Source organism: Aptenodytes patagonicus, chromosome 6, assembly GCF_965638725.1.
Source record: "Aptenodytes patagonicus chromosome 6, bAptPat1.pri.cur, whole genome shotgun sequence".
NCBI lineage: Eukaryota > Metazoa > Chordata > Aves > Sphenisciformes > Spheniscidae > Aptenodytes > Aptenodytes patagonicus.
Genome location: NC_134954.1, coordinates 46,114,003 through 46,330,383, shown reverse-complemented (window position 1 = coordinate 46,330,383; position 216,381 = coordinate 46,114,003). Strand labels below are relative to the sequence as shown.

Here is a 216,381-nt window from a genome sequence, read left to right as displayed (position 1 = left end):
AAGCATGATTTTTTTTTTAATTAGTGATGCTCCTTGTCCATATCCATTCAGCTATTGTTATTTTCCCCATAAAGATTGTAGGTGGTATAATGTTGTGAAAGACTTGTATTACTTTAACAGTCACCAAATCAATGGATGGTTGTGGCTGTTCAGAAACAGTTTTTTCTTCTACAAGAAAAGTCAATTTATCTATAGGCAGAATGAGGAAAAAGAGACATTTTGTGCTCAGCAGCATTTCTTTGGTAAATGGAAGTTTCATTGATTACACAACTCTGTTGGAGAGCAACATAAATTTTGGGATGGGGCTAAAATAATATAAAAAAATAAAGGCAGGAAAACACTGTCCAGTGGAAAGGGCCTTGAACTGCCTTTGGCCTGCAGAGGTCAGATTGTCCTTTGGACTGTGCAGTTAATCTGTTTTGTACCCTTGGGCATGTTCCCCTGCTGTTTAATGCTTCAATCCACCAAGCCCTACCAGCTGAAGCTTGTTTATTTATTTAAGAAATTCTTTTGCACTGCAAGCTCCATATGCAGTATCAGCACATGAGAACAGCAATAAAAATTAAGAATAATTCAAGTTTCTGTGACTAAATTCTTTATTTTGCAGCCCTATTATACAAGTTTTGTGTATGCATTTGTTATGGGAAGAGGATTTGGTCTGAAACCCAATTTAATCAGAGGTGAGATTTCTTTTGATTTTGGTTCTTGCTCGGGCACATTATCCTTGCAATGCTTTGATTATCAGCAAACTGGTCCCTTTCAGCTACAAGTAGGAGCAGGTAATTTTCTGGAGTTGCTTACAATAAGCAAATATTTTCTGCTGCAAGTTAATGCATTCCTACGGCTTTCTTAATATTTATGTGAAATTCTTTAACTGTGATAGTGTAGTTGGTGCAACTCAGCCTTAACTGGAGGTGTGAACTGCTTTTGGTGATGTCTCACTTCAAGCAGTGGCTGGCACATGAATGCATGCAGACAACTTTGCCATGCCACTTCAGCTCGTCTGCAGCAAAAAATTGTTCTGGCATCATTATGCATTGAAGCCTTTGGTTTCTCAAGGCACCAGTCTTGAGAAAGGAAGTGACCTCCTCCTTTATTTACGGGGCTTCTGGTACCCACATGTAAAAAGCAGGATGAAGAGGATGGGAAACTGAAAGATGGTTAAAGTTGGAGCATTTCTTAGCCATACGATATGGAATTTAAGAGATAAAAGCAAATTAATTAATTCCCGGTAAGAAGCAGTTTCATACGTAATAATAGAAAAAGTTATTTTTGAAGTATGGGTTTTGAATAATAAACATGTTCGGGGGGGGTAGTATAGGAAAACTAGTGCTTTTTCAATCATATATGCTACAAAGATACTCCATGCAGGATAAAATAATGCTGCTTTAATTTCCAAGGAAGTCTTAAAAAAAATGCTGCATTTCCATAGTAACAACAAATAATAATGTGTGTTTAAACTTATAGTTAACTAGTGGGATAAGCAACTCCAGAAAATCATGGGGAACATATGCATATAGAGAAATAATACCACCTTTGAGGGGTGACTAAGTGCAAGTTCATGTGGGCGAGAGGAAGAATGGAAGCAGCGGGGTAAAGGGCATAATTTCACATCCCCCAGGTGTGGGTTCTCGACATGACAGTCCACATGGTCAGGCTGCGTGTGGCTCCTGTGGGTGTGAGAGGAGTATCCACTTCCATGGTTGTGAGGACTTGGGGATTTTCTGTGCTCGAAGGATTCGTGGCTGAGATTTTTGCCCAGAAAATTAGCAAGAAGACTGAGGGGTGCATACTACAGCGGGAAAGACTGTTTGGGTCTTATTTGCCTTTCTACCAAGCTGTCAAAGCAGAAGAAGTAATCCCCTGAAGTATCTGCTGCATTATGGCACTGGCAGTTTGAGTCTAGCAAACTAATAAAATATTATTGGGCTGTGATTCTTTCTGTGCTTTGGGAGATGGAAATTTTACTGCAGCTTCCTTAGGAAGCAAGAATCTGCTCAAGGAATTAACAGCAGAAATTATGCAAAGCATTCACTGGGATCTGTGCATAATTTTGATGCAATGTTAAAAGATAACTATGTTGACATTAGCAGATGCTGTCTTTGGCAGATGGGTCATGAGAATCACCAAATCTGTGACTGACCTCTTTAAAATCTGGGAATCCATAGGTCCAGACTGATTGGTGGGGAGAAGCTGAAAGAGGACTTTCTTTGGTTGTCTATCAAACTTGTAAGGAAATGAGTTTAGAAAGTCTTGGGGGGGGGGAATGATAACACACCAATCTGTGATCCACATCCAACACTGAAAGTAATTTATGTGACAAAAAATGTATTTTAGTAACTCAAATGTGTCAGGGACACCCTAGGACTCTAGTGCAACACTTTGATAATACTCTGCACTGATTTTACTTAAAAATTCAGACCATGTCTCTAGAGAAATGATGGTTAAATGTTTTAGGCTCTCTAGAGGAATCAGTGCCAAATGCTAGATACATCCTCAAATAGGAATCTTTCAGGATAGTGTGTTTCATGTCTGATTCATCCCTGTGCCTAATTAGGGAAGGAGCAGGGAAACTGGTCCAAGTTTGTCTACAGAGAAAAGGCAGGATGCCTAATTGGATATAGCAGTTTCTTTTTTTTTTTTTTTTTTCCTGTTTCATAGAGCTGCATTTTACGGAAACACCAGGACTTTCCCCATCTGACTAACGTTGCTGCTTCTCAGCATTTTTACCTACCTTTTATAGCATATGATGACAGCAGTGATGGCAGCAGCATCAGCACAGGTCTCTCTGCTGAATGCAAGACTGTGTAGAAGTCTCTTACCTGAGCAGCAGCCTCAGCACCTGCAAATTATTGGAGGAAGAATATTTTTATTTTTATTTTTGGGTGAATGTAAGAAAAGCAACTATAACACCTTTAAATGCTGCATGTCCATGCCCAGCGAACCAGCTTCCAAGTAGTAGTAGCTGTAGCTAGGTAAGTTCCTTTTCTCGGTGAGGTTTAGTAGCTCAAGCATGCGTTGTACTGGCATGGCCATATTCCTTCTGCTTCTCAAGCTAATGCAGTCCTTGCTATTCTGGGCATCTCTGTGCTGAAGATAACATCCTTAATGTTTTCAACTACAGTCTCATGAAATTTTCACCCATCACTTGGGCTTAGATGCTGTAAGCATCAAGAGTCTGGTCGTTTCTACCAGCAAGGGGAATGAGCTATTAATGCTAGCGTTGGCACAGGAACAAATGGGTTTCTGTTAGGCATGAATAAATTTAGGCTGGGAAGTAGGAGGATTTACTTAGTGATTCTAACAATGAATACAATGAATTCCAGGCTTCTGGAACAGCCTTCCAGTGGTAGTAGAAGGGCAAAAACCGCAATTACTTTTAAATGAAATGTATGAAAAGAACTGTGCTATGGAATAGCCAGTGGTAGCTGGAGGCTGGACTTGACGACTCAAGAGATCCCTTGTTGCCCTTTTCTCCCCTGTGCATGTGCAAGTGGGTCAGGGAAATAGTGATGATATCTTCCCTCCCCTTTGCAAAGTCACACTGGGATAGCTGCAATCTGGCTTTTTTAGAACCTACCACTTGGAAGTATTTGATCAGCGGTGGCAAGTCCTTGGGATGTGAACATGTATTTAGTTTGAAGGAAATATAAATCAAAGTACATATTTAAGTAAGATTTCCCCTGCCACCCTGTCTTGCTTTCTTGACACTGTTTTTACATTTTAACTCACAGGAGTTAAACGAGCTAGCAAGGAGCAGGCTGATGTCACAGCCACAGTTAGAAGTGCTTGCTTATTAGAAAAGCAGCATTTTTTTTTTCTGCTGGTGGCATATGTTTTCCTTGCTAAGTATATCCATATCAGAACAGCTGACAAATATGTTCTAGATAGCATCACTGACCAGTATGTTTCTGCTGCTTCTCTGTCTCTTATTAATAAATTGGACAATATGGTGAATAATTGGAGCCTTTAGTATCATAATATTTCAATTGACGGCAAAAATACTGTATCACTGCAGTATCTTGTATACAATGACTTACATGCATTTGTTTAAATGTTGCTGAGGAATCCTACTAAACAACTTGTGAAATCCTTTGGCTATGAACGCTTAGTTAATTGCACAAGAGTACACAGTGAGTTAATTCTGAAATTACAGTCTGGTGTGGTTTATTCAAAATAGTTTTTTCCTGCAATCAAAAGTAGATTACTGATGCTAAGTTTCACCTGGATACAAACTGGACTGCAATTAATAAAACCTCTAGCTCTTTTGCTATTAGCAGCACAGCTGTGTTCCCTTCCCTTCCTTGCTGAACATTGGTAAGATATATTCTTTTTATCATCCTACTTTCTTCGCTTGACCTTACCACTACCATTTCACAATGTTGAGGGGAGGGGGCTGGCAAGTCTATCCTAATTACCATGTACATTCTAACTTGTAGTGCTGGAACATATGGTACTCACAAAAGAGTTCATTTGTGTAGTACCACTGGTGAGAGGGGTAGCTAATGATGATGTGCATGCAGAGCTTGGTAAACGAGTGACAGTTCTGATGGAAAAGGGGCATTTTTACTCTATTCTATTTTATAATATTACTATGTTTAAAATAGTGTTGTGCCCAACATTGTATATTGTTCCACTATTGTACATGGAAGGGAAAGCTGGGTTTAGGGCTCTGTTGAACTACGGACTAAGTAGCAAGAGAAAACTCTTCCTCTGAAGAGTATGAGGTTGAAATAAAGAAGATGGAAAAGTGAAGAGCAATGGAAACCCTGTTCTGTTAGATCTTCAGTTTGTAAAGTGATGCTTGCTTCAGAAGAATCGAGAACCACAGCTCTGTTTCCTGAATCAGTCTTGTGTGTTTGTCGCATTTACACTTTTTTTTCCCCAGTCGCTAAAAGATATTTAAAGACGCTAAAAGAAACAGAATGAATGAAAAGTACTTATTTTTCTGACCAAATGCTGGGTTGCTGCTGGGCTGTTAGGTGGTGGAATGCGTAGCAAGAGATCATCACATTATAAAAAAGTTTTTAACGTATTCTCTTTCACACTAATGACTGAGGAGCTCTTTGAGAATAGCTGAACATGGAGAATCAGTGAGTATTCAAACACGTGTGATTAAAAAACAGTTATACCAATGCAGTGCATTGTTCATTGCAATTCCCAGGTTTCTTCTAAGTACAAATTATCCATACTTACACTGCGTATGATATAAAGTAAGGAAACATGAGTAGCATGAAGTTTCAGTACAGCTTTGTCTTAGCTGTTAACCCCCTGTTGAGAAACAGAGAATGGCTACCACCTTCTTTTGCATGCAAATTACAGGTTGTGTGGATTAGTTATGTGCCAGCTAATGAGGTTCTATTGTTGTTCAATGTCCCCCGTGTAATTACCGCTTTTTAGACCTGCAGTGTGCTTGGTACCCCTCCTAGAGCTGTTACATTTCTTCTGTTATTTACAGCACTGGCTGACTTATTTGCTATTGCAAATCAAAAGGAAATTTCTCTAACAGACCTGTCATTTTGTCCTGTGTCTGTACAGCATGGAGCACAGCGGGACCTTGGCCTGTGGCTGAGCCTGCTAGTAATATGAATAAATCATAATCATACTTGACTACTGCACTCACCTGATAGCAGAGTTCAGCAATGGCTGCTTCTACTCTGCTGTTCGTGCTGCCTGTTCCCTATGGCGTTATACCCTTCATCACCAAGTCTTGAGCTGCCCAACTGGTATCACCTGTTATCACCAAAGTAACTGTGCTAGTCTTCCTATGCTTAACCTCCTGTTAAACTGAGTATTTGATATTGTGGTTTCCTCTTCCGTAATGATCATCACTATTGTAAGCTTGGTAGCCAGTGTTCCTACGGCATCCTTGCAAAGACTTTTTTATAAATTAGTTATCCATGTTTGTATTTCCTGAACTTGTCTCCTTCATATTCCATCTACAACAGTAATAGTCCTCTTTCTATTAAACTGGTGAAGAGTTTGTCTGTGTGAGGAATATCCAGGAATGCCCAACCTGCTCATTTGTTACAGGACCCAGCTGGATTCTTGAAATAAGTGTTAGATAAGAGACTACTGTTGAAATCCAGAAATTTTCTTTATTTCCTAGTATGACACAGTCTTATTGTGCTCACTCAGCAAGGTCAATATTACTTATGTCTTGGCAAGGAGCAAGTTGTTTAAAAACGTATTCCACATAGAGACTTGGCCAAGTGATATGCTGACTTTTTTCTTTTTTCAGGTGATACCAGAAAAGGCATTTGATTGTGTTGGAAGGTTGTATCTTTATCACTGGGTTAACAGAGCCTGGACTAACATTTCCTGACTGGCCATCAATAGGAACAACCAAGACTACTATCAGCAGTTTTGCATCTGAAGCCTTTTTGATTTGAATTGTAGCATTACAAAATTTCATCCCATGTGCTCACTGGCCCTCATCCTGATAAAGTAGCAGTGAATTTAAAAGCTCTGGGCAATCATCTGGAGATGTGATGTAAAGTTTACTTATCACCCAGATTGAAAGTATGTATATACCTTGCATAGTATGCCTTTGCTGATAGCCGGTGCTTCAAGACTGGCTACGGAGCAGTTTCCTGCGTGCCTCTGACTCAGATGTTTCAATTTCTTTCGTTGGACACAGATGTTGCTATGATAATCCATGCTTCTGGTATTTTGTTTTCAGATATCTGCAGTGCAATCTATCTGGGATTATTTCATAGGGTCTTTCAAAGATGAAAGCAGGTTTAAAAAAAAAAAAAGCATCTGTCATTCCTAGTGGGGTATTTAATCTTGAGCTGATTATGCTCTGTGAACTGCACATGACCATCTGAAGGTTTGCAGCAGGTGTATGAAACACAGCTTGAGTTACACGTCCACCAGGGACTGGGAGACTGGGCACATCTGCTTCAGACGGTTATTCAGGTGATTATTTCTGCTGCAGACTTGTACATGAGTTAAAAGAACTTCAGAAAATCTTTGCCTAGACAACTGTTGTAGAAAGTTGCAACCATTATTTTCTCCCCTCAAAATCTGGACAGCAAAAATAAGAACTGATATTTTCAGAGAGCAGGTGTTTCTAGCATTCATTGTTGCTAGACTTGTTTTTTTTGTTGTGTGGTGAAAGTTTCTGGATTTTATTTTTCTAATTGTATGGTCATTCTACTCCTTTGTTCTTCTACAATTTTTTTTTAATTGTATTTATTTTAGATCTAGATGCACTGACATAACTTCATAACATTTGATCTGTTTGTATGTTTATGGGGAGAAACAGGAGCTGCTGTTGGTTGAAATGTTCTAGTGATATCTAATGATGAGGAACAGCTGGGCTAGGTGGGCTGCATGGAAAGTGTCTGGAATCGTGAGCATCAAGGAAGACCATTTTGTACAGAAAACTGGTACAGCTTTCTTCCTAGACCCAGACAACAGATAAATCGTAAGGCACGTTTTCTGTTGTTTTTCACACCTGGTTATCCTGGGGGTCTGTGTCTTCTATGTGTTTGTCTGCTGTTACACACTTAGATTTTGAGCTTCCACGAGTAGCACCTATTTGACGAGCATGAGAATTCAGAATTTATTTTTTTTAAAAGTAATAACACTACTGCTAAGAAATAGTCTGCATGGTAATGATTTGTAAAACTGCTTATACTTTCTAAATTAACAATGATAATGAATTCAGGCTGGAATCTAAAGAAAATTATGTGCAGCAGAGAAAATTCCTATCTTTCTGGAAATCCATGTGGTATGCAGACTCAGATTAGAAGGAATAAGCTGACAAATAAAAAGCAATATCCAGACAAAAAGGAGAGAGCGCTTTATTTCCTCAGCAGTGAGACCTGCACCAAAATAAAACATCTATTCTCGGGCATTAGGAGTCTGCTGGGCAAAATGTGCACTAAGAACTCAATATCTAAACTTGTCTCTGAACTCCCTTCCAGGTTTTCTGACTCCTGAAGCCATGGAATGAATGCAAAGCAGCAGGTTAATCTTCTCGTATCTCTTTGAAGTTATTTTTATCTTGCAAATATTCTTCATGTCGGTGGTTCACCCCAGGCATGCTGGACTGAAGTATGAGAGATACTACTCACTGTATAGAAATGCACTAATACTTCTTTCTGTTCGTGGTCCAGACTGTCTGCTGCTGAAGGCAGCACTCCAGAGAGGACTTACACCAGGTCACAGTCTGATCGTGCACCTTCCTGCAGTGCTTCCCTTTGTTTATTGTACACACTTCCATTTTCTTTGTCAATATACGTACACCCTTTTGGTAACATTGGTTCTCACCTCCACAACCACTTCATTGCAGGTTGGCTGCAGTCGGCGAGGATGAACGGGTCACAGGGACTAAAGAAGAGAACAAGGGGGGAGACGCAAGATTTGCAAGGAGCAGATCTGTTGGCTGGCGGCGTTGGGAGGGAGCAGAGGGGAGCCTGAAGCTCCACACAACACTTGGAGCAGGAGGAGAGGAGGGCTCATGGGAAGGGCCCCTTGCAGCCCTCCGCAGCGTATGAGGACTGCAAGTTGTGAAATGGCTCATTTGCCTTATCTGTGCACGTGCAGAGCTTCCCTGGGAGCAAACTGACTCGTGGCTTCCTCTTCTTGTCCCCCAAAGTCTCTTCCAAGGTTTGCTTTGGGCGGCCAGTTTTCAAAGTAATGTCACTCTGCATGAAGTTCTTAAAAAATAATTTTAATATTTCCAAACTCAGCTTCTTGCAATTGTGCACGCTGCAAGAGTGGGTTTCTGTGTGTTACCCGGATCAGGAAATTTTATTCTCGCTCTCTGCCTGCCCTAGGTGCAAGTCAAAACTCGTTGGTGCTTGTTACGGCAGTCGAGGCGTCGCCTGTCCTTGTCGCCCACCCCCGCGGGCAGCGCGGAGGCCGTGCCCCTGCTGCAGCTGCTGCCTGTACGCTGTGGCCTTCCCCCCGCGCTCCGGGGCCGGGAGGCAGCTGTGCGCGCAGCTGGCGGCGGTCACCCCGCCGGAGGGCAGCAACACCGCGGGCTGCTCAGCGCGCGTCGTGACCCGTGACACGAGGGGGACGCGGCGTGCCCTGCCCCGGTGCGCACCTGAGGGGTGCGGGGGGGGGTCGGGGGCGGCGCGTCCGTGTCGTCCCGCCACCCCCGCAGCCGCGCGCGTCCGGCGGCAGCACAACGGACAGCGGCCGCGCGGCCCCGCCCCATCCCACGCACCCGCCGTGGGACGGGGTCGGCGCGCGTGCGCCTGCCGTGGGGTTGGCGGTTGGTAGGCGGGGGGGGGGGGAGGTGAAGGGGAAGGTGTGCGCGCGCGCCGCTACCCACCCGCCCTCGCGCTGAGGTAACGGCCTCCCGTAACGGTGGAGAGAGGAGCCAGACGGGCGGCTGCCGCCGTGGGGAGCCGCCTGCCTCACTCTGCCTCCGCCGAGCTGCTCCCCGGCCGGCCGCCCCCCGCGCCGCCCCGGGGCGCTATGAGCCATGAAGCCGCCCGGCAGCATCTCCCTGCGGCAGTCTTGCTGCGGCCGCCGCCTCCCCGCCGCCGCCTGCCGCCCCACGCTCCTGCCGCTCCTCGGCCGCCTCGTCTCGCTGCTCCTGCTCCTCCATGGCTCCTCCTGTCCCCGGGCCCGCACCGCTGCAGCGGCCGCCGGTGGGTATGACGGGGTGTGTGAGTGTTCGTGTGCGTCAGGCGTCTGCTGCTGCTCGGTACCCGTCCTCCCCCTCCTCTGGCTCCCCTGCCTCCGCCCTGGGTGATAAACCCCGATAACATCCATTGCCCCTGCACGATTTCTTCCTCCGCCCCTTCCAGCTTTGTGTACGTGTCTGTTTCGGCGTATAGAAAACGGGGCTCAGTGTTTCCTTGGCTTGCTTGCTTACTAAAAAGAGAGAAATGTGAGGTTTCGCCCTCAGATCTTCTGAAGCCAGTGCTGCAGTGTTTTAGATAGAGGATGGTGTGCGTAGAAATACGCTGGTGAGGTATGCGACAAAAAAAAGGCTTAGGTGCTTTTTGTGTGTGTTAGGATGCATGTGTACGGGGATCTGACTGGGAAGCTAATTTGTGTGTTTGGGGTTGGATTTTCGTGTGTGCTTTTTGTTTATTTGCTTTTGATTGCATGTAGATGGTATGTGGAATGCTGAATATAGTCGGTTTGTGCATCATGTTATTACTGTTACTGTTATATTGCTTGTTGATTGACTGTAACTTGAAATTTTAATGAGGAAGGATACAGGATTTCATCTGAAAAGCTGCCACTGAAGAAAAGGGTTCTTGTCAAAGTTGAAAGAGAGAGGTAGAAAACTTCCTATTATGTAAAGGGAATTGATTAGCATTCAGTGCGCATGGACTCTGTATTCAGTTTGTCTTAGGAACGTGGGGAGTATTCTTAGCCTTTTATAGATGTATGTTTGGTTTTTTGTGTGTATCTTTGAGAGAGAAGAGAACTTAGCTATCAAAGAGAGTGTAGGGGGTAATTACATATTGGTTAAGTTGTGGGTTTTTTTTTTTTTCCTCTTGGTGGTTGAGGGGCATTAAGATATTTATAATCCATGACTGCATATGAGAATGTATATGCATTTAAATAAATAATGTTATTTCTGAAATCAATTTATGTGTGAAAAATGAATCGGATCTAGCTCAATGAGTAAGCTATCTTTTTGTTTGCCTGAGTGATTAATAAAATATTAGAATACTGCAAGCTAAATATGTAGCTTTTTATGGAAATAAACACATTCTGCCACCTAATTTATGGCTGGCATATCTTTCTTCCTCAGACCTGCATTGGAATGAAGCGGCAGGCAGTATAGAGGGAGTACTGGCAGATGAAGAGAATACATTTCAACAGAATAAAAGCAGTAACAGTAAAAATAACAGCTACAGCAATGCAATCCAGAAAGAAATCACACTGCCTTCAAGACTAATCTATTACATCAACAGAGACTCTGAAACCCCTTACCATATCCTGGATACTAGGGCAAGGCACCAGCAGAAACATGACAAGGTAGGGTAAAACGAGGCTCATCTGCAGAATTTTCAAAATGGTAATATGTGATGTGGAACTGTGTTTGAATGTTTTATTCTGTAGATCTTCGAGACTTAATGGTGGTCCTTACCACCATTTTTAGGAATCAAAGGAGGACATGTAATTAAACACGAATGTAATTTCCCTTGTGTTAATTTAAAAATAATTATTTTGAATTTCAGGATGGTTCAGAAGCTGAACTGTAGATAAAACAAATGGGAATTATGCAAAGTGGACTTGTCTGATCAGCGTAGATTCCGGTGTCTTGACTTGATGGTATACCATCATCAACAAAATGCTTCTTCCAAAATAGCTCTAGACTGCAGAAATGTCTGCATAGGGAGTTTCTTTAGAATCCTGAACTTACAGCATGAGTTAACTTGGCTTTGAGTGTATCATGCACTACCTAATAAATGCAGTATTGGTTCCTGCCAGCATATGACCAGTGAAGACCACTGTAAAGTGTTACCAGTTTTTGTCAAATAATACCTGCATTTTTCATTTTTAATGACAAGATCTAATATTTCATTTTCTATAGATGCAGATAGTAATTTTTTTTTCTGAAATTGCATGGGATTGAACAAAATTGGGTTTTGTGAAATAACTTGGTAAAAAAGTAAACCTATTCTAAACTATATCACTTAGGAGGCACCCTTTAAAATGATTCCATCTTATTTTTATAAATCTTTAGTTTAAAAAAATCAATTTCTTCTTCCCACAGGTTAAAAAGGTAAAGTGAAGGTAAAGATGGCTTGTATAGGAAGAGATTGCCATGGTAGAGAAGAGAGACAGCAAAGCAGATCAGTGTGCGTGATATTACTGAAGGACTTGGCTATAATGGAATTCCTACCTATTGAATTTCATTTCTTTTGAAATTTTAGAATGTAAATTTGTTATGCATTACATGTGCTTTTGTTGATATTGATAATGTGCTATTTCAGATGTGGAATTAATATGGAGACACTGTATAATCTTTGAAAAAAAGACAAGATAGTTGTATAGTTTTGATGTTTTAATGGGAAGAAAGGTTGCTTCCTAGCTTATTGAACTTGAATACCAGTACGTGCCTTTGGATGCATCTAAATACACCGATGTGTTATGGATGGCACAGAAAAACTGTTCGATTGTTGGAAACTGGAGCTACTTAAGAGAATATTACATTCAGAACTAATACCCCTTTAAAGTGAGACCAATCTTTTAAATAAACTTATACACTAGGGACTTTCTGTTCCCCTCTTTGGAGAGGGGTGTGGGAAGAAAGGGATTTGCAAGTGCTTGCAGAGCTGCCTTTGGGAATTGTGCTTCCTCCATGTTTCTACATGAGTTTTTTTCTTGGGAATCCACAGAGGAGAATGTCTGCCAATTTCTTTACTTACCCAGCATTGTCCACGAGAACATTGCTGCCATGGCCTATCCTTCCTGTGCCCTACCTTGTATCTACCTGTTGGGGTAAAGCTCTGCAGAAATCAGTGCTGAGAGAATTGGTATTGATTTCCTTGGGTATGCTTGCTGCTGAGTATTGTGTAAAGTGGATCTCCTTTCTACTCAATGTGTCCCTTTTAAATGTAGGGAATGCTAACACTGCAGTTTTTCCCACAGAAGGGTTCTTTAAGCTTGGGGCTTCATGGAGAGTGACATTATGTTGACTTCATTCTTCTGGCATGAAACTTCTATTGCTTTGATACATTTAATTGAAGGAAAGGGTTGATTATGTTCCTTGTCTGGATTGATCTTTGCATGTCTTGCTTCCAGAGCACCATAGAGGGCTTCCCCCCGCCCCCAACTTGCATCTTGTGTCTTTCCTTGCATGAAGTCATTTCTTTGCCCTTCCATGTACTTTACCAATAATATAATAACAGATATTTTGGTTATTTTGTTCTGTTTAACATTCACTATAATCATCTCTGTAGAGCAATAACTGGGGGGGGGGAGTCTGCCTAGGATGTAAAAGGAAACCCATAAAGGAAACAGAATGCAATTGGATTGTGAAAGATACAAAGACACAGGAGGGTTTTCTCTCTTCCCCCTCCCCCGGGGGTGGGGAGGGCGGTGGATTTTTTAGTACTTGCTGTTATCCTTTCCCAGAATTAAAATAACTGCTATATTGTAATAAATCCTACTTGAGAGATATTGCTGTCTCCCTTCTAGGTATTTTTGTTATTTCTTTTTATTACCATTATAGTTAGGTAAAGAAGGAAATCTATATTTAGGACTGATTTTTAGTATGTGAAAAAAGTAAAGACAAATATGATGACCTTATATACATACACAGTGGACAGTTGAGGAAGATAAATACCATTTTTTTTTCTTTTTTATACTGTTCTTGGAACCATATATCCTTTAACCTGTATTTTCTTGTCAGCCTTAATATACCGTTCATAGGCATATGTTGTGGATATGCTCCCTAACTATGGATATTATTCAGTAGATCCCTTTCTGTGGAACTTCGTTATAGTGGCCAGAAGAGTATAAGCCATATGGATAGTTTGTGGGATTAGGCCTGAATACCTCAGAAATGCTGAGTCACTATAAGGAGAGGGGAAGAGTAGAGGAAATGATGTGCACGTGGGAAGAAAGAGGTAAAGCTAGAGAAATACGTAAAATGATTTAAAACATTTTGGTTTTTTAAAGTCTTTTCCTAAAAGTAAGGGTCTACAACCTTCATGAAATGTATGTAGAAATGAAGGGCTGGAGGAGAAAAGAGTGTACTAGGGAATCAAAAATTTAAATAAATTGCTTTCTTATCACTGATCCTCTTTATCCCCTTTTGAATTTGGTGAAACGCGATCATAATGAGAGGGTGTATGTGATCTAAACTGTTGGTAGAACCTCTCTCATGCCTTCTTATTCTTCTAAGAAGCTTTTTCTCACTGTTGAAAAAAAGAAATGTTCACCACAGTTTTGACTAAGTGAAGTGGTCTATCTCCAAGGTGCACAGAGTTCTAGTGTATAATCTGTTTTCTCTTTGTGTTCTAAAAAAAGGATATTTTAAATACTTGGTGCTTGAAGACTTTAAAATCTGTATACCTGTTTCCTCATAGTCAAATTAAGGCTAGCTGGTTTTTAGTTCTTCTGAAGTTATTTTTAGTGTGAAATGTTCATAAATGAGCATCTGTTTATAAAAACACACTGAAGAAGCTCACAAGAATCCTTAAACTTGCTGAAGAGGTCTGAGTCATCTGTGTTCTGCAGCTCTGTCTTTCTAAACTTCTGCAGATGGAGGTAGCGTTTTGAATGAACTTGTAATCTCTTTAATGAACCAGATGACTGCTTTGATTGATTTTCACAGACTGCATATGCAAGATTGTTCGGACCTAGCGGGAAGACTGTATGGGACACAAATTGTCACAAAAGGCTAGGAGCAAGTCCTTATGGTGGTCAGCAGAGGGAAAAATCTCACAACACAAGATGTAATCTCAAGACAATAGGATTGCCAGAGAAACGCGGCTCAGGGCAACCTTACCAAATTTTGAGTCGAAAGTAGCTTGAACTAGGTGCATATGAAGGAAGACTATCTGCTGGACAGTTTCTAACTGTTTTTAGATCACTGAATCATAAGTTTCCAGAAGTTGTAAAGAAGCAATGTCTTCATGAATAATTCTAAGCTGTTAGTGTAATTTTGGGGAGGAGGGAGGTGTTAAGAAAACTGTTTTGCAGACCCTAATGACTGGGAAAAAAAAAAGTGTGATAGTAGTTTTGACTGTGAAGACAGTTCCACTCCCCCCCAAAAAATTATATTCATTTTGGGCTATTTTTCTTGGGATGAAAATTCCAGGTGCCTTTATTCAGCTCAGCTGTCTGTCATTTAAATAAAGAAAATATTCCTGCCAGGCTGAGAGTTACGTTTTCTGCTATGTTGCCCTGCTTTAAAGGTTGAGATACAGTGCTGTCTCAGTCCTTTATGCAACTTTGGTATGTAGCATACGAAAGTTGAGAGGGAAAGCACGCTTAAGATGAAAGGAAAACAACTGTATCACAGCCGTTGCAAAGGAGGTGGTATTGAAGAAAAAGCAGGCCTGTTTTGTAAAAGATGAAAGATCATGGTTAATAATCTCTCAAGAGGTGGCATCATGTGAATTCTTACTAAAATCCAGATAAAAATCTTATGCATTAATTATTGTCTTCCTTTCCCTTGCCTGTCTTAGGCCAGGTCTTCACTTTTAATCCCCGTGTAATGAAAACTGATCAAAATAACGAGTGAACTTCATGTGGCTTACGTGTATGAGTTTAAGACTGTTGGAGAATCTTTGTAGTGTTTCACTGGCTTTGCATTTTTTTGCAGAGTTTTCTGTGGTGCAGCTTCAATTTACACTACTTGCAAATGGAAGATTTTGTCTTTTTTTCTATTCTATATTGAATTTATATTAATGCAAAAGGCTTATCTGGACTCTGCGTCTTCAGTAGTTACTGACTAACAGGAGGGTTGAAATTGGTCTTCCTATCTTCCTTGGTTTCTGGGAGTAGAAGGCCATCTTCCTTATGCCAACTTCTCCTCAAGTAGATCTACATCTTGGTTTCCTAGCTGAAATGTGAGTCATGATATTTCTAAAACTTTTTAAATCCTTTTTTTCTTTTTTTAATATATTTCTGGATCCTCTCATGAGCTTCAAGCGATAACCTATAAAAGGTTTCAGTTCCTAAGTGTTAGGTAGTGCAACACTTAAACTTGTTAGGCCTTGTTCTGAAATAAAAAAAAATGATGTTTATAGGGTTTTTTTTTTTTAGCATTTGTGGAAAGCTGGGTACTGCAGGAAAGTGGTCCAAGATGTGGATGCACTACTTTGTAGAATCTTATGAACAAAACCCTGAGAGGGATATGATTTGAGAGGCCAGTATCACTACAGATGGGTATCTAAGTATTGTCATGTTGGGAGAGAATGGTGGGTTCTGGCCCCTGGGGTTAAAAGAGCACCAGTAGGACTGCTTTCAGAGGTAGGCCTGAGCCTTTGTTCACGTGCCGACAACCATTCTTTCAAAGAACAGTCTTCAAGGCTTGAGGTTCAAGTGTGTCAAAGTAACCTCTCTATTATTAATCATTAAAGACCAGAAACAAATCATCAACAGGAACTTTTCTGAAATCCTGTATGTTTTAAGCGTGAGTTTTTACATGCTGCGGTGACACTTATGTATGCTGTTTCAGTATGAAATGCTTTATTTCCAATGAATAGTGGAAGGTTATCACGGCATATGTGCCGTATAGTACGTGTTTTCCAAACACTGAAGGATGGCTTCTGTATGAAGACTGAAGATAGGCAAACAAGCTAAAAGAAGAATAAGGAACTAGTATATAGTAAGTCACGCTGATTTGTGACAAAACTTGTACTATTATCAGAACGAAGGTCTAGATCAAAAAATGTTTTAATGGTGTAAAATCCATCTAAATCTGACTTAGGTTTCTAATTCCAAAATGGGAGTGATGAAACCCCTTGCTCAGCTGCTGAAATGAGAGAGGCAGCTTTTGGCCACTATTTTAGTCAGCTGAACTATATGCAAAAATAGATTTCTAAAAGCAATGAGCTTGTCATTTGAAGAACATATCTGTATGAATACAGCAAAAGACCATAGGTACTATCAGTCAGTTAAATAATGCTGTTACTTTTGTTTAAAGAGTCGTGACAGAACTTAGTGTTTTTGAAGGGATAACACATTATTGCATTTGGCATAGTTTTACTGTGAAGAAAGTAAAACCAATACAGTACTTTACTGTTGGTGATGATGGTGGTAAAATTCCTGAAAGCCTGGAAAAAATGAATTATGGACAAATGATGCCCAAATGCAATAACGAAAACAATGAAAGTGTTCAAGTTGTGACATGGATCAGTAGAACTAAGATTCCAGTTACAGCCTTCTAGTCCATTTTTATCTTGAAACTTACGGTAAGCTAATGACTGATTTGAAAGAAACTGGAATTCTTTATGTATGTGGATTTTTAGCTTGGAAAAAACCCTGAGAGCTACTGCTTTGCCCAAGCAGCTACAGCACTCTTACAATGTCCCTAGTATGAAGAATCTCTTATTACACTGTCTATGCTAGTAATCTGAGCTTCTAGAACAGTGAAAAAAGACCCTCTCCGGCAGGACACATTGTAAAGACTTGGACCCTCTTTCAACCTGCTCCTTTATGTATCATCAATAAGTTTTTGCTGCAGAAAAACTTTATGTAATTTTGCAGCTTTGCTGTTGGAGTAGCTTATAGCTGTCAAAGTGGGAACCTCTGCAGAGGTTTTTAAATGATAAACATGTACAAAAGAACTTGGTCTCCTGTTTATGTGAGTAAAGAATACTCATGCAGATGTGAACATATCACGTATGCAAGTGGTACAAGAATTTGTACCTGGTACACAGGTATTTTTCCTGTGAAAAGACATGGTAAGATATCTAGCCCATATATATTCTTCAAAATATATGCTAATCGACATTATATTCTTGTTTGAATTTATATTTCTAGACCAATCAGAAGAACACCATATTTCAGATTATATTTCAGGCATTGTATTACACAGCAGCTGATAAGAGAATATATAGCATATATGATATATATATCTCATATATATATATATATAGAATATGGCAGATCAGACTAGACATCTATCTAGCTGTCCCTGAGAGCAATCAGTAGCAGATGCCTAGGGAAGGATATAGGAGCATAACAGTCATGGGGTGCTACTTCCTAGACTGGTCTCCCAGACTCCAGCAATTTGTGGCTCAGGATCTTCTGGAACCAGAACTTGTCTTTTGGATTTAATAGCCCTTGATGGGAGTTCCTGATCTTGAGGTTATCCTTTCTTTTTTTTTTTTTTTTTTTTTTTTTTTTTAACACACATACATTTTTAGTATCTGTGATGTCTTGTGCTGAAGTTTCAGGATTTTGGCATATTTCAGTATACCATGATTGCTTTTGAAGTGTGTTTTATTATTCGAGGTAGTATGTCATCCTCCACACTTCAGCATTTTCTTAATCAGTTAAGTAGCTTGAATCTTCTTGAAAGAAAAGATATTCAAGAGTTTGGCTTATTTAGTTGGTTTGGTGACAGTCACAGTAGTGACAAAACCAAAAAAAATTTAAAGTGGGAAACAAAATACTTCGGTATCTCTCTCTTGCAGGTGATTTAGCCTTGATGCTGCTCTTGTTCTAAAAAGTGTTTCAAAGAGTACCCGTTTTAAGTAATGCGTACTCTGTTAGGAGAAGTGAAAGAAATGCTGTGCTTGTATCAAGCTGAAAAGAAAGAGTGCAGACTTTGGCCTCTTCAGGGATGTGCTTGGTAGCGTGCCATGGGACAAAGCCCTGGAGGGAAGAGGGGCCCAAGAAAGCTAGCTAATAGTCAAGGATCACCTCCTTCAAGCTCAGGAGCGATGCATCCCAACAAAGAGGAAGTCAGGCAAAAACGCCAGGAGGCCTGCGTGGATGAACAAGGAGCTCCTGGACAAACTCCGACACAAAAAGGAAGCCTACAGAGGGTGGAAGCAAGGACAGGTAGCCTGGGAGGAATACAGAGAAATTGTCCGAGCAGCCAGGGATCAGGTTAGGAAAGCTAAAGCCCTGATAGAATTAAATCTGGCCAGGGACGTCAAGGGCAACAAGAAAAGATTCTATAGGTACGTCGGGGATAAAAGGAAGATGAGGGAAAATGGGGGCCCTCTCTGGAACGAAACGGGAGACCTGGTTACCCGGGACACAGAGAAGACGGAGGTATTCGATGACTTTTTTTTGCCTCGGTCTTCACCGGCAAGTGCTCGAGCCTCACCGCCCAAGCAGTAGAAGGCAAAGGCGGGGACTGGGAGAATGAAGAGCCGCCCCCTGTGGGAGAACATCAGGTTCGAGACCACCTAAGGCACCTGGAGGTGCACAAGTCCATGAGACCCAATGAGATCCATCCGCGGGTCCTGAAGGAACTGGGGGATGAAGTTGCTAAGCCACTATCCATCGTATTTGAGCAGTCGTGGCAGTCCGGTGAAGTTCCCAGGGACTGGAAAAGGGGAAACATAACCCCCATTTTTAAAAAGGGAAAAAAGGAAGACCACCCGGGGAACTCCAGGCCAGTCAGTCTCACCTGTGTGCCTGGGAAGATCATGGAACAGATCCTCCTGGAAGCTATGCTAAGGCACATGGAGGACAGGGAGGTGATTCGAGACAGCCAGCGTGGCTTCACCAAGGGCAAGTCCTGCCTGACTAACCTAGTGGCCTTCTATGATGGAGTGACTCCATCAGTGGACACGGGAAGGGCTACAGATGTCGTCTACCTGGACCTCTGTAAGGCCTTTGACATGGTCCCCCATTGGTTAGATGATCTGGATGAGGGGATCGAGTGTACCCTCAGTAAGTTTGCAGATGACACCAACTTGGGCGGGAGCGTTGATCTGCTCGAGGGTAGGAAGGCTCTGCAGAGGGACCTGGACAGGCTGGACCGATGGGCCCAGACCAATTGTATGAGGTTCAACAAGGACAAGTGCCGGGTCCTGCACTTCGGCCACAACAACCCCATGCAGCGCTACAGGCTTGGGGAAGAGTGGCTGGAAAGCTGCCCAGCAGAAAAGGACCTGGGGGTGCTGGTCGACAGCCGGCTGAACATGAGCCGGCAGTGTGCCCAGGCGGCCAAGAAGGCCAATGGCATCCTGGCCTGTATCAGAAATAGTGTGGCCAGTAGGAGTAGGGAAGTGATCGTGCCCCTGTACTCGGCACTGGTGAGGCCGCACCTCCAATACTGTATTCAGTTTTGGGCCCCTCACTACAAGAAGGACGTTGAGGTGCTGGAGCGTGTCCAGAGAAGGGCAACGAGGCTGGTGAGGGGTCTGGAGAACAAGTCTTATGAGGAGCGGCTGAGGGAACTGGGACTGTTTAGCCTGGAGAAAAGGAGGCTGAGGGGAGACCTCATCGCTCTCTACAACTACCTGAAAGGAGGTTGTAGCGAGGTGGGTGTTGGTCTCTTTTCCCCAAGTAACTAGTGATAGGACGAGAGGAAATGGCCTCAAGTTGCGCCAGGGAAGGTTTAGATTGGATGCAAGGAAAAATGTCTTCACCGAAAGGATTGCCAAGCATTGGAACAGGCTGCCCAGGGAAGTGGTTGAGTCCCCATCCCTGGAGGTATTTAAAAGACGAGTAGATGAGGCGCTTAGGGACATGGTTTAGTGGACATGGTGGTGTTGGGTCGACGGTTGGACTTGATGATCTTAGAGGTCTTTTCCAACCTCAATGATTCTATGATTCTATGATCCAGAGGGTAGTGGTCAATGGCTCAATGTCCAGATGGAGATCGGTGATAAGTGGCGTCCTGCAGGGTTCCGTATTGGGACCGGTACTGTTTAATATCTTCATCAGTGACCCAGACAGTGGGATCGAGTGCACCCTCAGCAAGTTTGCAGATGACACCAAGCTGAGAGGTGCGGTCGACACGCCAGAGGGACGGGATGCCATCCAGAGGGACCTGGACAGGCTCGAGAAGTGGGCCCGTGTGAACCTCATGAGGTCTAACAAGGCCAAGTGCAAGGTCCTGCACCTGGGTCAGGGCAACCCCCAGTATCAATACAGGCTGGGGGATGAAAGGATTGAGAGCAGCCCTGCCAAGAAGGACTTGGGGGTACTGGTGGATGAAAACCTGGACATGAGCCAGCAATGTGCGCTCGCAGCCCAGAAGGCCAATCGTATCCTGGGCTGCATCCAAAGAAGTGTGGCCAGCAGGTCGAGGGAGGTGATTCTGCCCCTCTACTCTGCTCTGGGGAGACCCCACCTGGAGCACTGCGTCCAGCTCTGGAGCCCTCAGCATAAGAAAGACATGGACCTGTTGGAGCGGGTCCAGAAGAGGGCCACGAAAATGATCGGGGGATGGAACACCTCTGCTATGAAGAAAGGCTGAGAGAGTTGGGGTTGTTCAGCCTGGAGAAGAGAAGGCTTTGGGGAGACCTTATTGCAGCCTACCAGTACTTAAAGGGGGCTTATAAAAAGGATGGGGGCAAACTTTTGAGCAGGGCCTGTTGTGACAGGACAAGGGGGAATGGCTTTAAACTAAAGGGGGGTAGATTTAGACTAGAAATAAGGAAGACATTTTTTATGCTGAGGGTGGTGAGGCACTGGCACAGGTTGCCCAGAGAGGTGGTGGATGCCCCATCCCTGGAAACATTCAAGGTCAGGCTGGATGGGGCTCTGAGCAGGCTGATCTAGCTGAAGATGTCCCTGCCCACAGCAGGGGGGTTGGACTAGATGACCTTTAGAGGTCCCTTCCAACCCAGACTATTCTATGATTCTATGATTTTGTGTTTTTTATTTCTAAGCTAACCCTGGAAAAAGTAGTCACTTTTGATGTTACTTCTTTGCTTGACTTGGCTAAGTGTAGCATTTGGGATCACTGGCAGTATTGTTTCTAAAATGACTTATAAACATCATTAATGATATACTACACTGAGTAAATCCTGATTGGGCAGTCACTTTTTGCCATGTTATGTGTGTCAGAAATGTTATGTCATAGATCTGTAAATGATAACCTTATCTTAAAGGAAAGACTCAATCTTCATGGTTTGTATGTAAAAAATGCAATATACTCAAAAATACCAGGTTTATCACTGAGCAGGAGATATTTTGAAAAACTTCCAAACTGATATATACATATAAAACATAATAAAAACTAGGTACTTTAAGAAATTCTGTAGTTCTCATTTCTCATGTTTCAGAATGATCTTAGTGGAATAGTACATGTTCTTTTAAACCTTCCAGATAGTTAATATTGAAGGCTTGTTTGTGGCATATATATGAAGACATGTAATTTTAGGTAAATGTTACATGTGAAGGAGACTCAGTGCAGTAGCTCCTGTAACTAAGTGGAATCTTCATGGGTCAGAACTAACTGCAACCCTTTTCCTGCAACAAATTTTCATGCTTTTTTTTTTTTAAATTAAATAAATACATGTGCATGTTGAAAACATAATGAGGTTTTTGTCACAAACAGGTGCTTGAAAAGCTCCTTGTGACACTTGTTCCTTGGTTTCACTGTGCAAAAAAGTGGAGCAGGGGCTGAAAAGCTTCTCCGACTAGGCATGCATTTAAACTGAGATTCTATGCTTTTTTTTTTTAATATATATGCTAGGTTTCATCCTTACAGATTCTCTCTTGATGGAAATTCTCTCCATGAAGTCACCTGTTTGTCTTTATACTTAAACTGTTTCACTCTGGTCATTTAGAGCAGCTGTAAAGTCAGTTTGCCAGGCCAGTGTTGTCTCAGCGAATTGGTGAACTGGTGAGATAACTGTTAATATTCATTTACCAATAAATGTAACAGAGAGAAAGCTTGATACTGGTTTGCTTCCATATTATTTCAGATATCATCTAGCAATATTATTTTTAAAATTCTTGTTTAAAGCTATTGTATTTTTTAAATAAAAAACAGGCTTTAAGTAAGAGATTGTTTAATGATATTAAAGATCTTTAAAATATTTTGTAACTACATGCTTTTTTTTAAAGGAGCTTGACAACAAAGCTCTGTGACCCTGTTGAAAGGGAAATGATAATTCTGGGGGCAAAGAATGATAAACACAGGAAACACCACAGCTGATTTTAGTAACTATAGCAACTTTTAGAAATAGTTTTTTAAAATTATATTGAAGGGTTTTGTGAAAGATGATGGATACCTTTGCTGAGAAACAAGATGAAAATCAGTGCTGCTCTGTGTAGTACAAGAATGGAAGAGGAACATAAAGAATTTATCCTTTGTGGAAAAATTTCCAACGGAGAATAAAATTGTAGGCCTTGTGGGCTGTAAAAGCTAGCCTTCATATTATTTAAGTTATGCTGTAAACTAGCTAGAACTTTATATAGTTTTCGTGACATACCTGAAGATTCATTGTGGTGTTTAATAAAAAATAGTATTTTTTTGTCTTTTGATTAAAGGACTCAGTCATAATATTCCAACTTTATGTAATTATTAATGCTGTATCAAATTAGTGTATAAGTAAGCATGATTGGATTAGGATGTTATCAGGGAAGAGGTTCTATGACATTCAGATCTAATCTCTTCCACTCTGCTGGAACAGCATCTTCACAAAAAGAAATTCTTGGATCATCTCTTCTCCTTATTTTTCTAGAAAACAGATGAGCATGTTTTAAATGTCTTTGGCTTCAGTTACAACAGTATAGAAAAGAATAAAGAATACAATTTATATATCTGACAGTTAATTCCCTATGCAAGACAAGCTAATGTTTTTTGTTGTATGTTGAACAGCATCAGTCTTCTGTACACTGGTTTGGCTACAGTGCCAAGTACAAAGCGTTTAATTGTGAAGGGATTACTTTGAAGGAGTCTTTCATAACATGTAATACAAGCCTTGCCATGATTTTCTTATTTGAAGGCATGTATTACAAATGCTTTAATTATTTCAGGCCTTTTAAAGTGAATGAACACTGTAACATAATTAAAAGAACGGTATACTACATTACTTATGCTTTTGTAACATAGCCATCTGGTTATGGCAAAATATAGACATTTATGTGAATCTTTTTTCTTTTTTTTTTTTCTTCTTGTTTTTGTGAGGAATGAGTGTGTATTTGAAAGCATGCTTTTCAGGTACCATTTGCTTCTCTCTCTTCCTTTACCCTCTAAAAAGGCAAATCCTTTTGAATCAGAATTTGGTACAAGGGCAGAGCTTTTCATATGCCTGTGAGATTCATGAAAATAAGCGTGTTTTCCATAATTTTGTTTTTCGCAGGTGTTTGTCACATATTTGTTGCGTATAAAGCTCAGTGATTCTTTTGACAACTTTAAATGTTCTGCAATACTGTATAGTACTCCTGTGTGTTCATGTTTACAGGCTGTACATCTGGCCCAGGCAAGTTTCCAGATTGAGGCCTTTGGCTCCAAATTCATCCTTGACCTCACATTGAATAAGTAAGTGTACAATTTGAGGTTTCTTTCTTCCCTGTTCTTATTGTCTTTAACTTACGGTACAAGGTCAGGGCACGTGAAGAAATATGCCGTTATCCAAGTTTATTAATACAAAATAACATTTAGCCTTTTTTAAGCAAGGTAACTGTTACCCTTGCTGACGCCCATAACATGCATACCTTTAAAATTTTATCATTCATGATAAAATAAATGATGATAGAGTGATTCCAGTACCAGTAGTGCTTGAAAGGTGTGGATTTTCTTGTGCATTTTTTTTACTTATTGATGAACTGTCATGCAGATGTTATTTTGGCTGCTCAAGTCAGTGTGTAGGAATATTGTAAATACTTGTATGAATAGCTCATCTTTAATGATCTAGAAAACACGCTATTGTCACTATAATCGTGAAGTTCCTAATGAGGTGGGAATCCTAATGGTTTGGCTGTACTGAAAGGTGCAGCTAGAGGCTGTTTACCAGTAGAATAGACAATTTTACATAATCATTAGGTCTAGAAGATCTGACAACAACGGTTTAGTTGTTTGTATCATATCTATTTATATCCCCAGCTGAAGGTATGGAACTATGTGTTTTTCTAAAAATTGTAATGAAGCTTTTTTTGCCACTGAAAGTTTATACTGAGAAAGCTTAAGAATAAGGTAGAAGTATAAAACAGTACTAAATACTGGACAGGTAAAATTATCTATGATATTGCTTAAAAGTGCATTTGCCCCTTCTGCTGCCCTTGAGCCTTTCAGCACACTTAAAGGAGAAACAAATTTACAGGAAAAATTGCATACTGGTTTAAAAAAAAAAAAACCAACGTGTTCCTCTGGTCTTGAGGCCCGTATTTTGGTCTTAACTGTCATGTAATGAAAGTTTTGTTAGGGAGAAAAATGCAAGCTTATTAAATCTAATAGCTTTTCAAAGCAGCAAGCTGTGGTTTTATTAAATTTGCTGAACGGTTATATTGACGTATTTTGCTGCTTGGCTACTAGTTATCAGATGTTTTGCTGTAAAGGTGAACTGGAAACATTTTCCTTCATCCATGCATGATTTTGAAGTTCGGTTGCTCTTGCGGTTCCATCTTTTAAAGTGTGACACAAAGTCTTGAGTGGCTGGCAAAAGATGAGTTAGTATGAAGGCAGGGAATGGCACACAGAATGGAAGGAGAAAGAAGGCTTGAAGATAACTGGGTGTTCTCTAGCCTCTGGAAGAACTATAGTGTAGTGCAAGACTGGTGTTTTATGAGAGTCGGAGTTGGACCCATGCAGAGTAATTCCAGTGGGGTAATCGTGACATATTTGTGAAGGGAACCTATATCTAGTGGCCTCTAAGCTACAGGGAATTTCTCCTCTTAGTCTGCTTGCCACTGTTCCTGTTTGCACGTCCAGCCAGTAGCGAGACTGAGCACACGTTCCCAAGATGGCATATATAGCATATGGCTGGTTGCACAGATTGTCACAGAGAAAAAACATTGCCTTTACTGGCACCACATATAAATGCAAACAGCACTCAGGTGAACAAGAATACAAACAGCTGATCAAGTTCTTCTCCAGCTGATGGGAATTGGAAGCTTGCTAGTGAAGCATGTGCACCAGCCCTCTCCTGATTCACAAGGATGCCCACATTCACAGACTCAAATGTTAACACAGGTTTTAAGTTCATCAGATATTCAAGTCTAGGCCTGTGGTCTCTTACTTGGTCACTGGTTTAGACCTTAGGTCTTTCCAGATACAGGTCTCCTCATAGTTGTTGTCTGTCTCTGAAATTTGCTTGCACATCACACCTATGCAGAATAGAGAGCAAAGTCACACAGAAAATATTACAAGTAGGACTCAATAAAAACATAGGACAGACTGCAGTGATCAGGTGCAGGGCTGGGCCAAACAAACCTACTGACTTGCAGCTTACACTAATGACTCCTTTTTATGCCACTTTCTCTCCATTTTCCCACACTTGTTCCATCCTGATTCACCTTCCCTACCTTTGGCACTTCCCCTGAACATCCCATAAAAATGTTTGCACATTTCCACAAGCCGCTGCAGACATCCTGTAATAAGTTTGTTCTTTCCCAGGAGACCCATGATGACATTGTTTACCACTTCTTATCTGTTCTAAAGTTCTGGTTGAACCTCTTCAAGGCCATGCCTGAGTGGCTCCTTCCATGGCCCATCAGGCAGTGATCCAACAGAGATAATAACAAAGACCAGAACTCTTATTTCTTGTTCATTAGGGTTTGTGCGTCTGGGTGTTGGTTGCTTTTCCTGTCCTAGTCTCTTATGCTGGATGGCTGTTAACCAAATACCATCACAAACCCGATAGCCTTACATTCCCCATATCCTTGCAGTGTTACTCATTGTCCAGCCCTGCTGTTTGTCCTTGCTTATTTATAACAAATAATGGTCCATAAAGAAAGTAAATGTACATATTTTTTCCAACTGTGGTTGCTTTATCAGCAATCAAGAAATGCAATGTCTTTCACTTCAAAAAGAGAGAGGGAGATCACTTGCTGTGTACCTTATGCAAAGAAGTTCTGCTCTTGGGGTATCAAGAATTTTCTTACTGGCTATATGTAAGGTGCAGGGTGTTCAGGTGCCTTACTGATATCCCTACCATTTGCCTCTTTATACATTAGGTCTTCTCCTAGCTTCCTAAGTGGTTTTTGACTCATAAACGTTTAACTCTTTATCTGGTTCTGCTCCAGAAAATAATGACTTCAAAAACCTGTCCTACTTTTTGACCTGACATAAGACTCTAAAACCGTAAGTCATAAAACTTTTAACAGCATAAATTGTAAATGCCCATAGACAATGATTTGGAAAAGACCCATTCTCGTAGCTTGGTTACCTTTATGTGTTCACCAAAATGCTGCCTTTTGCTACTGTGTTGGATTACAATGAGTTTTAGTTGGCATACTGGTATTACTAATGTCTAGTCAGGAGGAAAGGCAGAAGAACAGCAGGGCCACAGACTTGAGCTGTTATGTGCTGTTGGCCAAAATAATTCAGTCGCGTGTGGAATACATATTCAAAATCTGGAATACCCTTGAATATGTTGAATATACATTTGTATCAGTTACTCTAAGGTGAGTTAATGTCACCTACTCTGTGTGTGTATTTTGTGTATTCTGGTTTTGTCTCTGCCTTTTTTAGGAAAGTTCTTTGAGTATATAAAGCTAAAATCAGAGGATGGTTGTTGCCTACAAACAGGTTCTAGTTCTAAGGTTTTTTTACCTTTGTTGGAATCTGTGCTGTTGCCTACCTTCTATGTTCCAGCTTCTCTTTTTTTTCCACAGCAAGTATTATAACCAGGAGGTGAAGAAAATTGGATATTCACTTGCATTAATAACTGTCAAGATTTTGTAAGAAGAACAGGTGGAAATCTGAAAGTTTCAGGAGCATATTAATATAAATTTTTACTTGATGTTTTCTATCTTGCTATAGTGCAATGGCACAAACAGCTTAAAGGAAATACAAGCCCATCAAACCTCTTGAATCCAGTGTGCAGAGACAATTCAAATGTAAGATTTATATGGAGTTTGGGTAACCAACGTTCAGTTGCACGAGGCCTACAGGTGTTAAAACAGATGAAATATAATTTGTTATCCTAAAGGTCATTGTTGGCAGCTTTTTCTGATGAGAAAACTCGGGGGAAAAAAGATTAGTTTTGAACTCTAACAACGTGGGCTACTTTGAAGTTTCAGACATCTTGCCCCTTGTTACACTTAAATGTTTGACCAATTTCAGGCTGTCAGTGTGATGTCATTTATGACAATGCATAATAATTGCAGATATATGGATTATGGAAATAATTTGCTGCAAAAAGTAATACTTTTTCTAATCTGTAATGGATTAAATAATGTTTTTAGTTAATGGTCTTAGTCCAAAAATGAAAGATTATAGGATACTAGTGGGGTAACGATTAATCCCATTTGAAAAGTTAGTTTTTATAATTCAGCTATGATTGTCTGCCCAAACTCAATAAGTTCCCTATGCAACAAGTAATATGTAGCGTTGTCTTAAAACCCAATTTATATAAAAAGCCTTTAAAAGTGTTCATTAATTTCAGTAAATTCATATTTTTGTCCTCAAACAATACTGTCTATTCATTTGTTGTAACAATGTATTTGAGTAATCAATGATCCTAGTATATCTGAACAATTTCTTATTTACATAAAGAAATGTCTGTGAGGTGCTAACACATTACTCCTAATGATCTCTTTTCCACCAACATGTAAAAGGTCTTTAAGTTGCTGCTCTTCTGTTGAAGGACAAGTGTTTCTGCAGGTAACTCTAATGTCCTGTTTAAAGCTAGCAGTCTATGTTACGGTGTAGTACTAAAACACATTAGAGAGCGATACTACCAAAAGCAGTGAATTAAAAATGTCTACTTGCTGTTTTTTTAGTGATGAGGGAAGTTGGCTATATTGTCTGGCAGTTTTCAGCCGATGGTCTAGCACCAGTCTCTAAATAAAGGAGTCTCCTCCAGCACTGGGGGCTGGGGCCATGCTAGAGCCTTCTTCCACTGAGACTGTGGTGACTGAGGCACATACAAGGAATGGGGAGTTAGGTACCTGAGCTGGACAGAAACAGAAGGTAAAAACCAAATACAAAAACCTCTCTCCCTTTCTACTGAAAACTTCCCTCAAAATTTAGGATTTTGGGGGAAAGGGACAAAAAATCAGCAAAAACCAGCCTGTATTTTTCAGCTTTTCTTTCTTTTTCCTTTAGAAGCCCACCTTTCCAGGGAAATGGATTTTCTTTTCAGTGAAGAGATCATATGAAAAAAATGCGGCATCTTTGGCTGTAATATGTTGGCTGTAATGCTGCACTTCATATAAGAGACTGATCGCTCACAAAAGTCATCGTATTTTAATGTCTCAAATATTTAAGTCATGTTACAGTCAAATGTGGTGGTGGGGCTTCAGTTCATGCCAGTTTTATCCATCAGTTTAAAGCTTATAATTGTTGTGTAGTCTTTGTGGTGTATGTTTCTGTAGGTCTGAATTTAACTTGAGAATAGTCCCAGAGGAAGTTACCAGGAGTCCCAGATTGTTAGCATCGTTTAAAAAAACAGTAGGGCAGTAACTGGATTATTTGAGCATCTATTTGACTCTTGTTTTTTCTCAAAATTCTTTTGTAATGGAAATGGGAAAACTAGTCACAGTTTTCAAGAAGGAAACTTCAAATATTTGTAACATTTTTTAAAATAAAAGCTTAAACATTTAGGGTACTAAATGGATCCTATAAGATACACAAGCTGTAAATTAAATGTGATAATATTACTGTGGCAAGTTTAACGCTAGTCTGCTTTTTAAAATTTGTCACAGATGAGATGCAAAGAACTCGGGATTTTACAACAATGCATGTGTACTCCTGTAAGCGTGGTGTTGGGTGTCTCAGCTGTAGATAGGAGCTCTACTGCCTCATTTGCCACTCCCAGAACTCCTCAGCAGGCATTTCGCATGCAAAAAGACTTAGAAGCAGATACTAAAACCTCTCCATATTTTTCAAGACATATTAATGTGTGAAAAAAGCTTTCTTTTGTCATTTTTAAAAATTATAAAAACCTGATGGTGTGAAGAAGCTTCCTTCTCAATTACTGTGTTCAGCCGTAAATTGGAAGCATTAATTATAAGCAGTATTTCAGTTATTCTGTCTTCTCTTAGTATTTTGTTTCTGTAATTTTAAGTGTTTAGTACTATTCTCTTCAGGTATTCTTTTCCATCCTGTCGCTAAGGTTATGATAAAAATGTGTATTTTATAATATTTTGTATGCATGCACATTTGTATGTTCACTAATGTGCACTGTCTAGTGTTTTACTCATTCACTCTTCCAGGAGTACAGTAGGAGGCAGCACCAATCCTGCCATTGACCAAGGGCTTGCACTCTTAGCTCAATGTCTCAAATATTTCTCAGCAGTATTTCCAGCTCCATGTCATCTACTTCTTTCATTCCTCCTAGAACTTTCCAGATCAGTCCTTTTAATATTTTTTCCTTCTTTTTTGAACTTATCTTTCTTCATCTCATCCTGTTCTCTTTAGGAAATATTTAGAAAATAGTAAGTGTGTATGTGTGTCTGTTTCTATATATGTTCTATAGGGGAGAACTTATAACTGTAGCCATAGAAATTAATGTTGCAGTCCCTGACTTTCAAGCACTCAAGTTTTGGATTCCCCTGTAGTAATTAAGTAATGTCCCTATGCCTGCTGTGCAATTTGCAAGTAGAGTTGTGCTCCATAGAATGGCTATCAATAAAATCATTGACAGCAGAGCTTAATTTAACAGGACTACAAGAAACTCAGCATAGGCTAATTTGTTTGAAATTTCACTTTTTTCTTCTTTTTTTTTTTTTTTGTGCTGATGTAAGAGCTCTTGGGACATATGTTCCTGCATGGGATCTGAGAGTCTCTGGGAAGAGGCATCTTAAAGAATTTGTAAAAAACAAACAAACAAAACCAAAACCCAACAAACCCACAAAAAACCCCCAAACCCCACAGAACAAAAAAACTCCCCAAACTCAAAAACCTGAGAGGTTTGTCAAAAATACCTGTTTGTCTTTTAAAATGCAGACATTGGTGTTGTGAATGTTAGCCCTCTTGTCAGACCACTTGCTTGTGGAATGAAAAGACTTTATTCTGTGCACTCCTGATCCTGGATTTAATTAAGTGTGGGTCTCACACCCTTCTGAACAGGGTTTTGAATGCCTGTCAGCTGAGATGTGACCACAGCCATTGGTTTGGTGGATTGTTAGGGTCAACAAGCTTAGGGCAAGGCAAATACACATCTGGGGCAACAAGACAATGCTATAAAATTCTGTGTGGCAGGATGAGGATGTTTATTGCCCCCTCCCATATAACAACTACAGGTATCAAATACAGAAGGAGGTGCTTCTCACAAAAAAAATTAAAATGCAAATCTTCTTGTCACAGGATATTCTGCATATTTAAACTATTTACAGGAGTTAAAGGATTGGAAGAACTTAAAGAAATTTATTAGGGGCCATTGAAAACAATTATACTAACTCTGGTTTATGAAATCCTAGTGTTGCAGACCACTGGGTGCTGAGAAAACTCCCTGAAAAATTGCTGCATGTGTGTATTTGCTGTCGAACAACATACCAAGCAGTTGTCTGACTTGATGTATCCTTTCTTAGGTTATGTTCTTACTCCTTGCTCACATGTAACCACTGTAATGTGGCAGTGGTGAAGAACTGTTATCTTTCTAATCTAGTAGATTTTTCAGTCTGTTTCTGAGGTGGTCCAGTCTTGTCAGTAGTGAGATCTTTACGCTGAAGTGAATTACTGGGATCTCAAATTCTGTTACAGTCAGGCTGAAATCTTTGCATTTGGAGCTAGTATAAAGCCTGTGTATGCTTGACATATGATTAATCATCAAACTAGATCCTAAGAGCCTCTGTTACTGAGTTTAACTTGATTGAATGACAGAGCTACAGTTGTGCAATATAGTTCAACATGGAAGCATGGATTAAGGGAACCAAAATCAACTTTTAGTTTGCTGGAGTACCAAAATGTTTCTCTGATTCTGCTATAGTCATTAATCTAATCTGATGGTGGTCAAGTCGGCTCTCTACAAGTATAAATACATTTATTTCACTAGTTTTAGGGTTAGAAATGAAATAATAAAAAAAACGCATCCACATCTGGTTGGATTTTTCCTTCATAGTAAGAGTTGGTTTAAATTGTACTGTTACCATTAGACACAAAGTATCAGAACATGTGGAGCATTCAGTGAATTCTTTAAGAGGAGAAGGAACCCAAGTTTCTTTTGTATATAAAAAAGCTTGCTTTAAATGGAGGAAGCTTTGGTAAATACGGTTACCATTGAATGAGACCATTCTGGCAAAGACAGATGGCAGCTCTCAACCTTACACTACAGGTTAATAAAATTCTTATTGATAATTCAAAACTACCTGTTTTCCAAGCTGGTGATGGAAGAAAGGGATCAATTAAAATGCAGTACTGAATGAACTTGAACAGTTGTTTAAATGAAATCTTTATTTTGTCAATTGCTCTTCTAGGAAAGTTCTGTCATAGCAAATTACATTGAGGTACTTTTCATGACACAGTACTCATATCTTCTGTAATATAGACTAGCCGTTCATTTCTTCATATCCTTTTACATAGCACTTTTTAAAGTGGTATCATCTTCAGTGCTATGATAAAGGAAAATATGTCGGAAACTGAGCAACATACTGTTCTTAATATCCTGAAGAACTCTTCAAGCTCCTACTTTCAAAATGCTTGCTGAAGCAGCCATTAAAATATAGCATGCTCCATTCCCAGATGGAGGGCTTCAGGACATAACTAGAGAAAGGATCATGAAGAATTTGTTGTCTGAACTCCCTTGAACTGACTCAGGGCTTCTTGCACTGAGGAAGGCAGACTGATCCAGAAAAGAATCTGGAACATTTTTTGCACCATTCTATACAACTTCAGAACATGTTTTCCTCTCAGTCTTTTTTGGAGATCTTTCCCCATTTGAGGACCTTTTAAAAAATACCTAAAATATCGCTTAGGTAATTTCAGTTTAATAAATTTGTTGTCAGGTCATCCTTTTTTCTACCTGAAAGACAAGCCAAACAAAAACAAACAATAAGAGCAAGACCGTGCAAGAAGTGATTTTTAAATAAGTGTACTGTTTACTGTTATAGAATCATTATGGTATTAATAGCAGAAGTGAGTGGGGACTTTCTTTGATTCCATAGTTATGAAAAAGTTAACCTATACACCTACATCATCAGTTGTTTCTTTTAATTGCTTGTAAACACAGATGCTTCATCCATAGTATTATGTTTTGATTTTTAAGCTCCTTCAAGGTAATATAAGAAGTAGTGAAACCTTGCTGTGTTTTAAAAAATAACAATGAATATTTGCAGTATATTTGTTCCTTGGAGACACTCTTGTCAGAGCAGCTTCAAAGACAACAGCCAAGTAAAGACTACTGTAAATACATACTAGAAACTTAATAATAAATTCCCATAAGAACAGTCGATTCAACAAAGCTTGTGGATATAATTGAAACTGGTAATAGAAACAAGGCTATAGATGGCCATTTCATTAGATGGTATTGTCTTGATGATCTAACAAAATGCCGTAGCAAGGTCTCAATTTGTTTTTCACATCTTTATGTGCTAGTAAACTATATCTGTCAAATGGACAAAAACATCTGATGATGGGTGTTCTGTTAAGTAATTCAGCTAAACTAGGTTGCTCAGACACTGGTACTGAGCTTGAATCATTTCAGAACACTTAAAAAAAAAAAATTATTCCTTGGTAGTAGGTTAGTATAAAGATAATTTAAGAAGTATGCAAGAAAGATAATTAAGCTGTAATCTGATTTTCTGCAGGTTCCTGGAAGCTAACTTTGTTACTTGTGTATGAGATATCTTTTAGTCATAGCCTTTACCTACCCAAATCAATTCTTTTCATCAGGATAGTTAGATACCAGCAGAGGTAAGCCACTCTTCATACTGCAGCTCTCCTGCTAATGAAAACAGCAGCAGTGAAATATGTGCCAGGGAAGTGGATGCGAGTTCTTCAGAAAGCATCTGCTGCTTGCTTTAACAGCTGGCCTGTGTCTTCAAAGGCAGCAACTACCGGGAATGGCGTATCCCTTTCCTGCTTATTTTGCATCTCTCAATGTAACTCGGATAGAAGAGCTGGTGATGCAGGACAGCTCAATAAAAACAATTACCTAAGACAAACAAGGCAGGATGGGAGGAACTATAGAAAAGGACACAGCAGACTAAAATTTTTTTTTCATGAGTTCATTCAGCATGTTGCAATTTGATGTGTTCATTGTAAGGCATCATACTAATGTGTCACTAACCTAAATATGCTGTTGTCTGATGTGATCATGACTTACACAATTGTTTCAATTAAAGCTTGCACTGTTTCTGGTGCTCATAATATTGAAAAACAAATTTGCTGTACTGGATGCATTTCTGCTCAATCAAAATGTGAATGGGTCACTGAAAGGTGATAAAACACAGTCCAGTGTAGATGAAACACAAATGTATTTTCTAAAATTCAGGGCTGCCTTCCAGAGGTAAAGTTAGGCATTCTGGAAATGATAATGAAGGAAGAAGAGTTATTTTGGGATGTGGAGACCCCTACTTTTATGCGTGAGTTCTGTATCTCGTTCCTCAGCCACTTGTACTTCTACATGAGCTCTTAATCAGTGTATTCCAGGCCTTTCTTTTTGATGCCACTTGCATAAAGGATCCCATCACACCTACTGGTGAAATTACAGCGCTCTTCTGTGTATCTGTCCTTCATGTTGGAAAAAGTGTTTGAAAGTTATTTTGGTTAAGTGTTCTTTTTTTTTTTCCTTAAATAATTTCTCCTGTCTTTTATCAGTTTTGTCAGCATTAATAACAGGTAAAAGTTTTGGTAGGGAAAATTTGCAGTAGCAGTTTTAAGCTTATTTTTACAGCTGTTGTTATTCCTGGAGCTTTAGCAAAATATAGAACAAACTCCCTTACCCGAATTCTGTCTTTTTCTTTGCAGCAGTAGTAGAACAATTTTGCTGAATTTTTCAGTCCTAGACTACTCTCTGCAATATCACATTTCAATACTAACCATTTATAAGCATAGTTATGGATGTGTTTGTCCTGATTTTGCTATGAATATGGAGAACAGGACTGAGATTAGATTTATTATAGAAGCAACTGGTTGTATGTACTAGCAGATCCATGTTGGAAAATGCCTGAAAACATACTGTCCCCTTCCTGTTCCCCCCTCTTCCCCTGAATAAGATCATGGTTGTCTCAGATTAGCAGTATACATTGAGGGATTTCTGGATGATTGGAGGTAGGGTGTTCTTTAGGATGTTTGCTAGTGTAGACAGATACTTGAAATAAGAATAAGTGATACAAGGTACCTGGTAAAAATCAGGTACCTACCAAGGTAGAGGCATACAGTTTAAGGAGAAGCTGACTGATTTTTTTTTTTTCAATGGAAAGTTCAAAATTCTTGCTGCCCTGTGGGAAATGTTAAGAGAAAAATGTTCTTGCAGTATGTTGGTGGTTATGTGTGACAAGCTTAAGAACATAATGATCAGAAACTAGCGTTAAATACCCTGTGCCAGTGTAGCATGAGAATGGGTTTGTGAAAGACAATAGCCTTATAATAGATTTTCTACTCCAACTTCTATGTGGTAGATACTGTGTTACATTTGGCAAAAGGGTGGTTCACAAATGAAAGGCACATTTTTGTTTACAACGTGGCATTTGGGAAGTATATCATGAATAGTAGGCCTCAATTTTCTTTGGGGGGAATTTGTTCAGTATGGAGAGTTTCATTGATGTGCTTTGTATCCAGCAGATCCCACAGGACAGTAGCGTTGGAAAGTCAGTGATGAGAAAAGTGTAGAGTCTGCTGGAAAAGCCGCTGTCTGCTGCATCCTTGCTTTATACTTGTAACATTTATACAGGAGTATTCCATCACGAGCATGTCATCTTAGATATCTTATCATGTGGGACACTGTATTTACTACCTGAATCAGAAATCCCTTTGCAGTTGGAAGTAATGAGAAGCTAAAGAATGGAAAAGGTTGGCAGATGAAGGAAACAACCAGGTTACAATAGAAGTTCAACCAAAATCCAAGAAAAGATCATTGAACTCTGGAAAGATTCTGTAAAGGGTGGACTAAAGAAATTTTGAGCAGCTCTTATGTCACCTGAAATGGGATAAATCTAAGAGACAAATGCTGTAATTAAACTACAGTTAGTTGTGAGTCAGCAGACACAGTGGAAAATCACTTACTGCAAGTCTTAGGAGATGCCAAAGCACTATATAGCACTGAAAGCAGTTCTGAGATCAGTTATGTTTGGTTACTAGAAGAGGCCAAAAAAGATGATGTGAGAGTGTGAGCTTGATTTGGAAACAGGTAGATAAATGCTGATCCTGGAATTGGTTTGAGGAAACCAAGCGGTCTCTGTGAATTCAAGCAGAAGTGTCTGTAAAAAGTGGAATCTGGTCAAGGCCATTTCAAGTTGAGCATAGTTCCAGTGATTAACCATCCTCAGTGATTTTTTTTTTAAACTTATATCCAATCAGAATTTTTCATTTTCCTACTTGTGTCAGTTACCTCTAGCCTTGTCTATACCATCCCATGAAGTACTGAGGATGGCAGTCCTTATGCTTCATAATAAGTATGAAAAATGCAAAGAAGGACAGGACATTATCAACACTCTACAGTTTAATTGCTTTGTATATGTAATCCTCTTTAGAAGTTTCAAACCTTGCCACATTGAAGAAGTGAATGTTTGCATTGTAGTCAAGCGGTTACACTATTTATAAAGCATTTGTGTTCTTTTGCAGAAAATTTATAGCTTACTATGATACAAATAGAGAAAGTTAAAATGATTTTATGCAACTGAATTTATTTTTAAATCTGTACTTTAAAAATATATCTATTAAATATTGCTATCAAAATGAAGGTTAAGACAAATGATGAGACTTCGGTAATTATTCATAGCTATTAGTGTTGGTTTTGCAGGTGTGGAGTGCCCATAATGTGGTCTCTCCGTTCCATGAAAAAGGACTTTTAAGAGGGCCACTGGTAACTGACTTCTGCAGGATCTTCTCTGATAAGTGTAGAGCCTGATAAATGTAGCATGAAGAATTGATTTTATGAGCCAGTAGTCTCAGAGTTAAAGTGTTATCAGGATTGCTAATAGCCTAATCTGAGTTAGAGATACCCATTATCCTAAGTTGTTCTTAGTTGGAATTCCCATCAGAGCTATTTTGTCAGACTAGGCTTCCATAATGATAGTATTTTTTATTCGTAGCAACAATGTTTTTGTTTTGATGTATGTACCACTATCAGACCCTTTAATGATTTCCCCCCCACGCTTTGGAAGGGTACAGGCTCTTAGGGGCTTGAAAAATGCTGAGAATTCTGGATCACGTTAAGCAAAATGCTTATTTTGCATTTATAATGGAGCCAGTTAACATATTTAACTGCTTTTCTCTCCCTGGGCTGCTGTGCTGCAACCCTGATTATAATGGGGTGAGAGGTGAATGGGGCATTGAAGTTATCCCAGGATATGTACAGGCTAGCTAATCTTATTTAAAAAAGAAATTTGAACTGTAAATTATACAGTATGGGGAATTTTTATGCTTCAGAAATTTGTCTTGCCAGAGTTAGGAAAAAAAAAAAGTGAGAAAAGAATCTGAGAAGAAAAAGTGAAAGGAAGAAAAGGGGTAGTATGGGGTTTTCTTTTTTGTGTTTTTTTCTTTTTTTTTTTTTTTTTAGAACATTACTGTTTTTGGAAAAAATTGAGTATTTGCAGTTGTGAAAGTAAAGTACAGGTAAAGTATACACTCTTGTCTTCATAACAATTGTGCATATATTTGTTCAGCCTTACATATACTCTGTTTAACTTTTAGATAAAATATAAAACTTACTTGAAAACAATAATGAACTAAACATATGTTTTGTCAGTACCAGTTACTGGCAGCAAACAAAGTTCTAAAGCCATGGGATATTTTTTTTGCATATTTATAAGGCCGATAATCTAATTGTAAAGCTAAAATACAGGGGATTAGATTGCAGAATGAAATTTCCCCTTCTGTAACACACTCTGACTTCCAGTGCACCAGCAAACCATTTACTGGACACAAGCTGCTGATTTTTTTTAAACTAATTTACAAGAAAAGAAAAAATGGTTTGAAAATTCCAACAAAAACCCCCAAACCCACCCATAGCAGTAGAAAGAATAATCAGATTTTCCTCATCTTGATTTATGCTTTCTTTTACAGTGACTTGTTATCTTCCAATTATGTGGAGATTCACTATGAAGATGGAAAACAGAAGTTTTCTAAGGTATTGTGCTCTTAAAATGTGTCAGAATGGTCTTTCTGAGGGAACAATGCCAATAAAATGTTAAAAAAAAGAAAAAAAGCTTTGCAAGACTTAAAAACACCAGAAGCCTTTTTCCACATACAAGGTAACTGTGATCTCATCTTGTAAGGATACCTCAGTAATACAAGAAGAATTGTACAAAAAAGGAAAGCTGTGTGTCGGGGTAGGCAGTGGTAGGTGGTAGTAGTGAAGATGATTCAGATACTGCCAGAACAATTACATCTTGTAGAATGTAGGGGGTAGAGGGGGTGAAGTCACCATCAGTATAGTCTTCATTAATTATTTACATGTCCTTAGCACAAAGTGCAAGGGGACGGGATAGTGGTAATGTAAGACATTCAAACAAACCAAAAAAAGTTGCAGTGACTTTTCTTTGCAAGAATTATGCAGTGGTGAAACAGAAAATGAAAGACTTAACTGAAACCTTAACCTCTGGAGTTATTACAAAACCAGCATGTTGCTTGACATCCAATTAATTACATTTGTCAAACTAGCTCCCAAATTGAATTCAGTGCCATAGTCTATTGATCCAAAGACAAAGAGATTAAAGTTATACAAGATAGTTCAGCCCTGACTAAGGGATCCAGATCAGTCTTTTTGTTTGTTGTAGTAACAAAATGAGGACTGGTAGGTTCCTAGGAAGGTTATAAACTACATTTTCAGGGAATGACTTTTTTCATATTTGGTACAAATACTGGAATGTTTGTTGTGAGCTTATTACCTGTGAAATATATCTCTAAATAGAGTGGAAGAAAGCAAGCATTCAAGTTGCATTTATGCCTTCAGCAAGTCAGGACTGTTGTTTGTCCAAGTATTAGATGTCTAGTTTATTACTTTGCCTTTGTTACAGAGGATCTCAGATAAAACAATATATCACAGATTAGGGAAAAATTAAACAATTACATTGCAATATAATTATTTGCAATATACTGTTGGTTTTTTCCACTGAAGAAGAAAAATAATTTCCTGTAACATACTAAGGAAGTTGTTTCATTAAGACTCAGTACTCTGCAGAATAGACAAAAATGCTAAATGATGCAAGAAAACAATTCCCTCTGGCTTTTAGACAAGCTCATGCAATTGTCAGCTGCAGCACTAGCATTGAGCACTGCGGTTGCTGAATCATGAATCTGACTGGAGAATTATATTAGAACTTTAGACTCAGCAAATGGACTACCTTTGCATGCCGCAGTAACTTGATCCAAACTTCCTAGGGGATGTTTTCTGAATTGATTTATTTAGAAACAATAATAGACCTCCTGAGGTCACATTAATCTGTAAAAGTCTTTATTATAAGTTCAGAAAATAATCACACAGTTTGTGTAGGAGATCTAATAAGGACTGTATCCTGGTCTTTTGCAGTATCTTATAATCCTTTTTAGACCTCAGTAAGTAAAAGATTGGTTTGTTTTCTGATGTGGATGTAAAGAAGTGAGAACTTGATGAAAAGTATTGTACTTTCTAGAGAGGGGTAGTTTATTACAAGAGTGAAAACACTGAAGAACAAACAGCAATTTCTTTACTCGGATGACTCTCTCAAAAAAAATTCTTGAAAAGCTACTTGTGTGAGAAAGATAATCACGCTTTATTTGTTAAAAAGCATGGCTTATGCATTCTCACTGATGGAAGGGTAAATATGTAGTGATTGCTTTCTGTGTAGTACTTTGATTTAATTATGCACAGTAGTCTGTCAGGAATTTCATTCAGAATCTGAATAACTCATTAAATAAGATGCAAAATGGAAATAATGCTGTGCATACTTAAACAAAGAGCATTTACATTTTTGGTACTTCCTTGAGTTATAATAATTGCAGAAGGAATGGGTCCAATATGCTTGCTGGAATTCAGATGACACATGACACCAGAATTAAGACTATTTTGGTGATGAATGGTACGTTTTTTAAGTAATGTGTTAGAGAGGCAACCACACTTTAGAGTTTTTAATAAAACTTTTTGAGAATACTTTTTATCTTTAGTTTAGCTGGGGTTATTGTTGATAGACATTAAAGACCAGCTACTTAAATGAGGTAAATTAGTATAATTCAGTTTTCCTCATTTTAGCTTCACTGACAAATAGCAGCAGAATTTCTGGTGTTTAACAGCTTGTAAATTTACTAGTTCTTTTTCTTTGGGAAAATTAATGCTTTAAAAAGTCAAAGTAATGTTTCTTGGTTTCTTTCTGAACATTCATAGCTTGAACAGTCTGTTAATGTTGCTCTTGATGCTTTGTTTCTGTTGATAGGAAATAAATATACTCTTCTTGTTTACTCAGTTGAAACATTCCTATGAAGCCAGTTTATTTTACCCTTAGTCATGATAAGTAGTTCTATAAGCCTCTAACAGTCTAATCAATTTATTCTTCAGCGATTTATGGAATTCTAGGGATTAGTAATTCTGCTGTCCAGCAATAAGGATAGAATTAATTTCTGTATCAGAATAGAGGTAAAAGGTTTAATAATTTGCCATGTGACTGCCTATAGTATGTAATCCTAAAAATATGCTAAAGATTTTAGGGTTTTATACATATTTAGCTATTTACAATCAAATAATACAAAACTCTTGATAGTGCACTAGAACTCTACTTCAATTATATGGAGAAATTAAATCACACAAATTTAGTACATAGAAGAAAACTAGAACATATAGAGAAAAATGACAAATTGTGAAACTACAGAAAGTAAAAAAAAAAATGGACATTTAAAAAGATCTTAATGAAATTATTTTAACACTAGTAATTCTTGCATGTGAGTAGATGATGCTTTGACAAAACAATTATTTCTGAATTTCTCATCTGAATCATTTATATATTGTAGTCTGCTATTAAGACCTCCTCCTAGAAGCTTCCTAGCCTCTGGCGTACAGAATCATGCTTCCTCTTTCTGACTTCATAAATCTTTGTTTTCTACAAAACGAGACTGCTTTAGCTTGATTCATGTAGGCTGCTCTGACACAAAGTAGCCAATAGCTTTGGAGATAGAGCACACTTTTAGGAGGTGGGGAGGTGTGAGTTGACTCTCCTCAAGGTGACCTGGGAAATTGTTCAGCAGTTGGGAAACCTGGGATGAGTGCTGTAGTTATTAGCCAGAGAGGGGCATTGGCATGTAATGGTCAATCTTATAAAAAGAAAGCCACTGCAACTCTATTTTGTGAGAATCTGTCTTGTCAGTCTGTCTTAGGTGTGTTCTGAGCATGCCTGAAGTTCTCTGCCCACTTTAAGGAGAGCTTGGACAGGAGCTAGTTGCTTCAGGAGAGGAGAGCTAAGCTGAGCTCATTCTGTGGTGAAAACCAGGCAGGTCCAGGGAATCTGCACTTTTAATTCAGAGGAAAGCACGTAGCATTCACTAGAGTTTAGTTGGCATCTGAGCAAGGCTTTTCTGGATCAGAACTTTAAGATTTTAAGTATGCACCAATTCTTCTCTGTGGTATTTTGGTCTCCTGCTTTGTCCTGTTCACCCCCATACATATACATATTGCAACTTTCCTTACGTTCTTGTGGAGAAGCGGAAGGCTATACACAAGAGCTTCATTGCACGCCCATCTGTAGCACGTTTTGCACTAATTCTATTCAGTCTAATCCCTGCATCAGTTGACTGTCCAAATCTTGCATTGCAGCATTCAGCAGGGTCTCCCTTACTTCATATCATTAGGGCCTTTGAGAACTGAGGTTTTGGATCACAGTTTTGAATGTAGTTTGCCTAATTTCTGGGGTTTTTTTGAAGTCTCTAACATTTAAACACACTTGTAAGTAATTTAAATGTTATTATTTTTTAAATAAAAGGCAGGACCTTGTCTAAAACGTGATTGCTGACTTCCTTAGAGAAACACAAAAATTTGAGTAATTTGGGGTTTGCATCTATTTGGAATTTTATGCGGTTAAAATCAAGAGTTGACTTTTAGTACCCTTTTGATATGTACAGTAAAAATGCAACTGTACACTGTAGTGTTGCTAAACTGGATTCACTTACTGGCTCATTCATCATTAGTGATATTGGTACCTACAGTCTAATGATGTAACATTTTAATTGATAAATTTTTAGTGAGACAGAATTGGTGGAATCCAGATCTAAGCCAAATACGTGCCAGGTGATTGATGAACACTGTATCAGTTGTAATTTTAACAGACCTGGAAGGCGTCAAGAAACAATTCAAGCTCATGTAACCTGCATTACATAACATTTTTACAGAATCAATTTACAGCAAAGAAATCAAGAATGCTGTGACTTCAACAAAAGAATAACCCATGTTAGGGCTAGTCATTGGTATTTACTTTAGCAATCACTGCTTTCTCTTAAATTTTACCTAATGCAAGGTGTTAGATCTTTTTTGCCTTGTTTTTAAGCAACAGACATTAAATCAGGGTAATTTTTTGTGTGTGTGATTGGTTTTGTTTGTTTGTTTTTAAACATTATTAGGGTGGAGAGCATTGTTACTACCATGGATATATCAGAGGTATCAAGGATTCCAAAGTTGCTCTTTCAACTTGTAATGGACTTCAGTAAGTGCATGTTCTCATTTTTCAAACAAGGCTATTAACTAATTATTACTCTTGAATATTATTTCTTAATATGTGAGGGGCTGAAGGCCCAAAGATTTTTGATGTTTTGAAATGCCAGTACCAGCTATGCCAAACTGCTAGCATTTTTTTTTAGTATCATTGGGTTTAAAGTCTTTTGATGCTGTCTCATGAAACCTTTGAATAAGGTAAGTGCAAATAAATATTTCACCAGATGACTTCTGGTAAAGGATAAACAAGAATTGTACTTTAGCAGTTTGCATGCTCAGTATTCATGTATGATTCTGTCAGCCAGTAGAAAAATTGATCTTTTTGTTAGACTGTACAAGGAAAAGTAAGAAATTAGTCCTTACTAGGATTAATTACTGTTAAGTGCAACTCAGCTGTTGATTATATTCTGCATGCTAATGTGTGTCTTAGGACTTCCTCTTTCCAAGGTCAAATCTTTACTCTTTTTGGTACTTTATCATTACATTGCCATTACATTCAGTGTTGGTTCATCAAAATGCGCCTGATCTCTTAAAAAAAATTCTTAGCTTTAGCCACATGCGGTAGTAATGAACATGTATGGAATTTATGTTAACATTGATCATTTTTTCAGCCCTAAGTTTGGTTTTGTCTCATCAAAAATCATATCCTGGAGTCAAATTAATTGCCATGTAATCCTAAGTATCGCTTCTTTTTCTCCACGTTCTAGTGGCATGTTTGAAGATAGTACTTATTTGTACTTGATAGAACCGATGGATCTGACCCACAGTGAAGTAAGTTTATTTTTGTCTAATTTATTTGGTTTGGGAAAGAGTGTGCTTGAGGAATAGCAAATAAAAGTATTAGAGTAAATCAATAAATGAGTGATCTCTCTCACGCATTCATATGAAAAACAAAAGTATTTTAAAACACTTGATTGGAATTTATTTAAGGCAAGAAATGTGTAAGTATGAATTACCTAAGGTTTTTCTCTGTTTTTCTTTTAATCTTTCTTTTCCTAGTTATTGTTGATCATGTAGATGTTGGCAGTAGACTAATAAGACTGTTTCCATAGCAAATGGTTATGGACTGTCAAAAAGTGTTTATCAATTTACTCTAGTACTTGAACTAAAGGATTTATAAATTCATAGAAGGGATCTCTGGAAGTCATTTATTCATCCCTCTCTAAATAGTTGCATCAGTTTTCTCTTGACTTACCATGTTTCCACAAAGAGTTTAATGAAGTAGATAATTATATCTGGGTATCTTACACTTTATATGTGTTAAGTCAGTGGTCGCTGTATAGCTTAAATGATTCTGATCCAGCACATTCAAATATATGGCTATTCTGCATCAGCATATAGGACTGCATTTACACAAATACCTTGCGAACTACTATATTTTTGTACTTCATGTTAAGTATTATAATACAGCTGTTCCTAAAACTTTAGCTGTTAATAGAACTGACTCAATTTCATAGACAGTAGTAAAATCAGGTAGATGTCTACCTCTTGAATGGTTCAAAGATTTGGGTGATTTTCAGTGAAATGATTCGGCAACATTGAGACAGAGAATTCTTAAGGTTTGTATCCCGCTTGGTCTGTAGGATGTATTCCAGATGATGTATCACAGCTTTCAAGCTTGTCTCACTCTAGTACTTGTCAGTATATGACAAATAATAAAATGCCGCAGAACTGATACGTTTTATTGACTGTAAAGCTGAACTTACAGTCCAAAGAAAGATCTGTGAAGTCTTGGACTCCTGACGCTTTCAAAGAAACTGGGTCAGCACTCAGAGTAATCAGTATCATTTGGATGGTCAATTATTGGGCTGTAAATGAAACTATAGAGACATGGGAAAATATTATATCCAGAACGATTTCTCAGTCTCCTCAGGAACAATATTACATGCCACGTGTTAAGCTATGTAACGCATTTTGATGTAGCACATATTCATAAAGGTTGTAAGGCTGAAAACTGACAGCACAGATACAGTCAATTCATGGAGATTATATTTATACAATGGTATCCGTATAGTAGGCAGAGGAGAATTTGACTAAACTGTTTTCTTGCTTGGGTAGACAAAGGAAACCAGGATCTCTGTGTGATAATTCAGTAAAACTTGGAAGTAGAGCAAAAGTTCTAGTTATAAAAGTGAGATACCATCTGCCAACTGTGTTAAGGATTCAAGTGGAATTCTAAATGATAAGAAGACGGATGAGATTAATATTTTTCTCAAAACTACTGAAGATCAAAATAAATCAGCTACAGAGAGCTTTCAGAGGCTCATTTTTTGATTGTACTACACGAGATAAGTATCTTGGACACAGCCTTCAGCATGTAGTTTATTCGGCTTGATTAATCTTAACTATAGTAGATACTATATAGAGCCCCCACCCCCCAAAAAAAACCACACCAGCAAAAATATGCAGTATTTTCCTTCAATGTGTTATGTATTTCTTACGGAAGCTACAGAACAGTAGCATCCTACCCTTTGAAAAGAAATGCTTGTTTTGGCAGGCTCTGCAGAGGAGGTGTTACGGAAGAAAAGATAGTTGTTTTGTAGAGCAGATACCAAAATGTGATAATTTGGAGCATGTCAGACTTCTAAAGAAAATATGTATTAAAAGTCGTCTCCTTTTTAAGTGTTGTATACACCAATAAAGCAGGGTGAAATAATCCTCTTAAAGAGAGCGTATTGATTAGTTTCTTGCATTTTGCTGCAATTAGAAAGATACATTGTTGTCATAAATAGTAATAGTTGCTTTTCATCTGTGGGAGGAAGATTTCGGCTAGATATATACTCTCTAATTTGATTTATTGGAATAAATGGTCTGTGTTCTCTAACACTAAAGCTTTTAAAGGACTTTTTTCAAGTAATCTCAAAGACATCTGTGATACTTCAGTTTTGTAGAACAGTAAATGTGCTGAAGCAGAGAGGCTCCATGATTTGCTCAGGATTGCAAATAGATTGCTTCAAATTAGTACTATGCCAAATTGGTACTATGGTTGCTTGCATTTTATGGAAAAATAACAAAAATGATAAATACTGAAAGAAATGCCTCACTTTTCACTTGACATTATTAATTAGAAGAAAATGTCGCATATTTTTCTTATCAGGAAAGTAAAAGTAGGCCACATATCATCCAAAGAACTTACGGAACACAAGCCTCCAAGCAGTTGCAAGACCTTGGTATGTTTTTGCTTATGTTATGAGTGTTTCAATATTGGAAATAATTGTATATATAACTTCAAAAATTTGAATATTAGGCTAACAGTCTATATAAAATTGCTGATTATTTAGAAAAAATTGAAAAACAGATACTAATATGACTTTTTTCACAATTACTGCAATGGAATTTAGAGTTGTCAAAAAGCAGCTGAAAGATTTCCATCCATGAAGACCTGTATTTAGCTTTCTTCTGCAAATCATTTAATTTAATCAGTGATACTAATGCTATTGAGGACACAAGATGGAAGAAAACGTATATTCTAAGCCCAGGTTACAATCTCTTTACCTCCCCTTGCATGCTTTAATTTAACTTTAGATTTCTAAATGACTTGAGTTTTGATATGAGATATTTTACATTTTGTGTATTTTAAAAAATGAACTTTTCAATAGCAAAGGTTCTTCTAATTTTGGTGATCTTAATCTATTTTTGGTTTGGACAGTGTACATAAGTAGTTTAAAATAATGCCATGAAATTCTTAAATTGTGATTTGTACAGAGACTGAATCTAGTTCTGAATGGCCCTTTCTGTCTGAACTACAGTGGCTGAGGAGAAAGAGAAGAAAGAGAGCAGTGAGTAAAGTGTGACCCTGAGTTAAGACCATTTATAAAACCGAAACCAAACCCACTAATTTCCAGATTTTTTTAATGTTGAGAGAACACAGGCTTTAGAAAACAAATATTTTTGGTAGCTTAATGTTGTCACATAATACAATTATTAAATGATAAAACAAGATTATTATTCTTTAAAAACAGAATATTTTGAGAAAAGTGGATAAACTTTCTGAAGTGACAGCAATACTACATATACATCAATTGAATGGAAGTTTGGTAGTGAGAATGACTTCAGAATTTCAAGTTTTGAGTCTGCTTGAGGATAAAGAATAATTTTGAATAAAGTTTTGCTACTTTGTAGATATCTGACTTTATTTTCATTTGGCTCATTAAGTAGCATGATTAAATTAAAAATCCAAATGAGGACACCCAGAACTGGGTTATTGAGAGAAAAGAAGTGGACAGTCCTCATAATCTGCACAGGGATAAGTGTCAGCTAGGGGAATAATTGAGTTAAAGAAGATTAATTTGTATTTCTTCACTGAGTTGCACAATCCACAGCATATTTTTTGAGGGCGCATCTACTTCTAGTAACTTCCTTCCTCATTAAATCTGTACAGTAGACCAACAGATTTTGGTGTTTGAGATTTTTCTCTTTTGTGAAAATGAGAGGAGGGAAGCAGTGGTGGCTTCTGCACTGAACCAAAAAGAATAGACTAAACATTCTTAATGATGTGACTCAGATTCTCAGCCAGTGTCTATCATAACTCACTAAGTTACTGGAGTTATGATTATTTACCCTGGTTGAATGTCTGACCCAATTTTTACAGGTTTACACACTATGTAATATTTATGGATAATCCTATTAAATCAGCTGCAGTTATTTTTGAAAATCACTACATCTTCATGATTTCTCAGAGAATTTCTTTAATCCATCAGGTATCTCGTGGTATCTTTGAAGAAATGAAGTATCTGGAGCTCATGATAGTCAATGACCATAAAATGGTAAGTATATCAATTCAGCGGTAATCCTCCTTTTGATTACAATTTGTAGGTTGATGTACAGCACTGTGCTGCATCAGCTACTTTTGGGTCAAATATTTCGTTTATCAGCAGCTGTTAACATTTGTACTGTAAGACACAGTATAGGCCATAATACCTAATAATGCTTAATGTTATCTAAGATTTTCTACAGCAATTATATATTCAAAACATGTCTGAAACACTTTGGTATCATATGGATAGTTTAATATGCCCATAACCAAGAAAGTAAAGCAACAAAACATTTATGTCCAGAACAAACACGCTAAACATTCTAAAATTACATCCTATCCTTAAAGTAATAAAGAAAGAGGTCAGAACTTGTTACTTTGAGTTTAGTTTTACTAACTTAAATTTTAATGCAGCAAAGCATATGGACAAAACTATCTGATTGCTCTTCCTGGCTATTCCACACTTATAAACAGGATTCATAATGAAGTCCAGGATAAGTTGTTTGTTTGATTTAGAAAGTGTTTGTCATTTGATTTTTTAAAAAAAAAAAGGGGGGGGGGAAGTCCACTTTTTTTTCCTTTTTGTCTTGAGGGATAACTGGAAAAAATCAGACCAGGTGACGTTTGTTGTTTAAATAGTGCTGCTTTCACCAATTATGCCAAGTAAGGCTATCAAAGTGTCTGTGTGTTACCCTTATGAAAAATCAGGAGAGGGGCCTGGAGGTAATAAGTTTGTAAACCTATTTTATAGACCCTTTTTGAAAAGCATCACAAATTTGAGTCCAATAGATACATTTTAACTAGAGCATATCTGTTATGGTAAAATACTCAGCGTAGGTTTAAAAGTTTTCTAGTAACAAAGAATATATTGCAACTGGCAGTGAGTTACTCCAAAAATAATTTGATTGTGCCTTGTTCTGAGCCCTTGTCTTGCTTAGCTTTCTCAGCTGTTCATTGACTAAGAGGCAAATAAGGATCATCAACTCTTAGTATGACTTTGCTTCTGTGTGAGCAAGACCTTTTTTTAAAATCAAATTCTGTTGATAAAACAGTTTCTGCTTATTTTATGTGCAAGTAAAATAAACTTTTAAGTTTCTGTAAGAGCTCCTTGCATCTCTCACTCTACTGCATGTTTTCCCAGTGCTTTATGTTGTGTGGGCTATTTTGTCAACACTGCAGGATGATTTTTAAAGAGCCAGAAATAGCAGATACCAGAACAGGATGCAGTATTTTGTACTTGTTCCAGTGCTGAATAGACAGATAATACAGCCTTCCCTCATCTGTTTAATAAATCGTAGAAATAGTCTGGGCAAAGATGATCTCTATTTAATCTGTGTCAATTCAGCAATGGGGGGAGAATTTGAATGGGTGGAAAGAGTAGGACAGAAATTTCTTCAACTGTTTTCACTTGTAAAGCCACCTGGTAGGAAACTGTTCGAAGAGTGCTCATGTGTTAGTTGTTTAGGGATAGGGCACAGTAAAGGAAGTTACAGACACTTTGTTGCCTTGTTTGAGGTCTGTGGTTAGTGTTCCTTTTGAAGAGATAATATTTCTGTGTCTGTCTGTTTCCTCTGGCCTCTCGTATTACCGACATGCTTAAAGGACAACCGTCATGTTCACCACACTTGTTACAGACACTAACTGTTGTCCCCTCTCAGGCTCTATTTGTTAGAACTTTAGACCACAAGCATTCAAGATTTGTTGCTTCAGAGCTGTCAGTGACTCGGAAGCAGATAATAATTCTTTTCAAGGAATAAAATGGATACACTTAAGGATGTGTTCACAATTACGAGTTAAAGCCTGCCAATCCAGGAACTCTCTAAGTGTACTGTTAAGGTTTTCTCCTTACCAGTAGAGGGCAGATTTCTCCTGCAGCAAGGTGTTCTGTGTTGGAACTTCTTTGGCCATTGTGTTGCTAAGTGGTTAATACTACGTATTTTCACAAAATTTCCTTTCCTGTAACACTAAACATGACACAGCTAAACGTATTTAATTAGGTTGTTGCACTTTTTACTGACTTAGCTTAATTTCTGTTTTAGGAGCTGTGTTTAAACACATTATGTTGTATATTGCTATGGATTTTGGCATTTAAATACTTTCATGAAAACCAAGAACATTTTCCAAAGCGCATTATTTTACCTGTCCACTTCTGAGAAAGTTTGGGATTGACTCAAAACAAAAAACCAAAGCCACCCTTCCCCTCTCTCCCATTATTTTTTTCTAGAATGGCTCCCTAGGGAGCAAACAGAGTCCCGTGATATGGATACTCTTCTCAGTGTATATCCTAAGCACCTGCTAGCATTGTAGCTGAAAGTGCTTTGTTTTGAGAATAGTTATAGGGGAGGGGGTCTCTGCAAACCTATGTTGTAGCATCTTTGGGTATTAAAACCTGCTGTGGATGTGCTGAAGCATTGTGGAACTTAACAGTGAATAACTGCATATGTAAAAGATTTATCTTCCTGCAGTCAGATGAATGAGTGTCATCAGTAAGTTTGATGAACTTTTTGTTATCTCTATGGCATTTCATCCATCATATAAAACTAGATTGCTTGTGCAAAAATAACTGGAATTTAAAGGGATGGAAAATTTGTTATCTAATAATATAGTGTGTGTGTCTGTGACTCTTCTGACTTTCAATTTGAGAAACAGATTATTTAACTTCAAAAGCATATATGTCTTCCAGTTTTACTTTCACCTTCGCACCAAGTAGCATTCTGGAAAATGGGATTTGTTGGTTTTGTAATTCTGATTTGGGAAGGTAGTTAATCATCTAACTTATTTGATGAAAGTAGCTACTCAGCTGCTCAGAGAAGAGTCAGACCCCCTAGTTTCAAGGCCTCTTTTTGGGTACTGTGTTTCAGAGTGGGAATAGCTGACGCTTTCATGGAACTTGATAATGTTTGCTCATGAGTTTGAGATTTGTTGCTTTTAACCAGTAGTTGAGATGAGTAAGAGTTTCTTAATGAAGAATTTTTACCCTCTTTGTTCTATGCAATTTGCTGTTCCTTTTCTGTGAAATTTTGAAGACTTATTTTTCCTGCCTGGAAATCATATTGTGTAATGCAATTTTGGTTTATAATTTTACAATTTTTTGAAAGTCATGGATTCATGTTCAGATACCATAGCAGCATCTTTGGAAAATTTGACTTGGAACAGAGGGGACTTGTGGGGCAGGATGAGGAAAGACGTGAAACAATTGTAATAACATGCACAGAAATTAGGAAGCAGAACTTGTAATACAGCTCATCTAAGTCTATAGAAATGGAAAAAATTTGAAGTTAAAACGTAAGGTATTCAGCTTAACTCTTTCCACATTCAAACACATATTTACTTTTACCATGCACTCCCTCTTCCTTTTTGCCTTTTGGTATAACTAATGCTACTTGTCATGAAAGTCTTGTGCTATAGTAAAGAAAGGATGCCTTTGGAAAGAGCTGTACACAGGACAAGTGGTAAATGCTTCATCTTCATGTCTCATAATGATAGTCATGGAATGTGGCTAGTGCAGTCTGATGTTTAACTCATCAGGTTAAGCACAGTTTTAATGGGTACAGCATCCTCTCAATTTTGAGCTCATGTTTATGTTCACGTGTAACTTTGTCTCGAACATTTGAACTCTGATTCTAAATAGGATATTTCTTGTGGCTAAATGCTCCTTTTATAGCTGTGAAAGGCTGTCTAGCATACATGGCTTCCTTTGTCTTCCAGGGATTCTTGAGTATGAGATATAGGCTGTGATCTGAAAAGCTCTTTGAGTTTTTTCCCTTACTCTTTCTTAAAATACTAATTTTCCTTTCTTGCTGTAAAAATAAAGAATTAGTAATAAATATTTAAGTTCTTACTGTGTTCTACTTTCTCTTCTCCTTTTAGTTCAAAAAGCACCGTTCTTCAAATGCATACACAAACAATTTCGCAAAGTCTGTGGTAAACCTTGTAGATGCTGTAAGTATCAATGTTTCTTCTGAAAATTTTATCACTGACTTTGTTAGTTTAGCACTGTGTTTTAAAAGTTAACATTACCAGATACCAGGATAAAAAAAATGAGCAGCTATAAAGATTACATTTAAAAACTCATTTCTGCAGAAGAATAGCCTGGGGTGAACGTGTAAGAAAGCACCAAATTATCCTTGGCATTTTTCTCAAAGCTTGCAACTGCCAGAGTTTGCCCTTGGCAGCGGAGATTTTAAACTTGAAGGAGCTTTCAGTATCTGTCACTGCTTAAGAATGAGATTTAATCGAGTTTAGATTTGTGAAACAAATCTAACCACAAGTGGCTGAAGCTGCGAGTATAGTTTACAAAGGATATACATATCTGTTGGGAGAAAAAGAGAGTGTGAATAAAAATTATCCTTTATAAATCTGTATTTATAGCTTAAAACCAAACAAAATCCCATTGTAGTACATTATAAATGGGTGGCACTGACACAGATACGATACTTGTATACGTTACTAACTTTAGAACAATTTCACATAAAGCGTATTCCAACCCAAACTATTCTATGATTCTGTAAGAGTAAGATTTGTGGTAAAATTTGATTTTTTTTTTTCTCTTTTTGATATACATGTAATGACCACACATTTCAGAGATGTGTTTGTCGTGAAAACAGGATAGATTCTCTAGTAGTGATGAATACAAAGGCTAGCAGAAGTCTAACTCTAGAACTGTGTGATATGATTCAGTGCAAAACATTGTCAGTAGTTTAGTTCAGAGGAAGCAATACAGTATTTGTTCTTAGTATCTTGCATATAAAGTATTATGTATACTGTATGTATATTGAAAATTTAGGTGAATATATTTATATTTATAATACATGAAATACTGGAAGTGTTTTGGAATATTTTCATGTAATGGTCTGAAAATGCCAGTAGTCTGAAAAAAGTTACTAGAGCAGATAAAAACATAAATAATTGAAATAATATTTCTGTAATTTATATTGGCCATTCCCAAAGAAAGAGTGGCATCTTCATTTTTTTTCTCATCTGATCATTATTTCTTTGTATTTCTTCTGCATTTTAACAGTGACTTTATCTTTCCTTTCTCTGACTATTCCTTCTGTTTTTCCATTTTTATTTGCTGTATCTGTATATACAGAAACATTCAGCTTCTCTCCAGTGTAGAATTCAGTCCCCTCATAGAGATCTTGCAAAATGACATCTTAATGGTCTTTTCTTTAAACAAAGCATAAAAAGGAGCAGGAATTTCTGCCTTGTTTATTCCCTTGTGTTCACAGGGAGTGAGCTGTATTTCTTACTGATATATTATTGGGAGAAGGATATTGGCTTTCAGAGGCTTCCAGGTTCTCTGCCCCCTATTCCATTCTTTCCTTCTCATTTGCTTCAGGAAATACGGTTTTCCTCTCAGCAAACACAAGTAAAGCCTTTATTGATCCACCCATATGTAATTTCTGGGGTTTAATTTTATTGATTTTTCTCATGTCATTAACCATTTTCTGTGTATGTCCTCAGCCTGTCTCCCTCAGATTGAAGTATATTAATATTCTTTTTTCCTTCAAAGTTCTTGGACAAAATTGAGCTTAGCTGGTTGCTCTCTCTCTCTCTCTTATATTTATTGCCTTTTTTTTCCTAAGCTGAATATTATACTTTGACTTTTTTATGAGGATAATGCTGCCTTGATAGAAAAGACTGTCATGCTAGTCAATGCTAGCTTATTCAGTATAAATACCTATCGTAACGGCAGGAGGATATTTGCAATTCATGTTGTGTATTGTAGGTATAATTTGGCAAAAAGATAATAAAAGCATATATTTAATATGGTGCCTCATGGAAATGACCAAATAACTTGCCTTTTGTGTATTTTATGCATTAGGCAGCCAATGTATTAGTTATCCAGCGCTTTTAGATCATAACTAAGTATGATCAGTAAGTGTTCGTCATGTCCCATGTAAGACTTTTGATGGGCAGACTGTCTATTGCAGATAAGGAATGCATCTTTTGTAGATCTGCAAGTTCTGAATAACCTTAGTTAGTAGAATTTGGCATTTTATGACCTGAACCTAAAGAGAGCAGCAGGTTTTATTTCAGAATCAAGTATCGTGCACAAAGTTAAAATGGATATTTTAAAGCTGTTTTGTAATTATTAGGGCCTGATTGTCGTTTCCTTGTCTATTGTTACAGTGACATTAAAATTAATAGAAAAAAGTAATATTCTTACTTAATTCTCACATTACTTGAGTAGCATTAAGTGATGATACTATAAATGAAAATCAAGCATTATGTGAATTAAATTTTGGATATATTGGAGAACTGAGAAATTATTTAATCTTGACTTAAGAATTGGCTTTGGCTATTCTTTGTCTTTGAGATCTTTCTTTTCTTCTTCTTTGAGATCACCCAGTATACCTTTACATTTCTTCTTTGCTGATTTTTGTGCAGTTTTTCTGCAAAACTCAGTGGTGAATTTTAGAAAAAAGGGAGTAGCTCAAAAAAAGAGCAACAAGGTTTTTTTGTCCTCGAAAACATAAAACTAATTTGATCAGAATATTAACTTTTAGGAAATCCAAGGCATTACCAGCTAACTGTTTCCCCATGTTTCCCTCCTGCTTTACCCCTCTTGTCCTTCTGCTTTACTCTTACTGGCTAACTGTGCATGTTTGACCCAGTGTTCTACTCCTGTGCCTGTCCTGTCTCTGCCCTCAGATATACAAGGAACAGCTGAACACCAGGGTCGTTCTTGTTGCTGTGGAAACTTGGACAGACAAAGATCGTATTAATATTCACCCTGACCCTCTGCAGATGCTTCATGATTTCTCCAAATATCGACAGCACTACATCAAACAGCATGCTGATGCTGTGCACCTTCTCTCGTATGTACTATTATACAATGGTTTAGACTATTACAGTTTTATATACTTTTCTGTCTACTGCTTTTGTCTACCTGTCTCTCTTTGCTTACTTTTTTGCTTGGTAGTCACTACATCAATCAACATCTGCCTTCCTTAGGAAGCTTAATCTATTTTGTAACACGTTAGTCTATTTTTAATAGGTGTAGTATATACCATGGTCATGTTGATATATATCTATAATGAAATTTTAATGTCTTTGCGACCTGGAGATAGTGTCACATATTTGAAGTGTCTTCTGATGAGCCCTTAAGGACACCTAGTTTTGCTAATCAGGTGTGTAATGTACTGTTTTCCCAGTAAAGAGCAGGAGAGGGCAGAGCTGACAGTATTATGTGTTGTCACAAGAGCATTCCAGTTACTATATTTATTCACACATGTAGCTTCAGTGATGATTTGTTAATGGAAGGTCTCCTCCTTTAGAGCTGTAATGAATTGTTTTCTGAGACACAGTGCATTTTGAGGGGAAATTCCACTTGCATCATTAGGCACAACACCAACCTTGAGCAACAGTATTTTTTTACTTCACGGCATTGTAAGCAAAGAGGAGGAAGAGTGTGTTCCCCTGTGCAGCATAAAGATCTTAAGCCTTCTCCCAGCAGCATGACATACTACAAGGATGGAGTGACAAATGTCTTCCATGTGATTCTCTTATCATTCATCTTCTGCAGAGGAAGATAAAAATAGGGGATGAAGAATTTCCTCCAGTCTGTCATAGCTGTACTGCCTTAATACAGGCATTGCAATACAACGCTAATTGCGTTTTTCTTTCATCTTGTGCATTAAGTGCACTGATGATGTGCACTTTTAATTACTTTTACGCATGTATTGTATCACTTGCTGAAGAGCTTGCCAGCGGGCAAACAGGCTCTTCTCAGTGGTGCACAGTGAAAGGTACAAAATGCAAACTGAAATACAGGAAATTCCATTTAAACATAAGGAAAAAAAACTTCAACTGTGAAGGTGGTCAGATGCTGGAACAGATTGCCCAGAGAGGCTGTGGGGTGTCCATGCTTGGAGATATTCAAAAGCCAATGGAACGTGGCCCTGAGCAGCCTGCTCCAGCTGAGCCTCCTTGGAGCCAGGGGGTTGAACTAGACCATTTCCAGAAGTGCCTGCCAACCTCGGCCCTTACTGTGGTTCTGTCTGTTGTAAAGCATCTAGCTTTAAGCATTTAGTGTAGTTAAGCTGCAGTTTGAAAGTTTTGATGGCTGTCAGAATGTTCTGAAAAAACAAATATATACCTGGCTGGAGTATTCTGTCATCTAAAAAAACAAAAGGGACATTGATTCTGCTCTTGTAAAAGGACTTAATTTTCAAAGATTAGGGTCATTTGTTACACATGCCCAAGGCTGTGTAGATTTATTATTATGCCTATGAGGTTAAAATAGGTATCATTGAGAATCGTTTATAGACATTTTATAGAATAATTTATCTCTTCCAGATTACATTAACTTAACTAAATTATTTGGGGCTTATTAACAATAAATGAAAGGAGGCAGGGTTAAAGAGCAGTATTAAATTACTTTCCCTTTAGGTATACTTCTCAGTCTTTTCATTTGGAGTTGAAACTAGACCTTGAATTGGTTTGGATTAAGAGCATAATCAAAAAAATTCTCAACACTGATACATTTCAGTACAGCATTCCTTCCTGACAGATTATAAATTGGAATATATTGTTATCTTTTTAAAGGAAATGTTATCATTGTATTTTTTTAGGAATCTCATACTCTAGCTTTCTCTGCTTGGATTGTTTGTGGGTTGGGACTGATTCTGACTCTACAAGATAAAAATAGTATTTTTGTTGAAAGTTGTATCTAATAGACTCTTTCGATGTTGGTGTTCTGTTTGTAAACTTGCAGTTGCTTTTGATGCTAGATGAGTATTAATGTGCATGCAATGTATCATAATATGTGTGAAAGTGTGATCTTTCAATAAGTTCTTGGTGCCCAATGTCAATGTGTTATATTTTCTTTATTTGTTTGCAAGGAATGTGACATTTCATTACAAAAGGAGCAGCTTAAGTTACTTTGGAGGGGTTTGCTCTGTGACCAGAGGAGTAGGAGTGAATGAGGTAATTTTTTTTCATGACTAAAGTGAAATAAAATAGAAACTGTACATTATAACCTCAGATATGTTTCAGTATCCAGGGCTTTAAAGATAACTTACATATTAAAAACTTAGGATTCTCACAGCCAACTTTCTTGTATCATCATTAAACTACTGCTTACTGTGCTTTTCTTTTTAAAAAGCATTCCTCCTGTCTGCATTATTCTCTTAATAAGATCTTAAATTGGCTTTTAGTATATTTGACAGAAATTTAGACCCAAAAATCTCAGAGAGGAGTATTTGAAATATAGCCCTGAACATCCTTTTGGGTCTTCTCATTATAAGAGGCTTGATCTTCTGAGGTGCTGATGACATGTAATTCTTACTGATTTTTTTTAATGTTAAAACTAGAAAATTTGGTCCCTGTGTATTGATTTTTAAATATTTTTTTTCCTCAGTGCAATGTTAAATCGATAATGAAAATCTCCTGTTTTAACATGCATTAATCATACTATGCAAAACTGTATTACATATATATATATATATATATATATATATCAAACAGACTCCTTTCTGTAGGTTAACCAGCAGACAGGGATTCCCTCAGGTTAAGAGAGGAAAATTTTTTCCGTTACGTACTTCATTGTGTTTATTTTCCTTATATGCACACAGAACTGTGATTGGCTGTACAGAGTTACTGAAGTAGTAGGTTTGTGGTAAGCCAGAATGAGCTGGTGTAGTGTTCATTACAATAACTTACGTTTTCTTTTCTCTTAAATTGTGCTCCTCTTGAAACGCAGTATGGCCTCCCTTTGGCCATGGCACAGGAACTAGCACAAAGTCTTGCTCAGAACCTTGGAATACAGTGGGAGCCAGCTGCCAGGAAACCGAGTATGTACATGGACATGGAGTCTTCTTTTGTCCTCCTTAGCTAAATATATAAACTCTTCCTTTGTAATATTTGAAACAAATCCCAAACTTGCTATAACTGTAGAACAAGAATTGCTGCTTTTAGAAATATATGCACCAAAATTTGAGTTTAACCAAAATAAGAGCCACCAGTTTAGCACTCACTTTGTAATGACCTCAGTGATGTCCTCTGTCAGGAGGTTAGATTCATAACCAACATTCAAAGGTGTAAGGGTAAAAACACCATTAATTTAACTCGGAACTCCTTATCTATCATAATGAAATCTGTAATTCCTATAAAACTATCACTGACTTCTTAAAATAAAAAAAATACCTGATTTATAATTCAAGAAACGGTAAGAAGCTGTAACCTAGTCCAGGGTGACATTTGCTCAACTTGTTAGCTTGCTGCTTCACAGCCAGAAGATTAGACTGACGTGGCCTTAACACAGGTAGTGTAGGTACAAAAGCTGCTGCAAAAGCCCTTTTGGGAGCTAAAGAAAACTGTTGGGTTTTTCCAGTCACATCTTGTAAGCAATTTGGCTACTCTCTCTCTCTTTGTTTCTTCTTTAAAAATGTGAATGATAATGCTGACTTTATTTTGGAATCACTTCAGAAATCTGTGAATTAGGAAACAATGTGGAAAAGTTTAGGGAATGTTGTTTTGTAAAGCATTGCTTTTGAATTGTGTAAACTTTCAAATGGCTAAATTATTTTCTATATCATTGGTTTTTTGATTACAGGTAAAACAGAGTTCATATAATTCGGAAATTAGAATCTTTTTTAACTGTAAGATAGAGGTTTTTAAAATGATAGCTTAGTTTCCTTATTTGGATACCCTTTATAGAGAAAGATTAATGAAAGACTTGAATAGAGCAGAAGTAACCATATAAATAATCTGTGACTGTTTTCTGTGGAGAAACAGTATGGATTTGCAGTAGTAACTAGAATACAGAACCTTTCTTCTTGAAAATCTTACTACTTTGGTAGATAATTTTTATGGGCAGTTTGTAACTTCTGTTTTACCAACCATAAGATGTTGATCTTTTTTATTTTATGAATTTGGTCACTGTTGACTTACATGCTGTAGCTGTAAGTAAACTGTAAATCCATTTTCGCTCAACTACTTTTTCTTATGAATGTTTGATTGGCTTATTCACATATTACTAGTAATAATTCTATGCCAAAGGGAAAAAACGTGGCCTGTCCAGTAACAATTCTCCTTCAGGGTGTTCTGTACATGTTTTAGGGAAGAGGATATGTGAACATTTTTAATCATCAGTATCGTGTGTACTGCACATACACTTATGCCGCCTGTTTTGAGAGCACGTAGGGAAGAACGTTGCCAACTATTTTTAGCTTTCTATACTGCCTGAAACTTTGAGTCTAAGAATGTGCACATATGGTAATTTGAAAGTAGTATATTTTATATATTTATATATATATTTATAGCGTTTATATTAAGTATATTAGTATCTCTTCAAGTGGGCTGGTTTCCTTTTTAGGGCTAGAATCTGTACAGTCAAGCAACCATCTAATCTTTGTATAATTAGTCAAGGTCCGTTTTTGTAGTGAGTACTTTATATTTATTGTAAGCGTATTTATAACTGCTTTCCTTTTCTGTTGTATTTTGGTCTTGTCTGAGAAGAGTGTGACTGCACTGAATCCTGGGGTGGTTGCATCATGGAGGAAACGGGGTATGTCATAACTATCAGTAATTGAGGGCTTTGGAATGAGTTCATAGTTTACATTATGGCATAAATATTTATGTATTGGGTTTTGTCCATGTGTTTTGGTACTTATAAATGAAAAACTAGAAGCAGTTGGAACAACCCAAACATGCAGATCAATTATTTCAATTTTCAGCTGTTCATTCCCTTCGCTGTTCACATTTTAGGAAGCTATTCATAAAACTTGTATTTTGAAGTGCAATGCAGTGTATTCAGTAATGCTTTGCTATACCTACAGTGATTGAAAAGTAAGGAATGTATATTTTTCATTAAATAAATCCAATTATACTTTTTACATGCAGCTGAAAAAGTGTTATAATACAGTTTTGATAAGTGATATTTCTATTTTCCTCCTAAATTTTAATTATTTTTCCCCCAATTCCTTCAAAATTCTAATTTTGAGTGAACAGATATCTCTGCTTCTGTTCCAGTGAATAAAAGTAGAAACCTGAAGCTTTCAGCAAGTGCTCTCAATCCTTCGCTAAACGGTCAGTGAAGTCTGAGGGGGAAGCACATCTATGTGGGAGGAAACCAGGTTTCATTGCCCTCTACCTTCACACACTGCCAGAGACTCTTTTCTCTACACTGTAAGCAATTGATTAGAAAAAGATAGCTTCTGAAACATAGGTTTTTTAGTCTTATAAATCACTCCTGTCAGAAGCTCACTGTGGAAGCTTGATTGCAAAAATCATGGAGAACATTATTTATAAATAAAGACAGAAGGAAAGGACCTTAGTTTCTTCATATGGTATTTGGAAGTTGGTTCTTCAGTAGAATTACTGTGTGGCTTTACTGTAGACTTGTAATTGTCAGCCACCGTGTGAACGCAACAGAAAATTATTCAGTAAGTTTGCTTCTGGAATCTGAAGTAAGGCATTGATCAGAATAGATACTAGCTTCCTTCCTATGGTGAACTTATCAAAGTATCAGTCTTGGATGGAAATATCAGTAGAAGAGGTTGTAGAACAGACCTCTTCTGTAGTTAAGGTAACAGTAAAAAAAAATGCCAGGAGCAGATAGTAAGTCACCTAGAAGCTGGAAAAGGACTGACTAATGAAATGAGTGAATAATTAGCTGTAGTGTAAAGTCTTTTCACTTAACTCTATCAGTGCCAGAAGACATTTTTATTATATAGAATAATTCAATGTAGAAATGTCAGCTCAGTAGCAGTAAGCTGCTAGGAAAGGAATGGAGAACCTCCTTATGGCATGGTTACCTCCATCTTTAATAGTGTGAATAGTTCTCATTCCCAGATCTCAAAACATGGCTAATAAAAATATCAGTTTCTGCGTGAGAAATGACTAATAAAGTATGTTTTCATCAGGCTGGGAAAAAGGTAGAGATGAGGAAATACGAGAGAAGTCTGTAACATCATGAACAACATAGCAAATGATTACTGTTTCTTCCAGTGTAAGAACTAGGGAGACATGAAATGAGACTAGCTAACAGGTGACAGAAAAAACAGGATGAAATTGTTCTTCTACCAGTCTGTAATTAAGCCGTGAAACTTCTTGCTGTAGCATCTTGTAGATGCTAAAAGATTTTGAGCAAATTCATGGGAGAAAATACAATGCAGATTATTAAATAAGACAAAATAAGGTTTCCCAAGAAAGTCATTGAGCTGAAAATTGTTGGAAGCTGGAAAAATATTCTGCAAGTAGTAGTACAGTGCTCTGTTCTCTACTTTTCCTTGGCCATATTCTCAGGGCCAAAATCAAAGACGGGTTTTGGGTAAAGTGGATTTTTAGGCTGACCCTATACAGCTGTTCTTATGGCTACAATTACTTTTACTTTAAAAATTAACCTTATTAACAGGATCAGATGAATTGAGTGGTTTTAAAACCCTGGCATGACATCAGGGATCTGGAATGTAATCCATCTTTTTAAACTGAACCTGCAGGGAAAACAAACCCAAGAGAACACTGAATTATGCATGCAATCGAGAGGGTGCATAGCAGCTATTGTGATAATGTGGTTTCACCTTATTAAGAAGATTAGAAGACTACAGTTTTATATACTGTAGATACATATAATAGAAATATAAAAATGCAAAATGTTTAAAAACTTTTTCTTTTGTTCTGATTTTATTGTTTGAGAATAAGACTGAGCTGACATACTGTTGCACACAGTGGTTGTAAGAAACTGGGATTTACAGTATTAAAAAAAAAAACGCTGTGATCCCTCCACCCCCTTCCAGTAACTGTTGGTGTTTCAAAGCATTTACTCAGCTAATTCTTTGCCATTTTAGGGTATACCATTCCAGGAAATTCTCCAAATGCAGCATTGCAGAATACAAAGAATTTCTACTTCGTGGGGGAGGTGCCTGTCTTTTCAACAGGCCAACAAAGGTAATAAATATGTTGGTAGTCAGCACCCCTGCTAAACTTTGTAATGAAACTGTAATAATTTCACTAACACCAATCTGTTCTCAAATTTATTCAAATGTCTATGTGGGTATTTTCTTGAGGTTGCTTGTAATTAGCTGACTGTTCATTCCCATAACATTTAAAAATAATCTTAAGAGGAATGCAACTTGTTTTCCATCAATTCTTCATGCTCAAATAATGACAAATTTTGCAGTTGATTTTTCACAGCTAGATACCTCCCCATTCAGCATAAATGCACTACTTATTAAGCTGGAAGTAGCACAAAATAAATACAGAAATGAGGTTGTAGTGCATGTTCCACATACGTAATTCTTGGACTTTTTGCCTGAGGTTGTTAAAAAGAATGCCAATTACCACACTAGGAATTAGAAATCAATAGCTTACTTCACATAGACAGTAGCAGCTTGTGGTTGTTCTCAAAGTTAACTTCATTTCATTTCAGATGTACATCTGGCAAACTCTGAAATTTTTAACTCTTTCCTTGTACCATCCATTGCTTTTTTTCCCATAAAAACTTATCCAGGTCATAATTTTTTTTCTAAGGCAATATTAGCATCACATCCTTCTAAAGCTGAGTAGTATAAAAATATTCGATGTGGCTCTTTTTGCAAAGTAAGATCAATCCAAAGTATTAATATTCTATTTAATCACGCTGTCAAACTTGCTGTCCTTGTAGAATTCAATACCACATGAGACTATTAGGCTGTTCTGTTTATTGTGCTGTATCCTTTGGTAGACCACCACCTTGCACAATTAACTAAAAAAATTTTGCTTGTTAGAGTGTATTTTAATCTTTTCCCAGGGTAGCAATCTTTGCTTATAGAATAAGAATGTAAGAATTCTTACAGAAAAGAGTAAGTAGGGAAAAAGAAAAACACAGCTTCATTTTTTTGATGATGGTTGTCTTGCAAGGTAAAGTGAACAAATCATCAAGTTGACTGTATACAGAATAAAAATCTGGTTTACTTCCATGAAAATACTCCCAGGAGAGTGGTTGAATTATCTTTATGTGTTATCTGTGTCAGTGTTTCACAGCTTTGAAGTTAAAGTACTTTGGGGGGAAAAAAATCATAGTGTGTTTTGAATCCTATTATTTGGAGGTTGGGAGGTAAGGTAGAAAACAGCGTGTTTGATCTTTAGGTAAATAAAATGTAGTTGTGTTAAGCAGCCACCATGATATCATTTTTAATTATAACCTTTTAGTTATGCTCTGACATGTATATTAACATTAGATGGTTCCTGATTAACGCCGTAGGAAATTTTTGTGTGTTCTGTTATTTTCTTGCATTTCTCTGGTTGACCCCTTTTTGTTTTCTTATGGGCTACAGGTCAGATAAGCAGATCTGTTTAATGGAGAACTGAATTTCAGGTTCAGAATAAGACATCTTGCTGTTTCCACTGAAGTATAGTAGTAACAGTGGCTTATAGAGGAAAAAAAAAGAAATTTCAGTTTTCTGAATCATGTCAACATTGCTAGTGAAGAAGAGTACACATGGGTATTTCTTCAGTGTAGTTTTGCTTCTGGCACCCAAAATTGTAGGTGCTATTGATTACCTATGTGGTTTATGCAACAAAAGTAAAATGTTTTCTTTCTTTTTGGTTAGGCATTATGATTCCTTCCCCTGCCCCGCAAAGTACCAAAGAAGAATTCCATCCAAGTTTATAAATAATTTGTATTGTATTATATGTTATGTTTTATATCCTGATGATCCTCAACAGCTGTACTGCCACTAAGCCAATGCAGAAAGAACATGTTTACTTGCATCTTTCACCCTTATCTAGCTGTAGATTTATCTGTTCTCATTTTAACTTGTTAACATTTAACTTCTCATTTCAACCATGGTCTAGTGATGAATGTGTTTCTGTTGCTAATATCCCAGTTAAACTGGAGAATCCTGATACTCTTATAGGATTTCAAAGCAGAATTGTTATATTGAAAACGGACAAGGTTTTTGCAAAATTATTTCTGTGACAAGACTGAAGAATATCTTAAATCACCTTTAATCAAAATTATGATATGTGAAACCAGCATAGAATCTATATCATCCTGAACTGTAGAATTTCTGTATTGTATATATCTGGTCCTAGGATTAACTGTTTAGCACTATCTATATGTGGTTTTGTTATTCTAACTTACTAATAAGGCACATAGAACTTTGTTTTGCCCGTGTTTCTTAATGTTTCTTATTTTCATGCACAAACATGTTACACTGGAATAGACAGTAGCTAATTACATGAGCAAGTATGGGTACCTGAGTAGATCCCACAGATCATATTGCTGACTGGTTTCTTGAAGGAATTGTCAGAGAAATGGGAGTCCATAGAACAGGAATGAAGTTCAAATGTTATCCCCTTGAGTATTATTTTATTGTCTCTCTGTTTATCATAATTTTCTGAGATCAGTATTCTCCTAAAGAGGGCTAGCATCCAAGTGATTTAGCTGTACATCTTTCATGTCTGAACAATTCTGATTAGCAGCACTTGAAAAACATGCTGCCTTCCCCATCGCAGTAGCATGGCATATATATTTTCTGTGAGAGCGTGTTTCTGTAGCATTGCAGAAATGGGCTATGTGTGACAGAAAAGTCATTTGATACTAGTTTTATTCTTACTTGGGGGGGGGGGGGGGGCTTTTTTGCTTTCAGCTTTTTGAAACCACTGAGTGTGGAAATGGATATGTAGAAGCAGGAGAAGAATGTGATTGCGGTTTCCGAATGGCAAGTAGAGTTATATATTACTCCACAAGTCTTTCTTACAAAATATATTAAGATACATTATGGGATTGATAAGGGAGGGGGAGAGGTTATGGAAATGAATTTGTTTTGTCTATTGTTAGGGAACAACTTCATTAAAGGACTGTGTTAAAACATTTTTTCAAGTGAGAATGAGTGCAAAGACAGAGGGTGTCCTCAGAACAGTTCCTATTTCCCAGCAATTTTTGAATTGCACTGTAGAAGTGCTTACCCCTTTGCTTTTCCTGGATAGTGTGCCTGGAGTGGTAGACTCCTTATCTATGCTTTGGAGACAGGTGCCATGTTCGGACAGAATAAGTAAACTGTTGTTTTCTTCTCTATTGTAGAAATATTCCAATAATGTTTTTGCAAAAATCTGCCCTGTAGATTTGAGTCCTAGTTCTAGTATTTAAATATAATTGCACCCATACTTACTTTTCTTAATCTTTTTCCTGCATTGAATGCAATTTGACTTAAGCAGCATGCATTTGGCACAGGCTATTCCACACCCGTGAAGAGGCTTCGGAAGGTGTGAATCCCCTTGTTGCTATAGCATATACCTCACTGTTTTCCCTTTACTTTAGTATTTGAACTTTGCAAAGGATTCTTCCAGCTGATAATTTCAAGTCATCAGTGTTGAACTGAATCTTTTTGTCTGCTGGTACATAATAGTTTGTTGGAAAGATTGTGTAGAAAAAACTTATTTAAAATGGAAAACTAAAATTTTCGCTTAATATTTTCTTCAGGAATGCTATGCAGACTGTTGTAAGAAGTGTTCTCTTTCTAATGGAGCTCATTGTAGTGATGGACCCTGCTGTAATACATCATGTCTTGTGAGTGTTGCTGCAGTGTATCTATCGTTCTTTTCAGTTGTCCATGGAAGTCATGTGCAGCCTGTTATAGTTCAAAGTGTGTTTTATGTAGAATGAAAAGGAACAGCTTATGTAGACATAATCTTAGTCCTGAACTACATTCTTCATTTTCTAGTTTTTCCCACGAGGCTATGACTGTCGATATGCAGTGAATGAATGTGATATTGCAGAGTTCTGCACTGGAGATTCTGGCCAGGTATGTACGCAGAAGCTTTCTCTGCTTACACTATTGATGTTTGTTTGCACTCATTTAAGAGGAAAATCCAGATTAAGAAACTGCACACTCATATACCCAAAGTAACTGGGGGGGTTTATTTTTTTAATCCTAACAAAATTTTTTAAACATAAGAATAAACTATCATAAGCTCAAAAAAAAATTAATCTAAGTGGACTCAAAATATGACTTCTGTAGGTTTATTTGTTTTTTAAAATTAGTGGGGTTTTGTGTATCTGTATAGTATTTGTCAGTCGTCATCCTTTACTCTTTGCCTAGTCTATAGCATAAGTACTAAGAATATACTGCAAATGTGCATGGATTCAAAGGTAATAACAGTAAGATTTTATGAAATAAAATAGTTTAAAATATAAGTGTAGAAAACTACAACTAATTGAGTATAGAATCATAGAATCATTTAGGTTGGAAAAGACCCTTAAGATCATAGAGTCCAACCATTAATGTAACACTACCAAGTCCACCACTAAACCATGTCCCTAAGCACCATATCTACAGGCCTTGTAAATACCTCCAGGGATGGTGACTCAACCACTTCCCTGGGCAGCCTGTTCCAACACTTGACAAACCTTTCAGTGAAGAAATTTTTCCTTACGTCCAATCTAAACCTCCCCTGGCGCAACTTGAGGCCGTTTCCTCTTGTCCTATCGCTTGTTACTTGGGAGAAGAGACCGACACCCACCTCGCTACAACCTCCTTTCAGGTAGTTGTAGAGAGCGATGAGGTCTCCCCTCAGCCTTCTTTTCTCCAGGCTAAACAACCCGAGTTCCCTCAGCCACTCCTCATAAGGCTTGTATAAAGTGCTATGTTTTTTAAGAGTGTGCACATATACAATAATTTTTAAGTTGTGGATCTTACGCATTTCTCTTGAAAACATTTGGCTAATACTCAAAAGTATAGGAATAAATAGCAACCAAAAGGTGGTTTTAACTCGAGTTCTTTTAAATAGTCAACATTCTGTACATCTGCCATTTTCACAGCAACTTTGATGCTTTAGGTGATATATGCTCCTTTTCGATACTGAGTATTTAGCTTCAAGGTTATATAAGAATTTCATAACTCTGCTGCAGTCATCTACTGGATCAAGTGCTTAGCTTTGAAGAAATAAGATTCAGGATAGATCACATGTCTCTGGGCATTGGTGGTAATTATAGATGCCAATAAATTAACAGTAACCTCTTCTTATATTATCATCTGAGACATCCACACTTACAGACAAGTAGCTATTGCTGAGATTTTATTGTAAATCTTTTATTCTGTAGATGGAGCATTCTTAATGGGAGGGAGAAGGGCTTTCTTAAGCTAGAAAGGCTGCCCTCAAAGTATTGGCTAATATGGTACACTGCAGCAGCATACCCTTTCCAAATCTTCACAGGTCCCTTTTTGATGAGGAAAAGCTTTGAGAATGGTCTTGCTCCTAGCTTTAGTAATCTGAGGCTTCTGGACCTAATGACTTGTTCATACCAAAAAAGTTTCCAATGCCAAGACAACATGACAATTAACATCGTAAAAACCCCACAGTTCTGTAAGCATAGACTGGTAGGCTACAATTAGGTGCTTGCTTGCTTTCTTAGTGGAACTGAAATGAATGCAGTGGCAGTGTTGCAAACATGGCCCCAGTATTAGCTACCAAATCTCCTGTTACTGAACAGATTTGTTTTGCTTTCCATTTTGCCTCACCTCCTTAATTTCTATTTGGAATATGCAGAAAGTTAGAATCAAACCTTGTATTTCATGGCTTAAGATGTTCATTTTTTCATTTGTATTTGTAGCTATAAAGATTCCTGCACTAATTACGTTATCTACCCCCTTTATATGTTGTACAATTGTCTTTTAAAACCGTGAAAATTCCGTATGTGATCCTTTGATGTATTATTACAGTACACATGATAAAAAAAAATTCTTAATTTTTTTCAGTGTCCACCAAATCTTCATAAACAAGATGGGTATGCCTGTGATTCTAATCAGGTATGCAATATTTTAAAATCCCTGCACATCAGCTAATAGAAATCAACCAAATACAAGTTTTGGGGTTTGGTTTGGTTTGGTTTTTTTGGTCTTTCATATTTCTTCATAAATTTTGTCTTTGGGACATCAATGTTGCTTGTGCTTTATGCACTCTATGAACAGTAAAAATTTCTACTTTGAGTAAAATCTGCTTGGTATCTTTATATTTCACATGTAGATATTTTATTACAGTCCATGTTAATAAGTTCTTTACAACTATGTAAATGAGAAGTATAAAGCAGCTGCTGAAATGTCAGTATGTATTAGACACCAACTGACTTTGAGAATCTGGGCCAAAATGTGTACTCCATCTACCCAAATTCATGAAAACTATTATACATCCCAATATGTGTGTGAAGAATCAAAATAAGACATTTGTTGGGGGAGGGGAAGGAAATGAAATAGTGTTCAGTTCTCATTGCTAACATGTTGTGTTTTGTTTAGGGTCGTTGTTATAATGGTGAATGCAAGACAAGAGATAATCAGTGCAGATATATCTGGGGATCTAGTAGGTTGACTTTACCTTAATTATATTTTATTTCTGGTTCATTCCTGCCTTTGTTTTGTATTTCTAGTATTTTTATTTTTTGTTCTTGCCACTGTAAGTTAGTTTTCTGCTCAGTACAGTAGACTGCAGTGAGAAACTGGAGCTTGATTGCCAAGTGAAATTTCGAGTTTGGGAGTGATGATAGTGAGATTGTTCTGATGTGATGTGGTTGCAGGCATAGGTAGGGCAGCAAATGCTGGACTTTGGTGGAATTAGGTGAGAAAACATACAAAATACTGGCAACTTTGAGTTACTGTTACCGGGGGGGGAGGAAACGGGTTTGAGAATTTTTTTGGTGTAGTTCAAAACAGATGTTTTTGGGATTTTAATGATAGTTGTCAATTCCATTATCGCAGCAGTGGTTCATGCTAAAGCTGCTCGACCTTGGCTCTCTTTGCCATACCATCCCACAAGTCAGGAAAATTAGTACATTGGTGTGAATTTAAATATACATAGTATGAATTGAAGCCCAGAGGTGTTGAGTAAAATAGAATTGCAGTTGCAATGGACTTTGCTTGCAGCGAGGGGGGATAAATGCTCTGTGTAATGACTTTGAGACAGTTCAGCAAGGCAGAACTATCAGGATGTCATGTACTCTAGCAGTTAATGTTTTCTTGTGCGTTTTGTCTAATCATAACTGCCACTGCTGACACTGCCTATTTGAGGCAGAAGAATTATTCCATACTAGGGAAGATGGGAGGGGAGGGATATAGTTTTACCATTTATTGTTTGTCTTGTACAATACAAAAGATGCTATATAAGTGTAAAATTGGATGGAGACAACATTTTCTTTGTCTTCTGATGCCTTTTTGAGCTTTATGTTGCCACCTCACATTTATTGATAATATTAAAGGCAATAGATGTTTTTGTTGACTAATTTCTTTGCATCTTATGCACTTCTATGTTAAAATATTTGGTTTGTCTTCCGTACAAGTGATTTTATTGAAACTACTGTCTTATTTACCTTTAATATTTTATTTTCCTCTGTATAATTGTTGTTCTCTTTTTCTTTTTTAATTGACTTTTTTAGAAAAAGCAAATGGGCTTGTTAGTAAATAATTGTGATTTTAAACCTATTAGTTCAGATTTCTACTAAAAAGCAGTAGAAATAACACTCTGACTGTTAAACCTTCTTTTCTCTGTGAACTCCTAAAAAATAAAATAAAATAAACATTGAGTTGATGTCAGAACATATGCTCATGGTATATGCCATGTATAAAATCTTTGATCTCCTGAAATACAGATCAGGAATAACTGCAGTGCAAACAACCAGACTAAATCTATGTGCAACTGTATCGGTGGTCTAATTTTGTTCACTTCGTAAAACTCAAATGCAGAAGACAACACAGACACTGTGGAGATTGCTTTTTTTAAAAGTTCAGAGCAAATTTTGAACATTGAGCGTTATTTTAGAAAAGCCATCTAGGTATTGCAGTTCAGTCTGCTAGGTTCCCACTGTAGTCACTGGAAAATACCATCTGTGTACACACGCCTGTGGTTAGACTTACGGTTTGTATTAAAAAAATACAGATAACTGCTGCAATAAATTATGCAGGTTTTCAAAGCTTTCATGTTGCTGGTGGAAAGTACATTCCTTTTTTCTTTCTTCAACAGAGTCTTCAGGATCTGACAAATTTTGTTATGAAAAGCTTAATACAGAAGGCACAAAAAAAGGAAACTGTGGCAAGGATGGAGACCGATGGGTTCAGTGTAGCAAACAGTAAGTTCAGCTTGGTAGAGATTATTTGTATTTTAAATAGATTAATACTGGTTTAATATTGCCTACTTTTTCATGAATGTTTCAGCAGTTTGTTTTGCTTTATTTTGAATCTTCTTTCCTTCAGAAGGTTTGCATCTTGAAAAAGTTCCATAGCTCATTCTGACTCTGTGGGTCAGAATATGGGTGACTCAGCAATACACTTGTAAAGAATTCCCGATTTTCAGAAGAATGTACTGTGACTTTAATTCTTTAGGGGAGCTGGGGGACAAGGCAGCAAAAAGTCACAAGTTCATAATATATAAACACCTCAGACTTGGTAGGGATAAATTAGACTGCAAATACACACATTGTTTTCGCTTGCTCTGGGATTGATACCAGATTCTGCTATTTCAAGTTTGTTCCAACCTTTATTTTGACCAGAGAGGACCATTAGACATTTGGATGCTATAGAGAAAATGGCTGATTCATTTGCATGTGATCATTACTAGATGAATATCTTACTAAATTTACTTTTCAAGTTAATGGTCATTAGTGGATAGACTTAAATTTCTCCTAATTTACTTATTGTTTTGTAATTTTTAAGTATGCATGTAAAATTTCAGTCTTGGAATGGTGTTTTCCTTCTTTGACTATCTGATGTTTGTCAAGTGGCATTTGGGGGGGGTAGCATTACATCATTCACTCTTCAGATAGGATCATAAGCAAAGAAGTTGTTCAATGGATTTTTTTTATATTTAGATGAGAATAGTGTTGTTCTAATATGTATATTAAAAACCTTATTTGTACAAAAGCTTTTCTTGGTCAGTAGAGAGATGCAGAAAAATGGTCTAGCTGAAGGGCCATTTAAATTTTTTGCAATTTTAACAAATACAATTTCCAGCATTCATCCAGTTACTTCTATGACTTAGGACAATTAGAGTCAGAGATGGAAGTTTTAAGCTGATATCCTTCTATTGAAGATTGCACATATAAAATAACATCAAATAAAGCAGATTATTTACCAAAATTCAGGCACATACACTGCATGCTAACAATTGTTATTATGGTTCTGTTGTCCTGCAAGGGAAATAAAATACAATTAGAAATTCAAACTTCACATTAACGTACAGCATCCAAGCTGCTAGAGAGAGGAAAATGCAATTTAGCCTGATATAATGAAGCTTTGTATAATTTGGATCCTCTTAATTGTACTGTATTGTATTTAGAGCACAGATAAATTTTTTGTTGATGTCAATATTTGCTGGTGCATTAGAATGAATGATTACTTGTTTCTGCCTCTTGTCATTTATATCAAATAATATTTTATTTCCAGATTTGTACTCTGAAAGTCTGTCACGCGGCTTATGGTAATATATTACTTAATGTGATCAGCAGTCGCATTGCCAGTCTTTCTTTTTTGTAAGTTTACTTCATATTATTCTAGTAACTTTTTGATTTATGTTTTCATTTTACAGTGATGTTTTCTGTGGCTTTTTGCTCTGTACTAATCTTACTAGAGTTCCACGAGTTGGTCAAGTTCAAGGAGAAATTATCCCAAACTCTTTTTATCATCAAGGACGAATAGTGGACTGCAGGTAAAAGATAATGCAGTGTTCCAATGTGATTTTGCTTTGTCAAACCTAATTGAATTAAGATAAACATAAATGTAAAATTGTATGAATTTTAGGTAATTAATATCTTACAGCAAAATCATTATTCTGAGTGGTATTTCTTTTGATTAAAAAAAAATAAAAAGGCTGATATTCCACATGTAAAGAGGGCGAAATGTGGGTTATCCTCCTGATTACTCTATCTGATCTCTCCAGTAGCAGAACTTCACTGAGTTTAATGCTCAGCATTATATTTTTTTTTGGGGGGGGGGAGGGGGGGGTGTCTAATTGCCAAAGACCCATCTATTAAACATAATGTTTTTGAGTATTATATCCTCAGAGAAATAGCTGTAGGGGAGTGAAGGCTGAGAGGGAGGAAACTGAAGAGTTGTGGCAGGATAAGATGTTAAGCTACAGTTCAATTAAAGGGCAGGCAGTTTTAGTCTACTGTGCATAATACTGGATTTGTATTTTAAAGACATTGGCAACATTGCTGTCATGCTAAGAATACTCTTTTACATAGTTAGGTCCTTGAGTGAACAATGATTCTTAACTCTTCTTCTATTCCACTAGTATTTTTATTTAAATGTCATCACATGGGAAGTTAGTTTTTTAACATTTTTCTAGCAATAGTATTTCACAGCATTGGGGAGGGGGGGGAGAAGAAAAAAAAAAAAAAGAAAAAAGCACGGCCTATCAAAGACTGCTAAAAAAGAAAAACAACCCCAAAGCCTAAGGTGCCCTTTTTGAGTATTTAAGTCATTATCTAGTCTTCTTTTTAGTCTGACAACTGGAACACCTTGTCAATGCTGTGGGCAGACAGAAAAACTTCATAATTTTGTTAAATCTGTCTGTATGCTTGAATGAGAGAAAGGTATGAGGCTTTTAGTATCTACACTAACAAGATTAATATTTTCAAAAAGACTCCAGTCATAATAATAATAGTATCTTAAAATTTATTTCTCCTAGTGGTGCTCATGTTCTTTTAGATGATGACACAGATTTAGGTTATGTGGAGGATGGAGCTCCATGTGGACCGCACATGATGTGTCTGGACAAAAAGTGCCTGCCAATTCAGTCCTTGAACATAAGCAGCTGTCCCATTGGTTCTAATGGAAAAGTCTGTTCCGGACATGGGGTGAGTCTGTACTGGGAGTTAGCAGCTAAGCTTCTCCAGCTCTCTCTGCTGTATCTGATCTTAATGTACCCTGTGGAGTTCTCTACCTGCGAGTGTTCCTAAGACCTGTTGATGTGAAAACACAAATGTTAGATTCAGGGGAAGACTGCCATTCTGTGAAGCATAGATAAAATTTTAGAAAGCAAAGTTGTCAAATTAGTTCTGCAATTGCATCCAAACTGTTGTGTTCATTAAAAGCAAGAAAGAGCTTTGACATCAGTTATTGTAAAGACTTCTGTAATGTACTACCCATATTTCAGGCTACTTGCCATCTTCAGTTAAACTTTTTACTGTGTACTAACACCTTTATAAAGTTGGTCCTGTGTTCATGGAGTCATACCTCATGACTTAAATAATTAAAATTCTAAACTGTTGGACCTCAACAGAGATGATACATTCTTCTTGAACAGATGCAAAGTGTATCATTTTACATTCAGGCACATTATATTCTGTTTTTCTACCCATAAGTCCATTTGTCTAAGACATTAGATATGTTTTGATGAACAGATTAACTGTTCCATATCTTAACTGTAATATTGATAAAGCCTTTCTGTTGTGGGATTCAGTGGACAGATACTTGCCTAAGGGCTAGACTTTATACAAGAAGTTTTTTTTTTTTTTTCTTCTTGTTATGTGTAATTGAAGATGAATTTGAGTGCTTCAAAGAGGGTTAGGTTCAAAATCAAGAAGAAAAATTTTAAAATTGGGAAGTAAAGGGTCTAGGAGATCTAGAAATCATCTTGGTAATTTTGGAGAGTGGCATGAGTAGTGAGAGAACTATGTTACCTTTTTTGTTTTGCGTTGGATTATTCCAATTCATAATTTTAAAAGAATACTTCAGTTGATCAAACCTACCATAAGATGTATTTATCTTCAGCTTCCTAGATAAGATTCTTCAGTGAATACTTTAAGAAGCAGAGTGAGATAAAAGTTAAATTAAAAAAATCACATGTACTACTTACTTGTAATCATTAGTGTGTAGGTTATTTTCTGGGGTTTTTTGACACTACGTTCCAGTGTCCAAAAGGCATTATTAGCTGATGCCTAATGACTGACTTAACTTCTAGTCCCATAATCAAAACTTCATTCTTTGTTTTCTCTCTCTCTCTCTCATGTCATGCTTTTTCCGTAGTAACCTCTTCTAGCAACACATTCCATGTTCTTTTTCATATGGAAAGTTTATCGGTATTAACTTTCACCATTGATTTGATATTTTAGGTTTTGTCAGTTGGGTAGGTTTTCCTGTATCTGATAAATATACTGCCAATTTTAGTGAATCCTAAGTCCTTTTTTAGAGGTCATTCAGCTAAATGTAGATTTAGGAAGAGCTATTTCCTCTCTTTCTAGAAGATACGCAAGCACTCCTCATTGCTGTTTAGAAAAAAATGATCCAAACAAATGAAAATCTTGCTATTTTTTCTACATGGGAGCAAGCTGTAAATGAGAGGTTGTAAAGTATGACCATGTCTTGAACCGTTTAAACACAAATGCTTGTATTCCTTCTGGACATCCAGGCTCAAAGTCTAGATAGTTGCTTAGTGAAGATGTAACTAGTCTAGATAGGGGTTATTTTGGATGAGTGTTTCTGTTGTTTTTTACATCCTATGCAGGTGTGTAGCGCAAGTGATGATGGAACCACTGGGAACACTTTTGCTTTTCCTAGCATCTGAGCATATTTAGAGGGTTAAAGCAAACTTTCAGGTTATTGATGTATTGTACTCATTCTAAACACTCAGTGCTACTGTTACAATTTATAAATGGCTAAGTCTTATACTGTGAATTAAATACCTAATTACATGTTAAATAAACTTAATAAATGTAGTTAAAAAACAACTGCTGTCATTTATTTTCTTTTCTAGGTTTGTAGTAATGAAGCTACTTGCATTTGTAATTTCTCCTGGGCTGGGACGGACTGCAGTATTGATGATCCTATCAGGGATACTGGTAGCAAGAAGGATGAAGGACCCAAGGGTTTGTGTGATTTCAGTTTTGATGTTCTTTCAAGTATTTATGACATTTTTCATGAATACATGGTAGTAGAATTATCATTCAGAAAGAGAATAATATTGTGCAGTCCTGTTTAGACCCAGACAGTAAAATTCTGCGTCGTGTAGATGAAGTAGGTCTTTCTGCTTTGAGAATTGATGAAACTTTTATTTTTCTGATGTAAATTTGGGGAAGATTTCAATAGGTAATGGTACGTACTTTCTGGTTTTTCCTTTCTCCCTTATTCTCTATTTTTTATGATAATTTTCTTTGTGATTGGAATCTAAGTGTAGCTCTTATTATTTATATGATAATTGAGTATTTATGTTTTACTAGAGATTTCCAGTTCCCTTAGTTGTTCTCAGCTAATTCAAGAGAGCTGTGGCATAAAAAAGGGAAAGTGGAATGTCCCTGGTGAAAAAAGCTTTGGTTCCTTGAAATCAGATTTCAATGGGAGGAAAAAGAAATAAATTAAGATTTTAAGGACTTAAATTATTCTTACGATCATTATTGCTTACTCTTATGTATTTAGTAGGTATTTCAACGGCATATGAAGTATAAATACAAAGAGGAGCTATTGAGGAAATAATTAATCAAAAAAGTTTTTCAAAGAGGAAGAAAAGCACTTCCAAAGATTCTCTCCGACTTCTCTGCCAAAGAATGTTTTTGGATTGTGCTGTCCAATTTCTGTGTCTTTCCTGTCATCAAGACATTGTCCAACATCAGACTATATTTATCCAGTATTATGCATTTACAGATAAAGTTCCCAATAAACAGCTGAGAAACCCAAACAAAATTTTTCTGCTATGTTCCAGTTCCAGGTGGTTCTGTCCCTTACACAAGGCTGATGGAAAGAAGATAAGAGTTGTTTAAAAATGTAGTCCTTAGAGCTCAGACTCTGTTTACTCTTTAAAATATCCAAGGTTTCACGGGAGGACAGGATTTTGGTGTGTCCCTCCAGAATGGCTCTACTTCTGTCTTGTGTACCTTATTCTTTTGCCCCTTAGCAGAATGATTCCAGTAGATCTTTACCAAGAACTGTTGAAGAAATCGTCTTAGAACAAGTTACCACCGTGAAGGAGGCTCTCTAGAACAGCCTAGATGTGTATTAGGGAACCTGTGCAGGTGCTTTCTGGACTCCTAACCCCACCACTGTTCAGTGTAGAGCTGCTTGGTTTGTACCCTGTCTTACAAAGCTACTTGTCATTCCATTTCTCATAAAAACCTTCCTAACTGTGGAACGCTGCTTGCAGAGTATTAAAAAAATAGTGGAGAACAGCACTATAGAGCTGGTTACTTCTCTTTGTGTGTGGATGAGGAGAGCAGTATTTACAGTTGTGACACTGAGAGTACATGAATTTTATATTGCTCATTTCCAAATTCTGTAGGTAAGAAATAGTTTCCTCCTCTGTAAAAAGGTCTATAGGAAAGGCAACACAGAAGGTACGCTTACCTTGGTTAGATTTTTGTAATTCAGATTAACTCATCTAGTTCAGAATGGAAATACCTTTATGAAAATTGATAACATCAATGCTGAAATATTCTGGGAAAAAATCTTAAATGAGTAGTATGTGCATTGATTTCTGCCAGCTGGTACAGACTGCATTTTTCAATGGAGTCCTCTGCAAAAAGGCAGAGTATGTTTTTGTACAAGGTGGCTCAGTGATTTCAAAAGATGGATTATTTTTACTTATGTTGTTATAGTAATTTATTGATGTTGAGTGACCTAGAAAGGAATTTACGAGCCTGGACACTGACAGCTACTCTAGTGTCTTCTGGTGTGCTAATAGAGGAATTCCTTTGTGAGAAGATGTCAGAAGAATACAGAAGTAGTCTTCTGTATTGTAAAGATCCAACATACTAAAGTAGTTTCCATTAAGTTTTTTCCCCTTATTACCAGTACTTCCTATGTCATATGCCAGTTTACAAGTCTGAGACAGAAACCAAAATGCTTGTTTTTCCTTAGCCCTAAATTTGAGTTTGGTTACATTTCAGAAACAGAACACTCACAATGTGAAAATTCACCTAATAGATTTAAGATTTTTCACACATTAAATCAAAGCATTTTTCTAAGTACAATTAGAACATATGTAGCTAGGAAGTATTGCTATTTATGTATATATTGTTATGATAATTGACAATGGGCTGCTTCTCCTGCTGCACTTTCAGACCTTTCCATCATCTATCAATTGCTTCTGGCTCCATACTGTATTTCAGGATTTAAAAAATTAGTGGTCCTTAATTATGTTGGTATTAATCCATGAGTCTTGAATTACTCTAAACTCAGCAACCTGCTGTATCCTGTACTAGCAGACCTACACAGCATGCTAGCAGTTTTGGGAAGACAGAGTTCTTGCTGTTAGTTTTTGGCTACTGCAGAAACTTTGAATTACTTTAGAGTGTTGGCTAGTAGTTTTGAGATCAGTAGGACTCCATACGCACACAAGATTCTTCCTTTGCAATTTCATTTGCAGAATTAGGCCTTTGTTTGACTAGTGGAATAGTGTGTGTTTGTTTTTTTAATATCAAACTTATGTCTCAAGTGCGTGTGTGTGTGTTTGTGTATATTTATGAAAGAGGAAAAAATTATGAAACCATTTCAAAACAGACTTTATTCAGCATGAAGACTAAAGTTTTTGTCCCTTGGAAAAGTTCCCATTAGACAGGGAATTCAGCTGCTTGCTTGTGGTCTATTACGACTCAATGAATCTATCAAGCTTTTAATCTTTAACATAGGAAACGTATAGATGGTTTTTCTCAAAAGAGTTCCCTTAAAAAATGAAAGATAAGGCCTCAATGTCTTAAGAGGGACTATTTGAACATATTCACATTTCCAGGGTGTTACCTGAAGCACATTTCTAGGGTAGGTTTTTCCTTTCAAAAGGTGTTATCTGTCTTTAGGTCATATAGATAAATAGAGAGTCCTATTGATAAATGCAGTAACAAAGGAAAATATTACTAACTAGTAAAGGAATGGATTAAAAAGTTGGGGGTTTTTTTGTTGTCCTGCGATGGAACTGTTTCCAAACAAACAGTTTTCATTTGCTTAGTTATATTATGGATACAGTAAGTTTCTGGTGATCAAGAGGAAGTTTTCTTAGTGGTGATTTATTTACATTCTGGCTGTTTTAAATAAGCAGTAGGTTGATATTCGCTTTTTAAGTAAATAATAGAATCACAAGCTAAAAGGAATAGTCTTACATTTACAGGAAAACTTCATTGACATATTTGCAAGCATTCAAAGAAAACCAAATATAGCTCATTTCAGAATTTTTAAAGCTACAGTATTTGGTAAATAAAGGTTTGTTAGGAGGTTGCTTATCCGACGATGGATTATAGAGTAAAATATTCCTTTGAGGAATTATTTCATGTTTTCATTTCAGACATATATGTGATCATTTCCTTAAAAAATCTTCCCTTTTCCCTCCACACAGTGAGCATGGCCACTAACAGGCTAATAGGTGCAGTGGCAGGGACCATTCTGGCCTTGGGGGTGATTTTTGGAGGCACAGGGTGGGGAATAGAGTAAGCATTTTTCTTAGTTTGAGTTTTATGTTTGGTGCCTAGTGTGTGAGGTAACCGTATGCACCCGAGCCCTCTGTGTGTTACCCCATTAGCTTTGTTATGTGGTGACCGTATTTGTCGTGTGATTTGACTTGTGTCTGTGTCATGTGGTTTGCTCATGCAGTGTTGAACCTTCTCCTGTCTGGGATAATGTGGGGCATAAAACAATAAGTTTGTGAATTTTTACATTGTCATAGTAAAATTAAATGTCTAAATGTTTCCGTTACACCAAATTATAAAAATAATGGGGAAAAATGAAAGTTGGTGACTATTTTGCAAAATAGACTGAGTATTTCATAAAACGCAGAAATTGTTTATTACAATCTGTGGGGCTTTCAGTATAATAATGGGTCACACAATGTAGCTAGGAAGATGAAAGCTGATGATAATAGTATAGACAGCTAGTTTTACAGTAAAGTTTCTGAATGTTCCATTGCTAGGATTCTGTCACCTCAAGGCAGTAGAATGCTGAAGTATAGAATTCATATATAAGAATATGTATGAGCAATTTTTATTGTCTTTTCATAATTTTAGGAAACTGTACTCTTAAGTGTTAGCCCACTACCTCAGTTTTAACAGTGGCTATTTGATTAATATATGCGTGTGTGTGTATGTATATATACACATATTAAAATGCCCATATAAGAACTCTCTTCATTCTGCATTCACTATGCAGAATAAATTGCTGTTATTCTGCTCTTCTGAGATTTCCAACTTCACTGTGTTTCTAATACTGTATATCACCTCTGTCGTGTGACAGTGCCATCTCTGTGAAGGGGGAATCATAACAAGACAGTTTGATTTCTAATCAGTCTGCGTGAAAAAGCATTCAAATACAGTTCTAATTAAGGCTGCATAGGCAGTCTTCTGGTAGGCAGCATTTTGTGTGTCTGAGTTTGCAGCCCTAGATACAACCTTTTTAGCTTTTGCTGAACTGGACTGTTACATGAAACTCATCTTAGATTCTCAGAAGAATAGAGACCTTTGCACTCACAGAGGACAACTAATGAAACACAAATAGAAGGAAGAAGGTAATAGATCATCTGCTTGAGAAAGATCAGATTGGTGTTTTACTGGTGGCTTTTACAGCTGTTTGCTGAAAACTGCAGACTGTGAAGATTGTAGAGGCTTGGGACCCAGATTCTGGAGCAGAGGATTTACCTACAGGTTGAGGACCATTCGCCTTTTGCTTACATTCTGCCTTATACCCTTCTGTTTTATCTTCCCTTACCTGCTGTCTCAATCCACTCAGCTCTGACCAACGTCCCTGACCATTTGTTCTTGCTCCTGTATCCTTCTGCTCTAATTCCAGCTTTTCTCCATCTTTCCTCTCCTCTTATCACTCACTACCTGACTCATTCTTTTTGTTTCTATCCATGCTTCTTTCCTGGATCCCATCAGTCTTTTCTCTGTCCTCTGGTTCCTTCAGATACAAATGTACATTCAAGCAAGCCGCTGCTGCTTTTTGTTGCTTGGTTTAAAGAAAGTGCATGGAGAACACAAATACCCTCTCTGATCCTAATGCCCTTCAGGCCCTGGTGGCTGTTACCGTCAATGGCGGCAGGGGAGGTTGTGTTCGTCACAACCTGATGCCAGGTCCTGCCCTTCTTCCTCCTTCCCCACCACTTCACTTGCAAATTGTGAACTTTTCCTCAAAGTGCTGAAATAACTTTAGTTTCTTAATGCTTTATGAATTTATTTTAGTAATCATGGGGGACAAAATGGCAGAGTCATTTTTTTCCAGATTTCATCCTAAAACGGATACTTAGCTTTGATAACTTAAACCAGAGGATTTGGCTGGCAAAGTGACAGCCAAGAAAAGAAAACATGAAACCACCACAGTGTGTTGTTACCTGCAGGACAATCTGCAGTAAACTTGCCTCTTCTACAACTAGCGGAGTTTCAAAGCAATGTATATTAATTCTAGTAGAATCTATCTGATGATGATGATGAATATTTAAGGAATAGTCTGAAGTCCACTGAAATTAAAGGTGTGTTCTCTTTTAACACCTTCAGTAGAATTTGTATCAGGGTCCTAAAAGATGTCTAGAGATGATAGGATAGCCATGCCAAAGCAGATAGCGCCTTGCAGGAAGGGGTGGTGTGCCAGGCAGTTACGGTGCAGTTAGTTGCAGGAGCTTCCTCCTGATAAATCTGTGTCTGCAGGTTATAGCAGTACTATGGCGGAAAGAACAAGTATACCAGAAGTGTTGCATCTTGTGGTAGTCTGGATGGAAAATGACCCCACAGTATGGTGGTTGTTAAAACCTTCCTCTTACTTTCGGTTTGCATGTATTTATGTCAAACGTCTGAGTCCAGTGACTAGAGAAGCGTATTTAGCTGAAACATACTGATTTATACTTTTCTTCATAAATGTCACTAACTCAAATGAGCTGATGCAAAGTGGGCTTCATACTGGTAGCAAAATTCTGATTCATTAATAATACCATTTCCTTGATAATGCTTAATAAAACATAAGGCATACATCTTTAAGGTAAGGCATAACATGTAAAAGTAGTCCCATTGTAAGTAGTTTTATGTACACAGTCTGTTACGGTCTTAAAATGGCTTACCAATAATCCTCTTAAATCTCTGTATTTCGAAACTGGAATTCATTAATTGGAGGACTCCATTCTGGTAAACAAGTGGTTGCTGTTTAGTGATCATAAGTATTCCACCAGCTTTGTTTTTATATTGAAGTCAGAAATGAGATTATAGTCTTGTTGATTATCAGTGAAATTTTACCTTGAATGTAGCCTTTACAGTTTCTTTACTAGGAAAAATAGCTCTTTCTCTGCATTCATAGGAACTGCCACTTCCAGCACGCTGTGAAACAGTTTTAAAATTATTCCAGAGGAATGGACATGCCTTTATCCACAGCCATCTATCATTTACTCTGCTCTTAGGCTCTCTCTAGCAGATAGCCTAATTCTCAGAGGCATTTGATTTTCAGGGTTTTTTTTGTGTTAAAAATGAACATCACTTCTTTAGTCACTGATACTTTATAAAATTGGGTCAGATCCAAAAAGTGTTTTTATCAGGACCCATGTGTTATTTAACATAATTTTAGTAACTTTTCGATTAACTGAACCTACTGGTTTTGTGTGTTACTCTCTTCTGTTTAAATTTTGATTGAGTTCTTCCATATTTATAATAAATAAAACCAATATTGATTTCCCATATTGAACGAACAAACTGCTGTTTGTTGAACGGATGGGCACTCTAAAATAGATTCCACCCCGCCCCAACCAGGCAACATAGTAAGAAGAGGGATGTAGAAAAGTGGCCATTTGGTACTTCCTTATCTAAGTTGTCATAGAATCATAGAATCATTAAGGTTGGAAAAGACCTCTAAGATCATCGAGTCCAACCGTCGACCCAACACCACCATGCCCACTAAACCATGTCCCTAAGCGCCTCATCTACACGTCTTTTAAATACCTCCAGGGATGGGGACTCAACCACTTCCCTGGGCAGCCTGTTCCAATGTTTAACCGCTCTTTCAGTAAAGACATTTTTCCTCACGTCCAATCTAAACCTCCCCTGGTGCAACTTGAGGCCATTTCCTCTCGTCCTATCGCTAGTTACTTGGGAGAAGAGACCGACACCCACCTCGCTACAACCTCCTTTCAGGTAGTTGTAGAGAGCGATGAGGTCTCCCCTCAGCCTCCTTTTCTCCAGGCTAAACAGTCCCAGTTCCCTCAGCTGCTCCTCATAAGACTTGTTCTCCAGACCCTTCACCAGCCTCGTTGCCCTTCTCTGGACACGCTCCAGCACCTCGATGTCCTTCTTGTAGTGAGGGGCCCAAAACTGAACACAGTATTCGAGGTGCGGCCTCACCAGTGCCGAGTACAGGGGTACGATCACTTCCCTCCTCCTGCTGGCCACACTATTTCTGATACAGGCCAGGATGCCATTGGCCTTCTTGGCCGCCTGGGCACACTGCCGGCTCATGTTCAGCCGGCTGTCGACCAGCACCCCCAGGTCCTTTTCCGCCAGGCAGCTTTCCAGCCACTCTTCCCCAAGCCTGTAGCGCTGCATGGGGTTGTTGTGGCCGAAATGCAGGACCCGGCACTTGGCCTTGTTGAACCTCATACAATTGGTCTGGGCCCATTGATCCAGCCTGTCCAGGTCCCTCTGCAGAGCCTTCCTACCCTCGAGCAGATCAACGCTCCCACCCAACTTGGTGTCGTCTGCAAACTTACTGAGGGTGCACTCGATCCCCTCATCCAGATCATTGATAAAGACATTGAACAAGACCGGCCCCAAAACTGAGCCCTGGGGAACACCGCTCGTGACCAGCCGCCAACTGGATTGAACTCCATTCACCACAACTCTCTGGGCCCGGCCGTCCAGCCAGTTTTTTACCCAGTGAAGAGTACACCTGTCTAAGCTGTGAGCCGCCATCTTCTCTAGGAGAATGCTGTGGGAGACAGTGTCAAAGGCCTTGCTGAAGTCCAGGTAGACCACATCCACAGCCTTTCCCTCATCCACTAGGCGGGTCACCTGGTCATAGAAGGAGATCAGGTTGGTCAAGCAGGACCTGCCTTTCATGAACCCGTGCTGGCTGGGCCTGATGCCCTGGTTGTCCCGCACAGGCCTTGTGAGCGCCCTCAAGATGAACCGCTCCATAATCTTCCCCGGCACCGAGGTCAGGCTGACAGGCCTGTAGTTCCCCGGATCCTCCTTCTGGCCCTTCTTGTAGATGGGCGTCACATTGGCAAGCCTCCAGTCGCCCGGGACCTCCCCCGTTAACCAGGACTGCTGATGGATGATGGAGAGCGTCTTGGCGAGCACCTCCGCCAGCTCCCTCAGCACTCTCGGGTGGATCCCATCTGGCCCCATAGACTTGTGAGCATCCAGGTGGCGTAGCAGGTCGTTAACTGCTTCCTCTTGGATTACGGGGGGTTCATCCTGCTCGCCGTCCCTGTCTTCCAGCTCAGGGGGCCGAGTACCCTGAGGATAACTGGTCTGCCTGTTAAAGACTGAGGCAAAGAAGGCATTGAGTACCTCAGCCTTTTCCTCATCCTCGGTGACAATGTTCCCCCCCGCATCCAATAAAGGATGGAGATTCTCCTTGGCTCTCTTTCTGTCATTAATATATTTGTAAAAACTTTTTTTATTGTCTTTAACGACAGGGGCCAGATTGCGTTCTAGCTGGGCTCTTGCCGTTCTCATTTTCTCTCTGCATGACCTAACGAGATCCCTGTACTCTTCTTGAGTCGCCTGCCCCTTCTTCCACAAGTGGTAAACTCTCCTTTTTTTCCTGAGTCCCAGCAAAAGCTCCCCATTCAGCCAGGCTGAATATGACTATATTACTATCAGTTAATCATTGTACCTCTTCCATGGAAAGATAGTATTCTATGGCTAGAAAGAAATCAGCTTTAGAATTTTTCAAGGCTTCTAAAATTTATTACAGATAAATTACTTGTTGTGCTTTCAGTCTTTTGTGTGCAATCATTTGATAAAATCCAGAGTAAGCCGTAGATCTGAGTCAGATACAGTAGCTCATTAGGCTGCTGTTGAAAGCAAGCCTTAATTGGGAATACAATGCCTGTGGAATGGCATTCATTTACCGTCCACCATGCTCACTCCTGTTGATTTGAGCCAGGTGTGACTTTAAAGGTAAGTCCAAATAAGATATGTTCTTCTAAATTGTGAAAAATTACCTTTTAATTATTGTTGTCAAATCTGTGCACTGCTCATATCTGTAAAGCTCACTATATTTCTTTTCAGTCCAAGTCTTTTATTAATAGTCCTGAATACTCTTTGTGTAGTAGTTGCAGGAAGCAATTTTTAAAGCTTGGTTTTCTTTTAGCTAATCTGATCTCCAGAAGCACTCATATGGGAAACATGTAATGGATGCACTGAAGTTAGGTCACTGCAGTAACTTTTAAAACTTAGGGCACGTACTTATTGTAGTGTCTGGGACTGGGCAGAAGGTTTTGTGATACCAACCTAACAGCTTAAAACTTTCAGTTGTTGCAGCTGCCCTTGCACTTTCCTTTGCTGATCTCTGGCTGCTCCTTCTTCTTCCTTATGTTAGCTGTCTGACAGTTTTCCAAACTCGGTTTCAGAACATTTAAAATAGGAAAATTTCAATTGCTGTGTAGAAGCGTTGGTTTGGGGAGACTGGGATAGGAGGTAAGAACTGTTTTTGAAGGCTAGTCCTGGATGTGTAAATGTTTAAACAGAAAGTGTGCAATATGCTGCAAAGGAACTGTTGGGTTGGTTTCATATTGCCTTGAGCTCAGATGCAATTAGCTTTACATCAAAGACTGCTCAATAGGAAATTTTTGTACAGAGCAATTAAAATGTTACTCAAGCCCATTGTCAGTTTTCCTCCACCCTGTGTAAATAGAGCACTTAAGGGTCAATTATGAATATCTTATTTCGGTGTTCTTTTGCCCTCTTCAGAAAATCGCACAAACATAATTTGTGCTGCTGCTTTTTGTTGCTCTTTTTTCCTGCTCCACCCTTCCCCACTTTGTTGTTAAGTGGCTTCTTGAGGATGATGAAGAGATACTTTGATGTTTGGAAATCTTAATGGGAATACAGCTTTTATTTCACCTTTCATTCCTTATTATATAATCCTTTGCTTTTGTCAAACAGCTGTTTGTAAATTTAGCATTGACGTAACTGTAGGGAGTCTGGACTTTGATTAGCAAGTGCTGCTAGATGCTCTCAGCTGAAATTAAAATATCTACCACCTTTCAGGATGTCCATGAAAAAAGTTAGGCTTTTTGATTTTTATTTTTTTTCCCTTCTCATTTGCTGTAGCCATAAAACATACAGCATTCATACTTTTTCCTTTAAGTTAAGGAATTATTCACAAATATCTTAGTGTCCTCAGCTGACAGTTCATTTACGAGATAATGAAGTAAGTCACAATGGAATTTCCTGTCTAATACTAGATTTATATCTATGGTAGAAGTCAACACAGCACAATGCAGAGACCAACAGCTTTGTTCATTCTTACTGTTAAAGAAAAGTAAGTTGGGCTTGCTGAAATTGTCTGGAGACATCACCTTGTGTGCTGTCTATGTTCCTTGAATTGTTTGACTACCCTTCAGTTGCTTCACTTAATGTGAATAAAGTGGTTGGTTCTTATGTCTGTCTTACCATAATCCTTTATCACAGGTCCTAGTGCCACCAATCTTATAATAGGCTCCATCGCTGGTGCCATCCTGGTAGCAGCTATTGTCCTTGGGGGGACAGGATGGGGCTTTAAGTAAGCAATGCCGCATGTCTTCTCTTCAGTGGCTATGGCATTTCTATTTCTTGCTTACATCACTAAATTTTGAGTTCCTGCTACAAGATTTCTAAGTTAACTCCCCCAAACTATAACAAACTGCTTTAAAGAGGAAGAATTACGCATGCACGGAACAACAGGAGGAAATGAATTTGAAACTAGCAGATGTCATCAGGGTGCAAAGTTGAAGAACGGTAAATGAATGAATTTAACTTTCATGAGTTCACCCTAACGCTTAGGGAGTAAGGTCTTTTTTTCACCTTCAGTTAGTAGCGTTGTTCTCAGAAGTTGACTACAGTGGTTAAAAACCCCAAAAGATACGTCTTGAGTAGTAGTCCTTTCAAACTGATAAACTTTTTTATAATTAAAAGACTTCATGTGTAAATGGTAAGTGGTGGCAGTGGCTGAGTAACATTTCAGTGACAAATGTGTTGACATAGTTGACTTGGAAGTACCAGAGCTAACTTTTGTTTGTGGTTACTGATTTTTTTTTTTTAATTATCAATTCACAATTTTTTTAAAAAATTGAGGTTTAGAGAGAACATTTTGAACTCTTGAACTGTCTCCTGAAAGACGAAAACATTTCTCACCCAATTCTAGTTCAATGTGTTTTATAACTATGAAGGGTAACATACTAGTCATTCTGTTTGTGACCGTTAAAGTAAAGAGAGTCTCTTGTACAAAAGTATTTAATTCTTGCCTTTTTTTTGTAGTGTCAAGTCTACCTAAATGCATGGTCCATATTTGGTAAAAAGGATCTAAATTTAGAATCAATGTTTATAACCTTACAAACCATGGAAGTGTTAAGCACAAGAACAAGTAATTTCTCATGGTATTCAAGTTGCTATTTCTTTTCAATAACATGAATCAAGATTAAGCCATGATACAACAATAAGCCATAATTCCTCAATCAGGTTTTTATAATAATTCAAAGAATATTTTATATGGCCTATATTCATATTCTGTGTCTGAGTTGAGAAGAAAAAAAATTACTCCCTAATTGATTAAGGTGGCTATCAAAGTTGAATATAACGATCAGGTTATATTTATCTGTTAAGTCACTTTCAAAAGTCACCTGAAAATGTTTGTTTACTTCTGGTTTAGACCGTTACATTTTCATAGTGTCCGGTGGCCTTAATTACGCGTGCATATAGAAGCAAAGTATTTCTAAATCTCTTTCAGCCTTGCTGAAAACAGACTTTGCCCTTTCTTCTGGACAAGGCAATCACTACTTCCTGTTGCACTGCCTGCCACTATCGGTGTTTTCAGACAGACCCAGCACCTGCAGCATTTATTTTTCTCTAAATGCCTGTTCTGAGGGAAGTAACATTCCCTGCGCTTCCCCTTGACACTGGCGAGAGCTGCAGAGCTGCATGCATCAGCTGTGGGAGTCAGTGCTCCTCATCTGCTTTAGTAAGAAAAGATTAAATACAACACGTATCAAAACATCAGTCTTTAAGCATGGGTGTATGATCTTTGTAAGCCTTTTTAATTCCTGCTGATAGGCTTATCTTGAGCTACTGTATTTTTTTTCTTACAGCTTCTTCTCAGTTAAATAAATTAAATCCACTTATTTGTACAATGAATACCCCTAGGTCAGCCTCCAGTATTTAAAAGTTTCTACAGGGCAGCTCTAAACAACATAGTTGTTTAGTAGTTCAGTCCTATATCTTTTGCATTGTGTCTCATATGGCTGAGATTTGTAATTTACATATTTATAAACAGTAAAATAATTTACTATTTATGCATTTTTGATTTGTTGTTTCATCAAATCTATGTTCAAAGGCAGAAATTCAAATGAGGCGTGTATTTTAGAATATGCAGTGACAGACGTGGATTCGCATGTGGTGTTAACACAAGAAGAAACTGGGATTCTTTTCATTTGATGGATTGAAAGATTTCTGTGTAAAGGCCTAGTCTGGGAATAATGCTTTTTTACAGACTCTCTGAAATACTTGGACATATTCTGTAGCGTTAACTAATACAAGTACATTTACATTTTTTCTACCACGTCCTACGAGATGCAGAATTATAGGAGAGTTGTCTTTTAACCTAAATAAAGCATGTAAACAATACATAAAGATTTCAGTTAGTTGCAGAACTGAGGGGTTTTTTTCCCCCCGCACTCACTGCAATTAGCTTTTTAAATAAATACAGCCAAATTTTCTGCAAAGCTTGCGTTAACATTTCTAATAAAATTTTTGATTTATTGAGAACAACAATGCACGCACATTTAAAGGGATAATACTAGAAACATTGATATTGCAAGTTCCCATGGGAACTAACCAAGCTAAATTTTGTTGGAAAAAATAAATGTCAGATTATACTTTTGGACCAGTTTTCTGCTATCAGAGACATATGTCTGTTACTTAGCAATTCGTATTTCCAGACACAGAGTACTCATCCCTAAATAATACACTTGTATTGCAGAAGGTAATTTGTTGAAAACACAGTACAAGTCGTTAAAATATAAAAAACATTAGGCAGTTTCTTCCTCTGAATCTTTTTAAGCCGCCTTGTGCTGTAACAGCCTTTGCTCTTTTCCATCAGTGCTGCAGCACCTACTAGCAGCTGTCCCAGCAGTCTGGCTGCCGACTGGGGATGCCTACGCTCGAGAGCTTGCATGAACACAGATCTTTAGAAGAATCCCTCGCTGTCTGAAACAATACAGTCTTTAATTGATTGTTTATTTCTTCTTTGTGTTCCACATCTCTCAGACTACTCTCACAAGTGTTCAGCTTTGCATCCTGGTGTCATTTGTTTGCCCAAATGTAGAAGCTTGTTATCCCCGTAGAGGATCTGTATTGGAAATGTCTCTTGAAGCTCTTACTCTCGAAAGAGCAAGATACAAATGTTTATTCTGTAGCAGAACCTCAAATACACTGGCCTGGCCTAGCTCACAGCTTGAAGTGCATGTTTCTTCTGGGGGTCAGAGGGGAACTGAAAAGGCTTTTGCATACAAAAGAGGGCTAGCACATGTAGACCCTCTGATACTTTGCTTCAGATGTATCTGGAGGGACAGATGAGGATAATAAAGAGGATTTTAACTTTTCCTTCTTAAGCAAGTGATATGTTTAGTCTCTGCAAATATGAGAGAAGGTAGCTAATGCTTTACAAACTGGGAGATGTGATTTCTGTTTCACAGGTTATCAGATGTTCATATGAACATACGGTACTGTGGTGTCAAGTCCATATCAAACGTAAGCTGCAACTAAGCAAACTTTGTTCATGAACTGAGGTGGTGAGGGGTGGGGGTTGGAGGGGAAGTGTAAAAGAAGGCTTGATGCAAGTTTGGAGAAGCAAAGTAAAAACAAAACAACTTCCAGTTTCAAGAATGAGTCCGAGGATCATTTTTCTAATCAAGTTAATGTGTGGCTAGAATAAGAAAGAAAAAAGTTAACTGACAATTTTAGGGGGTATAGAGCCTCATGACACATTTCAGGTGGCTTAGAGTTAAAGGCTGTGGGTGGAAACCTTGTTAAGAAGTAGATTTTACTTCAGTTGAGCCTTGCATAGTACTTTTAAAGCTGTTGGTGTTTAGACTGCAGTAAGGGAGTCCTACATATTTCTACCTGAACTCTGCTGGGTAATATACAGAAGTACAGCATTCAGCAAATGTGAAGTTCATTTTAATGTAGGAAGTCTGTGCAAGATTTCAACATAGTGTTTAATATAGGACCGTTACAGGAGGGACATTTTTACCATTAGAGTAGTTCTTCTGTGCATTGGCTGCAATCGCAGTCTCGGGGGCCTACGCTCACTTTTTTTCCTAGCATGTATTCACTTACTTTTGCAAAGCTACTGCAGTAATATAAGCCAATTACATGCTGCTGTTGCTGACTTTAACAGTATTAAAGCAATTTTTGGTAAAAGCAACACTGCTAAGAGGCAGTGCTAGTAAAAGTGATGTGGAAATGCATATGAAAAGCTGCTTCTCGTTATATCAGAATGCAAGAGTGGCTGACAGAGAAGAGTTGACTGTAGGCACAATTCTATTTCCAGCAATTGTTTCTTAGCTGAAGAGCTGCAGGGTTTTCTGTCCCTTTAATGGAAGATTAATGGATGGACCAAAGACTTACCCACTCCTTACAGATGCCAAGTTTTAACTGGTCTGTGCAGATGCATTTAGACCCCGAAAGTTTCTGCCAGATAAGGCAGTGGAACGCTAATGGCAACTTTGTGAGGAAGGTGGTTTCGGTCCCTTACCAGCATTTCCATAAAGCATGGATCGTGCCCTAAATACAGTCATCACTACACAAACATCAGCGTTAGAATCAAACATGAGATATTTTCCCATTTTTTTCCAAACTACCAGAATAAATGGCAGGTCAACATCTTATTTTAAGCTGCTAATTTTAGTCCCTCATTTTGTTGATTTGAATCCGTTTCGTAGCAAAAGGTCATTTATTTAATCTCTTCTTCGGCATTTGAACCATGCTTGAGGAATGCCTGTGATAAACGTTAGCTATTTGAAGTGGTTAAAATACTGGTTTTGGATAAATCTTTAAATACTTAAGTAAAGCTTTGTATTTATGTGATCACAGACAAAGGCACAGATTTGCAAGTAATACACTGTGTAACCACACTCCTAATTACCTGCAAAAAAAAAATGCAGAGGATTGCAGCAAGGTATTTCTTATATACATCCAGCCTTTTTTGAAACCAGTTTTCTTTTCTGAAATAGTTCTCATTTATAAAGATAACCATGTCACAGAGGCAGTGATGTGCTGTAGCATGGTGTGCTTTTTTGATTCAGAATCACCTATAACTTTGTTTTTGTTAGAGACACTTTTTCTGGTTGTATTACAGACTGAAAGGCTGACCCTCATTATTTAAAGAGGCATTAAAACATTAAATTCAAAAAGTTGTTAATGTTCTAAGCTCTTCCACATAAAACAACAAAGAACTAGGAAACAGCATCATTATCCTATGTGTCCTTCCGTAGAGGACTCTTCTACCCCCTGCCTTATTGTTTTACTGAAGCATACTGAAAGGAACCTTGCACTACTATAATATGTAGCCGTAAAGAGGTGCAAATATCCAGGACCTGATACCTAGTTTCCTTTCTTTTTATCGTAATTTTCTTGGGGGGGAGAGAGACTTGTTCTATTTGCTGATTTAAGTGAGACTACTGTCTTCATTTTAGTATTAAAATGGTTGGTAGTTCGGGATGAAGTTGTTAAAGCAGGTCAGGGAATCAGAATAGAATTCCGATTCCTGCAGGCTAACATCTGACTGCCTGCCTCTGTGAAGTGCTATGATCGCAGCAGAGAGATGTGGCAGGCTCTTGTTAATGCTTAGCACATGTGTACTGTGTTCCCTTACTGACACAGTACCTGATGTTCTGTATTTCAGAGACCATTTCAGGCTCTTATGTTAAATGTTCTTTTAGTTCTTCACGTTTCTTTCTCATACAACGCTATTAGCAGAATATCCTAAGTGAAGAAAGGCAGTGGCTTGGTTAGTATCTTATTCCTTGAAGTGTGTATTTCTGCTGGATAAAACTAGGAAATGAGTAAATATATGGTTGGGACAGATGACAGAATGCGTGGCAAGGGCACAGCAGCCTTTGCCTGTTGCCCCATGGCATGGGTGCTGTCTGAGCTGTCGTACAACCGAATGGTCCTTACTGGAATACTACGCTGGTGGAGATCAGTTAGAAAAGATTTGATAGGATAAAAGTCAAAAGAGTTTTGTTACAAGAGTTGTACTGGGAGGCTAGCATAGCATCTGTCCTCTGTACCTTGTTCTAAGACTTACAAAGTCCATTTCTTTAATTAAAATAAGCTCAGGTAACAGAATGTAATTCAGCGTATGTTTTAATGACTTGTCCTCTTCAAGCGAACTGGACTATGGTACTTTCCCTAGAGTAGGAGGACTAGTTATGTCATCTGGATTTTTTACATGCATTGATGGTTTGTTTTAAGGGGACCGACTGGTTGTTCTTCGGTAGTGTTTGAATTCAAGTATGCTAGACAGTATTTAAAGGGGGTGGGGCAGAGGGGGAAGAGAAGCAGACGTGTCCTTTCCCCATTGAAAGTGGCAGGACATAGCAGATGCAAAGCAGGTTCTAACCCACATTTAACCAAGTTATATTATAGTCATACTTCCTATCGTGCAGTTCTGCAAGTTGGCCTGAAAAAAAAATTTGCTCATCTCAAATTTACCTGTGGTACAGAGGAGGATGGATTGAGACACTGAAGTAATGTCAGCCTAATTCGAAAGGACCATTACTGCAGTACTCCTAGAGGGGAAATGATTGAAAGATGAATATAGCAATCTTTCAGAAACCAGCAATTCTTAAGCATTCACCTTGCAAAAATGTAGGCACTGGTACCCAAGGGAAAAACAAAACAAAACAAAGGATGCCCAAGAATTTCCAGTCTCTGGAAGTCTTCTCAAAAAGAAGTTGCCTTTGCATACATCCATTAGTCTCTTAAACCACCAGGCAAACCTTGTGTATAGTGTATTTATAAATATTGTAGCAGTGGTAGTAGTCAGCAGGGCTGCAGAAAACAGAAAATCCTGGGGTTGGTATGTAGCTTTAGGGAATTTAGGAATTCCTGTTCTGTATTTTTTGCATGTCAGTTTGGTGGCGGTAGTGGTGCATATGCCCAATGTTAAAACTAAATGCATGAGCCCCTTGCTTGATGCCCCACATAAAGCCAGATACTGGGGAGGTTGCACCCAACTTTTGTTGTCGCTTCCTAATGTCTTGCTGTTTGACATAGGATATCGGTATCGCAGGAGACTGGATATCACCAACCAGCTTGCTATCCACTGTTAACATTAAATTCTAATCACACAATTTACAAAACTGTCCAGTCTCCTCCGAATGCAATGTCTTTGCTATATTTTGCACCTTACTAAGATTCACAGCGGTTGTGGTCAATAGCGTGGTAAGAGCTCACAGAGGCACTCGCTTTTCCATCACACTGGAATACGTAAACTAAATTCTGGTAGCCAGAGATGGGCACTTGCTACGAGAACTCAAGTCTCCGTGTGCTTATGTATTTCCAGTACTGGCACTTCTGACTCATTCCCTTTAGGTATACGCATGCTTTCTTGGCCTAGTGGGGACACATGTTACTGTGGGCTGAAAGTTTCTACAAATTTAGAGCACCACTTGAAGTACTACAGAAATAATTGAATTCTGTCTGCCAGCATGATCCTTAAGCTGCATAAGGAAACCAATACTCGATACTATGCTACAGAAAGCGCGCAACCAAATTCCATAAATTGTTACCCCTTGGAAAAGTTACTTGTTAAACTGTCTCAGTGTGAGCCTTTTACTTTACTATGACCTTGGCAATGGCTTTGTTCCTGTTACATCGAACTAATGTCTTCCATTTTTCTCTTTTCGTCTCCTTTTGATGCAACCTGGAAGAAATGTCAAAAAACGAAGGTTCGATCCAAGTCAACAAGGCCCTATCTGAAGAAATGCAATTCAAAAAGCTGTTGCTTGCACTACTGGATTTTGGGTATGATGTCTTTGCTGTAGCTGCACAGGAACTAAATCAGTAAGGAAGAACATGAGAAATACTAACTATAAACACAATGTTGGGATGTTAGGATTTGAGGTGGTAGAAGACTGTCCTTTTTGGAGATAAGTTCGAAATACTTCCTCCGTTCACCTTTCTCTTGTTAAAATTAACTGACAAGTGTTACAAGCAAACTGTTTCAAAATCAGGTGGGTTTTTTTCTTTCCTCAAACAAAGGAGACGACACACAGACCAAGTGCAATAAGAGAACTGTTCCAAAACAACGAAATAGCAGAAGATTTTTTTTTTTTCCCAGCCTGCCGGCACTCTAACTTCACTTGAGTTCGCATGACTTCCTTTTTCTTATCAAACTCCAGTGGCATGAGGAGCTAATTTTGAAAGGGTAACCTGCATGGCTCACATACAACCAACCAAGCTAGCAAGCTGACCCCAAGCAGAATCTGCAGCCCAATAAATACAAACCACTGGGAAGCTGATACCAGGCTCTGATAGCTTTTCCAGCCACGCAGTGCATTCTGCCGCTGGACTTCAGAGTTCCCTGCTCTGCGAGCTCGCTCTCCACCTTATTTTGGTCTCCTGGGCCAGGAGTCTCTTGTGTATGGGAGCTATCGAGTGATGGATGTAATTCTTCCAAGAAGGAAAAAGTGTAAATATGGAAATAAGATTTTGACGTATCATTTTCACAGATTATATATAAATATATATATATGAGAGAAAAGGATTTCCATATAAAAAGGTTCTATTCTTTATGTAAATCTATTTTTGATGTTGGGTTCGGTTCTGGGTTGTTTTTTTTTTTGCTCCCCTTTTTTTCTGTAGCATGTTGTACAGCGGATGTTCTGGGCTTGCTCAAAAATAGGCAGATAATAGCATGCAGATGCAGGGAGTTCTGACACCAAACAGATGTGATCTAAAGTTTGTATGCTTGAAACCAAAAACAATTAAAATGTGTAAATCGATATCTATGTATTGACTATAAGTCTGGATTACTTTTTTTGGCTGTTACACAGATTTTCCGTAATATAATGTAAGATAAGTGACACCCTCTCAAACTAATCACAAAAGTGCCAAGCTTATTTTTTTCTTTTTTTTTTTTTTTTTAAAACTATAGCTACTTTTTTTCCTGTCTAGATCCTGTGAAATAAAAACTTAAATAAGCCTTAAAATACTCACAAAATGTTAAAAGCTTGGAACGAGTTACTCTTCTCTTGCCTTCTGCCCACCCACCCAAACCGGCTTGCAAAGGTGACTGACGTTTCTAACTCGCTCCCTGTCGCTCTTTGATGCATCTCACTCTTCAAAGTTTAATGCAAAATTAATGCTTTGACCCTTGGCTACTGATAGCGCGTTACCATCATGAAGCGTGCAAAATCCCATGTAATTTCAGGGCGTTGTGTGTAGATACGCCTTGTGTACAGACAGATTTTTGCAGAGAAGTGCTGGGCAGCAGTACTGTGCCCCTAGCAACCGGGCTGGCCTGAGCCCCTCTGGCTTGAGAAAGGTGTGAAGATGCCTAGTGTAGGCCTCCCTTAAAGCAAAGGGCTGTATGGTCTGGCTCATCCTTTTCATCTTGACTTAAAACTTAGGTAATTCGGTTTATGTAAGTGAAGTGACCTGAAAATTTCATTGCTGCATCTGATAATCAGAATTTAAAACTTTTGTAATTTTGGATTTAATTGAAAGGTTGGATATTAGTAACAACGGAAGTCCAGTTACGCTACTTACTCCATTTCCTGAGTTAGCTTTAAGAGCCAAAACACTAAGAAAATGCTGCAGATTTCCTGTGACTTACAAAATCTCATTTCAATTATATTTCTTAATGTTCAATCCAACAGTCTCACAAGAGAACTGCACTATATTGTTTTGGTTGACAGTTGTTATTACATGTTTTTAAACAGCTTTAACATAATCACATTAACACTTTCTATGGTATGAGTTAAAGGTGCTGCACACAGGTAGTCAACGTTAACATATATTATAAATCTTCTGAAAAATTCCTGCCTGGCTTCAAGGAGAATGAAGTTAGTGACAGTACTTTTATGGTGAACCAAAAATACAAGCAACTGTATTATCGTCCTCTAAAAGTACTTTGCTTGGGAACATAATCCCCAGCTTTCTTAGGGTTCTGCTTCCAAAGCAAGCGTAACCCACCACAGAAACACTAGTGGTTACCAAAAATTAAAATAAGTAAAATCAACTGGCTGTACATAAACTGCCTGTGCAAAAAAAACCTTTGAGAAGCATTTCACAAACACCACTGTTAGTGTACGATGTGATGTTCTAAATCAGACCACAGTAGTCCCCAACTACTGTGTACATATGTTCAGTGCTGGAGTAACTTTTTTATTTACGCCAGCAGTTTCATAGGAGTTATGATTTCTTGACTGAATTTATGCTCCACTCATCAGCCATTGTGAGTATGTGGAAGAACACGTTCGCTTTCTGCCCTGTGTGTACACAGCGCAAGTGACAACACAGCTCAGAGCAGGTGCAGGCTGAAGTGCTTTCTGGGGTGGTAGAGAATTAAAAAACTGGTTTTGGTAGGTGTTGATTTTCTACATCCCGCCTTTGCTGTCCTTTGGGAAGTACGTATGCATTTGGTGTTAATTTGTTCATCACAAAGCGTCATCAAAGACGACCTGGTCAGCACTGCCTCCATTTCATCCACTCTACATTTGCTCCATTATTTATCTATTCATCTGGACAAGAAACTGTGGTAACTGTATAGCTCGTTCCAGTTTGCTGCATGATCTCACTGATTTGATCTGATCCTCCTAAAAGAGAAGTCTACTAGGCAAATTAACAGCTGTATAGGTGCATGTTAAAAGAAACAGATTACTTAAGACTGGAGTTTAACCAATTTTTCTTTACTATGCAAAGATGGGTGTTGCACAAACAAATTTAAGACAAATGTCTGAGGAAATGCCATAGAATACTTGAAGTTATGTTTTAAGCCTAAGCAGTCATGTTTTATAGTCATTATTGCTTCCACTGTTACTCTTCCTTTTAAAAATGATTTGTAATTATTTTTTTAAGTGCACAACTTGATGTTATAAATCAGTTTTTGTTTGAAGTTAATACTCATTCATATCTTGTTGGCTGCTAACGAATGGAAATTCAATAGTCCTTGTTCTGCATCTTAGCAAGATGAGTATTAAAAAACATCATGAACGTGGAATGGAGTAGTTTTTAATTTTCAATCATTTTTTCTTTATTTATTCTCTCCATTTTATTTAATTTCTGTGTTCAAGATATCACCACCTTTATAGCAGTGGAAATTGACTGGAGTTTTCTTTTATTGAAGACCTCTCAAACTGCGTCCCATCTCGCAGCGAGGTTCTGTCTGAGAGGACGCTGCACGCAGGCTTTCTGACGTGCGTGGGACCGACCAGCGCCTCGGCACCCAGGGCTGAGCAGACGTACAGGCGGAGGGCGGTTGGGCCTGCTTCAGCCCCATCTGCTGGCTTCGCTGAGTTGAATCCGTTAATTGAGGGAAGCTTTTTGCAGTTCAAAAATCTGAATTACATAATTACAAAAAGTCTAAAATGATGCAGTTATTCAAAAAATATTTTGAAGGCCTCATAATAACCAAATAATACGGTCATCATTTTAATGGATTACTGAATGAAACTCCGTTTCCCTTTTTGGTTTTTTTGCCAGACTTAACTCTAGTGAAACCGGCCTGGGAAGACTAAATGTGCGCGTGACACAGTTACCAGATAACTACTGATATTTTTTTGCTTTCTCCAGCTCGAGACGGAGGAACAAAATACACTTTTGTCTTAATATCTCCCAAGGTTATGTATGAAAGCATGTTTCTCATTTACAACTGTAGAGTGAGGGAACACTGTCATTAGCGGACCCACTGTCATCCGCTTTTATTTCCTGTCATTTGAATATAGGAGGATTTGTCTGTAAACTCGGTACGAACACGCAACATTTTGGCTATAATTATAGTCGACAGTCATTCCTAAAATAGGAGTTGAGCCTTTTGCAGCACATGAATACGAAAGCAGTATATAGATAGATGCATATCTGCTTTTGATTTTACAAGAAAAATTCTTAAAATTGGTTTTGAAAACTTTCACAATTACAGCATGAAATACTGAAAAGTGATCTCGCTGGGGCACTTACTGTTAAGAACAAAACCAACACAACGCAACAGCAAGTTGTGTTGTACAAGCCCGAAAAACCTTCTTTTGTTCCAAATGCACTTACTACAGATTCCTACCCTCAAGAGCTGAAAAATTAATTTAACGTGACTCATCCATCAGAAATACAATAGAGACTGTTTAAGTGCCCTCAGAAAGCTTGAAGAAAAAAATTAAATAACTGGGAATTTTAGTAGTAGTGCTGCTCAAACCAATACTTTTGAAAGCAAAAGGTCACAAAAACGGTACCTTGAAGCTGCACATACTATAATTCAGTTCAGAGGGCTATTGTTCAGAACTTAGCAAGCACAGCAGCACATCTTCACATTTTTGTAGGTTTGTTGAATAAGTTATTTATTGGAAGCGTGTAACCAAGAGGACATACGGCCTCTAGGTAAGTACAAGGACTCCACGTCAGACCAGCATAGACATCCGCTTAACATGTATTCTTTCTGAGCAACCACGAACTGCTGAAGGTAGCACAATTCAGAATGCTCTGATTTGTAGAAACCCAGCAATCGAGTGTCAGTCTATTTGTTCTTGTTAAAATTTTCTTTTAAAAGGGCTTGTTTTTGTCGTGAGTCACAGGATGCTCCTCATCTTTACCACTAATAGTATAACAGGCCACGCTCACTGTGGCACTTTCTGAGCCAGTACAAGAATTTCCCCGCCAAAGCTGGTAACTCAGAGCATGAAGGAACTAACAATGGTTTTTACCCGCTCTTGCACGCAGGACGCAGCTGTGCCCAGCATCCGCCGTACAACCCGGGGGGAAGCTGCTGCTCTCGGCATTGGCTTAACCAATGCCTCAGTCTCCCAGCAGTCCCCACCCCCCCCAAAGGCTGGGTTTGGTCTGAAGCGCTGACCCAGGAATTGGTCCTCTTTAGGATACGCACTGCTACGTGACAGTTAACTGTGGAGAGGCAGAAAGCGGAACAAATCTCCTGGTCCAAGTCCAGATCTCAGACTTCGTAAGCACAACACTGCACCACTTCAAAAATTTCTCTTAACTGTTCATGTATCGTACATTGACAAATTTCCTCAGCCATCAGACCAAATATTATAAGCTTTGAATTTGCTTTCAGGACTGTGAAGCAATAGGTTCTCCTCTGCACTACCTATGGCTTTGTCTATTGCTTGAAGTCCTGCAGATACATGGAGAAGTTCAGCGAGAAGTGCAGGTTATTAAAGCTATGCTTTTAGCTGAAGACCAAGGCGTGAGCATATGACACACTTGCTACTTTAGAGACTGGTAACATGCTGTGTTCCGTAACATCCGTTTCCCCTCTTCTGCAGCAAGGAAGTGTTCCCACAGAAACGTGCTGCTTCTCCGCAGTCTGACCTGGGCAGTGTCCAGCTAAATAATGATAGAAGCAAACAGTACTTTTGATGGGTTTCCTATCTCCAGCTAAGATGATGACCAGTTTTTTGGTGGTTTGTTTTTTGGTTTGGTTTTTTCCCCTCAAGAATGAGAAGTGTCTAGCTACGTCAAACCTAGTGCTATTTGCCTAAGCTTTAATTTAAGAGAAAGTAGGAGAAATTTAAAAAAAATAGTAGCTTCATGGCAGCTGTGCTAAACTTGCTTCTATATCAATTGCAAGAAGCACTGGGCTAACAACTGGCAGCTCCGAGGTTTCCCATTTGATTCCTTTGGAAGTATTTTGTGCATAGTCATGGTTATATGGAAACAAGAATCAATATCCTTACGCATGGTGCTCTCACACATTAGATCCAAGATATAAATTTGACAATTTGCCTTGGAACAGAATAAGCACTGACCTTACTAATTCAGGACAGTTTTCCATAGATCGGGCCTTTGGACTGTCACAGTTGAGGTTTTAAATATCTACTATGTATCTGCTCTTTAGAGGAGACTCTTCAATGCACGTATTACTTGGGATACTATGGATTCACACAACAGTGGAACACTCCTAATTAGTACATGAAAGCTTTACTGTTCCCAGAAAGGAGCATTTAGTATTCCAGAAAACTGAACAGATGTTCCCCTAGTGTCTAATCCAGACAACAGGGCACCTGGATGCCTTGTGGAGCTGCAGCACAACCAAATGACTCACAGTACTTGTAACAGCAGAGGCATTTTCTTACCTGAGAAACAACCCCCTCTTCCCCTCCCAGCTGCTTTGCATGAGCACACACCTGGGGCAAAGTCCCCTAAGGTGCTCCCAGTCACTACTAGCCAGCAACAAGTGCTGCAAGAAGGCTGCTGGGCGCAGCCTTGTGCCAGACCACCTTCGCTCACTGCGGACGAAGTGCCAGTGCCTCCCCTGAGGCTGGGGGGAGTGCAGGGCCCTGCTACTCTCTGCGAGAGCGCTCCCTGTCTCCAAGCCACCACAGAGGAGCTCAGACAGGAAACCTGTGGTGCTCCCTGGAGCGACTGACGCCCTCCTTCCTGGCCTGCCAGGTCAGCTTGTTCCCGGGGGCTACCGAGCTACAGTCCTGCTCAAGTGGAAATCCCCTCACCCAGGGGGTTACAGAAGAAAATGGCACTAGCAGCAGCAACTGATTTTCCTGTGACCCTGCAGCTTTGACTCACCATGGACAATGTCCTAATGACCTTTGCACAAAGGTGATGGGAGCTGTGCTGAGTGGCACCTTTTGCTGTCAAGCTGAAGGAAGAGCCCAGGTCATGCTGGCACAACACCCACCCTGCTTTCCGCTGGTCAGTGTGCTGAGCTGCGTGGCAGCAGCATTATGGACACTTAAAGCTCCAATTGTCTATAGCACGTTTGGCAAAGCCTGAATATCAGCCTTGGTGCAGTCACATAAAGTATGCTTCTGGTCATGTCTTCAGCTTATGCAAACAGAGATGTTTATCTTCCTAACAAGGACCTCTTCCCAAACCACTATTTATAGCAGTCTAGTTCGCTCCAACGCGCACCAAGAACTACACAATTAGAGAATGACTATACAGAGCTTGCGGTAGCAGTGCTCATGGTCGTGTTAAGCAGTCTCAGTCAGCGCTTTCAAAGAGAAAGCTCACATTACTTTTATAATACAAGGACCACAGTCTAAGCCTCCGTACTCCATTCATATATTTACGTAGGTTTTTGACATATTCTGACCATCCATTTCCTCCCCAGACCTATTCCCTTGTCAACATGCCCCAGCTAAGTAAGGGTGGCACAACAATGAAATCAGATGGATGCAAAGCGCACAAGCAAGCCTGTTTGCCTTGGAGTCAGTCATTCCTCCCCTATTTCCTTTCAGGCACATCTGAACTCTGTATTGCTATTGCAAGACTTGCTCCATTATGAAGTTACTCTTACAGATATTGTTAACAATAACATAGTTTACAGACAATGCACGCTTGACTAGGATTTCTGTGTAATGAGAAAGCAGTTCCGAGAAACTGGAACTATTATAGTGCCCTCCAGCATTCACTGAAAAGCTTCAGGAAATTAAAGATTTTAAGTTCTCCTTTGTTTAATGAGCGGGCCCCAAACTCAAGACTCAAAACTGCCTCGTTCGCAGGAAGAAAGAAACCATTCCCTCACGTAGCAGGATCCTGACTGCGTGCTGTTGGATCAGAGGGCTGGACAGGTAGGTAAAAGATTCAGGTCCCGCTATATTATGCTTCAGTTTTCCTTCCTCTGATTTGGCTGGGTATTTTTCACTTCAAACATAAGATCTCTAGGACAGGAACTGTCTTACTCAAAGGTGACCTTTAGCGCTTAACCCAGGGAGCTCTGATTTTAGGCAGAGCTGGTTGGCTGATAAATTTATAACAAACCCTCACACAGGCATTCAAAAAAATTATAATTCTTCATGAAATATGCTGCTCTTTAGGCATGCCTAATTAAGAATAGAACAGGAGAGAAAGAACCTTGTTAAATCAAACTACAGTCTCTCCAGAAGCTCTGATTTAAAGATAAACTTACTACGTAGAATTTCCACTCTAGTATTACCTTTGTAGCATCTCCTTTGAGAAAAGGTTTCAAAGGGTACAGCTGTGAAATAAAAATGGGGGTTTCAAAGGCTGAGTGGTCAGAGCTATTAAAAAAAATAAAGAATAAAAATAAAACAAATTTTAAAAATTTAAGAAAAAAAAAAATCAATGCTCTATCTGCCTCTGTTCCTTACTGAAAATGTATGGGTTTTGTCTGGTCTAAGTATACCAAATAAGGGAGCTTGTACTACCTCACTTGGAAAAATCATTCAAGGTGGCGAACTTCCCTGCCAATAAGTTATGCATGACAACATAGCAATTCTTCTAATCAGATTTTACATGGAAACAACCATTTTCCTCTGACAACAGCAGTAGCATTAGCGTATGTATAAGGCATCACATCTCTGGTTTAGCGAGATGGAAGTACTTTATGAGTGCCAAGGAGCCCTAGGCCAGAACTAGCAGCAAGAACATATAATAAAGCAGGTATTGTTTGCTGGACTCTCTGAGAATCAGCAGGTAACTAACGAAGGCTGAAGATCCCAGAAGTCCATCCCTTTCACAGGAGACAGAATATCCTCATTACTCTCCAGAACCTCCTGTGACCCATTTCTTGGCCCTAAATAATTTGCTGTTCCCCCCCGCCCCCCAGTTCCTTCTTGCAGACTAGTTTCCCCAAACAGCTTCAGATCTGAACGTGCAGGCTCCTGGCATCGGGTCCTGGCTGCCAGGGGAGCGCCCGTGCTGTGGGGTGAGCGTGACAGCGGCAGGGCTGGCACACTTCCCTGGCTGGCCCACTGGCATGGCGCAGAAGCTGCCCCGAGGCAAGCACGCTCAGACACCCTTTTCTCCCAAGACCTGCAGGAAAGAAACACCCTTAGAGCAAGAAAAGGTAGGAGAGGTAGGAGAGACCACATTACAATCCTACTCGCCTTCAAGAAAGAGCACACTGAAAGTGTTTTTCTTCCCCAGAAGATTTGGCTGTAACACACCAGGAGAAATTGATCCCATAACAGGCTTGCTTTCTTAGATGTTAATGGCAGTTTTATGAAGGCACGTTTCACTGAACTGCTCTTTTAACTGTGACATACGGTTAAAGAAAAAAAATAAAAGAAAAATGTCTTTACTGAAAGAGTGGTTAAACATTGGAACAGGCTGCCCAGGGAAGTGGTTGAGTCCCCATCCCTGGAAGTATTTAAAAGACGTGTAGATGCAGCGCTTAGGGACATGGTTTAGTGGGCATGGTGGTGTTGGGTTGATGGTTGGACTCGATGATCTTAGAGGTCTTTTCCAACCTTAATGATTCTATGATTCTATACCCAAGGTGACTCTCACTTCTGCCTGGAGTGCCTGAAGGTGAGAAGGGTTTCTTTATTGCCTCTGAGTACTTGAGGAAGGAGTTGGGGGGGTGGGGAATCAGGAAGAACCAATGACTTTATTCTTGAGCACGGAGGTGTCAGTGCAGCACCCAAATGGCAATGAATCCCTTCATTCAAAAACTAATAGTTGTCTGGATATAAATATCCTGGATGCCATTAAAATTAATCAAAAGCTCTCTAAAAACTGCACTGAATGGTTAAAGTGAGACAACCCGCCCACAGGACATGAACAGTTAACTTTTAATGTACTATATTAATCAGTTTGGGTTTTTAATTATTTTCTTGGAATGCTTCAGTCTGGGTAGAAATATGGGAGGTTATAGTCACATTCTTTACAGAGGTAATTTGCATTTATTGTGTCCCATGTCACCAACTTCCATTTTCAAAAATATATATTAATTTTCTAACCAACATTTCTTAGTTTGCACTTGTAGAATACCTGCTCCAAATGACTTTTCAAAGGTTGTGTTAAATACATTTGCCACAAGGAATGTTACCTCTTTCACGAATTAATTTAAATCAATGTCAATGATGAAGCCGCTTCAAAATTCTGACTAATGGCACCTAAATTTACTCTTGGGAAAACACTTCAAATATGCCCCTGGTGACAATATTGCTCGCATACAACAGCTAGTAGACAAGGAGAGATAGGAAAACTTCTTTAATAAAGAAAGACAGATCTCTTCTAATAGGGAACTGCAGTTCCTCACACCTTCTAGTAGAAGCAGAAACCTGTGGAGATAAAATGAATGCACACTCGACCCTTTCACACTAAGGCCAAAACATACCAATGATTCAAAAGGCCTCAATAAACAAGGTCCCTACACACCGCTGAAACAGGATGAGAAGATCTAGCAATAAGAGTTAAACCTCTAAGTGCTAAGATCTAGAGATCGGCCACACAGTAGGAAAATCGGAACAGGAATATGACCCATTTGATGACAAGTGGGGAAACAAACAAAACACACTGCATGGCTTGCATGCCACACAAATAATCACCTAACATCAGATTCATCAAGAAGAGATTAAGAACTAGAAATCCTGTAAAAGATTAGATGGGTTTTGGCCTGGTTTTCTTATATGAAATACTAACTGCAGCACCAGCTCACAGTGAAGATATGTACACACATTTCTCGGAGTACACAAGCAATTACCAGTTAGTAGCAACTGGCAAAACCCAGTGGTATTCCAGACAAATACCACAAACGCTTGCTCGTAACTCAAGCTGTGTTCTAAACTTAAGTATCACAAAAATCTATGCGTTCAAATCGTCTAGAAATTAATCAAGAAATTAGACTTTACATTCTAAGCAGGTTTAAAGGTAGGACTTAACAGCAATGAAAACATTGCCTTTTAAAGTTATAGGCAAGGAGAATAGCTAGATAGAGCATGCGTCAGGAAAGAAATACCAGAATATTGCAACTTATAACTGGCTAAGGTTTAGCCAAAGAAGGTGACAAGTCAAAGGCACTAACAAGCTCTGTTAGGTGAGATACTGAAGCCCTTTGACAATGGTGGTGTTACATGTTCTCACAGGGCCAAACAACAGACGGCAACCAAGGCGGGCTCCTGCTACCTCATAAAGACAGGTTGAGGTAACTTGGCTTGTTGGGCCTGGTAAAGAGGCAGCTAAGGGATGATCTAAAAAACATCTATAACTTCCCTTCAAGTAATTGCAAAGATAACGGAGCCAAATTCTTCTTGGTAGAGACATACAGGGAGCAATAGCCACAAATTAGGAAACTCAAGCTAGATAGTAGGAAAAAAATTTCCACCAGGAGTCCAACCACAGCTGACTTCATCTAGTGTTGCTTCAAGCACAAGTTTGAACTACAGACCTCCAGAGGACTGTTTTTACCAACACTTCTCGAACTCCATGAAATCCAACAGAGCGCAGAAGTATGTCCTGGCGGAGGAAAACAGCAGAAGCAGAGTGCCACAAAGCTTGTGTAAGTCATCAGGGGCTTGAGTCCACTGCTCAGGCACAGGCCAGAGACATCCTAGGGTGTCCCACAGCGCTCCAGCTCCTGGCCCAGAAATACACTGGTCTCCTGCCTGCCCATGTCCTGTCTGCTAGCTCCATGGAGATGTTTCAGGTCATCACCAATAGTGTACAGCAGTGAAGACTTCTATGTTTAAGTAACTACATCTCTCCACCAGTTAGAACTAGTTAAGTGTCACATGACATCCACTGACTTTCCTGCTGGCCGTTTCAACAGAGAATAGATCCAGAGGATTGCTTAGAGCAGTGTGGGGTCATCAAACACTTTGTGACTGCAGATTCAATCCGCCAGAAAAAAAAATTGACATCAAAAGTGTAGAAAAACATGTGTTGATACCAGAACTTTGATACAGACTACTTATCAAGAGTTACACAAGCCATCCTGGATGGGGGGTATGGGTGTGATCAATGGTGAAGAATTTGTTCAATTTTGCCCCTTTCCACTTATAAAACAGTCTCCTGCTAATAGGATACAGACTGCTCACTATCCTATATGATTTCCTAACTAAAATTATTTTTTCTGAAACAGATGATACTCGACTTTTCAAACAAGTTCTGCATTCAGAGGCTTTCGTTGTTCTTTACTAGGCAGTAGTGTAACTCTGAGTCCACTCAGAGTCCTGACTCAAAGCCCTCTAAATATCGTTTTAAAAATTAATAAAAAATATCCACAAACAGACTTTGGATCAAGCATGAGTATTTCATTTCCAAGAAGCTCTTAGGTATATTTGTCAGGGAGCCAATTTTAAGCACAGTTTAATCTCCTGCTTAAAAGAGAATTTGAGAAGGCATAAATGGGAGTTAGATTCCCCACTTCGCCTTTTGTGGATTTTGAAGAAAAGTCAAGTCTCTGCCATGTACTATGAATTTAAAAACTAACAGATCTTTGGGTTTTCCCCCCTCTGAGAATCACAACTTTTGCCTTTGCTGTCACTTAGCCAGGTTTCACACAAAGCTGGGATAATTTGGAACCCAGTTCAGCAAAACACAAACTTTCAGCTAAGAATATGTCTTTAAAGCATTTTTTTGGATTAAGGCTTAAACAGGTCTCTGGGTCCAGGTGTGGCTGCTTATGGAAGTAACAGGCAAGCTGTATGTACCATCACACACTGCTGTCTCTCAGTCTCAGTGCTGAATTTAATTTTTTTTTAATTTGTAAATGCTTACTTAGCTCAAGCAAACGTAAGCCATTGCCTATTAACTGCTAATGTTAAACCACATCGGAGGGTTTGCAGGGAGCAAATGCAGGAAGGAAGCAACTCTGCACATAATTGTTTATGCCTTTACTCTATTCAAAATACAAATACCAGTGAGATGGCCTCCTACTTTTCTCTCTTCCCACTCCCTACTCCTATAGCTTGATCATTTTATCATTTGCTTATATTTTATTTTGATATTTTTCTGGTAGAAATAATGTCATTTCTGTAGCGTTACATGATCTGAAATTTCTCTCTTATCTATGAGTTAAAGAATCAACTTTTCTTGATAAAAATATCCTTTTGCAAATGACACTGGATATGACCTACAGCCCATCTGAATTAAATTCAGTCATAAGATATGGAGACCCACTGAAGATGTGAACATGGGCTGTCAGGGGAATACATCATGCAGTGCAATGAAAGAGAGATTATTGATAGCCTAAAAAGGGCACAGAAAGCTTTACTGAGAGAGAGTACATGGAACTGAGTGAGATGGCCAATCCTTCTATGTTTCTTCTCCACTAGGAGACTGAGGTGATGAATCCAATTATCAAAAACCTCTTTCCCAGAAATAGATTATGAGTGCTCTGGTTCAGAGGGAACAGACCGTAGTAGGCCCAGGAAGTACTTGTGGAGCCGAGTATTTTATCTGTAGCAGTATTTCCCTTGAGCAGCAACTCTCATTTCTCTGAGAACCCCTGGTTCAGCACCCTTTGGTCTACCAGAAGGATTCTGAGTGGAATGAAACCAATGTCATTCTTGATCCAAAACAAGATGAAGTGCTCCCCAGAAGGGGACTCAATTAAATAAACTCACTTCTTTCTTAACAATGAATCCAGAAAAGTTCCAGATTGGCAGAAATGTCTCAACTCACAAGAAACATTTTTCCTTTTCCTTTCCAGTTGCAGCCTTTTGCTCTACCCTTAACAGCGTGGGGCAGAGTCCTTAGGGAGATGCACCACAGACCCAGCAATGTCAGCAAAAATCATTCCTATGGCATCTTAGTCCTGCTCTGGTCTGGCCTCCTACACCCAGGCCAGCCACAAACACAAGCAGTCTCAGAGCCTCTTCTACCCAGGAGCTGCCTTTAGGTTACACCACAACACCCATGCCTTAGAGGCGCACTTTCCTTCTCTCCCTCACCCAGTTCAACCCCCAAACAACAGAGGCTAGGAGAAGCACACTGGTTACCCACGTGCCAAGGGGGCTCCAGATAGCACACGGGCCCAGAATCAGCTCCTACAGAGCAGACTAAAAAAAAATGCTTAAGGATCATTTTAGCCCTAGAACCAGGGAGAAGGAAGTCTACTGGAATAGCCTGTATTTGACAGCACAGAGAAGAAATGTTGGAGATCCTACATGCAACAAGAGGCTTCCCCCTGCCATGTTGCAAGGGCTCCTTGCAAGGCATTGCATTCTTCAGTTCCTCCTGAAGTCTGTTTCAGCAGTTGGTGCTCACTATTGCCCTATTCCCAACCCCACACTTTTTCAGAAATAAATGGAACATTTGCAAATTTACCGAAGTCCTACAATATAGTTATCTACATTGGTTCTAGCCAGATGTTCTCTCACCCCCAAAAAGTTCCTTCCACTTTTGTTAAAAAGTAACATTACTTACACAAAATACACTTTTTCATGGATTGCTCATTGAGAAGAGGAAATAAAGTATCAGGAGAAAAAAACAACAGTGTTTATTGTCATAGATGCATATAAAAAAAAGTGTTTAGTATCATAGATGCATTGTAAGATCATGGGTTAGGAAAGGAACATGCTTCTCCATTTACATGGACTGGATGCACAGAAAGATGTCAATTATAAGGATATAGATGACTAACAGAAAAATCAGTGTTTCAAGCCAACTTTCCAGCTGGTATAGACCAGTGTGGCCCCACTGACTTCAACAAAGATAAGCCTGGTGATACTGACGCACAGTTGCTTCACGGAGAAAGGATTATGGTTCAAAGTGCAAAGACAGAAGGGAGCTGCCAGTGAAAGTCTTGAAAAAAATGGGCTACTGCTCAGTTGGTATGGACTGGTGCAGCTGCACCGACTTCACACAGTCAGCAGAGTGCTACATGATTTGGCCTATAGACTACACAGTTATGAAAAAAGAATGGTCTCACCCTCCTTATCGCTTCAAATAGTGTTAAAAAAGTTATGCCCGACACTGGTTAGTAGCCTGTTCGCGGAGCCCCAGCTCCTTGGGTTGTATGTTTTATGCATGCGAAGGGGTGGCTACAGCAGGCACTGTGAACACAGGCAGAGTTGTCACTTGCAGAGTTGAGCTCAGGCTTTCCTCTCCATGCTACATGTACCAGGAGATGGCCCTTTCACCGACGGCTTCCTTCCACTTCCCTGCTAGCTTGGCCTATTTCCCTAATGTGTACAGAGGTTTTGCAGCTGTTCCAAGGGGGTGCAGTGGGGAGGGGTTGTAGCTGAGAACGTCACAGGGAGGAAATGCAACAATAATAGACCACTTTTTTTTTTTTTTTCCTGAGATAAAACATAGCCAGGGTCCTCTCCTTTTGTAGGGTTCATAACCCTCCAGGGCAGCTCTCCTTTACCTGAAGTTGTGTGAATTGAGCTGCAGTGAGTAGCTCAGCCCCGCTGCTGCAGTTAATGCCCTTACTGGCTTTCTTCTGGGACTCTGCTCTTCTCTGGGTCTCTGCTTCAATTCCCAGGAGAGCTGGACCTGCTGCTGTATGCTGAGCCCTAGCCAGCAAATAGCTCTAGTTGTGCCACACAGACTCCTGCTCTGGGGTGGAGGGACCTCCAGCAGCCAAGCACAGCAAGCAAGAAGCCTGGAGGCTGAGCCAGGTCCGGACAACTTGAGCTCCAAGGTGAGAACTTGCCTTTTATCCTTGGCCCTCCCGATGCAGCACTGCTAGGAGAGGGGACAAGGGGAGGGGAGCAGCTTTGCCAGATGCCCGGGTCTGTTACTCTTCCACCGCCCCTGGGCCCAGCTTCCCCTCGGCCAGAGGGCACACCGCTGCCAGGCTGGCCCCCAGGAGGGCCGGGGTCCGTAGGGAGAGGAGGACAGGAGGAGAAGAGGAGCGGAGCACGTCTTGCAGCAGGGGCAGCTCCGCAAAGGGAAGGGGGGGAGCGCCGGGTGCCCGGGAGCAGCGGCCGGGGCCCCGGGGGTGGGGGCTTCTCCCCGAGCCCTGACGTAAAAACTAAGCGGGGCTGCCCGCTCCGGCTTCTTAAGGAGCGCGGCGGCGGCGGCGGGCGCGGAGAGCCCTGCCCGGCCCGCCCTGCACGCCGGAGCGCCGAGGTAAGGGCTGCGGGCGGCGGCGGGGCCGGGGGCGCCGGAGCGGAGCGGACGGGACGGGAGCGGGGTCGGGTGGGCGGGGAGCCCGCGGCAGCGTGGCGGCGCTGCCCGGCTCCGCGGGGTGGAGCCGCGCGGAACTCGCGGGGGCTCCCCACGGACGCTCCTCCGGGCAGAGGCTTGGCAAACACCGCTCGCCGCCGAGGCGGGCACCCGCCCCTGCTCCGTGGGACCGGCTTCGGCATCTTTAAGGTCTAGGATCGAGCGACTAGTCATAACTGATAGCTCCAACCAAGTAAAATGGTGATAACGAATGAGCTAATTAACTTTGTCATTGTTGTTATTGTAAGGCACTATTCATGACGGGGAGTGGAATGGGGGGTTAAACTGGGGGGGGGGGGGGGGGGGGGGAGAAAATTAAAAAAGAAAAAGAAAAGAAAAGAAAAAGTCAGAGCCAGAAGGTGTGAATAGCACACACACACACGAACTTCAATTTATGGACAGAAAGACCTGAAGGTTGGAGGGCAAGGGGGGGAATTACGTGGAAGCATTCACCACAGCCACAGGTAAGACATCAGTGAAAACTGACATTTCCTGAGCATCCCCTCAGCTCTCAGCCATCTAAAAAAAATCCTGAACCTTGTAGAAGACTGACAGCAAAATGCTGCCCGAGTTTGACCAGACCAAAAGGACTAATGGTCTTGGATACTGGCCCTGACCAATGTCATTCATACCACACCTGAAATGGCACCCACCCTCATATTAATGCCCTGCCAGCTGCCTGCCCAGGGCAGTCCCTTTGCTCACACCTCTGACAAATCCAGAACCCTTGTCCGTGTCTTACCCAGTTTTGTAACTCAGAAAGTTTCTAAAGGGGCTGGGGGGCAGAGAAAGCAAAGCAACTAGTTTAGTTGTTAACCAGTGCAAACCAGATGGCCCCTGTCCAAATGACAGAACCATCCTTAAAAGCCAATTTTAGTATTACTCCTTTGTTTGAACTATCTGTTGTTGGTGGGGTTTTTGTTTCCTCCCCATGGTCATATCTGAGATTGCTAAGTTGTTCTGAAAGCTAGAAGCTTGATAAACAAAGTTAATTATGTCCCTTGAAAAAGTCTCGGTAAACAGATAGATATTGTGCATATTGCACAGCATGTATGCACAGGTGCCTGCTGCCCAGTGGAAAGGCTCTGATGCACAAACAAGTTAAGAATGGAGTAGTGACTCACCGGATGTCTTTGGTTTTGCTTCTGAGAAAGCAATCAAAACCTGCCTTGTGCAGTAGGGTACAGAAGAATGATGCTTCTGGAGATCTTGGTAACAGCATGAGGACAACCCCATTACTACCACCACTGTCATAAGTGACAACCCACTTGGTAGAGCAGTGTGGGAAGAGTGTGCTGTCCCTCTTCTATTCATTAAATGCAAGATTCAAATCCAAGGCTGTCAAGCAGATTCTCCTCATGAGATCCCAACTGAGATTAAAAAATGACTGTCAGCAGTTGTAGGGTAAAGCCTGCATACCTCCAAAATGTTCCCAGAACCTGACCAGGTAGCCAGATAGGGGGCTGGGTAAGAATATCACTGCCAGCACTGAAATCTCTGAAGAGTCCTTTAGCTCTACAATGAAATAAGTTCCACAAAGCAGCCTACCCTTCCCTGGTCTTGCACACTGGCTGTGGCTAGGCTACCTTTCACACACAATCCACCTGCACACATCCTGCCTTTGACATTTTTCTTCACATAGCAGAGAAACATTGCTTGTGCTCTTGATGATCACTCATGGAAGAGGCTTTCTACACAAAAAGCCAGTTGATTATTAAGTTAAGCTCATTAAGAGAGGTAGCTTCTCCCCCTGCAACACCCTCCAACAATCAAACTGAAAACATAAAAGCATGAACGCTCAACAGATCAGCACACACATCAAACAGAATTGTTTGTCCTAAAAGCTGCTCTCAGATGTTGCCGATTTCCACAAATGGGAGGTTCTCCATACGCCATGAACTACACTAAAAACAACCCCCAAACCTGTTACACATTAGAAATGTGTTTCAGAAATGTAATACTAGAAATACTAGAAACACAAGAAACGTGTTAGAAAATGCACAATAGAAGCACGTACTAGAAATGAAATCTGATGGAGACAGCTGGGCCATTCTGTCCCCAAAAGGTTATCATTCTCAGGATTTCTCCTACTATAGCTGCTACTTACCAAATTTCACAATTGTAACGTAACAGACAATTGTTACAGTGATCTGCAATAAGCGTCTGTACTTTTATATATATCTCTCTTAGTACAGGAAAGACACGGACCTGTTGGAGCGGGTCCAGAAGAGGGCCACGAAAATGATCAGGGGGATGGAACACCTCTCCTATGAAGAAAGGCTGGGAGAGTTGGGGTTGTCCAGCCTAGAGAAGAGAAGGCTTTGGGGAGACCTTATTGCGGCCTTTCAATACTTAAAGGGGGCTTATAAAAAAGATGGGGGCAAACTTTTGAGCAGGGTCTGTTGAGACAGGACAAGGGGGAATGGCTTTAAACTAAAGGGGGGTAGACTGAGACTAGATATAAGGAAGAAATTTTTTACGCTGAGGGTGGTGAGGCACTGGCACAGGTTGCCCAGAGAGGTGGTGGATGCCCCATTGCTGGAAACATTCCAGGTCAGGTTGGACGGGGCTCTGAGCAACCTGATCTAGCTGAAGATGTCCCTGCTCATTGCAGGGGGGTTGGACTAGATGATCTTTGGAGGTCCCTTCCAACCCAACCATTCTATGATTCTATATGCATGTATACATGCTGTGCAATATAGCTGCTATGCTGTGGCTTTGCTATACCCTCTTTTCAGAACTGTTCTGCATTTTAGCAGGTAAAACACCCCTGTTCAATGGATGATTTTGCAACCTACCATTAATTCATTAGAACACACTTTCAACAAATAGTTTTCCACCTGCTGTCCACAGATCCATGCAAGTCTGCAGACTATTTTAAAGGGCTTATAAAATTTTGAGGAAAGCAAGACTGCCTAAAGGCTTAAATTCTCTGTAAAAAGGAATGGATTTTTATTGAAAAAGATTAGGGAACTGTAAATCAAGAAAGGCCAAAAACTTCCAATATGAAGAAGTTCCAGATAAGAGAGTTCATCAGGTGGATTTGAGGATGATTAACAAATTTTAGCACATGCTTCTGCTGCACAGAGTAATGCAACTTCACTAGTATTTATATTCATACATGCAAAAAAGCATACACAGATTTGTAAAGAGCAGAGAAACAATTAGCAACATCTGAAGTGCCTTCTATATCATGTAAGGTACCAAGGCTTTGTTCCTGCATCTAACAGTGAGAAGTTTTTCAGCTTCTTTTGGTTTTGTTACGTTCCAGTGACACAATGGACCTTGGGAGCAGAGGAAGAATCCACTGCAACATGAGACTCACCTGCTCTCTGCTAATCATGGGAGCGTTCTGCGTGACACCTTTCCTCTGCCATAGCCAAATTGATCCACTAGTTCTTGGGCGAGCAGACCCCCAGTGTTGGGAATCCTCCTCAGCTGTCTTACTGGAGATGAGGAAGCCTCGCATTTCTGACTCTGTCAGTGGCTTTTGGGACTTCATGATCTTTCTGAAATCATCAGAGAACTTGAAACATGGGGCTCTGTTCTGGGACCTGGCTCAGCTCTTCTGGGATATCTATGTGGACTGCGTGCTCTCCAGAACCCACGGCCTAGGGAGAAGGCAGCTAGCAGAAGCTGAACAGAAGATCGCTAATCTACGTTCTCAGTTCACAGGGAGAAACCAAGGTTACTACTCCTTTAATACATGTCTCATGGGCAATAACTAGAGTCTAGTAGGAAAGAAAAGAGATACAGGCTTATTGTGTTACGTGGTAATAGTACAGAAACAGAGGACAGTGCTACACAACCACCCCCAACTCCCCTCAGTCCAGTACAGAGCTATGTTTATGTTCAAAGTGATCTCAGTACAAATTTGACCTCCAAATAACCTGAACTCTAATGACAGCTTTTAAGTTTCAGTTTGGTGGGGGAGGAGGGGCAGCAGAAAGTGAAACATGGGAGGATTCAAACAAAGAAGGCAGCTCAGCAACTGAACATACAAAGATATTCTTCCACGCCAGCATTTTTACCACTACTGTGCCATGGACAGGCTAGTTCCGAATTCCTCATTCTGAGAGATGCATCACCCCAGGAGTGCGTCACACTGGTGCTGCTGGCGAGAGTGGCAGTCTTTCAGCAGTAGAGTAAGGATATGTTTACTTGCCATCTCGTAGTCAACCACTAGGTATTTGCTACTTCCATACTGGTAACTTTGCCCAATGCACAATGGAAACAGACCTAGGACTCAGATGCGTGCAGGCTTTCAGACACAGCTACAGCTTCAGGAGAAAGAACGCTACCTATGGCACTAAGTGCTGCAATTCCTAATCTCCAGGTTCCCAGCACCAGAGGGGAATCCCCAGGCTTAAAGTAAGTGTCTCCATATGCAGTAAGGTGAAAGCTGGCACCTCACAGCAGGATCTGCAAAAGGTAGCATGTCACTTAGCCTCCTTATTCCCAGCAGGAATATACAGCATAGCTTTTCCTAAATCTCAGTCCCTTCCAAGGCTTCAGTTCTGATCCTACTACCAACAGATGCATCCTTCCCTTGAGAATGTCCACTTTCAGAAAGGGGCAGGTGCTATAATTTGATGGAGGGGTAGAAGCGCTGCTGCCATCACCAACAGTGTAGTGCATAGGGCCCACAGGGAGAAGGCAGAACTGCCTTTCCACTTGAATGGATTCAGACCCTTATCTCCACTTCCTAGATCAGTGTCTTAGTTATTAAGATTTTGGGGGGAATGTCCATGGAATAATGAAGAACCTCTCTAGGCAGTTGCCCATTAGAGTGTCCCTAAAAAAGGGACTTGAACTCAGGATTCTGAGTGTCCCCCAGGGACACTGTACCACCAGACAGTCCAGCTCTTGCCCACAAACCTTAAAATGTTTTCTGAATTGAAAGGCAGTATTTGAGATGGGAAGGATTGAGAGGTCCTCACCCCCGTTACCTACAGGGAGTATCCTAGCCATTAAGCTAGGAGTTATGTTGGAACCAATCCCCTCAGATTGGAGAACTCCTCACATAACACAGGGCCAGTTTCTAAACTCTGAGCCAAACGACAACTATCTGCATTTTAAAAGCAAGGAGTGGATCCTATCCTGCTTTGCAAAGAATCTGAGCTATCTCATAGCTCTGAGATGATCTTTGCTGTGTTGAGATATGCTGATGGCAGGCAGCATAGAACGCCCTTCTGGTTCCCAAGTGGCCTTAGACATCACAAAGGCAACAAGTTGCTCAGTCCTGACCAGACTGATGCACTTTTGGGTGCAAATGGAATGCAGCTTTAGACACACAAGGCAGTAGTACTATCAAAAACTGAGGTGCCCATCAGGCTAAAGCACCAGATGAATTTTTGTTTTCAGGATTGCAGCTTTGAATGTCCCTGTCTAAATCCCCCCTTAGCCTTTTGTTTGCATCTAGTTCTTCATGTCTATATCACACTGTGATTTTCCTAGACAAAGAGCTTTTGTTCCAGTCAAGATTAAGAGTAACAGTCTGATGTATTTTGAAGAATCAAATTATGGGTTTTGTGATTAATACTGACTTTTGTTTACTCCTATACAGAGAGGTTTTAAGACATTACTAAGTATTCACATTTTAAAACAAACAAGGATTCCTCCCCTTCTCTATTCTTTTACCTCTTTTTTTGGTGAATTGTAATCAGTTAATCTGGTTTCTCTGTACAGTTGATTAACTTCAGTCTGTAGCAGGCAGCTTATAGCAGTGACAGCCTAAATTTTATTTTTTGGTGGAGCTATCTAACCTCTCATCCAAGTCCCCCAGTTTCTTAACAAAGCCAGCTGTTTTAATCTTTATAACCCTTGACCCTACTGCCTTGTTTTGTCAGTGAAAGCAGAAATCAATTGTTAATAATTGCAGATAGAAATCGCATCCTAGCAAATGATGAGGAATAGAATTACCGCTTCTTATGTGTAGAGATGTACAAGCCTGTTTTCTTAGCCCAAAGAGCAGCACTAACGGCATTTGAATGACCTTGTGTACTTCATGTCTACATGGGCAAGTATGAATAGCTTTCCGTAGGCTTGTTCTAGAAGTCAAACAATAAAGCAAGATTTTTTGCTTTATACTATTACTTTTGCAACTGTTGATAACATATTTATTGCTCCATACTGAAGTTTTTCATCTTATTCATCTTAAATATTCACAATTTAAATTTTTTTTTTAATTGCAAACAAGATCATAACTCAGGAGCAATCTGTAAGCTGCATTCACTGTAGTTCCTCAAACATATAATTGAATTGGAAAAGCGAGACAGAGATCTGAACTTGGCACAGAAATGCTAATGTTAAGGCGTTATTCTAGTGTCAGATTTCAGAACTGAAGGATAAATCCCATGAGGTCATTGTGAAAACTGAGCATCAGGAACTGAACTTTTCTAAGAAAAACGAGAAAAGTCCTCCAAGCCAAAAAACCTAGTGAAGTCCTTGGTAAAGCTTCTCAGTAGTACTGAACAGAACTATTCCATCACACCTAAGAAGCACTTCCACAGTTCCCCATACTTTGCCCTCCTGGGAAACAAGTCTGTTTGAGCGTACACCAAGACAGTTGTAGAAGTAGCTCAGGTCCAGACTTATGGGTTCAAACACTGTTTTCTGAACCGATCTAGTCCTGCCAGGCTCCTGGTTGTAGTTACTAACAGGTCTGAAGATACTCTTCAAACTACACAATCCATGAAAAACACAACAAAATCAGAACAGCTGTATGTGAGTTATCTGACGAACTGCCTCCATCCAGCTAACATCCTACTTAACCCAGCAGCATTACAACTTCCCTAGATATCCTGCAGAGAAGTGTTAGTCAGCTTTAAACTGAGACAAGCAGGGAGAGTCCTTTACAATTAACTGGCCAAGGTATCTTCAGTAACTCATCCCTTTCCCCTAACAAGAGCCAAACACTATGAAAAAGCAGGTTTCATAAAAACATTTCCAGTATACTACAACACTGGTGTTAGATACATTATAGTTGTATCTAGCCAGAATAAAACTTAAGAACTACAAGAAAAACATAGTTTCTGTACTCATAGCAGATCTTCCTGAAGAGCAGCTGTACAAGAAGACCCTCCTCAAAAAGCCACATAGCACATCCCCAGTATAAACATTTGAAGAATACAAACACAAAAACCTCTCTGCCTCTTTTCTCCTCACCCAGCAGTCCCCTGCTACTTCGCCACTCAGAGTGGCCACAGCTGTGCACACCTCCCTCCCAGGTGCAGGTAATTGGGCTCAGATCAGCCCTTGCACCTGGCCCAGCTGCCAGGGACACACAACTTGCTGTCCCAACTCTGCTGGGCTGCAGGGTGCCAGGGAAGGTAGTGGGGTAAAGGCTGCTCTATTGTGCATTTGAGGTGTGGTAAATAAACAGATACTGTGTTAACCAGTTACTTTTTCAGAAGACAAATGTGTCTGAAAGAAATAAAGCCAGTCTTGCTGGCTTTTGGAGATCATTGCAAAGAAAACGCCCCATAGTTCTTCAAAGAAATAACAAATGTGCTACTAAACTGTGTGAGAGATCTCATCCACTGTGCAAGGAGGTTGATGACAAGCCAGTGAGTCAGTAAGACTGTGAGCAGACTCGAGTGCTTTGACTCTGCTAATTACAAGTGGAAGAGTTTTATAGGAAGAGTGAAGGGAAAGGTCCATGCTGGGGGAAAAGATCAAAGTAACTCGTCACTGAAAGGCGACTTGCAAATGGAGGGAGGTGGCTATTGCCAAAACAAGAGGTTTAGGGGCAATGCTGATAAAATGGGGACCAGCAGTGGCTAAAGATGGAGGAAACATGGATGTGGGAAACTGAGTATTCAGCTGCTTTTTGCTGTTTGGAAATTGATTACTTATATGCATTTTCATGTCACTTTTCAGGAGTATTTTCTCATACTCAGAGGTCACCAGTTCTGAAGAAGAAAGACTCGTTTGAAGATTTAACAAGTATCCACATGCATAAAAGTAGATCTACGTTACTTGGAAGAATCATTGGAGAGCTAGGGAAAAAGAAGAAATGACTCATTTAGTCCAAGATCTCTATTTGTATTATTTTTTAACTACTTCTCTTTCATTTTTGCATTTTAATCCTCATTGATGTTAATTTACACAGTGGAAGAAGGCCTATAACTATGAGCACTGTGTCTCTGATTAACTTGGACTTGTGGATTTTTTTAATTACCTATGAATTCAGTCTCCTTAATAAACTGCATGATTTATAAGCAGTTGCCTACTCTAATCTGTGTGTACATCAGGCTCTTTATAGTGCATGTGACCTATTCAAACTATTGTCTTCTGGGTGCCAAAACAGGAAACAACTGATCCTTCAATAAGACATAGACAAGCAGAGCAGGAAGTTGCCAAAAACCTCCACTGGCTCCAAGACAGGATTAGAGTCGAGATGGTGATGTTTTATTGTATGCATAGCTGTACACTTGTACAAAGCAACCACTGCTGAAAGACATCATCCTACTAAAGAAAAGTAGTACCTATTTTTATATTAAAAATACCTTCAAAAATGTTTTCAGTTTTCCAGCAAAAGGGTTAACAGGTTTTACCAGCTCCTCTGTTTGCTTTCACATGATAATTTTATGGTATTTTCCCTAAATTTTTAGTTATAAAAAATGGCACTTAAAATGTTACACATTCTCATTTAAAGTGTTTAATCAAATGAATTCTCATACATAACTTGAATTTGCTTCTTTTTTAGTTTGCAAGTTCTTTGTAGACAAATTGGTTTCCTCTGACTGTTATTGATAACCCTAATAGGCAATTTGATATTAAACTAATGCAACATAACTTTGGGCAGGTAACATTTGATGCTTTGATGAAATGAAATATTTCCATTGCCTGGCTGGCTGAATGCAACTACAAAATTCAGCTTTCCAGGGCAACTACATTTAGTTGCTCATTCAAAGTTTCTTTCCTTGAGCATGTGGCAATATTTGGTTGCTTTTTTTTTTTTTCTTCAAATGCCCAAAGAAAAAGTCATTTGCTGGGTGTTCATCAACTTGCAGGAATAGGTTCAAGCAGCAAAATGTGTAAATGAAATCTCAAAATGGTTACTGGGCCTGAAGAAAATAAAGCGTAAATATAGTCCCATTGAGTGAGATCCTGATCTTATGGAAGCGGACAAAAAACTGTAAGAGGGCTATCAGCTTCAGTGGCACTGAATTTGTGCTTAAAGTTAAGCATGCAACAAACCATTTAAATGTTCAAGAGGGGAGGGAACACTAAAGCAGGATGAACGTAGGAACACACAATTTAGTGTACTCAGCAACAGCCCCCTAGCTGCCTCTGTCTGCAGCCACAGCCTATGAGAGTGCTCTGCTACCATGCAGGAGGGAGACAAGAGCATCTTTACAACAGATCTGCTCACTCCTGTACTACTGTTTTTAATTATCTAAATTATATTAATATATCTAAAAGCCCCATTGTGCACAGCTTTGTATTAAGGTAAGAGACACAGTCTTCACCCACGGTCCCTGCAGCTATTCAGACCAGCAACTGACAAAGACTGTGTTAAGGGCTGGATGCCTCAGCCAAGTAGGATTGGTACTGTAGTAGACCAGATGTTACCTGTTCCCAAATGTAGAAAATGTAAAATCAGACAGATTATCTGTCTGATAATATAATATTATAATAATAATAATTAATTTATTTAATTAATTAAAATTAAATGAATTAAATTAAATTAAATTAATTTAATTAATTAAAAATAAAAATCTAATAATAAAAAGGCTGAGGTACTCAATGCCTTCTTTGCCTCAGTCTTTAACAGGCAGACCAGTTATCCTCAGGGTACTCAGCCCCCTGAGCTGGAAGACAGGGACGGCGAGCAGGATGAACCCCCCGTAATCCAAGAGGAAGCAGTCAATGACCACCATTGACTTTCACCAGCGCCACCTGGACGCTCACAAGTCTATGGGGCCGGATGGGATCCACACGAGAGTGCTGAGGGAGCTGGCGGAGGAGCTCGCCAAGACGCTCTCCATCATCCATCAGCAGTCCTGGTTAACGGGGGAGGTCCCGGGCGACTGGAGGCTTGCCAATGTGACGCCCATCTACAAGAAGGGCTGGAAGGAGGGTCCGGGGAACTACAGGCCTGTCAGCCTGACCTTGGTGCCGGGGAAGATTATGGAGCGGTTCATCTTGAGGGTGCTCACAAGGCATGAGCGGGACAATCAGGGGATCCGGCCTAGCCAGCACGGATTCATGAAAGGCAGGTCCTGCTTGACCAACCTGATCTCCTTCTATGACCAGGTGACCCGCATAGTGGATGAGGGAAAGACTGTGGATGTGGTCTACCTGGACTTCAGCAAGGCCTTTGACACTGTCTCCCACAGCATTCTCCTAGAGAAGATGGCGGCTCACGGCTTAGACAGGTGGACTCTGCGCTGGGTCAAAAACTGGCTGGATGGCCGGGCCCAGAGAGTTGTGGTGAATGGAGTTCAATCCAGTTGGCGGCTGGTCACGAGCGGTGTTCCCCAGGGCTCAGTTTTGGGGCCGGTCTTGTTCAATGTCTTTATCAATGATCTGGATGAGGGGATCGAGTGCCCCCTCAGTAAGTTTGCAGACGACACCAACTTGGGCGGGAGCGTTGATCTGCTCGAGGGTAGGAAGGCTCTGCAGAGGGACCTGGACAGGCTGGATCGATGGGCCCAGACCAATTGTATGAGGTTCAACAAGGACAAGTGCCAGGTCCTGCACTTCGGCCACAACAACCCCATGCAGCGCTACAGGCTTGGGGAAGAGTGGCTGGAAAGCTGCCCAGCAGAGAAGGACCTGGGGGTGCTGGTCGACAGCCGGCTGAACATGAGCCGGCAGTGTGCCCAGGCGGCCAAGAAGGCCAATGGCATCCTGGCCTGTATCAGAAATAGTGTGGCCAGCAGGAGGAGGGAAGTGATCGTGCCCCTGTACTCGGCACTGGTGAGGCCGCACCTCCAATACTGTGTTCAGTTTTGGGCCCCTCACTACAAGAAGGACGTTGAGGTGCTGGAGCGTGTCCAGAGAAAGGCAACGAGGCTGGTGAGGGGTCTGGAGAACAAGTCTTATGAGGAGCGGCTGAGGGAACTGGGACTGTTTAGCCTGGAGAAAAGGAGGCTGAGGGGAGACCTCATCGCTCTCTACAACTACCTGAAAGGAGGTTGTAGCAAGGGGGGTGTCGGTCTCTTCTCCCAAGTAACAAGCGATAGGACAAGAGGAAATGGCCTCAAGTTGCACCAGGGGAGGTTTAGATTGGATGTAAGGAAAAATGTCTTTACTGAAAGAGTGGTGAAACATTGGAACAGGCTGCCCAGGGAAGTGGTGGAGTCCCCATCCCTGGAGGTATTTAAAAGACGAGTAGATGAGGCACTTAGGGACATGGTTTAGTGGACATGGTGGTGTTGGGTTGACGGTTGGACTCGATGATCTTAGAGGTCTTTTCCAACCTCAATGATTCTATGATTCTATGATTCTATCTGAGCAGGTACGTTTATCTTAGATGCTCTTCCACAGGGCCCTTTGGGAAGAGGCAAGCTAGTGTTTCGACTTTAGATATGTCCCGCCTATAACAACAGGATCCCCTAGGAAAGGGCTGCTGGCAGCTTTCTTCCTCCCTTCAGATAGCAACAGAAACGGTGAAATACCACTATGGGCCAAGCTGATGTCTAGCTTAAACACATTCGCAATACTTCTCTGCTTCAGCAAGCTTCTTAATTAACAGGCTGTAGCATCATTTGGCCTTTGAGGAAATGGGCAGGAAAGTACTAGTATGTGGAGGAAAGGCTGAGAAAACAGATGAATCCCCAGCATAGGTCACACTATGGAGAACATTTGGAAATTGCTGACATAAAGGAGACAATAATCTGTGTTATTAATTGTGCTGAAATAAAAAAGGGGATACAATTAATTACATGTAAACCTGCAAGTGATAAAGTTCCTAAAGGAACTCCTACCTCAGGCAATTTCTTCTCCCTGAAGATCTCGGAGCTCAATTCTATTTTATAACTTAGGTCTTGCTTGCTTTTATCCAGGTCTCAACGATTTGGCATGAAAACACAATCAAATGATGCTGACGTTTGCTATTGATTCACTCACTATAAATTGGGTCCTTCTAGGGTGGCTGCATTAAGAAAAAGCAAGTGCTGTGAGTATGAGATACAAGCATATTTGCTGTACAGGAATAATTCAAAATGTCCCTGTGGTTAAAGACAGGATATTGCCTCCTACCACTCTCCCCTGTAAACTTCATGGCAGATCTTGGGGTGAGCTAGGATTATTTTTGCAGATACTGTTCCTGGCTTACTGTTTCTCAGTCTGAGTGTGTCAGAAGACAGATGGAATGAACATGTCTGACTGAGGTGGCTTCATTGTTAGCTGAAGTGAGTAACAACAAAATAAAGGCCTTGGGATTTTGTCCCTTTCATCTTATAGGGACCTGGCAGCTAAACAACTGCTGCTTAGCATGGGAAAATGCTTCCTTGAGTTTTTACATGCTGCCATGAAGTAAGAGTTCATGGTGGTTCAGGAATATCTATTTATAAGAATTTGTGCTCTAGACCTGTTCTATGTTGCATCAGACCAAACCAGTATTTGTCGGCTGTCACTGTTTCCAACCAATTTTGATTCAGATGCACCCACTCTGAAGGAGATTTAAAGCCTCTTCAGAAGCTGATGGATATCTTCCCATACTCAACAGTTACGTTCCTTGGGTTGTTTCTTGTATCTCTTGGCACTCGTATATTGCAAAAGCTACTAAGCTTCTATCTCACACTATATTCTGTTTATGTGATAATAAAGGTGTATCCACTTTCTAGTGACCTCATCATATTTGTTTTCTGGGGTCCTCCTCCCTCAATTAGTTTCTTTACTTTTCACCCTCTTCACCCTTCCTTTCCTAGAGACAAACTGCTTCTTGGCTTCCAGCTGCATACCATTATTTGTTGCTTAATTCTTGAGTGTTTGCAGTATGTGTAATTAAGGCCTCCTGGGACCAAAACTAGCAGAAAGAACCGGGAAAGTTCATTACTATCACTACCACAGTGTAAGGTCTTTCAAGAAGGTGTCTGAGGTGCTACCAACAGAAAACAAGATTTCTAGCCATTTTAATGAGTCAGACAGTCCCTTTATCTTGGTGATTATAATTCATTCTGAAAAATACAAGACTAGAAAAATCTATGTGGAAAATTAAGCATTCTGCTGAGCAGCTTTTCTTAAGCACTACACTTTTCATTGGCCTTTTCAATCACATCAGCCTAAACCTTCTTTGATTATACATGAAACAAAGCTTCAGAATATGTAATTTACCTGACTTTTCTCCCAAGGCTTCCAAAAATACTTTGCTTTCACCCAAACCAAATTTATTTTCTTAGTAATCACAGAAAAATTCCTGTAAAAACTAGGAGTGTTTTCCCTCTTGGAAAGCTGGTATAGTTCCAGTGATTCAACTAAAATCCTTAAAAGTATGCAAATTTTCTTGAACCATAACTGGTTTTGAGCCCACATGCACATACTCATTCACTATTTTTTATGCACCTCCTGCAGAACAGTGATAGTAAGTGGCTGAATCTATAATTTTTCTTTCTGAAGTTGTACTGAATCATTTCCATTTCTCAGATCTTTAAAATACTTCTGTGCATTATCAGAAAAAAATGTTTTCCTTGTTGCTGTCATCAACAAGAGATACAGCACAATTCCAAGGAAGTAACTTGACCACGGAATCAACTAAACAGAGAGAAATGGACAATCATTTGCACTGCTGAGGAATCACACTTGGTAGATTTGCCATTAGTTCACGTTGTCACTTAACAAATAGTTAACAATCCAAAGAAGTACAAGATCTGATAATAACATGCAAATCATTAACATGCCATATCTTAACCCATTATCTCAACCTTCAGAACTGCTGTCACTAAAACAATATGCATTTGATGACACTGTCATCACAGGCTATACCAATGTATCTCACCAAGTTGCACTGCTGTAAGAAACACATAGCAAACAAGAAGCAACGAAAGGAAAGCAGTGAGCATCTACTATTTTTCTTCTAAGAATGATCTAAACTCTTTCTAAGGCCTTCACTCACCCATCATTATAAGAAATTAAGCTGGATTGCAGTATGAATGGATCAAAGCAGTATGCAATGTTTCTTTTGTGTGATATTGTCCTTTCTCTTCAAATCCCAGCCTGTTTCCCTGCTGATGCCTAATAGATGCTTTGTAATCAACTTCAGCAACTACAACCTGCTACCTACAGCCAATCATCTATCTGTTTACAAACTTCGGTGCAGCTTATGTGTTTACTTACATGCATATATATGTCTGTATGTGTGTGTACAGGCTTGATAAGTATTTTCAATACTCTGGAAGTTTTAGATAGGTTCCATCAAATACAAAGCACTAGTAACCAAGGAAAAAATTACTTTTCTCACATTTTAGATGCTGCAGGTAAAATTACATTCTTATTAACCATTCTATACTAAACATTACATTCTTTTTAACCATTCTATACTAATATATAAGTTAATCAATAATGGAAAGGCTCTTCTAAAGCAATCAAATTCCTTTAAATTTTCAGAGCACCTTTTCCTTTAAATATGAATTCAGTAGTTTGGAAAAATATGAATATGTAAATATCAAGTGTTGATAAGTCTGACAGTTAAGAAGTTATTCCTTCCTTTCGTCTAAGAAACAATGATGTGATACAAAATACATCACTGAAACCAGTTGACTCAAGCCAACTGTCATATAAAAAATAAATGTACCTGAAACACAAGCCATTACTGATTACCTAGCAGTAAGAAGAGAGGACAGGGCAGGACAGTTGTGAAAGCCAGTGTAACATTAAAGAAGACATGCTGACTTTTATCAGCTGGGCCAACACCTACTGCACAGGAGCTGGAAACTACCAATAGAAAAGGAACATCATTCTCTAACACTATTTATGGTTCCTGGTGAAGTCAGCAAATGCAGAAATCTGTTATGCTGGGTTCTTACAATGCAACATCTGAGACACTTTAAAGAGTCTGATGTGGCATCCGTTACCTTCAATAGTTCCGTGAAGCTGTAAGGTGAATGGTAGTTTCCATCATTTACAAGCTGGTGAAGTTACTTGGTTGATGAGCTCAGAAAAGCATCTGCAAACATGTTCAGCTGTAGAGAAGAACTCCTGCTGCAAAGCAGACTGTTGAGCTGAAAAGTAGAACAGATTTTAAGCCTTTCAGAGCATTTGGATGCTGCCAGAGCCCTGAAAAACTGTTTATAAATCTCTAATTTAAGAGAACTCTGTAGAAACAGCAGCTTTTCCCACCACTCTCCTCATTACATCCTCATTATCAAAAGTGAGGCATCCTGAGGGTTGAACAAAGCTCTGCTGTGTAAGACCACTGATTACAAAGGGATTTTGTACCGCTGGAAGTCTGCCTGGGACTAGAGTCATAGTTACAGTATCACAGAAGTGGCAACAGAAAAGACCTCCAGTGCCCTCACCAGTATAAGTTTGCTCCTTAATTGACTGCTGAGACTGATTTCCTCTTACGTGCTTTGACTCATCCTGTTTCAAATTAGTCCAACATTAGGGGCTATATTCCACCTTACAGGAATACGTTCTACCTTACAGCATAGAGCTGGAGTACTTCTACAATAGCAAAGGCAAGATTCTGAGTTTCCTCTGAGGGTTAAATGATTATGAACAATATTATAGAGTAAACTGGATGAAAGTGAGAAGACAGTGTCAAGATAACTGGGAGAACTTATACCTGTTTGGGCTTGGAGAGACAATGCATCCTTCAGTTTCATCACCAGCTGCTGCAGTTCCACTTCCTCACTGACTTCCTTCTCATCAGGTGGTATCTGCACTGCAGCGGGGGTCAGAACTGTATTCCTCATGGTGCCACTGAGGGAGTTTTCTGTCAATTCAGGCAGGTATGTTTGATTCTCTTTTGCTTTTTTATACTGTCCCATAAAAGGTCTGTCGCTCTGCAGGGACGCTGACTCCAGTGGGTCTTCTGAGAACATAAAGTCCACTGCAGCGGGAACCTCAGGTGTCTGTAAAAGCTGCATTCTATTTGCAGAGTTGGGGGGATTCAAAGATCTCCAGTCTGCACGTGTTCTGGAAGTAGGCCTTATCTGGGCAGGATTTAATCCACCCTGCCTTCTCTTTTCCAGCAGGACATGTGGATTTCTTGGCATCATATTCTGACACTGTGCAAAAGGATGCTCTGATAACATTGTCTACAATAGACAAAACACAGAAACTACATTGTGAAAAATATTGATATTTTGGTTTTCTGGTAGTACTAAAATAAGTAGAAAAATAATTTTGGGTCAGAATTTTTTTTTTTTTAAATTTCTGGTGAACTAAACCAATTCGTTTCACAAATAAAATAGTTTCCTGCAATAAAATAAAACTTTGTGTTTGAGTTTGGACAAATCTATGTGGCCATTTTTTCCACAATTCCAATCTGAAGAAATTATATGCTTTAATGCCATTGAAAAGTGGGAATAATAATGTTCCAAGAGTAAATCTGCAGAAAAATTGTTCTAAAAGAATTAAACTAAGGGAAAAATATATGTGTATATTTGTCGTGGTTTAATTTCAGTCGGCAACTAAGCACCACGCAGCCACTCGCTCACTCCCCCCCACCCGGTGGGATGGGGGAGAGAATTGGAAGAGCACAAGTTAGAAAAACTCGTGGGTTGAGATAAAAACAGTTTAATAATTGAAATAAAATGATAATAATAATATGATAATAATAATAATAATACACAAAGCAAGTGATGCACAGTACAATTGCTCACCACCCGCCGACCGATGCCCAGCCAGTCCCCGAGCAGCGGCCCCCCCGGCCAGCTTTCCCCAGTTTATGTACTGAGCATGACGTCACATGGTATGGAATGTCCCTTTGGCCAGTTTGGCTGTGCCCCCTCCCAGCTTCTTGTGCACCTCCAGCCTTCTCAGTCGGTAGAGCATGGGAAGCTGAAAAGTCCTTGGCTAGTGTAAGCATTACCTAGCAACAACTAAAACATCGGTGTGTTATCAACTTTGTTCTCATCCTAAATCCAAAACACTGTACCAGCTACTAGAAAAGAAATTAACTCTATCCCTGCCGAAACCAGGACAATATTAAACACATATCAAACACCTCACACCTGTTAACATTTGAAATTCCCAAACTAGGTCGGTTGTCAGTGCCAAAATTGTACTTGGAATTTTCTAGACAGAACTATGACGGCAAATACCATCCAGTGCATGAATGCCGAGTCTGATGTAACTGGGATGCACTGAGCTGACTGTGCATGCGCTGGGCACTTAACTGTGTGTGCAGCCAGTCCTGCATGTTGTAGACAGGCCAGTGTCACAGCACACACACAGGATGGTATGCCATGCCAGGTCATACTGGACTTCATGTGCAAGTGATATAAAGCTGACCAAGTGTGCACTGCAGATGTGTCTGGCTTTTCTTTATGTTTGACCACCCCTGAAAAACACTTTAAAAACAGCGTTGCAGAAAAATGCTACAAAAATGCTGTAGGTGGTAAATATGCATGCATTCCCTGTGAAATAAGGGCCTTTTTAGAACCTCAGAGATATTTTAAATGAACAAGAGTCAATACAATTGAAAAGAAAGAAAATATTTTCTGTAAGAGGTCTGTATTACATCCCAGTACAAGACAGCAATTAGGAATGACAAAAGAGTATTTTATTTATTCAATGCCAACACAGGATTCTTCTCTAAAGAAAAGACTGCAATGAGGTATCTGACACTTCTGTTGGAAACCATTTTCTTGCTCTTATTGGAATACACTCTCATTATTTTCATTGCAGTAGTATCTAAACATCCCAGACATCGATATCTGTGCTAGATGCTAGATATATACAGAATGACAAGAAAATCCCTGCTGCAAAGAGCCTATCTGCTTTCTCTGAAGACAAGAACGTAAGATGACTGAACAGACAAGCAGAAGGTGCACAAAATAGTGTAAAGAGTGCTGGTCTGCAGGAAAAGGAGTAGTTAGTGTTCAGTAATTGCCCATAGCTGTGAAGATTCTTGATATATTTATCACCATACCTTTACTTCTTGCTTCATTTGCTGCAGCTTCATTTGCAGGTTTTCATGGCTTGCTCTCAGGCTTTGGAGCTTTGCCTCTATTTTGCAGCTTTTGTCTTCCTGGCGGTTGTGAAGAAGTTGCATTTTGTCCTTCCATTTGTTGAACTGCTTCTTCGTGTACCTGCCAGGGACACAGGAGGGTGGGAATTTTGCTAGATCACACACACACAAATATATGCAGTCATGGAAAAGAGCAAGCACTGTAGCACAAACTTTCTCCTCTTTGTCAGCTCAGGGAATTTTTGTCAGCTTTGGGGTTAGAGGCCAGTGCTTCAGGGACTGGGTTGTATCCATGGAATTAGTAAGAACAGGAGTGTTCTAGATGAGGAAAGATGCGAGCTGAGTTGAACTGTGGCCAGGACTGAGCCTTGCACCTTGGGGTTTTACCTTTCCCACAAGGGTGGCTGCAATAGAAGAGACATTATAGCAGTCCCTCTCTCTAGAAGCAAGCTACTTATGGCAACTCCCTGACCTGCAAAAGATTCCCATCATTTCCCCCTGGGCAACAAAGGAGTAAAAGCAGCCTCTACCCCTTTGACTGAATTCCTTCTTGCTCCTGGTATTCTATGCAGCTTGTTTGACGATACCAATAGTTTCTGCACAGGCCGCTTGTACTTGAAAAGATACTGTGATTTTTGCAATGAGAAGTGCCACCCTCCCACGCACACAAGAGAAGATTTAGAAATTACCTACCCAGAGCACAGTATGACAAAAACACCACTCATACCTCTGTTCTAGAGCTGGGATTTCTCTAAGAAGTCAGGGTAGAAAAACAGTTTTGTCTTTCCCACCGCTGAGGTGGAGACAGACAGAAAAGCTTGTTAACACTACAGTAATAAACCAACTGCTTCATATCACACAGCTGAAATAGTTATCTCCCTTGCTTAGTTACATCCAGAAGTTCATCTGATTCACTTTCTTTTGGGTATGCATTGGCTCACAGAGAAAAACCCCATCAGTTTCACTGGAATTATGCAAGATTTGTCTGAATGGGACAGCGAGTCAGACCATTTAAAATTAAAATTACAGTGGTCCCTTATAACAGCATTTAATGGGTCTTTACTGTAAAATGCTGACTACCTTAACTAACTCAGAGCCCGGTTCTGTGAACAGGCACATAAATGCTGGAAGTTGGTCCACAAATAAGAACAAAGAGCTTCCCATGAGTAACGTGATTCATTCACCCAGTTATATGATAAGCTCTGGGTCAGATGGTCGTGCAGTATTTCAGGAGTAGGCTTCCCAGATATCCTCTCAACTATTGCTAATCTAAACGAACGCTGAAGATCTTTGCTGCATCTCTTTATTTTCCCATGTGAGGACACAGATTTACAATGAAACCGCAATTGCTTTGCTCTAGTCTTGGAGTGCCCTTGTTTGAATTTGGAGCAGCAATTGTACATTGACTTGTTAGAATGAAACAAAACAAGAACAGAGGGAACTGAACATGCTGAAGGAAATAAAGAGAGTAGATTCAGGAACAAATTCTACACTTCGCTGTAATTCCATTGGTTTCAATGGTCACAGACATGATTATATCTACAGCACATTCACATATAACTACAAAAATGAAGGAGGGGAAAGCAGAAATGAAAGAAAAAGGTAAGCACGGTTGCCCATACACCAACACCCCCCCCACCAACCAAACAAACCACCCAAGAAATTTGTAGCTTAGGAATTAATATTTTATTGTGTCAAACGCTTGAATATCAGATGGGACTTCTGTGATAATCTAAGTCATGGAATTTTACCAATAGTTACTATATTAAGGTGTAGTCTCTATTTGACTTACAGTGTATTTTTTAGAAAGATATCCTACCTTGATTTAAGAACTTCATGTGAATTATGAAATTTGTTTTGATTAAGCCTTATTCAGAGAAAAATTTGAAAAAGTATGCTATTCTGATATTTTAATGTGAATGAACATTTTTTCCTTTAAAAATGACTTTTAGAAATGTAAACTAACAATTGCAGAAATGCTGATGAAAGCGAAACAAAATGTTTTGTTTTGCCAGAAATTGTTTCTCCAGTGATCTCCATTTACAATTTTTGTTGCTGATTTTTTATCATTCATCCCCATTTGATAGGATTTTGTTTTTTAAATCTCAAAATCTTTAAAATATGGAAAGATCATTTGTCTTCCAGCTCTTCGCTGGAGCAGCATCACCCACCAGTCTTCAGTCGTTGTACTACTCCATTTACCCACCTGCTCTCATTGTGAATGCTTTTGATGGATTCATGCATTTTTAACACATCTGCTTCAAAAGAGGCTACTGCCTTTAATAAAAAAGAGAAAAGTATCTGTTCATAACTTCATCAGCAATAACATTTCATTTTCTATGCAAAATTTCTATAAGAGGGCATGGCAAATTTGGGATTTGGTCTGTTTTACAGATTTACTAGTTAACTTTTTTAATTTAACTGATTGCAATCAGCTGATGCATTAAAGTATTTCTAATGGCTATTAGAAAGGACTGGAAAATTTACTCTATAGAACAAATTCTTTGTCCTATGACAAATTCTAAGTGTATGAGAATTTGTTTTGTTTTAAATTAGAACAAAAACCTCATTCCCTGGAATTTCTGCAAAATGGAGTATTCTGATTTGGGAACAGTCTCTCCCAAGTCACACAACTGCTTTGGGACAAGGAGGTAGAGGGAGACATGCTGGATGTAGAAGAGAGAAGAAAAATTCCTGGTCTTCGAATGGAAGTAGCAGTCTCTGGGCCATGCAGGGGACAGTAGCCCAGAAGTCAGGGAGACAAACACTTTCCAGGTAAGCTGCTTTAGAGGCATGGTATCAGCTGGGCTGGAATCAGGGCTACCAGGAAATTACGAGACTAAGAGCTGGGTCCCCAGAACCTCCAAGCTCATGGATTCTATTAAAAGCTACCACTGGACTTACGGTCTGCACCTTTTTAAGCAACATTGAAATAATCTGCGCTATAAGATGTTGGAAATCAGTATAAAACTGCTCAGAAAGAATTCTCAGCCCAGAGAGAAAATTAACATGTGACAGAATCCCACTACAGGGACGCAAGTCCCATCTCGCTGTCTTCTAAAACGACAAATGCCAGCCATCAAAATTATATGCTTAAGCAATGTCTGCCCACAACTTCTCCTGCAGATATGTGCTGGCTGGCACCATACCTCGAGCTGGGCAGTAGAGTCCTAAAAGACAGGTCTTCCATAATGCAACACAGGAGTAGCAGCCAAAGGAGTGACCTGAGACGCACAGGCTAGTTCTCAGTTACTGCACCCTTGGCTTCTGGGAAGAGCAAGATGAGTGGATGACACAAACTGGTTTGAACACAACCCAGTGTTCCCTATATTCCGAGTATGTGCAGAGCTACCAACCTCTCAAATAAATATAGAAACAAAAAACTGCTATGTACTTATTTTTATTTACACTGTCCTACCCACTCCTCTAGCATTGTTTCTATGCAGGGAACCTGGAAATGGATTAGTGGAGAGCTTTTATGCATGAGCTATTTTAGTTGGAGTGGACACCACTCTGGGTTTATCCTTAAGACAGGCCCATTCTGTCCTCTTGCTATTGCCATGGTGACAAAAATGGCCTGAGCCTAATAAGAATTAAGGCATCCTTCCTTGACATTTGCTTGCAGTATGAGGACACGATGGCATTTTTTACTGTCAGAATAGAAAGAGGACTCCACTCCACTCTTAGCTGGTCTTTAATGTGCTACTCTAAGACAACTCAAAAAAAAAAAGTAGAGTAAATATTCTTACAAATCCTTCTGAAGGTCATGGAAGTCAAGGAGTTAGTCAGTAATCTTGGGAGGGTATCAAATTCAAGCTTCACTAAGTTTTCAGATTCCACATTTTTTTCCATAGGTGAGAAAATAACAGAAAGGTGAAGCTGCCCATTACATTTCTTTTTCATTGGTAATTGGAAGGCGATTAGATAGTTAACTTGGTAGGTCTTCTTCACAGCTTTAGCACTATTACAGCTCCATGTTTTGCTTACCTGAGCTTTTGTCTTGCCTTGCTCTGGTGTCTTGCTGTTATTCTCACTTTTCTGCATTACAGTTCTGTTTTCAGATATGAACTTGGGTGACTCCAGGACAGGTTTGTCCACTGGGAAAGACAGGCTTTCAGGGCCAGGTAGTGGTGAAGCACTGAATTCTGCAGGGGAACTGTGTACCAACAGACAAATAATGAGTAGAGAAAGGATCAAACCTTAAATGGTTTTGGTACCCAGAAAGATCAAAATAAAACTAATATACTGTAAGTAGACAGAGAGCTGTGCTATTGACTAAGCAAGAAGTATGGTTTAGCTGTGGCTGCTTGCATATTTTGGCTGAAAGAATGAAATTCCTGAAAACAAATTCCACTCTTTCAACAGAATCTCAACAACAGGTTCTTCTTTCCACCCATTTAGTATCAGTGCAATTTGCTGCTTCTCTGTTTTGCTTCCTTTAGCCAAGAGCTAAATATAGTGGGAAATTAAACTACAAAAAGATAGCAACTACAAAAAGATAGCAAAGGGCCAGATATCCTGTTGTTCAGTCCATTCTATGCTAGAAAAAGCCCAGATACCTATCAGCCTCACAGTGACACCTGTAACGGCAACCCCAAATTCTTCTTTCTCTCATTCCTACCCAAGCATTAGGTAAGCAAAATCCCACAGAATTACAGAGAAATCTTGATTGCTCACAAAAGGATTAAAAGACATTCAAAATGAAGAAATATTTTTTGTTGCTGAGTACAAGTGGGGAAATATTAGCAATGGAAAATGTTTTGCATTTCACCACATTCTAAAAAACAAACACTGAAATAATATTCTCTGTGAAAATCACTGTAACTATCATCCATTGGTCTTATTGTATATAAAAAATTGGTTTCTAACAGCAATATATTTACCTAGCAGTGTAGCACAATCAAGTTTTATAAAGTGATTTTCTCCTCCTTCGCGCAAGGATGAAATTAATTCTTTTAGAGAGGAGTGACCATTTTTTCACTATTTCAGTCTCACTGAAGCCTCATTTGGAGAACACAGATGAGATGCAAGAGAGTTGCTAGGTCTTTATACAACTAGAAAGAAATCTTACCCTTTGTACGTTTGTAGTGCTTATCTCGTATAATCATTCCCTTCAGTTTCTACAACTAAACATCAACCAAAATCTCAGAGCAAGGAAGAAGAAACTATAGGGAAAAATCACAACATGACCTCCAATGCTCATTATTAACCACTGTGATCAGTGGAAATACAGTAATGAGTTTACACGTTAACTAAAAGCACACAAAACAGAATGATCTGGAAGAACTGGAACGGTGAGATCAGCTACTCACTACTGTGAGTAATCCCACAGGACTGCAATTCAGTGAGACTTGAGTAGAATGACTGTCAGTGAACACACTGTGGGTCACGTGCAGAAAGTATTTGCAGTTAATTTCCAACGAATTTGTCACAGAGGAGGTGCTTAAAAACCCATGCAATTGTGACAGATACTAAATATTTGCAATGCTTGACCCTAGACTGAGCATAAGAAATGGCATGGAGAGAAAGAGATGACATAAGGAGGGAGGGAAGGAAGACACAAGCATGTTATATTTTATAAGACAAGTGGTCATTAGGTTGTCAGCATGGTAATCATGGTTAAGCTACAGAACAATGTGCAGCAACTTCCCATTTACGCTTTCCCTTTTTAATGGAAAAATTATGACATGGTGTCTGTCATACCAAAATCACTCAAAGGACATAATCAAGCAATATCCCACAGCCTGACATATTATTCAGAGATTATAAACTCATCGGAAACGGAAACTCACAAAGTCTTTTTGTGAGTAGGGAAGTGCCTCTCCTCCACTATCTCCAGAGCCCTCCTTCTCTGAGCCTCCTTTCTTCTGCAGCGCTCTTGAAAGAGGTTGTTCCTGATGGTGCGGAGAAAGTGCTTTGCATTCGCCTTTGCTGACATCTATTGGAATGAGGGATAATAAAGAAGGGAGTGAATTTTCAAACAGGTGCTGCCCAGAAGTAGACACAGTCCAAGGCAAAGGCAAGACATAACAAAGCAAAGGTCCACCTGTTCAACAATTGAAGAGGCTCATGGCTGCTGTCTGAGCCCTAGAAGGGGAGCTGAGGAGGATGATGATGCAGGACCATGGGCAAGAGTGGCTCCAATTCTGTCAGGTAAGCAAAACACTCTGCCTGGGCCAAACTCAGGCAGCCTGGAAATGCCTAACACAGGATTTTGGCACTTACAATGATTAAGCTTACAGTCACAACGCTAATTCTGCCTGACTAGTATCTAAGTTCCCTCTTGATCAATGGGAAGAAGTATTTTTTTACTTGCATGAAGTGTTAATAGATACAGCCTTCTGTGCCTCATGTCCTCCTCTCGTACAATACACTAAAACCCACACTTCCATTTGTCACAGCAGTGTCCAGCTCAGTCACAACAACTAAGCTCAGTCACAACAACTAAGCTCAGTAGCCGTATTATCATAGAATCATAGAATAGTCTGGGTTGGAAGGGACCTCTAAAGGTCATCTAGTCCAACCCCCCTGCAATGAGCAGGGACATCTTCAGCTAGATCAGCCTGCTCAGAGCCCCGTCCAACCTGACCTGGAATGTTTCCAGCAATGGGGCATCCACCACCTCTCTGGGCAACCTGTGCCAGTGTTTCACCACCCTCAGCGTAAAAAATTTCTTCCTTATATCTAGTCTAAATCTACCCCCCTTTAGTTTAAAGCCATTCCCCCTTGTCCTGTCACAACAGGCCCTGCTAAAAAGTTTGCCCCCATCTTTTTTATAAGCCTCCTTTAAGTACTTATAGGCTGAAATAAGGTCTCCCCAAAGCCTTCTCTTCTCTAGACTGAACAACCCCAACTCTCTCAGCCTTTCTTCACAGGAGAGGTATTCCATCCCCCTGATCATTTTCGTGGCCCTCTTCTGGACCCCCTCCAACAGGTCCATGTCTTTCTTATGCTGAGGGCTCCAGAGCTGGACGCAGTGCTCCAGGTGGGGTCTCACCAGAGCAGAGTAGAGGGGCAGAATCACCTCCCTCGACCTGCTGGCCACGCTTCTTTGGATGCAGCCCAGGATACGATTGGCCTTCTGGGCTGCTAGCGCACATTGCTGGCTCATGTCCAACTTTTCATCCACCAGTACCCCCAAGTCCTTCTCGGCAGGGCTGCTCTCAATCCCTTCATCCCCCAGCCTGTATTGATACCGGGGGTTGTCCCGACCCAGGTGCAGGACCTTGCACTTGGCCTTGTTAGACCTCATGAGGTTCACACGGGCCCACTTCTCGAGCCTGTCCAGGTCCCTCTGGATGGCATCCCGTCCCTCTGGCGTGTCGACCGCACCACTCAGCTTGGTGTCATCTGCAAACTTGCTGAGGGTGCACTCGATCCCACTGTCTGGGTCACTGATGAAGATATTAAACAGTACCAGTCCCAATATAGACCCCTGTGGGACGCCACTTGTCACCGATCTCCATCTGGACATTGAGCTGTTGACCACTACGCTCTGGATGTGACCATCTAACCGATTCCTCACCCACCGGACAGTCCACCCATCAAATCCATACCTCTCCAGTTCAGAGAGAAGGATGTTGTGGGGGACCGTGTCAAAGGCCTTACAGAGGTCCAGGTAGACGACATCTGTAGCCCTTCCCGTGTCCACTGATGGAGTCACTCCATCATAGAAGGCCACTAGGTTAGTCAGGCAGGACTTGCCCTTGGTGAAGCCGTGCTGGCTGTCTCGAATCACCTCCCTGTCCTCCATGTGCCTTAGCATAGCTTCCAGGAGGATCTGTTCCGTGATCTTCCCAGGCACAGAGGTGAGACTGACTGGCCTGGAGTTCCCTGGGTGGTCTTCCTTTTTTCCCTTTTTAAAAATGGGGGTTATGTTTCCCCTTTTCCAGTCCCTGGGAACTTCACCGGACTGCCACGACTGCTCAAATACGATGGATAGTGGCTTAGCAACTTCATCCCCCAGTTCCTTCAGGACCCGCGGATGGATCTCATTGGGTCCCATGGACTTGTGCACCTTCAGGTGCCTTAGGTGGTCTCGAACCTGATGTTCTCCCACAGGGGGCGGCTCTTCATTCTCCCAGTCCCCGCCTTTGCCTTCTGCGGCTTGGGCGGTGAGGCTCGAGCACTTGCCGGTGAAGACCGAGGCAAAAAAAAGTCATCGAATACCTCCGTCTTCTCTGTGTCCCGGGTAACCAGGTCTCCCGTTTCGTTCCAGAGAGGGCCCCCATTTTCCCTCATCTTCCTTTTATCCCCAACGTACCTATAGAATCTTTTCTTCTTGCCCTTGACGTCCCTGGCCAGATTTAATTCTATCAGGGCTTTAGCTTTCCTAACCTGATCCCTGGCTGCTCAGACAATTTCTCTGTATTCCTCCCAGGCTACCTGTCCTTGCTTCCACCCTCTGTAGGCTTCCTTTTTGTGTCGGAGTTTGTCCAGGAGCTCCTTGTTCATCCACGCAGGCCTCCTGGCGTTTTTGCCTGACTTCCTCTTTGTTGGGATGCATCGCTCCTGAGCTTGAAGGAGGTGATCCTTGACTATTAGCCAGCTTTCTTGGGCCCCTCTTCCCTCCAGGGCTTTGTCCCATGGCACGCTACCAAGCAGATCCCTGAAGAGGCCAAAGTCTGCTCTCCTGAAGTCCAGGGTAGTGAGCTTGCTGTGCGCCCTCCTCCTCGGTGCCCTAAGGATCTTGAACTCCACCATTTCGTGGTCACTGCAGCCCAGGCTGCCCTTGAGCTTCACATTCCCCACCAGCCCCTCCTTGTTGGTGAGAACAAGGTCCAGCACAGCACCTCTCCTCGTTGGCTCCTCTACCACTTGGAGAAGGAAGTTATAGAAGGACACAAACCAATTCTGCCCCAGGAAGTGACTGCTGCAGAACACGGGGTAAGCCCTGACAGACTGAACAGGAAAACAGAAAGAAGACATACAGCATGCCTCCTAGTCATTTCTCAACATGGTAATAACGTTACCACAAGGTGTCAGCATGGTAAGGAAAACAAGTGCTGATATTTCAAATCCCCACTCAACAGACCACTCCCTGATAAAGACAATGTGAAAACTTACCCAGCCAAGGAGAGCATCTGCTGAGAGTGGAAGGTATGGGAAAAGTGGCTTACTACTGATTCTTTTATGTCCCACACAAAGGGTATAAAAATGGTATCTGTCATAGTGAGTAGCTTATATTTTTAATTTTGGTATAGACTTTGGCCACGAAAGTAATATTTACAGGGTTAGTGTTAGAGTAGGGCTTCATAAAGGAAACCTAAGTTCAGTGATCCAGTTGCAATATTGCAGCAACAATGTGGGAAAGCTCAATGTCAGACAGTATAGGAGAGGAAGGGGACTTCATTTTAAGACAAAACTGATTTCACTCACTCACAAGCACTAACATACATGTGTCCAAGTAGCCTTTCCAGCATTCACACACCAAGGTGTATGTATACACATGGTATGGCCATGATGACTTACAGTGACATGGAGGAAAAGAGATGCCAGTTCTCCTTAAGCCTCCTGGGTTCCTCTTGGTGTGACCATATGCTGGTTTTTGGATGTGCCTTTAGCTCCTTTAGGAGCTGGCAGTGGTTGTGATCTTTTGTCCCCTTATTTGGGTGTCTTATAGGTACAGGTCTTGTTCTTTACCTTCACATCTTCATGCCTTGTGATGGCATCTTCAAATGGCAGTTTGTCCTTTGCTTCACGCTACCTTTTGTTTTCCTGATTTTGTTGTCCTGAGAAGCTGTGTGTGGAAGTGCTGTGATCTTGCTGACCAGCTAATCTAGGTTGCATCATCTCCTGCCTTGTTATATCCCTCCTGCCCTTCCTTCTGGTGCTTCCACATCCACACACTCCCATTCACTCTCCATTCACACTGATTTTAATGTCTCTATTAGAAATCTCTACATGAGGAGATCAGTTGCCATTTGATTCTCCTACTTTCTCACAGGTGGAGGATGGGGAAGAATATTTGGAGGAATGAACACCTATCTGTTATTTTTAATGCAGATATTGAGCATCCAGATATAGTTTCTCACAGTGTTAGAATAGGGTTTGGTTTTCAGAAAGAGAACAATGAAGTGGCTACAGTTTAATGTTCCCCCAGACAAAGGGTGAGTGCAAGAGCAGTCTAACTAACATTCTTTAGTTTTGGCACAGACACTGGCTACCCAGATATCTTTCATGTTAATGCAGGGTTTCAGGAAGGAGACCATGAAGTACAGCTTACTAGGGAAACTTTCATGGGTGCTTTTCAGCTCATTTACTGGAACAGAAGAAGATACTGTTATATAGATCCACAAAAAAACCTGTCCACTGCTGTGTGCAAGATCTGGAATCTCCTGCTCAAAGGAGAAGCTCATCTTCCAAACAGAAATTGCCAGTGTTGAACTTCACCACTATTGTGATGAAAGCACAAGTTGCCCCCGTAATGGAGCCCAAGCAGGTGAGCTTAGTTGGGCCCATGCTGCCTCTTTGCGCTGCATCCCTAACTGACAGAGACAAATGAGTCCAAAAGGTTTACAATAAAGTGGAAAAGCTCTGGAATAAAGGAAATTTCATGCAGGAGTTTGTGCAATTTTAGGATGAATTAATTTCTGAATGAGTCCGCATTGGGACTGGGAGGAAGGAGCACTGGGACATACTGAGGGCCCTTTCCGCAGGTTTAAGGACAATCTGCAAATGGCAAACTTGCCATAAAACTCCTTGGGAAGAGGACTTGCACTATGACATTTCATGGCTCTATTCAGTTATTTCAGAACACTCCTTCTAAAGTTAGAAGCCCCTTTTTTTCCTTTCCCTGACACTTTGTTCCCAGATTAATAATGCTAATATATCATGGCCATTACGGCTAATGCACACATAATTTCATACTCAATGTAGTTCAAGAGTCTACTGCCTATTTGCCTACACGAAGAACCTGAACAGGGAAATGAATCAGTACAATGGGACTCTACCTGCAGACAGTGTTCCACAACAGGATGTGAACTCTTATGTGGTTTGCTGAGACGGCCAGTGAAAAAGCAGACTTGGCAAAGGTCAAAATTGAGACACTTCAGACAGCGATACCTGTGAGGGAAAACAGAAGGATTAAGTTACTTCCCCACAAGTAAGGACTTGATATAAGTGAGCTTGATTACGGGAAATCCAGATCCCTCGGTTCTGAAATGCAGAGAAGCACCTTTGTTAGAATAATGACTTTCCTCAGCATTCTCTGAATGCAAGAGTTATTTTGTCCAAATGACAGTGGACTATTCTCCAGAGCCCACTTATGATTTTGGTATTATTTATTTGCTGCATCAAAATTCAGTCCAAGGAAGAAACAGTTGTTCTAGTCTCTTCATTTTTGAGAATGCAGTTACATCTTCATATGCTTGTTATGCACCAGCTTATCTCTATTTGCTGCTCTCATGGAACTGTAAGATCACTACATTATTGATGTAGGATTTGCAACTTTGCAAAAAACTAAAAATGCAAAAAACTAAACCTGCAAGCTTACTATTAGTGAGAAGAGAGTAATAGTAAAATGCTTTTCTGAGCATTCTGATCAGTAGGTAATGGATAGTGTTCTTGTTATACCATCAGGCCATTTTATATGATTACTTACATGAATAAGATGCTAAGATGGATAACTTAACTAGCCAGTTAATACACCTGATTATGGGACAAAGAACTAAGAAATGAGATACATGGATTTAATTGACTTTACCACTGAACTACCAGTTTACCTTCAGCAAGTCTCCATAATCATGTCTGTGCTAGTGAACTAAAGAGAAACAGGATGCAGGCTTGAGCAATAGCCTGTGATGGTTCTCTGTTTCCCTATCTTACTTGTTAAATTAGATTATGTCTGAAGTTTGTTGCTTAATACAGCAGTTAGAGCCTGTAGAGTATGCAAACAATGGTAAGAACTATTTATGTGGATGCTATAGACTACAGTAATTACTGACGCACCTGAGGCCTGTAATAGGGAAAATTTTGCAGACTCTACATCTAGCTTGGTGAGAAACCATTTCTGTGGCTGATAATCTGTAACATGTAGGGAGCCACAGGAGAACAGCAGGCTCCGATCTCAGCCAAGACAGGAATTTTTCTTCAACAATTGCTGAATTCGGAACCTGGAAAAAATACATGTCTCAAGTTCAGCCATTTACTTGAAAAGAACTGGTGTCTCATTTACAATTCCTAATAAAAGCTCTGATATTGGACTCTGCTAGCATAGATTTTCCATTCATGTAAGATGTTACTGGGTTCCAAAGGTTTTGGAATAAATGCAAGAGTCTTCAGTAGTATCTTACTGAGCATCTTTTCTATAGATATAAATCCTCCTGTACTGTGAGACTGACAAACAGGCCTGCCCCTTAAAAGTAGATACTGGTCGATGTTGTATGGTGATAGGCTTGCAATTTTAATCAACCAGCAACATTCAAAATAATTTCCCAGGACATCAGAATTTCACTCACCCCATGGAAACAGCTGTGAGTCGCAATTTCCACACAGGACAGAGTGCAGCTTTCTCCCACAATGGCTGGGATCTGCATCAAGAAGAAAGGCTCAGAAACACCTCAATAAAAACCAGTTGTTCCCATCATGCTCTGCTGAGATGGGGACAGCACACAGATGGTGAAGCATCTATAGAAATGCCATTTTACATACTGTTCTGAAGAAAACCTGTTCATATTCATACCATCAGTAAGCAATTTCATAGTTCAGTATGTGTCAATGATTTGCTTCCAGCTCACTTACTGAAATGGATCAACATACTACGTTGCCATACTAGAATACTGAAGGACACTGGGTTTGAACCTCAAGGGTCATTTTCAGATCCCATTTTCAGTGCCAGTTCAGCTGGAAATACCTGTATGCTAAGGCATTTTTCTGCAACTGCAAGCTATTCTAGTGAGTACAGACATCTGAGGTTTGGAGTCGCTTTAGCAACAGCTGTATGCAACTGTTCCCAGGACCTGTAAGCTCAGGCAAAATGAATGCACAGAGGCACTGATGTGAGTGGTTACTCTGACTGAGAAAAGCTACAGAATTTGATTATTTTACCTACTTTGCGTGGTAGCTTCCTATGTCCACAGAGTGCCCTACTGACCTCAGTCCCATAATGTAATCAAACATAAAATTTATCAACCATGGTTTTTTTTCTCCTAGATTAGGATACTCCTACAAGATCTGTTGTGTAACAGCACTGCAGTGGCATTACCTGATTTAAGTCTGTTAGTAGGCTTCTCAGGGCACCACGGGTAATCAAGGCTACCTTCCCATCAGGGACAGCGTAAAACTGGAAGAAAGCTGAAAACAACCAGAGGAAAGAAACTGGAATCCTGACAGAGCCTGAAGTGTCTTCTAGCTACTTATTCTCAAACTATCTATGCAATGATTGCAGCCTACCAAATAAACCCTTCAAGAAAGTTCCCCTTTATTGTCTAATAGGCACTCAGTGACTGCTGTGACAATACTTTCTTCCTACAGGCAGGGGAAAGAGAATGAAAGCAAGGAAATTATGGCAATTCCTTATTCCTGGCAGCTAAGACAGGTAAGGATGAAGGAAACAATGAGCTCATTTTCATGGCTGTAAGAAAAATATTTAAATATGTTTATACAAGATATGCCCTATTTAAATTGTGAATTGTTAATTCCAAATTGTCATTTGGAAGGACATACACAATATGCAATGGGAGAGTATGAGGCCAGTATGCCACTTGTGGTCCATTTGTTCTCCATTTTGAGCATTTAATTCAGGCAGAAATCTTTTGTGCTGCACATTGCACTGGGCTACCTTTATCTGTTATACTTAGTTCTTTAAGCATTTTTGTCTAATGTTAAAAGGGCTCTAAAAGCTTCCTGGATCAAATATGTAAAATTGTTTTCTAATCCAATAAAATTTAAAACTAGGGGGTTTATGTTCTTTTCTGCTAAGCAAATAGAACTTGGCTTCATTTTTAAGCTCTACTTATCTTAAACTTTACTATGACTTGTTCTGAGACTCTTTATGCAAAGATGGCTATGGATATTGATGGAAAAGTATTCTTCTGCATCAGCCTTTCTCTACAATTAAGCAGTCAACAAAATTTACTTTTTGCATAGCAGAACTGTATTCTCTTTTAAAGTAAAAAAAATTACAATGGAGATTTTCCCCTATGTTCAGTATTTTAGGCAAGTATACAAAATCATACATTTCCCACCTCTGTATTTAGCCAGTAGAGTGTCTCCTGAAAGGGCAATTAGGGCAGCTGCAGCAGACCTAGTTTTGATATAACCTGTTCCAGATCTAGGAAAATAAAACAAGTTACGCTACATTCACCAAGAATATAAAAACTGAAACCTCTACGGAAAAAAAATGTTGCTATGTTGGAAGACAACTTCAAAACTCATGTCCTTTTATAGGTACGTAACTGATGTCACAGTTTAGTGATATTTTATGTCTAGGACCCTTTGTCACTGAACATAACTACAGAGTTAACTGTTCAAGATACCATGCATTCATAAAACAAAAAGACAGCATCGCCTTCAAAGACCTCACAATCCAAGTAAAATATAATTTTACATTTACAGTACATGTCCTAAAAAAATTCTGCTCTTCATTTGTGGAAAGCCTTCCCAAATACGGAAGAGAAAGCAGGATCACAATCCATTTTTTGTAGTATATCATCAGGCAGCTTCACTGTGGCCCCAGATCTGTACTGAGCTCCCCTTGGGCTGATTCCCTTTAATTTTACTGCAACTCAATTTACTCAAAAGGATATATGCAGGAGCAGGGCTTTAGTTTTGACTGTTAGATCATAAAGAATGTAGCTTAATTTAGAACCCAAGTTTGCGACATAGGCACCTTATGAAAAACATTTCTTTATGTGAAGACAAAGCAGACATGAATTGGAAACCATAAATCAGGAAATCCTGGAATTCTATATTTAAGATATCACTTTTGCAAAGCACTGTTGCACTTCAGAATATCATAACATAAAATTGTCTTCAAGAGTCTTTAGATAAACTGCATTTTTACAGAGCATACTGCATAAAGCTGCAATGTAGTCTCTAAAGTATGAGCTGCATGGGAAATTGTAGGTCAAAAGTTTCTAGATTTTGATTTTGCATATTTAGTTTTTCCAGAACTTTCACAGAAAAATGTCCAAGATTAAAGCTAAAGCATACAATCCAAAACCCTTATGATGGTTTATGTAAGCTTATTAAGTAAGCTACTACATAAACATGGAAAAGTCCTTATGTGTTCTTGCCATGAAATACTTTCCAGTGTTGATAGTGGAGAACAGCACTCTACAGAGAAAACATGATTAGAAGAAAATTATAAGAAGCTTTTTCTATCCTATATACATGGCAAGAAACTTGTGAAAATTTTTTTTAAAAAGAAATTACAGCAAAAAGAAAATGACACACTGTCCTAAGAAAACAGAAAAAAAGACCAAGATAGTCCTGTTAAGAAGATTCTTCTAAATTATTTCCCTACAGTGCACACAAATTACAAAATACTCTTGATGTTTCTAGCTTTGTTTCTGTTGTGGTTTAACCAGTGTAATACACCAGTTTATTCTTAGCCTTAATTGATTTTTTTAAGTACAAAAAAATTCATAACATGGGACCTTAAGCAGTAGTGATCATATTATTAATTAATAGTGATTCAAGAATAAGTCCTGCAGACCACTCGCTTTCAGTAAAACACTTTGCTCTGATGTAGAGGGGAATAAATTTCACCTGTAGTGAATAAATTCTACAATGAACTTAGCATTTGTCTTTTAAATCTGATACAATCACAAACCAATCCTGCCTTTAGTGAATTAAGTTATTCACAAACAATACATGAGAAAACTACACTCTGCGAGTTGCTTCTTTATTATTCCCAGAAACTATTTGCTATTCACTGGAGCTAGCTGATCAGCTTAGTTATGAGACAGTAGTTTTGTTTCATAATTGGTTGATGAACTTTTTAAGCTGGAGAAAAATGAATAATGAAAAGTGACTGGCAAATTCTTGACCTGTGCATGGATACTGTCATTCAAAGGCAAATATGGATTCTTTTTCAGGAGTGTATCAAAATATCTTGGCAGTCAAAAGAAGAGCTACTCTCTGTAAAGCTGTTCACAGAAAAAGTTAGCATGGACTGGCAGACATCTAGACTTCCAGATAATTTTGGAAACATTTGACCACTGTTTCTCTGACAAAGCTTTGTGCCTCTTATTCCTATAGCTGAACTACTCCTATTGTGTATACCAAGCAAAATACCATCAAAATGGGAGTGTTTCATACAGAAATGGTATAAGAGTGGCAGAAACAGACTTGGTCTAGCAGAACTTCACGATGGATTTACATCTGTGCTTCCTCTCACCTGTCATACATGGCAGCTAGCAGGCTCAACGTGAATTCAGTGGCTCTTGGATCTACCTGGCCTGGTTTTTCTAATCTCGCCCTTTGGAACAGTTCCATTAGCATTCCAGAGATCTGCTGCACTTTCAGAGAAATCTGCTTTTCCCTCTGGCTCCGTTCACTTGATAGGATGTACTGAATCAGAGAAACATCAATCAAATCCACTGTGGGAAAATTAAGGGAGAAATGAATGAGGATCCCTGCCTTTTCAGGAATGGAAGCTCGACATTTTTTTATTAAAAGTGCCTACCTAAGACAAGTCTGTATGCAACACAAAAAGGAAATAATCTGGGAAAGGTCTTGCTGGGTTTATGGATGTAGCAAAACTTGTGAGGCTACAAAGATAGAATAGCTCAACTAAAATTCCCTGGATGTGATTTTGGGATAGATAGGAAGGGAAGGAAAATAGCATGGTTAACTGCATCCAAATTATAGACCTAACCTTCATTCTATGTATAGATAGTATAAAACTATGCACCATTCAGTACTTCAAACTAAAGCTCACCTGGGACTGCAGAAACAATTTGTGCTTTGATGTAGGCTTTCTCCTCATGCACAAATACAAAGAGAAGGGGGGCACTATGGCCAAGAAAGGGGCAAACAGGCTGTGTTATAAATGTGCCATGGCATAACTAGAATCTGGTGGGAAGAGAGCGCTATGGTTTATTAAAGGTCACATTCAGTACCGCAGAGGCATGATCAATTAAAATTAACATCAGAAGAGAAAGATTGTAGTAGATTGAAAGCTTGTAGGTTGCTGAAGAAGCAGAGAACCTAGACTATGTCATCTATGGCCTTTCCAGTGCCAATGGGAAAATATCAGTGTGAGACACTGGTGAATCTCAATCTGGAAACCCATGTGCAATTCTGGTCACCAGTGTTCAAGGAGGAGTAGAGTAACTGGGATAGATGCTATGAGTGCCTAGAGGAGACATGGAGGACTAGACAACAGAGCTGATGAAAACCAGTACCTGTGTGAGTTGGTACTTCCGTGCTGTGACACATAGCGCCAGGCAGATTTACCATATCAGGGCTGAGGTCAGACTAAATACATTCATAGAAGAGCATGCCCAAATGAAAAAATATGGCCAAGGCCAACAAACTAGTCATCTTTTCTGTGCTACTCTGAAGACCTCACTTGCAATGTTGTGCATTTTCAGCAACAGAGTGTTTCAGGTGGAAAATTCAAGATTTCCATGCATTTTAGCTCGATATGGAATTTACATCCAGTAATTTCAAAGCGAGCTAGGTGACCAGGGCTTTGTTCCATAATTCTTTGCTTGCACAGAATCCTCACTCACTTCAAAGACAGGGAGAATGAGTGCTAGCCAGGGGTTTTCTGGTCTATCATATTTTATTTTGTTCTCATTAATACTTATAGTATTAATAATAATGCCTGTCAATGCATTTTCAACGATCCACGATTATTTCAAATAAATCAACTCCTAAGAAACACATGAGAATTTGACATTTAACTAGAATAATAATATACAGATAAAGATTCATAATTGCCAGCGATGTCTACATAGCAGTGTTGCAGAATGTAATAATAATTTGATTCTCCCATACCTTTAGAATTTTACTAACGTATTTCCACTGACATTCAAAAGGGGAAAAAAACCCAATTTGTATATGAAGTACTATCTAGCTCTTAAGCATTCATAATGCATTCTGAGATTCTCAGGTGGAAAATGAGAGCAAAGTAGCATAATAACTCATGGTGACAGCAACACAAAATTTTTACAGATTATTCTCCCTGTCAAAGCACAGGATTCTCTTCATCTACTAACACTGGCACAGACGTTGTACTGAGCGTAGTTTTAGGGCTGTTCTGTAGACAGAGCTCTGAACATCATTGAAAGCCTCTGTGAAAGAAAACAAACACACATTACAATAGAGTGGTTCATTTAAAAAAAAAAAAAAGGACAGAAAGAAAAACAAATTGTTTAACTAAAAATCAAAATAACCAAATTTGGACTTGATCAAAACCCACAGTACTTTGAAGGAAAATTTTGAAAAAATGAAAAAAATTAAAACTTTTTCTTTTTTTCCAATAGCTTTGTGGGAAAAATGGTCTTCTTATGACCAGTGACATGACAAGTTGTAAAAATAGCATTTAACATAGAGAGCACACCTGCCTCTTTGGCAATAAGTCTATTCATGGACCAGAAAAAAGGATATGCACTGTGCATACTTTTAGCCAAGATCATAAAGAAATAGTATTTCTTCAGGCAAAACAGTTTCTTGATCAGAGATGCTCTTCTACAAGGAACAGTTTGTCAGTCTGCACAGCAGGATTATTGTTTTGGATGCATATTGTTTCAAGCATTAAACAAATTTTCTGTCAAGATCAACATCTGGGACTCTCTCAGAAGAAGATAAGCAATTTACCAAAGCAACTGGCTTTTGACATCTCTGCTTAGTAATCCCAGTCAAGCTGCTTGACTAAATCCCATACCCCTACATGATTTCAGCTCATTCCTTTCACATCACTAAAGGATGTGTTCCTGAGTGGGAAGTAAGGGCTTCCAAACATGACCTATACTTCGTACTTTACACACATACCTAGAACTTCAAGACAAAAACAAAGGCTTCTTCACAATAGCTTTAGAAACTAGAAAGGGATTTATCAGTTATCCTCCTGTCCTCAGAGACTCTTTCTCCCTGTACTTCAGAGAGGAAGAGTTACTCATAGTTGATTAAGGTCAAAGATAAGCAACAAATATGCATAACTGAGTAGAAATAACTCACGAAACTCTCTACCTGTTTAGTCTGGAAATAAGCCAATCTGTGTGCAATGGTTTCCCACAAATGTACCAGACTAATGTTAGTAGTCAACAAATTAAGGGCTCTGCTGGTTCCCAGATGCTGCCATATATACATTTTTATACAGAAATAAGCCGATACCTGCTATACCATCTGTTTAGTCCTACTCTTGTCATACTATGTTTTGTGATATTATTTGGAGATATATGTATAGCATGTCATACAATGTGAAAAATGAGATTTGACTTTCATGCATGATCGGTTCTCTTTCTTCAGTAAACTGATCCAAAGCTCTTTTGAAAGTAACAGAAAGACTCCCACAGTTTTCAGTAGGCTATGGATTAAATTCCAAATGCTTATTTTCAAATACAAATGCTAGAAACATACACGTGATCCAACTCAAACACCTTCCATCTGCAAGATGACTTTCTAAGTGGAGGGAATCTATTTTAGTAGCCATCTGCTACTCACTTCAAGTCCATCCTTACAAAATGTGGCCTCAAAGTAGGGCATTCTGTGCCTGTGAAGCAATAGTTCCAGAATTAATTTGCGAGAGCACACAAGTAAAACAGCAAACAAAGGAAAAAAAAGCCCAAATAAAATACAAAATATTTTAGGATTATTATTTATGAGAGGCTATTTAGGGGCACTAAACTCTTTAATTTCTCATAGGAATGGAGCTTCCCCTTTGGACAGAAAACCAGCACGTAACCATTCTGCAGTGGGTCAAATGTCACCTCAAGACTCATAAACGCCCTTTGTTGAGAAGCTGACAAAGGAATTCCTACACAAATAGAAAAGAGTGCATTGTTTCCTGACATCTCCAGCTAGTTACCTGCTAGTTCTGCATTTTGCGCTACTTGTTACATAGCAGATGAAGTATCCGCTAAGATTTTGCACTCAGAAAGAGAGTGTATGGCCATCCTTCATGCCTACTCTAGAATATGTGAAAAAACTTTATCCTATATTATAAATTAGGGAACATGGCCCCCTGTGTGCCTGGTCATTCCATGAGCCAAGGTGATAATGGCAGGGAAGGTGCCAGGACAGATTCAAAAATAAAGGTAGGACAGCACAGCTGTGTAATTTGTCATTTATGTGTTACAGCACAGAGATTCTGAAAGTGGCATTACTTCACCACAATTCATTAGTTTCTGTCCAAACAGACACAGAAATGTCTCTTGAGAAAAGCTTGAAAAAAAAGGAGAAAAATCCTTACCCTGCAAGTCTGGATCCATTTGAAATGAACAGATGGCATTAGGCGTTCTATAACGAAACAAACCAAAGCATAAAACCACATTTTCTAGACAGAGACATATCAAACCATTCAAATCAAACCTTTTAATCTGAACAATTTACTGGATGCATTTCCAAGATTAAATTAAACAGAATTACATAAAACAACATAATAGTTTTGGTGCCAAGTGCAGAGAAACTCCAGAAAATTGCATGTTCTGCATGCTCTCTGCTCAGGGTAAAGAAGGTATAACTCTAGTAACTGCAAAATTGTATCAGGGCGAAAACAGTCCCCAAAACAAGTTTTAAGTACAGGAAATTGGATCTTTCACTAATGAAGAGTCCAGTGTTTACATACAGGATTACTACACAGTCCATAGTGTATAATATAATTTCAGGTCAGAGAGGGCATACCTTTATACCAGACTCCTCCCAAGATTCACTGATTGCAATTGCTCACAAGTCTATTTTCTAAAATTTTCAAACTGAACTAAAGTTTTCAGCTGAGCTGACATTATTTCTTTTTGAGCTGAGAAGGAAGGGAAAAAGGAAGCATAACCATGAGTCTACTTCTTTACACAACCCTGAAAGCAAAAGTAATTATGTCCCTGATAATAATAGAAACTGAATGTCTCCCCTCAGGATTTATTTCATTAATGCTCTAAACATAAAAATATGAATATGAATTCAGTATAGTAACTATTTTTCAGTTAATATTACAGTTGAAAAACACTAGGTATAACAGGTCTAAGTTATATGAGACTCCAAAGGCCACATATATGGCTTTTAGTGGGGAAAAAAGGGAAATTTGCTAGAATAAATAAAAATTAAATAGTTGGAAACTATCTTAAGCTTAATAAATTTTGTATTAAATCTGAACTTACCCAAACTTTCACTTTATTACATTTTTCCAGTGAGAGTCATTGATCATTTGTCATAAACATGACAGAATACTGGCCAATTAGGAAGCATAAATATTCAATGATCTATAATCATTGAGTCTACCATAAATGTGCTGTTCACCATTTTGATTGGTGAAAGCTGCAAATTTGTGTTTCAGTCTCTAAATAACCTATAAACATTTAAAATGATGGGATACAGATTTGCTTTAATAACGTCTTCATTAAAGACTACAATGCCACAGTTTCTATTTAAGTCCTTTTTTGAAAGAAATACCACTATGTTTCTTTTTTGCTATTCTTCTATTTTCTTCCTTACTAAGGTTTAGAGCTTGGACTGAACCCTGGGTTCTGCAAGACTGCAGTTCTGCCCAACATTTACAGAGGCATGTAAATTTGCTTATACAATTACTCCTAAAATGGGTGCAGCAGTATATGCCTCTGCATAGCTTGACAGAAAAGTCCATGTAGGGAAATCAATGAAATCAGAATATTCTAAGCAATGAATTAAACATAAGTGTTTAGTGAAAGCTACATGTATCAACCTAAAAGACAGACTTACAAACACAGAGCTTGCCTCATGTTTTCCTCCTTTTTTTCTCTCCACCAAAGGTACATAAAATAAAGCAAGAGGATGAATGTAAAAATGCACAGGTTAAACTCACTTAAATTAGAACTCACTCATTAGAATTTGCTCACTCAAATAAGAACAGATCCACTGATGCCACTGAGTTATACAGCATGCATAATCTATTAGCACTTGATACTTACTGTAAGATGACAAGCTCTCTATCCAGTACAGTGCAATATCTAACCTTTAAATTATCCATATGGATAGGCACACTATACTTTTGTACTAGGGTATTCATGGTCCCAAAGTTAAGTATGTGTTCATGTGTTTTACCGAACTGGCTGTCATTGTACAACATCATAACACCATACCCATGAACCCTCCCTCCAAAAAGTTATGAAAGGAATTATGAACATATGTACAGTTTACATTTTTTATATGCAAAACTCTATGGAGAGTCCAGATCTTGACTGCAGTAGGAGTGCTTGGGTGAAATGAACAGGATCTACTTCAGTGTTAGCACATCTACTTTATAATGAACATCATATGAAAGTAGAACCAGCATCTGCCTGCCAAAACATCAAATCTGAACTAACTCTGCTCATTGATACACTATTTCAGTCAGTGTGTTGTATTTCAGCTACATGTGCCCTTTATTAATAATTAAAAACACTTCCACAAAAAAAAAAAAGGCATTTTAAAATTAATTACAAATGTACAGGAAATAAATTTTTACAATTATAAATTCCGATCCCATTAACACAAATACTGTTATGTGCAGAACAAGAGTAGCCTTATTCTTGAATCCTATTGGCATGTGCAAGATTAATGTTTGATTACTTATATGTATTTTGTTTGCCTATACAGGTTCCTAGAACATGTACTTTAGCAAATAAAATGCATTTTTAAACATGTTACATACTTGTTAAAGTACAGAGAAAGACTAATCAGATCAAGTAAGTGTCATGGTTTAACCCCAGCCAGCAACTAAGCACCACACAGCCGCTCGCTCACTCCCCCCCGGTGGGATGGGGGAGAGAATTGGAAGGAAGGAAAGTGAGAAAACTCGTGGGTTGAGATAAAGACAGTTTAATAGGTAAAGCAAAAGCCGCGCATGTAAGCAAAGCAAAACCAGGAATTCATTCACTCCTTCCCATCGGCAGGCAGGTGTTCAGCCATCTCCAGGAAAGCAGGGCTCCATCACGCGTAACGGTTCCTTGGGAAGACAAACGCCATCACTCCGAACCTACCCCCTTTCCTTCTTCTTCCCCCAGCTTTATATGCTGAGCATGATGTCGTATGGTATGGAATAACCCTGTGGTCAGTTGGGGTCAGCTGTCCCGGCTGTGTCCCCTCCCAGCTTCTTGTGCACCCCCAGCCTACTCGCTGGTGGGGTGGGGTGAGAAGCAGAAAAGGCCTTGACTCTGTGTCAGCACTGCTCAGCAGTAACGAAAACATCCCTGTATTATCAACACTGTTTCCAGCACAAATCCAAAACATAGCCCCATACCAGCTACTATGAAGAAAATTAACTCTACCCCAGCCAAAACCAGCACAGTAAAGCAGAACTCTCCCAATAGATCAATTGACTTGGTCACAGAAGCCTTCCTTCTTTTGAAATCAGACAACGTATGATCAACATTTTAAATATGCATAAAATAAACTACAATTACTTTTGTTTCCTGTGAAGGGTGAAAACATTCTATGTTGTGTTCAAAGGCCAAAATTATTGTCTCCTCTTAAATACAGTAACAGTGCTTACCTTTCTCTCAGCTACTTACTAAAGGCCCAGAAGTCAGATGACACCGCCAGAGAAGTCCAGTAGTTTTATAGCACTTCAAAGTTGACTTCAAGACACAGTTCTAAAGGTTTTGCTTTAAATGAATGCTGTTCAAAACAAATGCCTGGCAAAGGCCCAGATCAAAGTATCAGGTAATAGTCTAAGCAGTCAAAACAGAGAACACTTATTAATTAGTAATAAATATCCTGAATTATTAAAGATAAAACTTCTTTGATCTTTGTTTCAAAGCATTTTTTTCTTATGGTTGGAGTGCAATATTTCTAAATTGAGGGGCCTTTACTAAGCATCTCCCAGTTGCTGAGAAACAGTGTTGCTACAGAGACTGAAAATGAGGTGGAAGCTGGCACAATAATGCAGAAAGCACAGTGTGCTGTAACAAACAGTTGGTGCAACTACACAAAGAGGAAAAATAGTAAGTCCTAGTGGTAATGTCCTAGAATAAGAATTGTTCAGACCAACCAGAAAGCTTACACACTCTTCAGTACACCCAAATGCTAGGGTTTATGCAGAATACATATAACATTTGTAAGACATACAATTATCTTCAAGACCGTTTTCATAAATTTTTCCACAGTTACCCTAACACCCAGGTAGTAGGATTCATCAATGCTATGAATATCCTGCATATATAGCATTACTCAATAACTTGTGAGAAAATGTGTACCAGAAATCACATTACTTACAGAAAACCCAAACTTAGTGGTGACTAAGTCTATCACTGTGTTAAAACTGTAACCAACTTTGAATATGTTATCATATTTTAGCTTTCCTATAATTTTTATTCTTTCTTTCTCTCCTAAGCAAAAGCTAGGAAAAGAAACCTTAGTTTCCATTCTATTATGCTTCCATGAGGAAAGATCTGAATTTCCCTGCAGGCCACTAGGCAAATGTAATAGGAATTATTTAGGATACAAGAGACATTCAAGACATTTGTTTTGTTTTTCTCCTCCCAACCTCTGAGAAGAAATTCTTTGCCTGTGGTTTTCAGGTAGTGACTAAGTCCGATAAGTCTGTAGAAACAGTTAATTTCCTTCTCATTAACAGCTGTGCAGTGTTGGTGCTTGAATTGCAGTCTGTTGGAACGACTTTCTCCACAGGTAGAATAAAAAAATTCAAAGAGTAAAAGACTGCCAAATCATATTCCATATAGAAAAAAAAAAAAGTAAATACACATTAGAGAAGCTAACTTTTCCTCTCCTGTCTTGGAGGAGCTATGGAACAAACCAGGTAGTTTGTAAAGACTACCGGTAGCATCCTTCCCTGCTATGCTCTCCTGAGGCATCTGCCTCCAGATGCTTCTCAGAGACTCAGCCAATTTTCTGTGCATACACAACTAGAAACTAATTCCCTGGAGACCACTTCCTCATGAAACATATGATTCCTAACCACTTTCTTCAAGACTTTTTACAACACCTACCTCTACAACTCCCATATGAACTCTTCCATGAAGATACTTGTAACAGTAATATCTCAGTTCCTGTAAATGTTGCTTCTCCCATATACATTTCACATAAGAAACTACACTCTTCCAACTCCTTTGCGATACCCCAGCTTTCTGAGCTCCTCTTTCTAATACCAGTGAGACACCCCTCCTCATTCTGTCCATATCAGCTGATAAATAACAAATAAACTCCTCTTGGTTTCCTCATGTAAGAAGCAGTCTACCCCTGTTCAGAGTTTGAACCTCTACTTGAATAGAAATAATTAATTTATTCCAACTGTATGTATCTGATTAAAAGAACAGGAAACTTTTTATTTTGCTTTAAACACTCACATCTGACAAAAAATTAGCAAGTATAATAATATTTCATTTAACACAGTGTTGTGGTTTAACCGGCAGGCAGCTAAACACCACACAGCCATTCGCTCACTCCCCCCACCCCGCAGTGGGATGGGGGAGAGAATTGGGAAAAAAAAAAAAGTAAAATTTGTGGGTTGAGATAAAGACAGTTTAATAGGACAGAAAAGGAAGGGAAAACAATAATACTAATGAGGATAAAAGAATATACAAAATAAGTGATGCACAATGCAATTGCTCACCGCCTGCCGACCAATGCCCAGCCAGTTCCTGAGCAGCAATCGCTGCCCCCCCCGGCCAACTCCCCCCAGTTTATATACTGAGCATGACGTCACATGGTGTGGAATAGCCCTTTGGACAGTTTGGGTCAGGTGTCCTGGCTGTGCCCCCTCCCAGCTTCTCGCTGGCAGGGCGTGAGAAGCTGAAAAGTCCTTGACTAGTGTAAGCACTACTTAGCAACAACTAAAACATCGGTGTGTTATCAACATTATTCTCATACTAAATCCAAAACACAGCACTGTACCAGCTACTAGGAAGAAAATTAACTCTATCCCAGCTGAAACCAGGACACACAGTCTCCATCTTTTAAGACACCAAAGACATGCAAGTGAAAGTGGTTCCTCAACAACCCTGTTTAGACAAGGACTTAATTGCATGTTTGACTTAAAACATATGAGTAGTTCCCATGAAACTCATGAAATAAATAAAAAACATTGAGACAAAAATGATCTTGTCAGTAAGGAGATGCATGCAGTTAAATTTTTGTGTTAAAAATCAATTTTGCCTGAGAATATACATTCTTACACAAGTACTGTGTTTCATTACATCTGAAACAAGAACTTGGAGTTCTAAAACTGCTACTCTGTGTGTGACATTCTTGCTCAAAATTGTCTTAATATGAACGTTTTAAACATTAAAAGATGTTCTTGAAACAGTTTATTGGTTTGAAGAAATAAGTTGTTGGATGTAAATGAAATCCTAGACTCATTAAAGTCAGTAGGAATTTTGCTTTGGTCTTCAGATTAAGAATATTATATTCACACTGTTTTTGAAATATTTTTCTGCCTACAGATTTCCAGGTTTTTGATGAGGAAGATACTGTAAAAGCTATGATGATGTTTAGCCTTTCTTTGTAGTTTGCTCTTTTGAGCAATGGAAATGTTGGTTTAATATGGGAATTTTCTCCTCCAGACAACTCTGGCTAAAGTGAGCCAGTAGGCAAGGTTTCCATCTCTGTAAAAAAAGCAAAAACAGTACATATTTTTGCCAACCTCCTAAAATACTTACACACGCAAGGAGATAAGCAGGGCGCTTAGGCAATCCTTGAATAGTACAGCACTTGATATTAGTGTCACAAGAGCAGGCCATAACTGAGCAGTTAGCTGCTAGCAGTGGAAAGGCCCTCTGCTTAGTGTTTAAAGCAGCCACAAGAAGAATGGGACAGCTCTACAGAAAAGCAGTGCCATACAAGTAGAGAGCAGACAGGGAAGGACATTCCTGTCTGACTGGGAATCTCCCGTCTGGGTTAATCAAGGTCATGATTAGTGGAATAATTAAACTCTGCATTTATCAAGAAAATCTTATCGTGTCTGTAGTCTTTTCCTGAGAAACAAGCATGGGTAACCAAAAGGCTTATGCACTCACTAAAGGCCCTGGGCATCAAGCTTCAAATAGTTTCCCCATTCTTCAGCCTGCCCTTAATGCAGAAGAACAGCTCATCATATGGTAAGTGCTGATGTAAAAGTACTGGAAAGAATCTGAAGGAAGGGAGAAAGAAAACTAACTAGGGAAAAGGCCTGTAGGACCTAAAAGTAGAAAGAAATGGCTAGAATATTGGGAAACTGCAGGGATTTGGGAACCTGAGAAAAGGGAAAAAGTGAGAAAACAACAATAAAACACACTTTAAAGTTCATCTGTTCTTATTTTTATGAATGATTCTTCTTTCCTTTATATAATCTTAAGAGGATAGAGAACTTGAAAAGCAAAATAGGTAGGAAAAACAGCACAGACAGACTTGGGAGAAGATGTGGGTTTTTTATTCTGCACGGGAAAAGTAGATTGTGGATTAAGGGGAGTTTTGCCATGGTAGTACCGTGTAGCCTATAGCCTTCCCACATGCTCCTAAATATTAGGAAGGGATATTGGAGTTGTTCTATAGATTTTTAGTTGAAATTTCTCATATTGTTGTGCATTTTAAAAAATTAAGTCATGATAAACTTGGTGTGTCTTTAACAAACAAAGCGAAATTGCTTAATAATTTATAACGTGGGGATCTCCAAAAGATCTTTCATCTATTGCAATTGGAAGAAGTGGCAGATGTGGCTGCCAGTTATCGAGATTGCCTTCTCTATAGTAAGTAGGAATATCTCTTTTTTTAGCCTACTGTCTTTGGGTGTCTCAACCTTTTCTTCTTCTGACTGGCTTATAGACTAAAGATGTTGAATTAACTGTTTGGTACTGTAACAAACAGAAAAAATGAGAAGTTTTAGTTCCAATTTACAGTATTTTTTTCTCTGTTAGAAATTAAATTCATTATTTCCAGATAGTAAAGAATAGTAAAGTATAGCAAAGAATAGCTTCAAAAACATAGTAGGACATATGGTGAAAGTGCTTTTCTAATAATAGTTACTTGGGTTAGAAAGATTTTATATTTACTAATGACCTAAGATAAAATGTGTCATGCTAAACATATTGTTTATGCTCAGCTTTTATATTCATGATCTGTGAAGGACACAACTGAAAATTATCAAAACAAGGTTGCTACCATGCAGGCTTGCCCTTCCTATCATCATGCCCCAGGCGTGGTCAGGATACATTGGACAAGCACTTGTTATTTATGTTCCTTCCTGAAGGATTTTATATCCATTTGAAATGAAAGGGACATAAAGTAAGAATCCATTACTTGAATTCTCACTTAAAACTTGATCTCATCTTTTATGGGGAGAAAAACCCACCTTGACACAAATATTTTTTACTAGTGATTTTATCAGCTCCATACGGATGCATTTCTTTTATTTCCTTTAGTGCAATGAGCTTTTCCTGAATGGAAAAAAAAAGCAGTTTTAATATCACCCATTCTTTTCATCCACTGTAATTTCTAGCATAAACTTAAAATATGTTAAATTAAAATAATCCTTATGTGTTACTAGTATGACTGAAGATCACAAAATTTGATTGAAGCTAGAATGTAGAGTTTGGGACCAGTCTTTTTAGTATTTTAATATTTAGTCAAATTAAATTCTTTTTGTCTCACTAAGTCACAAGAAGTTCATGATGCAATTACTGCTGATTTTGTATTTTCTGAAAAATCCCTAATTCTAGTAAAATCTGGCCTTCATTCATGCAGAGTCACAGCCATAAGGATCCCAAAAGATATATCTCCTGGCATAGAACTACTCTGAATAACACACAAGCAAAATCAACATCAGCAGCATAGAATGTAGAAACATTAAATTAAAGATATTATTTCTGTTTTGCACAAAGCCTGCAGAACTTGGGGGTGCAAATTCTACACTTACATAGGTAAACTTATTTTATCATCTCCTTTTTGGGCAACAGAACAGTAGTCTGTTCATTTCAATGTATAGATACTACCTCACACTTATAAATACCTGGTATTTATCATGCGTAAGTGCATGTATGCAGTTTGTACGTCTAACATTTGGAGTAAAGGTCTCAGTATCCAAAGTTATATGGCAACGTACCCATAGGTGGTAGAATGGGCATACTATAGATACAAGAAATCATCACCTGAATCAGCTCATGGGCTAAGCGTCCCAGAACTTCTTGGGTCGCTTCATTAATTTCTAATTCTGTCATGACTTCCCAGTTACCATTCTGGAACCTCACTGGCATAGAGAAGACAATCCCTTCAGGAACGCAAAATTGACCTAAAGAAGAGGGAAGAAACAACCCAAACATATTATTTCTGATTAAAAAACCACATCCTCACCAGTGTCAAGATTAAGTCCTACAGACTTGCAAAAGTCTGCAACTGTAAGATCTTAGTATAAACGGAGACTGCCTTTTTCAGTGTACAGTTCAAAGACTAAAGAGTTCCCCTCTTACTGTAACTTAGTATTTTAGCTAAATGTACATGTAACAATTTTACATCCTAAAAAGGGGAAAAAATAATTTTTTTATTTGATACAAGGGTTAAATGGCTGTTGTGAAACATTCCATTTATTGGTTCACATAACTACACAAGAAGAACATGCTTTTATAGCTTAGGCTCTAAGAACTATAAAGAGTCCTTGCATAAAACACATACACCAGCAAAGCATTTAAACTAAAAGACTAAGAGACAATCTGCAACAAGACAATATTAACCTAAAAGATGCTTGTGAGAAGTGAGTATCAAATCACAAGCTCTGGAGAGCAAAATTGCTTAGATCTGGAGGATCTTATGCTGAAACAAATTCTCAGCCTCCCATTATATCATGATTTGTTTTACAAGTTTTTATTAAATTAAAAATCTTGATTAAAAAAATAACATTATACTTACTGGGGAAAGCTACAAGAGAATATGTGAAGCAAAAGTAGATTTACCTTTAGTAAGTATTCCCACAGAAACGATCTCTCCAGGAGGAGAGCCGTGATACCAGTATCTCAGTACAGTGGCTACCGCGTGAGCAGGTAACATTCCCACACAATGACAGACCCGGGAACTCAGTGAACTCTGTGCAGATAGAAATTCTGAATGGATCCATTCGCTACCAACAAAAAAGGGGGGGGGGGGGGAGAAGAAAAAACTAAGATGACTGGAGGAAGAGTAGTTTTCTAGAGGAAAAAAGAACTAAACCTGAGGGAAGAAAATAGTCAAAACTTATTCAAACTTCACTACTGAAGGCAAGGCACTTAAAGACAGAAAAAATAGGGTCTAACAAAAAGTGGCTCAAAAGGTAACAACAAGCACTACTTATCTATGAAAGTTAGGTCATTTACTCAAGTCATAACCTCTATTATTATTATTTATATGTATTACTGTCTTACGTAAGAACCCAGCCATGAACCATAATCCCCCTGGGCTAGGCACAGTACAAGTATAGAACAAAAGAAATGTCTGTTGTCCAGTAAATGCTAGGTTTAGATCAGAGTTCCATATAGCCAGGCCTGAGTGCATGTCACATCTGCTGCCCTCTCACTCCACCCATCCTTTCTCTGCTACTTCTCTTTCCACAAGAAGCCATCTAGCTGCCAGGTAACCTTTTTACATATGTTAACAAATAAATTGTCTGTTTTGGGAAACGGACAACATTAGTGTGATCAGGCCGTACGTTCAATGGAATTCAGGTACTTCAAGATGCGGATATATGTTTAGTATTATTTCAAAGTTTCTTCATGCATACTAGACATCTAAGTCACTACCTGGACTTTCATTACTTCTTAGAGGCTGCTCATGATATGATAGAAAAGAAACACACTTAATATGTAGGAAAATATAGTTATAAACAAAGTTGGCAGGAGAGTCAGAACTATGTATTGCACTAGGAACTACTCAACTTCTTTTGCAGACTGAGTACTTCAACTTGAGTTTTCCTTTATGTACAGTGCTAGTCAGTAAAGACAAATCTTGAAAACAAAAACCTTTCTTGATGTTTATTACACAGTTCAGATAAACATAGGTTAAAAGCCGTTATTTGGTTTTACTTTAAAAAAACAGATCTGTACTGTACCTATCATAAATCATATTCAACAAAGGACGTGGAAAATTAGCTGGGCCCCAGATAGCACAGTCATATCCATAAAGTTTTGCATGTGACAAATCAATGTAGTTACAGCCAGTAATATTGCCCCAAACAATCACGTCTTTAACTCCTGTAACAGAGGAAAATATGTAGATTAATGAAGAGACAGACAAATACTTTCACAACATAGGCTGGACTAGATGACCTTCAGAAGTCCTTTTCAAGACGAATTATTCTTCAATTCAGTGTCCTGCCTTGATAGCAGAAATGATTTGATCTGAAAAAATGCAACAAGGTTCTTCATAACTTATGAAACCTCATCACAAGCTAAAAAAGGAACTTTATTTTATGTTATTGTACATAATAGACAAAACCTAGTAAACACTTAGCTGTTAAAAACCAGAACAAATCATATTGCAAACATACAGCAATGTTCCTTTTAAAATCCTGTACACGCAAATACAGAATGCCTAACAGCAAAAAATAATTAAAAAAAAACTTTTTTAATTTTTAAAAACTGCTTCAGTGCAAAAGGAATTTCTCAGATAACCTGCTGGTATGTTATTCAGCCTATTAACTTACTTTTCTATTTTATTAGGCTCCAAAATATCTAGATTTGTCATTAATGACCAGTTCCTACCCCTGCAACATTGAAAGAATCCTGATGCTGAGCAGGCTGTTGGAGCACACCTTTGCTGTGCAGTGCAGAACCATGCAAATATAACCAAGCTATAACAATTGACCTGAGAAAGAAAGCTAATGAACCCAGAAATAATACTATCACACAGTTCTACTATACTCCCGTTATCTGCACAGCAGTATGCTGTCATGTTTGTTCACAGCTAGTTTGTGTGTCTCCAAAATAACAATGCACTGCAGAGTGCAAATGCAATCTTGAAGTCCTAGGTCCTGATCTGCAACACAACTCAATCCTTCTTAGCACATTTCCAGCATGAAATACACACCAGAATGGCAGGGCTGCATCCAAGAGTTAGCAAAAGAATTGACATTCATGGGATCAGGCACAGATCCAGATAGCGGTAAGCACAGGGAACGGTAGCACCTGCTAGTCACACCCTGGCATTCTGTACAGCCATGCAATTCAGTGGGTGCACTGCTATGCTTGCACTTCTGCATGCACACCAACAGTGTTCTGCAATGAAATATGTACTCTCGAAGGTGTCCATCCACTGAATTCCCCAAATGCTACCAGAGCACATAAATATTCACCTGTTGCATTCATACTCAGCTTCCTGGCCAGCATGGCTTTAGCTGCACTTTCCCAGGATGTTGCAACGGCAATGACATTTTCAGGCTTAATGGACTTGCCATATGTCATAATCATCATCGCCTTAAGGTTTACAAAGGTTTTTCCTGATGAAATTACTCTGACCCCACTCTTGGCATTCTTCTCAATCAGGGGAGCATACACTTGACAGATCTCACTCACTTCTCTGATGTAGTTCTCAAGGGATTGGACTTCATGGTTTAAGACGACATCATCAAGAACAATGATAATATCAGCTTGAATAAAAGCCTCATCTATTTCAGTGTGCGCTGAAATACTGTGGAGGAGTGGGAACGCCATGTCTTCAGCTTCCATTACAATACCGCAAAGAATGTCCTTAAACTGGTCAGTGTCAAGCAAATGGATACTGATTTCTGTCGTCATCCCAAACACTTCTCCATTGGCCAGCAGAGGGATCAGCTGATAACAGATTGAAGCTGATGCACTGATAAGAGAATGATATAGAAAAATTATAGTTAAACATGAACCACTGCTTGTTTGGAAGTATTACATAAATAAACATGAAGATTTTTCTTTTGTATTTGATTATGTTTAAATAGACCATTAGCTTGGATCCTTTATTGCTCTTTCTGTCATTTTAACAGGTTAAAAATCAAAACACTTGGGGTCCCCTTTCATTTGAAGGTTTTTCCATCCTCTACATTTCAGGAGATACTGTCACTTAAAAATTGGTGTCTTTAAAGAACCACAATTTTTTTAAGGTGCTCTGTTAGGACTACCAGAAATACAGAAATTTCTAAAGCTAGAAGTGCAAGACACTCTTTACTTATTTAAATATTTCCAAAAACATTTAATGCAAGATAGTTGCACTACAAAATTCCTAGCTTATTTTGTAAATACTTGCTTTTCCCTAAGGTGGGTCTAAATGTTGCCTGTTCACATCCCTCACTTAAACTGGTGCAAAATGTAACAAAAGTAGAAATAATTTCTAAATTATATACTGAATGCTCATAGTGAGGGGTGCAGAACCTAATTCAAATCAGCAAATTACAGGGATTCATGTATAACTTCAGATGGTTACACCTGTTATATGTGATAGGAAAAAATGCATTCTTCTGAAGCTGAGTGAAACTTCATAGATATTCTTTTTACTCTTACCTGGTGATCCAGATCTGCAAAGGCTTGATAAGACTTTTAATCTCTTCCTCTTCTTTTTCAATTTCAATATGCTCCTGCAGGTTCTCCTCAGCAATGTCTAACATTTCCTCACTCGACATCATTGAGGTGATGCCATAATAGTGCTAAGAACAAAAAGGGTGATCTCTAATCAAATGACAACCCAAACACAGCAAGGTAACATTAGAAAGGATAGCTTTATTTTACATTTGTAGGAGGAATAAAGAACAACAATGTTATAAGAAAATGTAAAATATAAGTGTACAGTATTAAAGGCAGACCATTACCTGAGCATATTCCAGAAAATCATTAACTCCTCCCAGAAGCAGACCCTTCCCTCCACGGTCCAACAGTTCTCTCCAAATGATAGGAGACCCTCTGTGTTCCCATCCATTCATTTCACAAATGTCATGAAGCCACTGCTAATGTAAACATCCACGCCAAAAAGTTTTAATACTTTTTCATATTTGATAACACTTAAATGTTACAGCTATAAACATTCATATTATTTCCTCTCAATACATAATTACAAGGTGCTTCACAACTTACTCACGTACCAGTGCGTGCAAAATGGGGGAATAACACAAAGCAAGGCATGGTGATACACTATGATACCTCAGCAAAAGAGCAACAGGTTTTACTTCTGCTTGATTTTACTGCTGTAATTTTGCTCAATTATCTTAGCAGTACTAAAGACAGCAATGTTGTGAAGCAACGAGTAATCTGAGGATCCCTGTTTAGTTGCAGAAGGTAAGTAAGCTGCAGCGGTTAATTGCGATTCACTTAACTGTTCTAGTTACTTGGCTGAGGTGTCAAGCAAAAGTAAGAGGTAATAAACATCATGGTACTGTCTATCTCATGAAGTAATACTGCAATTTTTTCAGTTCTTTATAGGAACTACAGTGTAGACATGGCAACATGTCTACAGTAAAAGTACTTGGATAAGCCCATCCACTTGATTTCATACTTCCATTGTAATTCAAAGCCCCTGAATGCCAGAAATGTTCTTGACAGGTAACAACTCTGAAGGCATATGCAATCACAGTTTGCAAAAGATTTACAGGCTGAGCAGCAATTTATACATAATAAAAAACCAGTAAACTTGAACTTCTTGCTGACAAAACACAGATTTAGGCTGGCCCTCATTTTGTGCCCGTCTTCTGTGGTAAGACTCATGAGAAGGCCAGTCTCACAACATTCAAACCTTTCCTCTGGCTGGCTCTCAAAGCCAAAGCTGCTTCTGTAGCACCTCTATCCACACATCAAAACTCTAATACAGGACAAGAAGAGACACACTACAGATAAGCACATTCCTTGCTTTGTAGAGCACTGGGGCATCTACCAACGGCTTGACTTACAATCCCTTACCTCCCATTTGTCAGGGTGCTGAGTGATCTTGTGAACCCTGAAGTCTGGCAGGTTAGCCTGGAGATAGTCAGCCAGGAGTTCAGCTCTGGCATAGTAAGGGCAGTTTGCCTTACCTGTGAACACAGGGACAACACTGCAAATGGAAGATTTTGTGACATTGACTGATAAGGGCTTAACAGGCCAAATGTTTTTCAATTGTTCCAATTCAAAGAGAGTATTCTGTAACCAGCGTCCCGTGAGTTCCCAGTAAGTAACAGGACAAGCATATGAGCCAGCAAAGAAAGGATAATTTTGGAGGTGAAACAGTCTCTTCAGCCACCGTTTAAGGGGCGGAGGAGGCCACCCCGCGGGGGACAGCAGCAGAGAGAGGCAGAAGCCTCACCGACGGAAAAAGAAGGGGAGACTTGGAAACAGCAGAGGCAGCGTGCCGTACGGACACCGCTCTCAAGAGAGGCTAGAAGAGCGAGAAGTTACGAAGCCCGCAGAGACGAGCGGCCGCTACAAGCACAGGCAGGCTGCCGCCGGCGGCCGCCCCCCGCTCGGCGCGCCGCGCCGCGGTGTCTCACCTGCCAGCACTAACTTGGCCATGCGCGCGGCACCCTCCAACGGTCGCTTCGGCGTTGCGCAGCAACGCGCCGCGCGCCACGGCGGTTTGTCCCTCGGCCCGCGCCGTCCCTCTCGCGAGGCTCGCCGAGAACGCGCGGAGAGAGGGGCCCGGGTGTGATGGCGCCGCCGCGTGCGAGGTAACAGCTACCGGGCGGCGGGGGTACGGTGCGCGACCCGCTCGTCCCTCCCCAGCGTGGCTGAGGCGGGCAGCGGGCAGCACGGCACGGCGGGACCGCCCGCCGTTGCGCCCGGGCGTTCCGAGCCGGTGCGGAGCCGCCGAAAGGCCTCTGTCCCCTTGGCGCCGGGTCGCGGGCCTACGCCACTGGTACCGTACCCCCCGGGCAGCGTTCCCAGCGCCTGCAGAAAGCGAGCCCGAAACCGAGAGGCTTTGCCCCGCCTGGTGCTCCCGGCCCGAGGAGTGTGGCGGCTCGCCCGTGGGATGGCGGCAGGGAGGCTGGGCCAGGCTGTTTGTGGCCGCAGCCGGGCAGGATTCTGTTTACCGGAGCTGAAGGTTGGCAGTGAGCCACCAGAGCCCTGGCAGGAGACGGCGTCTGCTTGGAGGAACGTCAGTTAGGAAGAAGCTCCCTCCCGGCATAATTTTTGGTTAAAACAGCAAAGAGGAAAGAGTTGGCACCCAGGATGAGTTAGCCTTGTGTTGAGATGTTTGACTAAAACATAGGAGACCCAATAAAAGTCCCTCTGCAAATCATTTTCCAGGGATCTTTTTCCAAATCTTCCCCCCCCGCCCCCTCCTGTAAAAGATGTTTATAGATTTGGCAATTGAAACTTTAAGAATTGAAAGTCTCGTAACTAATCCATAATTTTAAATTGTTTTTACAGATGAGTGATCTCACGCAGTTTCTCCAGGACTGCTTCCACTGTAGAATTTCATCAGATCCCTTACTTTGAGTTGGCATTTCAAATCTATTCATGAGACATTAGCAAAAATGAATACTAAAATAAGTTATTTGCTAAATACTGTTAGATGCATGCATAGGTGCAATTCTGTGCTCACTCCCAAATCTTCAGCCACAGCAAGAAAACACATTTTATGGATTGGCAGATACAGGGATCCCCTGGAAAATGTGAACTTCAGGAAATTATTTTTAGATATTTGTCCTTCTTTGCATGGATCATCTCTTCGATTTCTGTCTCAAAAGACAGATGTTTTTAGTACAGGTGCTAAAATACAACCAGAGAAGAGTACGGAGGCTTTGGTGAGTGAGCAGGCTCCCCAGAATTCCTTGGAACTTGAAAAGTTGGATGATTCTGGGAGCTTCAAAGTGAAGCATGTAACGGATCATAGTGAACCATTCTTTAATAGTCTCCAGAAATGTACCTGTCCTTGCGACGTACTGGACTTGGCTTCAGAGTCCGCTGTTTCCATTAAGCACTTCACAAACTGTTTGACTACAGTATGGAGGCTCTTCAAAAACCTGTCCGAAGACCAGCAGCGTTACGAGAAGCAGCTGATCTTTGAGCACCCAGCTTTTGTTAAGCTTTGTCAGCAGCTGCTGCGGGACTCCAGAAGGATGACGCGGGGTGACCTGGTGTTCAGTCTGCATGCCGTGGTGAACCTAGGTGTTCCTCAGAACACTCTCCTAGTCCAGACTTTGGTGAGAGTGTGCCAAGTAAGTATCAAAATCCCTCTTCTCCTAAGTTTGGGCTGAAACCTCGGGGCTAATTCTGGGAGGCTGTGCAACATCAGAGAGAGTTTGGTTACATCCCTGGTTTAGTCTGGTGTTCCATGGAAACAGGGCTCCCATAGTTAATTTGTGTGTACTTCTAATTGCCTTCACTTTTGAAATGACTGCCTGATTTCAGACAGATTTAACAGAGAGGAGAAGTCTCAAAAACCATTACCCTTTCAAATCAACTAAATTTGTCTGATGTGAGACCGTGTAGGTCACTGCAGAATTAAAACTTATGAAGTGACTTCTGGGGGAAAGAGAAGATGGCAGGTACAGATTAAGAGTGGTCAGTTTTTTTTTCCTGAAACTTACTGGTCTGAAGTAATCTGATGTTGTGAAAACTCTTTAACAGGAGAAGCTCAATCAACTTGATAACCGATGTATCTCAGTTTTGGCAACTACTTTAGGAGGGCTGGATAAAGACAAGAATGTGAGCGCTCTTCAAGCTGGATTACAGTGAGAAAAATACATCTTTCACATGTTCTTCCACATGTTCTTCATATTTAAATGTTGTTTGAACATATGTCTTTTAGAATCATGGAGGGAATGTCTGCGCATAAAAGACACTGGTTTTAGGACTTAAATGGTCACATGAGATAACAGCTGTACAAGACAGTGATTTTTGGCATTGTCTTTGCAGTTTCAAGCAGAAAGGTTTCTGATGGCATAGGGTGCTAGACTGCTCTGCAGGGGATTCATATTCTGACTGCAGCTCCACCACTGTGGTTTTTTTTGTGATGTTGATCGAGTCACTTCGTGTATCTATGCCTCTTTTACCCATGTGTAGAAAGGAGGTAATGAGACTAGCTTACTTTGTGAAGTATTTTGGTTTGTCATGATGAAAAATGCTGTTTAACAGCCAGGGAATATTTTCTTTTAATTTAGTAAGTAAAAATGAAGATGAAGACAAGCTTAGACTTTATCTGTGCATCCAGCAGGGCCTTCTGTGTAGTGCTTTATCAGAATAACTTCTTTAGCTGTAGTGATTTTTTTCGGGGCCAATGAGATTTATGTGGGTAACCAATCTGCCTACTCCCACGAGATTGTTTTTACTGAGGCTGTCACAAAACTTGCCATGGATTAGTACTTTTGGTCCTGTGTCAGGTCCTGCTTTGAGAAGGTGGATGTGTTAGTGTTATGCAAAAAACAGGTTCTCCTGGAAGCTCAGGTACACAGTTCTTGTAAGTTGGTAGAAAGCAGGAGATCCATCTACAGCTCTTTCTCTGTCTTGAAGTCTGAAGCTCTTGCCCATTTGCAGGAAGCCGCGTCTGCAGAGATGAATTTCAGAGCAGTGCACTGCCTTAGAAAGTGACACCTCATATTTTTGTAGCTGTGCAGGTATATTTAAGGGTGATTCAGACATAACAATTACAATACCTCCCTCTGAGCCAGAAAAGGAGGTGCTGGGAATGCAGAACTCCTTCATCTTGTCCTTACGATCCCTCTGTGTTACGATATCCCCTTCTGTTTCCGCAGCCACAGCACTGCTTGTTTGTTTTTTTAACTCACTTGCATGAAGTTGTTGTCAGTGTCCATCCTCAAGTTTCCCAGCTGTTTCAGAACTTGCCTGCACATAGATGATTCTGTTATAAAAAATGTGCAATTTGTTTTTTTTCTGCAGAAGATTGTTAATTCCTTGAGGCTTAACAGCACTCATGTCTGCACAGTCACATGTGCAGTCTGGTCGGGTGCCCCTGCTGTTAATGTATCAGCAACAACATTCATCTATCAGGATAACATTAAGAAAGCATATATAATTATTTCCATGTGCAAAATATCTGTGCTGCAGCTACATCATGTAGAGTTACACCAGCCTTGCAAAAAAGGAGGTGGGAGAGGAGGAGGGAATTACAGCTTTAACTTGGGACTACATCAGTGAGGGAGAATGGGGGCACCTACCTGTTTCTGCTGAAATGAGGAAAGCTCTATTAAACAGTTAAAAGCTATCTAGCTCAAGGCCTTGTGTGTGTTTCTTCATCAGATTACTAGTGGAGCAGCGCATTCCAAGTATCAGAGACATCTTTATACTGCAAAACCTGATGAAATGCATGGGAAAAGATGCTCCAGTCTTTCTGAAAAAGAAATTAGAGGTAAATTTAGTTGGAGGCTCATTTTTACTTCCACAAAGCCTGTGCTCTTGCATTGTTTATAGATTGTGTATGGTTCTTTCCAGACACTCAAAGAGAAAATATAATAGAAAGGTTAATTGCATTTGCTATATGAATCATAGTCCAGCTATATCTGCAGGAAGAACTTAAATTTGGAGGCTGGGAATATCCCACCATGAAAGGGGGCAGAAGGCAAAGGAGATGGTACAAAAGGAATTGAGGCAGTAAAATAGCAGTGCCCTCACCTCTTGTTTGGGCTGGCCACATGGTATTTCATAGAAGCACTTACAGGCTGTTCCCTGATTCCCTTGCCTAGCTTGTGACTGGAGGACAAGAAGATGGAAAACTAGTCTGTGATGGGGCTGTGTCCAATAATGGTACGGGGCTAGAGGACCAATGGCAGTGAGATGCCAGGAGAACTCACCTGGCTCATGGCCTTATCTTTCTGTGTACCTGAAAGGTCCCCTGGGAAATACAGTGGTTGGGAGCAGGCTGTAGGTTTTATGGCAGGGTGTACTGGGTTTCGTCCTGATTTAAAGACGTTTTTTGAAACGTTCTTTCAAACAGGGCCTGCTAGTGTTTTCGTCACATAGCTGAAGGGCTCCGAGGTCAGCATTTGTAATAGCATTCATGAGGAAGTGAGGGAAGATACCACTGATGGGAAACTGGGCAAGAATAGAGCAGTGCAGGGGGCTCATGCAATGTGTTAGATGTAAGTAAATCGTAAAACCTTGCACAAGGTACCACTTTTTACAAGATGGTGAGAAACTGGCTGAAGATGTGGTGGAATATGGAACTGAGAGGAAAGTAACATTTCCACTTGTTAACTGAAGGGAGCTCTTAATTTTCTGAGCTTACAGGGTGCTATTTTAATACTGTGTAATTTCTGTTGTCGACTCATTTTGTATTTAACCTTTGATATGAATGCAGTAAAAATACTGTACTTTAATAGCCAATATACTTTGTAGCCTCAGTCCACATTTGTAGCTGGGTGTTTGTATTAAAGATACGCCACTTGGTGTGCTGTTGGATCACTTTGAGGACTTACAGCTTTCACGTGCATCCAAAACAGTAATTGGAGTACTATTAAATAAGTCAACTGTGCCAATTATATTTCTGCTACTTTTTTAAGAGTTAGTAGAAGACATATTCACAGTATTTGGAAATTAGCTTTACTGAGACTTCTTTCTTTTAAAACGAACATATAAAGGCAAATTGCTGCGAACTTGCATAGTGACACGGCTCTAGAACACTTGGTCTGCTATAACTGTGTATTAAGAAACTGAGAGTAGTTACTTTATCCTTTTGCTGTTTGTTGCTCCTTTTTCTTTCATATAAGTCTGTGAACAGGCTAAGGAATTTGGGAAAGTTTTGGTGAAAATGCCTTCACCAGAAAGCAGTGATAATATACCTGAAGAATGAAGGATTTAATAAGCTCTAATTCACTTTAGATGGCAGTTTTGAAAGAGATAGACCATCTGACTTTCCCGAATGCTCTGCGTGTGTTTTTGGCTCTTGCTGCAATGAATTATTGTTCCATTCCAATCCTGAATGCCTGCAGTAAAAAGATCCAGGGTAAGAAAAAAATACGTTTATTAAATTTCCCTTCCTTATACTGAATTCTTCCTAATTATTGTCTCGTCTCCCTTTTCTGATTTCCTTTAAAACTCGGGAAACATCTTTGTTTTACAGGATATTATAGTAATGTGGAGCCATTTGACAAGCAGCAAGACAGAAAATTACTGATTGATAATGAAAGCAAATAGCTCTTGTAGTCTCTGCCCTTCTTAACATTTACCTGCATTACATATTTTTCTTTATTTGTCCTGGTTGTTCATATGTGTTAGGACACGGTCTTTAATTACAGATACTGGCTTCTCCCATAGGACTTTCACCACACAGTACACAGGCTAGATGGCATACACAGAGTGAGCAGCTACTCAGTACTTTTTTCTGCATTTTTTTTAGTGCATGTTCTCAGGACTTACATGCTGCACATCATGCAAATGATGCTCTGGGAACAGTGTGATTAATTTCTGGACAGAAATGACCCCTATCAGAGGCTGGAGATGGAATAGGAAGAGGAGGGAGGGGTTGGAATTCTCCAGCAGGTTTTCCAGGTCCTGTGCTGTTGCTGGGGCTCTCAAGAAAGTACCCCCTCTCCCATATCTGGGAACCTCACCAGAATTGTAATAACTGTGTACTTCATAGGTACCTATTGAGTTAATTTTTGCAGCAGCAAGGGAGTGACCCACTGGTGATACTCATTTTCTAATTAGGCAGAAGAGAGATTAAGGTCAAAGTGTCCAGTAATATGAGACTCCGTTAGCCTGTTTTCTTTAAGAATACCTGGCATTACAAATCACTTAATTTGGTGCACAACTCTCATTGGCTTCAATCACAGTTGTCAGCACTCAGCACTTCAAGAAATGAGGTAACAGTGTTTTATGCTGAGCCTGGAAAATCACTGAGCACAACTCAGAGGAGTTAAAGTCAGTTATTTTCCTGCTATCCTCTTGCGTCCTCTGGCAGAGGAAAAGATAAAGTCTAGTTTTGATGGGTGCTGATCCTACTACTGTAGCTATGCTCTTTTCTCTTGCATGTCTTTTATGACATGTATGCCCCTCATTGCAGCAAACAAAGCAGGGTGTTCAGGAGAGAGCATTGTTCTTCAGTACTTAATCTTTTTCATCTCAGGAGTAGGTCCATCTTGTGTGGCAAATGAAGCAGCAGTCCTGCGCAGAAGTCTGTTGTCATCTGGCACTCAATCTGTGTCATCACGCTCATATGCCAGGAGGTTACGTTATGGTTCCATGTTATCCAGTTTGGCATACACTAATGCTTTAGTGCTTGACAGCCTTTAGTGCTTTTTAGACATAGATTCATATTTGTGGTTTCTTGCTGTTTTGTAAAACCAAATGGGAAAAAAAATGTAAATTTCATCATGTGCTAATATCTGATTAATCAGCAGCTTTAGACCCACCTCTTTGTTACTGCCTCAGCTGACATGGTGAAGTGGACAGCCCAAAGGCTCGATCAGTACTAAAGGGGCTCGCCTGATGGTTTCTATGCTGAGTGCAGAGAGGTGCTGAAAATCAAGAATCCTGGAACAGAAGATGTTCTGGGAACACAGTCTTCTTGCTTCTTTTGTTAGTTTGTCCCCTTTTGCCTATTTATCCGTTCTAGCTTGGTCCTGACTCAGTTTGGCTTCTTCTACCTCTCAGTTTCTTTATGTGTTTTAACTCAGTTGACTTTGCCTAGCTAGACTCAGTCTGTTCCTTATCTGATTCCCGCCGCCCTGCTCCAACCCTTAGCCAAACTGTTCCCACAATATCTCCAACCTACAGCTCCCATTGCTTTGTATCATTTGTCCTTTTTTGCTCTTCTGTTACAGAGAATGTCCACGATGCTCCATTTCGGCAGTTAATTCTCATTCTAGAAGCTTGTTACAATCTCCAGTACCGTAATGTAAAACTGTTTTCAGCATTAGCAGACTATGTTAATTCTACTGCCTGCCTTTGGGACAAAAGACAGGTGAGTTTGAGACCAAATAATTTATAGTGGTACTAGTAGAATATCTGGTGCTTTCCATCTTACCTTTCTTCATGTTTGTGTTTGATCTTTGGAGAACAGATTTTCTAGGAATACCAATCTGATGAAGTTGATACAGTTAAATTTTTAAAATGCTCTTCTATTTATTGATGAATAAAGAAATAAGAAATAAAAGGAGTGTTAAGGTTTGAAAAATTTGCTTTTATTAAAAATGCCTTTTATGAAATCAACAGGTAGGATCCACTTCACTGGCTTTCTTGACCTTATAAAACTATCTTTTCTTTTAGATTATGCTTTTTCTTTCTGCCTTCGAGACACTTGGCTTTCAGCCTACTGAGCTGATGGGTATTTTTGTTGAGAAGGTGACAGAAGACCCTGAATTCCTCAACTTGAAAAACCTCTTGATTGTTCTCCGAGTGTATTCACGACTCAACTATGTTCCCAGAGACCAAAAGCATCTGTAGGTTTTCATTTAGAATATCTGATAATACGTTATGTAGTCATGATAGAGTAATGTATGGCAACTAGTATTTGATTTCGGTTGTGAAAGAGTTCATAATCCTGTTTTATTAATCTGTAAGATAAATTTTCTGTGTCTTTTCCCATCTTTTCTACATAGGAATTTTCCTCTGTAATTGCAAATGGAGACCTTGGTTCTAGACTGACCAGGCTACTAAATCTGTTGATAGGTAGCTGTATCCTCACAGAAGAATCAAAAGCTAATGTTAGATTACACAACATATGATTGTACAAGATAATAAAGATTTCTAACTTGTATTTTTGTTTGAAATCTGTATTTTATATAGCCTTATTTGGGTATTTAGATACTTTTCTTCTGCTTTTGGAAAAGGTTTTTTGAGACTCTTCATAGCTGCTTGAATAAGTACCTCCCTCAGATTTCCAACACAGAACTGCTGAAGGCAGTGTATTCACTTTGCATCTTAGGATATCTTCCTCATCGTGCACTTGATGAGCTGCTGCAAAAGGACAGCAGGGATGAACTTCTACTGTCAGGTCAGGCCTTACTTTGTCATGTTCTTGTTTTAAAAGGGATAGTCTGCCTTCGTACATAATTTGTTGTAATTGTGTTAAAAGTTTAGAAATTAAAGAATGCAAACATGATTAATATTAAATTTGAAGTCCGCAAGACAAAGCTAACATAGTGATGGTGATCTAAGTGATCTGTTTCTGCACTAGGGAATCAGGCTTATTGTCTTGGGCCCCATGGTGGCAAAAGTTTAATAGTAGGTGTGCACATGGAGAGAGGTGAATATGAGATGTGTGGAAATGGTAGAAATGTGTAAGAGCCAGGGGTTCTATCTTTGACAGATGTTCAGGCATGTTTAAAAACACAGGAAGTCTTAACCTTTGTAAACCAACTTTAGTACCTGGAATCATGAGTAAAAGGTTATTTTGACTGCTCTGAGTTAATAATGGGGAACTTGGAATGGTTTGTAGTAGAATTTGGTTTCCACATTCAATTCTTTACAGCCAGTAGAGTAGTTCAGCAGAGTAGAAATTCACTGTAGAGTAAAACACTGTGTCTTGCTGTTGAGCCTGCTGTGACTGAACCTGAAAGCTGTAAAGCTGTAACTGCTTAGAGTTTGCGCAGCTTACTACTCTTAAAGTACAGTTTCAAAATTACGGCCAAGTCTGATATCCCGTCTTTGTTTTATAAATATCCTTCTAGTTGTCTGGATTTTATAAATGGTTTTTATGCATGCTGTCTCATTCCATTTTCTCCTTAAATCTCCTGTAATAACCGATAGCATGCACAGAGCTGTGTACAGTAGAGGGGAAAGACTGGATAAATGGGCAGGTCCCAGCCATAGACTTTAATATTATAATTAGTGAACTGATGGTGTATATTTAACAGTATATTGAAGATAATAATATTCAGTGAAAAAACAATTGGGTTTTGATTCCTATATTGAAATTCACTTGCTCTGCCAGAACAGACTATAAATGATAATAAAATGAAAAATTCTGTGAGGTGATACATTGGATGTAATATTTTTTGTATCCTTTTTCAGATGATCTTTACAAAGAACAAAAGGAAATGATGCTTCGCTGTGTGAAAGCATGTATGGAACTTGATAGCCCTTCCTTCGTGAAGCCTGCATTTGTGCTGACTGAGAATTTCTCCTCATTAGTATCTCTTAATCTCAGAAAGGCTCGGGAGGCGCTGATAGAACTTCTGGGAGATGAGAACATGTTTCGGCAAAATGTTGAGCTGCCATATAAATATCGTATTGGTATGAAGCCCAATTACCGTCATATTCTTTTTAATGTAGATTTATCATCCCCAAAATAATAAGGTGGTAACAAATTTGCGTAGGGTGCAAGTGATTAAAAGTGTAACACTTTGAAGACACAATCTTTTAACAAATGATGTCCTTGATTGGTGAATCTACTTTCTAGGATGCTTCTGTTAAGGTATTTAAGTTAATTTACTAAAACTTCATGATTGCTGTTATTTACAAAAATGCTTTGGACTTTTTGGTAAGCATCAGCAAGCAGATGTTAATTGTACATAAATCCAATATGGCCAACTGTTTTAGAGAGTTGACGTGTTAGTACTAAATCACATTAGAAACAAAGCCAAACAGCAGCCGCCTTTTGTTCTCCGACTTGTTTCTTCTCTGAAGCTCTGGCTAAGGTTTAGGTTCTACTTTCATTTATGAAATGGGATATGACCTTCTTTGATAGGTGATCATTTCATAACATTTGGTTTCTTTTATATTTTGATATTGCTTATTTTTTTGCCAGCCACCCAGCTTACCAATTTTTCTGTATTTGTAATACAATTTTCTTCCTACATATTTCTAATGAGGAATCAGATTACAGGAAAATCTGAGTAGGTATGACAGACTGCGATCAAGACTAGTTTCTTTAAACTATGATTTCACTCCCATAAAGTTATATCTACAGTTTCAAAACACTTTTTTTTTTTTTTTTTTTTCCTGGAGATGTGCAAGCTATAGCTGTTTATATTGGTTGCAGGGAGGGAAAAGCCATCAGTAATATGTAAATTATTAGAGAACAGCAATTAGAAACAGAGCAGTGACAGTGTTAATTTCTTCAAATGAGCTGTTCATTTGAAAACAATTTGAACAATTAATGTTCAAATGAGGACATTAATTGTAACCTCTTGCAGTGTTAAATGTTTTGTTGTTTTGTTTTCAGATTTTGAAATCAGAATGGATTCAGACAGAAAGAAAGTGCTCCCAATAGCTGCAACAGATGATCATACTGACTCAAGTGTTCAAAGGTGTCTTTTTTTGACTGCATATTTTTTCTAGCGGGCTAGTTTTATTTGTATGTATTCCATCCAGTTACTTCTTTGGTTCACTGATTTGCAGAAGCAAAGTAGATTACTAACTTGTTATTTGTGCTCACTGAAATATACAAAAATTGCCATGCCAGTTCAGAGCAACAGCTCATCCAGCTCACTACCTTCTTCTAACAGAGGCTGACTTAACATTTCAGAGAAAGAGGCAGGAAACATCACAGTAATTTGATACTCTTGTAATGGATACAGGTTTTGAAGTATGACTGAAATCCCTTCCAAAAAATTACTACATTATGGTTTTAAAATGCCAAGTATTTGTGTGTCCAATTAAACATTCAGTTATTCTCTTAAGTCTCTAAAATGTGCATCTCAATGGTATGTTATGGCAATTAATTCACCTGCTGAAATACAATTTGAATAAAAAGGATCATCATAACCACATTTTAGGTGCTTAATTTAATCTTGTGTAGAAGAATGACCTCTCAGTAACTGAAGTGGGACATATATCATTTAAGTAACGCTTAAGTAGAATTGGGTAATACTTAACACTTGTGTGCTGGATCACTGCACCGGAATGTATTTTGTATAGTTTGCTTTTTGGGAAAAGGGGAGCTAGTGAATTGTGTAACAGAAACTCACTGCCAGGTTTCCAAGGCATTCAGCTTTCCTCACCCTTCCAAGGGTTTTTATGGCAGGAAGTAACCGATTCTGAATATATTAGCAAAGGATCAAAGTAAATGCAGAAGCTGTCAAACTAATGTAGAATTTTGAATGATCTATCTCTTTCTCGTGGGAGAGTGGAGATCTAAGGACTTAATTCTGCTGTAGGTATTTGGGTAGATGCTGGTACTTGTGTGAAGCTCATGGAAGAAGAGAGGGTCTAAATTGCTTAAGTCTGGAGGAAAAGGATAATGAAATTTGTGCAGTCCTGAAACTTTTGCCTACCAGAAAGACAGCTGTATATTTGCAGTGTTAAAGGACATCATTGAATCATTGTCTTAAAAATGCTTATTCTGCATTTGTACAATGGAGTCTTCCCTACTCTTCTTGGTTGTAGATTGGCTTTTCTCTTTGTTCCTCTGTCTGCCTTCTGTGTGGGTACAACGCACCCCCAAGGGAAGCTGGCAATGAAGAAGCGACATCTAAACAAACTGGGCTATCATGTGATTCTGGTAAGAAGAGTCCCGTTACTTTCCCTGCTTCGGTCCAGTTATCAGCACAGTGATGAGTATGGTTGTTTGGTAGAACAGGCCTTGTAGGGAATGGTGAGCCTTCTCCAGAGTGGTAATTGTATATCGTCTCTACTTAGAAGGTAATGGTGGTGTCACTAGGGAGAAAGGACAGAGGAACTCTAAAAGACAAGCTACCACTTATCATTATCAGTGAAATAAATATCATCATAGTTCAGCAAAAACCCCCAAACAGTCAAGCCACTGAATTGCTTTCTACCTAAAAAACCTATGTGACTTTGGCTTATTTCCCTCATTTTTATAGAATGAATGATTCAAGTCAACTTGTTTTCAAAATACAGCGACTCCCTATGGCCTTCCCATCACTGAGCGCTTGGTTTGTGGGATAGGGTAGTTTGCTAAAGACAGTAGGACTAATGTGCCCTTTCCTTTCCTTTTCTTTTCTTCCAGGTCCTGAACAAGAAGTTTCAGGAAATGACAAATGAAGATGCAGTTGAGTTTTTGAAAGGAAAAATTTATTCAGAAAATGCTTTCCCTTCTTCTGAAGTGACTGTGCAGGATAATTAAAATAAACTAATAATTTTGGGTCTCCTGATCTCTCTTTTTCCTGTGTAATTAATGTAAGGTTTTAATGGAAGAGATAAGCAGTTTTATACACAACTGCCTAGTCCAAAGTATTACAGATTGAGAAGAGCTTGTAAAGTGAACAATGCCTGCTAATAGTGAGGGGTTTCTTTTGTGAAGTGGGAGTGGATTTTCTTTAGTGGAAGGAACTACTTAATCAATCCAAAAAGCATCCTGACATCTATTGCTGATGAAATTTCTTAATTTTATCTTCACTTTGTTTCCCCTCCCCCGTGCCCCAAGTCAAATTTCTCTCTAGTCTTGAGCTGGGTCAGGGAAAGGAAGTGACTATTTCAAGTGCTATTGCAACCTGGCCTACAAATACGCACTAGAAGGACTCCCCCCACCATCCCCCCCCACCATCCCCTCTGTTCTTTATGCAGAACTATCGATAGTAAAGCAGTAAATAACTCAGCCAGTTTCAGAAGTTCAGGCTGATAATGGTTCTGTTAGCTGTATGCTTTTTCTTTTGAACCCTTTGCTTCACTGTTACTGTAATAGATTTTTGAGACTTCTCACTACAAGAACACAGGTCTGGCACGTCTTTATAAACTGACTCTTGCTCTGTTTCTGGTATTAGTGTCTCCACAACTATTTAAAGAGGTGTTGCAATACTAAGATTTGTTCATTACATACTGTGATGCATCTCCACTGGCCTGTTATGTAGTGGTGGAGCTGATTATGTTGGCAGAGTCCTAGAAGTTCAAAGCAGCTGCAGGAGCAGAGAGAACTGGTACATCTTTTCCATTCTTGGTAACATCTACTGGTAAAATCCATTTGTTGTGCTGGAGTTGCTGAAGTACTTAGTAAGAGCATACATTTGCCAACAACAGTTTGCTTGTTTCTGCGGTGTAATCAGATCCTCAGTCACAATTTTGCTGTACCATAGCCACAGTCCAGTCGACGTGAAGGGAAACAGCAATACTTTCTACAGTGACTGTGTGTGACCTAACGGTGGTGCCCTTGCTTCACTTGATAAGCTACAAGCACTACGTTCTTTGTCTTTGTCTTTCTGAAGTAGTGTGGACACATGGTTAAGGTATTACCTTTCTTATCTCATCATTGTATTACAGTGATGAGGTGAAAAGAAACAATGTGCCTAAAAAAAATTCACTGCCCAACTTCTTGCAGAACATGTAGATAGAATATGGTGGAAACTGCAACCAAAGAAGCATTGTTACAGCAGTCTGGCATATAAAAGCAGGGAGAGCTGTTCAGCATTTCAGTCTCTGAAATGCAGCACATGCAGAAAAACAGATTTGATGCAATTGTAGAACTTAACAACCAGAGCAGAGTTCATATGCCTGACTTGATGAGAAGTTTGTTGTGCCCCCTTTTTGGATCTGCTACTTTAAGAAAGCATTGTCTGTACAAATTCATCTGTGAAGCAGATTGGTCAGAGCCATTCTCGTGTTCAGAGCTGGCCGACTGACCCACAGTCCCGGCCTGCACTGGAGGAGGTCTGAAATACTCTGTGCTGGAGAGCCAGGTAGTGCTCAGAGCTGTGTTTGAGAAAGCATTTGGTGCTGTTCAAAGCTGAAGCCCTGCAAACCAAGCTAATGCAGTGTCAGCTGCGGCTCTCGCCTGGGCTGGGGAACTGCTTCCTCTGCTTCGAGCTTTTCAGTCAGGTCCTCAGTAGCAGGTACGTAGCTCCCATCTCTTCAGGGACAAAACACCAGGCAGGGAAATATACTGTCCTCTTGGGTGCCAGCAGCCTGGACAGAATTAGCCACCAGTGGGCACAAAATGGCATAGCATGTTACATTAAATCAGCTGATCACCATCTTTTCTTTCTTTTTTTAAACACTTTACGAGTAGGTGGAAACTTATACAAGCAGTATGGAAGTGTAGTAGTCTGCCATAATGATCACCTTGCTTATTAAAATATCTTGCTTTATGCTACCTCAATAATCTAAGTCGTTACTACGTCACCACTGATTCATAGTTCCAAGCAGTATGTAGCTGCTGCCAGAGAGACTTCAGAGCTGTGGGTTTCCTCAATCTTTACATCTGCTAAAAAGCTACTCTGTTGCAATGCCTGAAACCCAGGTTTCTCAGGTGTCCAATTCATGTAGTAAGGGAGATTTAATCCCCTATTTTGTGCATTACAGTCTGCATTTAGAATACCATTCTCCTCTCTTTCCTGAATCATGCTTATTAAAATTAGTGGGAGACTCACACAACAATAATTATTTTGCTCCTGTAATTGTGGGTTTTGTCACTGCGTGGATTGCTCTGTGCGAAAGGTGCAAAATCCCCTTTTTTAAGCAAAACAGATACTAAACGTGTTTTTAGCTGACCTGCCAGTGAGGCTAACAGGAGATGCAAGCTGCACCTTTCTCTACCATTTTCACAGTCTGCCTGCAGACTCGGGAACATGTGTTTCTAACCTTTATTCACACTTGGAACACTTTGTAAGTGCAGTGGCTGGAAATTTTTTCTGAACAAGGAGTGAGGAACCAGGAAGCTGAATATGGCTTTATTTCATACAGCCCATGGGTGTATCTTATTAACAGATGGAACCCAGACATTTGCTGTGGTATTTGACTCACTAAAGGTATTTCAAGGGTGTATCCAATCTGTAGCAAGGCCAAGGTTCTTAACCCCATGTAAAGTGAAAATAGGTAATTTATTAAGTAAACTAAATTGCTGAGGGAGGGGAGGATCTTCAATGAATTGAAGGCTTGTTAAAGAAGATAAAGCAAGTATAGGGCTTAGAGTAATTATGTAGCTATGACTTAAGGACAGTGGACTCAGCTGCACAGAGCAACCATATATTTGACCAGATTCTTGTATGAAGGCAGTATATTTTACTCCTGGGCCACAAAGAAGTCTGAAAAGTAGATCCATACAAATCTTCCCTTCATTCTGAGCTATGAAATACTGGACTTAAGCATTTGTCCTGCTAATCTCAAAGAAAGAGATACTGCCTTTTATGATTCCTGTTTTTTACAAGCTGCTTGCTGTTAGACATTTTTTGATTCATAAACCTTATCTTATTACAAAACAGTAAAATGCCATGATAAAGCTGGCTTATCTGGTAAATTTTTCTAGTGTTCATCCTTTGAATTCTCCAGGTCATCTGAAGGATATCCACATACAAAAGGGTGACAAGCTCAGATCATTGTCATGTATCACACAATCAACAGGAAAACATTGTGAGAAGGATTTATAAATGTAAGTTATATAGCAAACTTCACTGGCCCAAGCATGATGTTAAGCATTGCAGTATGTGTGAACAGATCTAAAATGAGAGCAAGAAACAGGAAGGCAGAAGATGTGGTCTGCAAGGGTCAAGAAGGCTCTTGCGTGAACAGAAAATAAACTAGTACCATCTAAGCAAAAAGGAAAGTTTGTGAAGTAATGCAGAATGAGAACAGTGAGTGTTTGGAAAAACAAATTGTGTCCATAAGCAGCTGGATTTGCAGACCCTGACGACTTGTAGTTCTCTCCTGCCTGGATTTGCTTATGTCTAAAAACACTTCTGAGCCCTAACACCAGCCTTCTCAGGGTATGAAATATTCCAGCCGCTCATCACAAGAAACATCCAAGAACTCTCTTTAAAACTTCCACCTTGCTCTCAAATTAGCCCAGTCATTCAAAAGTGACTGCAAAAAAGGGACTAAAAGTACATTGCAGGAGTTTGATTTTTGTTAAGAAATCAGAATCTAAATAAACTGGAGCTTGGAATTAGAGAATGAAAGTCTGTTTCTCAGGTATTGCAACTGTTTCTGCACAGGCAAGAGGTTGAATAATGCTTTGTATGCAGAGACCTAGGGATGTGGCTCTGGTCAATAGCTGAAGTGAAGAAAATACTAAGACTTCTGTCTAATGCTTTTTTTTTTTTTCCCTGGCCATTGCAGTAGGTATTATTTTATATTGCCATTTGTTAATGTTAAGCTATTCTCTTTGCACACAAATCTTAGATCACATAAACTTGCGTGAATGAGGTTCCAGTTTCAATACCTCTTTACTGACACTAGAATATCTGAATTAAAAAAGAATTGCAGGTGTTTTGTAGATCTCAAAAAAGGTGGAGCATTCACTCCTAGGTGAAATGTGCTGAAATTAGTTATTTCAGAACAAAAGCAGAGCCATGGTTATCTGTTGTTCTCTACATGCATACTTTTAAAGCAATTATGGTACTTAAGCATAGGTTTTACTGAACATGTAATCCTGTGGTTTTGGTCTTCTCTTTTAAGTGATGCAAATATAATGGAACTCTGAACTATGTTTAAGATCTGTCCTTCTAGTTGCAGCAGGTTTTTCCCTTTTTTCAATATTTCTGGACAACCGCAGTGTAAAGTGAAAGTATGAATGTGGTGGCAACTGTAAACAGCCACCCAGGAACAAGAAGAAGGAGAATCTGTCCTTGGGTCTGCAGCAAAGGTCCTTGTGTCCACACACAACCAGTGAGCTTTTTGTTTCATCCTGTTCCCTCTCTCTGAAAATGCTCCTATGCTATACTCCAGTAACATTGTTGCCATGGCACCCATCAAAACTCAGATATGTTCTCGCTTTATGTAGCAAGATGCAAATTTTTATGAACAGGAGAATTTCTTTTCTGTTATGGGTAAGGGACTCTATCCATGCCTCCAGACAGAGGCAATTTACTGAACACTCTTGTCGTTCCTGAGTATATGCCATAGTTCACTCTTACCAGTTCAATCCACAAAGGGCACTTGCTAAATTTTCTGTTTTTGCCTGTTTGATTTTCATGGTACAGATTCCACTGCACATATGATGTCATCTGCACTCGACCACCCTCTAGAAAGGTGGGGAAGTGTGTGGGGAGTGTGGGGAAAGGGGGAGTGGCTCATCAGCTGGTTTAAATTAAAGTCAGGGCACTACAGCAATATACACCAGCTGAGGCTGTGGCTCTACAACTTCAAAGGAGAAAACTTGAAAGGTTATGGGAGTCCAGTTTTCTCCTTTAGCAGTAGGGAACACCTGGTGAATTGGACTCTGAGTGCACAGAGGCTGGTGTAAATGGTGAGAATTGTCACTGAAGTCTTGATGTGTACTGACACAGATGAGATGAGATTCAGGAAATATACAGTGGCTTGTTGTGGAGGAGATTATATTTGTATGTTAAGATGTTATTGCACACAATAGCTAGGGAAGGAGGAGAGACCAAGCATGGAGCCCACGTTTGAAATGTCAGTCACATAATAAAAGACTTTAATCTTTTTAAATATGCATATTGAAGACCAATACTGGGTTGTTACTTGCCCTTTGCGCTGGCTCAGCAGTTAGATATCAGGTTTAGCAGAACAACAGACAGTTCCTTGACACAGGGAATTCTCTGGAAAATACAGAGGCAACCTAAACCCCTTGTACACTGTGGTGTATGAGGCAAGAAGAGGGTAAAGGCTGTTGATGCATTTCTCTCTGTTGTTTTAGAATATGCTCCATTTTGCCAATGAACGATTTGTCCCAGGGACATACCATCTTCTACGGTGTGAATGAATCTTCAGTCTGGGTCACTTCTGTATAAATGTAAGGAAAATGATGGAGATCTGAAAAGTTAAGCAGGCAAACATATGTGTGTGCGCATGTGTTTGGAGATTTGCTCTGTATCAGTCTATGCTCAAGGAACAATACAAAATGGTGAATGCTTCACTGATGTCAGCAAGAAGATTTCCTTCTCAGTAGGCAGTACTCCCCCCAAAAGGTAGTACTGAGGAGGGGGAAGATGGGTTTGATTTCTGCTGATGCAGAATAAAAAGAGAACTTTCCAAACTTTCCACTGCTGGTGGTAGGTTTGATATTCAGTTGCTTATTCTAATAACTCAGTATTTGAAGGGGGAAAAAAGAGAACAACAATGAAGGTATCAAAACCACTCTCTCTGAAGAAAGGATAAGATGATCTGACACTAAGGCATTAGACAAGGACATGGGAAATCTGAGTTCAGCTCCCTGCTTGCCATCAGTTATCTGTCTGCTCATGGGCAAGTCACTCAGGAGGTCCCTGGGGCACACTCAGAGTCCTGGTGTTCGCACCCATCTCGGTAGTGCCGTGACTCAAAGGAATGCCCTGCTTGGCAGCAGAGGCACAGCCCCAGCACAGCCAGGCGTCTGTGTTCCCCGTCTGTATAATGGGGATGTCCCCGTGTCGAGTTGCTTGGATTTGTAAGCTCTCCCAGGCAGAGCTGGCTGATGTTTCAGATCCACTCCTTGTACAAAGAATAGTAACAGTTCAGCCATGAGAGTGGAGAAAGTCTTGGCTAATTGTAAAAGAAACAGCTCCCTTCGCTGAAGAACCCCAAAACTTGTGACCAATGCAAGCCATGTCAATAGCCTTACTGCAAACCTACCCAGCCCTGTCACAAGCAGCACTTCAAAGTTACACTACCCAGTCCCTTCCCCAGATACTATTAGCAGCAATGATTTTTTACAAAATCAGACACCAAAATAAAAGCTGTTTCTACTGCATGGCTCATCCATATGTACATAGCACACTTCAAACCCCGCTTATAAATTCTTTAAGGCTAATTTGCAAAAATACACTGGAAATTCTATTGAGTGTAAGTTACAAAGAGTGGACTTGTTTGGCTCAGACGAGATCTGCTTTGAGATCTTTTGTCAGCTACTGTTGGTTTCATTAATAATCACTGAGATTCCTGAGGGACATCATAACCGTTTTTAACAGATCCTCACGCTGGTTGAGGGGTTTGGAGTACTACTCACCATGCACGAAAGTACATAACTGCATGCATGCAAGCAATACTGTTATGCTCAGTGGTGCTGGTATTAAACAGAAAGCTAAGTATGTGTATCATTGTTGATAGAATGGAGGCCAAAGGTTAATATGAACATGTTTTATAGCTGCAAAAGCTAATTACTTAAGTTAAAGTGAATATAGTGTATATTGTTTGGGTCTAAGAAATTGTATGCAAGCATATTCGCAACTAATCATAAAGTATTTTAGTGCTTGTAATAGAATTCATTAAAAATAATGTTGGCTATTCTAGAATACAGTGCAGTAAGCTTGTTTTTTAACCATTAAGCAATAATAGAGACTTATGTGCTGTCCTTTACAGTTCTGCTAGTAGCAATAAAAGAATACTAGTTTATTTACTTACAAAGGTAATTATTTTATTTAAAAATACAAGATAGGCTTTTAATATTATGTGACATCTTCTTTAAAAAGGCCTAATTAAAACAAACAACATATTGCTTTGACAGCTAATCGTTTACAAGAAGTTTTGTTTCTTCACAAAATCAAGGATTCTTGCCTAATTCTTGCCCACTCAGAACATCAATATAGGATCAAACACTTCTGAAAATCCTTTTCCGCCAGAGCAATATCTTTGAAATCATAAGTTCTAATCATGTCATCAGAAGGTATTCTTATGAGGGAAAGTTTTCAGGACTGGAGAAGGTGAGTGAGAAAATCTTACTGGTCTTTCTGACAGTGGATTCAGGCACATTAAAACTGTCAGCAAATTGAATCTTTCCTTTGATCAAACTACAAGGGCAATATTTTGCAGCCAGCTTGTATGTGTGGAATTTGGGTTCAGCAATTTACCATGCACCTGAAATATACTACTAGGGTTTTTAAGTTAAATTGCACAATCCTTATGCAGACAAATTTCCCATAGGGATTTCCCATAGTCCTCACATAAGGACTGTAGGATTTTGTGCACAACTCCTCGTAAAGGTGTTCATCCTTAACTCCTAGAACTGAACCGATAGTGTTTGTTACCTTTTAGTAACAGCTGGTAAATATCATCTTGAATTCAGATTGTATGTTAAAGGACCAGCTCAAGGTTCCTTAGCAGCGACATTTTGCTGTCTAAAGGATGAAGGAAAAATAACCACCCAGGCCACCTGTTATTAAGGAAAGACAATTCACTAATAACATTCTCCTTTCCTGGTTAAAGAAAATGGTGTCTGAGGAAGCTGCTCTGCCAGCCTAATTAAACCAATACAGACTTTGTCAGCCTGCTTCTGCCCGCTTCTATAAGGAACTGCTTGCTGAATGGGTACTTGAAGCTCCTCTCTGATAACAAAGCTGTCTAAAGGCTGCATCGCTGGACTTGTGGAGAAAAGGCAGGTGTTATTTCCCACACTGACACAACACACTGATATTTCCAGTTTTGGCTCAAAATATGTGAGTATGCACATGTATAAACGCTGTAAAAACTATGGAGAAATCTTTGAAAGGATCTGTAAATGTGTATCCCTTGAAATTACTAGATCATGTACCAATCATCAAATTAGTTCCACTAAGCTAAAGCTTAAGTATCCTATGTCACTTGATGAACTACAGGACACTTAAGGTTGGCTTAATAGAACTAATTTTAGGGTTTGCTAGTAATGTCATTCTAATCTAGGGTATGTTGGCTGGAATTCTTTCTGGTTTAAGGTTACTTTAAAATCCCAAATGTAAGGTTAATGGGGTGTTTTCAGTGTAATCTCAGAGAAAGAGAGAGAGAGGAAAATGCAGCAAGATGACTCTAGAAGAGAATTGTCGTAACTCAGCACAGCTTCCAGTATATTCCCACTTGTGCTAGGATTGTTGCTGGAGCTAATGAGGCTTGAGAACAGTTAGCACTGTCAAATCACAATGGAGTCCAGAGAATTTCAGAAAAACCTTTCTCTAACAAAGCTGTGAAAGCTGAAGACTTGGCATACTGAGAGGAACAATGATTCACATTGCGGACCACACAACGTATTGCTGAATACTCATATGCTACAGAATTAAGACCATATACTTAATATTGTAGAATGAATTGGAGTATTTTGAACATTGCTCAGAAAGACAGAAATATCTTTTAGTACTCGTAGAAAAAGACAATACCTATAGAATAAGCTGTCTCCTATGACAAGTCAATAGGAAACAGAACTGTCAATTCATTGTGTGCTTCCTCCAAGTAAAGCTACAGTGATAACCAGAGGATATTTTAGTAAAACAGCTGAATTATCCACCCCCCTTCTTCAGTGGAGCAGAAGACTGGGATTTAAGGCACATTAGTCAGCATGCTACTATATTGACCCTACTGAGTGGTGATTCTGTCTTGGACACATACTGTGAGTTTTCTGCAGCAATGAGAGAAGGATTTACTGGAGGATGATTTTCTGAGAATCAAGGTGATGATTTAAAAAAATGTTGATCATGTTAATTCCATCTAGTTCTAGTTTGGTTTTTAGTTCAGATGGAGTCAATGCGGGATTTAGCTGTGGAACTGGGAAAGCTTAACATGATGAACTGATGTTTGTGGAGACACAAAAGTGTGTAAGTTTTTTGTCTTTTTAATAAGCTCTTTGTCCTTGAAAGTTACATGCAGCTCAGTAGGAAATCTGGGTGCAGGCAGCTACCAGGATCAAACTCACCGCTGTATGATAGTTGTTTAAAACATGTGGTATGCTTCAGTATGGAATCTTTAAACAAAACAGTTCTAGCTTGCGGCTGTTGCTACACAGACTGTATGCAGATAAGTCACAAATAGCTGAGCATATGTGTGGTGCAAGGTTAAAACAATAACAAGCAGGTCGAATCATTCAAACACTGGAAATCACTTTGACTCCAGGCCAAAAGCTTAGCTTGAGATGATATCAGTACGGGATAAAAAGAGGATAAACTAACAGGCTTAGCAGCCAGCTTGTTGGAGTCAGCATATAGTATCTATACTTCCAGCAGGAGAGCAGATGGTCATATATTTAAGGAAGCACCAGACAGGGAGTCAGGAGATCTGAATTCTATTCCTGGCTCTGCAGCAGTGTTCCTATGTCACCTTGGGGAGTCACTTTTTCCCCCTTTTTTATTAATCTTTTAAGTAGTGGAAATAATATTTGCTTGTCTCACAGGGCAGTTGAGAGGCTAAACTGATGCTGAAAAAATGCTCTGAAGCTCTAAGAAGAACGTATGGAAGAACTGCAAAGTAAACTTGTTTGGAAGAAAGGACACCGCATGGTTTCATATGGTATGTTTGTGCCATATGTTTACAACCTTTCCTCTCCCCAGAATGTCCCATGCCTTTTTGCACACAGTTTTCAAGGAGGGAATAAGTGGATTAAGCTGCCTTCCACATTTGCTAGAAAGATAAGCAGCTGCCAGTAAGAACCCGACCAAAGAACAGACTTCATTACTGAGACATTATTTATGCCCAAGAGGGCAATAGGCTTGTTGAAGTTAACTGTTCATAAAATCATAGAATCATAGAATCATAGAATGGTTTGGGATGGAAGGAACCTTAAAGATCATCTAGTTCTAACCCCCTGCCATGGGCAAGGACACCTTCTACTAGACGAGGCTGCTCAAAGCCCCATCCGACCTGGCCTTGAATGCTTCCAGGGATGGGGCATCCACAACTTCTCTGGGCAACCTGTTCCAGTGCCTCACCACCCTCACAGTGAAGATTTCTTCCTTATATCTAATTTAAATCTACCCTCTTTCAGTTTAATGCCATTACCCCTCATCCTATCACTACATCCCAAGATATTTTTGCATTGGTGGCAGAATAATGTCTCTAATAGCTTTTATTCTGAATTCAGCAGTGCTGCTTGCAAGCTGAAAGTTAAGTACATACTTAAATATTGTTTTTTATGAACAAATCTTCTGCTGAAGTCCCAAAACAAGTCCATTTTTTAAATCAGTGAGAAACGTCCATGATTATTTGCACAGGACTTTCATCTAAAGCCCATTAAAATCAACTAGACTTCAAAGGAATTTGAATCAAAGACCTAGCAAGCAACTGTCATTTCTTCTGAATCCTATGCCCATTAAGCAAAATGATCCTATCTATCTTCATAACTATATGGCATCATAGAAGTAATGTTTTCACAACAGAATAAATAGCTTCTGCTTTCAGCGTGGAGGTGTAAGCTTTGGGCTGGAGTTGAGTTTTAGCACGTATCATGATTTGCTCCATTTGTGCATATCTTTTTTGCAAGAGAAAAAGAAAAAGATGAAGCCTTTTGTTTTTTAACTCTATGCCTCCATTTCTCTTGTTCCTAGAGTCTGAGTCCCTGTCAAGGGATTGAACCCCAGCTCAAAGCCAGCTCTGCTAAAAGGGCACAGACAACACTGCAGAAGACTTCAAAATTCTAGTCCACCTCATAGCAGTAGCGGAGACAAAGGAAGCAAAAGCAAAGGTTATCTGAGCAGAAGTCCTGAGTGTCAATATGGAATATGGTCTTCCCACATGAGTTTGTTTTTCTGATTCCTCACAAATGGACCTGCCTCTAATCCTGTAAACTGGACTTCCTTCAGCTCTTCTGGAAGTCACTGTGGGTTGGGTATCTACATGGAGGGAAATATTCACCATTTTCAGGTTCAGGCTGTTGAGCAGGTTGTAGTCTGTGGCAATAAAATGGGAAGGGTCTGGTGTGATTTATGAAGAAGAACATATTCTTCTCTTGCATGCAGCCTGGTTTTGTGAGAACACACTTTTGAGTTAAGCTGTTCCTCTTTTATACTGGGACAGTTCTGCTGCCTGTTTTCTTGATGACAGCCTTGTAATGTAATGTAAGATGACTACCTACTTTGCTGAGAAAGATTTACAAAGTTACTGTAATTACAGTTAATGTCCATTGCATGTGTACACAAACAAACTGACTTACTGGACTCTCTTCACCCCAAGTCCATGCAGTTTTCTGCATTAAATCACCATGGGGTAGCTTTAATCCAAGAGAGAAGCTGAGCGAAAAGATTTCTTTCTGAAGAACTGTGCTATATGTCTAACTGTAGTCTATTAAGGAAGGAATTCAACTGTTTACTCTTGATATATGAACTAAGCAAGAAATTAAATATTTCAGATAGTAACCAGCTCACTGTTTTGAGTATATAACAAAAACACTCTTTATGACAGTGTAAAGTTGATAGTCTGTGGCCAGAGACTGATCTGGTCCAACTGAAAGTGGTTTAGATGAGACTATATCATATATATATATATGATATATATATGGGGATATCATATCCCCATCTTTCCTTTTTGCAGGAATGTTGGTTGTTTCTTTCATGTCCTCTTTTTGGCTAGGCAAGTGACAGAATTGCAGTTAAGGGGTCAAAGAAGTGCTCCACAAAGTCACAAACACAGGAAGGAAGAGAGCAAGGATGGAGCTTGTTTTACCACTGTTCTCTTGTTCTTCCCATCCCTATGACTTTTATAAGCTAATCTTCACTAGTTGCCATGGACCCTGCAGGTAACACTTTCTCCAATGACTACCAACTTTGTCTCATAACATTTTCTAAGATTTGAAGGTGACATACAGAAAAATCTTCTTAGTTCTTAGAAGAAGTGCTTCTGTGAGAATGTTGCTATTTATATGTGTTTGTGTTTTAGGGTATGGAAGAGAGCTTGGAGAAATAAGAAAAAGTAGAACTATTTAAAAGTTAAGTTAATGGTTCAACAAGGGCAGGTTCCCTTCCAGGATAAGTCTGGTTATATATTATAATTGTACAAATAAAGTGTTCAGTCCAGATGTATCCTCCTCCTCTCTAGTCCTGCACTGTCGGGGCTGGGTTCTTTGCACAAAAATGTGGCTTTTTCTTGTCATCATCTTTTCTCTGGGGATGCTAATTGCTGGAAAACTCAGCTTGAAATTGCAATATGATGGGTGAGTGTGACTGGGGTATCATGAAGAATTGTGCATGCAGTGAAATTCCCAGGAACTGTGTAAGAATAATAACAACTATGAACTGAAAACCTGGAGGTAGAGTTACTAAGCCGTAAGCTTTGTACGATTTGGAAAGAAAACATAAAGATGGGAAATGAAGAAAGAGTGAACCAAATCCAAGCCAACAAAGATATGGCCGCAGCCGTAGGAGACACAGAATGCCCCTCAAATGCACCTCAGGATGCTCTGCTTCCATTAGCTGAAATTCATTTGGCTTAGGCTCTTTCATAATGAACTTTGAAATCAGATGCTGTAGGAATAAAATGCCTTTTCTGTGTATAAAGCGGGGGCGATGACTGAGTAAAATTATATCCATTAATAAAAGACAGCTGAGGTTACATGAAAAAGATGGTGTCTCAAAAGCAGCTCAGACACTGAAGCCCTGTTGGAAATCTGTAACAATAACAAAAAAAAGCTAATGGGGTTGGTCCAGAGAATCTTCACCCCAAGGTGTTCAGAGAATGAGATTATCACATTTTTTATTACTGATTAATATTTCTGAAAAGTATGAAATACCTAGTTTTGCTGTATTTTCCATTCTCGGTTCTGCTTTGTAAGAAAATGAGTGGTATAAAATTCTGTTTGCCCATCTAAACTATTTTGTTTCATTCACCCTCAACTTTACAAGGAATGATAGGTCACTCTGCCTTTACAGCAGTTGGGATTTGCAGGAGGGGCACAAATATAGTGTGGAGGCCAGCTCTCCACATATAACTTTATACATGGAATTTTCTAAAGTAAACAGAGAAAGTAGCCCAGTGCTGAATGCCTCTAGACTAATTATATCCCCAGAATATAGTTTTAAAAAGGAGAGAAAATCAAGCAATACCTACTGGAAGTAAGTTCCTTCATAGTATACCGGTTCAACAAGTCTCCTGGCAAAGCTCCTGGCAGAGCATACGGAGTCACCACTTCTCTCTTTAAAATGTGTTATTTCCCTTGGATAATATTTAGCCTTTAGATTTGTATCAGGAACGCAGTCAGAGCCTGTCGATTTCACCGAATAGAATTCAACAGACCCTTGGTAATGTAGTGTTCATTTTTTTTTCTAACTGCTGTCCGGGCCTGAACCTGTTGAGTACTTGCATGGGATTTAAAAACACACTTAATCGAATGGTCAGCATGACTTTGGGTGGGCAGCACCTGCACAAAGATGAAATGACTAGTAAAGCCCGTTTTCGTTGTCATTTGCTCTGTTCAGCAACTTAAATGAAACATCCAATCTATGAGCATCCAAGGAGAAACAGCTTGTGCTGAGAACAGTCCTTTAATTTGGTAAGAAAGCTTAACTGTAGCATTTCAAAAACTGTTGTTCTCACGTGGTCACATGGGCTGACTTTGCACTTCTCCACTGAGAATCCTAGTCCATAATCATAAACGAGTGTGTGCTTTCTAATCTTAGTTTACTATTAAAAATGATTTGTCTCCACACTGGCTATTGTAAAAGGTTTATCAGTAAATAAGAGCTGGCCATCTGGCAGCAATCTGACTGTCTGGCATTTCTTTCATTTGGTGTAATTAAGACATAATGTCAATGAGGATAGAAAGATATTACAGGATATTGTTTCCCTTCCTGATAGACAAAGAGCAAAGCAAGCCCAGGCATTTAGAGAGAATAAACTCTGAACTGCAGCTGAGATGTTTATTCTCCTAGCAAAGATGTTTATCCTGCATCTACAAGGTTTATTACAAAGATATCATGGCTGTTGTACCAAATTGTTAGCAATGCAAATGTAATCATTTTGCCCCATAGATGAGGGTCCTATATGCTAACAGCATCTCCTGAACCAGTAGTAAACAGCCCATTTTAACTATCAAGTTCTACATTTCTCTATCATCAGCAAAGGTGATATTTTCAAGAGATGTAAAAAAACCCAAATCCCCTTATTTTTCAGTGGATGATGTGAATGAATAGTGAATTCTATTTGCATGTATATTAAGCTGATAATTGTACATTTGTGTATGGAAGCACAAATGATAGCAGTCGCAGTTCAGATGATGAGAGCATATTATATTGATGACCGTAATGACCATGGCTTTAATAAAAAGACATGCAAGGCTTTTTCAACAAGAATTTCTGTTACAAAAGCTTTAAAATGTAAAGTGTTCTTTTTTTGTACTTGTCCTGTAAAGGCTCCAAGGCCCATTGAAGTCACCGAAGGAGACTGTGAAGCAGTAGTTATTGGTTACTAACAAATACGAACATTTCTCGGGTTCCCCATTCTATCACATCAGTAGTGGATAACTGCTGTCTCACTTTTGAGTAATGTAATGTACTCGTCAAAATCCACTCCTCATTATGAAACCCTTTCATTAGAAATGTCACACTTGCTATCAGTCCTGGAAAGTTGATCTGAACAAACACTGGAAAAAAATTAGAAAAATAATTACAAAGGGTTTTTTAATAGAACATACAGATTTGCTTTTTCTGCATTTCCAACCATATTAATTTGTTCTTTGTAAACTTTCAATATTTTTTTCACATTAAGTCTGTAGTAAATGAAAGTTTCATGGGTCCTCATGAAAATATATACTCAGACACTGGATCTGTGTGTCTTTTCTAGAAACATAAAATGATAGATCCTGTACTAGAAATTTTTGTTTCCTGCAAATTGAGTAAGAATATGCAATTCTGGAGACCATGCTATTCACTATTTGTGGAATAAACTGGCTATTCTCATGACAAGTAGTTTGTGAACAACTCAAGCTCTTAGCAATGTTCATTTATCATGGCTATCTAATGTTTTTGCATGCTGAAGTAGATCAGCAAAGCATCAAGTCTATCTGGAATAATTGAATAATTCCTGAACAGGAGAAAAAAAAATGACATCTTATCAAATAAATAGTTTATTATATATTACCTATGATCTTGTTTTGGCCGTGGTCCTGCAAAGGCAGAAACACACACCAGGGCTCATGCGAGCAGTTGGCTTCAGTGAAGCTGGTATGGTGAATAAAGAATTGCCACTGGCAAGGAAGCAGAGTTAACCTAACACTCTAGCAACAGAAAACTCACATCACTTAGTCCTATTTGTAACTAAAACGTACCAGGAATTCATCACTCAGACATGTTTTTGTTGGAACAGCACTCAGTTACATGCTCTATCTTCCTTCTACATAACAAAACATCTCCTTTTGACTTATGAAATCATGGATACAGACATTAAAACTGATTTTGTTTCTCTGCTGAATTTCCAGGGACCAGGTTTTGCATATTGTGCCAGAAACATTTCAGCAAGTCCAGCATCTTCAGCATCTTTGCAGCACTTTAGTGGTGAGTAAGAATAACCATGTGTGCCCAAAAAGCAGAGTGGGGTCTTGGGCTTTAAAACAGATTTGCATGTAACTTTAGACAGGAATGAAGGTTAAAGTAAACTTGAAAAAGCTTTACCTAACTTTTTTTTTCTCAGTGTAGGGTGGAATTGCCCTTCCACTCACTACCTGAAGGAATTTATGGGAAGAAGTTAGTTTGCTTGCATGGCTCTGTGAAGGTGTTGCTCCTTATCAGTGGTGCCTGACTCAATGGAAACACCAAGCCTGTGCTGCATGCTCTATGAACAGATGGCTGGAGAATAGTTAAGGGGATAATTCGAAGGAAAACTTCCATTTATTGTTATGCAGCTACTCTATCTTAAATATATTTTCTCATTCTGAAAACAGAGCTTGATTTGTGCATTTCTTTCTTCTCCTCTGCACGGCTGGATTTGTGGAAGCCCCTGCTGCCTGAAGACATCTGGGCTGGAGAAGACCTGCACATAAGGGTCCCAGCTCCTCTGGTGTAGGAGGTGAAAGACAGCTCAGATCAGCGTAAGATCTCTTACAAGTACAACCTCTAATTTCCTGATGGGAAAGGCTGGCTCTAACAATCTTCCTTGCTATCACAAAAGAACCTAGTCCTTTCCAATTAACAGTCAGCAAGTACTGATGATAGGACCAACCTTTGTTCCAAGTGCCTCCAACTTACCTTGACCTGCCCAACACACAGATGCTAAATATACCTTTGAGTTTTAAAAGCACATTCCCCCATGCCCTGTTTATTCACCTTCCAACTAGCCTGGTCTGTGAATTTGGAGCTGGGATCTGAGACAGTCCAGTCTGTCTTGTTTCCCTGCTGCTGCCTTCTCAGTGGCACAGGATGGCGCTCAGATGTATGGCTCAGTTTTTTAGTCTGAAGTCGGGAAGCCAAACTTGGTACAACCACTACTTACAGGAGCATGCTTTGCTCTTGGAAAGCATGGATACTTGAACACAGGGTCATCCCTATTTTGGAGAGCCCAAAGATTTAATCAGTGTCACTGCAGAGCAGCAGTCTCTGTAGCTCTCCTTTTCCCTTCCCCGTCTTTTGTTGCTCCTCTGGTTTGGAGAAGAGCCCTTTCAAAGGGAATATTCACCCAGTTTAGGGTGGCAAAACACTGGCACAGGTTGCCCAGAGAGGTGGTGGATGCCCCATCCCTGGAAACATTCAAGGTCAGGTTGGACGGGGCTCTGAGCAACCTGATCTAGTTGAAGATGTCCCTGCCCACGGCAGGGGGGTTAGGCTAGATGACCTCTAGAGGTCCCTTCCAACCCAAACTATTCTATGGTTCTATGATTCTTCAAAGCTGCAGTTTCCTACCCTTATCCCCCCGCCAGGCTGGTGAGAATTTCCTGGCACCATCCAGCCAAACAGAGGCATCCCAGCCTGGGACAAAGGTCCCAGTGGCAGGTCCCCACTGCGCACACAATTGGGAGCCACAAGCCACAAGCTGCAAATGGCCCATGATAGTTTATCACACCTACCCAGCCACACATCTTCACTATCTGCCACACTTCTACTTCTAAGCAGAAGATCTCATCCAGATACAAAGTGTGTTTATAAAGCCAAATGGGATTAAATAAGATCTATTCCTCACACAGTCCCATTCCCATTTGGAACTGACTTTTTCAGGTAACCGGTAGCTAGCTGTATTTCATATAAACAATCCTGTAGTCATTCAGGGCTGGTGACAAATGGCCTATGGACATACATTGACATTTACCAATCAAAGATAAGTCGAAGGAGGATTGGTGCCACTTCAAAGCTGTTTAGAGTTAAAGCTGATCTTGACATCCTGCCTTTTGCCTGACAAACTCTTTTTAGTAAGTATGATGCCCTGGCAACCAGAGATGGAGAGAAATGAGGTGGGAGCCAGTACAAATGATCTAGCATGAGGTTTAGGTATTCAGGACTTAGACAACGTTCCAGAAGATATTTAACCTTTTATTTATATCAAGGTTCTTCATTTTCTAATGGTTTCAACTGAGTCTAGTGGAAATTTAAAGACCAAACTGAAGTTAGCAGCTTAATCTTTTTTTTTCCTTGGACTGGGGCCACAACTGCAGCCACCTTGTGTAGGGTCCTAAAGTAAGAGGTGGGTAATTTGACAGTCAAACTGAAATTTTGGCTTTGTATTGCAAAGGCGTTGAGATTATGAGTATGGCAATGTTAGAGTTAAAGTTCCTCTAACAGATTCAAAGCAGGAACCACCTTTTAGAAAGCAGTTGACATGCAAGAAAGGTAACATGACAGGTATATAATGATAGAGACATAAATGACAAATTATAATCAGGACATCAATATTCTGACTGTGTCAGACTGTGGGATTTCAATTCCCCAGAGCTCTGATAAGGCATTTTGCATGTGTGGTTTCAGTTCATGGGAATTTGCACTGCCTGAATTTTAGTTTGAAGTTCAGATGGGAATAAACATCAAAGCCTAGAGTGAAAGTCAGCTGTAACTCCTCTTAAAAGTTTCTTATGTGCAGTTTCCCGAAATGCCGATCAGTGCTACTGTCAGCAGAATAGCCTATTAGCACCTAGTGTTTGAAATCAACAATGTTTAAGCTACCTTTGCAATTGTCTTATCGCAAGTGTTTACAATGACCACAGATTTGTAACAGTGTTACAAGGGGCTGATTGCAGTGAGAAAGCTCAGTGTGTGATCCAAAGTCCTCTGAAGCCAAGGAAAAGGTTTTATTGACTCCCTTGATCATGGAATCATACCTGTGCTATACTCATTTCTGAACTAATTTGTAGCTAAAAAGCAAGAAGAGCTTTTTGAAGGAAAGAGGGGTTTTGTTCTGATTTTTGCAAATTTCAGTGAATACTTCTGTGAAGTCTTTGCAAATTGAAAATGCCTCTATAAAATACAATGAAACACTAATCTTAAATTTTTCACTTTTCCCCCCTTTTCCCAAAAGGTGGTATTTTAGACTTTCGCCCAGTAGTAAAAGTGGTTGAGAAAAGAAAGATATTGAACTTTTTTTTTTGTAGAAAATTGTCAATCTTTAAAAAAAAAATGTAGTAAAATTATTACTTTATTGTTAAAACCCTGTGAAAATCCCAGTACTTTGAACTTTCTCTTACATGAAAGTAACCATTATGCTGATGGTGATGAATTTGCCAGGCAGTCCACAACAGAAGAGGCTAAATCCTTTCATTTGTTGATGTAAGCAATGTACCCACCATGATAGTTCTGCAGTAATTGTTAGGGACTGTTTTCTTTTCTATCTCCCCCTTTCCCCTCCCCTCAGAGTCCTAATACCTGATGTGCAGGAACTTGTGGATCAGAGCATGCCAAGGGCAGGTCCCAGAAGGTTATGTCTACACCCAATATATGGAAGAGGTAAAGAGGAACCCAAGTCTGCTTGCTTTCTTTGTTGCTGCTATTTTCTAAACGCCACAGCAGGCAACTTTGTGCTTGCAGAAAGCTCAGCTGAAGTCAGTGGAGCTCTTTCTGACTTTCTTCTTTGCACAATCAGTCCTTACTCTTTGGCTAGAATCTTGGCCTGGTTGAATTGAACATGAATTTGCCATTGATTTTGATTAAATCCTCAATTCCTCCCTGACCAAAACCTAAATACTCTGCGTGAAGCAGCCATATTCTTTTGCAAATAATATTCTGGGGTTCAGTTGATTGCTTTGCTACCTTTCTACCCTGTTATGCTTTATCGTTATCTCTAGTATTTATTCATTTAAGCCCCAGTATGTTTGATGCTGAGCCAAATGTGAAGTGCAATGACTATTGCGGTTTCTGGAATCCCAGTGAGGGAGAAGAGGTGAACAGTGGGAAATCTGTAGAAAGAAGTAATTTAAGGACAGGTTTTTGACACTTCAGGAGAGAATAATGTCATGACGGTGGGTAGTGAAGACTTCTTGTGCTGTGTTTCACAGACCAGTGGGTAAGCCTGGACAAAGGCAGAGCATGGTGGTATTCTTCCTCCTAGCCACATAATAAGACAGAGCAGAGTCAATCCTCATGTATATTTTGTTTGAGCTACCCATTGGGGATGACTGCTGCTGAACTGAGATGTGGAAAATCAGTACTGATAGGCAAGAGACTGTAATACTGTTTTGAAGCACAAAGGAACTCCAGCCAGTAAGACAGCTTCATCGGGGGCCCAACTTAAATGCCTCTATGCAAACGCACGTAGCATGGGGAATAAACAAGAGGAGTTAGAGGTGCCTGCAGGGCTACGACCTTATTGGCGTCATGGAGACGTGGTGGGATGGTTCCTATGACTGGAGTGTTGGGATGGAGGGATACAGGCTCTTTAGGAAGGACAGGCAGGGGAGACGAGGAGGGGGTGTCACCCTCTATGTCAATGACCAGCTGGAATGCACGGAGCTCTGCCTGGAGGTGGATGAGAAGCCGACCGAGAGCTTATGGGTCAGAATTAAGGGGAAGGCAGGGACAGGTGACATTATGGTGGGGGTCTCTACAGGCCACCTGACCAGGAAGAGCGAGCGGATGAGGCCCTCTATAGACAGATAGGAGCAGCCTCACGCTCACAAGCCCTGGTCCTCATGGGGGACTGCAACCACCCTGACATCTCTTGGAGGGACAACACAGCAGGGTGTAAGCAATCTGGGAGGTTCCTGGAATGCGCTGATGATAACTTCCTTCTCCAAGGGGTAGAGGAGCCAATGAGGAGAGGTGCTGTGCTGGACCTTGTTCTCACCAACAAGGAGGGGCTGGTGGGGAATGTGAAGCTCAAGGGCAGCCTGGGCTGCAGTGACCACGAAATGGTGGAGTTCAAGATCCTTAGGGCACCGAGGAGGAGGGCGCACAGCAAGCTCACTACCCTGGACTTCAGGAGAGCAGACTTTGGCCTCTTCAGGGATCTGCTTGGTAGCGTGCCATGGGACAAAGCCCTGGAGGGAAGAGGGGCCCAAGAAAGCTGGCTAATAGTCAAGGATCACCTCCTTCAAGCTCAGGAGCGATGCATCCCAACAAAGAGGAAGTCAGGCAAAAACGCCAGGAGGCCTGCGTGGATGAACAAGGAGCTCCTGGACAAACTCCGACACAAAAAGGAAGCCTACAGAGGGTGGAAGCAAGGACAGGTAGCCTGGGAGGAATACAGAGAAATTGTCCAAGCAGCCAGGGATCAGGTTAGGAAAGCTAAAGCCCTGATAGAATTAAATCTGGCCAGGGACGTCAAGGGCAACAAGAAAAGATTCTATAGGTACGTTGGGGATAAAAGGAAGATGAGGGAAAATGGGGGCCCTCTCTGGAACGAAACGGGAGACCTGGTTACCCGGGACACAGAGAAGACGGAGGTATTCGATGACTTTTTTTTGCCTCGGTCTTCACCGGCAAGTGCTCAAGCCTCACCGCCCAAGCCGCAGAAGGCAAAGGCGGGGACTGGGAGAATGAAGAGCCGCCCCCTGTGGGAGAACATCAGGTTCAAGACCACCTAAGGCACCTGGAGGTGCACAAGTCCATGGGACCCAATGAGATCCATCTGCGGGTCCTGAAGGAACTGGGGGATGAAGTTGCTAAGCCACTATCCATCGTATTTGAGAAGTCGTGGCAGTCCAGTGAAGTTCCCAGGGACTGGAAAAGGGGAAACATAACCCCCATTTTTAAAAAGGGAAAAAAGGAAGACCACCCGGGGAACTCCAGGCCAGTCAGTCTCACCTCTGTGCCTGGGAAGATCATGGAACAGATCCTCCTGGAAGCTATGCTAAGGCACATGGAGGACAGGGAGGTGATTCGAGACAGCCAGCACGGCTTCACCAAGGGCAAGTCCTGCCTGACTAACCTAGTGGCCTTCTGTGATGGAGTGACTCCATCAGTGGACACAGGAAGTGCTACAGATGTCGTCTACCTGGACCTCTGTAAGGCCTTTGACACGGTCCCCCACAACATCCTTCTCTCTGAACTGGAGAGGTATGGATTTGATGGGTGGACTGTCCAGTGGGTGAGGAATTGGTTAGATGGTTGCATCCAGAGGGTAGTGGTCAATGGCTCAATGTCCAGATGGAGATCGGTGATAAGTGGCGTCCCGCAGGGTTCCGTATTGGGACCGGTACTGTTTAATATCTTCATCAGTGACCCAGACAGTGGGATCGAGTGCACCCTCAGCAAGTTTGCAGATGACACCAAGCTGAGTGGTGCGGTCGACACGCCAGAGGGACGGGATGCCATCCAGAGGGACCTGGACAGGCTCGAGAAGTGGGCCCGTGTGAACCTCATGAGGTCTAACAAGGCCAAGTGCAAGGTCCTGCACCTGGGTCGGGACAACCCCCGGTATCAATACAGGCTGGGGGATGAAGGGATTGAGAGCAGCCCTGCCGAGAAGGACTTGGGGGTACTGGTGGATGAAAAGCTGGACATGAGCCAGCAATGTGCGCTCACAGCCCAGAAGGCCAATCGTATCCTGGGCTGCATCCAAAGAAGCGTGGCCAGCAGGTCGAGGGAGGTGATTCTGCCCCTCTACTCTGCTCTAGGGAGACCCCACCTGGAGCACTGCATCCAGCTCTGGAGCCCTCAGCATAAGAAAGACATGGACCTGTTGGAGCGGGCCCAGAGGAGGGCCACAGAAATAATTCGGGGGATGGAACACCTCTCCTATGAAGAAAGGCTGGGAGAGTTGGGGTTGTTCAGCCTGGAGAAGAGAAGGCTTTGAGGAGACCTTATTGTGGCCTTTCAATACTGAAAGGGGGCTTATAAAAAAGATGGGGGCAAACTTTTGAGCAGGGCCTGTTGTGACAGGACAAGGGGGAATGGTTTTAAACTAAAGGGGGGTAGATTTAGACTAGATATAAGGAAGAAATTTTTTACGCTGAGGGTGGTGAAACACTGGCACAGGTTGCCCAGAGAGGTGGTGGATGCCCCATCCCTGGAAACATTCCAGGTCAGGTTGGACGGGGCTCTGAGCAACCTGATCTAGTTGAAGATGTCCCTGCCCACGGCAGGGGGGTTGGACTAGATGACCTTTAGAGGTCCCTTCCAACCCAGACTATTCTATGATTCTATGATTCTAAGATTTGATGGTGTCACTCCATGTCTGGTGAAGTGAAGAGAAAGATGCCCAATAGGATGGGCATGTTGAATGAGATCCAGAATAGAATACCAGTGTTGTATTGCAGTGATGTTATCTTTTAACACCCAGTGAGGTATGACCATACCTTTGCTCAGAAGCAAATGAAAGGCCTTCCATGAGTGTTAAGTGATACCACAGATTGAAATAAGCTCTGAGGAAAACGTTGCTTGTCTAAGCAAAAGAAAATGTTTTAATCTAGAAATGGAGGTGTAAAAGAGAAGGAAACTCCCACTTTGGACCAAGAATTCTCTGTGACTATTTCAGATTTATCAATGGATAACTCAGATCCAGAAGAGCCACAGTGGGCTGGTGACTCAGCACTACCTGGGGAAGACAATCGAGAATCAAACAATGTATTATCTGCAGGTAAGGGAGGAACTTTCTTAAAAGGAATAAAAGGTATCTTCACAAAAAAGTACACAGGAGAAGGCAGGATTCAGATCTTTCCTAAGACAGTGCTCATCCCAATTCACTGAAATAACAGGAGATGGTTTTACCCGTCTACAGTTCAGTAAGATTTGACAGCTTTCATATATACTATTACCATAACCTTGCTATTGCTATTATGCAGTGAAAACAACAATTTAACTGAAGTCTTGTTTAGAAATACAAATCAAGCTGAAACTAGCTTGGCAACAGCTGTGTGTGAGGATAAAGAGTTTTGTTTTGTTGGTTTTATTACCTTTTACAGCATATAGCCTTTCTGCTAGGAGTATTCCTTGACATTTTTTATTGGACGCCCTAGTAAAAACCATAGTCTTAATAATTGGGTTAGTTATTGTCTAATCTGTTCCTATCACTGAGTGAAATTAGATTCCCTGCCTTTTTGTGCTTCCCCTTCTAGAAAAAAAAAAAAAGAATCTCAAAGTAAGAACAATCAGTCCTGTGAATGACTAATATAAATGAAAAAGAAACTGTTTTATTGACACTCCTGCTCAACAGACACTTTAAAACTCTTGCCCTGTGATACTACAGAGATGGGGTTATTAGGAAGGAGAGCTTGTCATAATGATGTCTGTAATAATAATAATCTCAGATGTCTCAATGGCATATCAAGGCACATCCTTTTCTTTCTGTATTAAGCTAGGCTATTTTATTGTAATGTAACAGTTTTCCAGGTGATCATTTTTACACTCTCTCAGATCAGTCAACCATCAGATAAAACCAAAAAGATCATTTGGATGGACTGTGGGATTCATGCCAGAGAATGGATCTCTCCAGCCTTCTGCCAGTGGTTTGTGAAAGAAGTGAGTCCTCACTTTTCCACTTAGATAATAAAAAACCCATATCACTTTGGATACTTCAGTTCTCTTCTCTATTGTGGTACCAAGAATTATGCTTTTCTGTTGAAACATGATTTTCAAAATTAGTACATGGTACAGATATCTGTGGAGACCTAAGTACAAATCACAATTTGAGATGAGATATGGGACAATATTTGTTAGCACATTGTTTCCTCCACATGAACTGATTCCAAAGCCACTGAACTAGATAGCAATCTCTCCATTTCCCACAGTGGCTTTTGGATCAAGCCTCTCTGCATCAAAAAGCCAAGGTCCCCCTGGAATAAAGCAACCCTAAGATATGGTATAGCAATGTTCCATGTGTACTGAAAGTACCTGGCGCACAGGTACTCTATCATACAGCTTTCATACCTGCAAGACTGTATCCATATGAAGTACACTGTAACTGGGAACATCATCACTTTGTTAATGGCAAAAGGTAGATATCTTAACATATCTGGGGATAAAGTAGATCTTGGATACCACGGTGATATCCAGGAGTGAGTGATTCCCTGATGATAGTTCTAAACTAGCTCTTTCCAGTGATTACCACTAGGTTCTCTGCTCAGTCCTCTGTATTTTTTCTTTTCAGATTCTTCAAAATTACAAATATGACCCAAAGATAAGCAGATTTCCGCAGAATTTGGACCTCTGCATCTTGCCAGTCGTCAATATTGATGGCTACATCTATTCCTGGGAAAAAGTAAGTAAGTAGTGAAAATCCAGGAACTAGATTACAAGTTAGATGTGCACAGCATGTTTTGTTAATTTTAGATACAATCATAGCAATTATATTTAAACAGAGAACAGTGACAGAATCATTACTCACACAAATCCTCTCATGGCAGAGAGGTTTTGTTTCTTCTGGTAAATCAGCAGTCACCTGAGATTACAGGGCTAAAAATTCCTAGCAAATGTCATGAGCCTCGGGAAGAGAGAAGGACAAAACTACAGGATCAATTGCTTTTGGGTTTCTGGGGATGGACTTACTCCCCTGCTAACAGCTCAAGGCTTGGTTGATGGAGTTAAGTGTGTCCAGAGGAGTCAGTCATTCTTTGCAAGAGATCTCAACTAGCAGATGGGTCTAAGCACCTTTGCAGCATGGGACAGGAGGAGAATTGATCAAATATTGGGCTATTTGGTTTTGAAATAGGTGTGCCCTCCCAAATAATCTTCCTTTTCAGATATGGAGGATAATGCAAAGTGTTGGTCTTCAGCAACTCTCATCATGCCTCCAGGCTCCTGAGCTCAGTCGAAACGCCTTTTAATGCAGGACCTCAGCATGGCCCAACAGGCTCAGCCTACCACCATGTGGATCCTGCTGTCTCCCAGCTTGCTCTCTGGCAGGTTTGCGGCATACCACACATTGCACTTGGATGCACAGGTAATTCAGCCGGGAAGCTCATACAGGCAGTGCAGTGAGGTCTGCAGAGAACCAAGTATAGCAGTGAGTATAGCAGGGAACCAAGGAGCAGCAGCAAGATTAGCTGACAAAAAAGCATTCATCTTCTTGAATCTGAAACAAACATAAGTTCAGCTATCATCTGTTGGACACAGAGGCATCCCTCACAATGCCAAGTCTTTCTTAGGAGTGCAACACTGCATGGAAGCAGTTGAGTACTACAGAAAAAGCATACTTTTTTTTTAAAGCTCAGGAGGATCATTTCAAGGTGCATGCAGGCTTGTGGAATATGACAGCCTGGCTGTAGTAGATAAAATGTTCTGTCACTCACTAAGCTTTATCACCCTTACACACAGAGTTGCACTCTTACAATGCAAGAGTTACTCAGAATGCAGAGGTCTAAAATGAAGGAGTCTTTACACCGTATTATCACTAGGCCCTATGAATCATTGAGTCGTTATTATGTAACTGAAGTTACTTTTGTTTAGGATCATTTGTGGAGGAAAAACCCTTCTCCACATATGAATGGCACCTGCTACGGGACAGACCTGAACCGAAACTTCAATTCCTCCTGGGGCAGTAAGTTCCAAGTATTTCAGATCAGCAACACAAATGTAAAGCAAGAATAATAACTACTCTCTGAAATGATGAAGTCCTATAAGAAAGGAATACTTATCTTGTTGTCATCAAGACATACGTAAAAATAAAAACCTGGTTTGTAAAAATATTAAGTCATTGACTTTCAACTGGTATTTATTTTTGTGAGCAGAAAATTGCTGCTTATATAACTATACCTCTAATTCACTGCAGGAGCAAGCATCGGCTCTAGGCAGCAATGTTAGGAGTTAGTCACTTAACAGCCAGTATTTGTGTTTGCCATGAATTTCAAGGAGCCTCCAAAGATTCCCTGGCAGGTGGTACACTGTGGTGGTGTCAGAGTGTTTTCATTGCAGCCAGCCTGTAAATGTGCGTTAAATATTTCAGTCTTGTAGCAAATTTTAGTTGCTACCAACAGAGTAAAATGTTAAAGTCCCACTGAGCTGTCTAGTCTCCCTGCCCACAGAAACACATGCCTTAACACTCCAAGGTAAATTTCCCTGTTCCCTCTGAACTGGTGTTTATACGTCTCTCCTTTGATTCACTTTTCGTATTCCTCTCCAGGTATTGGTGTTTCTTATAACTGCAGCAGTGAAATCTTCTGTGGATCTGGACCAGAATCAGAGCCTGAGACAAGAGCTGCGGCTCAGTTTATCGAAAGGAAGAAGAGTGACATTTTGTGCTATTTAACAATTCACTCCTACAATCCTCACTCCGTATGGTTCCACAACTAAACCTCCAAGTAACAGTGAAGAACTGGTAGGGCAAAATATTCATGTTCTACACTTGTAGAGAACAAGTACAGGCAGTAGCATGTGGCACAACTATATTTGCCCTCTTGCCTTTTCTTCAGAGGAGCTGGGCTTATTCAGGGGCTTGGCTTCCAGAGTCACTGCCGCTCCGTGCAGTATCAGCAAGGTTTATTTGCCTCAGAATTAATCCTAATCCTTCATCTTAAATCAGGAAAATTGAATGACCACAGATAGGGTTACTGCAATGCAAGGTAAGTGGAGAAGAGTACAAAGTTCTTGCTGCATACAAGAATGCGTTTGCACTTTAGGATGCCAGCACATTATACACACATGGTTGTCATGATTGTGTCCAGAAAGGGTATTCCAAATGTGCTCACTAGGAGAATGGGAGCAAAGTAGGCACCTACTTCTTGGTTATGTCTCCCCTCAGTTTCTGAGTGTTCTAATTTGAGTTCATTAACATGTGTATTTATGAACATTCCAGTAGCTGGAGCACTAGTCAAGAGCATGAGGGACTTGGGTTCAGACTTCATATGAGTCATTTGAGAAGTCATTTAGTCTGTCTATGGCTCAGCTTCTGAAGATGGTGGGATACAGAGTCTATGGCAATATAACAAGTGTAAGAAAGAGATCAATCACTGCTGTAGTCAGTATCAGTATGCTATACAGCATAGACACTAATTCTCCAAAATACAGCCCTTTAGCTTTACAACAAAGCAAATATCTTCTCTATCTAATAGCAGAGTAATTTTTAAAATTTTAACATAATTTGCTTTAAAAAAATCAAGAACAATTTGCCCAAATGTTTGTAATGGGTTTCTCTAAAGTCCTGAACTAATAGTATCAAAACTTAAAGCTGATCATACGTAAATGTAAAGCTTAAAGAGATGAAAATTTTGGTCCACTCAAAATAATTGCCAAATGTACTGGCACTGATGACAATGCTGTTCCTATTTTGAACTTACAGATGCATGCTGCAGAGAAAGCAGCTGCTGCCCTGATGGGAAAGTATGGGACCAGCTATGAAGTAGAATCAACCTCTTTAATTTTATGTAAGTTTCTTTATGGTTCCCTTTGATTGCTCTGTTTTTCAAAGAAGAGAGTCATTCTTGTGTCACAGGCATCAGTAAGTACTGCTTTGCTGAGTTTCCTCTTTGAGTAATATTTAATGGGCTGGTTCAGTGGAACATCTAAGCAGCAGTCATTTGAATACAAGATAACACTGTACGTTATAAAGCTGACTGCGGGAAGGAAGGAAGCATTGATCAGAAGCTAGTTCCTACATGAATTCCTCACAGATACATCACAGGGGACAGGAGGAGATTGGTGATAGATCATCCTGACCCTGCTGAAGTCAGCAGCAAAACTCTTATTTTTCTTCACTGGAGTCAAGCAAAATTAAAATCCCAATCAGGTCTATAGTTACTCCATCAGACATTATCACATGGCAGCTGCTTGCAGTTGTGTGTGAAATATGTTGGTTTCAGCCTCGTTCCTAATAGACTGGATAGCCACATCACAAACACACCATCACGGCTGATACTAGCTGACAGCCTTTATGTAGAGGACTAGAGGGCCCTAGAGACTGCGTGGTAAACCCAATCTTTTCCCAGTAAGCAATAACTCACGCCAGTCACTCAGAACAGTAAGTAGTTAGCGCTGGTACCCATGTGGTTTTGCATATTCACAGCATCTGTCTGTGCCAGTCCCTGAGTCACACGAGTCACCTACTGCATGAGCAATGCAGTGTAAGTATAAGGTAACTTGTCCATGCCTAGGACTGCATTTTGCCAGAGTTTGTACTTATGCTGAATAGGTAAGAAAAAAGATCCATGAGGCAGATGAACAGCCACAAATTTTTCAGACTTGACCAAAATTATGCTTAAAAACAAATATACAAAGAAATTCCAGGCAGTGTCAATGTAGGAAATGAAGTACCAGAACAGACAAATGACCAATCCATCTTGTACCTCATACCAATCACAGTAAAATGTTAAAAACACAGAATCCCTGGAACTCATCTCCTGTTATTGTACAATACCATCTTATGGAGGATTGTTTCACTTAGGAAACTCCATGGAAGACTTTTAGTATAATTAAGAATTGCAGCACCTAGAAACTCTGCTCTCCATGTCAGAGTGATATACGGTTACTGCTTAGTTCAGGGATTCTGGTATAATCTTGCATTAACTATAGCAAGAAGTATTTTCAAAGAACCGTGCTTAATACATATATCTCCCCTCTATTTTTAAATTCACAGTCAGTAACTCAGGCTTCTCATGGGACTGGGCTCACATGATTGGCATTCCTTTCTCCTACACATTTGAACTGTGAGACAAGGGTACTCATGGATTTGTTCTACCCCCTGACCAGATCCAACACACATGTGAGGAGACTATATTGGCTGTGACAACTATCATAAACTATGTTGATCAGAAGTACTTCCCAGGTAGGGCTGTGATGCTGAACTCTGGCAGCCTGGGCCTAAGCATTTGCCTGAATGTTGTACTTACATGGACTGTTTCTTAAAAATGGCTTAGAGAACCCAGCAAGAGACTCCCATGCAAAGTATAATGTCCCTTTGAAAAGAGAAAATTACATGAGCAGAGGAACTAAATGTCAAGTATTTCAATAAAGGCTCATCCCACAAAATACAAGCATCCACTTGTGGTTTTGATAGCTGTGTTTCAGGGAAGGAGGAAAGGATGAAGAGCTGTGGCAATTTCCCAAGCTTTACTTGTTGACTCTGCAAGAAGCCAGCTTGAGTACACACAGGGACAGAGCACTATTACTCCCTGCTTCTCGAGCATGTTTCCAGGGGCTCACCTGGGCCCATGCAGGCCTTCTGTCAGCCACAGTCCTGCTCTGTCACAATTCTCCCCACTGCCTGAGCCTGCTGACTCCTGGGTCTTGCTGGCATTGGCAGGACGCCTGTGAGGCTTAAATGTCCCCAATTCCCACTACAGAAAATCGGACAGCTTCCCCGACGTCCACCTTCCTTCCCTAAACTGCCACATTGGGATTTACCAGAAAATATAGGGCCTCAAAAGCTGGTGAAAGGTCATAATCAGGCAACCATCAACACCAGCCTGAAACAAGCTGAAGAGTTGAGCTGGTGCAAGCATGTGGGGACAGACAAGAGGTGTGGCCCTGTCACTTAGATGCAGTCAGATTAGTGAAGATAGAAACTGCCGAAATCCTTCAAAAATACAAAAGGGAAAGGGAAAAGGAAGATGAGGATGGGGTGCTATTCCTACAGAGCAGACCAGAGAGTGATTTCTTTGCATCCTCAACTTTCAAAACTGTGGCTGGTGGCAACAAATAGTCTCTTAAAGTCAGACTCCTAAGGGATTTCATTACAGATGGTACTGTCGTGGTTTAACCTCAGCCAGCAACTAAGCACCACACAGCCGCTCGCTCACTCCCCCCCGGTGGGATGGGGGAGAGAATCGGAAGGGTAAAAGTGAGAAAACTCATGGGTTGAGATAAAGACAGTTTAATAGGTAAAGCAAAAGCCGTGCACGCAAGCAAAGCAAAACAAGGAATTCATTCACTCCTTCCCATCGGCAGGCAGGTGTTCAGCCATCTCCAGGAAAGCAGGGCTCTATCACGCGTAACGGTTACTTGGGAAAACAAACGCCATCACTCCAAACGTCCCCCACTTCCTTCTTCTTCCCCCAGCTTTATATACTGAGCATGACGTCACATGGTATGGAATATCCCTTTGGCCAGTTTGGGTCAGCTGTCCTGGCTGTGCCCCCTCCCAGCTTCTTGTGCACCTCCAGCCTTCTCAGTCGGTAGAGCATGGGAAGCTGAAAAGTCCTTGACTAGTGTAAACACTGTCTAGCAACAACTAAAACATCGGTGTGTTATCAACATTGTTCTCACCCTAAATCCAAAACACAGCACTGTACCAGCTACTAGGAAGGAAATTAACTCTATCCCTGCTGAAACCAGGACAGATACGTAAAGAAAGTCTATTTACAGAGGGGTGCCTTTCTTACAAACCACATTAATCCTTTGGGGCTGACTCTGCAGAAGGACTGGAGCCTGGTTGCATGGCTCTCCATCACTTGGGAGAGCCTGCAGCCTGCAGGGATCTGCCTGGGATCCTCATGTGAAGCTGGAAGCTCAGTGGAGTGCCAGAGGAAAGGAAATGTTTCAGCCCATTGAGCAGGCACCCTCCGCCTGAGCCACTCGAAAGGAAATGCCAAGGAAAGAGCTTCTGTGTTGTTACAGCCAACACCAGAGGGTGCAGGGCATTCACTGAAATAGAAAAGACCCATTTCAACCTGTACTCTGTCTGCTTTTGAACCCAGGAGTCCCGCATCCCAGAAATATGTCCATTAGGCTTGGCTATTACAGATAATAGGGTAGATTATTTTTTTTCCCTGATAGAAAATGTGGCATCCAGGGAAAAAAAAAAAAAAAAGAAAAAAAAAAAGATTTTGTATGAAATGTCTGATTTTCTTAGCAAATTTCAAGATTCTGCTTGAAAATTGAAGTGTTCTAACCAGATATTTTCAACAAAATATTTCCAACTTTGGGGAAGAGAATGCTTTTTTTCCCCCCTGACTGCTTGAAGGCTAGTGATGGCAAATGCAGATCAAGAGCTTCTGCCAGAAAACTCACAGATAAAGGACATTGAGAGGACTGAAATATTACTGTCCTCAAGTTATAAAGTACAGCGAGACTCAGTGACTTGACTAAGATCTCATAGAGGGTCTGTGGCAGAACCTGGAAAATTCTTTTGCGCAATTCTCTTCCAATGCTGCCAAGAGAAGGATGCATATTGCTTGACCATGGTACTGTTAAAAAAAGAAAAAAGAAAGATAAAACCTTGCAGTCATTTTTCCAAAGCATATCTTACTGTCATTTTGTCTGTACTGTTAGTTGACAAATCTTACCTCCTGTGTTCATTGTCCACGGATTATTACCAATTGGCATAGCTAAATCTAACTCCTGCAGGTTCCCTAGAGCATAGTCCTTCCAGACCAACCACTCATTTACAGTAAGACCTGTCTGTTGCTGGGCTCTGCAGCAGAAGGTGTCACTAATTAGCACTTCTCCCCACAGGAGCATCACTCCCCATACTTATGTTTAGTTTAGGATGTGACTTGTAAGTCTTCATATTTGTATTTGTATATTGTGTCTTTGGAACTGTAAGAAACAAGACAAGTCCTTCTGGCCCATGACTGTGAGCTGCCTTTAAGCAAGTGGGGTTTGACCACCAGTGTTTCGTAGCCATTTGCTGGCAAACAGCAGTGAAGCTCCCCAGTGCCACCAGCAGCAGATGGCGGTGCCCTCTGGGGACTGATGCCCACACGCTCACCTTGCCAAAGCCAACCCAAGCTTGGGCTGCCACCAAGTGCTTTCCAAAACTAACCCATGACTACACTGGTACAAAAATGCTGCTGGCCAGGGCTTCTTTACTGGATTCAGAGACGTTGCACAGCCTGTATGCCTAGAGCCAGAGAGGAATGGAGCTGGTTTTGCTGATCTTGGGTATCTTTTGATAAAATTGTTTACCACTACAAGATACAACCAGGTGTATCCCAAAGTTAATTAGCAGGTTTCTGTGGACTGGCTCAGTCCCTCATTAGCTCCTCTTGTTGCAATAACCACCATCAGGCAGGGGAAGATGCCCCTGCACATGGCACCTAGGCAGGGGGATGAGGGGAGATTTTTGCCTCCAGCATTTCCAGCATTCAAGAATCATAGAAGCTGAGAGGAAGACTTTGCCAGAAAAAAAAAGAGATATTTGGCAATAATCATTATCTAGAAGAATGTCTGCTGCTGTCAGCACACTGATCATGCCTGGGCTTACAGCTCCTTGGATCTGTCAGTAGTGACTCACCCACTTTGCACAGTGAAACCACAAATGAAGGTTGTGGGGAAGCAGCACCTTGCCCCCATTGCCATTGCAGAACAGATGTCCTGCAATGAGTGCTTACAGCCCTTTTTAGGAACTATCATTGCACAAGCAAGCCACAAGCACTAAAAGGCCAAGGCTGCAGCAATTTGATCTTTACAAACATTACACGGGCTCTATATTTCACACACCCTCCCAGTTTGCTGACTTCTTTGTGTACCTTTTGTGCTTGTAAAAGAGTGATATGTATGGCTAACAAAAATCACTGCAGAGAGGGTGTATTTTGTCAACCATGTTTTGCAAAGGAAAATTTTAAAGAGAAACATAGTATGGATGTCTCTGTTGAAACTCCCCTCACTTCATGAGTCCATTCTCCTGCACTCCTTTGTTGCTTTCTCTAACCCTTGCCAGATTTTGCTTTATGATGAAGTATGAAAAGAGCCGCATTCTGACTTCTTGCATGTTAGCAGCAGCACAGCATTATCCTACTGAGACAACAGTACTCATGTGTAAACACATGCAAAACTAAAAGATTCTTTTATGCATTGTTGTTTCTCCCCACTAATTTTACTAAGACCCATGCCCCTTCCTTTTCTTTCTCACAGTTAAACACCCAAATCATGCTTCCTTTATTATATAATTAGTATGGCGAAGGATTAATTACTTTTGGTCATTCAGGTTATTGAATAAAAACAAGGGCATCCCAGTTCTGAGTAACAGTGTTCTATATTATCCTTGTTAACATTTTGTCTGTAATACAAAAATAATGACTGAAGAAAGGGCCATCAGTGATCTCATTCCATTTCATGCAAGGAGCTCCTCTCTCTGTTAATTTCTCCTCCATGCTATGTTAATTTGATACAGTCCTCAGGCTCCTAACAAGTTAGCAACACTGCCCTCATTAAGGAAAGTGAAGATATCACGAGGGAACTATAATACTAAACGTACGTGTGTAGCCTCATTTCTTAGAGCATCACATGATGGAAGAGCAAAAACCTACAGTTCTGAGGGGAGTGTGGAAAACACCTCTGTCAGTTGACCTTTCTGGGGAAGCATTTGCAATGCAAGTTGTTACTTACTGATAAACTGCTTATGCTCCAGAAATGCCCTCAAATATTATTCTTTTGTGAGATTCTATTCCAAGCAAAAAACTCTCAGACTTGAACATCTTAGACTGTATGAAAATTGGAAGCAGTCTTAAATGGAACAAACCTGCTCAGAAACAGAGAAAGATGTTCTCAGTGTGTTCCAGACATTATTACAGATGGAAATGCATTGATTTATGACAACTGAAGACCTAGCCATTTGTGTCCCAAATCCCTCTAGCCAAAACTGCCCTTTTTCCAAACTAGCCTGGAACCTACTTCAGACAGAAGGGTCAGGCTCTGAATGGAAAACAAAGCATCCTGAGCTGGTCCTGGGTTCCCTCAGCCTACAACCTGTAGGTATTCATGGTCCTGATAAACTTTGTCTCATTCCCTGTGTCTTCTTTTGGCTTCATCCAGAGCTGGGTTTTCTTGACTAGATGGGATGTCCAGTTATACCATACACAAAAAACACAGCAGAACCCATTGCTTTGATGAGACATGCTGTGCTCACAATTTCCTTCCACATAAATGGCTGGCCAAGGCTGCTTTGTTTTCATTACCACTAAGCTGAGAGGAGACCAATAATGAGAAAAAATAAACTGAGGTTACAATTGGGCATTAGAATTAGCAAACTGGGGTACTCTTAATGAAAATCTTGTCTAAAATGCATTTTATATTTCCGGCATCCTCCTTCCAACGAAACTGGATGATCCTTGCTGGTATAAAATATAAAGGAATAATTTGATGACAACCTGTCACCACTTGCTCCTGTCTGTTAAATCTCACGATGTCTGTTTACGTGCATGGTAGGCATTCATAAAACCAGCTTCTTTTCTGCAAGTTGGCAAACAATATGAGTGTGCTATTCACAAGGCAGGCAGTGGCAAGCAGAAAGAGCAAATGCAGTGCGATGCTCACACCTTTTAATTCACCTCAGTATACTGACCCAAGGTACATCCCATCACTGCTGCGCTCTGTTGTGTGGGAATGCCTCAAATGAAGGCAATGTAATTTAGGAAGAGGTGGTTAGGATTGCATAGTACCAACTGCAATGGAAAATCCCTAGAGGAGGGAGAGCATTTGCGAAAATGATGGAAATTTATTGTACTAACAAAGATGTAAGTAAGTGGGTTTAGCAGTGGGAAAGAGGAAATGGGTAGGTCACAGACGGACTAATAATGCCATTTTTCCTAACTTTAGCTTCTTCTGCATGAGTGTCTAAAAGAGACAGCCCTTGTTTTGAAAATACAAACTCCTCCTGTTCTCAAACACCCATACAGCTTTACCTGGGAGAGGGCTGAGGAGGAAAAGGATTACCGATGAATGTTACTTAGCTCTGATTAGTGAGGCAACAGGGCAGAAGAAGGGCTAAAACTAATGAGGGAGATACTGAGCACAAGCATAACCAGGCAGCAAGGAACACACAGCACACTCTGTGATAATTAGGTGTAAAAGTCTATTTGCCAGAGTCACATAACAGAAGTTTCCATCCTGAGATTGCAGTACAGGTTTTTATGTCATTTACTGCTAGTGCCAGGGCAGGTCAATCAACTGATTGTAGCAAGGATCCCCCATCCACTGCCATCATCTAACACACAAAAAGTAAGTTTGTATTTCATGTCTGTGTTTCTAGTTTCTAAACACAAGACAGAAACACATGAATCTATGAGAAAGGCTACTTTACTCCAAATTCTCTCTTCTCACTTCAGTCACTGTTTCTGCATATTCTTTAGATTTGCATGTTGCAACTTTTTTTCTTTCCCCAAGCTACCTAGTTATAAGCAAATGAAGGGGTTTTTTAATTTGGTTTTGGGGGTCTTATGCTTTAGCTTCTACTTGAAAAATGAACCTTCCTTGGGATAAGCAATGTCCCTTGTGGTCAAACACTTGTGATATTGGAACTGTTTCTGAATTCGTTGTTGTTTGCTTCACCTGTTACCTGTGACATTGACCTGAACCAATTGTGGTGTGATTTTGAAAACACTTAAAGGGATCATTACCTAGAGGTAAAAATCTGGGAAATCCAGCTCTGTGTCAAACAGTTGACTAGGAAATATTATAAAAGGGTCATGCTCAGGGGTGACAAACCATCCCATACGAGCAGAATATAATTCTATTGGAGAAATGATTGCACAAGAGTGCAGACAAAATGCATTACTTGGCACTGCTCCCATCTTGGAGGCAGGTATCAAGCTACTTGTGCATGAAGAAATCTATCCAGCTGTCTTTTGTCTGCTACTTACAGAATCCCATTAATTTCATAAACTTGTTAGTGCCTTAAATCCCCAAAACGTTATCCAAGGATATTCTTAGCATCTGAGCAACCAGGAATCAATAATAGTCTTGGGAAGGGGCAAGAAAGGGAATAAGGGTTAATAGCAATTATTCATGGAAAGCAATCTAAACCATTTTTTAATTTAATTTGGAGTGCCAAATATAAAGGATTCTTGAATGCTAAGGCCATTTTCATCATGCTGATCCTGTGTCTTATTGAGTAGGACCAGAGTATTACTCATTTTTTGTGACCCTGAATTATCAAGGACATGCTGGGCAAACAGCCAAGGTAATACAAGCTCAATAATAATAATCTATACTTAAAGTTAACATGATGGCTATTACATGACGGCTGTGCCAATTGGAGGAAGGTTAGACCTTCCAGCTCTGGTAACTGCTTGACTTAGCACTTTTTTTAGTGCATGAGAAACGTTATAAAATAAAGCATATATCTTACAAGTGGGAGAAAAGTCATGCAATGTAAGCAGCAAAGAAATGGGAAGAGGTAGCAGAATGATGGGGGTGGAGAAGCAGTGAATCCAAAAGCAGTTTGGACATGTTTTTTAGGAAAAAAGGCAGTAAAACTCCCCTGGCTCCATCTGCACATAGGACTGTCATTGTGTGTGCCAGGAGAACAGATCAAGAGATTGATAGGAGCCCTGTTCTATTTAAAGGACATGGAAATGTGCGGAATCAAAGAAGTTAGAAATGACAGAAAAGGCCAATGAAAGACTATCTATCTCCTAGGATTGCTCTCTGGGGTACATTTCTGGGGGTGGTTGTCTAGTTGAGTCATTAAAGTCTCAAGTTCTCCTCTTCTGTGTCCCCTTCAAACTGTGGAGTTGTACTTTTACCTTCAATTTTCAACCTTTTCCAATATGTATGACTCTGTTCAGAACAGGAAATATATATTTCAAATATATATGTATTTTTTTATATAAATACTTGTTTCATTTAGCAAGTCTTACTTGCCTTAGTTAAGGCATCCTTCTGTGGATCCCATGGACTCTCAAGGATCCAGAGACAGCCACCAGCTTCACCCATTAATTATCTATCTTGTGACCCACAGTGTCCCAGGGACTGAAAAAGAGTAAGTTCCAGAAATTGTCACTTCCTTTAGACTCTATGGATAAGATAGTTGTGAAGCTTTTTTTCAGCTGTAACGTGTGGGTTTTGTCCAGGTTACCAGGAATCTGATGTTGTATCTATTGTATGCTTTCTTTATAATATCAGCAGGAGATTGAGCTCTTTGACTATCTTCCAAGGAAAATCAGGAACTCCAGCTGAGTTCTCTAGTCTAAGATAGCTGTTGAGACAAAGCTTGTTCTAACCCTACACCTATTCCATGGTCAGGATCACTCAAATTAGGCGGTCTGTTCAGTCCCACTGATCTAGCTATGCTATTCTTCAGTCCTCTGCCAGGTGAAGGTCCTCTCAGAGGAGCTATGTTGATACAAAAGTGACCAGGAAAGAATAAGTTATTTATTTTCTGAATAGGTTAAAATGGCACTTTTCCATACTGTAAACTTTCAGGGATAGACACCATTTATTTCACCTCCCTGTACAATCAAATACAACTATTTTGGAGTTCTATGTTTTTGAACAGCAAAAATATCACCTTTTATGTGACTATAGTACTTGAGAAACTACTCAACAACGTACCTGTGAACTGTGGGGACGGAAAACCAGCTTGCATAAGGGTACCTAGCAAGATGGACTGCAGAACACAGAATGGGCCTGGATCTTTGCAGTCTCAGTTGGTGACCTACTCACAATCCTGTAGCATTCAAACTGAGCCACAGAGCTTTAAAATGAAAAAAGGCTTCAAAGGAAAAGAAATTGTTTCTAAACACAGGTCTACTTTAAAAACACATAGCATCCTAGAGCTAATCAGTATTTTTTGCCTATCACATTTCTCTTACATGGTATTTTTAGTAATGTAGTGCAAATTTCTCATTTTCTTTTCTACAGAAAAACCACGAAAAGCATTTGATAGTATGTTTAACAGGTATTCTAGTGAAATACACCCTGCTTAAAGGTGACATTTTTTTGAGAGAGACCTTCGATTTCTATATGAAGTGCAGCAGGCTTTGCTTAGAGGACTAAACACAAATGTTGACATGGTGCTATAGTACTCTGTGAAATTACTGACTCCCCCTCTTCCTCAGCTTCAAAACACGCAGACACTTTAGAGAAACTCACCAGGAACGTTAATACGATGATGTGTCAGGAGCAGACTGCAGCGAGCGGGTGAGGAGTTCTGTCCTCACAGAAAGCCGGAGTGTCTCAGAGGGCTCTTCACTAAAGAACAGCAGCGTTTTCCAAACACAAGAGCTTAAAGGGAAATCATCCTCTTTGTTGAGCAGTCATTTTTTCTAGATGAAAAGGAAGAGAATTTGCAAAACCACAATGTACCTCCAAGATGTAAATACATATATTATTTAATACATTTTAGGAGAAAAGATAGTTGACTGTAATTTAAATGGCAATGTTAAACTTGCTGTACAGACTATTCCAAATTTAAGCTTGAAATTAGTCCAGCACCACTTGAAATTACACCAGCAATGTCTCAGAAATTTCTAAGGTTTCTGTCACCATGGTAGCTAAGTGGCAATGGGCTTAATCCTGCACTCACTGAGTCCATCATCAAACTTCTCCTGGCCTTAGCAATGCTGGATCTGACCCTGTAAATCCTAACGTGCTTGAGACCAGAGCTTGATTTCTAAAACCTTTTTACCCAGTTTCCCACGGCAACTTGGGCTGGGAATTCTGTGGAAACCATTCACTTGAAAGATGTCTGGGGGAGATTTCTTTCATTCAGCAACAAATCCCTGACTGATTAAAAGAACTATGTTGACAGCCCAACAGGAAGCCATGCCATCCACTCCTTGGGCAGCAGGCACTTTTGGCAACATGTGCCAATTTAGAAGACAGGGAACAGTAAGGGAGGGGAATCAGGAGTCAGACAAGGTCCCTGGAAACTTCCAAGCTGTTTAAAAGAAGGGAATTGTTGTCTCGGTTAAATGCAGTTCCCAGTCTCTCACAGCCAAATAGACAAATTAACCATTATACTAAAACATTTCTATTGTCCTCAGTGGATGGTGGTAAAACGTAATGATTAGATAATATGTGGGAGTATACACAATAGCTCCTCAACAAAATCACCAGCTCTGTGGGATAAAGACACCTCTAAAAACCCAGGTCCATAGACATACAGATTTGGGCTTTAATCACCTTGTGGTTTTATCCTCTTTTCCTGAAGAAATAAGGCCTGAGAGATCATACTGTCTATCTCTCAGCCTCTCCTTAATAACTCATGAACCAGCTGGCTGCCTTCAGCCAAACTGGCAATGTGAAAGAGGTCACAAAAGTAAGAATTTCCTACAAGCTCTGTAAAAAAAGGTGGCTGCATGGAGTACAGACCCCACCTTAGTGTCTTTAAGAGGGAAAGGGGTGTGCGATGAGGTCAGTAATTAGGTCTTGTTTGAAAAGAGCAGGGGGGGCCTCTCCAAGAGGAGGGTGGAAGAAATTGAGGGTGGTTTTTGGCACACTTATGACGGAAATTGAGGAGAAGTGGGTTACAGACTGTGTGTGGGCGGGGACAAAATTTCAGAGGAAACTAGACTTCATTAATTCTGCTGCTTGGTTGTATTATTGTTTTCTGTGAAAATGATGAGGATTATTCGACATACATAGGTGACTCAATTGTATTACCAACATGAAAAGGCCTGAACCAAACCACAAGAGGATGATGAGAAAAGAAGCTCGAATGCTGAGAAGCCATGTAATATGTAGTCATACACAATAAGAGCCAATATCAACATATAACTTACACTGCATGTTAATTAATGTATGTGCTGAAAGCCCTCGAAAATAGGAAAGAACCTGCAGGGCATTTAGAGCAAGGGTGGCACCCACATAGATCGGTGTGTGTTTTTGGACATACCTGAGTTCAGCCAAAGGTTGTTCTGAGAGTTCTTTGATCCTTTGGGAAGTTGGACAAATCAAAACACCTTATTATTGCACTGCAGCTTCCTGTGGAAGTGTTAACTCAGAACTGACCATTGCACCCTCTAGAAACACACTTGAACAACTTTCTGTTTTGTAGGAACATGCTTAGAGCATCAGCATAAATGCTTAGAGATAAAGCATGTGTCAGCCCTAAAAAAAAACAACCTTCAGATAGAAGAGATCTCAGATGAGGTCTGTGTAGAGAAATGAGGAAGCTATAAGCTATGCAGGAGCTGCCCTTATGGAAGTAACTAAAGAATCAGATTCTGCTCCCATTCGTGGCTTGTAAAGCAAGAGCAAGCCTATAGAAATGCCAGGCTTTTTTCCTATTTAAAGCCAATCTGGGAACAAAATCTGGTTTCTATGTGAATTTAGCTCCTGCTGAAAAGAGGACTGTCTCGCTCTTCAATTGTTAAAATACTGCTTTTTTAAAAGGAAGCAGAAGGCAAGGCAAGGAAGGAGTTTTGCTCTACAATTGGGAAGACCCATTAAGCACATACCCTGCATCTTCATCAGGTGACAGGATGATAATCTTGAACAACTTTTTCTGTTGAGTAAGTGTCACAAGGCTCAAGGGGACTGCTAATGCCCTTTCCTACAATGACTTAGGCTGGGATTTCCCCTAGTTTTGTTATTAGCCTAGTTGCTATTTTTCCTCCTACCTATTTTGTTGCTTAGGAGACTGCTAGTCATGAAACCCCACCCCCACAAACAAAACAAAATAAAAAAAAACAAGGCCCAGTCCTGCCACTGTGATCCCAAGTTATGGAATGCTGAGTGCTCTTGCCTCCTGGGATCTGCCCGCACAGAAGGAACATACTTTGTTAGTATAAAGAGTTGCCAGGGAAGTAATTTTCCAGGCACAGCCACTGTTTGCTCTCCAAAAGCCAGGCAGTATAGACTTATTTTTTATGTTTTTGAGGCAGTAACAGAAGTTTCTCCAGCAGAACAATATAACTGGGCAATGATTTATGGGGCAGAGGGTTGGTTATATGACAGAGTCATAGGACAGAGCAGCAATTTCCCTGTCATTACATCAGGACTGTGCAGTCCTATAATAATTATACTTACATCCTTGTGTAAATATAGGAACAAATTCAGGGACTCCTTTTCCTGGGAAGGCTCTGTCAAGCCTATTTGTACACATTCTAGTCCAGTATGAATATGGTGCCCCATAATAACTGCTGGCTCTTCTGTCCCATTTTCATCAGGAGATCTCAATCTGCTTCATAAATCTGGTCACCATAATTTCTTCTTTTCCCCTTACATTTTTATCCTCCTTCCCCACCTTTCATTTTATGGTGAAACTGCAGCCAAGAGAACAGGTCAACAATAAGAGGTGCTGAAAATTCCTGGACCCTGGTCCGGTCCCCTAATGGATGGATATCACTCTAAAGAGAAACCAATGTAAAATGCTGTAAAACACTTCACACAGGCTAGAAAATGAGTCCTGCATTACAAGCCCTGTCTCTTGTTATTTTCTGGCCTTTCAAAAGGACCAGATACATCATTTCTTGATGTGGGGTTGAAGCTCTTTAGATTTCATCCCTCTTGAAAATTCTGGTGCTTATTTTTAGGATCTCAACCACAGGTTTAAGAACTTAATGTCAAGCTCCTGTGCTCGATATGCTGAATGTGTGGGTTTCTGGCACATGTATTTAAAAAGAGACGTGTTGCAAATTGGCTTCCTAGGGCCTGAGGACTTTGGAAAAAGACTTATTAAAAGATATGCAGCATTAGAAAGCAGCACACCTTCAAAAACTGCTGCTGTACAAGATGACTCATAAGGTGATACCACCGATATTGCTAGTAACACCAGAGGAAAATTATGTCCTAGATCAAAAACACTCAGATGTTGCAGACTTGTTCCTGGGGAAGACATATGACACATTTTACCAGGCTTGTTTCCTCAGCTGAATAAAGTGACTG

The 216,381-nt window shown here is 39.8% G+C and overlaps 6 protein-coding genes across 14 annotated transcripts; 4 read left to right on the top strand and 2 right to left on the bottom strand.

Moving 5' to 3' along the window:
- Positions 1–9,287: 9,287 nt before the first annotated feature.
- ADAM23 (ADAM metallopeptidase domain 23) lies at positions 9,288–95,291 on the top strand. 7 transcript variants are annotated; one of them, XM_076342410.1, is made up of 27 exons: positions 9,288–9,614; positions 10,736–10,962; positions 23,775–23,851; positions 37,640–37,703; positions 42,155–42,237; positions 42,953–43,016; positions 45,343–45,415; positions 45,951–46,024; positions 46,946–47,011; positions 50,869–50,940; positions 53,656–53,822; positions 55,848–55,932; positions 56,708–56,798; positions 58,465–58,513; positions 60,795–60,894; positions 63,579–63,650; positions 64,412–64,498; positions 64,653–64,733; positions 66,687–66,737; positions 67,221–67,284; positions 68,938–69,043; positions 70,498–70,617; positions 71,602–71,770; positions 73,669–73,780; positions 84,500–84,590; positions 87,757–87,811; positions 91,999–95,291. In XM_076342410.1, the coding sequence occupies exons 1-27, from the start codon at positions 9,446–9,448 to the stop codon at positions 92,110–92,112; spliced, it is 2,583 nt and encodes an 860-aa protein (XP_076198525.1). In that variant the 5' UTR covers positions 9,288–9,445; the 3' UTR covers positions 92,113–95,291. The 7 variants fall into 7 exon arrangements, with proteins under 7 accessions (XP_076198525.1, XP_076198526.1, XP_076198528.1 ...); XM_076342411.1 differs by lacking the exon at positions 63,579–63,650; XM_076342413.1 differs by lacking the exons at positions 84,500–84,590; positions 87,757–87,811 and adding an exon at positions 77,230–77,320 and having other exon boundaries at positions 91,999–92,122.
- Positions 25,618–146,672, bottom strand: DYTN (dystrotelin). Its single transcript, XM_076342417.1, has 15 exons — positions 146,575–146,672; positions 144,380–144,454; positions 142,552–142,753; positions 140,396–140,481; positions 139,414–139,502; positions 138,668–138,739; positions 138,159–138,322; positions 137,162–137,273; positions 132,002–132,147; positions 130,197–130,365; positions 128,416–128,486; positions 126,171–126,330; positions 123,858–124,332; positions 123,145–123,291; positions 25,618–25,635 (listed from the first exon to the last, which is right to left on the bottom strand). Exons 1-14 carry the CDS (start codon positions 146,591–146,593, stop codon positions 123,188–123,190), a joined length of 1,944 nt encoding a protein of 647 aa, XP_076198532.1. The 5' UTR covers positions 146,594–146,672; the 3' UTR covers positions 25,618–25,635; positions 123,145–123,187.
- Positions 99,793–116,338, top strand: FAM237A (family with sequence similarity 237 member A). Its single transcript, XM_076340740.1, has 4 exons — positions 99,793–99,825; positions 107,433–107,591; positions 111,390–111,805; positions 116,000–116,338. The coding sequence occupies exons 3-4, from the start codon at positions 111,397–111,399 to the stop codon at positions 116,137–116,139; spliced, it is 549 nt and encodes a 182-aa protein (XP_076196855.1). The 5' UTR covers positions 99,793–99,825; positions 107,433–107,591; positions 111,390–111,396; the 3' UTR covers positions 116,140–116,338.
- Positions 146,673–152,178: 5,506 nt separating the features above from the next.
- Positions 152,179–213,104, bottom strand: MDH1B (malate dehydrogenase 1B). Of its 3 annotated transcripts, none has more exons than XM_076342405.1 (10): positions 213,077–213,104; positions 212,644–212,816; positions 160,060–160,194; positions 159,755–159,897; positions 158,578–159,080; positions 157,336–157,477; positions 156,209–156,372; positions 155,411–155,550; positions 154,615–154,699; positions 152,179–152,893 (listed from the first exon to the last, which is right to left on the bottom strand). In XM_076342405.1, exons 3-10 carry the CDS (start codon positions 160,168–160,170, stop codon positions 152,862–152,864), a joined length of 1,320 nt encoding a protein of 439 aa, XP_076198520.1. In that variant the 5' UTR covers positions 160,171–160,194; positions 212,644–212,816; positions 213,077–213,104; the 3' UTR covers positions 152,179–152,861. The 3 variants fall into 3 exon arrangements, with proteins under 3 accessions (XP_076198520.1, XP_076198522.1, XP_076198521.1); XM_076342407.1 differs by lacking the exons at positions 212,644–212,816; positions 213,077–213,104 and adding exons at positions 161,141–161,253; positions 161,707–161,792; XM_076342406.1 differs by lacking the exons at positions 212,644–212,816; positions 213,077–213,104 and adding an exon at positions 165,337–165,394.
- On the top strand, positions 161,829–174,174 carry FASTKD2 (FAST kinase domains 2). The gene is made up of 12 exons (XM_076342404.1): positions 161,829–161,883; positions 162,587–163,377; positions 163,790–163,893; positions 165,419–165,527; positions 166,997–167,120; positions 168,940–169,079; positions 169,385–169,557; positions 169,948–170,111; positions 171,131–171,352; positions 172,284–172,368; positions 173,447–173,561; positions 174,030–174,174. Exons 2-12 carry the CDS (start codon positions 162,694–162,696, stop codon positions 174,144–174,146), a joined length of 2,037 nt encoding a protein of 678 aa, XP_076198519.1. The 5' UTR covers positions 161,829–161,883; positions 162,587–162,693; the 3' UTR covers positions 174,147–174,174.
- CPO (carboxypeptidase O) lies at positions 186,688–203,736 on the top strand. Its single transcript, XM_076342409.1, is given in 13 exon segments — positions 186,688–186,767; positions 190,026–190,100; positions 190,525–190,650; positions 193,379–193,426; positions 193,428–193,470; positions 197,438–197,539; positions 198,316–198,420; positions 199,049–199,159; positions 200,347–200,437; positions 201,020–201,158; positions 201,160–201,214; positions 202,175–202,259; positions 203,468–203,736. Coding segments are annotated over 13 exon segments (1,329 nt in total).
- Positions 213,105–216,381: the final 3,277 nt, after the last annotated feature.

What these genes read in the sequence shown, in the direction of transcription:
- FAM237A (XM_076340740.1), top strand. Translation starts at nt 111,397, where the DNA reads ATGGACCTTGGGAGCAGAGGAAGAATCCACTGCAACATGAGACTCACC. An exon ending in GTTCACAGGGAGAAACCAAG is followed by an intron (nt 111,806 to 115,999) that starts GTTACTACTCCT and finishes GTCACTTTTCAG; the next exon opens with GAGTATTTTCTCATACTCAG.
- MDH1B (XM_076342407.1), bottom strand. Translation starts at nt 161,728, where the DNA reads ATGGCCAAGTTAGTGCTGGCAG. An exon ending in GCTGAGTATGAATGCAACAG is followed by an intron (nt 157,478 to 158,577) that starts GTGAATATTTAT and finishes CCTCTGTTACAG; the next exon opens with GAGTTAAAGACGTGATTGTT. An exon ending in TAAAAAATATTTGTGTCAAG is followed by an intron (nt 152,894 to 154,614) that starts GTGGGTTTTTCT and finishes CTTTTTTTACAG; the next exon opens with AGATGGAAACCTTGCCTACT.
- FASTKD2 (XM_076342404.1), top strand. Translation starts at nt 162,694, where the DNA reads ATGAATACTAAAATAAGTTATTTGCTAAATACTGTTAGATGCATGCAT. An exon ending in CCCAGAGACCAAAAGCATCT is followed by an intron (nt 169,558 to 169,947) that starts GTAGGTTTTCAT and finishes CTTTTGGAAAAG; the next exon opens with GTTTTTTGAGACTCTTCATA. An exon ending in GGATGAACTTCTACTGTCAG is followed by an intron (nt 170,112 to 171,130) that starts GTCAGGCCTTAC and finishes ATCCTTTTTCAG; the next exon opens with ATGATCTTTACAAAGAACAA.
- DYTN (XM_076342417.1), bottom strand. An exon ending in AGTACAACGTCTGTGCCAGT is followed by an intron (nt 142,754 to 144,379) that starts GTTAGTAGATGA and finishes ATTTTCCCACAG; the next exon opens with TGGATTTGATTGATGTTTCT. An exon ending in AGCATTCACAATGAGAGCAG is followed by an intron (nt 126,331 to 128,415) that starts GTGGGTAAATGG and finishes TGTCCCTGGCAG; the next exon opens with GTACACGAAGAAGCAGTTCA.
- ADAM23 (XM_076342410.1), top strand. Translation starts at nt 9,446, where the DNA reads ATGAAGCCGCCCGGCAGCATCTCCCTGCGGCAGTCTTGCTGCGGCCGC. An exon ending in GAAAGAGAAGAAAGAGAGCA is followed by an intron (nt 46,025 to 46,945) that starts GTGAGTAAAGTG and finishes TTAATCCATCAG; the next exon opens with GTATCTCGTGGTATCTTTGA. An exon ending in TGCATCATGGAGGAAACGGG is followed by an intron (nt 58,514 to 60,794) that starts GTATGTCATAAC and finishes TTGCCATTTTAG; the next exon opens with GGTATACCATTCCAGGAAAT.